General features: G+C 36.5%; 1 long non-coding RNA gene across 1 annotated transcript; it reads left to right on the top strand.

The window, feature by feature from the left end:
- Positions 1-5128: 5128 nt before the first annotated feature.
- LOC142603720 (uncharacterized) lies at positions 5129-125559 on the top strand. The gene is made up of 4 exons (XR_012837608.1): positions 5129-5426; positions 5651-5958; positions 58335-58439; positions 125439-125559. It is a non-coding gene; the product is annotated as an uncharacterized LOC142603720 (long non-coding RNA).
- The last annotated feature ends 118234 nt before the right edge of the window (positions 125560-243793 follow it).

Here is a 243793-nt window from a genome sequence, read left to right as displayed (position 1 = left end):
CATTTACTTTTTTTTTTCTTTTTTTGTCTTCAGTAATGCTCAACAAATTGTGTAGCCCTGATTCAGTAAATGTTTGATACTGAGTCTGAAGATGGCACAGAATCCCATTTACCCGTTCATACCTGTTTTAGAAGGCCAACACCATAAAAAGCAATTAAAAATTAATTTATTCTAATTTTACCTCTGATTTCATTGTTTGGTGAAAAGAAATTTTGGGTTTGGCTTTGCCATAAACAAGCATGTGCTGCAGAACTGTAAAGATCAAATCTTATCAGGATGGGAGGATACCATTTTCCAGACTGAAATTTCAGAATGTAACTACCATCTCAAAACTAAGCTTTCCTGTTTGCTTTTCTCTTGTTAACACTGTTTTCATAAGAGATTTTAATCCTTACCTCAGACAGAGAAAAAGTCTGGAATTAGAGATATAAATGGCTTAGGGATAAATACAAGCAGTGGGTAATTTTTTCTGTGTTGCCTGCCAAAACAGAACAGTGGATATTTCCCATTTGGCTTCACTTTAATTAGCTGATTTCATTGTAACTACACAATTACCTATCTATTAGTATTGCTTAAGCCTTGTTAATTTTCAGGAAAAGTCTACCTGTGAAACTGAGCCCCTTCTTATGGCTCTACACTATTCAACTACAGGGATATAAACATGAAAGGACAGGCCAGAGTGAACCCGCACAGCTGTATGTTTGCAGAATGATGGAAAATGGATTTCGTGTTTGTCTGCAGGCTGACTTAACTTGCAGTAGCTGTCTACCTTCTGGTCCTCTGAGTACTGATAGCAGTCAAGAAGTGGCCTGGCCATTTCCTCATTCTTGAGCTGCACATTGACTGATGAAGCCCTACTTTATAATGTCTTCTGCACTGGCATATTTGACAAAAATAAATTCACTTCACTTGAGGTTTAAATTCCTCTAGTTTCATAAATTCCATGCTTCCACCCAAAGCTGTACTGATCTTTTATCAAAGCAGTTGGGCAGCCTCTCTGCTTCCTTTCTTCACAGTCTACTGAGTTTACATCTAATGGGCAAATATAAAACTGGGACTAATGCTTTGGAAATCCCTTTAAGTTTCACCTAGAGGCCAAGTAGTTACAATCCCCTCCAGTGATCTGTACTTTAACCTTAACAATTGCTGATTTTCCTCTAGTTTCTCTATTTATCTTTCTCTCAACTGTTTTCCTTATGGATACAAGTAATAGGTTCAAGTCTTTAAGAGAATTGGTCACTCGTCATTGCTGCTACATCTTTGAACAGGATGAAATCTACTTCAGGGAAAGACATAGTCACCTATCATTAAAGTTTTCTGACGTCGTCTCTACAGGAAACTACTTCTATTTGGTTTTGACTTCAGCAAGTTTCAATTATGTAAGTTAAAAGGTTTCCAGCTTGGATGTTCCTCTCTGATTTTGGGGATGTGAGAAGAGTGGGAGACAAGACAGGACAAAAGGTTTATCAAGCAGCTTCTAAAGTGGGCTCTTGCTTTTGCCTGTGTTGAGGGAGAAAAGGCAATCTGTTCCTTTGAAAGCACTCTTTTTTATACGTGGACTGGATATTTTCTCCTTTCTTTGGGAGATACCATTGGAATCTTAACATTCGTATGAATGTTTTCTGAAGTTGAAGTGTCTTTGCCCCAAAAACGCCACACAGAAAAGCCAGAGGAGAAAAAGCAAAAGTGATCCACGGCAGCTGGGCATGTGCACATGCCTCTAGCACTGTCTTCACGCAACGGGACCACAGGCTGCCAGGAAAGGGAAAGGGCCGAGCGGCAAAGGCTGCCTCTGCTCCGTGCTCTGCTCTTCCTGCAGAACAGCATTCCCAGGGGGCTTGCATCCCGCTATTCCCCAAACGCCTACCGCCTCTCCCTTCCTACGTCTCACCTTCGGGGACGTGGAGGGGCGGAGAAGGAGCGCCGGGGCACGCTCGTTTAGCGGCACCCCCCTCACAGGCGGTAACGGCAGCTGCCGTCGCCGCGAAGGCGAGAGCGCCCCCGCGCTGCCCCAAGGATGAGCGCGAGAGGCGCGGACGAGGGGTGGGGGGTGGGGCAGCGGTCGTGAGGCGTGAGAGAGGAGTGGGCCGGGTGCACCAATCGGAAAAACCCGCGCCCCCGCAGCCCGAGCGGGATTGGCTGAACGCTGCGGGCGCCGTGCACGAGGCATCTCTGAGGCGAAGCCTGTTCAGCAACCCAGAACGTTCTGGAACCTCTGAGAGGCAGCGGCAGGCGTGGTTCTTGCTGTGCTTTGGTTTCTCAAGGGCCTTTGGCAGGCTGGCCATCCAGCGCTGGTGTAATCATGCTTGTGTGTTTATTTGCCTTTGTTTTCTCTGCTTCGTGAATCCTGCACAGTTTTTCTCTCTCAGTAACAGTGGAATTGACTGAAAAGGCTTAGCCCTTTGGGTAACTACTGCTGTGGGGAGATGACTGCTACCTTTTCAACATACATGAAAAAAATGGTGAGAATTGTTGTTCCCACAGTTTTAGTTTCCTTGGTGTGACCGTACTCTGCTGTTGTGAGTGTTGGTTACCTCTTTTTCTAAAATCAGTCACACACTAGTGACAACCTCCAGCTCGTGTTGGTTAGTGCAAAGGGTAGGTAGGTACCTGTGCTGCAGCTTTGCCTGTGCCAGCTTGGTTGCTAATCCCTGGGGATGTCACATAATAGTGAAACTGTCAAGAAACTGAAGGAGTTTAGTCTCTTCCAAGGGGAAAAAAATACAAAGTTTATTATTTACTTTGTAAGATTACAAAACAAAGTGCTTAACAATGAAGAGTGTTAGTGTTTATCTCCCAAGCGCCTAGTTGCATTGTCACCAACCAGTTGTAGTTTGGTTTCCTGAAGAAATGAGTTGTTTGTCCTCCTTGGCTCTACCAGCGTGACTAAGTGCATGAGAGATGTTTTCTCAAAGTGATTTTTTTTTACATTTTGCCAGACTAAAGGAAATTCAACTCACATATAAATGTAGGCACTATTTGTTTCCATTCATGCAGGTTCACTAAATTTAGGTGCATGGGGCCACGTTAATTTCTATGGGTTTTTTCTAACTAGTGTTTTAAGAATGCTGAAACAACCTTTTTATATAAGCTCCAAGGTAACCAAAGTGTATGGTTTTATACAAAAATATAAGCCACATTCAGAGGGTTCAGTGGGTGTACTCCCTATTGCACAGCATATTAGAAAGCATAGGGCTATTTGGCAGTTCTGTACTGGACTTCAAGTCTGTCTCTATTGAATTCATGTTCATGGGTGGATTTCATGTAGGATGAAGTAGAGGTCGCTGTTTGAACCACTTACAGGAGCATCTGTGCTCCTTGTTCTGGGCTGGGCTCTGTATCTTCAGCCACCAGAACACATGGATTGACGACAATTCTGATAAATTCCTTAATGTTTAAACAGTCTTTTACATGTTGAGATGCTCTGTCCAGACAATAATTTTGTAATTAAAATTCTACCCATGCCAAAATTTCCATAGTTGATTCTACCAAGCATGTAGCCTCTTGTCCTCATTTGAGATTTATGAGGTCAAAGTTTCACCACTTTCAATGACTTGTTTTCAGTGCTGTGCTGTCAGTTTAATTTAAAGCAGGGTAAACTGATAAAACTGTAGATTGAGGGGTCACAGCAAAAAATAAATCAATAGCTTCAATATTCAAATAGTTTTCTTAATTCCCTAAAGCCTCTGTTTTCTATTCCTTTCTGTTTCCTCCTTTCTTTTAAAGGAAAACAGATTGTTTCTTATGTTTGTTAGTGTTACAGCTGGCAATTTAAGGAATGTAGAATTTGGCCAAAACTGACCACCTTGGAGTTCAGATCATTCACTAATGGCGAAAAAGGGTTCATGGCTGTTTGTAAAAGTAGCCTATCTGCTTCATTGGGGTGTTAAGTAACCACTGAGTGGTGAGACCAAGACATTTGGACTTTTGCCTCATTAGTGAACATTTACAGAGTAACTACACTATTAATATACATTGTGTATGTTTTTTTATTTCAAAACACTTTCAAATGTCATCTAAAATACTTGTGTTTTAGCTGGAGGAGGTAGGGAGGAATAGATTTTTGTTTCATATCCATGACAACTCCTTTTTTTTTTTTTTATTACTCCTTAAAAAGAGAATTTGCTACTCTTTAACCTCTTTTTAAAGAAGTTATTGAAACATGGATTCTTTGTTTTCTGTTTGAAATATTTTCTGCTTATTAAAACATTGAAGTAGCTCTTTCTTTTTAAACAGAGTAAAAAGAAAAAATGTTATAGAAGATGAAATACTTTAAAGCAGTATCTTTCTCATTTCAATTCAACAGCATTAAATATTTCAGTGCTTTGTAACTCCCAATATATTTATTTTTTATGCTAGGGAAGTGAGGCCTATCTCTTTTTAGAGAATCAGTTGTGAATTGTGGTTCATTTCTAACTTCTGATAAAATCCTGCTTTTTTTTTTTTTCCCCGAGATGCATGTCCCAGATATTAACTGCTCTGGATATACCTTCTTCATGTTCAACAGGTGAAACTTATATAGTGGCTCAGCCCTAGCGTTTATTTTATGGAAAGAAAGGAATGCTTCATTACATTTTTTTTTTCTTTTTTTTTTTCTTTGTGGGAGAATGGGGAATTACTATGTATTAGAAAATAAATAGATCAAAGGCTATGTTATATACAAGTGCCAAAACAAGGTTCTTTTTCATGTAGTCTCAAGAAAACAAAATATTGAATTAATCATAGTAATGCTTTTCAAGTAAGATTAGATTTTCATAAAATTTAGATAGAATGGACAATGTTTATATTATTACTAGGAATCACTTGCAGTGGTATGTATGTGAATTGGAAATAACCTGGGGCCACAGGAAGGCATGAACTTCAGCAGTGTCTTCAGGCTAACAAAGCTGCTCTAAGCTTGCCAGTTTTAGTGGTAAGCAGTCTTCGGATTGGCCTCAGAGGTTTAATTTTCATCAGCCTTGCCACATTTGCTGTGAAGAGTGAATCTACAGACATTGTTCATGCTTGCACTGCTCCATCTGTGGAAAAATGCAAATGACATCGGCTTAGGACCTGTTGAAGTGAATGACTGTATTCTAGAGAGTGACCTTTTATGTGCTATGCTGTATTTTTTTTCCTGAAGGGATAGATGTAGGGTCAAACAGATGATGCAGAATGTGTGCATTGAGAAAAGAAAAAATCCAAAATACTTCTGTTTAATAGCTTTCCCCCTTCTATCAGACAGGGAGTGGTTGGGGTGAGCTTATATATGTTAGAGGTTTTACTCTTACATGGGATTCTTTCATACGTTCAGTAATGTTCACATAATGAATCTGAGAAGGAATCCAAGTGATATGCTACAAAACCTTACTAAGATCGAGTAATCTTAAATGTTTGAGCTGAATGAATTGTTTTTTATATGTTCTGAAGAAATATTATTGGAACAGGTTATTATTTTTATTTTATTTTATTTTTTTACTTTATCTGGAGGGGGCCCTCATTCCTTGCTTTTCCTTTACGTTTTCCTATTTCTTTTGTGTTCTTCCCAAAAAATTTTTGTAAGATGTTGTAAACTTTTTCAACGCTATGAGAGAAAATACTTTTAAAAAAAGTGAAAGATTGTGACATAAATATTTAAATTTTGTTTAATTTTTCTTTTGTTCTGTGTTAGACTATGTTCATTTGAAGTGTCTGCTGACAGGAACGTCCTGGAGGAAACGAGAGGTTGTCTGCTGAGGGAGCTGCTGAGCAGGCACTCTCAAGAAATGGAAGCTTCAAGAGGCTGCAGGGTGTGGTAGGAATGGTGCCACTGGAGCTTTCCATGCAGAGAGGGAGACCCAGGCAGCCAGGCCAAAGACACCTCAAGAGGAACTTCCTGCGGACCCAGAGGGTAACAGGCAAAGCTTGCTACAGTCGAGGAAGTTGTTGAATCAGCATCACCAAGCCAGAAGAGAGGACCTGCCTGCAGGGATGCAGCAGGTAAGGAATTTTAATAATGTTCATTTCCTAGCTAGAATAGGATAGAGTCACAGTTGCTTTACAATTTTATGAAACTGGACTGGAAGCTTCACTGTCCTTTCTATTGAATCAGTAGTTTTGGAGTCCAAATTACTGTTTTTAATTTCTAGGCTCATCTTTGAGAGACTCCAGAGTTAAGCGTGACTTTTTCTGATAGAGTGATTCCCCCTACCCCCGTTAATGAGCTAATGTAATAGCTGTTTATTTTTACCTGAGGGCATTTGATAGGTCAAATGAAGTATATTCAGCTCTAGAGTGAAAGCCTTGTAAATGTTTATTTTTCTTATGCCTATTATTTTAATGGTAGATGTAGTAGCATGTTTTGTGTTTCTACAATATGGGCTCTCTGGTATGTTCTGATAAAAAATTTGCTTTTGATTATGAGTTTGGTAAAATGGGGAGGAGGTGGCATTTGAATTTTAGAGAGTGGTAATGGAAGAAATACTGTACTGAAAAAATTCTTCTGTGCTGATTGGTTGGCTTTGTAAAAAAATGTGTTCTGATTGTGGAGAGGAATGTTCTTGTTAGCAGAAGTAATCCTTTTTTAGGTTATTGATGTAGGAGTGGTGAACTTGCCTCTGCGTAAATGCAGTGGACTTTGAGGACTTGACTGTTATCATTGGAGTTTTTTAGAAGTGTTTTCATTGTTTCTGAATTAATAAAGTACATGTGCCAATATGTATAATTTATAAGGGAGTCTAGTATTAGCTAGGAGATACTGCCTAGTTTGACCTAATCCCAGGTTCAAAATGGATTTTAGTACTTAAAACTGTAGATTCCATGTTGCGTGAACAGGTTGTATAGTTCACGCTCCTAGCAATGAAAAAACATATGTTATGGAAGCTTGGTTTGTTGAAAGTCATGTATGTGTTTGTATACTTTGTGCCTACCTTTGCCATTGAGAAGGTCAGTGGAAGAAGAAAGTTGATGGCTATCCATATGTTGAAACCAATTTCTAAGAAAATGCTGGTTACCATTGTGTTGTTTTGGAAATGTCCTAATCTGAGAAACAAAGGTTTGGTTTTCTTCAGTCAAGTAACCTGATCTTAGTGTATCGGTTGTGAATGAAGTTTACTTAATTTTGCTTGGTAACTTTGTGACAGACATAGTTTGGGAAAATGGAATAACACTGACAAGGCGATATGTTATGGCAAGAGAATCTGATTTAGTAACTACACAATTTACATATTATATCAATTATGATTTGGGTTTTTTTTAGTGCTCTCTTGAGACTGCACTTCACTGCAGTACTATCCTATTTAAAGTGCAGGGAAGGTTTGTTGTGTAGAATTCACAGTGTGAACTACATTCTCTTTCCAAATTCATCTTACTATTGTGATGCTTTTAGATTGAGATCTGGATTTCAGTTTTGTGAATTACATCCCTTGTTGCAAGAAAATCAGTTTGGTTAAAGATCATATTTCTCAGGAAAAAATATCTAGAATGCAGTCTTCAAACACAGAGGCAGGTCTGCCTCGATGTGTTTTGTTATCAATAGGGAGGGTGCTGACTTTTAGTACTTTTTATTTACAGAACAATAATTCTCTGGTGTCTTAAAATGAAAATGGGACTTTTCTGTAACAATGTCTGTAACCACAATACCATTTAAAGAAGTTTCTTTCACAACGTGAAACCTGAGCTGGCTAAAAATATCTACTAGTCGCTCTTGATAGTGTGATATCTGATGTGTGCCATTCATGAATAGTAGCTCTGTTGAAACTGATTTGTTGGGAGAAAAGGTACTATTAAGTATTCAGAAGGAAAAAAACCCACCCAAAACTTCAGGTCAAGGCCTCTTCTGCACGATATGTGTGAGTTCCCCTATTTTGGGGTATCTAGAATAAAATACATTGTTGCAGTGCAAATGCAGAAATTTAGGAGTACTATAATGCATTACAAACATTCTTTTTATTTGTTTTTAAATTTTCATTTAATGAGAGAGATTTTTTAGGCAGATATACATATCACTTTTATAAAAAGGTGGGGGAAATTGTACCTTTAAGAACAGATTGCTTTCAAGGAATTCCTGTATGATCAATATACCATATGTTTCTTACACCAGTGAACAACTTGCTTAAAGAAATAGAGAAACCATTTAAATAAATAAATAAACCAACTTTGAGCAACAGTTACTTCCAGTTTGGGCTTTTTGCTATACATTTTGTGAACCAGATTCATTGGAAAAGAATTTCGTTCATTTAAGGAACAGTTATCATGACTGTTAATATTTGAGTAATTTAAAGATTAAAAAAATGCCAACACGATATAATATTTTAAAAGTTTTTGTCCCCATCAATACTGTGAATGAATTCCACAAGTAGCTGATCTTTTCTTTCCAGACCTGTTGTACAAGGAGTGTCTAAAGTTTTTGGGTATTTGTATAGTGAGCAGTATTTCTAGCTAAACTGATAGACATTCAGGAATCCAGTTCACATCTTTAGACTGAGCAAAGAACTCTATGCTTTCTGAATTTGTAAAATCTATTGTGCACATGTTGCAAAACAAAATGCATGGGACATGTTGGACTTAATGCTTATGTACCTATAATTGGTGTAGCAAATAATTTGCATCAAGCAAAGTGCATATGCATGTGTTTCTTTCCAGCAGATGTGCTGCTGCAAAAGTATGGAAGTCTGTGCCAAGAGAGAAATCTTGCATTTAATTAAAATGTTTTCCTGTTTTTTACTGGCATTCCAACTAAACCTAGTCAGAATGTGAGATATCAAGGGTGGTAGCATAAATGTTTATAAGCTTGTTCAATTTTTGACACCTGAGAACTGTAGACTAGAATTTACACACAGTTTAAATTAAATTTTACAGCAGATCTAGCCATATTAAATTCTGCTTCCATATTACATAAGGAGAGGCTGTGTGATCTATACTTTATATCTGTAATTGGTTGTGTGATGCATTTGAATCATTAGGATTCAAAGACCTGATCTTAAATATTCTTCACATATCTGTATTTGGTGCAGGGGGAGGAAGGGAAAACTTTGTTTTCAAAACCTCTGAAGTTCTTGAAGTGCAAAATGTTTTCTTTAGGTCAATTGATTATTGACATCAGATATTCCCATTTCTCAGATGGTGAACTGAAACAAGGCCTGCTTGGTGAGAACAAAGGCTGTTCTATTACAGTGGATGATTAGACTTGCAAACCTAATTATCCCCTTTGGGACTCAGCACAGACCTAATACAGCTTGGATTATGGAGGCAGGTTCTTACTTTCAACTTTGTTCAATAGATTTCTGACAAGTCTGGTCTTACAAATGATTAAATTTCAGTACAATGATTAGAGAGCTTTCTGCAAAGGAATCACTGGATTTTTGGGAGGTTGGAATGGAACAACTCTTCTGTTTCACTTTAAAGTTTGGGGTTTTTTCCCCCTATTGTTTTTGTTCAAGGAAAAAAGTAGGGTTTTTTTTCAAGTAGAGCTGTCCTTCAGGTCTGATGTATGAGGAGTGAGTGATGCACTGGGTGTCTACCACCTGTGTAAGGTTTATGTTTGCAAAATCAAATTGTGATAAATAAGTGATAACTGGTCACTAGGCAATATTATTGCCACATCTAGTTTTAGCTTGGTGAGCTGATGAATGGAGGTAAGGTGATTTGGGTAGTCACAGTCCCTGTGGTGCATAGACAGACTGCATGACCTTCAGACAAATGCATACCTGCTTAGTGTCTCCCCAAGCCTGTCAGTGAAGATGTAACAGGTTGTAGGTAGGCTCTGGAGCTTCAGTGATAAAATCAGTTGATCCAGCTTTAGGTGTTTGCATTAGTTGATTGTTACTGAAGCTTCTAAAGCATGAAAGCATACTTAATTTCCCAGAGGAGGACAATAAAAAGAGAATTTTATTGAAATCTAAATCCTAAGCCTCAAAAACTTACTCCTGGAGTTATTACCAGTGTAAACATCAGTCCTCATTCCAGTCTGTACTTACCACTGAATTTGTATTTTTATAACCCTAAGTCAGCCTACATATCAAAACACATCTGTCCATCCCTTGTAATATACTCAGCACTTATGTTACCGCATTCTAGTAATGAAGGTAAGAATACTTGCAAATAATCCTGCAAGCACTGATACTAGAAGAGTTGTAAGGGTGTGTCTTGCAGAATTGCCAGATACCTAATTATGAGCACCCTTGTACAGGAGCTTTTCTTGTGGGGGTCTCTTACGTAAATTTTCTTGTATCCTTTTGTCCCTTAAGAGTTTTAATAATCTGTTATCCTATCCTATTTTCTGTGAAACTTAAATGACTGTCATTTATTTGAGACTGCCATCTAAAAACAAAACAAAACAAAAAAAACCCCAACAAACCAAAAAAAAGAAATTGGCTTATAGATTAAGAAGTGATTGGGAAGAAGATTTGGGGTTTTTTAAGCCTACTTTCTGTATGAGACTAGGCTAAAGTATCTTCCCCTAAATATGTGATGTTCTCAGTCTAAGCCCTACAGCCTTACAAACAGCTCTTAGGCAGGCAGACACAATTTTTTGTTGCCTGTAAATAAATTATTCAGGTAATAATTTACTGAACAGTAAGAATGCACTATACATCAAACATTAAAAAAATTAAGTTAAATCATCATACATTAATAATGCTGCTGCTTAGTTAAGATCTCTTTTACTGTAGTTTGGCATAGTCAAGCATCCAATGAACAGTACGGTAATTCTGAAAGTTATAAATATGTAGTCTGGACAAAAATACTGGCTTGTACTCTGTATTGTATCATGTATTGAAATTATGTGCTGTTAGGGAAATAAACTTCCTACCAAAACCATATGTAGTTCTTATTACACTGTTCTTGATATCTTTTTATTGGTTGATGGGGTTGTCAGAAATGAGTGACTTGTGAAAGGGCTTTATGCACAAAAGCATGTAAAGGAAAGGATGCTGGGACCCTTAGGACTTAGTGGCTTCTAAAAAAACCCACCAAAACAACCCCCCCCCCCCCCCAAAAAAAAAAACAACCCCAAAACAAAACCAACAACCAAGCAACAGCAAACCAAACCTACAAGCAACACAAAACCCCCAACCCAGCTAACCATTATTTTTCTTTCATGGAGAGTCCTGGGTGACCTCTTGTGTGTATCCTCAATCGCTGTTTGGTGTCCATCCACATCAGATGTCTTGAGAATTCTTACCTTTGCATAGCAGTCTCGTGTAACTCATCTGCAGAACAAAAGTATCACCCACTTTTATGTATTCCAAATGGTTTGTTTAACTAGCTCATATACTACATACCTCCTTCTGACCAAGTCATGGTTCTTTTTCCAGCTCTAGATAAAGTGTCACAGAAAAACAGACTTTGCTCAGTTTTAGATATTTTACAATGTTAGTGTGGAAGGAAAGGAAAGAGAGTTCTAATGGGTGTGTGGAGGAACCTTTTGTATACTCCATGCTTCCTTCATTGGCTGGGTTTTTTTGGTATATTTTTTTTCTAGCTTACTAGTCTGTACTAATATTTTTGTCCATTTAATGTAAGAATCACAGTTCTAAACCTTTTTCTTCATCTCTCTGAATCCCTCCCCAATTTACCTCTTCACACATCTTCATGCAGAGGTAAAATGCAGAAGATAAGTTTCTTGTGTAATGTTAAACAGTTAATGCTTTCTCCTCAGGCATTTCTAAAAGTACTATGCCATTGCCTCCAGTGATAGGAAAAAAAAATCCTGTTGAAACAGAGAATTAACAAAAATCCACCTGAATTTAAAAAATGTGTACTTTTTTCTTGGAGTGTTCACAACTTGGTTAACATTAATCCCTTAGAAGATGATCTTAGTAATGTAGGAAGCTATGGAAAAATGTGGTACTTTTACCACAATTCAAATGTTGTAAAGGAGTCTATTTTATGGGTATTTCTGTGATATTTGGATGTGTCTGAATGAATTTCATGTTACTGTGTCCATTTTTGTAGGGATACATGGTAATATTTAAAGTGATATATAGCAAGTATTATGTGTTTGTGAAGTTTGGATGCCTTTGTAAAATACGGATAAATTGCTGGCAATAGGATTCTTAATTTAAGATTGATAGTTGAGGTTACAAATGAGGACAGAAATCTTAAATTCATGATGTATTCAGATCCACACTTGTAAATAAGAGAAACCAGCATTACTATATTTCAGACTTTCTTGAAACATGGCTTAACGTTAGGGTTGACAGGTCGGGAGTTTCTGTCTAGGAAAGATTCTTTCTGCCGTATGCATAACCACTTAGTGTGCATTTAGTAGGTTTAGATTCTATAGTAACATAAGTACAGATTAAATAAACTTTTTTTTTTTTTTTAATAAATAGCTCATTAAAACATATTCATTGGTTAGTTTGTCATTTTCTTTGTGTTACTAAGGTAATTGTCTTTTTCCTGAAGGGCAAAATATTGATTGTCAATGCAATCTAAGATTTAAATAAATAAATAAATAAATTCTTGACTGTCTGTAGATTAACTCGATCTACTTTCTTGGGAATTTTTAAGCAAGCACTAGAATAAAAGGTTTGAAAACAGTGTATGAAACAACTTCAGTTATAGCAAGGTCTTGGGAGAGTATAAGATGTAAATTGAGTAGCTGATTGTAGGGAATCAAAGTAGAAAGTAATAGTTTGATAATGTTATGGTAATTATCACCTTAGATATAGGGTTCAATTTTTATTTCAAAATGTTTTAAAGATGAGGGTTGTCATATTCTTGTGTGCCATGTTGCACTGCAGTACATAGTGGGACAACTTCAATGTATTTGAAACTTCAAATTATAACATCGATTTCTTTGTGTCTGTCTGAACAATCCACATCTCCAGTACTGGGAGAGTTTGGCTGAGTATCTCATAGCAACAGTCTGTTAAGAATCTCCATTCAGTGATACACTGTGATTTGGATCAGGCTTGTTACTGAAAGCAGAAAGTTAAGTTAAAAAAAAATAAGAGCAACTTAAAGCTTCCACAATATTTATTATAAGTAACACAGAAATAGTTTGAATTCTGAATACATTTGTAGCATTTTTTCAATAGCATTTAAATTGTTTCCTAGCATACTTTTTAGGCTCCAAGAATACTTTAAAAAAAAAAAAAAAAGCTGGGGGTGGGGGAAACCTTGACATCTAAAACGTTTGCAGCCCTGTTGTGAATACAGGTACACCTACTCTTTACATTTTGAAAGCAGCATGCAGAACTTTTTCTTGTATGCGTCCACTCTTAGTTGGAAGGTAATGGGAGTCCAACAGCTAAATTACCGTGCCAGTCTTTTGAAGTATGTTTGGTTTCCTGTGTTTGTTTGGAGAGTCACTTTCTGTAGCTTCTCTGACTTTCTTATCATAGAACTTTGTTTTATCGAAAATATGAGAACAGATTAAAACTTGCCAAAGTTTTGGCAGATTTAGAGTTCTGTTTTGAGCCTGTCACCTGTTGAGTTATAAGCTTTTGCTATGTTTTAGCAGTCTAAAAACTGTTATGGTGGTTAGTTCATCTCAGAATTTGAGCCTTGGTTGCTTAGTATTTAGATACAATCCTGCTATATGAAAAAAAATAAATTTAATAGGGATCTCTCCAGGTAAGCATTGTGAGAAACATTTGTTTAATATAATTTCATATATGATCAGAATATTATAAAGTGCTGACCAAATACATTCAATCCAGGGACATTTCTGCACAGATGATTTAGTACTCTGTGTAAGAGAATGTATTAACTGCAACAATGTCTGTTTAGTCAGAGACTGGAGATAAAGCTTTGGAACTCTTTAACTTTTGTTCTTTGAAAGAAATGCCAAAGACTGCCAATTTCTGAAGATGCTTTTTTGGGAATAAAACGAAAAAAGGTATTCCTGCTTACATGCCTAGTACAGATGCTAGATATGATAAATAAGGCAGGCATCTTATTTGTGGCTCACTCACTTTTTTAAAAAGACTATATACTATAAATATACATATATATTCAATGATCAATAAATAAACCCCCCCCCCCATCCTGTTATTATTCAGTTTTTCAAATCTAATTACATCAAATACAGAGGTAAATTACCTCAGTGTTTAGCAGTTACCAATATTAGATGTTATAACTGGTTTGAGATGAGAATAGAGCTGATGACTGCAGTATGAATCTCTTTTAATAGAGTTAAGGGAAACAAAACACTTAAAAAAAAAAAAAAAAGATAAAATACAGAGCAAACTATTATTTCTCTGCTATGGTCCTGGAAAGGCCATGTGGCATGTGCACCAGGTATCTTAATTCAGATGAGTATTTTACTTAGGAAAGGGGGAAAGGTAGCCAAATTATTGCAAAATTCCACATTAGTGAGAAAATTTCCCTGTCTCTGTACAAGATAAAAGTACAAAGTTGTTTGCCTTCCACTTGCTGGTAATGATCTGATGAGTGAAATTTAAAGTTGATTCTTTCAGAGAATGAACATTTTCAAATAATTTTTGAAGGCCTGTATAGGATGGAACTTTGCTATTGGCGTGATGGTCTAAGGAAGTAGAGGAGACCAAGACTTGTAATAATTTTTATTGGACCAGGTGTTAGAGTTGGAAAAGCTAGATGAGTTTTAAAGCACATAAACCCTTCTCACAGTCTGAAATAGAGATAGCAGGTTTCAAAGCTAAATACAAGCAGAGAGGTATTGCCAAGTTTGCCTTAGCTTTACAGAAAATTTTTCATATGTGAGATGAAGTTAAATAAGATCTCCGTTATATGGTAGCCTTGATACTCAAATACACAGCAAGAGACTTGAGTCCAGAGCTTATATGGGCTACATTTGTTTTGTCAGAAGAAACAAAAAATGTTTAATTTTTGTTTTGATGTGGAGCAAGAAAAATGTGTGCAGGGATGTTTTTCAGACTCTTCCAATTAATAGTCATGTTATACAAATTCTCAGGAGGAAAAATAACATAACTAAAACTAAAATAATATGTATTGAATCAGCTTCTGTAAAATTGTTTAATGTTTGTAATTGGTCTTGTGTTTTTGTTACTGGTAAGGTATCAGACTACATTTCTTGTTTGAGGTCAGAATGAATACCTTTATACTGTAGAAAGATTTTTTGAAAATATACACATATTTGGTGAAGTATCTTTCAAACCAGTTCTTAATTATAATTTCAGTTTTCTTAATCTATCAATTCAGTGCTCCTTAGGAAATGACAGGACTTAAAAATAAATTACTTATAAAATCAAGCACTCAGTTGTTTATCATAAGATACTTCCTCTGAAATGCAAAGGTAGTAGAAATTTAAAAATAAAAATAAAGGGAAAATAAAAAAACCAGCAGTGATTTCCTTTCCAGGTACATAACAAACAGGATGGTCTTGATCTTCTATGTGGCAGATTCTCATTGTGTTGAACGTACAGTACTGTGAGGTCAAACTCATGCTTGGCAAGTGTTTAAATCATGGTTTAAGAGAACATTGAGAAGACTTCCTTGAATACTTCATTCAAGCAAGGACAGAACTGCAGTATTCATCTTCTCCGCACTGTGGTTCACTTAAAAATTTTGCACTTTGTGCCTGTGTAGAATCATGTTGATGTCAGTGGACTTTCTGTGGTAAACCATGCAGATTTGAGACTAGATTAAAGAACAGGTATCTGGCTCTGATTCAGAAAGCCTGTCTTTGACTGAAGTCCTGTGTCTACTGCTACTGCTGTCTAATGTTTGGCTTCAGAAACATCTAGTCAGTTGTAATAGTAGCCTAACTTCCAACGTATCTGGTAAGAATCAGCTTTTCCGTCAATCAGGTAAAGATGTGGAGACTTTGGGCAAAATGTTCAGCAGTGCGTCTTTTGATGGATCTGCTTATCTATGCCAATGGAGGTTTTCCATATTCTCTTCAGTGAAGAGAATTTGATGAAATTCTCAAAAATTGTTAGTGTGGCGGCTGAAGCCTTGATTCTGGGATTTTACTAATTTAGGTTGATATCCATTCCCATATAGGAAACAGTTCTACTGTTGAATTTAGTAAATTTCTATGTAGGTAGACTTGTCAGAGTCTTGCCAGTTTTTAACTTTTGTAGCTATCTGGTCATTTTGCCAGAGGTGTTCAAAAGCTCAGAACGTTCAGTTTCTGTTGGAGATACTTTACCCCCAGTTACAGGCACTCTGTGTCTTTGAAAACTACTTGGTTGCTTCCTTCCTTAGTTGCATATAAAACATTCCACAGATGATGTACTGCCTAATTTCAGTGTTCGTGAGCCAGATTGGAACCCACCTGTTTAAAAGTTGGCCAACTCTTAGGATGTTAGCAATATTTTCTAAATAATTGTAGTAGTTAAACTGCAGTACAATGTAATTAACTGGAAATGTCATTTTATAGCATACAATCTAATGCACAGGCAAAGCTCACTTTCTGAGAGGAGCAGAGAGCATGAAATGCAGAGCTATTTAATTCAGTAGGAAAGGTTTACAGCCCTCCCATTTTGAAATACAGAACAAAACTGTATTGTTGGAACGGTAATACACAATACTTCTTAAAGCCAGAGGTGTCTAACCTTCTTTAAATGTTCTTCAGAAGCAATCAGATGGCAAATACACATTTTCACAAAATCAGTTTCTTCCACAAAGCAAGCAAGCTCTATAAAGCTGCTAAGCCTTATAAAATCTGTTATTACTTGTGTCCTTTATACTCTAGGTGTTCTAGCTTTTAAAGTGATATTATCAGTTTAATTAAAAGCTTATCAAAGTCTACCTCTCACACAGAAGCAATTCAGAAATTCAAAACACAAACATCTTACCGTGTAAATTAGATGCTAGAAATCATATCAAACTTCAGGTATGTTAATTATTAAAAAAAAAAAAAAATCCCCAATGTATTTAATGAGCTAGATAATCAGAATACCTTGTTGTTAGAGCTGAAAATGTCTTTGACCTCTGAGGGAGTGGAAGCAAGTAATCCCTTTGGTGCAAGTAAGCTTTGATTTTTATACTTAAGCATGTCTAGTAACCTAAGTCTTTTTCATAGAAGGTGATATTAATTATGGGCTAACATGATGGAAAAGTCACTGAAGCCTGAAGAAGCATTCATCAACAGTTAGAAGACTTTGGATCAGGTTCTTTGTAAGGCCTGAGCTCCGTAGCTCCAGATCTTGTAAAAGAACATACTTTTCCTCTGAGGATTATTCTTCTATTTAAAGTAGACACCAGAAATAACAGATATTTTTTTCCTATGAAGGTAATTGATGAAAACTGAGAGTTTCTTGTGTCTATACTACTTTTGTTCCTTTATTAAGGAACTCAGTTATGACTGAATTTTAAAAGTAACAGTTCTTACTGGTTTTTAATTTTGTTGAAGAACTTGTATCTGTTGGATGTATGCTGCAGTATGGGCTGATACATCAGACTGGAAGGTCTTTCCCAGTTCTGGAATGGACTCTGTACTGTCAGCAGAACAGAGTTAGGCAGGCGTTTTATTAATAGGTGATCAGTAACTCTGTTGTTTTCTAGAAGTCTGTTTAGGATAAGACTATCACTGTTACATGGTGCTACCATGTCTCAGTGGATGTTAGGGTGAAAAGTGCACCCGTACTGTGAATTCTGGCATTCCAAACAAGATAGCAGTCCCTCAGCAAGTATCTGAAAATGTCTTCTAGGGTCACTATGGCACAAGGTAGAACCTTACAGCAAGCTGAAATCGAATGGGAAAAATAGTTCTGTGTGTAACTTGTTATACATGTAAAATCAGTTTTTAAGCTTTGCACCTTTTAAGAGGTTATTAATAATGGGTTGATGTGCATACATGTTTGTTTTTGTAAGTGTACATTTAAGGGGCTAAAGTTTTCTAAAAAATGTTTTCTCCTCAAGCTGTATTTTTTAGATTCAACTGGAATAGTAACCACACAGTGTAAATAATGTGTATATTTTAGTCCTTGGACACCAAACAACTACCTGCATATAGATATTATAAGCATGCAGTTTTTCAGAGACAAATCTTATACTGGTATAAGTTACCATAGGTTCAGTGACTTAAAGGGAATAACACATTTGACCCAGCTGAAGTTGTCTCTCTGTTTTTTTTGTTTTGTTGGGGTTTTGGTTTGGGTTTTTTTTAATGTTTTTAGGTTTTATAGGGTTTTTATCACTTGTGAAGTTGGTAGGTGAAACTGTATGTTTGTCTGGTCTAATTTAAGAATGGAGTGCCTAGAAATCTATACACAGAATGTATGCAATCACTGATCTATTTTAAAACTTGAATTATTGTGAAAGATTATGGATATTGTTTTTTCTTTTGACATTTAAAAATTATTGATTTCTCAGCACCCTATTATAAACAATTATATTAGTAGGTGGAAAGAATGAAGTGGGTTCATGTAGTATTAATGCACTAATGGCTACTTTATGCTATATACTTGTCTGCTTTCAAGATATTTCAGGTTTTAGTGGATTAGAGTATATCCTATCCCAGAGTAGCTTAAAAGTTTGCTGCAACGTTGATGTGTGTTAGTTTTATATAGTGAGGGAAATTTGTAGCCTATTTTAAATTGTTTTTTGCCTCCGAAGAATAACAAATTACTAATTCACTTTCAAAATAGTCTTCTGTATTTGGGCAAATCCTACATAACTTTTTGATTAAATATTTCTGTTAATACTAACTTCTGATAAGGGGCTTGAACTGAGCATGTCCAAAATCCTCTGGGGTCCATAGTTACTGCTAGAGATATTTTGTGAACGTAGAATCAATTTAATTGCTTGGGTTTCAAATGAATACCCAGACAAACTGATAGTGGAGCTGAATTTCTTGGGGGTTTTGAAATCTTTAGGTAACTGCATGCACAGCTCAGACTTCAGTAGCAAGCTGGTAAGGTAGAACAAGACTGTTCTTGAAGAATGGGTAGGCAGGGCACAAAATTCTATGGCATAAGGAAGCAATGCTGACTATTCCAGACTAACCATCTTCTGATTTGGTCTGGGAACTAAGGTAGAACTGCTTTTCTCCTGGCATTCCTAGGAAATCCTAAGAATTCAGAGGGAAAACATTGCTACCAGAGGTGGTTTTTTTACATGTGCACTCTCAACACCTTTACACCCACCCAGTCAGTCCCCTTGCTAACCTAATTATAACCTTTCACAAGATACATTATTCTGAACAATTTTGATATTGCTGATGAAAATCCCAACATTTTCAGATTTGTAACACAGGATTGTCCCTGGCTGATATCCTAATATTTATTTTCATTATTGTTTGTTGTTCTGAAAATGTGCTTTCTGTTGCTATATGTTGTTTTAAAATAAGCACATACTGTTCTCTTGAAATGAATGGATGGTGAAGGAAGAAGAAAGGATTTCCCTAATGGTTCAACAAGAGCACTTAGTAAATAATTTATCATCATCAAGTGCCAGCTTTATCTGAAACTTGACAGGTCTTTCTTCTATGATTCAGTAGTGTCTGTGATGACCTGCTGTACACACTGGCCGTAAATGTTGTAAATCTGTTCTGGTGTTATTCAGCCACTGTTACTTTATAAAGTATAAAAAGTAGTGGATTAGCGTATCTACTGATATCATGAAGTATATGTTAATAAATGTATGAGTACGTATTTTAAGGCTCATTAATATTTTGAATGTAGAAATACAACTTTTGTATTTGAATTGGTAACAGACATCTTGTTTTATGATAACTGTAAGAATGTGGTTTTGCTTATTGATTGACATTATCAAGCAGTCAGGCAGACACTCTAGCAGGTAGAATTACCTTTTTGTGTTGATGTCTGCCAGAAGTTAACAGTGAAAGTGATGTCCTTTCTGCTAGTGAGAGCTAATATGCAGGAAGGTAATGGGTTTTAAAAATGCTGCAAACCTTAATGGTGTGAGATCAATATTACTGCTACTACAGGTAAAATGCTCCTACATATATTATTAAGACCTTCTTCAAAATTGAATTACTTGAAGCACTTTTGGACTGTTAGAGGATTCAGTATTTATCTTTACAATAAAATACTAATGGATCTGTATTTGGGATAATAATATTCATGTTTTTGTTCTAGTTTAGGAATATGAAAATTTATTTTAGGAATGTTGAGATAAACACAACATGCCAGACAAATCTATTTGTTTCCTTTCTACTAGGTAATGTTTGAGATTTAGGGAAAGTTAAATTAGCTGATATAGGAGCTAGACAATTTTGCAAGGATTACATATATGCCTGTCTGTATATTTGTCTGATGGGAAGAGAATGAGCAAGATAATCCTGTTTTGTTCTATTAGCGGTATGTTCATAACCTTGATACCAAGGGTATATGTCCCTAGTGAGGCCTCAGAAACACTGCAGGATGTTTAAGGCCTCAGATATTTTGCAAGCCCCATTGTTTGAATATTAATGTGTGTGTGATTCTAAGGTTACATGTGTGAAGTGCAAAGCATACAACAGTTACTATACTTGCAGTGAATCTTTTTTGAATTTCTTATCCCAAGAACATTCTAATGCTCTGCAAATTAACTGATCAAGTTTTAACCTAGCTCATAGTATCTCATATAATTTAACCATGTGTTTGGAACTGGGGTTCAGACAGGTTGTGGGAGAACAGTTTTGCCTTTCTGATGGTTTTCCAAGGCAACTAAGGGAAGATCCACAACTTGTGTCAGTTAAAGTAAAAACTGAATTTTTTGACTTGTTAGATGCTCGTTGGTTAAACAGGCTGGGTGGAAGAAGATGAGGTTCCCTCAAATGTTCTAACTAGAAATAGAATAATCATAAACAGAACTGTCCTCAACTCAGGTTGAACTGAGTTCCAACTGAAATGTATTACAAATCTGTAAATACTAATTGCAATAAAAAAGCTGCTACTTTGTTGTTGTTTTCAGAACAGTAAAACAATTACATTTACATTGAAATTTATTATTCAGTATCCTTGTTGAGTCTTTTTACTCACAGTATACTACAGTATGCTGAACAACTTTGGCAATAAATTATAACAAGAGTTGTATGTCATGATTGCAGCTATATTGCATGTTTTCCTTATCTGTAACTTTGAAATTCTCTGAACAGTATGCAGGTTTTTTTTTCTTGGTGGCATGTGATAGATATTCAGCTTTAGCATGCTCAGACTAACACATGGGAAATGAAATATTGTGGCATAAGCATACAGTCTAGTTTCCAGTCCTGGACAGATGGGCAAAATCATCATTCCCTAGAGATTTAGCTTTGTGACTAGATCACTTGTCACAGTAAATATATTCAGCGTTCCATAACATTGGCACAGTCTAATGTGAACAAGTATCAATGCAGAATAGTAATCCTACTCAGAATTTTTCAACGCTTTCTTTAGTGCAGTGGTATGTTGAAACACATGAACAAACATGAATTTTACATGAAATGGCAGGGGCAAAAATAAGGCTTATGAAAAAATTATGTACAAATATTGTCATAAGGTGAGAAGCACATGGAGTTCATCCTGCTCAAACCCATGTTTGGCAAAGATCTATCAGAACTTCTGCCAGTGATTTTTTTCTTTCTTTCTTTTTCTATGCTTCTCTGTTCAGTGCCAGCTGGAAAACATAAAAACTCTACTCATTTTCTCAAGAGAAAAGGAAATAATTTTTCCCACGTTTGTGTATATGCATGCACCCACATACATATGTGTGTGTGTATATATATAAACCTGTGTGCATATCTCTATGTATATTAAAAATACTTTTTCCATGTATCACGTGGCAGCACTCTGAAAAAGTTATAGTAAACAAAACAGTAGAAAAAGAAAATACAGACCTAGAGAACTGGAGCACACTGTGCAAAATATGATATTTATATTATTTGTTTACTTTCATGACTCAGTAGAAATATAATTGGGTGTTTTGCTAACTTATATTGTGAACTGCAACACCATGAATTCAACGGAGTATTGGTCCTGAAGCACAGGATGTGATGGTAGAGTGCAGGTAGTGATGGAGAATAGGTTTGCCTCGTTTGGAATCAAGTAATCATTGGCTTGGCTGTTGTCTGAAGCTGTATCCTGAGGTATGTTATCCATATGTTAAAGCATAAAAAGCCATGGCGCCAGATTATTTCTGGAGAACTATGGAGAAAGCTTGTGCCATGCCAGGAGAACTGAATGTGATATTCTGAACCCTGGACTGATCAAGTGTATCTTTAAATATAGCAATTTAATCATAGTTCTTACTAATGCTGTTCTTTACATATTTTCTCTACTTTTTTGTATTAACTATCATCTGCCTGGTTTTGAGTGGGTACTCTGCTTTTTATGGCTATAAAGCTACTTGTGAATGAAAAAATGGCATTCTAAAAAAGGTTTTTCAGTGAAATGTATGTTTCGTGGGATATTTTTCTTTGACTTTTTTGCAAAGTTAGCACTGTATTTAACAAGTATTTGACTACTTGTCTGTTTATTTTGTTGGAAGCTAGATGTCTTTTTTCTTTTTTTTTTTTAACATCTGCACCTTAAACACATCTTCATATGAACATGTGAATAATATAAACCAGTATTTCACTTATCTGGTGGCACTTTATCTTTTATTTGCAGAAAGGTGTTTAGTTTTCCTTCTATTTCTAACCCTGCAACAAAGGCAAATAGTGTTTGCCTTTGTTACAAGTCTGTTTAAGTTGCAAATTACTGAATTCTGAAAATTGCTACTGTTGCCTTGTTTTTGTATAGCTACGACTTTCTTTCTGGAAGTGCTTTTCTGTGAGTGAGCTGCAAAGGCATATTTGTGAAGTGGTAAGTATATTGGGATAACGTCTACCCTTTGGTAGATGTATTTCAGTCTTTTAGGGTCACTGGCTGATGATAACCTTACACTTATTTTGTCTATACACTTAAAGATATTTTGCGTACACTTAAAACTTTCAGAACCTGGGGTTTAATTCTGACAAATAGATGTGACCAAAATCTTTTTTTACTGCAAAGGATAAAATTGTTTATAGTTCACTTCTCTCTGCTGATCCTAATGCAGCTGTGCATAACAGGGTCCTGTCTCCTTGTGTTGTTTAGTAAGAGAATTTACATTATACGAGTCAATCATACAAAAAGGATACTTTAAAAAAAAAAAAAAAAAGTGGTTACAAAGCCATGGCTACTTTTTACTGGTGTTTCAGAAACAAAATGTTTGAGAGAGAGAAAGAAGCATTTGTGTCAGCTATTTGAGGATTTTATTTATCCTCCTGAGTACTGCCTTTGATTGTCCTAGACACAAGTGGCTGGGGTGCAGAGAAGGATCTTGTCTATAATTTCAAGATGATAGTTGCAAATCATGTGCTGTTCCTTAGAAGCAGATGCAGTGTCATACATCTTAATTGCCTTACAGGACAAAGGGCAGCCATTGATTCTCAAGGTAAGTTCTTATTGAGCCTATGGCTCTGATGTTCTCTAGTCTGTGAATAGTATTGCTTATTTACAGTCGGGAGGGATCAAGGCTATAGACAAACTTTGTCTTATTGCTTTGCAGTGGTATTTGGGAAATCTCCAGTACCGAAGTCAGACTTTGCCTGAAGTTAGTGTAACTTTTGTGGCTTGCACAATCTGATACTGTATGCAGTGTCAAAAGTTGCATCCAAGTTTAGTTTAAAACCTGTTTGTTAATATTGCTTATTGGCTTTGTCATAAGTGTTTCAATGCTCTAAAACAGTGAGATGACTGTGCTAACTTAAAATTAAAGAGGGGAAAAAAAAATTCATCTCTATGTAAACAGGAGGTTGAAAACAAGTGATTTCACCTTCACAGAATGAGTTATAAATTTTGTAGTAGTCAACACAGAGCAATTCTGCTGTAACTTATTACTCTTCAGGCATCTCAGAAAAGTGCTCAGGATCTGATTATTCCAAAAATTGCTTGTTGCTAGAATAACATGTTGGTTTTAGTCTTTGAATTTTATGTGCAATGCCCAAGAAAATACAACACAATATATTTTGAAAATATACTTGATATTCTCCTCAGAAGTTGCATTAGAATGATCTTGATTTCAGTCATTTCTACCAGGTGTGTATTTTATGAGTGTAATAGCCAATATTTGGACTTTCCTAGGGTCATTATGACTTGTTTCATTATGGGATTCATTTGAAAAATACAATGCTCAAGAAATTGGAGGGTCAGTGAAACCTATTGGGGTAAATACGAAGTATCAAATTAGTGTGCATTGCTAAATTCATATAGTGAATTTATTTAGTGAAATTTCTTGAGATGTGCAAAAATAAGATTTTTCTCTGCAATAGGAGTTTTGAAACATATTAAAAAATTAGTGATTGAATACTTGTTATTAAAACACTTTTATGCAGATAGCTTTAATGTATAGAATTCATAATGATAAAACACTGTTCAAATTTCAATGAAGTTAAGAACCTGATCTTTAGAGTCTTTCATGTACAGATTTCCCTGAAATTTCTTTGCAAGTATGAAGTCTTTAAATAGTTCAGTGGAACACCGTGAATAAAATGGTAATTAAATGTATAGTGTTGGGACAAAGGAGTACCTCCGAATGCTGCTACTCAACTGAGTTCACTGAAACTTGTATATCAGGTACTACTCAAGATACACAGTGGAATTCTTGAGGGTCTGTACAGAGGTACAGGTTTTATTTATATCTGTACCTAAAGAGTCTAATCAAAGAAATATAAACAACCTGAACCTTCAGGCTGCCGCATCTCAGTCCCATAATTTCCTCCTGTTTTTAACACTTGGAAAGTGAGAAGTAACGTGCAAATGAACAAACAGTATTATAGCCCCAAAGTAAAGTTTGGCAAGTTCTGTTTTTAATAACAAAATTTAATTTGATTTTTGCATACTTAATGCAGTATGTGCTTATAACTCCAGAATTCTATATGGATACAATTACTATTTTAAAAATGAATTTATTTTAATATTTTTAATTTTTCCCTTCATGTAAAGGTAGAACTGGTTTCAATAGTTGTCTAAATGCATTTCCAGTCCTTCTAGAATCTTTGGATAAAAAACAGTCCCAAAGAAGCTATGTGTTGTCAGGAATTAATAAGCATGTTATAAAATATATCAGCTAGAATAACAGGGCAGCTTAAAACAATCTTTTCCATTATTTAAAACAATAGTCCTTGATATTAAGCAAGAGTGTTCCTGGAAATTAAGCGGATTATATATACAAAGCCATTACACTTAATATTTCAAATGAGAAAGTGGGGGGAAAAGAAAGAAAAGAAAAGAAAAAAAGGGAGGGGGAAAAAATGCCATGTAAGAATACTGTGGCAGTAGTACCAGTCATCAGATGTGTTCTTGGTTACTCTAATCATGTAATTTTAATGGCTGTCTAGAAATACAAGAACTTAATGTTGGCAGGTATATATCAACAATTACTTTTATATAGTTTGATTTTAGCGGACATTGGATGAGAGCTTGATACTGGTTTCTGTGTTTTTAATAGTAATAATCAGCATTGTATCCCTTGGCTCTTATGTAGCAATATTGCCCTGTAGATCTTAAAGTGCTGTGATTATCCTCGTTTCACAAAATAGTAAGAAACAGAAGTGCAGTGACTTGTCAAAGTCGTTGAGGTGACCTGTAGAGCCTGAAGTTGAACTGTGGACTCCAGAGTCCCGTGTCTGTGCCTGTTAGGTTATTCTGATGTCAGTAGTATTTTAATCTTGGAAGAGTAGAAATGTTTATATTTTCAGGTTTTGATTTCCACTGTAGCTATCAGTAGACTGTCTTCCGTGTATTCAATTATTGTCATAACTGCAGTATATTATAGGAAAATGTGAAAAGCTCCCAAAATATAAAGGATTACAGACTGGAAAGTTAGAAAGGTTCATAGCATATCCGGTGTTATTACTACTTCACTTAAAGATCATAGAAAACTCAGCTAAATCATAAGACTAAGGGACTGTAGTTTGATGGATGCAGTCTTGCCATCAGATGTATTACAAGAGTAGAGGATAACATAGGATGACGAAAGTAGATCGAAATACTAGGAGATTAAGAGGATTAAACATGAAGATCAAGACTGTCCAGAGTGAATACAATATTTTGTGTGCCTGAGAAGGTAGGACCAAACAGCATTATCCCTACATCCCTGAGAAAGAGTAAGCCAGAGTTTGGTCTGTGAGGAATCCTTCTATATAGTTTTTTTGTTGTTTGGTTGTGTTTTTTTAAACTGGTTCTCAATACAGGATTATGTATTTTGGTGACACTGTGTTTATGATGTGCTTCCAAACAAGGGCAGGCTCTTCCCAGTGGTTAGAGAATGAGCATATATAACCCTTGCAATTCTCGCTGCCAGCTGCTGAGCTCCTCTGAGAAGGAAAGACTGGTGGAAGTAATATCTTTGGTAGATCTAGTTAGCTGTATGATGAGATTGAGTATTTAGTTAAATATGGTTTTGTGCATTGTAAAGTGATATCTTATAAAGGCTCTTTTTTTTAATTAAAAGACTGACTTTTATTGTGTTTTCGTAGCATGCAGTTAGTTTCTGATGTTTTGCCAGTATTAGGATAGAATGATGCAGTGTAGTTAGAGGCTAGCATGTAATGACATAATATACAGAGCCCCAGTTCTAGCAGCAGTGTGTATGGTAGCTGAAAGGGTGTATGTAACAGGTTTTGTTTGCAGCATGCACTGATGATCTGGGCTGTAATTCTGAAATCAAGACCCTGTGAATAGATTCTACTGCTGGTGTGAAACTCTATTAAAACCAGTGAGGCTGATGCAAGGATTCTTACACTTAAATCTGACTGCAGGCTAAATCTGAAATAGTGGCTGTGTCGAGGCTTGTCCTTTTATCGTATCTCTTATTCATTTAATCTGAAAACTTTGCTCTCTTTCAAAATACATAAGCAACTAAAATACTCAAAATTTCAAAATACTCAGCAACTTAAAAAAATTTTTTTTAACAGAAATGGTATTATTAGGAAAAAACAGATGTGAGAATTTACATATGTATGACTTAATATAGTGTGTTAATATAACTGAATAACAGTTATGACTTATTCTGGATTCAATGAGCAAATCCTTTGTTCAAAGAAAGAAACATTGTTGGAAACCCCAGTAAATGCATTTTGTTTTGCTGATTGAAAAAGGTGGCATTGTGGTTTAGGACTTATGAACTTTCTGATACCAACTTTTTTTTTTTAAATCTTCAGTACAAGTATTGTAGTCCCATGGTCTGTAAATTTTCCAGGACTTGTTAGTGACCATTTGCTGAAACACTTGCATAGGAATCCTACTTCAGTTAAGACTGGATAGTGATAATATGCTGCAGCTGCAGCATGTTGTTTTCACTACAGCTGGGAACAACTGAATTTCTCAGCAAGCAATGATTAGCATTTTGATCTTGACAAGCACTTTACTGTCTGAATACCAATGTCTGAATGATTGTTTTCACCAAGCAAGACATAAACAGCTATTGCATGTATAGCTTGTAGTTAGCTTCTGCTTACTAGAAATATTTGATCAAATACTTGTGCACTTGATTTTTCTAAACTGTATTAGAAGTAATCTCCTCTGATTTTTGTTGTAGAAAAAATGTAGTTTTATGTGTCTAAGTATGCCACATCAACTAATTCCAGTATGAAATGCTAGATGTCTGAAGGAGCCTTTAGTGTCAGGTGTCGTGATCTAATATGTTAGTGGTTCATGCCAGTGCTCCCAGCTACATGCAAATTAACAGTATTCAAGTGTAACCAGACAGCATTTATAGTCTACAGATTAGCATAGCCTGAGAAAAATCCAATTATCCTTTCCTTGATTGTTTGCCTTCATTATATTTTTGTTTCAGGGTACCTTTTTTGGTTAAAATTTTGGAATTATTTATAGAACTAAAATCAGATTTATAAACAGCAAATGATAATATGAATCACCAGGTAGAAGTATGAGAGAGTGTACTTTGTCCATCTTTTCAGCAAAAGAAACATCTCACAAATGAAGCCCAAGTACCAGGGACTAGGGGAATAGAACTTAAGCTTTGCAATGTGTTTATGCTTTGCTGCAAAAATAAGTACACATCAAGACCAACTTACGCTCCTGGCCCCGTTTTAGCTGTTAGAGAAAAGCCTCCTGCCCTCCAGTCAGGGACAGAACAACTGTAGAAAGCTATCTTGTGGAGAGTGGAAAAGAATAGAGGGATGATAGCTACGGGTGCTTCTGCTCATGCCCTAATGTTCCCTCTGTATGTTCAGGAATGATGCTGAAATTAATATGCTGCAGTACATGACTACAATGCATTATCAAAGCATGTATGATGCTCAGTTACACGTTTGTGGGAATTGTTTACAAGAAAATATTGTGCAAATGATCATATCTATTTATGGAATATGGGGTATACCTATATTTGTTTAGATAATACTAGAACTGCATTCAATAGGTTGACTAAACTTAAAGACACGGGCAGATGTCACGTCTAGTTAGGATGTCCAATGTGTGCAGGTGGCAAACGGCTGCTTCTCAGAAACAAATTTGGTAGAAGGCTGGAGGGAGTTTGAATTGTAGCTCATATCAAGTTTATTGCAAAAAGTAAGAGGTTGGGCTGGTAGGTCTTCAGCTTTTGGGCAGAGGTTGCAGGTTGCCAGATGCTGGTGAGCCAGGCTGCCTCTCAAACCCATTTCTGACTAATCTAAAGGATTTGGAATTGTCCAAATACAGTAGGAACAGTGTGTTTAAGCATAGGAAATCATGCTGCTTTATAAAAGTCTCTCTATATACAGCTGTAAACAAAATGTAGCCTTCTGTTCAAGCACTTCATTGTTTATGTGATTTTCATCTGTGTCTGAGTCAATAGGAAAGACAAATGTTTGGAAATCGCTTAACGGGGCATGATATTAATAGCAGTCATATGAAATGCATTAGTTTGCCATTTGTTCAAGACACGCCCCTGAACAAGTAACATCCAGCTTTATTGGATAAATAAGGATAGCTGATTGTGACTGAGCCCCCGCTCCCATCCTGTGAGACTGGGGGTGAGAAGGAGCCACGTCACAATAAGGAATCAGCTGAAAAAACTCAGTTACAGGTATCTGTGAGGAATTTAAAATACAGGTAGGAGTATCTGTTAACAAAGAAGAGGTCTTTTGGTTTAGAAAACTATGTAAGGGTTACAGAGTGTGTTGATAGCTGGTGGGAGAATGTTCAGAGATATGGTAGTGGGAATCGCAAAGGGACTATGAGAATATCTTGAAGTATAAAGAACAAAGGATGTTTTGAAGATTGCATTAACATTGTGAAGATAAATACAATACAAAAAATTATATTTGTGTGATTTAATGGAGAAGATGAGGCAGATCAGAAGTACAACTGAGGGTTTTTTAGAGGACCATCAAGTGAAGGTATATTCCTCTTTACATTTGTAAATGCTTGAGATTTTTCCTAATCAGGAAGACCTTTGCAAGGTCTCAGCATTAGTGTTACCCTGTGAATACTTGGTAGAAATGTACTGGAGCATAAATGTTTTTGGAGTCCTTGTGAAATGGTGCATTTTCATGGGAGTAGAATCAAGTGTTGTAAAGAAATCTTTCACTGAAGCCAGACTAAGGTAAATGGAGAAGTACTTAGCAAGCAAATTCAGAATTAACAGGGTGTTAAATTGCTGTCAAAGGCCCTTGTGACATAAGTGGACAGGGAATGTATCATTTCCTTGCAAAAAAAAAAAAAGTTCAGATGTTTTTCACTCTGTTGCAACTAGAGTTCTAGAGGTATAAAATGCATGTAGACAGGAACTCTTTGCACATCACAGGTGCTTGGACTGTACCACAGCACTGTAGCTTGTGGGCAAGCTATGTTCTCTACTTTCACATTCTTCCTCTTTGAAAGGATTATGTAACCATAATTTGTTTTTAGAATGGAATTTTACATGCTACCCTACAGATTACTGAACGTACTTAAAAAAACCCCAACAAACCACAAACATCTAACACACCCCACCCCCCAAAAAAGCCAAAAAAACCCCAACCAAAAAGTCACCCCAAACTCTTTTCTGCTCCTCGCCCTAAAGTGGTAATGGTTACCTTCGGTGACAATTCTTTTGTTTTACTAGACTGCTAGTAAATTGCTGCTGTATGGTGAATGAGGGTCAGATGCATAAAAAGAGAATTTTTTTCAGCTGGTAATTTCATGCACAAGTCTAAGTCCCTTTACTACATTGAACCTTCTGCTTAGTTTTTATGCATTACTTAATTACTATACATAATACAAATGTAAATAGTGTTAATACATCCAGCATCTCTTTCTTTGAGAGGAGTATAAAACACTGGTATGATAATTGATTGTAGGATTGAATCCTTAAGGAACAGGTGAGGCAGAGATATGAATGTGTGAAAGAGTGAATGAGCTGAGAATCCAAAATAGTTACCAAGAATGTAATTATAGAAAGTTTGAGGTAGTAGTGTAGTGAGAGTCTTAATGGTGAAATGAGTAGAGATAGACAGCTATTTTCTAGACAACTGAATTGTCTGTGAAGAAATAGAACATAATGAAATTCAGAAGGCAGTCAGAACCTTCAGGAATAACAAAGCACCAGGTGCTGATAATGTTCCAGTTGGGTCTCAAAGAATTATCAGTCTGATTTTGTTAATTTGAAGCAAAAAAAAAAAAAAAGGTCAAGGAATAGTAAGTAATGATCATAATGAATAGAAGATAAGGTTTTGATTGTATAGAGAAGAGCTATTTATTTGCAAATGCAGAAAGCAAGTGGCTGGAACTACTATAGCCTAAGTATTATGTTCACCATCCTTGATGGAGTCACCCGTGACTCGCTGCTGGCCAGGAAGTCATCAGTCAGATGGAAAGGTGTCAGCTCGTGTTCCTTGTTGGAATGTGATGATCCTTGATCTTTCTGAACTACTATCTTCAAACTCATTTTGCTTTCCCTCTCATGATTTTGTGCCTCATGTCTGTGTTTTTTCTCTTAATAGACTTATAAACTACTACCAACTCAAAAGTTTTTGTTGTTTGTTTCTGCTTACTAAAAAAAATAATCTTTCAAGTGTTTAGCTTGTATGCTTGCTTTGTGTCATTTCAGCAGTAGTAATTTGCTTTAGAAGCTTAGCCAGGGTCATACAGGTGTGCTTTGCAGAATTTGGCCTTATATTAGAGACAGCTGATCCTCATTAGATTGAATCCTGGATTACAGTCCATCTGCCTGCAAAACACAATGATACATTTATTATTTTTCCCCTCCTCCCCCACAAGGATTTTAAGAATAATAGAGGAGCTTTGAGATATTTTGATGAGACATGATGGTTGAATTAAAAAATATGAAAGTAGACTGAATACAAGTAGTATTAATTGTTCAAATCTATGAGAAATTCTGTACAAGTGCTTCTAAGTAGCACAGAGCTAATTTAATAATTTATAGAAACTATAAAGGTTCAGTAAATCATGCATCAAGTTAAGATCCTACTTGCTATTACATTTTCAGATATTATGAGTCAGCAGCTTTATAACTAACCATCTGAATTTCAAATGTTAAATGTATTTTTAACACTGTTCTAGAATGCATAAGAAATTATAGAAGGTCACCCTTTTAAAAAATTTACCTGTGCATATGTAATTTGATATATGTAACATCTATTATGCACATCAGGTTTGTATTGTGCAATTTTATTATGTAAAATATAGCATAAGCTTCCCCCCCCCCTTTTTGCCAGCAAAGTCACTGACTGATAGTTGCATTTCAAAGGTAAAGATCTGGCTTTTTGAGAAACTTCAAATATAAAAATACAATTTTTTCTACATGTGTACAAGGCCAGGCCTCATTTCAGGCACAGCTTTACTTGGAAATGTGCATCACCTTTAACTGATAGGCATATTTGGTATCGGTTAAGGAGTATGATCAAGAGTCTGGCCTCTCAGCCAGAAAGACCAGTTATTAGAAGGAAGCAGTCTGCCTATAAAATCTATTTTTTTTTTTCTTGTCCAATGACCTGCCAATATGGATAGTCAGAATATATTTGTTCACATTAGCATTAAGGTGTTTGCATTTACATGTGCAGTAATATGTCTGTAAAGACTTTTTAATCTTGTTTAAGGAATATGAAATTTAAACCAATAATCCTTTCCTTATAGAAATAGAGAGGTCCAGTTTAAGTGTTCACTAAAGATGTTAAACTTAAAGGCAGATCGTATAATATTGTCTTTCTGTATGATTGTATCAGTTTTGAAATAAAGAATAATCTTAAATTCCCTTCACATTATTTCTTTTAGTAACCATCTAAATTTTGGACTTTGTAATATTTGTGTATGATAGGTTTGGAGTTAAAATCTATTTTGAAACATCACTTCATGAAGTAATGTGACCAAAGAAGATAACCCAGAACATTGAGGACAGGAGGAAACTTGAATTTACAATGTATAAAAGGTTTCGTAAGTGCTTCAAAACTGGATACTGATTCAGAACTGGGAAAGTTAAGAAAATTAATAGTGTATTGAAAAGGATGCTAGGACACCCATTTCTTCAGAGAGAAATTATTTGGGAATATTTATAGCAAACAAGTGAGCAGGTAAAAGGTACAGTCATTAAAATGTATTGAGATATTGCACTTTTCAATATGTGGTTTTACATAGGGCAACCCAATCAATTTTCCCAGAAACAATGTAGAGGGAAGATGTCACATTTACTGTTGAAAAGCATCACTGTGCACTAAAAAACCTATACGGCATTAAAAACACTGCTTGTATTGAGCCAGGTAAATGCTTCTGCTGGTGATGAAGAACAGTCAGTTATGCTACCTATAATAAAAACTAAGTTAGTCTCCATAGGCAGAAATTGGTTTTATAAATCCATATGAAGTAGTGTAGTGTTTCTTATTTTGTCAAACAGTATTGTCATAAGACTGGGCAGGGAAAGGCAAACAGCAAGATTCTCCAAATGAGGAAAGCTTTGTGACCAACAGTAAGTGGTAACACTGGGATACAGCCAGCTGTTAAAAAGATACGCTCTCAAACACTAAACTACATTATTTATGTTGACACTAACTAGCAATGACAGCTTCAGAAACTGAGGATACTAAGGCAAAACTACAGAACTGATTTTCTGTTCAGAGGGTTTCAAGCAACAGTGAAGAAGAGTGATGCAGTGTAGAAGATAATTAGGAGAGCTAAATAGTCTTACTATAGGAAAGAGACAACTCAGGTTTTTTTCAAGTGCTGAGATATTTGAGGAGTATTGCGAGTGAAAAGTTCAGGCAAAAGTTCTATTTAAAAAACCTGGGAAATCTGATAAAGAAAATGTGTAGTAAAAGCTGTGAAATTCAAAGATCTTATTGTACAGAGCATATACTTAGGTTGATAGAGCAGCTAAGTATCTCTTGGGAGGCCACTCAACCTGATCTGAAAAAGATGATGGGATAAGAGGGACCAAGTCTTAAAGACTTTTACTGGGAATTGTTAGCAGCAGGGAAAAAATGCCCTTATCAGGAAGGAATTGCAGAAATGTGGAGTGGTAGGGTGTGAAAGAGTTCATAAGGATATTAATAGTATTAGCACAGCATAGAGCCATGAATTATGTTTTAAGTAGGGTAATAAATATCTACATACTTTCCAGTTGTCACTAGAATGTTCTGTTGTACAAATTAGAAAACTGGGAGAATACACATAGATTTTAATTGTAATCACAATCTGAGCAGTTAATGAATAATCGTGGAGAAGAATCCCCCTTCCCCACTATGGTAGCATGTCTGACTTTCAGTAATTCAAGCATACCTCAGGTGTCTGTGAGTACCTCACTGTAACTAAATATTCACTTAGTGTTGACCTATGGTATTGCCCTGTCATTTTTCAGTCTGGTACATGCTTAGGGATTGATTTATGATTTCATTTGTAATCAATACAAATATGAGGTATAAAATCCAAGAATGAAAGGTTTTCTTTAACCCTTGTGTGCGCACTGTGGTGATTCCCTTCACAAGGTGTATGCATAAACCTTTATTTTATTGGAATAGTATGGCATTTACAAACTGACTTGTCATCAGTGTTTAGAACTGGGGATGGGCTACTTGGGAACAGAACTAAGGGCCTCTTTAAAGGCAGGTGAAAGTGATGTGGAGTTTACCTAACTTCAGAGCATTTCAAAGCTTTGATCATTTTCAGTTTTCTAGTATTACTGTTGCTGATTTTAGATGTGAGTTGGTTTGGGTTTTTTTGTTAGTTGATGTAGTTACTTAAATTGCTGAGCTCAAGGGATGGTGATACTGCTTTTAATAAGTACAGATAACTATTTAGGTAGCAGGTTTATATTATAAACAGTCATTGCTGCTTCTATCGCTATTATTGCTGAATCACTATGGAAAATAAATTACTGTATCAGAATGGGTAAGGAATGTTATTATCGTCCTAGTTGTACTTTTTTTCTTGTCTAAGATAAAAAAAGTGTTCAAACTGGCATCCCCTCTACTACCTCTAATGAAAAATTGAGAGACCAGGGAAGTGTTTCCAGAGAATCTGTGCTCACACTTACATGAGGCAACTCACTTGTGATGATGAGTACTTTGCACATGCAAAAATGTTTCATTTATAGGGTTGGAAACTCAGCATAAAAATTTACGGATCCTACAAAACCAACAAATTCACATACTTACGAAAATTTCCAGTAGTCAGTGGTAATAAAACCATGATAATGGCAATGTGGTAAATAGTAAATATGGTAATATAGTAAGATGGTAATAAAGCTCACTGTTCACAGTACAAAGTGAAAGGTTAGAACAGCAAAGGAAATACTCACGTAAATACTTACTCTGTGCCTGAGTGCTAATTGTCATTGCAAATGTTGAAGTTGTCTTCTGTTTATCAATATCAAATAATTATACAATGAAATAAGAGATTAAGATCAGAGAACATTAACCTTAAAAAAAAAAAAAAAAGATACTTTCTAGTCTTGGAGGAGGAAGTGGCGGGGAGAGAGTGAAAGAAAGAAGCCTTCCACTGGGCTTGTAAAAGATATTTTCTGGACAAGGCAGAGGCTGTCATCTATTGTCTTCATCTCGATGGGGTACGAGTGAAACTTCTGCTGTTCTCAGGCTTGATGTTAGAATTACCAACTGATATTATCTTACTTTGATCTGAATGAATAGCTCTACTCATTCACTTTGGCTGTCTCACATCAGTGTCCGTGATGAAGCTAGAGGTAAGCTTTACCTGGATCACAACACTGAGAGTGCCTGATGCCAAAGATATTTTTAGTATTTTATTGAATAGATGAGATAAGGGCATATAAGGAGATGTCTCCAGTTTAAATACGGCCACAGCTGACAGATGTAGTTCAAAACTATGTCATGTTTGTAGAGCTCCTTAAGCATATAAAAGGTTCTGTAAGTGCTACTTATTAACTGCTCATTTCTCCTGATCTATTTTTAGATTGCAGAATAGCCTTCCAAAGGAAATAGTACAGGATTCATCACTTAAGATGGTTAAAACCAGACTCTTACAATACTAGAAAACATAGCTTTGAGTTTTTATAAAGTCTTGGAAAGCCTTTGTGAAGAATGAAATCCAACACTGACAGTCAGAAGGCTGCTTCTATCTGTAACTTCTATAGTGTCTGGCTCAGAAAGATGCTCAGAAAGCTGTAGATCTTTCCATGTTATTGTTCTCTTACTATTACTTCTTTCACCTGTTCACTTTAAAATCTTATAGCTATAGATTGACTTAGCAAATGCAGGGACTTCAAAGTTGAATGCATTGCGTTAATTTTAGCACTGATTTGTTTTGTTCAGCATTTAGCTGTATATAAAAGTAGGCAATTTTTAAGTAATGATTTTAGATATTATAGAAGCTTCTATACTTTTTATTCACTTTTACAGGAAAATAGTGTGTTGCTGGTCTGTCTTGCTTTTTTTATTGAAAGTTTTGAGAGACACTCTAGAGGCACAAGGAGATTTAAGGCACTTCTGAATGAGATTTAAGGCACTTCTCGATCTGATTGTAGTGATTCTTCAGATCACACTTCTCCATGAAAATATCTTACCGATATCCAAACTGTCTTTGTGCTGTAAAATCCATACTTATTTTTTTTTAATGTGCAAGTTTTGTTGTGGAGAAGTAGAGGTTATTTAGAAAAAAACACAACACGTGTGTGTCCGTGTCCCCAACCACCAGCTGGATGCTAACTTACAGAAATATATTTAAAAAATTGACAATTGGTTGCAAGAAAAAGTATCTTACAAAACACAGATAAACATCTATTAGTGAAAGTGTATCTTCACTGATATTGAGCAGTCAAACACAATCCATTGAATTAATGTCCAGCTTGTTAAATCTTTTTGTGTGCCTGTTAAAACATACACATTACTCACAAGTTGAACAGAATATGTAGAATGCTATTGTTTCCAAAACAATGATGGAATAATCATTGGATTAATCACATAGGAACTCAGTTATCTCCTATATTTCATAGATTTCTGCCTTGTATCATCAGTTTGTGAATATTTGATATGCTGAGCATGCTTCATTGAAATAACTAATTACAAATGCTGTGATTTATTGAACATGCTTTACTGGAGATTTAATAGAAATATCTTTTCCAGTGTAATTCACATAGAGATTGTGTGTTTGATTTTGAAAAATTCCATCCAGTATAATAAATTTTCTACTTTAATTGTAACGTTTGAGAAATTATACCTCTGGGAAAGCCTCCCACTGGAATATACAGTTTCTGAATTCAGTGATAGTACAGTTGCAGGTAACTGTTATGGAAAAAAAGGCATAACCTGCATTTATGATCGTGCTAGATCCAGAGACTTTTTGATCTGTAGGCATTTGCATAAGGCCTCAACTCCTTATAAAGGTCCTTCTAGACTAAGTTATGTGACAGCATGTATCATCCATTTGTGAGCAGGGGGGAGAAGGCCTTAACCTATGCCTGGGGCCTAAAGAAGCCTGTAAATTTTCTTTGCTAGGAAGCTCTCTTGACTTCAGACTTCTTGGCTAAGATTTTAAATACAGCCTCTGTTTCAAAAGGGGGGAAAAAAAAAAGATTACATTCTAAACTGAAAGCACATTAACATTCCTGAGCCTTGCATATAGTCTAGCAAGGAAAACTCTGAAATCTGATGACCAACATGTAGGACTCTGCTACTGTCTAGTAACTGATTTTCCTAATAAGGTAAAAGGTATGAACCAGCAGCAGGAAATCAAAAAGGGTATATGTTTAGAGACCAGTGGGTCTAGCTCTGACTTTGAACTGCAGAGAAAGCTCATACCTTTTGGGCCTACATAAAAAGTAGTGTCAATTTAAATTGATGCTTCTTTTATTCCGTCTTGCCCTTGAAGGTCTAAAAGGTCCCTGACTTCTGTAATCCTGTTCAATTCAAGATTTAAGTTGCTGGAAGCTCATTTCTTTAAGTCTGGACTTTGAGGGAAGTCGACTTTTTTCCAGCTGGATACAGAGATGCTCAAATACTGCATTTTATTAAATTTAATGGTGAAAGTGGTGTTAATTGCAATGACATACAGATTATCCTTATTATGAAACATACCATCACTGTGAACAGACTTAAATATTTTAATTCTTCTTCATGTAATTGAATTGTGATACTGGTAGCATGTACTTGCACAGCACTTTGATTCTGGAGAGCAAATAGTGACTCTCCTAGAAGCAGACTTTCTCTGTTATAGTAAAAAGAGAGAGAAAGCATGTTCAAGTCATAAGGCGTTTTTTTGCAAAATTATTACTGTAATTCTTAATAGTATAAAATAATTTTTGAGATAGTCCTTCAGATAAGCTGGCATACTTGTTTCGCGTTGCAGGTGGTAACGTGTGCATAGGTTAATTTTTTAAGTTTTAAAATACTTGTTTAACCTGCCACTGAAAGTTTCTTTGTTTTTCCTCTGCTTTACTCATCTTCCATAATTTTTTGACTGTCATGACAAACTGACAATGAATTTACTGGTGAACTAATCAGCCAAGGGGATGTGGGGAAGTGATCATAGAATCATAGAATCTTAAGGTTGGAAAAGACCTCTAAGACCATTGAGTCCAACCATCGACCCAACACTACCGTGTCTACTAAATCATATCCCAAAAATGTGATGTTGACATTAATGTATTTTGTCCCTTTAGTCTTCCTTTCTGATCAGTGAAAGGCACTTGCTAGGGCCTGCAGGTAAGACACACAAGATCCAACTAGAAACATTGATATTAGAAGGGCATGAACGTGTGAATACTCGATTCTTTAAATCTTCTGGAAGTATTTTTTTTTTTTTTTTAAAAAAAAGGAATGAAAGACATTATTCAAAGCTACATCAAAATTTATTGTAAAATATTGTAAGAAAGGAGACAAAATTTCAAAATGTTAACAATCTGTAGGTATTGATAATGATGATGCTGTGAGGACATGAAGTGAGAGATCAGCCATGTATAATTACTAGAGAAGGTACATAGACATATTTAGACATAGCAACTATGAACATGTGTCAAAAGTTACAGATCCTGAAGTTCTGGGATAAGATCAGACTATTCAGTCTTACTAAGTCTTAAGTAGAGTGTTAAATCTTGTGGCTGCAAAGAGAAATTTAAAAACGTGGGGAGCATTAGTGTTGGTCGTTCCCAGTTTGGTAATAGGTAAAAGTGAGATGAGCTGTTGCCATTTGTCTTCCCCATGAAATGAGTTGCGATTTAAGAAGGCGGACAGGTGGGTGGGGCTCAGTTGAAAGGGGGTTGCTGAAAGAGGGTGGGACACCGAAAGATCTAGTCTGAGGTTCTCCCGATTAGTGGATTTTCTGAAGTATATGCTTAAGCATCAGATTTTTTGTATATTGTAGTTAAATGTTTTGAGTATTTTTTTTTAGATAATCTCAATCCCTTCACAATGTAAAAAATGGATTAAAATGTCAGAAACAAAAGTAATACACTGACTAAAGAATCTGCAAGCATGTAGTTGTACTGTTACTAAATATTTTTAATTAAGAGCAATTACAAAGAAATCCCATTTGATTGTTGGTGGAAAGTGCACCTATTGAGGTAGACTATAAAAGGTAAATCTACTTGTCATGAAATTAATTCAAGTTAGCAGAGCCAGTAGGTGTGCGACCATGTTGTTATATTAGACTTCTGAGAAAAGTTTCATAATTTAATTAGCATTTAACCATGTAACTAAAAAAATATGAAATATTAAACATGCTATCTAGTTACTTTGCTACAAATCATTTGTTAAATAAGGATTACATACCTAAACACTTTGCATCAACTTTAAGTTCAAGTGTTGTGCAGGTTTGGTGTTAAGTGTTGTCATATACTTCTAAATAATTTAAATGCAATGAAAGAATACCATTTGCTATTAAAATTTAGATGATCAGAATTCTGAAAATTTGTTTTATGTGCTTTCAAAGTTTTCTGAAAATTGAGGGGTTATTTGTTGGGTAAAACCAGTCTGAAATAGCATTTTGTTCAACAGTTCCTACTAGTGTATATCTGGAAAACTACTGCTACAAACTCATTAACCCACTAGCAGGTGAATCACAAAATTTTGTTGATAATTTAACATTGTGTACCTTGAACTTTCACATTTTTCAAAGATACTCGTGAAGAATTTTGCACGAGGAGAATGTCTTTGAGATGCTGCCATCTTCTTACATGTTCCAAAACTTCACTTTTCTCATCTTCAAGCAAAATTCGTATCTAAAGCCTTCACTACACTGTCACCTGTAAAAGTCCAAGTGTTTCTCCTGTGGGACAAGTTCATATTAGGTATCTGATAGGCTTTGCACTGTAAATTAGAAAGAAAAACGCAATAGGTTAAGAGTAGGTAAGCTGTATAATGTGCCTTTCAGAGCTAGAAATAATTTCCTTGATTTTTTTTTTCCCTGCAGCTGTTACTTTGTTACCTAAACATGAGATGCATAGCTTTTAAAAACCTTTTTTAAATTGGTACTGTAAACAACTTGATACAGTTTTGAACTGTCCTTTGTCCTACAAAAGTCATTATACTTCTGATTCTTTAGAGCATGTTTTTTGGTAGCAATGTTATGGCTCATAAAGAATTCCCCTTGAGAAAAATTTAATATCAAGGATTTTAGAGGTAGATCTATTTGAGGAGGACTTTAAATTACAATTCCTGGCTGTAAATAAAGGAGCAACTTCAAGAAATATTTGCCATAGTCCAGACAATCATTGTGTTCTGAGACTTTCAGTGGCATTTCAAAATATGAATTTACTACTTAAATAAAAAATAATGTAAGCATTATAGTATTAAATGTTCAGTCTGTACTTTTAACAGCTTAGTTTTGAGGTAGCTGTGCCAAGTGTCTGCTAAATATTTATTATCTGTGTGTAATAATTTTGTCCCTTAGTTAAGCTGTGATATTTATAATAAGTTTTGCTACCTGTTATGATCCTGGGTAATATTGCTCAGAAGTACCATGAGTTATATTTCTCTGCATCAGTTCAAGAGCCTGTGACCATCTGAAATCAATGATAATAAAGAAATCATAGTTGGACTTGTGATTTTTTTTTTTGAAAAAAAAGTTAAAATAAATCTAGTGGATGTAACTAAATAGAGGGACAGCTCCTAGAGCTATGTTCATTAAAGTGCAGTGACTGATTAATACATGTGGATATGAGATTAAATGGAGATTTGAACATTTTACAGTTAAATTAAACTGAAAATAAACCAAAGGGTCTTGAAAAAATATCAAATGCATTTTAAAGTACAGGTTCAAATAGGTTAAATGATATAAACCCTGAGCAGAATAAATTATAAGGCTTGTTGTATAAGCAAGTTACCATTAGATAATGAATAACTGTCTGCTGACCTGTAGTAACTGTTCAGGTATTTATTGTTTCTCCATAGCAAATACAAGATAACTTACATGTATAGCAGATTCTCAATATTTGAGTATAATGATGTGACTTGAATTTGAAAAATAGGAATGCAAAAGGTAAGGAGAAGACACAACCCTGAGTTCAAGTTGGGGATTAGAGAAATTAGTATACAGTAAAACACAGACTTGGGATTGGAACAAAGATTCTTCATCTTTCATACTGGACCATGAATAAAAGTCATACTTTATTTTGCTCAGTAGCTATTGGTACATTTTTGTGACAGTGTGTAATCGTGAATGTTGTAATGATTGTGTCATATTCCTGGTGGGGTATTAAACTGGTATGTATACTGGCAGTGTGTGATCCATTTAGGTTCTCACATCAGTCGTGGATTTACTGTATAACAAACCTTGAAGAGGCCCATTTGGCCTCCCCTACCCTTTTCTTTGAACTAATGAATTTTTAAATGATCTATTATAAAAATGGAGAAGCCTATGTAGTGAGAGGTGGTGTACTTTTCCTTTCATTGTAGTCTAGAGTAACCTATATCTTGGCAGTTAAACATGCTCTTAGGAAATAAGAACATGGGATGTTTTTTTCCTTTTGAAGGAGACTTTCATGAATGTCACACATCCAAAGCTATCAAAGACATAAGGGAGTTACCATTTTTGCCACTGTGATTGAATTAAATCTATAAGAGCAGAGCATTGCAAATATGAAGGTGCTTCTGGGTTGGAGAGCTTGGATTTGGCAAAATGAATCAGTTGATCATGCCCATTATGGTGTGGTCATTGCTGACTGCAGGACACTTCTGATGATGCCAGTTTATGTATTGAAATGGGGAGGTCCTCAAGAAAGTTTGTCAGTAGTCGAGTAATTCCAGTATTTTGTAAAGCATGTAATAAAACTGAACTGATGTGGGCTAAAGGGGGAGGGAAGAGGGAGGAGGAGAAGGTTGAACCATTGTTTTTACAATAAAAGAGAAGAGGTGTCTTGCCAAATTATGTTATTGTTCCTAGGAGAAACACAAAGTTGTTCACAAATATTTGCAGATGAAAAACCGAGATTAAATTCTTTCTATCAGAAGTAGATTAGCTGTGTGCCCTGTCCCCTGGGAAAAGGTAATTTCCATTGACCTGAAATGCTTTGTACCTTCACCAGCAAGTTTCGTCAGGAAAAGATGCCTTTTGTAGCCTGGTAAGGTTTATTAAATAACCTTGTCCCTCAGATGCTGGAACTACACATTCTGTTCTGGATTAGTGCTCTAGGGGAGGATGAAAGAAAGCTTTCACATGTCTAATCACCATGCTTTAGGTCGTCACCTGGAAAGTGAGGTGAATGGATATTAGACTTTGTTTTCAAGACTATTCCATCAGTTTTATTCAAAGTGGGATTGCTTGAGCAAAAGTGATCAATGCATGCCAAAATGTAATACAGTCTAACTGGTACGCTTGCCCAAGACTTGGAAATCTAAGTTGAAGACTTAGCTCTGAATTAGGTAGAGAAAAGGCTTAAACTGGAAATGTTTTCGTTCAAAGCTGAACTAAAACCAGTCATCTTTCCTCATAACTTGTTGCAAGCATTATATCCCATGACATTCATTATATCCTATCCAGTGAGATATTAATTTTGTAGATCATATATTGACTTCTGCAGAAGTCAAGTTCAATTATTTAGCTAATTGAAACATCTCTGTTTTGCCATTCAGTGATAATGTCAGAACAATACAGTTCATTAAAGCGAAAAGAAAGCCTTTTGAAAAGGTAACATAAGAATGAATGAAAAAGATTGGGCAGACTGAGCATGTTTAAAGGCCAGATTCTTTTGATCATAAGGGGGGTTTAAAGGATTGGATTGTGTTTTCCCTCTTTGCCCTTTCCCACTTTTTTACTTAATAGCAGACAATAGTACCTTCCTTATATGCTTTTGCACCTTGATGGGTATTAACTTCCTAGTCTTGAGATTGGCAAATTTTTTTGTTTGCAGTTATGTCAGAAATGGAGTGCATGATTCCAGATTCAGTTGCCTCTGTGAAGGTTTTTAGCTTACTGTCAGCCACTTGAGTAAATGGTAGACAAGTTTAAAGTGAAAACAGTAATGTTATTTTAACCAAGGCAAAATTAATTTTTAATTAGAAAATTGCATAAAACAACCAGCAGAGCAACAGAGTGCAGATGTAGAGTCTCTGTCATTACTCCTGTGTTAAAGTTGTTGCTTACAGGGATTTTTTTGACATACTTCTGTTCTACAGGTCACTAGAGATCCTGGTCAGGAGAACTCCATCACTGTCTTACAGAGCAGGATTCTGTTCCAGAACTATTTTCTTCTTTTAATGTTTGGAGATTATCTAGTTGCAATTCAATGTTAGCAGAGATTCAAGGCATAATGCCACAAGAAATTCCTTGTCTTTCTAATATGTGGGGCAGCTTTTTGCTTTGGCTTTGGCTTTTGCAGACTTTTATATGAGACTGGTAATGAAACACTCCTAAAACTTGAGAAGAAATTCCTCTGAATAGAGAAGGATGTTGGTGTGTGAAATGCCTTTATCAATGGTGTTTTTATTTACTGCCTCAGGCAGTGAGTAGAATTGCAGTTACACATTTATTTCTCTAATGGTTTGCATGCCACATACTGGAAAAGCTCTCTCTTAAGAGAGACAAGTGGGAAGAGGAGTTGGCATTCTAGAGCAGTTTCTTTCCTTTTACTGGTATTTAAAGAAACTTCTGATTGCACAGTAATATGTGCTGGACCCGTGTCTCTATAAAATTTCAACCATAATGTTACATATTTGTTTTGTACTTTGTTTCTTAAACTGTAGATATGGCTGTTGGTTTATCCTTGGGTATACCTGATAAGTGGACTCCCCCCACCTCCTTAAGATAAATATTGTTGCAGCAAGAAGCACATACAGTTGTGTGTTGCCAGTGGCTTGTTGCACTATGTGTAATTTTATTTCTGGGTTTAGAAGAAGTCAGTGCGTTGACAACTTATTATTAAGAGCTTTTTTGTATGTATACAATTACTTTTGTTTTCCTCATTTTGGAGAAATATGTCCTGAAAATGAAAATCTTCTTAACTTTAATGAAAAGACTGAGAGTGTGTTATAATTAAATCCAGCGCTTCATCTGTTTATTTGCAGGTTCCTGGGTTCTTGCAAAATTGCTGTTCTCAGTTTTTGGGAGAAGCGTGTTTTAAAATGGCAATACTGTGTACTCATGATACAAAGACAATGCCTTTGAGTCAAGTGTGCTATAGAAATTAATCATATCACCTGAAATAGTTTAATTTTCAGTTGTTCTCTTGGTATTGATTTTTTTCTTTTTTTTTTATTCCTCCTTTATATTTCCTCAACTAAAAAAAGGCTGACAGGACAGACAGCAAACTTCTGACAAATCACTAAGGGTTGTCTTTTGTTAATGCAATAACATACATGCTTCATTTAAAAACAACAAGAAAAAAAAAAGGTGAGAAAAATTAGAATTCATGAAAAGCATCATTGAAATTCTTTGCAATTGTTTTGAAAATAACACCATTGTAGTAAATTTTTTTTCCTTCCATTTCTGTTGTCTTTTTGGAGTTGTTAGATGCAGTAGTAGTAAAAAGGAAGAAATACAGTCTTATATACAGTTATATACATAAAATGAAGTTATGCTTAACTACATAGAGTGCAAGGAAAGAGGAGTTTTCTGTAAGTTAGGAGTACACTGAGGATTTTTACGTGGAAGCTAAATTCTCAGTAGCAAAAGTCACTACTATGTTCTATAGACTTCAGTAGAGAGCTAGTTTATGTCTCACCATACATATTTTAAACCACTGAGAATACAGATTTTTCTAAAATACTTTTCTTTTACCTCACTTTTTTCTTTTCTCAAGGGTTGCCATTTTTTTATCCTTCCTCCTCCTATTTCTCATGTTGTGTATTTTCCCAGTTTTGTTTTGTCCTATTTTCAGCCTAGCTTTCCACCCCTCATCTCTTCTGTTAGCTGTATCCCTCTTTGTCTACCTCCCAAACTGCTGTAATGCTTCTGTGTTCATAATACTGCCTGAACTCTTAAATACACTGTTACATAGTGGTGTGAAGCCATATAGTCATGATGAAATAGAAGACATTAGTAATATTTACTGTTTCCAGGTAAGGGCTGATGGTAAAACAAGTACTGGTGTCAAGGCTTACTTTCAATCAGAGAAGACTTTTAACTAGTTGTAGTTAATGGCTATGTTGTACTGCTTTTCCTGGCTTTTCCTGGCTACAGTAGTTTGTATTGTAAACAGTTCTTGTGAAATCTGTAGAGCAGAAAGAGATGGTACTCATTGTAAATAATAGACAAAAACTTGATGCTATATATGGTAAAAATCAGAGTATAGCTTTATGTATTTGTCATTTTTTACGTATAAGGCTGTAACCTAATCTCACATTCCAAAAATAGTAAGCTTTTGTCCATATGTAAAAGTACTATACTTTATAATTAGTTCTGCATATTGGGCTGTGATTCTGTAGGAATATTAGCCAGCTCCGAAAGGAATTTGGCAATGTTATGGGGATTTTGCCTCTAAAGCACAGAGGAGCTAGGATCATCAGGTAAGTCTAATGCCATGCACATAATATATGCATTCCTACCTTGGATATGTGATACTAAGATCAACTCCAGAGTTTTCCTGAGCATGGCTGATTCTTTTTTCTTATTTCAGTTTCTATATATCATATTGACAATTCATTTCTTCTTTGTTTATTTTAGTGAGCCTTACATTCCAGAGGTTAACATTGTCCAAAAATCTCTTTCTAGATGGAACTGATAAGGGTTCTGATTAAAAATTGGTTCTTTTTTGTTCTTAATTCAATGGCATGTAAATTGAAGGTAACCAGGGAAACCAAGAGCTTGCTATCCTTATATACTTTGCAAAGTGCTTTCTGGAAATAGAGTATTCTCCAATCTGCCGTGATCAGTATTCTTTGAGAACACAATATATGAAAATAATCTTAACACATGTAAGAAGCAGGAACATGAGATCCTCTTAATGTGAAAGTAATTGTACAGTCCTCAAAACTAACCATTTTGTTATGAATTTATTTGGGGCTCTAGGAAATTACTAGACTGCCAAAAAAAACACCCCAAACCCTAAATGCATGGTAAACTATTGTGTGTTACAAATTCAGCCTTTTTAAGCAGTATCATGGGTGCTTGTAGATGGAGGCACAATTAGGAATGCTTTTCATTAGGAATCAGTTGTATCTCTATATTTAGATGCACTAAGGAACATGCATTGTGTGGTTTTTTTACCCACATGTTGTTGCACATGTGATCCAAAATGTGCAGATACTTTACTTTTTTTCTGGTACATGGAGCTCTAGAGCAGAATCTCCTTCCATTTTCTCCTGAATTTAGCTAGGTAAAAACTAGGGGCAAGCATGACCCTTTGGGATCTTGGTATGGAAGGCATGATAGATACGCAAAATAGTAACCCTTCTAGTTTCCTGTAAAAAATGGTATTGCTGACTTTACGTTCCTGGGATGTTTTGTGGTTACAATGGGCATCAGGTCTGCCTGGTGAAAGTATAAGTGTGTTCTTAATGGAGGCAGGTGTTGACAAAGGGTTAATTGTAATAAAATGTACCACTTCTTCAAAATAATGTTATTTATGTACTATATGGGAATCATAGTCATAAAGGCAGTGTACTCATGCTTAGATATCAGTCTGTGATATTTTAGCTCTAAATTTAGATTCCGACAAATCAGTAATGCCAAACTGGTGGTAACTTTTTTTTTTGGGGGGGAGGGTGTTGGTGGTGGGCTGTGGTTTACAAGTAAAAGACTAAATCTTTAACTACTTCTAAAAAGAAGCTGTTTCTTATATATATTATTCCTGAAGGGCCAGAGGGCTTTCTTCATGGTGAACTTCAGAAACGTCCTTCATTGCCACTGTACTGAAAGCAATACTACCTATACAAGCTAACTTTTAGGATTTGACATTTAGAATAACTTTTCCATCACTGTGCTACTAACAGATACGTACTGTACAGTCTCTAAAAATAATTATGAATACTATGAAGATATTTGGAAAATGTTTCAAAACAAATTAAAAATTAATGACAAACATAGATTTCTTTTGTGGCTTGTATTCTTTCATCTGCAGATAACTAAAAACCATCAAAGAAAGAAAGCACTAGATTCTAATTTGGAGTGACTTATTAAAAGGAAATAATCACTAAACCTCTAATGATATTTTTTGACAACTTCTTAATTCTTACAAGTTGTTGGTAAGAGCTGCTTCGAGCTTGCTGAGAGCCCTGGCTCTCGCCTGAGTAATTCAAAGAAATGCGTGGCCTATGATCATTTAGAAGAATTTATAACCTTAAGAGCACTTCTAGAGATATGTTTTTTTCTTGTAGCATGTGGTAGAATCACAGCTGATGGTTCTGCCATTCATATTCTGTTGCATCAGTTGTCCAACAGCCATAAAAAATAAGCAAGCAATAATAGCAATGAGTCTTACACATATTGTATTTGAAAAAAACAGACCCAATGCAACCCAGTGATTCAGTTCATTGTTTATGTGTCTGTATGTGATAATCAATGTCATAAATATACCAAAATGAAGGGTTTTAATTTTTGACTTTAAAATGCCTTCTCTTGATTTAAAAATAACAAATAAGAGGTTGAAAAGGGTCTATGAAGTTAATTTCCCATGTGGAATTGCTATAAATTATGGCAGCAGTAAGTAGGAAACACTTCATTTATCTAATATTATTGAAACACCGCCTTCTCTCACCTTCCAGAGTCTTGCTAGCTTTGCTCGTGTTTAATAGATATGTTTGCACTATTTGAAATCTTCCTTTGCATCTGAAGATGCAAATGGGGAACTCGCCTCAATAGTATGTACTGATCACTTTTTTGACCAACAAACCAGGGACCAAAGAAAGAATTTGAGAACTAAAGTAATATCTGGTCAGAAAGACACAAGTTGCTTATCTAACTACTGAAAGGATTACTGTTATCTGTGGTTCACATGGCTCAGTTTCACTGAGCTAAATTGGGTAGGACGGTACAGCCCACAACATATTGCACAACCACGCAGGACTTAAAAGTGAACTTAAGACTGTATTCAGAGTGGAAAGCGTGTGGGATGTGACTGCACATTTGAATCTATTTGATTACCTACAAGTGAGTTAGTGTTATATATGGAATAGGCAAAGCAACAGTTTTATTTACTAGGTAGAGAAAGGATAAAATAGTCAACTTATTAGTACTGTTCTGTAGAAGCATCTATTACTTTTTTGCCCTGTAAGCATCTGAAGCAATTATAAAGCAGGTCTATCAAAGGTGGGTGTCACCAATCACCTCCTTATTTTCCATGTGCCTGAGCATAGTTTCCAGGAGGATCTGCTCCCATGATCATGCTTGGCACAGAGGTGAGACTGACTGGCCTGTAGTTCCTCAGGTCTTTCTTTTTTCCGTTTTTAAAAAAGAGGGTTATGTTTCCCCTTTTCCAGTCAGCGGGAACTTCACTGGACTGCCGCGACTTCTTAAATATGATGGATAGTGGCTTAGCAACTTCATCCACCAGTTCCCTCAGGACACGCCGATGCATTTCATCAGGTTGTATGGACTTGTGCACCTTCAGGTTCTTTAGATGGTCTGGAATCTGCTTGTCTCCTACAGTGGGCAGTTCTTCATTCTCCCACTCCCTGCCTTTGCCTTCTGCAACTTGGGCAGTGTGGCTAGAGCACTTGCCAGTGAAGACTGAGGCAAAAAATGTCATTGAGTACCTCCATATCCCAGGTAACCAGGTCTCCTGTATCATTCGGGTGGGGACAACACATTTTCCCTAGTCTTCCTTTTATTTATTATGTATAGAAGCTTTTCTTATTGCCTAGCTTTTTCTTTTATTGAAAGAATTTTAACCTTATGTCTGTGTTATACTGAGCTTTGGTGGCATATGGTGTGGTTAGAAATGGTGTTCCAAATAAACAGCTGTTTCAAAGAAACAAGCTTATACTTTCAACATAACAGTGGCAGCACTAATGCTCTGTAGCTGGTAGAGATCTCAGCAAAGTTTTTGTAGGAACATTGTGTGTGTTCACATGCATGCATATAATGCAGTGGAAATTTAAGAAAAATCTTGTACAAAACAACAACAGCATAGATTATTAACATAATGCTGGTAAGATTAAATTATTTAGTTACATGTCAGAAAATCACAGAACACGGACAACTATCTTGTGAAGGACCTTGTAGGTATTTCCTGTGTAATGTCTTTTGTGTTCAGCCTGAGTGCCAGATGTCTATCTCTGCAAGCATGAGGGTAGTCAGTAAAATCACCTTCTTGTGCATGACAGATCTGATTCTTTTACTGGATTTATTTTTTAACATAAAATTTTATGTTGCTCACTTCATCACAAAAAAGAGAGTTGAAGCACACAGGTATACAATAAATCCTTGTGCTCCCTCGTGAATGGAATCATAGGTCTCAACATCCCAGATAACCTTTCATTCTTATCCTCTGCTTTTTGTGTCCAGCCTGAATTTGTGTGTGCTTACTTCCATGAGCTAGCAGCAGTCATGGAAAATCCCAGTGATGACTACTGCACAGCTGCAATGTACTTTCTATTCTAACATTTTGCTGCGAGGCTTGGTGCTTACACGTGTACTTACTATGCTTAGGACAGCAAGGTAAAAGGCTGAGAAAAAGTTTTACCAAGTACTAAAAAGTTCAAGTGCAGAGACGCTCACCCATCCCAATGATAAGGGATGTTTCATACCAGTAAAAAGAGAAAATGTTCCAAAGCATGTAAAGGAAAAAAGAAAAACAACTTTAAGTTGAAAACTCTTTTCAGTTATTAGAAATCTGGGTTGTGGTCGCTATGTATTGAGAATTAAAGGCAGTGTAGAGGGAGTTAAAGAGGAGGTGCTGCATTGTACCAGTGTACAATATAAAGATACACTGGAAGCTATAATGAGGTACTGGAGCTCCAATAACAGGGGATAAACTGCAAAGTAGAATATTAACTTCCAGGGATTTGGATAGAATCAGACTGAGTGAATGATGAGGCATTTAAGTAACAAGTGAATGTTTAATGTTCAAGCAAAGTCCTGTGAGTTTATATTCAATAAAACATCTAGTTAAATTTGATCTCTCCCTGTTTAAAAAAGGAGGAATAGGGGTGTAAGGAAAAAAAAAAACCCAAAAGCACCAAACACCAGACAAGCAAAGCAGCAAAAGTTCTTTCTGTAGGTGTGAAGAAAAATAACCATGCTCATAGGATTCTGTATCTGTAACGTCCTACTTGTGAGAGTAAACATAAAATTGCAGCTGGATCTCACAGGGTTTTTTTGCACAGCAGCTAAACATATTCATATTCATTTGAAGATTTAAAAAAAAAAAAAGGCAGCTTTGTTGAGCTGTTAGCTGTGCATTCCTAGGTTAACTCTTTTTAGATTGTTAATTTGTACTGGCTTAACTCCTCCCGTGGATTTTCTTGGGCTGTGGTACATCACAGTAGACCACAGGGCTTCCTTTGGAGCCACTTTACCATCTTAATTAAATCTGTGGTTAGGCTTATTTAGCTATTATTTGCCTCTTAGAATAAAACATTTGAGAGTTTGGTGTCTGCTCTTGAGGGTACTAAAAGTAACTGCTTTAATTAAACAAAAAACGAAGTCAGTTCTGTGATTTGAAGTGCTAACGTTATTACCAACTTCACCAGTAACTATTTTTTTAAATAGAGAGGCCTAACTGCTACAGTAAATGCTTAGCTCTAAATTGTAAATTTTTATAAAGGAGACCTATTCAGTGGGTGTTCTCTATGTTTTAGGGTAAAGGTTGCTAAGTTTTAAAAAATGTAAAAAATTTTGTGATTTTTTTTTTTTAATTGAAGTTGATTTTTGCTTTTAAAGAAAATGGGTCTTATTTGTTTTCTTACATGTTTTTTTCTTTTTCGTTTTTTTTCCCCACGTCTTGGAGTTTCCATTTCAGCAAAATAATGTTTTTACTACACTAACACTGTATGCTATTTTCATGTCTGTTGAAAATTTTCTGAAGAATTTCACAAAACCTTCATCTCTTAAAACTCTTATAAACTGATTATTTGAGAAACATTTCACAGATATGCCTAGAGGCTCAACTGTATGCACACTAGGTGATAGTCTGTGCTGTGAACAGCTTGCAGTTGGAATAATGTTTTTTTTATGAAAACAACAAAGAAGTCCATATTCTTAAAGAGGAGAAAACATACTAATGTTTATTTGGTTTAAGGGATAAGAAACATGCTATGCAGTTACTGAAAATAGCTGCTTATTCATAAAGTTACGATCCTAGAAGATCACTGAAAACTTATGTAGTACTTTGCATCACTAGTATGTGATTTATCTTGTTCTTTTACTTCTCTTAAGTTTTAAGTGATAAAGTAGTTTTGTGTTTGTGTAGAGAACTGGAATTTATTTATGGTGAACACAATGTTTAATCAGAATTGTAGACTGAAGTAAAGCTGTGAAAACCTGAAAGAATGACTGTAACATTGATAAAGGCAATAAAGGAAGATAAAAAGATTGACAAAATGGTAGATGGGAAACTAAGAGCAAGATGCCTATAATATATCAAAGACTAATAAGGTCTACAATAGCCACTTCAAGAGATAGAGCAGAAAATGCAGATTAAGAAATGTTTAAATACAGCATTTAAAGATGCAAATCATACTGAACATAAGCTACTGTTGCTACCTGTGTGTATACTTGTTTAGTTTAAAAGCACATGATAGACTAGGATTAACGAGTGGGGCCAAGAGTAGAGTAATACACTGCATTCCTGGAAGACAAAGGTTTACCAGTGCAGTCTTGGATGTGCCTGCCATGGCTTAGGGTCCCTGGAAGCATACTAATAAGGGCCTGTGGCTAATGGGGGAGGCAGGCCTTGAAAAAGGGTACTACTGGTTTTCATTTCTCAAGGAATTTAGCAAAATATGAGAGGTTAGAATCCCTGTTCTGCTTCCCCCCCCACGCTTTCTGGTGCTAACCTGTTGGCCTGTAGGTGGTTTTGCAGTCCTTATTTTCTGGCTTTTATCAGAAATTTCACACTCAATAGGAGATATTTTAGTGACAGAAATAAATAATGGTAACTGTTCTAATTTTCATAAATTGGTATTTTCTGAAGAATAATTCTATTGTCAAAATTCTGCTGGTACCCTAAGTACATGCATAGGTAGGAGATCACTACATCACTTGAACCCCCTTGAAGATTTCCTTGAAGAGGGGACTATTTCTTCTTCTCAAGAAAACAGCACCTTGGGAGGACCTGACGGGATGCTTGGTCCTCAAAAAGGGCTTTCTGCAAAGGACTCCCTGTCACTTTTCAATGCATTGAGACTTGATTTGCATAAGCAACGAGAGTAAATAAGTTCTAGAGATTGAAGAAGCACTGCAGGTAAATATTTTAGCCAGTAAGAATAAAATTGAGAAATAAAACCAAATATTTCTTTGTACACTTGGTACTGTTTATAAATCCAGAGTTTTCCATGGGTTGCCAGCTGTTTAATTTATGATGTTAGCTCTTGACGTTTTTCTGATAAGTATGAAAGATAAATATATCACATTTTTGCTTTGTAACTGCAATTGCATTTTCAGCATAGGAGACACTGAAATAATAGATTGCTTAGCAAAGTAAATATATGAAAATGGTGTTTAAGATTTCAGTGTAAGCAGTAATTAGAGTACCGCTTGTCAGTTTTAGAGCATTGTGAAATATTATGGCATATTGTGACTTTATTTTTACAGAATCTGTTACATACCTGTCACGTTAATTCAACTAGAAAGCATTCTTTATGACAATTCATATAATATCATAAAGGCAACCAGTCATGTTTGTTACTGAATCATTCTATGTCTCAATGTTGAAATTAAATTGGAAAAGAAAAAGACAGTGCAGGAAGATTAAACTCAGCATAAAATGCATTTTAAAGGAACCAGATCTTATTTTGCCATTCCTCTTGCAGTCATAAAATTCTTAAAATGTGAACTTAAATTAGATATATCCGCAGGAATTAATATTTTGTCTAGTGTTGACAGAAGCGATCACATAAACTGCAACAAAATACCCAAGGCTGATGAATAAAATGTAAAACTTTTATTATTGTTCAGTTCTTACAAGGCAATATGGATTTTTACTTTTATTCAGTAACTCTGACATTCTATTTTTTTCTTTATTGGTGCACGTTTACTATTGACCAAACCGCACTCTTAAATGTTCCCTTATAACGAATCCTAAGCTTTTTATGTAACTAGCTTTAACCTTTTTCCTAAGCAAATGGATGGACCCCTGCAACTTCTCTGTTGAAAATGATCTAACAGTTTTAAACCCTAACTTTACTTACTGCCCTTGTGAACTGCAGGATGCATGTATGAGATGGAATGACCCTTTATTTCTTAGTTTGATCAACTTTGGCATCTTGAAAGTGTGGATTTTGGTAGTTGGTGGGGTGTTGGTTGTTTTGGGTTTTTTTCTGATGATAGCTTTCGTAGGCACTACTTGGAAGGAGTCCAGTTTTGTGTGTGATTGGTGTCTCAGGTTTCTCTCTTGATACTAAATATGATTGGGTCTTTTCTGTGAATTTATTTCTTTTCTGTTTTCATAATTTACGCTACAGTTATTGTTAGCAGTCTTGTACGTTTCTCAAATAGCACCAGATGTCAGCTCAAGCACTTTTACTTGTGCATAGATCTAGGTAGTCTTATCTCCTAGGGCAGGTACAAAAAAAGGTCTTATAACATGTCTGTAAACTGAATGTTTTTAAAAGTGGGTTTGCAATCTCTTATACTGCTTTAAATAAGTTTGAACTATATTTGACTTTGCTCATTTCTAACAATATATTGGAGTTGAATTACCTGGAGTTACATACAGCTGGTGCTGTATGTACTGGATGGTTATTTCACTGTAAATATGAGATGTAATTACTTCTGTTTAGTGAAGCATCCCTCTACTGATTTGTTTTATTAACATGGCACAGAATTGTGATAGTCAATATCATTAAATATTTTTATCCTTCTTGGATAAAAGTAACAAGAGTAGTTATTAATTGAACAAATAAAAAGGTTTTACAAAACATTGTTATATAAATTTCTGTATATTTGGTCTAGTTTTATTCCTCTCTGAAATGGTGAAGATTTTTCCAATAATGTTTACCACTGGCTGAAGAGTTCTATGTGCCAGTTTGTGTTGGGTTTCCATGGCAAGGTTTTGGTAGCTGGGGGGCTACAGGGGTGGCTTCTGTGAGAAGCTGCTAGAAGCTTCCCCTGTGTCTGATAGAGCCAATGCCAGCCGGCTCCAAGACGGACCCGCCGCTGGCCAAGGCCAAGCCAATCAGCGCCTCTGTGATAACATATTTAAGAAAGAGAAAAACAGTTAGCGCTTTTGCAGCCAGAGAGAGGAGTGAGAAGATGTCAGAAACTCTGCAGACACCAAGGTCAGTGCAGAAGAAGGGTTAGGAGGTGCTCCAGGCGCCAGAGCAGAGATCTCCCTCCTGTATCTCTCCAGCCTGTGGTGAAGACCATGGTGAAGCAGGCTGTCCCACTGCAGCCCATGGAGGGAGGATGAGGGGGTGGAGAGATTCCCCCTGTAGCCCGTGGAGGACCCCACGCCGGAGCAGGTGGAGACACCTGAAGGAGGCTGTGGCCCCGTGGGAAGCCCGCGCTGGAGCAAGCTCCTGGCAGGACCTGTGGATCTGTGGAGAGAGGAGCCCACGCCAGAGCAGGTTTGCTGGCAGGACTTGTGACCCCGTGGGGGACCCACGCTGGAGCAGTTTGCTCCTGAAGGTCTGCACCCCGTGGGAGAGACTCACATTGGAGAAGTTCGTGAAGGACTGTAGCCTGTGAGAGGGACTCCATGTTGGAGCAGGGGAGCGATGAGAGGAGTCCTCCCCCTGAGGATGAAGAAGTGGCAGAAACACCGTGTGATGAACTGACCGTAACCCCCACTCCCCGTCCCCCTGTGCCGCTGGGGGGGGCGGAGGTTGAAGCCGGGAGTGAAGTTGAGCCTGGGAAGATGGGAGGGGTGGGGGGAGGTGTTTTTAAGATTTGGTTTTATTTCTCATTCCTCTACTCTGTTTTGCTTAGTAATAAGTTAGATGAATTTCCTCTCTAAGTTCAGTCTGGTTTGCCCGTGATGATAATTGGTGAGTGATCTCTCCCTGTGCTTATCTCGACCCACAAGCTTTTCGTTGCACCTTTTCTCCCCTGTCTAATGAAGGAGGGGAGTGATAGAGCGGCTCTGGTGGGCACCTGGCCCTCAGCCAGGGTCAACCCACCACACAGTTCAAAACAAAAGTTGCTAATACTCATGATAAGATCTACTAAAGGGAGCTATAGATCACCTAAAAGTAGTTTAGTATTCCAGATTACTTTCTTCTTTGATTTCCATCTCAGAAAGAGTTGAGCATGTTGGTGATTCTCAGTTTTACTTCAAGCTTTTACACTTCAATCTTGAAAAGTCAGGCCAATGTTGTCAAATATAGCTGAACTTAGACTTCTAGTCCTTATTCTGTGCCCATTATCAAGGGACATGAGCTTATTTAAATGATGGATTAAGCAACAAGAAAAGCATTTGGGAAATAATGGGGTTTTATTTGCATTTGGTGAATTTTGGTTAATCTCGACAAAGATTATTGAATGGAAATTAAGGTGCACTCTTAGGGCTGAAAGATCATTTACTCTAATTTTGGATATTTTTAAAATTTAAAAAGAATGTTGGAAATTCTCTCTCTTTATCAATGGGGGGAAAAAACCAAACACACATACACACACACACCCCCAACTGAAAAAGTTTAATGTCAGATGCTTAGAAAAAAATAAAAAAGAACCTTTAAACTTAATCTTTTCTGATTACTGGAAAAGCATTGATATTTTCCATGAACTCCTTCTGATTTCATGTAAAATAAGAAATGAAACCAATGAGCTTTTGCTCTGACAAAATGAAAAAAGTGACTCTTACCTGTACAGATCTCTTTCAAAGTCTGGGCTGAAGTGCACTGGGGTATGGTGTGAATAAAATGAAAATTTCATTTATTAGGACATTTTTGCAGGGAGCCTGAAAGCACTTTTGTTCTGAGGATTCAATTCCTTGGCTTTTCATGCACTTAATTCTGAATTCAGGAAATGTAGATTCATACCCGAATGTATACAAATAAACATGCATGTAATCATTCAGCCACTTATGAGCAGTTTATCATTTAATGGATTCCTATTTTTATAGACTATTTTGAATAGTATTCGACTTGCAATAAAACCAGATAAATTTTAAATAGTGTATTAATAGTATATTAATATGAGAGCTTATAATTTGAGGTTTCATGACTAGAAAATGTCAGTGGAATGCCTGTAACATGAGTGAACTTGTTTAATCTTCTAAGACCTGAATTGAATGGCTGCTGCAAATCAGATATACAAATACTGGAGAGGCCAAGCATAAGCAAAGTTGTAGAGAAAACCAGTGATACTATTGCATAGAACTAAGAAATAATATTTCTGTATTCTTAATATTATTCTTTCATCTTCTCATTCTTAATTGCTTTGCAGCAAGTAAGATTTAATGTTTTTGTAAGGTTACGGGGTTTTGGGCTTTGGTTTAGATTTGTATTTACCAAGAAATGTTAGTAGCATTTTGCAGCATTTCATAAAATAAATAGAACTAACAAATCACCGTAGGAAATGAAAATGGCTTTATTAGAAACAAAGGGCATGTAGTTTATTGTGTGTGGGAGGAAAAGTATGTAAAAATCTTTTCTTTATCCTTTTTCTCATTGCTGGGGAGATTATCACAATTATTTTTCTATCACTGGAGGTTTTAAAGACTAAAACATGTGTGAGGACTTTTTTCTTGTCTTAACCCACCAGGACAGACAAGATGACCTCTCAGCCTTTCACCCTTATTTTTTAGCATCTTTAAATGAGTATTAATAACACCTATATATATTGGAATTCTGTGGGGTTCGTGAAATTAGTTTCTTGGTCAGGCGTGTGATCTGAGGTTTACTTTCTGCCAAGTCTTCCAAAATAATCAGCTCACATGATAATTTAAGGCACTTGAGAAACTAGGTCACCTTGCAGAAATCCTGTGATGTCATTGTCCAATGATATTTGTCATTGCCATAGACTACGGGAATGACTGGAGACTGCAAATACCTGGTTGAAATTATTACAGTCCACACCAGGAATTCTTCTGAAAATTTCCACTTTTCTCTTTTGATAGTTGTTGAAGAAAAGCCATTTTAATAAGGCAAAACATTGGTCTTCTGGCAATGCAGAAACTATCGCTGAAGTCTTCTGTCTTTTCAGTCATATCTTTTGAGAAGGATGCTTTGGTCTAGGTTCATCTGTATCTCTTGGCACTGCAGTGTACAGTGCAGACAGCTCCTTTTCAGTCTGTGATAGGTGAAAAGAAACAGTGAGCTGTTTGAAGGTGTCTGTTGATGAGGAAGGGGAAGAAATTCAATGGCACAGATTTTGCTTCATCTTTATTCATATGATATTGTTTATCCAAATTTTGCTTTCATGGTTATGTTAAAAATGTGTCAGTCCTTATTTGTAATAAAAGCCAAGAGAGCTACACCAAGTATACAAGGATGAAGTCTCTGAAGCACAGTGTGCTAAAAATTATAAGCATGCATTTTTGATAGCTTGGGGGTCCTTTGTACCAATAAATTTTCTCTCTAAGGTGACAGTGCAGACAAAGCTTTCTTAAAGAAGAAATGCCCCCATTGTGGTGGTGTAGAAATAAACATGGGGTTTTGTATGCCGGCTTTCCCTTTCCTTCCCGCCACCCCCCCCACACTCTCCATCCCCTTTGGTATTGAGAGTTTCCAGAGGTTGTTTACTATGACTGTTAATTGGTGGAGAGGAACATAGCTAGTGATGTGACTTGGCATACTATATGACTAGAAATAATAGTATTGTAAGTCATTCGTTGGAAGGAAGAAAAAATAACTCTGCATTATAGGTGATACTTCTTCCTCAGTTCTGAAATACAGGATTTAAGCTTGATGGAAAAAACCTGCATTGCAATACTCACTATTTTCAGTACTTGACAGTTTTTATTGTTACCAGGGGTCCCATTTCATGTATTTTATAAATATTTCAAATCAAGATTCTTTAGATGAAGATATTAAGATGCCTTCATTTCACAGCTGAATGTCATTGGTGACAGGTAATTTTCCAATGTTCCAAAGAGGTTTTCTTTCTCTTTGTAACTTTTCTTACTTTTCAGAATTCCTAAATCCTCTCCGATTGCTTTCATAGTTCTGTCTTCCCAGTCAGGTTTCATAAAGAATGTGGCAATGGAAAGCTCCTGAAGTTTGAGTATAAACTGAAATAAAGTGCTTGAATACTTTACTGTGATTTTTTATTATTATTATTTATTTTTCATGTAATCTATTATTCTGTAGTTTATTATGAGTGTTTTTCAATGGAAGATAAATCCTTAATATATTAGGTGAAGCTAGAAAATAAATTCCCTGGTCATAAGAATGTTAAGGCAAAATATCTTAAGGTAAGGTCTCACTGGGTGGAAATCTTGTAGTGAAATATAAACAGGTTCAAAGTAAGATGCTGGAATTTATGTTTTAATTTTCTAGGAGATTTGAATTGGGATAAATGGAATAGTCTGATTTTTCATAAGTTCAGTATGTAATTAGAACAATTTCACGCATCTTTATTTTTGGTTTTCAGGAAGCTCTGATTTTAATGTATAACTAATGGCAGAACATAGGATTATGGTGGATTAATTTGCAACAGCTGTTGTAACAACTTTCTAATAGTTTCCTAAGTATAAAGGTAGGACATGTTTATCTCTTTTTAATTGTGTAAAGTACATATCAACTGCTAATAAATCTATGATGTCTAGCTATGCATGCAAGATCATTTAGATATAAAAGATAAATTATAATTGACTAGCTGTGGGCTGCAAATAATTTTGACCCGCTGTCTACAGAAAATATAATGGTTGTATGTTTGATACTTTTTTCTTCTTTCATATTAGAATACAAATTATGGTAAAAGTTTGACACTATGATTTTCCAGTGTACTTCCTGTATATGTACTATTAGTTAAGAGAATGAAGAACAATGTGTTGAAATTCTGTATTGATGTATGTAAGCAAACAGTTATTCGAGTTGAGAGGTGGGATTATCAGACTTCAAGCTATCATCTGAAAAGATCCTTGGGTCTAGTCAGTCACCAAGTGAAATATTCCTTTCTTAAATTTACAAAGATGCATTTTAAAAAGTTAAATTATTTTGTCCCTACTATTTCTCATAGTGAAAGGTGTTCCAATGGTGTTCCAGACTTTGATAGCTCTAATGGCAGATAACTCTGCTAATTTCCAACTTAAATCTGTAAAGAGGCTGTCAACCCTAATTTGCATTGGTCTTTAAGATAAACAGTTCTTTTAATTTTTTAATTTGCTCCTTCCCTTTCTTCCTCTCTCCCATACAACACGTCAGGGTTCTGCTTGTATCTATTCCGTACCAGAGCTTTAACAGCATCCTCTGCAGATGCACCCGCAGAGCCTTGGGGACCAGACATTTTTACCTGGCATTCTAGTCAGGGAGGGTCTCTCTGAGCCAGTTGTCAGGGTTGGCCCAAGGCAAGAGACGAGAACAGGAGATGTGAGGCTTTAACAGGCAATAGCTCAAATAGGCTGAGCTCTGCCTGCTAGCCAGTTTTATTAGCTGTTCTGGCAGCAACAATAACAATAGAGGCTACCAAAGGCATAATATTTACAGAACATCATCTCCTTTGAATGGCATAACCCTGATGCAATGTGTATGTATCAGTCATTCATTTCCATTTAACCTCTGTGTTCATGCATGAACAAATTAAGGTCATATTCTATTTGCGTATTCTATTTGAAATGTTGTTTTGCCAGTACACCTTTACATAGGATTAATATCAATACCTCTAGTGAATATACATTGCTTTTTGCATTATGACATTATATTTGACATCTGCAAATACAATCTGTAACAATAAGGGTGTATTGCAGGGGTGGCTTCTAATGCATCCATATCCCTATTCTCCACAGTCATTTCTGATTGATGAGATCTTTGGTGTAGTGTTGGTTTTTTCTTCTTGGTTACTAGCTGAATCATCTTGACTTTTATACTTTTGCCTTTTATTCCCTTTCTGTAAGTCTAGTCATTGAGGTAATCCATTTCATTTGGTATATCTCCTTTCTACTCCTTCTTAACAGTGATCTTAACTTTGTTTTAGCCATGCTTGTCTGTTTCTTGTGCCAAGGTAAAACAAAGAAAATAATAAAAAGATTGGTTCCAAGAATACTATTCCCCATTGCTCACCTTCTTGCAGCTGATGTTTTCCTTTCAGAGGACAGTTAAGATTTAATTTGACATTTTCCATCCTAAATAACATTAAAACTTCTGATTTTTCTCATGTTGTCTCATTATTTTTAGCTAAGTGTAAAATAATGCAGTATGTAAGGCATGCAACTTTTAAGTCATAAGTCAGAATAACAGAATCATTATTTCCCTGTTACTTCCATATGCTGTGTGAATGTAGATGTTCACATTTAGAAAAGTTTCTCTTCCTTCCTTTCTGTTTGAAATGTCTCTTGAAAAATGTTAGTGCTACAATTTGAATAAGAATGCAGAAAAACTCAATCAGCTATTTAAGCAACATAATACCCTGAAAGCACTAAAAGTAAAGTTCAAAGAACATTGCAGCCAGTTCATTCACATTGTTTTTGTGCATCCTGAATATGCATTTTTCTTATTTAATTGTCAATGGTGAATATACTATTCACTATAATATTAACAGTGTCAGAATTACATATTCAGACAGGTGATGAAAAAGAGAAGATCCAAGAGGAAATTGAAAATAATGAAAAAAGTTACTGGCTACAGGGCTGTCATGAAAGACAGCTTTGTCTGTCTTCTCAGCCTTTGCCCTGTTTGAAAGGATATAATACAGACTTTTGTTACTCATAGTAGTCAATGCAATTGTTGTCAGCATATATGAAACACTCATGGTGGTAACTATATGATACATTTCCTGCATGAAGCAAAGAGTTTTTGTGTTGCTCATGTGGGTTTGGGTCGTCTAGGAAATACTATGCAGTGTGGTGGCTGTTATGTGTTTTGGGGAGGATTTGGGGGTTATTTTTTTTTCTTTTTTTGGCTGTTTTTTTCAAAGCTCTCTATCAGGTTTGTCATTATCTCATCGCCCCAAAACAAATGTATTGTGTCTTTCCAAAAATGCAACTTCAGCATTTACACAAACTTAATTCTTTTAACATAAAACGTATATTGTACTTTTGAGATCTGTAATTGTGGAAAACTTTCAGAATGGCTGTTTAAATGCACAAATTTTGTGCAAACTTCCCATTGCTGGAAACAATTGTCTAGTACCTAACAAAGCTATGTTTGTCTGCCTGTTCTCTGTAATTGATTGAAGTGTAGGTTATAGAATAAATGTTAGCCAGCGACCCAGTTGATACAGTGTGATTGCAAATTTGGTATCAATGGCAAGTAGCTTTTCCTCATCTTGAGTAGACTATTTGGTAACCTCAACTTCTAGCTTTTGATTTGACTATGGGAGAACACTTAAAACACTCCTGATGCAGTAAAGAGGCAAAAGGTTCTGCAAGAATTTTTTCCTTCAGTCACATTTTGTGAGGCTTAGGTTTCAAAATCAACTACCTTGTAGAACTGAAAACTGATCAATTTGTTCATTCCCTTCTAAAAATTTTTTTTTGGTTGCTTGATAACTCTAGTGGTTTACGATGTAAATATAATTAGCTTTTTACTAAATGAACAAAGCTAGCATTGACCCTTGATACAGCATTGTAATTTCAGATTATATTTTCAAGTTCATGGCAACCTCTATTCATCACTATTGCAATTGACTTCCCCTCTAGTCATATTATTAATGTGGTTTTCTACTTAAATGTCCCACAGTAACCTTCTATTAATTAATAGATGAACATGAAATTTTATTCTGCATTTTCAGGACTTGGACCTCTTGCTGTCTCTCACATATCTTTATGAAAATCCCTTAAAGCTAGTAGAGGATGTGTGTGTGATGGGTGTGTTTGGAGTTTGTTTTGTTTTAATTTTATCCTGACAGTACTTAAACTTCAATACATACTTCTAGCTTTGCAATGCAGATCATTATATAAGTATAAAGTTATTTAAATGCATATGCTCAATGCTGATCCTCTCCCTGAAAATTTTCAGTTATTCCAGAATTAAAGATTTGCTGACTGAAATCAAGTTAATTTTGTCAATACTGAAGTGGCTAATGTAATTGCTTATTTTCCGCGTGTACTCTCGCAAGATTTAAAGAGAGATCTATGCTTAAGCACTAAAACAAATAAAATGTAACAATGAAGAATTGCGTTATTGAAAGCGTCAAGTGATATAGCGTGTACGTCATGGGGGTTATGAGAGTATGATGAATGGGCTATACAGTGACTGAATTGTTTCCTCATGTCAAGTAGAGAATCTGCGCCAAGCAGTCCTAATGTGAGATGGAAAATCTATAGCCTGACATCTTAGTAATTCTGTTCTCTAATGAATAACAAACTTGCTTCCAAAGGCAAGTTGGGGCTTGATAAACAAAATTTAAAATGTTTAGATGGAATTTAAATCAGAGAAAATCCAGCCAATTTTCCCTTCTCCATACCTGAAAAAAACCAACCAGATATCTTTCCTGAGAGACTCTATCATTTTGTAGGAGTTCTGATGATGAATGTAGATAATATATTGATAGTTATGCCTGCTTATGAGGAACATTGTCACTGGCTTTGGAGAAATTTAGAGAATTAATGGGAGAAAGAACAAAAATCATTCAAACCAATGACTAAATGAAGACCCACGTTTTAAAAAATGTCTGTGACTTTTGGTCTTAAGAACTGGATCCCCAGGCTTTAATTTGCTCACAACAAGAGTATTTGAGGACCTGTGACTTTCGTTGACTTCATATGGTGATGTGGATCTTAAAATGTCTGAATTTGGGAGATTTATGCATGTAATAAGCTCATAAGGTGTTGTAGGATTTTTTTTTCCCCAGGAGATTTGATTGTGTAGTTATACAAGCAGAGCTAACTTAAATAAAAAAAAAAAAAAAAAAAAAAAAAGCAGACACATTCACAGAATAAAAATTCACTCCTGTATAAATCTTGTGAAAGGTTTTAAAATCAGGGAAGTTACTCAGATGCATTCTATATCGCTAGTTATGGGGAGAGTCTGCTGGCTCGGTGTTTCATATTTCACTGCAGAAATGTACTATTTCTTGATGTGAGAAAATGATGCAGAATCACATCAGTTGTTGTAAAAGTACTGTGTTTGTGCAGTTTATAAAACATTTAACAGACTTTTTTGTCCAAAGTAGAGATTTGAAATTTCTGCATCTGATAGAGACAGTTGCTCTGTTTAAAAAGACTTTTATTTACATCAGTCTAGAGAAATAGCACCAAACACAACTGTATCCAGTGCAGGTGGTGTTTGTCACCCCCCACCCCATTTGCATATAGTGTTTCACCAACAAACACAGGCTGATAAATGGGAAGTTCTACGAGTGCTGATGTCTAGCAAGTCTTCGTAGATGATTCAAAATATGAAGAAATAGTAATGAAGAAGCTAAATCACCCAGTAATCCTGAGATGAGTGCTACAAAATTAATATTAGATTTCTGAGGGAATCTTACTAACTTTGAAAGAAAGCTTCTTTTGCTAGATTTCAATCTTGCAGAAGTTTGTAATTCTAAAAGCCCAAGATTTTGTGTCTGATTGTCCTCAAGACATTATTTTTAGGCAAAGAACATTTTCCTTGGGAGTCTCCAAAGCACCTCACTATTTATTCAAGGTCATTTTATGTGACCAGGCTGGGAGGGATTGTACTCACAAAGTTTCGTTGGAAACTCTGAGTGTCTGGAAGCTTCTGATAGCTCATCTGTTGGGAAAATAGGATTATGTCCTCATTAGCTATATATGTATGCCAACCAAAACATTTAATACTTCTGAATCTTTAAAAGTTTTTTATCAGCACACATTTGGTAGACATCAGAATGTAGAAGAATGTTGTGGAAAAGGGGAAAGAACAAAAAAAAAAAAAAAAAGAGGTGGGTGAGAAAAAAACAGTTAAGAAAATTATAATAAATTACAGGAATTTCTAAAGCCATGTAGTTTCTTTTGACAAGAAGAACTTTAAGGTATTCCCTTTTTTTTTCTTTTTTTTCTTTTTTTTTGTTTTAATTTCTGCTTCAATTAATATAATAAGGCCTTACACTTTAATTTACAACAGCTAGCTAAAACTCCCTGGGAGGTACTCTAGTGGTAATTAGTTATATGAGAAAATGCAGCAAAGTCCAAGTAACTGGCAGATTCATAAACACATCACACATACAGTGTTGTTAAATTTTTAGGGGTTTTTCTTAGAGAAATATGTACATTATGCAGTGTGAAATGATGCACACGAACACATACCAAAGGGGTGTATAGGGGGGGAAAAGTTTAGCTCACATGTTTTCTCTTAATACCCTTTACTAAGGAATGATATTTTACCTATGAGTGAAAATGCTGGATGTTATCTCATCACTCATTTGTAAAACATTATCTGAAACTTTGGCCAGAAAAACTGAGTTTTGCTTCTTCCCCTGTTTTTAAAAGACAATGCACCAGCAATTCTGTGGCTGAGCTGACATCTAGGCAGGCAGAGCTTGGTGTCTGTTTTGCAGTGCTACATGTAAAAAGGGGAATCCATCCTGCATTTGAATTGTCAAACCAGGAATGGGGCCTTCCTGCAAGCTGTGAGGAAGAAATGATATTTAATTAAAAAGTGCAAGGGTTAGGAGAGAGTGAGGAAATTAATCTGTTTTTCAAAATTTAATAAATTATTACAGGTTTATATTTTGAGAAATATGGCCTTTAGGCCTTTAGTCTTTGAGTGTTGGCCTTTTCACCATATAAACATTGTATATTTAAGCCTACTTTTCCTGCCTTACAATATAGTTCATCGCAGTATAATATAACTGCATATTATTCTTCTTATACAAAGTCATATTAAACTCAATGGTGCATGTATCTTTCACTTCAATGTGACTTTGTGTAGTAAAATTGTATATAGTGAGAGGAATTCTTAGTGAAGTAGCTGCCAAGACTTCTCAAAGAACAACTAAAAGACTGAGAAAATGAAAAATTATGTTTGCACGTAATTTACAAAATAGTCACAACTATAGAATTTTTTTATGAAGCACCCACAATTATACAACATACTTTTTTCCTTTTTTTTTTTTAAATAAAGTGTCACTAATAAATAGTTTACGCCGGGGCTTGATATTAGTGGCAAACTCTACAAAGGAGAGAATTGAGACAGCAATAGATGCTTTTCTTGTAGGATGAAGTTAAGAAAGAAAGAACAGGGCTTGTAGGTAAATGAGTCCAAAAGGAAAACAAGAAAACATTCTTCAATGGTAATTCTTAACAAAGTTTATCTTTAAAAAGAAAAACAGATAAACTTGAACTAAATTCAGTGCTCTAAATCATCTCAGTAAGCATCCATTGGCTGTATATGAAGTCTCAGGTGAATTCACTCAGGTGAAGTTTTAAGATGTTATTTTTCATATTTCAAAACTCTAAACATAAAACATTTTAGGACAAAGAAAGAGGATTTCTTTCACTCTTCTTTTTTTGGTGAAGAGCTGAGACCATGAGGTGTATTACTGATGTATGCAGCTTTAGGTGCTGCTACCTTTGTATCTATAGAATACTTCCAAATTTCATTCACCTTGGTTGAAAAGGCCTAAATCTGATTATTTGGTTCAGGCCACATTACAATATTTCTCTACATTGAGAAATCATAAGTAAATAGTAAGTTTGAAGGAAGAGACTGGGTGTTTAAAATGACTGTAGTTGGGGTGCATTTTTAAGATGAACTGTAACTCTTGAATTTTCTATGAATTCAAAATAGGTAGACTAATCCCATGAAATTAATGTGTTATTTTCAGTGTCTGGCTGTCAGAATCATGTTCTGCACAAACCACAATGACAATTATAGTTCGTATCTCTCACTTGAACCTGAAACTTGAGACCTGAAGCTATAAATACAGTTTTACAGAAGCCAGATCCTCAGTTCAATCCATTCCCTCAGTCCCATTTCCTGTGGAATCTCTTCTCTATCCAAAGAGCCCGTATAGTGAATGAAATTCAGTGGACTCATTTTTCAAACTTAAACTAATATGAGACTTCTATGGAGAAAAATATAAGGAACTTCTTGTGCCTGTTCTGCAGTGATAGATCTATGAAGTTAAGAAAAGAGATGTGATTCTAGCCTAATGTGAAAATGGAAACAACAGTCTGGTTTTTGGATCATACCACAGAATATATAAACAGCTTTACATTCATGGGTAATGGCTTTTGTTATGAGATTTTTTTGATACTGAGATAAGTTACTAGTTTTTTAGCATACTAAGTTAAGGATTCATGTCATGTAATAGACAACTAATCATAGTTGGTTGAGGCAGAGTTCTGACATTTTAATGTTTATCCATTACAGGAAGGTTACAATGAATGAGGTATCAATTCTATTCAAGAGCAAAGAAACATCCTGAACATACTTCTTTCAATTTTTTTGTGGAAAATATATTTTTTTCTCAAAGATGCAACTACATATTGTTCCTCCCTTTTTTACTAAAAGCGACTAGCCTGCTACACAGAGCCTAGACAACTGACTTGTTTGTCTCCGCTAGCAGGTAGTTAGGGGTTGTTTTAATCAGTGACACCCAAGTAATATGGAAGTCTCACGTGGTATGCCATCCATCACAAAAAGGCATAACATCTATTCTGATTGTGGCTACTATGTGAGAGAAGGCATGCTTGATAGCCTTCTTTTTTTGTAAGGCCGAGTGACTACATGTCTGATCTTCAGTTTCCTCTCTCCTACGCAGTGCAGTAAATGTAAGACGTGCTAAAACATGTGCCATGTTATTCGTAGTCATGTTAAATTCTGTAAACCCATATAAAGACAATGAGAGAGGTTTTCAAGATTGAGGCTTGTAGAAATTATGGGATAGCGGAGTGACCATACAAATGGTGTTATTAAGTAAACAAAAAAATCTGTAGGAAATTAATCTGTCCCATGATGGAATGCATCCTCTCATTTTTCACCATTATTTTCCAATATCGAATTTGGTTCAGTTATTCCATTGTAAACTTGAAATAATATAATTGTTGTTAATGATGGTATTCACATATAACTAGAGAAGAATTTGGATTAGGACTTTGAAGAGCAAACCTTAATGGTACGCATATAGTATATGAACTACTAATAAAAGTAGATCTTGCTAAAAGGCTTTTGTAAAGAAGATTTCATCCCAGCACTTTTTCAATATTAATAAGTAATGAAATTACTTCTATCAATTCAGTGTGCTAAATGGAATTGATTACCACACTACTCATGTTGGTAGACACACACAGAGCATTACATAGATCAGATTTTGAAAGCTAAGCAAATGCAACATTAAAAATTGTAATTTTTCTTTCCACTGAAATCAGAACATTTAAGGCTCGGAATAAAACCTTAATTTTGGGCATTCTAGTTCAAAGTATTTAATAGAATAGACTTGTACTTTGTAAAATGAGTAGTCCAAAGTTGTTTCACACATAATTGTATTGTTCTATCTCACAAATCATATGTGTGAGGTTTCCTCAGGCATTCTTTGTTCTGAATGCAGTTTGGTAAAATTAATGGAAATAAACATATTATCTAATACCAACATTCAGTTGTCACCTTCCCATGCAATTTCATAGCATGCAATCCTTTTCAAAATTACATCAGCAGCACTGAAATTCAGTTCTCGTGTGTAACCAGTTGCAATTTGTGCCCTATTACTAACAGTGTCGGTTAGATAACTATTATGAAGGTGAGAGAAACTTTGAAATGCAATAAAAGAAAAATCACTTGTGTTCTAACTACAGGAAAAATAATTTTAGTCAACCCTTTCTGCCCATGCTTGACCAGCCATACTTTAGGGAGTCTTACCAGTTTGCAAGGAAGAAATTTCAGTGAGAGAAGGTTGGTTATAGGCAGCTGCATCCTGTTCATTTTACTGCTTTCAGGACAAGCATAACTGTCAGTGTTCTTTATAGTTTGCACATTCTCTGGATGGTTTCATCTCCCCTTCCAAATCCTGTCCTAGTTTGCTTTGTTGCCATTTTTATTTTATATATATGTACATAGTTATACTGTACACTAGCTTGTACAGTTTAATACCTTGCATCTTCAAAGAGTGTTTTCCTAGGTCTCTTCCCATATATGTTACTTGTCTAGACCTTTGTTTCTAATTTCAGATCTCATTGTCTTGCTTGCTGACTGAATGCCCTCTGTTCAGATGCTACCAGTGCTGTAACCACATAACTTGATGAAACTGTGCTCCCGATACCACCAATACATATGTTAACCTCTATCTTTTCTGCATCTCTAATTTGTTGTATTTTTATTTCCTTCTACTTATTGAACTCTTGCAGTCCATACTACCAGTTTGAATCTGCTGGGCTCTTTCAGAACTATTTTAATACATACTGTTTTTTTGTGAACCATATTGGTATTAAACTTTCAGTTCTGTTTGGAAGTCTTGATTATGTTCACAGTATGCCGAGCCAATAGTTTTCCCCTCTTCTTCACCTTCACTGCTAGTCTCTTAAGATGATAAACAGAGCAGGAATATTCCTTAGTTTGTAAAATGCTGTTATAATTATATGTAAACCAAAATTGAGGCAGAAAATAATGATCATAATTTTATAAAACAAACTATACTACACATGAATTAAACATGATGTTACCATGCTACTGTTTGACTTCAGTGAGTTGAACTTACGCTTTTTATATAGGAATCAGTGCTCTGTGTTCTGACATAGGAAGTTAATTGTAAAATCTACGATACAATCATGGTAGGAAATTCTAAATAACTTACTCAATTCAAACTCAAATTCAAACTACAGGAGAGATTGAGGCAGTAGAAGATTGAAATTTTGCCAAGGCACTTGTTCTAACATTAGAGAGTCACAAAACTTAGGTATAAACTTGTTGAGTATGTCAAGGGTTTGGGATTTTCCTTGGAAGTCAAGCACCCAAAATTGAGCAAGCTTTATGGATCAAACACATTTTGAGAACTCAGCATGAAGAGTGTCTGTAGCAGAAAATTCCTATACAAAAAATACATATTCTGATGTTATAAGGATATTGATATAGAACATTATGAGACAGAAACTGGTAAAAGTAGTCAGACCACAGAAGGAATTTGGTAGTAGGTCTGGATTTGCTGAATGTGTGACAGAGGAACATAACACAGTGATCTGTTAAGCCTTTACATTCAGTATTTTTTGTGTATGTGTCAAACTGGTGCCTAGTTTGACCCTTGACATACCTGTGAATTATAAAATACCTTAATATTCTGAATCCATGTACAATCACATACATGCTTTGGTAATCTATATTTATATGAACCTGTCATTTCCTGAATGATAAACTGTTACTTATGTACCTACTGTTCTTTAAATTTAAAGTATTTACTCAAGCTATATTAAGAAAATTGCTATCTGAAATATCTATATGGAGCACCTGGCATGAGTGCGTAAATTACTTAATATGTGACTTAACATCTGATTTAAATAGTCTCTTCTGTAACAATCTGCGCATCACAAACTTATTCCACATAGAAAATGCAAAACTGACAAGATAATGCACTTGCCATAAGTTTAGCAAAACTATGCCAGGGAATCTGTGTAAAGCACTCTGAAATGTTGGTAGGCCTATTTCTTGGAAGAACAGCAGATGACAAAATCTCACTCATTTAAAGCAATAGTGTTCACTGTAGTATATTCTTATTTGTATGATGACCAGTGTACTGTGAGATTTTTGGCCATCAGAGGGTTTTCCAGATACTACTACTGCAGTACTACTAATATCAGTAGTAACTGATGTATTGACTATTTGGTTAAGTAGCACTGCCTTTGAGAAAAAAGAATCTTTATGAATTATTCATGTAAACAATTGGTGATATTTAGAATAGCATCTATATTCAGTATAATTTTAATGATTTACCTCAATTGTATTTATTACAATGTAGGAAAATTACAACAATATTTTCCATATAGATTAAATTTATATTTTATATGAATATTTATTTTTGAGTAGTTTGGAATATAAGAATGAAAGCTAGAACAAAAATTGGACCAAATGCTTTAAGTTGTTTTTTTTTTTTAAATCACTTGTAAACAGGGGACACTTGTACTTTATTATTCTGTTTTAATTGTATACTTGGCCAATATACATGTTGAGCTTTTGACTTAAGAATCCTTTTTAGTAAGATCAGTAGCTGCAGCACAGCACTGCTCCCAACCCCAAGCAAGTGCTGTCATTTCTAGAGATAAAAGAAGTCATCTTGTTTTCAGAATGGAGGGATAGTACATGAATTAGTATAATTGTATGCAATATATGTAAATTATATTTAAAATGAAATGACACCTCATATACATATAATCATGATACATATATTTAGATGTGATATATAAGTATTCCGTCTATTTTGTTTAGCTGATGTCTGATTCACAGTACAATTAGGCAATTGGAGTTATCCAGTGATTCCTTGGAAACAAAATTTATGCACAGTTTATTATCTTCTGCAACTTGAAAATCACTATAGGCATAAATAATTTAGGCTGGTTCTCCCATGTAGTGCATCCATGTTATATCAGAAACAGATTTGTTCTCTTAGTTTGCTATGCTCACTGCCCAGGAAGGCCCTTCTGCTTGGTTGCTAAGTCAACACAAATCAAACATAATCATACAAGTTTGTCCTTTATGTTTCATTGCACACGCTTCATCCTATTACCCAATGTCCTTTTGTTGGTGCTGGGAGCTCTTTATCTTGGCAACTAAGGTATTTTTTTTGTTTTGTACTTGATATTAAAGTCCAAACTAATCACAATGATGCACAGATTTAAGGTCATTCTAGCTTTTAAATGCTAATTGTTCTGCCAACAGTTCTCATTTACAAGGATTTTTAAAGGCCACAGGCACATTCTATAGGATTCAATAGTCGGACATTTTCTGAAACCAATTAAGAAATATAACTAGTCTTAAAAAGGAAGCTGAATGCATATTGTCCTAGGCTGCTTCTTTCACTGTAAGCAGATTTATTTAAAAGCCATTTTAATGAAGTTGTGAAGATTTGGAATATATTTAAGGTTGTACTTTTTTGCCTAAATGAATAGTTTTATTTAGCAGGAGAAACCACAGAAACTGTGATTTCCTTTTTTTTTTTCCCCTCCTCACCTTTACCTCTTACTGAAGGAGGTACAAAATAATGAAATCTGTCTTGAGGGATTTATTATTTTTTTGTTTTATTTAATATGTTTATTAGACATCTAAAAATGGAGTTTATAAAGTTGGGGGGGGTTAATGTAGATTTCAAAGTACCTTCAAGATTCAGAAGCAGAGTATATGCATGAAGGTTTTTCTGACTGTGAACACGCAGGATATGATTATTTGTCCTTGGAGATAAAATGTGGTACCTGTTTGGCTGATGTTCAATCAAGGCTCCTTGGAGTTTTATGGAAGTCTGCAAATGACTGTCAGGACCACAATTTTCATGTGATTTTCTATATGTGCTTTTTTTGTTGTTCTGAAGGGCATAAGCAGATATTTAAAAGAGCGTATTAGGGATATACTCATAAAGATACTAACATAAAAACTGGGAGTAGAAAAGGACCACCTTAGTGAGTCCATTTCTGCAGCAAAAAGCTATTGGATTACCACTAAATTATTTATAGATATATTTTCATTTATTGAATGTCAAAAGCATACTCCCTTTGTTAATGATAAACAGAACTATAAGTACAGCAGTAGTATTTTCATAGCAAAGCTGTTAATGCAAAGAATAAGTCTAAAGTCAGAACTGAAAGGACAGAGAACAGTCTTCTCAACTTGCAAGAGTAGGTCTTATACTTACGCTTCCATGCATTTGGAAGAAGTGGACAAATAGTTGACTACCTGGACACTGTGACCAAGACTGTGTAGTGATGATTTAGTTGAGTTCATCTGAACTGGATGTCAAAATTATGCTGGTTCTTGAACCGCTAAGTACCTTCAGGGTACTTCGCTTCCCCTGCTACTTAAGTCACAAACCTTGAGGTCAGATCCAGTTTCAAAAATGGATGCATTTTGCAGGTGTGGGGAAGAGAGAGAAAGAGAAACTACCTGTGCCTGGGTCTTCTAGCAATGCTGGGTATTACAAAACAGAAAAGGAACATCCTGATCCTGTGAATAAATTGTCCTCTGAGATTTCATGGTTATAGAGAAGCTTATTTCAGTTCCCAGCATGGAGAGAGGGAGTGGGAGCGGGAGCAAACAGCAGTGGTTAGAGGAAGCTGTCAATGTTCTTTTCTCCTACTGCATGTTGTTACTCATTTATCTTTTGCTGTGTATATATGTGATTGTTGGGTCCAGCTGCCGTACTACCTAAGGGCATCTGTAAAATGGGTTAATATTTGTTTAGCAACACAGTCTGAATTGTGAACCCTTTTCATTAAAGTATATTTAGTAGTAGTAATCTCTGTCATGCTGCTGTGGATTGTATTAAAGCTCCTTCCTCTGCCTCAGTGTGCACCCAGCTCAGAAGAGAAATACAGCACGCTGAACAGCAAATGTAGTGTATGAGAAAGATGAGTGCATTGCAGGCAGAAGTCCAAGAACAGTTTGGAGAAAAGTGCATAAATGAGCTGGGCAACAACATGTTGCTTGCCAGGTGGAATGCAACCAGAGAGACTTGTGAAAGAAGAGGGAAATACATTGAAACAAACAAGGTGGGATGAATGACCTGTGCAGTAATATGAGGAGGAATTGCTTTTTGCTGTTAAATATGTTAGCTTTTAGTTTGTTTTTCAAATTTTCATAAATTAAATTACAGTTGTCTAGACTCTGTCAGTTTACTAAAATGTTTAACTAATACACAGAATTCTTCAAAGTTTTAGGAAGTTTATTGCAAATGTACTTCTTCCTTTTCATTCTTCCCTTACAAAACTGCACAGAGTTCCCTTAGGTGCTTGCAAGACGAACGTAAGTACATTCTGATATTCAGTAGCGATATTTTCTTCTGTTATGTTGTCATGCTGAATGTGATTCTGTAATGCACACTATGCTATTGCTGTATAGATACTACTCTTCTGTAATCAGTGTGTTATCATAGTCCTTTTTAGTGTAATATAGTTAGAAGCTCGAACTGTGTAAGTGTTAAGTAGAACTGGTGAGAAAATGAAGTTCGTCACTATAATAAAATGTTAAGCTTTAGGTATGTGGTAAAGCAGTGATCCTTTTGGTGCTGTAGTTTAAAACCAGATAACAGTGTGGAGACTGAATGGATTTGGATACCAAAACATTTTAATCACAGATATATGCAATTTTACTAATGACATGACTTCACTTTCCCATAGGATGAATAGTATAATCTGCCTAGAAGTTGGGCAGGTTAGCATAGTAGTTCCCTGTTCTGTGGCAGAGATGATACAATGCAGGAGAGAAGTTGGGTGGGTTAGTGTGGTGGGTCCAGCTGTGCTATGTGTAGTCCTGGCTCAGTTATGGGCTCCTCTGGGTAGTTCTCTACTTCCTGACTACCCAAAAGGTTGAAGAGGTGGTCACAGATCCTGGTGCAGGTTCGTGGGTTTCCCCTAGCAGAGTTGTTCAGGTAGGGGTATTAAAGAGATGGTCCCGGCTCCTGGTAGTCATTCCATCCATGTGATATGTCATCATGGGTTGTGGACACCTCCCTGCTCTCCCCACCCCAGCCCCCACATCATTTTACTATTCTTGCTGCCTTAAGTGTCCCTGGTTTATAGAATTGCATAATGAATACCTCATTAGTCATTAGTCTGTTCAAACTCTGATGTCATTTTCTGAATTGCTGTTGCTCTCAATGTTCTTGTTCTGGACACCTCTGGTCATGTTTGTACTTCTTTACAATTAACAGGTAGCTTGTATAGTTTATCTACCTTCTTGAGCACACCAAAACTATCTTCTTGTCTGGGGCAGGTGATTTTGTCCACTTCCGCAGCAAAAACTTGTATGAAGTTCACAGGCTTATCCTAACATTTATACTGCAACCTCAGAATCAGTTGAGTTACAGATTTGAACATGTTCCTGGGTCTCATGAGCGCACATGCCTGGCCGCATGTGGCCTTTGCTTTTCTCCCCCTGCCCCACCCCCCCCTTTTTTTTTGTCACCCTGTCCTCCCCCATGTTACCTGCTTTATGCACCCACCGATCCAGAAGATTTAGTCACAACCGAATAACCGAATATATAGGCTGGAACTGACATGGAACTTTTACAAATCCTGTAACAATTTCTTTCCATTTTCTGTCTGCAGTGTAAAGGTATTTACTTCTGATGTGACGTAGTGCGTTCCTGGCCATTCTAAAATCTTTTCATAGAAGCAGACTAAAGTGTTTGCACTGGCTTTGTTTCATCCTGTTCCAAATCTGGTTAGAATGTATTAATGGAGACTGTAGCTTAGGCTGACTTGAGTGCTGCAGAGTGCAGAAGCTGTATTGGTTCTGCTGTGTCATAGCCGAAATCCACGGTATAGATCAAATAGATGTTAAGGCCTTATTCTTCATGGTTTTGCAGTACATTATCCTTTTATAGCTATGCAAGTGAGTATAGTGCTGACAAGTCAAGAATAACAGTGTTACTCCTCTCAGGTACAAATGACTCCAAAAGGTTGAAGGTCACTAGAGAGTAAGACCCTCTATGAATAGCAAAGGAGTTGTATTTTCTGCTAACTTTGACTCATGACTTAGAAGTTAATGAAACCATTCGAGTTGAGTACTTTAATCTCACAAATTGGTTTTCACAGCCTTGTGGCCACTTTTTGTTTTATAATAAAGCATAACAAAAAATATCTGTGAAGACTTACAAAATTAAACTAAGGGAAATATGTGCAATTTTGAGCTCATTAGGAGCAATTCATGTTTTCATCTGTCTCATTAGAGATGTTTTCATGAACTAGGAAAGTACTTTTGTAGGACTGTAATGACTAACCACAACATACTTCAGATACTACTATATACATAATGCTTGAGATCAATTACTCTTACTCTTTAGGTGTTAGGGTTTCAAGCTTTTTTAAAAAATGTAAATAATCAGAAATCTATAGTTATATTTTATTACTTTTGAAATCTAATATAATGTCTGAGAAAACCCTGGAGAAAAAAACTGTGGTCTTTCCTTTCTTTGCATGACACTGCTGTCCATAGAATCAGAATCATTTAGGTTGGAAGACACCTTTAAGATCATCAAGTCCAACTGTTAACCTAGCACTGCCAAGTCCACCACTAAACCATGTCCCTAAGCGCCACATCTAAAAGTCTTTTAAATACTTCTAGGGGTGGTGCCTCAACCACTACCCTGGGCAGCCTGCTCCAATGCTTGTTAACCCTTTCGGTGACGAAATTTTTCCTAATATCCAACCTAAACATCCCCTGGTGCAACTTGAGGCCATTTCCTCTTGTCCTATCACTTCTTACTTGGGAGAAAAGACCAACACCCACCTGGCTACAACCTCCTTTCAGGTGGTAGTTGTAGAGAGTGATAAGATTTCCCTTCAGCCTCTTCTTCTCCAGGCTAAACAACCCCAGTTCCCTCAGCTGCTCCTCATAAGACCTGTTCTCTAGACCCTTCACCAACTTCATTGCTCTTCTTTGATCGCACTCCAGCACCTCAATGTCTTTCTTGTAGCTAGAGGCCCAAAACTGAACACAGTACTCAATGTGTGGCCTCACCAGTGCTGAGTACAGGGGGACAATCCCTTCCCTGCTCCTGCTGGCTACACTATTTCTGTTACAAGCCAGGATGCTGCTGGCCTTCTTGGTCTTGTGGGCATGCTGCTGGCTCATATTCAGCGAGCTGTCAACCAACATCTCCAAGTCCTTTCCTGCTGGGCAGTTTTCCAGCCACTCTTCCCCATGTCTGTAGCATTGCATGAGGTTGTTGTGACCCAAGTGCAGGACCCAGCACTGAGCCTTGTTGAACCTCATACAATTAGCCTTGGCCCATCAATGCAGCCTGTCCAGATCCCTCTGTGGAGCCTTCCTACTCTCAAGCAGATCAACACTCCTGCCCAACTTGGTGTCATCTGCCAACTTACTAAGGGTGCACTCAATCCCCTTGTCCCGATCATTCACAAATATATTAAATAGAATTGGCCCCAATACTGAGCCCTGGGGAACGCCACTTGTGACCGACCACCAACTGAATTCTACTCCATTCACCACAACTCTTCGGGCCTGGCCATCCAGGCAGTGTTTTTACCCAGCAAAGAGTACACCTGTTCAAGCCATGAGCAGCCACTTTCTCCAGGAGAATGGTACAGTAAACGGTGTCAAAGGGTTTACTAAAGTCCAGGTGGACAACGTCCACAGCCTTTCCCTCATCCACTAAGCGGGCCACCTTGTCTTAGAAGGAGATCAGGTTAGTCAAGCAGGACCTGCCTTTCATAAACCCATGCTAACTGGGCCTGATCACCTGGTTGTCCTGTACGTGCCGCACGATGGCACTCAAGATAATCTGCTCCATAACCTTCACTGGCACTGAGGTTAGATTGACAGGCCTGCAGTTCCCTGGAACATCCTTCTGGCCCTTCCTGTAGATGGGCATCACATTTGCTAACCTCCAGTCAACTGAGACCTCCCCGGTTAGCCAGGACTGCTGATAAATGTTATAAAGTGTCTGGGTGAGCCCTTCTGCCAGCTCCCTCAGTACCCTTGGGTGGATCCCACCTAGCCCCATAGACTTGTGTGTGTGTGTCTAAGTGGTATAACAGGTTGCTAACCATTTTCCCTTGGATTATGGGGGCTTCATTCTGCTCCCCATCCCTGTCTTCCAGCTCAGGGTGCTGGGTACCCAGAGAACTGATCTTACTAGTTGTTCCTCATTAAGTACCTCAGCCCTTTCCTCATCCTTTGTCACTATATTTCCCCTCCACATCCAATAAAGGATGGATGTTCTCCTTATCACTCCTTTTGTTGCTAATGTATTTATAGAAACATTTTTTATTGTCTTTCACAGAAGTAGCCAGATTAAGTTCTAGTTGGGCTTTGGCCCTTCTAGTTTTCTTTCTGCGTAACCTCATGGCATCCTTAGTCCTCCTGAGTTGCCTGCCCCTTCTTCCAAAGGTCATAAACTCTCCTTTTCTTCCTGAGTTCCAGCCAAAGCTCTCTGTTCAGCCAGGCCAGTCTTCTTCCCCACTGGCTTGTCTTTTGGCACATGGGAACATCCTCTCCTGCACCTTTAAGATTTTGTTCTTGAAGAATGTCCATTCTTCCTGGACTCCTTTGCCCTTCGAGGCTGCCTCCCAAGGGACTCTGTTAACCAATCTCCTAAACAGGCCAAAGTCTGCCCTCCAGAATTCCAAGGTAGCAGTTCTTACCCCCTTCCTCACTTCTCCAAGAACTGAAAACTATCATTTCATGATCACTATGCCCAAGACAGCCTGCAACCATCACATCCCCCACAAGTCCTCTGTTCGCGAACAACAGGTCCAGTGGTGTGCCTTCCCAAGTTGGCTCACTCACCAGCTGTGTCAGGAAGTTATCTTCCACTCACTCCAGGAACTTTCTGGACTGCTTCCCCTCTGCTGTATTGTATTTCTAGCCAATGTCTGGTAAGTTGATGTCACCCACAAGAACAAGGGCTAGTGATTGTGAGACTTCTCCTAGCTGCTTATAGAATATTAAGTCTGTCTATCCATCCTGGTTGGGTCATCTATAACAGCATCCCACCATATCTGCCTTGTTGGCCTTCCCCTGATTCTTACTTGTAAACACTCAACCCTATCATCACTATCGTCAAATAGTCAAATAGTTTGATTCTAAACAATCAAAACACTCTCTAACACATAAGGCTACCCTACTGCCTCTCCTTCCTTGCCTATCCTTCCCAAAGGGTTTATAACCATCCATTGCAGCACTCCAGTTCTGTGAGTCATCCCACCATGTTTCCATGAGGGCAACTATATCATAGTTTTCCTGCTGTGCAATGGCTTCCAGCTCCCTCTGTTTGTTGCCCATACTGTGTGCATTGGTGTAGATGCACTTAAGTTAGGCTATTGATCCCACCACCTTTTGTGGGGGAAGCCCTAATTCCATTGTGATCATTCTTAGGTGCTTCTGTGGTTTCTAGCACAGCAATAACCTTTGTGTCTTTGCTGCCACACGGATCTCCATCCCCTACCTCCACTGAGATGGCAGACTGAAGGCCCTTGCTAGAACACCATCCCTCAAACATTGGTGTGTGCCACCCCTAGGCTTATCTCTAGCAAGCCTTTTTTTTTCCCTTTCCCCCTTCAAATCTAGTTTAAAGCTCTTTCAATGAACCCTGCTAACTCCTGTGCAAATATCCTTTTCCCTCTTTGAGACAGGTGTACCCCATCTGTTGCCAGAAGGCCTGGTGTCTTGTAGACTAACCCAGGATCAACAAAACCTGTCCAACCTGACCTTGAACACTTCCAATGATGCAAATGTATAGCTCTTGGTGGTGCCAATGGACACTACAAAGCAGTGGTGCTTCCTCAAACTCCGATCAGTAGAAAATCTCCTTGAGAGAATACTTCAAATATCTTTTTTTTTTTTCTATTCAGCTTTCAAGTTTTCTGCTTAGATTGCCAGCAAGGTTGTCTTTTTGTGCTAGTCATTATGATGGGTTCTGTGATGCAGATATCTTCCTGTTTATGAGCTTAACAGAGGCTGCCAATTTATGTCACCAAACAACCATTATGTGTCATTGATTTTTACATGTGCAGCTGCATGCCCATGCTACACATTACATAGCAATACAGTATATTTTTTTCTTTGTAATTTCTTTCTTTGTAATTTCCATCTCTGTGTGGTAACCATAGGCTGAAAAACACTGAAATATCATGTGGTAATTCCTTTGTAAATGTCAACTTTTTCATAGTAACGAGCTATCAATTTCTGTTGTCACAAGTGTTCTCACAGTAAATCTGCCTCTGAATTTTTTTGTTTTAATTTGCCTGTGAGGTACACTTAGGCCTCACATAGGAGGTATTTGCTTTTCAGAAGAAAATGCAGTGGACTGTGTGCATTGTATCTTAAAGCATATTGCTGGAAATATACATAAAGTGCTTAGACAAGGCTTAAAAGAAAGTGGAGTCCTCTCCATTGTAACACATTGAGTTTCTTAAAGTGTTTTTGAGGTCTTGCCATACAGCATAGATTGAAATGCCTGCTATTTCCTATTTTTTCAAACATATAGACATAAATCTGTTATAGACTGCAACTCAGTTTGGTATTATATACTGAGAAAATGAACTCAATAGCAATATAATCTTACTTTTCAGTGTAACTGAACTGCAGAAAACATTTCTGGAAGTACATAGATTTAGGGATCAAATAAAATTTAAGTGTCCTGATATGTAGGAGTTTATGAAGGCACAACTTCTTTGTTGAGAGGCATTTTTCCTTTTATTAATTCATGTAAAACTCGTCCTTCATTTTAACTGTAGTTCATTTCAGCTTTCACTCTCCACAGAATAGCAGGGGTTTTGTTGGTTTTTTTTTTTTTCCTCATATCCCTTGTTGGGATTATTGTTTAATTGAAAATGTCACTACAAATAATTTAAAAGACATTTAATTTACTTTTTATAAATCTCATTGTGATTTTTTTTTTTTTTTTTTTTTTTTTTTGCTAGAAAAATGTATGTTCTGTCTCAAAATTTGACAATCTGGTTAGGTATTAGAACTTGTGGTGTTTTAAAAACTCAGATTACAGTTGTATCCTTCTTTCATTTATACAGCGAGGCCTAAATACATATGTGTATTCTACTGCCTTAGAGGACAACTGGGAGAGACATACAGGTTGGTGAGTTTCTTAACTTTCTACAGGATAGCTTTATTTTTATGTAGACATAAGGTTTTAGTAGTTTTCAATATTTTTAATGGCACAATTGTTGAGTTTGGTTGCAAACTTTTATATCTCCACTTACAAACATCTTGTACTTGCAGTGACTAATCATGTGCAGAAATAAATTTTCATTTTTGAAGCTTATCCTAGTATACAGAAACAGCATAAAATGCATCATTCAGGTAAGCCTAAGAGTTCTGAAGTTCTTGTCCCAGATCAAAGATTACATAGTTCTATAAAAGATGTAATATTCTCTTTACAATAAAAACGTTAAATAGAAATCTTATTTACAAAAAAAAATTCTTTTGGCAGGTTCTAGCCACAGAATTTGGGCTAACCTGAAAAGTCATTATCTTGTTTTTTGTGCACTATGTACAGTGATTAGGGTGCTGTTAAAGGACTGGAAAGGGCAATGAGTATGATCATCTACATGACCATATACATTTGCATATACATTTCCACTTCTAAATAGCCCTTCTGAGAGTTCTCTGTAAATACACACTAGCTTGTGGCAAAAATAAAAAAAAAAAGTGCAAGGTCCTGCACGTGGGTTGGCGCAATCCAAGCACAACTATAGGCTGGGCGAGGAATGGATTGAAAGCAGCCCTGAGGAGAAGGACTTGGGGGTATTGATTGATGAGAAGCTCAACATGAGCCGGCAGTGTGCGCTTGCAGCCCAGAAAGCCAACCGTGTCCTGGGCTGCATCAAGAGAGGCGTGACCGGCGGGTCGAGGGAGGTGATCCTGCCCCTCTACTCCACTCTTGTGAGACCCCACCTGGAGTACTGCCTCCAGCTCTGGGGGCCCCAGTACAGGAGAGACATGGGGCGGTTGGAGCGAGTCCAGAGGAGGGCCATGAAGCTGATCGGAGGGATGGAGCACCTCTCCTATGAGTTGGGCTTGTTCAGCCTGGAGAAAAGAAGGCTCCGGGGAGATCTAATTGCGGCTTACCAGTTTCTGAAGGGGGCCTACAGGAAACATGGTGAGGGACTGTTTATCAGGGAGTGTAGTGACAGAACAAGAGGTAATGGGTTTAAGCTGAAGGAGGGTCAATTTAGATGAGATGTTAGAAAGAAATTCTTTCCTGTTAGAGTGGTGAGGCACTGGCACAGGTTGCCCAGAGAGGTTGTGGAGGCCCCATCCCTGGAAGGGTTTAAGGCCAGGTTGGATGGGGCTTTGGGCAACGTGGTCTAGTGGAGGGTGTCCCTGCCTGTGGCAGGGGGGTTGGAACTAGATGATCTTTAGGGTCCCTTCCAACCCAAACCATTCTATGATTCTATGATCTAGTTAAGTGTCATAAAACAGTATCATGCTAATTGCATGCCTTTCTGCTAATGTGTCATCTTTTATTTGAAATAGATTGAGTTACACTTTAATGACAACTAATGGTTTTTGTTGATCCCTCTGTGAATACTTTAGAAAATACTGTATTTTAATTCCTTCACAGGATGCAGCTTCAAGGAATGGAGAATACCTAAAGCTGCTTTAGGTAACAGTGCTTTCTTTTCCCGTGAATGTGTACTTGGTTTTAAGTGCTTTCATGGTGGTCCAAACTAAATCACCGTAGTTCACAGCATGTACTGATGGTTTGCACACAGTGCTATATGTGTTATATGACCTCAGCTGGTGAGCAATAACTCATTAATTGTAGTAACTTGAGCACTCGTGATACTCTAAACATAATTTTAGATTAGTCTGAGATTTTATAGTTTAAAAAAAGCTCCACCTGCAGCTATTTAAATGTTAGAAGGCAATCAATGTTTATCATGTGCTTCTAATGAGGAACATACTGAAGAGGTAAATTAAATTTTTGAATTGTCTTCAGCATTCCAGTAGATATCAAGGGATAATGCCATACTGAGTGCTTTGTAGACAACTGAAGGCATTCATAAGGAACACAAAATAGAATGAGTTGCATTCATCTTAGTGTAATTAAATGTAAAAACAGTTCAGGTTATGAGTGCTCTTTGAATTGTTGAGAGCAACTGAGACCCAAACCCTTGGTAATGAAGCATCTGAAATAACCTTTGCTATGTTTTTGCTTTTCTTATTGTAACTTAGCATCATTGTCACCTTGGTTTTTCTTCACTAAATGTAAACATTAGCATATGAAATCTATATATTCTTGCTAGTGGAAGAGATAATGGCCAATTGGTCCCTAATTAGCTTCTCCATTCTGCTTAGTATTTCATATCTGTCATAATGTTCTAGCCTGTTTTATTCAGGCTGAAGAGAACTAGGCAGTTGAATCATTTCTTGTACAAAACCAGTTTGGTGCTGATTGTTCTTCACAGTGACTTTTCAATTCCCACGGTATCTTTTTGAGGGTGGGACCAGAACTAGAACATGAGTGCACCATGGGTTTATACTGACATAATGTTAGTATGTCTATTCTGTTCTATTCCTTTCCTCCGGTAATTTCAAATATTTGATGTGTTGTTTTGACTGACACTGAACATTAACTGACATTTCCATATGCTTGCCTACCCCATTTCTTGCTCCTGTAAATCAGCTCATGATGTCACTAGTGCATATAGGTAAAAATTTTCATTGAGATTGTTTTATCCAAGTTGCATTGCCTTCTCTCTTTTGGTGTGCTGGGTTTTCTGTTTGGTTGGGTTTTTATTTTACACTGCATTGAATAGATAGGTCAGAATTGTTTGAGGCATTCGTTAGGCTCATCAAAATGTCCATTGTAACAAGTTTGTTTATTTTCTGGTAGTAGGGATCAGAATTAGCAGTTGGGATCATTAAGGTCTCTGTGAATATTTAGAAAATATTTTATTCGTACCTCCGGTTGTCCACTCCTTGAAGACTTGTTTGCAACCATTGTATAAGGTGTAACCTTGAATTTTGTATTATGGAAATCCATACGAACTGTGATTCTGTAGCATGTACGTGTGCTTTGCAGAAGTGAAACAACATAAGATGCAGGAATGATTTTATGTAAACAATACACCCGACAGTAGAAACAATATGTGAAGAAACTTTTAAAGTTCCTTTTATTTTAGAGATATCTCTGATCTTAGTGCACACAGTGCGTACTTTCCTGTGTTTTAATGTGATTTTGCTTTCTCCTTTTTTTCCTTTTTTATCATTATATTCCCATAGTTTAATACTGTTAAGAACAGTATAGTTGTACTGGAGACCAGTGAGGGAATAACCAGATATGATCTCCTAAAAAAAAAAAAAAAAGAAAGTAGTGAACAAAGTCGTTATTGGTAACTTTATTATGTATATGCTACGGGAAGTCATTCTAAAGATGTCTTTGCATGAGAGGCCCTTGGCACTAGGCTGGAGATACAGCCTAGATAACCTATGGAGTTTATTACCCCATATATTACAAGGCAAAGTCTTCAAAATTCTTGAGAATCTTGTGAACGGGTTTATAGCCTGGCATCCCCTTTTGAATTTTAAGAATAGAAAATCATTGTCTGTCAAGGAAAGGATTTATTCCTCCAAAGTGGTACTTCATTGAATTTAGGCTATAAAAGTTGGAATCCTAAACTGTTGTAAAGACACTGTCTAATCCTGGAGGCATTGCACTAGTAGTACTGTGTATGTCTTTTTACACTAAAACTTTTTAGGCATATTATATTTTTGGAACATCTCAACTTTGACAGACCTGAGCAGATCAGGATTTATCCTCCATATCCCCTGGGATACAAAACCTAGATATTACTGTCCATAATGCCTAAGCATACCTTTATCCTTTAAGAAATATGAGGCTTTGCTAGTAGTTGACTTTAAAGCAGAAAACCACAGTCAGTTATATGTGTAGAAGAGCTGGTACTTTGTTATAATTTAGGGCAGCTGGCTCCAAAAAACAAACTGTAAGTGGTACAAACAGTTAGTTGGTAAATAAAAGGTAATGGAGAATGTTTTGACTCTTAATGTATTCAGCATATTTCTAGCTTGTGTGAAGAGACTGCATTGAAATGCCTCCTGAATTTCTTGTTAGGGTTGAAAGTTGGCAATATTAGACTTTTTAGATACTATCTCCTGGCTGCGTGAAAATTTTTGTGAAGTCCTTTGTTTAAGTTTTAAGTAGAAAGGGGGGAATTACACTAAAAAATACTGATTTGAAGCAAAACTTGATGTTTCTTTACACATACACAGAGTATATTTGTATCACAATAGTCACTTGTGTAAGTACAATGATGTGTAAGTGATGTCTTTTAATCCTTGTTCCCGATCCTTAATCGGGGTTTTTAGCTGTTACTGTAATGAGAATAAACAAAGTTATAAGAATAAATTACTTAAAAATACAATTTTTTAAAAATTGTAGCTTTGGCATTTGTCCTCTGGTCAGTATAGGTCATTAGAGATACCAAGTATTTTAAAATATGTTATGGTCTTTAGTATTCTTATAATCAGAGTTGCATTAGTTAGAGTAATATGAAAACTATGCAAAGGATTTCTCCATTTTCACAGGCATTACTTCCCTGAACCTAAGCAGTCATTTTATTTCCACAACACTATAGTCCTAGTTTCCAAATTGTTTTTGTTACTGTTACTATTGTTTATACACAGTACATGCTTATGTTTTTGTTTTATTCTAGGAAATTATGTGAAGCTTCTCTGTTTTTTAGATATAATTATGGGCAAGATATTTTTGAGCCACAGTTGGATATTTCTTAGTACACATAAATGGAAGTCATTACATGGGTATCTGAACCTCAGATGCAGCATCTAGCCACACTCAAATTGCATGTTCAAATCCCTGTTGGTCTGGTCTATTCTGTGAACAATGGTTATGCTCCTTTAAGTACTTAGTGTTATCTCATAAGCATTGTTCGACTGAGATTCTAACAAGGTTAGCCTCTGCTCTTAATGGACACTGCACCAGAGTTTAGTATGGTTTTGCATCCTCAATTAATTTGCAGGCGCAGATCTTGCCATGTACATGTCTCTTTAGCCACTGTGGAATTTGCTACTATTTTAATAAAATAAATGGTGGAAACTTAAAAAATATTTTAGCTGAGATTAGGAGTCGGTAAAACAGCAGGGATTCTAGTTTGTTAGAATTTTTTTTTATTGCTATCAATTATCCAATAATTGATTTTAGTCTAAATGGGACAACATTTTTTTAAAAAGCACTCAGGTACTTAGAAGTTCAGAACTATGACTGAAGTTCAATGTCTAGTAGCATGAAGAGCTGATCACAAGCGGGACCTGCAGATACTGTCATAATGCACATAATTTATGAAATGTGAAACATGGATAGCAGAAAAATTTAAAAAAAAAAAAAAAAAAGGATTAAGGCATTGTAGAGAAAAAGCAGCAGACTTCTATGGTCTTTGGATCCTTTTATGAAATCTCAAACTCCCTAATACAGAAAAAGACCTTTTGAATATCGTTATTTGACTTTGTCATTTGTGTTAGAGCTGAGCTGGTATTTTGTTCAATTTTCCTATCTGTCTAGGCAGGCTGTGTACACACCCACAGGGAGATATAAAGTAGAGGTTTTCTTTAGTTTATCTTTTGCAGAGAAAGCATGTTGAAAATGACCATTGGACCATATGAGTATGTTCAAACAAAGTAAGTATTATCTGGCACCCCATTTCTATTGTGCTCTTAGCCTTTAGCTAGATTAGCTGCTGGTTTTCATTGCGGAAGAGTATGTTAAACACTCTTAACAATTTAAAGAAAGGAATAGGCACGCTGTGAGAGAAGTGAAAGACAATGCACTGGTAGGCTATGGATCCAACTCTGAAGAGAGGGGGTGGAAAAAAAAAAGAAAATCCTGAGATGCTGATTGGTATCACAAGTGTATCCACTGATATTACTTACTGGGACAGTAGAACCCTGTATGAATGCCACCTGCTCCTTCTAAGGAAATTTTCAGCATTGAGCAAAATTCCAGATCTCTTATTCCACCTCAGAGGGCAAAGATGTTTTCCAGTAAAAGTGAAAGTTCCAAACAATTATCTTTATGCTGTTTGTGAGCTGGCTTGCTCTAAGCAAGCATCATCTGCTCCAGAGTCAGATCTCTCTGTTAGAATAATATGTGACACTTTGATGTACTTGCAGTATGGTTGCTCATGTCCTTTGTCTGTTTTCATCCACCAGGTCAGCTTAGGATAGTAGAACAGGGGAGGAGAAAAAGAAAGAAGTCCATAAATATTCCTGACTCATAACCTTTTTAGTTTTCTTCCCCCTCCTGTTCCTGCCCTCACTTACCTTCATCACCCCTGTCTGCTGAGGGGAGACAGGAGAGGGAAAGAAGAGAGAGGGAATAGAAATTTTTCTTTAATTGCATGCTGAAATTATTTCTGAGCACAGTTAGTGTATGCCATTCTCCTCTGATACACTGATGAATTTCCAACTGAATTGATAGTAAGACAATCTTGAAAAATGGGTGATAATAAAATCTTAGAAAACTAGAGTCCAAGCAGAGTTCTCCTAGGGAGCATTTGGAGCCAAAGGATTTCTTTATATATGTGGGAATGGCAGTTGGGTGGCTGTGATGTGGATAGAGCATTCTGACACTGTATAAACAATACCTTCCAACAGAGAAGCAAGGTAAGAGTACTTGTGCCTGAAGAATATAGATAAATATATATATATACACACACAGTGTTCACCATTGACAAGGCTGGTTTTATTTACATAGTATTGATGATTTATCCGTACCAAGAGAGACAGAAGCAGGGAAAGAGGAAAAAAACCTAAGATTGGGGAAAATGCAAAATTAAGTTGATAATTAGGTTAAAAGGTTAATAATGCTGAACTGAGCACAAAAATTGTTAGATTGATAGACAACACAGATAAATTAATCCCTGGCTCCACTGGAATTCTAATGGAATTACATGTAGGAATAATTTTCCCCAGGAAAAGAATTAAAGCAGAAGCTCTCTCAAAGGAAAAGAAAAATATCAAAAGAAAAGTAGCGTCTGACACTGAGAAGAGAAATTAAGTCTTGTAAGACATGGGTGTTTACATTCATGACAGCCAAATATGTAAGCATGATTGTAAATATGACAATCATGACAGTGTTGATTTGCATGGTTAATATTAGTAATTATTTGTATTTAAACTGTCTTCCACCTACAGATCTCTCACTATTTGCAGTCATAAATTATTAGGCTTCACTTGCAACACAGTTGCTTAAACTTGAAATCACCAGCCATTCCTGATTTACTTATACTTGAACTTCAGCATTAATGATTCTTCCCTCCTTTAAGAAAATTTCCTGGCTTGTTTCAATATAAATCTTTATAATGTTTTAATGTAAAACACTGAAAATTAAGCAAATAGTAAAGTAAAAAGATCTAATCTAACTAGCACCTCTGGTGGAAAAAACACCCATCCCAGTGTAATTATTTAAATAATATAATTACCATTGCAGGATTGAGCAACTAAATGGCTACATTGTACGTTAGTTACTTGTGATTGATTACTTTTCATAACTCTTCCATAGTTACTACTTGTGAGTAACAAGTCCATTAGTAATATGTAGAAGTATATCCCTTAAGCATGCATTAGATACATTTCTAAGTGTTATTCAATGAGGAAACAAACTGATTTGCTACAACCATGTGCCTTTAGCATCTTGCATCTGGATTGTTCAGATCTTCTAAGCCTTTTAAAATGATGTGCGCTCTTCAGGCTGGATTTCTATTTTATCATTTGGCATTAATGAAAGCCAGTAAGAGAAGGTTTACTTACATACAAAATAGGCTTTTAACTTGAAGATAAGCAGTAGAGAGAATGACTCAGCCAGCGACTCAGTATTTATACTTCCTGTTTATATGGAGTATTGCACACTGTTTATGAGATGCTGTGGACCTTTTGATAAATCTTTTGACTCTTACTTTTTAATACTTATTAAAAGCAGATAATACAGGAAAAAAAGCCTGTCTGTAACTTGCTTTCCTGAAACTTTAAGGGCCAGTGGACTTAGCCCAGTAAATTGTTAGAAACAGGGAAATATGTCTTCATAAGTCTTTTGGAATTAAGTGAATGCAGGGATCTTTTCCAAGAAGACAGCTGTGTATCCTGCACCCAAGGGTACTTGGGGAAGGCCTGTTGCAAATGCTATAAATAATGAATCATAGTAGGGAAGACAAAGTCTGCCCATGTCGTCTTGGAACCTCAAGCTACAAGCCCTTTACCAGACCTGCTCACCGCGTAACGGTAGAAATTCTCTTAAAAAATAGCTGGGTGAAGAGATTCAGGAGAGCAGGAAGGAGAATGGACATCTTTACCAGTGCGATGGCTTTTGCTGGTATAAATGGGTCTGAAACTTCAGCTGTTGTGTTAGGCATGTAATATGTGTCAGTAATAGATCACAAAATTATTTATTTTATTAGTGTTACTTTCAACTTTGTGATAAAGAACTTATCCTTAGCTACCTTCCTAGGTAAAGGTAGTTTTCTCCAAGTTCTTGTTACAGACCTGAAATACCAAGTGGTAAAACAAACCAAAAAACCCAAACAAAAACCAACCAAGCAAACAAACAAAACCACCACAGTATGTTTGTTTTCTTACACCACAGAACATGAAGAGTAATAATAGAATTTAAGGGTGCTCACAGAGGTGAAAGAATCTTAGGGGTGCAGCTAAGAAGCCATTTGTGGAAATCTGAGACTGTTTCTCTATTGTGTGGCAAATTAACTCTGCATTGCTGATCTTGTTAGTTTAAATAAATTCAACCAGTAACTCTATACTGCTTTCTAGGACAGAATTTTTCTGTAGTTACTGACACACAATTTCCTAGGAATTTAAAGTAACTGTAATATTTCTACTGAAATGGATGCAATCTTTAAGCCACTGAGGCAAAATTATAACAGGATTTGTTGTTGATTTTTGATTCAATATTTAAGAAGAAAAAAGCATAAGAAATTATTGATGGATTGTTAAAGAGTAATCAAATTTGCATCATTGTCAGCTATGCTTAAGTCTTAATTGATCTACAGGATAAACCTCAAATTCTGTTTGGAAGAGTTCATTTATAATGTATTAGATATTACACTTGTTTTATGAGAACAGCCTGAGAACAAGAAGCAGAAAAACATCTCTGTCAGTAATATTTACAACTCAAAACAAATTTGAAATTTAAAAATAAATTAAGAATGCCTCTTGACTTGAAAACTATTTACAAATAAAGCAGATTTTCAGACTGTTGAGGATAGTCCCTTAAACTCTGTCTAGAAATAGTCCAGAGCATTTTACTTTAAATGGCAGATAATTAATTTTTCTTTGTTTTTGCCCACAAAATATTTGCACTTTTTCTTCTCATTTTAAATGGATAATGAATCAATGTGAAATGTTACTGTCAGTTACAGAGACTCAATCCTGCTTTCTTTCTCATTATAGTTAAAGAGAATTTTGAGTGCTCAGGAACAGCAGGCTTAAAGTATTATTTTCAAAAGCACATAAATGATTAATGTTTCTTGATTCTGTTTTTAAAAATAATTCAGGAATTTAGGTGCATTCTCAGGCATTACAAAAAATGTTTTTGTTCTTTTTGATGAAATGGACTGGCAGTATGGACAGTGCCATTGGAGAGTTAGACAATATTACCAGGATTATAATGTCAGTTTCCTAATTATCAATTAATTTTATTATAGTTTGCCTAAAGCAAAAAATACTGTGTAGAACATCAGAGCAGAGTTTTCCCCAGTATTTCTGTGGTATGTTGATAAGTAAAAATTTAATTTTCCAGTGCAAATAAGTGTGAAATTAACTACATATGAAACACTTTTTTTACAGCAGAAGTATCTTTATTGGCTACTTTAAAGTTTACTCAGCAATATGTTTGAAAAGTTACTTTGGTTAGGTGCTTACAGAAAATAGTGCAGTGGATTAATCCAGTTTGTAGGCTGTTTTCCAAAGAAATGCTTAATAAAAAGAATTTCATGCAATATGCTATTAGAGCTTCATTTACATTAATAAGACTGTTCTCAGACTATTAAGCTACCTTCAAGAAAAAAGAAGGGACTCACTGTATTCTGCATGTACAACCACAGTGATTAGTTTCTGCTGCTCTTGTACCCTTCTGAGCTCAGTGTATATGAGAGAGAAAATATTGTTTTCCTCACAGCTGAAAAGATATCCTGCCATCTTGCTGCTGTGAAGTTCCCCTCAAACAAAATATTAAAATCCAAAAGAGAAACCGGTAATTTGGTTTGCTGTAGTTGCATTGCAATGGCACTAGGTGCTGTGGAAATTAGCTCAAGGTTTCAGAGAATTGAACTGAATGAATTTCCTGCTGTAAAGTGATCACAGTAATCTGAGTGTGTGTACTAATGTTACACAGATTATTCATACAGCAATCTGAAAATACTAGGGTTGCGACTGGTGCTTGCCATATGAAAAGAGATACAGGTAATTTATTCAAAAGATTGAGTCATAAATGACTTGAGCACGTTAGAATCTAGTTATCAGGAATCTGCCGTTAGGAATATAGAATGTACCATGTGAGATTAGAACACTGGTCGTATCTGTGCTGCTATCTCTGGATCTTTAAAATGGTGAAGGAAAAGCACAAGATAAAACTCCAATTTTCTATTACTAGGAAAGCAAATGAATGGATTGGTTACAACCCTGTGAACTTCAGAGAAGTTGGCTTGCCATAAATCTGTTTTTCAATAAAGATTAGTACATTGTATTTTGTGAGGAAGAGTTTGGGACAGACGAGCAAATAAAGACTTTAGAACTACATCATGGTAACAGGTTTTTATAATTACAGGATCCTTTTGGAGGAGAATCCTTTAAAGCAAGACTGATACAGAAAAAGTTGGCTTCATCTCATTAGCAACTGCTAATCTAAATGTGTGATCAGCTCATTATAATTTCCTTTGTGGTGTATTTTTTGATTGTGCAGACTGTTGTGATATATGTTGTCTTCTTCAAACATGTGGGAAAAAACTCCTAAAACCAAATCGAATTATAGTATCCACTTCAGTAGATGATCTGAGATATTTACCTACTGATCACAGTAAAATAGGAAGAAACCTGTCTTAAATTCTCATCCAGAAAAACAAAATGTTTAACTAGAAGTGGGTGAACTGTAAAGAGCATTATTTATTACTGCATGGATTACTGTTTCGTGTTCAGCTAAAAGCCACAAAATTATTTTTAAAATTATTGTATTTAAACAGTTTTGAATATTCATTTTTCTGATTTAGAGGGGAGAAGAAATTGCTGATAGTAGACTAATCTAGCAGAAACTCATATAAGGTCCAATGCCTATTTGAAATATATACATATTTTTCATATTTACTTATGGAGAGAAGTGATAGCTTCCTTCTTAATTATAAATCTTCACTGCGAGAAATTAGCTAGGAATGTATTGGTGTGATCAAAAATGCTGAGTGAGATTATTTTACCTTTGTTCTGCTGGAGGTCAGACCAGCTCATAATTGTCTCTTACTGGTTTTAAAATCTGTTACTTTATGAATATGTATTGACTTGTCATTTTTCCACTGATATAATAGCCGTAGCTTTTCAGCAGTGCTTCATGACATGAAAGAAAAAGGTCTTTATGTATGTTTATATGCAAATAGTTAATAGATAAAGTGGCAGCAGCAGATGCCAAGAAATGTGCTGACCTTTTTGTGAGTTTTGCAATATCAATAAACTTCTTGTTAACGTGTACTGGGAATAGCTTCTTGTCTGGAGCTTGTAGAACTTTAGGCTTGAGGGAGTTAAAACTCACAATTCAATGTTTATGCTAGATGGCCAGTGACCTATGTCATCTGCTTTGGTTTCTCTGTTTTTGTTTACTAACTGCCATCTTGGACTGTACTTTAAAGACAGTCTTCAAGATCTGTAAACAAAAATTCCCCTGGTAAGTATAGCTATAGTTTTAATTTTTTTTCCTCTTTCATTTTTCCAGGAAAAAAAATTCCTCATACTTATTACTGGGCAACTTTGTTAATGACTGCCTGTAGTACTTTTCTAGTTCTCTTTACAACAGTTAGGCTTGATTTAGTTCACATCATGTTGTCAGTTGTTGGGAGCCTTTGACCCGTAGGTGAGACTACAAAAAATTTGATTTATTCTCAAAATGTAAACAACAGAGATTTTGTGATTTTAGAATTATAAGGAAAAAAAATCTGCTCAACTCCTAAAAGAGATCTAAGCTAATTTTTACTCATGGGATATGGTAAGTGAATGTGTGGGTGTGTTAATTATTGCAGCATTCAACTTACAGCCTTGTTCTAACTGGTAGAACTAGCTATTTGACTAATATCTTATGATGTGAATTGCTGTATTTAACAAACAAGCACTGAGATAGAATTGCTCTATTACACAATTGAGTTAGTGGAAATGGTTATAATTCTTAACAAAACCCCAACATTACAGGTTTACCAGCAGCTATTGTACATCTTTACTGTATGCAACCACTAGGTTTACATTTGAGTAGGTGACACAACGTTATTCTTTTTTATGTACACACTTATGATAGCTCCTCCATGCATATTATGGTGTTATAGATTTGTTAACATGCATCTGGAGAGTTGCAAGCAAGGAAAAAATAATTTTCTCTTAAATTTTGTTAGGTCCAGCATTTAGTGTGTAATAACATGCTCATAGTGCCTACGAGCAGTAACTGATATAAACCTGGTTTCCTGTTCTCTAAGAAAGTTTTGTGAGCCTGAAAAAACAGCTTTCAGTTGGAAGCTGTGTACTTTTACTAGTTGGTACCAAAAAAAAAAAAAAAAAAAAAAAAAAATTTCAAAATCCTAAATGAAATAAGTAAAACTATTGAAACAGGACTTGTGGGTCACTTGAAGTACTTCATTTCATTTCTTTTTTCAAATGTCTGGTTTGAAAGTTGACTTTCTTCCTTCATTTGAAGTTTAAGTATACATTTATTTACATTTTCAATGCAAAAGTAACTACAATTCAGCTTAAAAAACTTCATTTGAACAATGTAAGAATAGGGTTTTTAAATAACTTCAAATTTTTCCTTTCATAATTTAATTTAGGAGACTTATTAAAAAGACATTGTTCTGAAAAGCTGTCACAAATTGTAAACATTTCTTTGCTCATTTGAAAATTTTATGCTGATGTTAGTCTGTTAATATTAACTGAGACCTGCATCAATTTAAAAAGGGCTTAATTCCTGTTTGCATTTTTATCATGTAACAAGGGATGAATAAGAGCATGTTGATGATACTGTGTTCTAGATGTTCCAGTGAGAGGAGTTGAAGGTATGCGCTTTTACTGAATTGTGGCAATTCTTAGTTTGCTATTAAGGGAAACTTCTCAGCTTATAGGTTGCAAATTTTTAGAAGCAGAGATTTAAGGGACATTTTGTTTGTACTGGATTAGTTTATATTTGTTTGAGTCCATCCTTTGAAAACAATCAACCAGCCCTCTTACAAGAATTAGCCAAACTTGCAGTGACTTGGCAATACTTACTAATTCCTACAGAAGACTCTTCCAAAGGAGTGTTAGTCTCTTCCACTAAGTAATGACTTGGTTAGACCTTTGTAGGTTGTTTTTTTTTTGGGGGGGGTGGGGGGTGGGGGTGGAGTTTTTTGTTGTTTTGTTTTTGTTTTTTTTTTCCTGGGTGTTGATATAGCCTCCGATTTCAGTCACATATGGTGACAAGTCCACATAGCTTTGAATTAGTGTGATAGATGTTCTTTCTACATATGGCTAGGTTTAGGATTACATAGGACTACAGTGGATTAATCCTAGTTATTTGATTACCAGTTTCTTAGGAAGTATAACAGTATTTGATTTTATTAACTCTATATTTTGGACACTATTATACAGTCGAAGATGAAGTTTCCAAAGCATTTTATTCTATTTTAGGAACGTTTGGTTTCAGCTTCACTAGTGTTTAGTTAAAGATTTCTTTACACTAAGGGATGGCTCAGACTGAAGTTGTGATGGTCCATAGGATGTGAAGTTGATGGTAACAATACAGATAGTTAGCATTCAGCAACCAAGAAATTTCAGCTTAATCACTTGCCTACCTACTTCAGCTTGAGACAGAGATGATCTTGATGGAGGGTAATATAGGCATTTGAATTGAGCCTGCAGTAACAGCCATTTGGAAGTCTTCCAGTCTATTTAAAAGTAGTCTGTTCTCATCAGATACTGTAGGTTATCTTTCAGTGTGCATGGTATGTCTCTTCAGATGTTCAGTGTATCTGACACACTTGTAAAAGTTGGGTGAGTGGTTATGCATCTGTTTAACAAAGCAGTCTTCTGACTTAAGCTTTCTCTAATGTATTTTTATTTTCCTTTTTGCAACTGATCTCTGAAATACCCATATGGCATTTACTTCAAGTGTTATTTATTTATTATATAATGTAAACTGTTTGGCTGTTTGTCATGTGAACTTTACAATATTTTTTCTTGTTCTTTTGCTGCAATCAAGAAGGAGCTTAAAGATGCCACTGCACCTGTGAATCTCCCTTTGAGGCACAGATATTTAGAAAATTCTAGCTGGTTAGCTACTTGGTGATGCTGGAAGTGTAAACAGTAGATTTCTTTCTTTGAGCTGAGCAAACTGTTACCTCAGGCACCCTGCCTACAAATCTGTAGAATTTAAATTTTCTTTCTTCAAAGGTTGTGTCCGTCTCTGGTTGTGAAGGCATTAATCGGTTGCCTCTGTAGATCTTCCAGCCTCCCAAAGTTCACAGGAGAGTTTGTGAACAATAGTCTTTCCCATTGTGTGCATAAGTGGCCAAACCTGCTTAAAATCAAAATGTACTATTAACTTATTGTAGTCTTCTCTCATTAATACACTCACTTTTTATTTTTGTGTATAACTGAGATTTCCTGGGTGTCTCTGTATTTAATTATGTACTGTATATTTTGTCTAAAATGGAATAAATACCTAAATGTCAAAAATATAGCAAAAAAAAAAAAAAAGTAAAGCTGTTTTATCTTGTAGAAATGTTTAGGTTGTTTTCATGCTCTGGTCATCTAAGGTGCTGTAATACAATGAACTCTTTGCAGTCTTTTAAGTATTGAACTCCAACTTGAAATCTGTTACTAGCCCCAGCCTTATTCAGAGACTCCTACATAACTTAGAATCAAGCACAGGAATCTTCCTAGTAGCTTTATGCAGACTGTGCTGAATATCTCTGTGCAGATATAGGGTGCTCCAAATTTCAGCCCCAGATTTGGACATTAACATACCCAAATGCTGTCTGCAAAATTTAATGTTAACTGTAGGGCATTTGAGTGCTTTGGTCCCAGTCCTCATCTGTAATCAAAATCATAGTAATGATAAACAAATAGGTGTTTTCCACCTCTAATTTGTATTATTAAATTTTATTTTTTATGATGAGTACCCCTGAACACCATATAGAATAGACTTGAGATTACAATATACTTAAACAGATTTTAGCTTTTTTAATGTAAAAGAGATGAAAAGTGCACAAAAATGCTGATAAGTAAATTACTTAGACATCTTTATACTCATTTTGTATGAAGGATTAATGTAACTTGTAGACAGGAATTGTTTTTCTTGAGCTGTTAATGATCTGCCATTTTATTCCCTAGATTAGCTCTCAAAGGTCAAAATGCGATCAATTATCCACTAATTTGGATCCCTTAATTGGCTTGGTTGTGCATGAAAAGCAAAGCTTGTTTTATTTCTATAGTCTGAAAAAAAGCAGGAAAAAGAAAAGATTTAGATGATGTTTAGAAGGACATTATGGATTGATATGCAAAATGAAAATATGTACAGATATAGTCTTGGATTCTTTTCAGTAATATTTTCACATTCTTTCCATTAGACATTTGGAATTCAGCAATACCAAAATGTACTGTCCTTTCTAAATCATTTTCTGAAGGAAAAAAAGGAATTTAAATAGATTCCCTGCATTTTGGGGGACTGTGAAGGAAAGGAGTAGCTGAAAAGCAGAAGAGGAATAGGAATAAATGTAGATTTTTTTTTTTTTTTTAAATTTAATTCATACGGCATTCCAGCCTAATGTCTATAAAAGATTTCCATTTACTTGAACAGGAATTGGATCAGCCCACAGTGGCTGTTTATAACACTCCTGTGCCTGAAATGTGGTGGGTGATTTCAGTAAGTAATTAGAACAAGAAAATGAGTTAGTATTTCTCTTTACATTCCCTACTCTGTCACAATTTTAGTTAAAATTTGGATTAAATATACAGATATGTCAATTATTTTCTGCTTAAAAATTACAATAATACAATTTACTGAAGTCATAGAAATATTGGAAGGCTTATTTAATGATATATTTTCTATATAGTTTTTCAGTGAAATTTTCATTAGTAATCTCATAATTTCAAATTATATTGTTTGTATTTCCTTATATATTAAGTAGGTGCATAATTTTATTCACAGTTTAAATTCACATAGCTTATTCTATTCTCCATCTTCCAGATAAAGAATGTACAACAGTTTTAATATCAAAAGTATTTTGTATTCATAATTAGTCCTCTCCTAATAATTCTATTAAAAAATTAAAGGTCTACATTTCATGTAAAAAACCAAATCAGTGTTCACAATTGCGAGGTTGAGAAACTACTTTTTGGGAACTGGAAAAGAATATTTAGTAGTAGAACTGTCACTGAATCTATTGTGTTTAGAGATGGTCACAATATTGTTCTTTTCTAGTACATGGTATTCAGAGTTCTTTCTTTGTCATTTTTACAGGAAACAAGCCTTTGTAAATGATTTGGAGAAATAAGCAATTTCTTCCTTAAAAGAACTACTTTTCTTGCTAAGTTTACTGACTGATTTTATTAGTGGGATTGCAGTGCTGCTGTTAATGTGGTGCTAGTGAAAGTCAAGTCTTTAACATGTCTGTGCCAAAATATGCTTGTATTTCTAAACTGACCTTTTTAATCCTCATAGTTTTATGGAACAGATTTTTTTTTTTTTTAATGTTACAACTTTATCTTTTATTCTTATTCTTCCTCAACCTCTGTTTTACAGGCATGTTTATGATTGTCCTCATGAACTGGATATTTCTGCCTCATTACTCACAAGCTATCTGATTTTGTTGTAGTATCAAAGAGAATGATTTCCCCACCCCATATCAAGGCGTTTAAGATGCAGATGTTTCTTAAATGTTGGTGTCTGGAAAATATGGTTTCTTCATTGCTTACATGTTTTTATGTTTCTGCAGTACGTAACAACTTTTAGTCTGTTATGTTTGATCACTGAATAGGCTGATTCAGTGGTAGCAGTGTAAAGGTTGTAGGTACCGTTCTTCACTTATCCACCTATTCCATTGGGAGATTATTCAGGTGCACTAGAAATAGAAAACTCATGTTAGTTTTCAAATGTTTTTTTCATGAACTTCAGTATATTTCCATAATAAAATTGTACTGATTCAGGAAATTATTACAGAGAGTTTGGAGTTGCACTTTAAATAGTAGTTAGACTAATTCTTTAAATATCTTATAGTTTATGGCAAAGATGTTTTCTAAAAGAATAAATACAAGTATATAAGTTTACAGTATTAAAAATGAACACTGGAATAAGTTTGTATCCCAAATGTATTTTATGTTCTTTATATGTTTCCAAAAGAATCACCATTGATGCTTATATTGCTGTTAAAGAACAGCTACAGGGATTACTTTGAGCACTTTAAAAAAATAATTGCTCTCTAATCCAAGATTTGAATTTTTCTTGCTTTTGATTTAATCTTTTATAGTTAGAAGGCAAAATATTTTGTTTAATGAGAGGGACCTGCTTCTTTGATGCATTTTTCCATTCTCATTTCCATTGAGACTGGTTTAAAATTACTGAAGTACTGTAAAAACTCCTTGACCTCCATTGGCATTATATAAGCACCTTTTGGTTGCTTGTCGACAAAGATGACACTCAACAGGCTGTATATTTGTGTTAATTTATGTTTGTGGGAATTTACCTATTTTTAAGATGAAAATTATTGTTGAAAAGGAGATTTAATATGTTATAGCCATTGTCTGCAATGTGTTTAATTTGCTTGTTGGCATGTTTACCAAATGTTTTCAAAAACAGGACAGCGTAGTAAAATTTATAAGAATCATGAAGGAGATTCATTTACCACATGGATTTTGCTCAATTATAAATTATTAAGTGCAATATTTTAAATACAAACTTTTAAAGTATATTTGTGCTTATTTGCAAGCCTTGAATTTGCCCTGGGGAAGAGGAGTTTGGCCATTGTTGTGTGCTGAAATTCAATATCCTTGTTTTGGATCCAAGAAAGCCTGTTGTGCTACATCTGATCACCATCTCTCAGCAGATTCAGGAATATCAGATGGATCAAAAATACTCTACCTTGTATAGTACAAGTTTTACTGCCTCTTGTTTTGTATTGTGAATATGGCATGTTATTTTGCCCTAGGATGTCTTTAACCTCAGAGAAAATACACATTATCTTTCTAAACTGCAGATCCATTTAAGGTTAGATGAATTATAACCTATGCTGTTACATGTATGCTTGACTCACACTACAAATATATTTATAAATGCATTGGAGAGGATGTTAATATTAATCCTTTTATTAGTCTTAATATTAGTCTTTTTTTTTAAATACACTATTGATGAAAGTAGTTATTTGCAGGTAGTTTCTGGGTAGTTTCATGGATAACATGGATCTATACACAATAATGACTTTTCTATAAGCTTCCAGGCACACAGCAAAGTCTGTCTTTTTTTTTTTTTTTTTCTTCTTCTTTTTTTTTTTTTTAACATGTATTTCCTCTCAAATATACATGGGCACAAATATATTTGCCTGACAAAATATTCTCTTGGACTTCAGTTTGCATTAGGAGGAGGTGATCCAAATGTTTAGAATGCAGTATGTGTGGTAGTAACCTTAATACTACATACCGAATGATAGTCCTTCAAGGCAGGTAAATATAACTGAAAAATTCTGTGTTCATATTGGGCTGCCAATACTGTAAATGAAGTGCCGGCCTGATTTTTCTCAGTGATGGAGATTCTGGGGAATGGATATAGGGCTTCAAATGCAAATTAATCTTCTTTATATGCAGATAGCAACTTTTATCCTTGGTGGCCATTTCCTGAGAGGAAAGAACAGTTGTCAGTGCTGATAGAATCATGTCTTATCTACTGAGGCCACAATTAAGGGCTCTCTGGCAACATTCTTCATGGCCTGAGTAATCTACCTCTTGAAAATCTTGCAGGTTTAGGAACAAGAGCAAAATTAATCTCAGTTATTGGAGAGGTTTCTAAGATGTTGGCATTTGTTGGGCGGGGGGGGGGATAAATGGAAACTTTAAAGGTGTGTAGTCAAAACTCTAGCTGAATGCAAAAGTCCATTGGAATTTGTGGTTAATTATGTCATGAATATTGTAGCCTTTTTTTTTTTTTTAATTGGCATGCGGAAAAAATTGATAATGTTTTATTTCCAGGCTTAGAATTTAAATTTTACATAATTGTTCTTAAATATTTCCTTTATAACACTTCCTCTCACACATTCCAGGCACTGTATCCAAAACTGAGGATACATTATCTAAATTGTATACTCTATGTATGTCTGTATATATCCATTTATAGTGTATGACTTAGTATTAACAGGATTTATCACAGGTCATGAAAAAAGAATGAAAGCCCTGTGCAATATGAAATGACAGCTTGTTTGAAATTTTTAAAGTCTTAAACACTCGAAAATATGATGGTATAATTATTACATTGTAATTACTAACAGATATTACTATGTTATTTTTAAAATGTGAATATATGAAACTAAATAGCTGCAAGATTTAAGATACGAAGTTTTGAAGTGTATAATAGGTATAACATAAGATAGCATCCAGTGGAAGCCTTTAGCTAAATGGAAGAAAAATACCTAAACATTATTGTAATAACTTTGCTTTTCCTTCCAATGCCAAACAAATTCCTTATTTTCCTTATTTAAACAAAGACAGACAAAATCTTTCACTTTCAGAATAACTCATATATTCAATCTTTTGTATGTGTTGTAGCATAACTGTTTAATGTTAAGGTAAGCACAGCATTAAGGATTGACTTGAAAGTGTTCAGGAAGGATAAAAGCTCGGTGAACTAATTCAGGAAAAAGTCATATTTATCTGAGCCAATTTTTGTAGCTTGACATTTTATGATTTACTTCTAAGCTGCTAAAAGAGCTTAAGAAACCTCTTCCTTCTGGTTTCTCTGTTATTTATTTATTTATTTATTTTTAATATGCTGCTTAATCCTGCCTGAAATTTGTGCGATTAATACTGAAACAAACATTATGGGTATTGACTATGACAAACCTAAAGGTGTGCAAGATTAGAAATGATTATGTACTTCACAGAACTGTTTAATACGTGACAACATTAGTACATCACCCAAAAAATTGAAAGATAGTGTATAGTTTTCTGCAAAATAGAGCTGATAACGTGCAGTAGTGTTGAAGTGGGTGTTGAGAATTTCTAGTATTTTGTTAGCTTAAAAAAATGTTCCAAGCCAGTTATGCACACAAAAATAAAAATTTCAGTCTGTTTACTATTCAGATTCAGTTGGTATTGGTACTGAAGGTACTTAAGTTGTGCAGAAGCTTGAACTGTGGCTGAATCCTTTATGAAATCTCTAGGGAGAAAATCATTTAAGTGTAAGAAAAACATCTGAAGCAGTAACTAAACAACCAGAAATGGGCAATTTACTGTGCATATAGGCTGATACCTGGAAACCTTTAGCAAGACTTTGTGCTGAAGTCCCATGTATTGAAACGTAAATGTGCTCTTCCATGCACACATGCACAATCACAGTTATGTATTAGTGACCCCAAAATACAAGTGTGTGAATGTTTGCTAACCTTAATTAAATGTACTCTTACACAACAGAGCTTTACGTAGGATGTAATAGTGCACATCAGTTCTTTTGGTACAGTTATCTTTCCAAAAGCATCTTAGAATCATAGAATGGTTTGGGTTGGAAGGGACCTCAAAGATCATCTAGTTCCAACACCCCCCTGCCACAGGCAGGGACACCCTCCACTAGACCACGTTGCCCAAAGCCCCATCCAACCTGGCCTTAAACACTTCCAGGGATGGGGCCTCCACAACCTCTCTGGGCAACCTGTGCCAGTGCCTCACCACTCTAACAGGAAAGAATTTCTTTCTAACATCTCATCTAAATTGACCCTCCTTCAGCTTAAACCCATTACCCCTTGTCTTGTCACTACACTCCCTGATAAACAGTCCCTCACCATGTTTCCTGTAGGCCCCCTTGAGAAACTGGTAAGCCGCAATTAGATCTCCCCGGAGCCTTCTTTTCTCCAGGCTGAACAATCCCAACTCTCTCAGCCTGTCCTCATAGGAGAGGTGCTCCAGCCCTCCAATCAGCTTCATGGCCCTCCTCTGGACTCGCTCCAACAGCCCCATGTCTCTCCTGTACTGGGGCCCCCAGAGCTGGACGCAGTTCTCCAGGTGGGGTCTCACAAGAGTGGAGTAGAGGGGCAGGATCACCTCCCTCGACCTGCTGGTCGCACTTGTTTTGATGCAGCCCAGGACACGGTTGGCTTTCTGGGCTGCAAGCGCACACTGCCGGCTCATGTTGAGCTTCTCATCAATCAATACCCCCAAGTCCTTCTCCTCGGGGCTGCTTTCAATCCATTCCTCGCCCAGCCTATAGATGTGTTTGGGATTGCGCTGACCCACATGCAGGACCTTGTACTTGGCCTTGTTGAACTTCATGCGGTTTTGCACGGGCCCACCTCTCCAGCCTGTCCAGGTCCCTCTGGATGGACTCCCTTCCCTCCAGCGCGTTGACCACACCACACAGCTTGGTGTCATCGGCAAACTTGCTGAGGGTGCACTCAATCCCACTGTCCATGTCACCGACAAAGATGTTAAACAGTGCCGGTCCCAGTACCGGTCTTCTGTCAGTGGATGATTTTGATAAGTAAACCTATGTTAGGAGTTGAAATTAACTTGACTATCTTTTTCCCTCCACCCCCTATTTTAGGTTAGTAACATAAGCTTTAGTAAAAGCAGAAAATTGTGGTAATAAATGGAATTTCAGAGAGTGGAGAAGACGAGGTTCTGCCTTAATGTTGCTGTATATTCCTTGAAACAGCTTAATAACTCAGTACTAGTCAAAGTGTAAAATAATTTACACTTGGTTTTGATGCCTTATCTTGCACATTATTCTTAAACTGGCTTTTCTGTCACCCAGGGACTAGCTGTCCATATATGATGAGTCTTCCAAAGTATTGGTTAAAAAAATTAAAAATGTGTGTACTGAAGTCCACATTTGTTAAAATTTGGAAATGGAATTGGTCAGGATAGTATATTGTCAGTGTGTAGGTGTAAAAGAAAAACAAAAATAGCTGTTTTATCAGAAGGCATAACACTTACTACCATTGAAGTAGGTGCCATTTACAATTTTAATAGGGAGGGAGATGACTAAATGCCAACAGCTCTCAACTGGCTTGCAGCTATCTTCTTTCTAATTTGAACTGCTATAACAACTTGACAAAGAGGTATAAAATCTCTGCCTTTTAAGTATTGGTTTTGTGAGGCTGCTTCTAAGTATTTCTTTGAGTTGTCAATTGACTATATAATCAATTAATCAATATCTGTAATAGATAGAAAACATTTCATTTTTTTAATACCTTTTCAGATTGCCAATTGTACGTACCCTCATGTTTGGTATACCTGTTGAGAAGTGCCCAAGATGAGCCACTTCCAACTTTCTGGCAAAGATCTGTGTCATCTTAGTCACCAGTCTACTCTAGTACTTCTGGAATATGTACTGCAAGCTATGTGTATTAAGTGCTATCAATATGTGAAGATTTTTACTAATGGACACATCTATGAGAAAAGCTAGGGGTTTTTCCTAATTAGAATGTTTTAAACCAAGGCTTTAAATAGAATTCTGACCAATTAATAATTTGTTTGATTCAATATGCAGACTTGATTTGTAACAGATCTGAGATGCCCTGTGTTGTAGGCAAAAACAATACCAGTCAAAGATGGAGAGTTTTTGTCAAGGAGAATCCCCTTCCAAAACTCAGTTTTTAAAAACTAATTGTGAAATGAACATTGCCATTGCTCCTTTCCAAAAGTATTGTCAAGAGGGAGCCATATATTTTGTTACATTGTGAACTAGGAATGTCTTTTGTTTAAGAAATAGACAATTAGGATTTTTCAGTGCTTTCTGTTCCTAAAGAGATTGAATATCTATGTCATTTTGTTATTAGGATAGACAAATTATGTGTTCATTGTTAGTGATATCAGGTGTTGATCTGACATTATTTTGGGAGATATGTATGTAGCTTTTGTGGTTTGTATGTGAAGTTTGACTGTTTACTGCATACTGACGAACACTAGTTCAGAAATTTTAAGTTCTTAACTAGAAAGATGAAGAGACTCATGATGTATACATTTGCAGTCTTCCCTGCCAGTCCTTGTTTCGTAATCTTGCATTTAAAATTACTCTCATATTTTATGCTACCGGTTATTTTTTATGAATGCTTCCACATCATTCAAAATCTCCACCTATGAAAGTATTGTGGTGGTGCCCAGTGGACTATTTAATACCTTATATTAACTTTCACAGAGTAACTTTTGTGATCCTAAAATACTGTTACTCTGTACCAGAGTGCTACTCTATGTAGAACCTGGACTTTTGTTTTATTAAGAAACTGACAGATTGAAATGTTGAAGTGTCACTTTTCCAAAGTAATATGTGTTGTTTATAGATGGCAAAGTTCTCCAGAAGCTTTGCAGTGTGTCATTTGCTCTTTTCCTGAGCTATTTTCAATACCTAGACTAGTAATACAAGACATGCAAAGATAATATTTTCAGTTTGTGCTATTGAACATTGTTAAAGAATTTGCTGAATTTTTGTTCCCATAATAAAAAATAAATAAAGTGCCAGTTTTCTGGAATGCCATCACAGACTTTTTTGTAATTATCAGCACTTGAGATTTTAACTAAAGCTGTACAAAGATTACATTAGCATAAAATGTTGTGGGTTTTTGATTGAATATATTATTTGAGAGAAAATATTCAGCAGTACTAAAGGTAGGAATAAGAAATTATTACCTGCCAGGTGATAAATAGTACTCTGTTGATGAGAAATATTTTTTAAAAATGCTAATTGCTCCGTTGAAGTTGACACTTAATCCAGTTAAAAATATGCCACAAATGCAGCTTTGAAAATTCAGTATATAAGTAATGGGGCTGTTTGAATTGTAGCAATTACTGGTTCCAAATTAGTGGGTTCTCCTTTAAAATTTACTTGTCACATCATATTTTGTCACATCATGTAGTTCCACTTCATTACACATTGGCATATAATCCTGATTGGTAAACTGCAGCGAGATGATCAGAGTCCCACTTTGACTTTAGTGCTTGTGATTGAAAAGAAACCCAAACACTGCAATGCAAATAAAATGTTTGACTGATTACACAGCTACATTTTGTGGCTTTTATTCCAGGACCTCTCTGAATTTCTTTCACCTTCTTAACCCCTCATATGCTCCTCATAAATTATTCTACTTTGTTTTAAAAGTCTACTGTAGTTACTGCATATTTAAAGTGCAGTGGTTCCTGTTTGGATGTGACTCTATCTTGCCATTGTTAGTGGGTCTCTGCTACTGGTTGGATTACATACAAATGAGTTTATCAGATTTCCCCAAAGATTAAAGTACCAAACATCTAACAATATTGCAACTCACAGTGATGTCTTTTATTGTTCAGCTGCTTCTGAAACTAGCAATGCAGTGACTGTAGGATTAGACCTTTGAGAAATTTTCTGCTTATCTCTAAACCTGAGAAATATCTTCCTACACAAAGCAAACAGAAATCCATTTATTTGATGCAGCTTCCTTTGCTGATCTAAAGTAGAGAAAACTTTACCATATGCAAAACAGAGAACTGTCCTCTAAGAAGATCAGCTGTAGAACAGTATGTCTTTTTTGTTCCTAGAGAGTCCAGAAGGGAAAATATTGATGGGATACCTTTATTTCCTCCTTTTTTCAGATCAATAAGAACTCCTGTCCTTAGATATGGAAGTGAGGCAAGCACAGAAAACTTCAAGGGATATCTTGGTGTATGGCTAATTGCTTAGAATTTTTCACCTCTCCATATTTTCTCAATGAATCCGCTTTATGGAGATTCTTTGGAGAAGAGTCACTATACAGGACTTTCATAATAGGCAAAATTAACACCTATTGTTGTTGCTTCTCTGTTGCAGTTTTTAGGGCTGAAATGCAAAAATATAGCACTTCCCTTAAGAGATGGTTTGTGACACTCTCTCCATTTGGATGCAGAGAATTTGTAGAAAGAAAAAGGGGTCTTGTGGCTCATTAATTTTGGCATTGCTTTCATATTGTTTTGTCTCTCTTGAATTTCTTCACAAGTTTTCTTCCTCTTATAAGGATAATTAACTACTAGGCTTTAAACTATCAAGTGGTAAGATCTTCCACATTTCATTTAGATGAGGAAATTGTGCTCAGTCTCTGAACTTTCTGCCATGGAGAGAATATTCCACATTTCAGTATTAACCCTCAAATGGCGTACATGCAGAAACAGATATAAATGCTTTTGGCCCCTGTATCTCACTTGTTCGTTTTGTGGAGATTGCAGTCAGCGTTCACCTGGCTGCTTTGCTCTCCTTGATGCAGGAAGAGACCTTTGATATTAGGGAATGTTAACATAGCTAGGTTGGCCTGGTGGAGCATTTGATGGCTAGACAGAGCTGGCTAACTTAAAAATCCTGGTTTGTTTCAGGATCTTGGTTTCTTTCAAGCTCCACATGAACTAACAAGTTATGCCATATTCTGTCTCTTTGTTGAGTCCTTTCGTGCCACTGTAAATATCCATGGAAAAAATGCTGCTAATATTTCAGTTCTCTTGCGCAAGATAAGAGAACTAAGACTTTTCTGTTGTGGACCTGTCTGACGTATACCAGCAAATTAGTATCTTTGCCATGTGACTTACATTCAGATTTTCCTTTATAAATAACTGGATACCTAAGCGTTCACCAGTGTGTTTTGGAATTTTTTGTTTATTTAGTAACAGTCATGTTCTGAAAAAGGGACCCCTTCCTTTGGCAGAATGGCTTTAATACGTAAATGAATGGCTGTAATTGGTTTCTGAGCACAAGCTTTTCAGTAGCTGAAAACTGTTTTCAAAACTGTTTTGTGTGTTCTTTTTTCAAACTAGAATAGTAGCTGGCAACTGTTTGGGGTTTTTTTCTTTTGGTCTGTTTTTTCAGTCTTTCCCCCATTATTTCATGGGTTTTTTTTGAGCTGAATTGGTAATATTTGAGAATCTGATGATTTTTGATGTAGAAATTAATAGGCAATATAATGTAAAAAATATTTCTATCAGTAATAAAGCTACTAAGTAAGGCAACAATGGGTATTTCTAATCTTCAAAAGAATGTGTGGAACAGATACACTAGTTTCAACTTTGAGTAGTCATATTACCAGTTAAGGGATGGTAACACAAAGATCTAAAGCAAGTTAAATTAGTAGGTCCATAAATTTAGGCAGCAGTATAGACTGCCAGTGCCTGAGCTAGTTGCTAGAACTCTTTCAAATACTTCTGCATCTGCTGTGGTTTTCAGTGCAGACACGTTCAGAGAGAGCACAGGAGAAACCCCACTGGTTACAGGTGTGCTCTCTGGGCTGTGCTACTGCTGAACCCCAACCTGCTCTGGGAATTTTTGTGGGCATTTCATATTTTGTATGCTTAATTTGGAGTACCGGTAAGGAAAAGCTTGGCAGAAAATACTGGCCTTTTTTTTTCTCTGAACTTGTGGGTTTGGGTTTTTTTTTGTTGTTGTTGTGGTTTTTTTAACTGCAAACCCCTATCTGATTACCTCACTGAGATAATTTAGCTTCTTTCATCAATGTTTGTAGAGCACATGATACAATGATTATAGAGAAATAAGAAATTGTAATAGATTATGGCTAGTGATTTATGCCACGTACAATAGCAGTAGTATTGAATGTGCACTGCTTCTCTACCCTCCCTTTCTCTCTCTCCCTTTTTTTTTTTTTTTTTTTATTAAGGAATGTGTGTTTTAACTGAGTGAAGTCTTCTTTTGCTGTAATTTAGATACAGGCATTTTTGGTGATGAAGTTTTAAATAAGAACATTTACTCTGGCAAAAAAGATATGAAAAGGAAACAAAGACATTGCCCCATGTGTACTGTATAATGAGTTGCTGTCCTCATTTTTCACTTGAAACCAATCGTTATGGTACTGAAGTGAACAGTGCCTCATCTATACATATATATCATTTTTCCAAAGGATGCTCTAGAGAGGATGAAGATCAATATGAATTCATTTTTTCTGGTAATGGAAAATATTTGAACTGTTCAGTTATCAGGCACAAAGATGACTTTTGGGGGTATCATGCTTGTGTTTCTACCCACTGCCCTGGCAATTCCAGGCGTGCGTAAACCTACAGCTTTTTGTATGCCTTGACAAGTATTCTGAAGAGACCAGAGTTACTTACAGTGTTGAGAAGGTAGAATGATACATGATTAGCAGAAAAACAATTTTCTTTAAATAGACCTTATCCTCAACATATCTGCTAAAAATCAGCTGGTTTGTTTAGTATTTATCTTAGAGCTAACAATATTTGGAAAAATGAAAGCAGTTTAAAAACCCATATATGAAGTTCAAAATACTTTCACACACACACTGTAAAACAGATAAATACTTTGGTCACAGAATAAAATTATATTTTAATAGATGAAGAGGATACAGAGGTGATAAAATATTCAGTTTAGAAGTAACATGCATAAGCCCTAAAAGAATTGGTTTTAATTACAAGATATGTTCTCTGCTAGTTGCCTACAATATTATCTTGTTAATCATATTTACGCAAAGATATTTCTATTGGGAAGACACTTTCAAGCTACTTAGAAACCTCAAAGTAGGGTATTAAAGAATAATACAAAATTTAAGTGGAAATGCTGACAAAATCTGAAGTAAATTGCAGCGGGGATAAAACAAGTAATTGCTGTGTTATCATTATGAGGTTTGGACAATGAAGAAAAGAGAGACAAAGAATAGAGACTAGAATTTGAAGTCCTCCATTAAGCTCAGCGCCTTGTAGATGAAGAAAACTAACACTATATGGTTGTTACAGACAGTGTAAGTGTAAAACTCCATTTTAGCTTTTAAAGCGAATCAAATAATTTCAAATAAAGCTCCTTGTAAAGTAATAGGCTTCTTTTTAAAAATTATTTTCATGATCAGCTGTTGAACAGAATTGGCCTAAGGAAATAATGCTTGATTCTCAGTAGCGATCAGCCATAATGGCTGTTTTATATGTTAGTACATAGGGATGCATTCTTTGTACTTTTTAAAATATCATTGGCATCCGTGATTTCTGTGCCAAATAGCTTGTGAGATGCTAATTTTATAAAAAATGTTCCATTTTGAAGTTTCATCTCATTTACCTGAATGCTGTTTCAAGCCTATATCTGGTAGTGAAGGTGGGAAATAATTTATTTATTTGTTTACTTATTTATTAATTATCTGGCAGGTGTTAAGAAATTCAGGTGGGCTTTTAAGGGAATTTTAGATCTTAAATTGTAGTGAGTTTAACCCATTGTCACTTAAATTTGTTTGTTAATGTTTATATTCTGTAACTATACGTAAGCATTCAAGAAGTTTGTTCTGCAGATTAGTGATTATTACGTGGGATTTCCAAAAGTCTAGTTTATATAACCCTTTTCTACTTCTTAGTGGAAGTTTAAAATGCAAAAATATATTTGTGGAATTACAATTTATTTACTTGTGCTGACTTCAGAAAATCATCATACACCAGAGGGGGGAAACTGGCAAAATGTTAAAGTTTCAGTTTAGGTTTCAGAAATCTGAAATTTCTTTTTAGAAACTTCTAGCTAGGTAATAAGAGTTTCATAAACTAAACTGCAAATAACTGCCTGGGGAAAGTCCTATTTAAATCTATAGTGGCAAAACAAGCTGAATACTATGCAAAAATATTCTAAAAGTCTGAGGAGTGTTTCCTGTCCAGGGTTTTTTGTTTCTTTGGTTTTTTGGTGTTTTTTCTTTCTCTTTTTTTTTTTTTTTTAGTTTAACTGAGGAAAATCTGTAGAGTGAAGAAAGTACTCTATTGACTACTTTTCTTTTTTCCTTTTTTTTTTTTTTTTATTTCCTGGTTCAGAATGCTTTCAGTCAGGTTATCGTTCTATATTAAACCCCTGAGAAGTTGAAAGAAACCAAAACCAAATCTCATGTTGAACAAAGGAAGCTTTAAAAATTGTTTAAAGAAACAAAACCAGCCAAGTTTTTTTTTCACTTGTTCCATTCAACAAGATGGAATTTGGCCTTAGGGCACTCAGGTCCTCATCCAAACCACTGTGGAAAGAATCCCTCATGGTCTAATTATCAGCAGCTCTAAGTATTGAGAGTGCTTATTGAATGCTCTTTAATGAGGGGAAATCAGGAGGATTGTTACAGGAGTGGCCTTAAAACATATATGTTTTCATTGAAAAGGAAGACATCTTTGTAGAAGTTTAGTGTATTTATTTTTCTGTTACTGCTCTATAATAGCAATGTAAATTTTGATCAGCATTTGATATATTTCTGCAAAAAGTCTGAAAGGCTTTTTCAGATATTTAAAAGAAATACTTAGATTGGGAGGGGGGCTAGACACAAGAAAATAGGTACTCAGTGTATTTCCTTAAAGAAAAATACATTTATGGATATTGACTTACTCTGCTAGAGATGTATGCAGGTATTTTCATCAGTGACTCAAAGGGGATAAATCAACCTTCATGAGGACTTTCTGCATCATTTACTAAGAAACAGTATCTTTTCTGACACAGTAGGGTTGTTTTCATGGGATTCAGTAAGACTCAGTAGTAAGATTCACTGTCTTGTGAAACCAGGGGACGTAAACTACAGGAGATCGGGAATATTGATGTTGTCACCTGAATTGCAACCTGGCTGATCTAGTAGGAAGGAAATGCCTTCATTGTGTAACATGCTCCACCTTTGTGAAATGGGCATTTAGCTAAATAGCAAACTGTTGTCTAATGGGTGTATGATGATGGTCTTAGCTTGAGCAGCTAAGGATTTGTTCAGGTTCTGGAGTTAAGAGAAAGTAGATTGTACTTGGTCAACTTGTATCTTTAAAAAGCATTAGCCTCAATAGTTAGGTATAGAGAAAGAATAGAAGGATCAGAAGCAGCCATCCACAACACTCACCTAGCTGTGAAAACTGTTTTTGCAGGGTCTGAGTTGATACCAACATTAAGCATTTTTTAATTCTGTCTTGTGTTTCACAGATAAAGTTCTAGCTAGTGAGGGAATAAAGATTCAAACTGAGCTTCAGAAAGCATAATGATCTGTTCCAAATTAAAAGTGATCATAATATCATTCATTGTTGACTCAGTTTTATCAGAACAGCAGTGCTTCCCTGGAAGTGTGTGCTTGTTCCCTATGCCTTTCATTCAGACCCATGGTAGTCTGTATATACCTCTACTCTGAATTCTGCATCCTGGTAGTTTGGAGTCAAACATTTAGCAGGCTATGATATATCGCTATCGGCAGGTGACTGCCACCACAGTGGAGGCTGTGTAGCATGCTCTTTCATCACAGAACCAGAGAAGGAGAGGTGTAATGTTTACTTAGTGCTAAACCAGTTGTATATTCACTCTTCTCTCAAACCCCTGGTCCTGTTTCTTTATCAACATGGATCTCTAAATATAGTCTGTGAGGTATCTTTTAAGAGAATTCTGTATCACAAGAGAATGTCCTGGAAAGGACAGTACACTACAGTGACTCTGAAAAACCATTGACGCCTACATGAGTATAATAGATGGAAAAGCTAAGAGTTTTCCCTATTTTATCAGAGTATGCACAATTAAATTCTATAGGCAAGTGGAAAATTTTCAGATTTGTAAAAAAACTCCTTTTTCATTAATTTCTACCAAAATCTATGTACCTTCTATGACTTTTTGTAGGTGTTTAAGTATATAATGTTTCAAGCAAAAAATCTTTCAAACATTGTATCTGTAGTGTTGGTTTTAAAGCTATCAAATGAGTTCAAAGGAAACAAATTTATGAAAATGAATAGAGGTAAAAGGATTTAATTGAAGGTTATTGAAAGTAATCGAAATTAACAAAGGCTATTGATAGAGATCAGAACTAAATTAATGGGAAGAAATTGGGTTTAATTGAGATTTAGTTGAGAATTACTAAAAATGAATGAAATTCAGTGAGAAAATTGACAAGCTGTCTACTGATTTTTAAGATTGATATTAATGATTTTCTATAATTAAAAGCTGTTATCTAGGAAAACATATAACGAAGGTATATGCATATGACCATTCATTTCTTTATTTTCTTAATGGGAATATTGATATTGTAATTGTGTCACAAATACAATAAAAATATTCAAGCTATCTGAATACAAAATATAATCTTGATAAATACAGATTCATGAGCTGTATGCAGAGAATAAAAAAATGCTCCATGCTTTTTCAATTTCTGTTATAATTGGTACTGAAAGAAATGAAGTATTGCTAGATATAGAACTACCGGACTAGTAATAATTCTCAGTATCATCTTTTAAACAAAATAATCTATCATGATTATGATATGACATTTTCCAGTGGTATTGCTTGCAAAGGCTATAAATTCTTCTTTCAAAGTGACCCTAGTTTTATATGGCAAGTAGGAATACAAATAAGTAGTTTTGGTTATTTTAGAATACAAATATATAGATTCTGAAAAATTTGGGGTCTTTTTACTTGATAACTGGGGTTCTGAAAGGGGAAGAGAGCTTATTACTACTTTCTTTGTAGGAACTCATATGAAAAATAGAGGGGATTTGTGAAAGCAAGAGTAGAGGTGTGAACATAAAGTTAATTGGTATTATTAATATTTATCTTGAAACTGGTTGGAAAAGTCATAGGAACTGAACTGCAGTAACTTGAAACTGTCATATACCCCTGATCCCAGTGATTTGGGTGAGAATGCCATAAACTGCGTAGGGAGAAATAGGATTTCCTCCCTACTACTACTACTCTTTTCACCATTATGATCTACCAGTGCAAGACTTAAAGCTTCTTTTGGCCAGTAAGGTGTTTCAGTTATCTTCATGTGTTGCTGGAGTGTTTTCTGTGGAGTAGACAGGCTTACTATTGTGTATGAATTTTCAGATGTCTGCTGTATGAGATTTATCCACGCTGTTTATGTATGTGTAGTGTGGGAGCCAAATGGGAGAGGTGGTGATGTGAAAAGTGATGCACTGACACTGGAGGGCCAATGACAACACATATCATTTACACTCGTTATTCAAATAAATTCTTGTCATTTTCTGATTTAGCATGTTTTCTCCAGTCTCTGCGTTAGAGGTGGTAGTGGTTGGAATGATTTACTATATATATATAAAAATAATAATATCTGAAACTGGAAGCTCAACCTCAGACATATTGTATAGGAAAAGTGTATAGTTATTTAGAGTTATATTTTCTATTTCTGTTCATAGGAACCCCTATTTTGAAAAGCAGCAACTACAGCCATGGAGTATTTATTCATTCAAAAGTTGCCCTGATGCTGATCTTGAAGAAGGGGTTAAGACTATCTCTTCATTTTGTGTAAATAAATTTCATTTAATTTAAAATAATACGTTTTACCTTCTGTGCGTTTGATAATATTACCCCTGTCAAATATTTTCAGAAAATAGTAATTGGTAATGCTTCTAGCAAAAGAGACAGACATCAAAAAAAGCTTCAGGGGAGGCAATTCATAAAAGGATTCTAAATCTGCTTATATAAATTGGATTTTCCTAAGTTAATTCTCAAAATTAAGGTAACCATGTATTCTTCAGAATGAAATATAGTTCCAATTTTGAAAAATACACTTCTATTCCCTTTTTCAGATATTTTAATGTATATATGTATAATACATATACATATGTATGTAAAATAAATATAAAGAAAAACTGGAGCTTGTTAAGAATTGCATATTTAAAAATAAGATTTTCATTTCAACTTGTGCATTGGAGAGTATACATAAAAGAAGAGCATGTGGGGAAAGGGAAGTGTTACCATGTATGTAATTCATGTGCTTTAACATGACAAGGAAAATGCATAGAAAATATTGGGAGTTTTCCCGTTGTTGTATGTAAATCTGTGAATTTGAAAATCTTTTCTAAATCTGACGTTCATCAGAAATGTAGTGACTTCTTTTGTAGACAGGTTTTTATTTACCTAGGGGTGAGACATTGTGAAAGTAGCATTAATCTTACCTGGAAAGGCCTATCAGATGTCAGTCAATTAATCAGAAACATTCTGTAGAAGCTGTCGGCTCACAGTTTCAGTTAGTGGTAGGTGATAAGATACCTTTTTTTACTAGGAGATTTTAATATGAATAGTTCAGGTAATTATTAAGATGTCTAATCATAAAAGGTTCTGGACTTTTTTGGTCTAGTTAGGTGGCAACTGCTTTGTCACATTTGGTCACTGGTGTAGAATTCCAAATTCAGGGTTCTGCATTTTATTTCTCCTGTGAGGCATAGGGTTTTTCCATTTTGTTGCACTACTGTTTGTTTCTAGGACGTATGTGATGTTCTGGTCCCCTGAATGCAGCAGTTCTTGCCTGTAGTTCAAATTCCATTTTGATTAACTAACTTAAAAGGTCTCTTTAGACTTTGCTCCTTCTCAGTGGTTGTTCTGACCATATTAGATGCTTCCTTGCTGTTTCCTTTTTCAGCTTCTTTCTTTGCTACCTTTAACACAGACATGAACCTTCAGAAAACAATGTGGAGCTAATTTCCTCTAGCCTAAAAATGACCTTTTGTAAAAAGAAATTAATTTGAACCCTATGGTGACTCTTTATGAATACACTCTGAAGTGAATCTATCATGTATAAAGATAGTTTTATATGTTGTTTTTACAAAGATGACTTGGCAACTTAGAGTTACCTGTTTGAAGGTAAGAATTGTGTTACATGTTCAAGAACACTAGGCTACTATATGTATAAAGGAGTTTACATGGATTTCATGCAGGGAATGACTTTTACCAGTTCATACTAATTGAACACACTGCATTGAAAGGCACAAGGTCATACATAATACTTGGTCTTGTACAAATAAATACTAAGAGTGAATTTGGTCAATAGTAAATGTGTTAGATGTGCACATTTATTTTCTGATTATCAGATTTTTTCATGTTGTCTTAATGTCCAGAATCTTGGGGTTTTTTTTTTAATGACAATAACTGCATTTTTATAGGAGAATAAAACATATGTCCAATGTAAGCCAAAAGAAAATATCCATTATCTGAGAATGAAGCAATATTTGTGTCATGGTATGACAAAGCTCATATGAAAATCTGGACTCTTCAAAAATGGCAGTAGTTACAATAAATAGGTCGCTCTGGAGTTTTTTGTGGTTTTTTTGTTTTTGTTTTTGGTTTTTTGGGGGTTTTTGTCTTTTTTTTTTGGTCTTTTTTTGGCTCCTCATTTTGTGTGTGTGGTTACCACATGATGGCAAGTTTCATATCAATTGTCAGAAAAGTGTCTATCTGTTGGTGTTGTTCCCTTTTACTATCTTTGAACTCTTATTTAAAGCCTAAAATATTTTAATAAGCGATGTTAACAGTATAGCTCTTCATTCAGCTTTGTTGAACAGTAAATGATGTACTGCTGGTTTTATTTGTGTTTTTCCAGGATTTAAACTGAGAAGGAATTTTTTCACAATTCCAACAGATGTTTTCCCCTAAGAGATTATCTTGTCATTTTTTTTAGAATGTTCCAGGAAAGGTTGAACTCCTTCACTGTTATTAGAGGATGTGCTGGTGTAATACTAAAAATTAAACCATGAATGATCAATCTGCTAGTAGTTAGCATGTCTTATAATAATAACTATTAATTATTTCTGACTAGCAGGTTCATTCATATAGAACATTCATTTTTCTAAAGAAATACATTCATTTATATTTACCTTACTAAGGATATCTTTGCCATTTTACAAGTACATAACCACTTCTTTGAACTTTGGCATATGAAATTGCTTCATACTTTCTGAACAATTACAGTTCAGCTATGACTTTATTTTTCATTCACAGACAGAAAGTGACATAGATCTTAATTTCCCAGCAAAGCTATGCCTTAGTGTCCTGGTTTCAGCTGGGATCAAGTTAATTTTCTTCCTAGTAGCAGGTATAGTGCTGTGTTTTGGATTTAGGATGAGAATAATGTTAATAACACACTGATATTTTGGTTGTTGCTAAGCAGTGTTTACACTGAAAAGTCAAGGACTTTTCAGGTTCTCATACTGCCCGGCCAGTGAAGAGGCTGGCGGTGCACAAGAAGCCGGGAGGGGACACAGCTGGGATAGCTGACCCAAACTGGCCAAAGGGTTATTCCATACCATGTAACATCATGCTCAGTGCATGTAACTTGGGGGAGGCTGGCCAGGGGTTTAGACTGCGGCTTGAGAACTAACTAGGAATCAACATTCTGCGCGGTGGTAACCAATTGTGCTGTGAATCACTTGCTGGTGGTATTACTATTATTATTATTAGCCTTTTCTGTCATATTAAAGGGTCTTTATCTCAAGCCATGAGTTTTAACTTTTTTTTCCCCTCCAAATCTCTCTCCCATCCTCCTGGGCGGTGGGGGGGGCGGTGTATGAACAAACGGCTGTGTGGTCGTTTTAGCTGCCTGCCGGGTAGAACCACAACACTTAGTTTCTGCTGATTATAACATTTCTGTTCTCCTTTTAGAATCATAGAATCATCGAATGGTTAGGGTTGGAAGGGACCTCAAAGATCATCTAGTTCCAACCCCCCTGCCACAGGCAGGGACACCCTCCACTAGACCACATTGCCCAAAGCCTCATCCAACCTGGTCTTAAACACTTCCAGGGATGGGGCCTCCACAACCTCTCTGGGCAACCTGTGCCAGTGCCTCACCACTCTAACAGGAAAGAATTTCTTTCTAACATCTCATCTAAATCGTCCCTCCTTCAGCTTAAACCCATTACCTCTTGTTCTGTCGCTACACTCCCTGATAAACAGTCCCTCACCATGTTTCCTGTAGGCCCCCTTGAGAAACTGGTAAGCCGCAATTAGATCTCCCCGGAGCCTTCTTTTCTCCAGGCTGAACAAGCCCAACTCTCTCAGCCTGTCCTCATAGGAGAGGTGCTCCATCCCTCCGATCAGCTTCGTGGCCCTCCTCTGGACTCGCTCCAACAGCCCCATGTCTCTCCTGTACTGGGGCCCCCAGAGCTGGACACAGTAGTCTTTTTGGCTGTAAAAGCTTTGAAAATAAGTCCCTATTTTTCATAATAAATTAGCAGATTTGTGCAAATCAAAATGTGGATGAGTTAAATGGAAACTATATTCACTATACCTACCTGACATGCTACATGTGTGTCTTTTTTTGAAGGTGAGCAAAGCATTTGAATGTGAATTCAAGGGCAGGCTGTGCTCTTTTCATATTGCTTTGATCAGTTATTTCTAGACATGCAGCCTCCTCTGTAATGTATATATATTACATTTGGAAACTTGTTTGATTCTGAAGCTCATAAATGAGTAAATGTTTATATTTTTAGATTAACTGAACTGTGATAATTTTATGGAAGATAATAGTGGATTTAGAAATATAGTTTAGAGCTAACTACCAACTAAAAAAAAAAGTTTTGGAGTAGGCGGCTATAGTATATTTCTCTCACATTTTCTGCCATTTAAATATAATTTTCAGTGGTTACACCGAACCCCAAGGTGTGTGTTATCCTAAGCAAATAAGTGATAGAGATTGAGTCATATCTAAGCTCCATACTTTCTGTAATTTAATTTCCTTTTGCTTATATGAAGTAAACCAGGAATCACAATGCTTTTCATTAGTACAGCCCACAGTTCCCTGTACCCATCTCACTTGGTTATGTATGCATTTTAAATTATGATGAAAAGAAAGTTGTAATTCTTTTAGCAATGGAATTTATCTCTTTTTCTCTTCAAATACTTTGTGTATGTATAAGTTTGGTTTTGCATGTCTTTGCTAGGAATTTCACCTGTGTAAGGTAGTGAATCCTTTCATATTCCAAAATGCAAAATGTTGCTGAGTTAACTGAGTTAACAAAATGCAGCTGAGTTAACTGTTAGTAACTTTCAGCTCTGGTGTGGAAAGGTATTCTTTCCCTTCAGTCTTTAGTTCACCAAAAGAATCAATGATCTTCTTCAGACGTGTTATTGGTTATCAGTAATAAACACATTGCTGCTTGTTTTTTTTTAACCTCTAAACACTGGCGTGCCGAACCAACAAATTAACTCCTCATCTGTACTGACAGAACTTATGGCTTGCACAGATCCAGTAAACATTTGTTATTCTTATACACTTTAATGCTCCATCATTATTTACTGTCAGGAGGTTTTGTTAACATTTTTTAATGTTGCTCTTTCTCTACTGTCTGGCCCCCTCTCAGCACTAATATGTTTGATATTTTAAGAATTCCATGAAGAGCAGTTTGTACTTTTTGTTGCAGGTGTCGTTACAGAGAAGGGGAATATCTAACTGTCTGCATTAGTTAAAATTGGGAATCCCTTTGAACTTTTACATTTAGTAAAATATGAAGAAACTTTTCTTTAGTAAGTGTTGTGGGGTTTTTTTGATCAATATCCTCTTAAAACCCAATGTGGTCAGCAAATAGTAAAAGATGTCATGTTCATAGGTTGATAATAAAATGAGTAATCTTTCAACTATAGGACATCAGCTGAAATCCAACAGTGTGATAGGAAGTGATAAAATCGTATCCGGATGGTCATTTGATGGTCTTAAGGACATACAATATTCTTACTCTGTTTCTTATAGATAATTACAAAAATTCCTTCCATTGCACTTCACACTAACGCACACGTTTATGTGGCAGCTGAAAAACAGAACTAGGTATGAAAGTGGAGCCATCTTTCTACCTCTTAAACTGGTTTTGTGTGTCTCGCATCATCCTAGCTAAAGGGATGCTTCACCTACTACTAAGTAACAGAAGACTTACAGAAATTTTTTTAAGAGTGTCATTGGCAGTTGCAAACACCAGATTGATTTGCAATAATTCAAACCAACAAAACCTGCCATTCTGATTTTAAGTCTGTAGCAAAATGATTCTGATGTATTTACTCTTGTTTCATAATTCTGTTACATCTGCTTGATTAAACATTTGCGTAAGTGAAAAAGGGTAAATAATTATGGAGCCTAACAAATGTACACAGGAAAAAATAGCTGACCTTCAGTTCCAACACTTTAGTTTCTCTTGACATTTCCTTTATTTTGAGCTATTACAGCTGTCCTAGCAAACACATTTATAAGTAGTTTCACAAGCAAAGTCAACATTTAGTCAGACAAAATAAAGCTAACAATGGAATGATTGCTTGTAAAATGAAAACTATTTGGGTATGAGGAGTCCAAACACACTGTATGAACAGTAAGTATTGCACAGCTTAACTTACCACATGCCCAGTGTATTTTGTCTTTTATGAAAACTTATGAATAGATATTTTATTTAGTGTGGAATACTGTAATGAAAGGTATAGAATACCCAGAAAATAAAGGGGTTTATGGGGGTATAGTGGGAGGAAAGATTATTTGGTGTCTTCTGAAATATATGCTGTAGTTCAGCAGAATGTATAGAGAAGGAAACTTTAAAAAGTACAGTATCATATAGAGGTATGTTTCCTGCTTCTGTAATTAACTTGATTAACTCCAAGGCCATAGGTAATTACCTGCCCTTTAAGTCAGATCAGTCTATGCCCAGAAAACTAATAAAGCATTTATAGGTATTTTTCAGAAATATGTTGCACAGTCTATATTTTGTTCTGCAAAACAGGTCAGAAGGGGTCTTTTTGTTAAAGAAATACTGCTGCTGCTTTGAAGAAGTAGGGATTCAGTAAAAATTTGTTGTCCTGCGCACCTGATTCTGTCTCTATATATATATAATGTTTGGGTTTTTTTTTTTTTAGAGGATACTGAAACAGTCTGTAAGCTTTTTGTCTTTTAAAAGCAAGATAAGTAACAAAAGGATTGATGGTGCAGAACACTTTTGGAAAGGACTTCCAAAGAATTCCACCTTACCTTTAAGTGCTTTATCTTACTGAAGTTTACTCTCTTCCCTGTTACACTTAGCTTCTAGTTGAAAAACTGATAGTTTTCCAGAAATACTGGATTTCTGTTAGTCTAAAGGTAATGCTCAGAGTAAAGACACAGAATTTGGACTGACCAGTTTGGACTCACATACCAAAACCTGTACTACCAAAGACCAGATGCATCAACTATTAGCAAGTTAATTTAATATCTAGAATCACAATATATATCACTACATGCTAGCATTAAGAATTATGTAGTTTAGAGAATTTAAACAGTAGGTTTATCACAGAGGACATTCTTCATAGATATAGACTTTGATTTCATTCATAACCTTGCATTAATTTTAAAAAAAGATACAAAACAAACCATGAACTAAAATATGAAACAAGACATGAACTTAAGCTATTAGTGTTTTTCTGGTTATATCAAAAGTTATCACAGGCCACTGAAACACAGACTAGGACAAAATTCTCCATGCTCTTTCAGTAATACACACTTGGAAGACTTAATGCCATTGACTTCAATGTCACAAAAGTTTGGAATCTGGTTCTTGTTATCTTCCACAGGATAGCAGGTGTTCAATCAAAGTTGTTAATGTATTTTCTGTGGATCTCATATACTTTAAAAGCAGGTAATTAGAATTATCCACAGATACTTTGTCACTATGAATAATTCATTTCCTGTGCATCAATAAAATAATTATTGCATATTATCATTCTTAGCTTTCTACTTCAATAAAATTGCTCACATCATGTCACTGTCATAGTAATGTGCCTTTTTATTTTTTCATATTAATGAAAATTACCAGTAGAATGAGGAAAATTGTAATAAGATTTAATGTCACCTATAAGCCTTTTCTGTTGTATTGCACTGAAATAATACACTATCTGGGTTCTGGTTGATTATAGATGAGTATTCTTGCCCACCTTGGCCACTTTTTAATACTTGCTTTCTAAAATAATTAAGTGTTTTAGAGGTCTTGCTTTATCTTAACTACCTCAGTTCCCAACTTATTTTGTAAAATTCAGACAGTTTCTTTACAGTTGTAAAGCTCTTTTTTCCTAATCTTGTTACTTTGTTTCAGAATTCACTACAGTCTTGATCCAGAATTATTTCACACATGAGTAATGTAGTATCCTCATTAAAAACATCTATATTAAGCAAGCATTTAAATCCTTGCTGGCTTAAGATCAACTTCTATTTGAATTTATTTTTAATGACTTATCTTTCAGCAAACATTTAATGCTCATTAGAAATTTTTATTTCAGGTGAAATTTATTATTTTTCCAAAAGCACTAAAAAAATCTAAAACAACAAAGCAAATATTTTTGGGAAAAAAAAAAAAACAAACAAGATACCAAAAAAAACCAAACCACAATCAAAACCAACAAACCCAAATTAATTTCTTTGTTGGAATACTTAACACCACATTGGCTATAAAATACTTACATTTTAAAAAAACTGGGCATTGTTTTGTTAAGATTTTTCATTACTTTCACTAGCAAAATGCCTACATCATTTTGACTTCACTGCTTTTACAAGATGTAAAAGAATTCTTTTCAAGTCTGTGTAGTACTGGTCATGGAAATTGCAGTGGTTTCTGTGATACAACTGTCAGAGGCTTGGGAGAGACTAGAACTTGGAATTTGTATCAGCAAACCCAATGCTGTAGCCATTGTTATTTTAGTTAAAAAAAAATCTAGCAATACTTTCTTATCTATGTTCTGTTTGAAAAAGAACTGCTGTGGTTCCAGTGTCTAATTCTATATTAAAATATGGAGAGAATATGGAGAGAATGAGTTTCTGTATATGAGTTGGAAGCATCAATGAAGAATGAGCTCCAAGTAGTCAAGTATTTGGCTAGCCTGAGTTGTCATCTTGATCATGTAATTTTAGTGGTAGTTACATTCCATGAAGTTAGGTGAGGAGTTGGCTACAACATTTATGGGAAAAATTAGGTGCGTTGAAAGTTGGCAAGATCAGTGTGGGGGCCTTAGCAAGCGAGGTATCTTGAAAGACTGCCTGCTTTCTGCACTGAGCGGTGAGCAAACTTACAGAAACAGCCCTACAGTACTTTAGCCTGGTATTAATGAATCTCCTTGTTCGTCTGTTGCAATGTGCTGAACAAAGGACTCCCACCACAGGTTCTCTATGATGTTGAGAAAGCGTGTGTGATCTGAGACTTTGCAATCAGCAGTGCTGTGCGTGTGGAGCAGGTTCTGGCTGATTGATTTGGAGCTGTATGTGTTGTGTCTGATGGGAATAAACAGAGCAGAAGCATTTCTAGTGAAAGGCAGAACAAGTCCAACCCAACCGAAGGTCATCATCCCAGGGACTCAGACTCTCCAAAGAAAGGAGTTAGCATATTGATTTTTATTTTTTACTTATTCCGTTACTCATCTTGATTGCTAATTGTTCTTTGATACTCTGAGCATTTAAACGAGGGGTCTGATCCTTATTCTTGCTTATTGATACCTTAGGGCTTTTCCCATTAGAATTAAATTACTTGCATGAATCATTACTTGCAGGATCAGGTGAGAAGGTAAAGGGATACTTTGCACGTTGGGGCCTGGACAGCATCCTAAGCCTATACTAGAGATTCGTTTGCTACTTTCTGTCTTTTTCAAAAACAATAGCAAGACTGCGAAGTCTCAAAGCTAGTTACATGTGTAGCTTGACCTTGAATTTTGAATGAATGATCTGAAGTGAGAGGAAAAAAAAATCTTTCATGAAAATTATTTAGGTTTAACACAGTATGGATGAAAATAAATCAAAATATAGTATATTTTCTAGGTAAAAATATCCAGAGGTTTCTCATAACCCTTCTGTTAAGTCTATCCTGGTTTTGTTTTCTAGACTGCATAGATAGTTCTAGATTAAGCATATATTTATCAAGCAGCTACTGACCAGATTTTTTTAAAATGGGAGTGTCATGGTCACTGAGATCTGCATTAGCATCTTCAGGGTAGGACAGAAGAGAGGGGGGAAATAATGTGCATTTGAATAAAACTGTAACTTGAGGCTACAATTATCTATATTAGCAACAAGCTGATGTTCTCTTATTTTCTGGATTAAAATATTTCTTCTTTGTTGCCTTCAACAATGCCTTACTGTTTTTTGTAAACCAAGCAAAACATACATTCTGCTTAGAAAAGGGAAAACGTGTTCAAAGTTTTGTAAAATGCTTTAGAAATATTTTTTATTTCTACAATTCACAAGCTCAAGTTTTCACAAAACTTCTATCTTCAGTCTGAACTTTAACCTTTTTTTCCCCAACTTTTGCTTAATTTAAAGGGTAAGAACAATGAAATTAATTTTTTTTTATCTCACTATATGCCACTTGTAACACATTCCAAGTACTTTGCATGTAAATAATTTCCTTAGCATGTGGAATAGAATGTAAAATAGTTAATATAACAACAAAAAATGCAGGCTATAAGCAAAGATCTAAAACCTTTAACTTCCCAGAATTGTGCAGGTATCCTTAAGAAATGAAAAACAAATGAAAAAGACTGTTCTGTGGCAAGATCAGTGATTTAGACTTAGCAAAATAATAAGTAAAATCTTTTTTTTTTTTTTTCTATTACTGCTAGGTGAATGAAATTTTTATTTGCAATCCCAAATTTATTTATTTTATATTAGAAAATGTCAGTATTCAACTTAAAGTAATTATTTGGTGTGCACAGTATGCTTTGTGTCTTATCTATAATACCATGGCTTGCCACACATGTGCTACCTGCTGTTATTTACTATTGTCTTAATTTCAAATTTGTTGTCAGAAAAATATCTTCCTTTTCCATCCTTCAGTTTGCTGTAACCTGAAACTCAGTTTTTAGTTAGTGCTTGTTTGCAGCAGAAAGATATGATCATGCTATGTGTAAATACCCAATTTAATGTGAAAATAATCCTAATAAAATTCTATGAAAAACACTAGGGGTGAGATAGCAAAGGTTGTATACTGGGTTAAATAATATCACTGCCTGATGGTACTTTCTCTTCTATTTATTTTCCTAGTTCTGTGCTGTGGATCCATGTATTTTTGCACTTGAACATGTGTCAAAATTGATTAATTCTGAATTCTACTGCTACTTAAACATCTTTTCAGACGTGTCCACATCAGCGTAACCAGTGACAGTGATGTCCACATAAGTGAATCCTTTTAAAATATATTTTCATTTAGAATATATTTTCATTTGATACAGTCATACCAGCAGATTATTAAATAGTCCATGAAATGGTGTGTGTGTGTGTATTGATCTTCTCAAATTGCGCGTTTCAGTGTAGCAAGACTTGCCAAGTCATTTAACTTCAGCATAAAATTCAGTCCTTTGGGCTGCTCTTGCTTGCCGTGGTACCCGCTATGCCTCTGAAACTCCGCACAGCTCAGTCTTTTCCTGCTCCAAGAATCGCACACCCTGTTTTGCTGTTTAGATTCCTTTAGAGCATGACAGTTCAGTCAGCCCAGGAAATGGCACATAGCATGGAGTATGTGTTCTGACAGTTATTTTTCTAGATCCTTGCATAGCTTGTCCTGACTTGTACGATTGGCATTAGGAAAGGAATCTTCTCCTAAGTTAGACTGGGATGAATCTGGGGAGATTTTTTAACCTTTGCTCCTGTAAGCCTTTAATGTATTTGGTTCACTGCCTTTGCAGAGGCTTCAGATGTTAGCAGCTTCTTAGTCTTCTATCTTGTCTGTTTAAATTTAAAAAATACATTGTGGGCTTTTTTTGCTTAAATAAGTTTGTGGATTTGTCAATAGAAGTGTCCAGATGAAGTAGCATGGCTGGTGATCAGGTTGTCTGAATTTGCTCTCATGTTAAAGTCTATGAAACAATGAAACTAAGTGAAGAAATTGTGTATGCTATAATGTTCATTCAAACAGAAAGAAATTGAAAAACAACTGCACCTGGGGAAAAAGATTTGGAAAGACACCTGGAGATGTTCCAAATGTGTGCTTTCTTAATAATTAGCACATCATACACCTAGTTAGCATCTCATAAATAACCATAAAGTAGTCATTTAATGAATCATTTTACCTTGTGCTGTCAGAGGTTACAGAAAAAGCAAAATACTTCATTTACTTTAAGAACAAGGTGCGGCTCTTCTTTCAGCATTGTTAAAAAAATTGCAGTAGGAAAACTGATGTCATATTATAGCTCAGCTGGGTTTTTTTAATACTACATAGCATGAGTTAAGCTCAGTGGCATGAAGTACATTGCTGTTTTGTACATATGTTATGGGTTTTGGCACATTACAGAGGATGGCATTGGCTAAGTCGTGGGGCAATTTCTGACTGCAGGCTTCACTAGGTTTGTATGCCCGAGATCCTGTTTAGCCACAGAAACTTTTCAGGCATCTCAGCTCTGTTCTTTACAGGTAGACACAGTTAGCTTATGTAGTGCTAACAAAAGCGTTAATACACTAATTGAGTCCTGATTGCTGCAAGGATGGGTTATAGTTCTGCTGCCCTCTGAGGGGGCTAATAGAATGAAGTCTAGCTATGGAAGAAGATTCTTCCTCTTGTTAAGGCACTGGACTGGACTTGGGGTGGGGGAGCAGAGAGGCAGGATGCAGTCCCATCCACTTAGGGAGACATGTTTTGGCGCTCTGCCTGGGTTTTAGCAATGATTTCAACATACCTTGTTAAGAGCCACTTTCATCTCTTGTCTGAACTTAAGGATTTCTTACACCGTGAGGGCAAACATCAGTGTATTCTGATAATTCTGTATTTAGCAGTAGGCAATATAATGTGCTTAGGGAAGCATATAGGTAGTACGGGTTCTGTATAATCATAGCATAGAATCATATGGGTTGGAAAAGACCCTTAAGATGATTGAGTCCAACTGTTAACCTAACACAACCAAGTTAACTACTATTCCTTCATTCTAATACATTTCTTCATCTCGTTTGGCCTCCAAGATTGCATTAGTCACCAATATTTTGTACTTCTGAGACAGAAATTTCACTTAAATCATTGTGTGTAGTAGCAGCTAATGGATTAGCTGCATGTAGATTCCAGATTAGTTCTTCCATGTCTTCAAGTTTTACAAGTAAAAGTAGGTGTGAAGTCTGCCTGTTCAGAAGTGACCTAAAGGACAACTGTTGATGTAGTTGGTATGCTAATTTTAGCCTTTAGTCCAAAGATGGTTATTGGTTTCATTCTAATGTCCAAGAAAAGCGAGTCTCAGTTACTTCTGTGGGTATCAAGAAACCTCCATGGAACAGGGGTGCAACATTGATCTTAACATATGGCTTCTACCTATGTCTTTTTGAGAACTAAAAGTATCCTGAATTTTAAGTGCTTAGCCCTGCCAGTTTTTGCTGAATGTACTGTGAAGAAATGGAAACTCAACTTTCATAGAAATTGGGCATTTCTTTACAAATCTAGGAAAAAAGAAGGCTTAAAACTTTTAGCTAGTAACTGTTTTGTTGTGTTTGTATTTGTCCAGACTAAAAATACTAAATTGTGCATAGCTTAATGCAGAGTTCTCACTGGAATTAATGAGAGCCTTCCAAGAGAACTAACAAACTTTGGTTGTCAGCTTTGCAGATTTTTTATTTTTTTCTTTCCTTCATAAGGAGGGGAAACTTCCCAGTGATGCTGCAGACCATAAGGAAAAAATGACGTAGAAATCTAGATGAAATATTATATTCTCTTTTTCTTCTATTAAACAAGTGAAGATACTTTTTCATGTACCAACAGTTTATCATAATCCAAGACTTAAGTTTAAATGCTGTACGTAGTAATTCTGTTTCTTATTTAGAGACCAATATAAATTAATGAAATTCTGAAGTAATTTGCCTGGCATCTTGAAACTTACCAATTGTCTTTGTTGGAGCTATAGAGTTGGAGGGAAAAAAAAACCCAACAAAAAACACCTAGAAATCTTTTGAAGAAACCTTTGAATGAATGATCTAAAAAGCATCCTTAGAGAGCCTTTGACATCCATCAGCCTTCTTTAAGTGGTAAGTACCAATAAAATGTCTGTGGAAAGAAAAACTTAGAATTATCTAATGTTGTGAGTTCAGAGAAGGTATTTTTGGATTTCTTAATGTAGCTTTCTATCCTGCAATGTATCATCAGGTGTTATCAACAGCAAGAAAAACTGCCAATCATCTTAACTAACTACTTTTAAAAGAACCATCCAGTGACTTTAATTATGATTAAGTATTTATGAAATTAAGTAACACTGAATACACAAAGTACTTCTGGTAATGAGCAAGGTGTTTATTTTCTCCATATTGGTTTGGCTTTGGTCTTGCAGAGCATTTTGAGCATATGCATACTTTTGAAGTTAGTAGGAATTTCTTACATAACGAAGATATTTTTAATTATCTTGAAAAATAAAGCCTGAAAGACCTCCAAGCCCCCTTTGATTTGCCAGCAAGCAGCTGTATTCTTTACCCTCTATTCAATGTTCTTTCTGTAATATACCTTCCCTTGAACTTCACTCTGGTGCTCTTCAGCTTGTTTTGGTCTTTGTTGAATTGAAACCATTAATTTTAAGGTGTTTCCCTATATTCTATCTGATCTTATTATTCCCTGGTCTTCAAAAGCAATGAAGACTTTGCCAGTTTAGTAGATCTGCCGGGCCCTAGGCCAAAATTTTGAGATACATGCTCTTTCAAAGCATCTAGGAACTGACTGAAGTCCTGCCTCCTATCACTGCCTGAAGACAGAAAAGCAGATACGGTGTCTGTGGTACTTTCAGCTCCTAATGTCTTGAGGGCTTAGTGAAATTGGTGGCCTACTTTGGAGGAATGCAAAAAATTAGAAGACACAGTGCTTGAGTCAAACGATATATCTCCAAACTGTCACAGCTTAAGGTGTCCTAAGTCCTTCATACTTAAATTTCTATTGGTGCTGTTGCCAACTTGTCAAGCACACTTGAAATCAAGTATGTTCATGTACAGTATTGATTTCACTCTTGTTTTGTGTGCTGCAGGTAGGTGTTCTTTCCATTTGACCATTGTAAAGTACCTCACCACTATAAGATGTTTCTTCTGGGTTTTTTCTTAGCAACTGGTTTATTGTTTTACAGTCTGAAATAACTGACATAGGAAAATTGCGAGAGCAGCCCTACAATGTCCCATAGCCTGGGAATGAGGGCTTGTGATAATATACTCAACGTTCTGCTCTAAATAAGTTGGAGCAGGGATTCCTTTCCCATCCTACCTCAACTCACGCAAGTGCTTTATCCAATTGTTTTAAGTAATTATTCCACTAAGTTTCTTATCTTAATTAACAGAAAATAAAAAAAGATAATAAACTTAAATGTCAAGACTTTGGGCAGATGAAACTGGAAGAACTGCAAGATTTTTTTCCACCAGTGTTATCTGAGGTTTTTAATATCTTACAAACTGTTAAGATACCTTCTAAGTAGGCATTCCTAAACCTAAATATTACAACAATTAGGAAAATTTGAGGGTCTAATCAGGAACAAAGGAATATAGCCAAAACCTGTAGATACAAGATCTGATTAGGTGGAAAATAGCTGAAAAATGTGTGCAACTGAAAATACCCTATTAGGTCCCTGAGGAATTTAGAGACTTAACTATTGTATAACTCTTTAATCAATGAGAGTAATCAACTGTTAACATGTCTTGCAGCTAAGCGCTCAGTAACATTTGTTAGGTACTGAAGTATCTTTGAAAATCTGGCTCTACATCCTTCTGGCATATGGAATCCTCCTCCTCCTCCTGGATTGTGCTGTTGCTTTTGGCAGCACTGGTAGTACTGCCCTTTTTACTATTATTCCTCTTCCCCTTGCAGAAACTCCTGTTCTATATACTGTAACCTTCTGCTCTTTGACCACCTAGAATCCAGAACAACAATGTGGGGTTGGAGTGCATCCATCTTTTGTCTGGACCCACTGGTTCTCGCTGTATTTCTTCCTCTTTCCCCCCTGCCACACACTCATTTTCCAGTGTGTTAGTCAGGCATAATTGTTACATTTACAAGCACTTAAAAACTCTTAATTTTTTTTTTTTTTTTTTTTTTTTTTTTAACTTTCCTTGCTTGGCTTTGGAGGTATTTTGCTGGCATACATAGGCAAATTCTTGACTATTGTAAGTCTGGGAGAATGGGAGCAATGAACTAACTCAATGGTCCTTCTATCCTTATGTGTATTTTTTTTTCTTTCTTATTATTATTTTTATTTATTTCACTGCACACAGACCAAAAAAAACTACATGAAAAAGAGAAAAACAACCTAGTAGTTTTCAGTCTAAGAAATTAATTGACCTGACTTAGCTATCAGAGGGTTTGTTAGAATATTATATAGCCAGTGAGTGATCTAACATACAAATTTCTTTCTGCATTACAGACCAGATAAGAAAACTAAAAAAAAACCAAACTCAAACTTAGTCTTTTAATTTAATATTCTAAATTCCATAGAAGATTCCACTATTAGGCAAGCATGCATTGGTGCAGTTATATGTGTTTTCATTTGCAGAAGACCCTTCAATACATATTATAAGGAACTAGGTTTTATGTTAATACATTTTCTTTTTTGTACTTGTGCTTTCTCTCTCATGTGATTGGTCTCGCACTCTTGCTCTTTTTTTTAGGTTGTTTATAATATTTAAGTTAACCCTGCTTTACGCTAAAGAATACCCTGATATTTAACCCTTTCATTTAAAGGAAAAATCTTCCAAAAGACAGCATATGCCAAATTGTTTTTCAGGTAATTAAAAACCATATATTTCCATCATTCAGTAATCAGACAATGCTATCATGCTTATTTCCTTGCACTTGCTAGGCAAGAGAATTTATATTAGCTTGTTGTAACATCCGACTTCAGTGGTAGTGGTAAACTAAACCCAGAATAAAACTATGTGCTGCTTCTTTGCAATGAATAATAATTAAAGAACTCAGTAATGTACATATTTTTTTCTTCAATTAAATAATCTAAGATGCAGAGCATAATAGAATGATTTTACAGTGTTTCTTGGCTCTAAAACAAACAGATGAGAGAAATAGAAGATAGATTTTAAATGTTATTTGTCTCTGTGTAAATTATTTATTTGTATTTTAAATGACTTTGATCTTTAAAGAATTATATAAACAATAGGTTAAAGCCACTCATTTATGTGTCATAAGAGTGTACAGTGTTAAATGAGATTAAACAAGTCTTTCATTTTTGGTTAATGGTTGAATTATTAATTATGCTTGCATGCATCTATGGGGATTATTTGGAGAACAGAATTTAGACTATGTTGTCCAAAGGAATAGAGAATGTCTGTTTGTAATTCACTGCTGAATTAACTATACTTGAAGTCTGAGGAAAAGGCTGCTGGCCATCAGCCAACAGCAATTGCCACAAGTCAAAAGAGCTGCAAGAAGCAGGTCAAATTTAAGAAGTACAGAATGCTAAAGCTCAATTATTTAAATCAAAAAAACCTAGTGCAGATGATCAAATAAGCAGTTGAGAGTATTTGATTGGGAGCACACAGAAACCATCTGTTCCTCTATAAGCTAAACCATAGTAATAAATACAGGCAATTGTGTAGTTAACGGCCTATGTTGTAGTTAGTACACTAGAATGCCATTCTCTGACTGAACTTACAAAAAATATTTCAAATTATTTGTGTGGAAAAACATGTATATATTCACATAAGAAATGCCCCATAAATGTGTGAAGAGTTTCACTTGGTTACTCTTCAGTACAAATGGGTACTGTGTAAGTATAAATAATTTCTGCCTCTTTTTTTTTTTTTTTTTTTTTTCATAAATCATCTCAGGCTATAAAAATTGTACAAAAAAGAGGCTTTTTGATGATCTGTCCATTTCAAATGACATTTCCAATTGAGAGTTCTGAACAATGCTATTTTACATGTACTGTAATGGTTGGGAAATGGCTTAAGTTTTTTCTGTCTTTTTAAAAGAAGTGTTTGGTCTTTGGAACTGGAAATGATTGAAAGTGAAGTGGAAATTTTTTTCTATTTTGATAGAAAAGCTTTTTAAATATGGTCATAATTAATTTTACATTTCTGCACCAAGTCTGCATTTTCCATCATTGTTTGTTATAGAAGAGGTTTCTGATAGTTGAATTCTTTACCCCTAACCGGGATAATTAAATAAAAGTAAGTGTGCATAGGGCTTGTCTTGCAGTCATTTTTCCAAGCTGTAATGTCTATTTACTCCATTTCAATCCCATGTTAAACCCTCTCCAGCAATATTAATATATATGGTGCACATATGCAGTGCCATTCTGAAATTTTATGGAAACTTTCTTCCAAATAGATTGGACTTGCCTTCTGTTTGCATAATGATTGCAGTGAACAAATGCAGTGATCAAGCACATGAAACTGCACAGGAGAAGTATTCTAGAGTGACCAGTTTTTTTAAGTGTAGATTTCTAGTATTACCTGAAGCCATAGCAAATCTTGTCGGAATTAGTACTGTACAAAATAAAGGAATGGGGGTTTGCCTCCAAAATTCTTCATTCTGCATGATTACTTTTAAAATATTAATTTGCACTGGTAAAAGGTGTTAGAAGAAGCTGTGCTAATATCCAGGCTTAATTGCCATAGGGGAACACACAGATGACTACTTCTCAATCCAAGTATGAATTTACTTGTTAAATTCTTCTTTTCTTTATAACCTTCTTTACCTGCAGTATTTGGTCTTTTGTTCAGTAATTCTAGATGCCAGACCGCTGTTTTGGAGCTCTGCTCAGCTTCCTGATGTCCAGGAACCTGGGATGAATAGCTGTTGCATACACAGTCTAGACATACACAGCAAGTCTTGAGGCATCCCTGAAGTCGATTTTGATAGCTGCATGCTGTCCAGTGCATGTGCCTAAACAAATATCTTGTAGTTCTGTTGTGGACTGAGTGTAATTGCTGCCATTCACTTCAGAATCTGAAGAGTATTTCAGATGCATCAGAGAAGCAGAGAGTTGAAACTCCAGCAAGTCTTTAAGTCAAGAAAAGGCACAAGAATGTCAGCTCCTTTAGAAATTGTCTCTTTCTTTTGAAGATTTGTGAAAGCAAGGTACAAGAGACCAGGAATCCTTAGTGAAGGAGGCTGGTATGAAACTTCAGCCCCCACCGAAACAATATCATGAAGTGTGGTCCAAAGTAAAGCTTAGAAGGAGAGTTTTAGCATCAGGAGCTGATGGAGGAGAGGGTTGGAGAGATGAACAATGACACTGTGTCTCATTTGTTTCCTGCCTATGAGGGGAATCTAGTTTTAAAAGTTAAAGTGAGCGTGTCCAAGGAGTAACATACTCCTTCAAATTGTCTTTGTAACAGGAACAACTGGCAGTCTTCAAACTAAGTGACTGAATCATAATTTGATACCTGTGCAAGTGAGAGATGGAAAGAACTGGGCAAAGAAGATACTAAATAAGATGCTCTGAATTTGTGTACTATAAACTAGTTATCTCACTTTGCAAATTAGGACATCTAAATTTGTAAAATAAACCAATCAAAGTATTAAATAACTTGTATAAATATGGAACTTATTCTTTATACATTAAGAATCATGGGAAGAAGTTCCCCATCACTTCTTTTTTCCTCATAAGTTTCCTTGATATACACCACTTTGCTGCATTAGAAGAATTTGGACTGATGAAAATTGCTAGTATAATATAATGTCCTTTATGTCTTCTAGTTTTGACTGGTAAAGGTTAAAGTTTTGAGCAATACTGCTGCATGTAAAGCAATAAACTGCTTTGTGACAATGGGTAAATTTCTGAAGCAGCAAAAAAAGGTGTATATTTCTTGCTTTTTTGTGTGTTCACACATGTCCTCTGTGCATATTTTGGGTCTCATGGGCAGAAGAAAAGCTAGACTGAATTTTAAGTCAAGTAGTCTATACAAAATGTAAGTCAAAAGTAAAAAAATATATTTATAGCCTTCTTTTTCCAGAGTTTTGTATGAAAACACGTTTTGTTTTTCTTCTCTTTCATAGTCACTCATTTTTCTTAACTTTTGCAGCTGTGGAGTTGTACCAAGGGGAAGACCTCTTGTAAACCTCAGTTCTTTGAAGTAAAAAATGTTGACTAAATGAGAAAGGCTCTAAAATAGCTTCAGGCAAGTAACATCATGTAGGTGATGGAAACTAAAATTACATTTGAAGAATTCTTTAGATATTACTTCAGAATGTTTTTTCTCAAGTCAAAGTAACTGAAAATCTGAAATTTCAAATGATGGTACTGTTGTAGATTTTTAAATAATGGTCTTTCAATAACACAGTGTTTTACTTCAATACATTTTGGATATCTTTGTTCAGTTACATAAAGTTATGAATCAGTCAATTACAAGTACAGATGGGCAAACGGAAGCACTTGATTTTGATGACTCTAGAAATAATGTACGACATAAGCACTTCTTTGGAATTTATGTAGCGCTGGCAGTACACTGCACAATTTTTTTTGTAACAACAGTTAGCTAACTAATTACAGTGTGCTGTATTTGTGCTGTCACTAAACGGTTTCACAGTGTGTAGCCACATCAGTTCTGTTCTTGAATTTGGCAACTTCAATTATTGCTGATAAAAGCTGACTTGTTCAGAAACTCTAAACTATGGGAAGTATGCTGTTAAATTCTCCAGGGATCCTGTTTTAATTCAAAACTGAGTTCTTTGGTATCCAAAACTTGAGTTTTCAACGAACAACTGAATAGAAAATGTCAATTATTAAGCAGAGCTCAAATGTCAGAATGTAGAGTGCCCTTCTGGCTTATGTAGGAACTGATTTATTTCACAATAAAATTGCTGTAAGATTCCATGGCGGCAGTTAAAAAAATGAAGATAAACTTTCTTCTTTTGATGTATGAGTGAAGGTATAAATTTTGCTCTTTGTGAGGTGCATAAGTGTCATGTGTTCTTACAAAAAATGTCCATTAAAATAAGGTAGATAAGACAGTGAAGTTGTGTGTTACTGAGAGGCTTTTGAAAATAAACTCAACATTTGTGATAGATGGTGAAAAAGAGTTATGTCTAGTAGAATGAATCACAAGTAAGGATCTAATTCTGGAGGTGTAGGTCAGAATGAAATCCCATGGAACTTGTTATTGTTGCCTGCAAGTTATGTGTTATGTTAATGCCAAGGAAACAGCTATTAGTGGATAACCATTACAGAAGACATGGTACAGAGATCATCAGGTAATCCTTTTATCAAAGAGTTTGCAATGAAAATTGATAATACAGTGAAAGAAATAATGTATCTAGGAGCAAATAATATGATGGTAAGATACTGTATTTTTTTCTGGAACTACACTGTTTTTCAGGGAGGAGGAGCAGAAATTGCTGTGTGAAGGATAATGGATTAACTTGTGAGAAATAAGAGGGTAGAATGAAGTGGATAAGGGAGGGGAAGAATGGAACAGTAAAATAAAGGCCAAGGGGTTGTGAAGGCAATGGAAGGAAAATTTGGGGTTAATGGCCAATCATCTGATTGTGCCAGTTAGAATCCAGACAAAGTGTACGTCAGTGCTTAGACTGCTTCAAATACTGCTTTGGCCTTTCTCGCTATTTCTGGTTGCAAGTCTAGGGATAAGTGTGTTAAGGAAGAGTAATGAAATAAATGAATAAACCTTGCTTTTTCTCTTTTGCCATTTGTATTTACATTTGCGACAAACAGTAGCAATTAGAAGGTAGATTATTAGAGATTACAGGGAAGAGCCATTTTGATTTGATAGGTCAATACTTTGTGCATTCCATTCTGTAGAGAAGGGCAGCTTGGTTTTGGTGGCATTGAACCATGGCATGCCTTTCCATGGATATTCTTGTCTTTTTCTTCATGAGTTTCTATTGATAAAATTCTTTTATTCAGATTTAGAGAAGTGAAGGCCACAGAAAAATCTTACCATTGCTGAAATTCTTTTGGGTAGGAGGTTGGACCAGATGACATCCAGAGGGTCACATTCAACGTTGGTTATTCTGTGATTCTATATATCTACTCTAGGTCTTTGTATTACAGGAATTAGTGGTGTACTGAAGTGCCAGCAGGTACATTAAACAATGGTTGGTCTGTCATGGGTTGGTTGATCTTTTATACTGACCGTTGAAAAAGAAATGTGTATAGTGAAATGAATTGTTTTGCTTGGCATGAGATATTTTGTTCTTGTTTTAATTTTTTATTTATGTGTCTCTTATTGAAGTTAGAGTGTTTTGGTCTGGCAAAGATATATTCTTTGCACTTGGAGCAAAGTGTAGTGAGATTTGGGATTGTACCTGTGTCCTGGGACAGTTACCTTGAAAGTTTTGTCCCACATGCAGTTGAACTTGTTACAGAGATCTTAGCTGTGCCAGTTGTTGTTGACCATGGTCTTTATCCTGGACATCAGTGAGTCTTTTAGATGCCTTTGGACTAGATGACAGAACATTTTAATACAGAAGACAAAATAAATTTCAGAAGGATAATATGATAATTAGGAAGCCTCTGGGGTTTATGGTTTGGGGTTTTGGTTGGTTTTTTGTGTTTTGGTGGGTCTTTTTTTTTTAAGTGGACATCTGGACGCATCTGGCATGCTAACATTGCAGTTAATGCTACATTATTAAGTGTTAGATGTGTTCCCTGACCCAGAAAGTTATGTAGTTCAGCTGGGAAATGATGAAATCATGGGCAAATCATAGCCGAGATGGAATTGCTCATAGCTGTAGTGTGAACTTGGTATCAGCCAAGAAGCTAACAGTGCTTCTGAACTGACTTGACCAGCTGACCTACTCTCTATGGTAAAAAAAGAAACTTCACCATAATAAAAGGATTGTATTGCTTTGTCAGTTGACAAACCAGTTATCTCTTTTACTTTGCTTGTAGGTTAAGGAGAATAATACAATTGCTGATAGACAAGAATTTCACAGTACCATATGAAAAGATATTTTTAATATCATTTGATGAAAAAGAAGCTGAATTGTCGAATGGAATTTCTTCTTGGCCAATTCACTGATCTCTTGAAGTAGCAGGTCTACAATGTTACAACAGTAGCTTTTAATGTTAAACTATAAAACCCACAGAATTGTGTATTAATTGCTTTTACTTTATACATTCATTTTTGCATATTATGATTCTCAGTCTTCAAAAAAGATTGTCTTCACATTGTTTTGTCTAATTTATGCAGACTTAATTAGAGATTCTCCTCCGAAAAACTTTACATTTCAATTATACTTACTTGAGCAAGCATGAAAGTGGTGGGTTAAGCGTGAAAAAAACAGAACCAAAAGTTGAAAATGCAAAGCAAAAACTTTAAATTGAAATTAGCTATGGAGAATGAAGATCGTTTTTTTAAAAAAGATAATTTTTAATCTATATGTTTTGAAAAGCAGTACATTAAGCACACCTATCCACTACTTGAAATGATCTGGTGTAATCAATGCTAACTTTCCTTAGCTTACCAAGGAAGAGACATTAAATTGGTTGATGAAAGTTTAATAAAGTAGGAATGACAATTAGTTTTAGAATTATGTAAGTAAATAGCGGTATTTTTCTGTATTCTTATGTGGTTAACATGGTGCCTGAAAGTCCAGTGTTGATGTGAAGTCTCAAATTCTACATTCAATCTAGAAAATAGGGGAAAGAAGGAAATTTGTTGTCCTACCACCATGCTTTTTGGAGCTTCCAGTAATAGGCTGTTAGAAAAGAAGCTGCAAACTCTTCTCGTGGGCTCACACTGTCTTGTGAGCTCTCGTATTCTTGCTCTGTTCAGTCTGATGTTGTACAGTTAGCCTGCACCTTCCAATATTTTGTGGAATTCTTGCAGAGAAGAAATATTCCAGAGTAGGATCATTTATCACTGAGGAGAGGGAAATCTGTAGCTGGTGTTATCGTAGTGCAGTCCCTAGGAGGAAGACAGAATTACACAGGGGAGGGAGATAGAGAGCTGGCTGAAACACTTTGAGAGGTAGCTTCTTTATTAAGAAGCAGCAGCACAGATTCAGGATAGGTTAAGGAATATGTAGGAAATGGAAACAACAAAAGAAAATTTCCCCTTTCTCCTTGCAAGTACTTGGTTGGTGTTGATGCATCTTGCTGAGCATCTTACAAGATGTTGGAATCTATTGTGTTTCAGGCCATTTCACCAGCTTAATCTCCTGATAAGCTTTCTAACATCTGTTCTGAACTTGACATATATTTTCTTTTCTGTGCTGTCCTTGAGGCAAAATTCTCTTCTCCGGTCCTCCCTGCAGCTCTCTTATCTACACTGCAGATCTTTTTTATGAATTTATTTTGCCGACTGAAAGTCCACTGACGTGAAGTTTTGCATACCAGCCAAGCACAGAATGAATATATTTAACGACTCCACTTTCTCACTTCAAATCTTAGAGAAGAGAGAATGAAGGAGCTTCTGTTACTTAAAAAAAAAAAAAAAAAAAGGATTTTTTTTTTCCTTCACAAGCTTTTCAACTACTTACACATTGGTTTTGCAGAAATAAGTGACCAAATATTGATAAGGAATATCAATTTTACAATCAAGTGTAATTTGTGAGTGGCTGCACCTTATCAAATCCAGAATGTAGCAAGCATTTAATTAGAAAGTAAAATGCTGTACATAATTTTGAATTAAAATTTTTCTGTTGCTTGTGGGGGTTGGCTTGTTACATTTCCTTCCACTCTTAGACAGAAGACTGCAGATTTTTGTCAATCAATATAAAAGTTCATTCACAAATTTTGTGGTGACTGAACTATACCACATACTGATTTTTTTGTTGTTGTTACCACATTTTAGTCTCCTAGGTGTTTACAGGATATGCGTGTTCTTCACTGTGTTCTTCACTACAATCTTGAAAAATTTAAAGGTGATTTTCTTGTACAGACAGTTAGAGTAGAGTAAGATCTTTGATTTTTTAATTTTATTTTTTTTTTCCAAAGCACTCCAAAGGAGCATCAAGTATCCTGCTTGAAACTTAAAAAACTTGGTGTTCTTGTATGTTGTAGAGATGTTTGTTGTAGGTATGATCTCAGACCTAATTAATTCAGTTGTGTCCAACTCCAAATTGAGTTCTCATTGAGATTTTTAATACAATAATGATCTATGGTTTTAAGACCACATTAAGATCTTAAAACTTGTTATAGTTACTGATGGCTTCTCTAGTTACTTAAATTATTTTAATCCAGTAGGTGAACTTTTGATATGTACTAAGTCCATTGCACTATCATTTGCATTGTAAGGTTGGGTGGAAATACCTATGATCGTTCTCTGCACAGCAGAGTGTCAGCCCAACAAACTTTTTTTTCTGTTATGATGAACACATATGCATTGTGGAGCAGCATTAGATTGCTACAGACCAGAACTTCACATGGAAATGACAGTGAGGACCATGCTAGCTATGAGTTGCTGCTGTTGCAGATTGAATTAGTTTGTAGTTGTTTTCTTTAAAGCAACATTTCAGTTACAGAGGCATTTGCAACTTAAGTATCTGAAAGTGTTTTCAGGGAGCTTGGGATACTAGGATCAAAAGGACTACACCAGTGCTTCATTTCTTTAAGCATTCAGGACTCCTTTTTTTTGGCACTCTTGTAATTTAAATATAGCTCAAATGATTATATTTTATTTCAAATGTTGTAAACAAGAAACAATTTATGGCAGAGATCTTCTACGTTTGGATTTCCACAGCCAAATGCCTTTTGAACGCTGAACTCTTACTATAATCTTAATTGATGACAATCCTTCAGTTTTCAGAAAAGTGTAACCGATAGGATTGTAACATCGGTAACTGTAGATCTTTGCTTTCATTCTCTTTCAAAGTCAATACAGTAGCAGGATAGTATTCTCCTATGTATTATTCCACAGTGTGGTCATTGCTCATAAGTTGCCTGTATACATGGTAAATTAGCATAGGATTTTGTGAATATTTGGAGAATACTGTGTAAAACCATGATGTTTCTGATAGTTCTGCTTTATCTCTTTTAGCTTGAACGTAGCACAAAGAAAGCATGTAATTTTTACATGGATTTGGTTTATTTTTTTAGGAATTATACGGACTTTCTTTACAATAGTTGTAGCATGATGTTAAATGGAAGTGAAGCTCTATCTTTTTGTTCTAGTTCTATAGTTCCTCAGAAAAAATAAAAGATTTAATATATCAGTTCCTGTTAACTGTAATCAGAAGGGTACTCACCAAGCTTACCAGTGGATCAGTGAAGGAAAAAAAACAACAAAAACCCAAAACCTCAACATGCTATAATTTGGTATTTTGGGGGTTTGGGGGTTTTTTATGGTTTCACGTGTCTTGGCTGTCATTTATTGCAGTACTAAAGAGTTAGAAATCTATGGCATGAGCTTTTATTGTCCAGGATACAAAATAAGTAGCTCATTGTTTAAGCAGGATTTTGAGAAGTTTAGTTCATCTGCAAGCTTAGTGAGTTTTGAGACTTAGTGCTATTTTGAGAAATGACTTCATAAAAAATGTCTCCATCTTATCAATTAGTCATATTTGTCTGCCCTTGCTAGAAACTAATATAGTTATGCATAATGCTGAAAACACAGCAATCATTGAAAGGGTAGATTCTGTTAATCTTTCAGTCCCTCAGCACTTCTGCTTTTAAGCTTGAATTGATTAGTTAGTTAATTCACCTATGTAAAGAAAACCCCTTAATATAGTGCAGTCTAATTGTGATTTTCCTTTCAAATTCTTAAGGAGATCATCTGAATTTGAGACTTGTCATACACAATATCTTGTTTTTAACACCTGGAGCTGCAGATTTTTTACTACGTATTTGCAGAAAAAAGTATTAGAAATGGTGGAGGTGCATAGTGATCTTTCCCCTGTTCCAGCTTCTGGCAGACAATGACAGGGATTTACTGAGTTGGAAATTGCATCAAAAAGCATTTATTGCATTTTATTGTTACTAGTGGAGAATCTTCTAGGAATTATAGCTCTGTACTTTTAAAAAATATTCTTATGTTCCACCATGTCTTGTGGCAATGAATTTTACAATTTAATTATGAATTGTGTTAAAAATTACTTTAAGCATTACTTTCTATTGTGACTTTTAATATGCCACCAAATAATTGCATTGAAGGTTTCTCAGTTCCTGTGCTGTGAGAAACAGCATTCATTCCACATTTATTTTCACTCACTATTGTTCACGGTTTTATACATATTTGTGGTATTCAAATGCCTGTCTCTGATGCTGAAGAGACCTAGTCACTCCTTTTATGGTGTTCTCTTCCTTAATCTCCTTATTGCCCTTCTCTGTGCTCTTTCTAATTATCTCATTTGTTTTTTTTGAGATGAGGGACCAGAAAACCTGCAGTATGAGATGCCATTTTTCCATGGATTTAAATCCAGGAGAATTCCTGTGTACAATATAATAAGAATTACATGGGTTATATTTTTTTCGGAGAGCTGGCCACAGTGACTTAAAAGATCTCTTTTCTGAACGATGTTAGTTCGGTTTGCGTTCAGTGATCATCTCTGAATGTATGGTTATAACACTCTTTCTGTAGTGTGAATTGCTTTGGACTTTAACTAACATGGGACTTTATCTCCCAGTTGGTTAGTATCAAAAGCTCCTTCTGCAAGTTGTAGTTGAAGTTAATATGAAAAAAAAAATATGTATGTTAATTATGTAATACCAGAAGAATCTCTGTGGCAGCAGTTATTGTTGCTGGAATTATTTTACTCTCTCAAACTCATACATATGAAGTAAGCACAGTATTGGGAACTCAAGAGAAACGAGAAGTTTTAACATGCCTGCCAGTGCTGTGAATGATCTACCTGTCTGTGCATAGTCTTTTCATGAAAATGAACATGTGCTCTCCTGGAATGATTTACATGGTTTGGTATCTTTGGAACATTATTTGCCTCAGTGGAGATGTCATTTTCCCCTGCTTTTCCTAGATTTGTGTAGACAGATGATTTCATGGCTAGAATTCTTTGTGGTGAATTGCTGCAATAGCTTACCGCCTCTGCAACTTATTATGGAGTTCCTGCTGTGCCAACACTTATCATCAACAATACTGTCTGTATTGCAATTCACATGCAAAACTATTGCAAAAAGCTGTAGAAGAGCAATTATTTGATGGATTTAGGGGGAGACCCTTTTACTGTTGTGTTTATTGAAAATGGGCAACATCTGAACAAAACCAGCATAGGCCTTTGTTCTGAAGACGCGCGTAAGTGTATACTTACTCTAAGCAAGTGTCTGAAAATATCCTTGAGATACTAGACTACCAAAATTTAATAGATAAGTCTTATGAAGAAGCATAAAATATCTGGAGTTGTTTATTTAGCATTTGCTTTTTCCTGAAGAGATGCTGTAGTTGTACAGGAAACCAAGTATGTTGGTACTTGTAGTTGAATGCAATAGTAAATACTAAACTTGAGCTAAAGGGCCTTTTTTGCTTTAAAATCCAACTTAGCTTTATTTCTTTGGTACTAGTTTATGAACTGGCTCCTGATTGATAAATGGAAGTTGTCATTAGATATCTGCACTGAGCAATCCCCCATCTGGTGAGCTATGTCAACTGCTTGGAAAATAAGAGGTGTGCTATAATTTAAATACAGTTTGTAATCATTTTGATTGGGCTCGTCAGTAACTTTATTTATTTATGTAGCTAGAATGATATTACTGTCACAAGCTAGCATGATAAAATAAACAAGCAGATTTTGAACAACAGTGATGTGATTATTGGGGTTTCCAAAATAAAAATTTATACTTCAAAACAGTCTTCCTTACAATGGGTGTGAGAAGTGTGCTTTGCTTAGACGTATCTATATCCACAAAAGTTTCTAAACAAGTGAATAATGTCACTGTGGTCAACTAAAATAGGTGTTTTGTCCATTTTTATATCTTTTTGAAGTCACCAGGGTTGTACAGGTTCTTAAAATTGAACTCATGCTTACATACCATGCTTGACTGAGACCATAGTAAACTCCCAGAATACTCCTGAGCTATTTTTATGGTCACTTTACAAAGATGGATGGTTATTTGCCATGAAGAAATACTGCAATTTTTAAACAAAATAGGTAATGTTTATTTGTTATTATAAAGGTTATGCATCATGTCTACTTTCTTTTTACCAACATTAACATTTATTTTTCTTTTATTTCTCATCTCTCTTGCCTACTTGATGCTTACAAATGTGAATCCATTCCAAAAAACCCTCTGTAATTAAATTCCTTGGGCAGCATAGGAATCGAAAGAATAAAGACATTTTGAGCTTACTAGTGTTCTGCAGTGGATGCTGTTTGTGTCTCAGTGGGGAAATGTGCACAAAAGATTAAATAGTTGGCAGTTGTATATCTTCCTTCCAAAGTTAGGGCCACCTAAGTTGTAGTTTGTTATTTGCTGTCTTCCTTGTGAGAGTTAACAGTATGTATTATTGTAAACACAGTGACAGTGTGTCAGAGTGCTCACCAGGCCAGAGCTCTATGCTCTGGTGTAAGCAAAACCTGCAGTAAAGACAAACTAAAAAACTTAGGTTCCTGATGGACTGATGCACTTTTCCTGTAAGTAAACTATTTGTAAATATTCACCAAACAACTTGGATTTTTTTTTTTTTTATTTTTTTTTGGCCACAGATAAACTTCTGCCTCTGCTCAGTCTTTCAGGGAGTTTAGCCACCAACAAAGCCTGGAGAAAGTGAGAAGTGAGGTAAGGCATTCTTACCGTTACTAATTTATGAAGGTTTTTCTTTTTTTTCATTACTTGTGTTGAGGGATTAGTCAATCCTCTGTTGCCATTCCTGATCTTTGAGTCTGATCCAATTTACAGTGAAGACATTGGAATAATCTAGATGCATTTTTACAGACCTTCAGCTGGCGCTTAGATTTTGCATGACAGAACCATAATGAAAAATAGGAGACTAGTATTTCACAAAATATTTGTGAAAGAGGTTTTTTTTGTATACAGTGAGTATTAGGCCTGTAATCTGGTGTGCTAGTGCTAGATTGTTATAAATGCAGTATCAAGCATTGCACAAGATATTTAACAAAGGAAATAGTTTTTATTACAGTGCTTTTCATTTAATTTTTGTACCATGAAATGTGTTTTTACACATTTATGATAGCACCTCTGGGATAACAGAGTTAAGAAGGGGGGGAACACATTAACAGATGTATTACATTTGTTTATATTCTCTCTCTTAAATGCATTTATCTGTATTTTGTATTTATCATAGTGTACATACAGCATTAGGAGGAAAGATTAAAGCAACTCATTCATGCACATGCGTTCTTATTTTTGTTTTCAAAATTGGCCATGATATTCTAAATAACCATTTATTTTGCCAAAATATCTTCAGTTTAATTGTAAAAACTAGAATTATTCAGTCCTGGAAGAGCCCTCTAGAGGTCATCTGATATAGCCCCACTCTGCTGAAGTGGTGAAGACTTCATGCAAATTGCTCAGGGTCTGTCCATTGGGCAGTTCCTCTGGCTCCTATAGTGTTTCAGAGATGATAGGGAATGGCTTCTCAATGCCACTGACAAGCTCTCTTTGCACCATCAAGTCCCCATGGACACATCTGTCCATTTGCTGAAGCAGTCTCTAGTTTAACTTTACTAAAATGCTTCACTCTTTCAGACCCTGCTTCTAGGTAAGCCAGTTCTCCCAGACTCCTTTGCACTTTAGGGCAGTCTACCATTGTGATCTGCTAAGCAGATCCCTGAACAAGTTGAAATTTGGTTTCCTGAAGTCTGGGTTGTAATTCTGCTGTTTGTTTTTTGCACTTCTCTCAGGATTTTAAACACCATCATGTGGTCTTTGCAGCCAAGGCTGTCAATGACCTCCACATCCTCAAACAGTTTTTCTTATTTATGAGTTAATGGGTGCCACAGTGGGCCTCTCCTGGTTAACTTGTTGATCATCTGTGTCAAAAAAAAATCTCATTAACTCTCTCCAGAAATCTCCCTGGATTTGTTGCGTCCTGCCATGTTGCCTTTCCAGCAAATGTTCAGTCATCAATGATCCTATTGGGAAGCAAGGACTGTGATCATAAGGCAGCCTCCAGTTCTTTAAGGGTTAAATCTACCTTGTCTTCTTAATCAGGTGATCTGTACCAGACAACCCTCTGTGATGTCACCCATGATAGGGTTTTAATGGCAAGGTTTTGGTAGGCAGGAGGGCTACAGGAGTGGCTTCTTTGAGAAGCCTGCTAGAAAGCTTCCCCTATATCCGACAGAGCCGGTGCCAGCCGGCTCCAAGACAGACCCGCCGCTGGCCAAGGCCGAAAGCCCATCAGCGATGCGGTAGCACCTCTGGGATAACAGAGTTTAAGAAGCGGGGGGGGCGGAACCTGCCACAATTGCAGCCAGAGAGAGGAGTGAGAATATGTGAGACAAACAACTCTGTAGACACCAAGGTCAGTGAGGAAGGAGCAGGATTTCCCTGCAGCCTGTGGAGGCAGACTGACCCCCAGCAGCCCATGGGGGATGACGGTGGAGCAGATACCCTGTGGAGGACCCTATGCCACAGCAGATGGAGTGCACCTGAAGGAGGCTGTGACCCTGTGAGAAAGCTCGTGCTGCAGGAGGTTCCCGGCAGGACCTGTAGCCTCATGGAGAGAGGAGCTCACAACCAGCGCAGGTTTGCTGGCAGGACTTGTGACCCCGTGGGGAAACCCATGCTGCAGCAGTCTGCTGAAGGACTGCACCCCTGTGGAAGGGACCCATGCTGGAGCAGTTCGTGAAGAACTGCAGCCTGTGGGTAGGACTCATGTTGGAGAAGTTCATGGAGGTCTGTCTCCTGTTGGAGGGACCCCACGCCTGAGCAGGGGAAGAGTGTGAGGAGTCCTCCCCCTGAGGAGGAAGGAGAGGCAGAGACAACGTGTGATGAACTGACCGCAACCCCCTTTCCCTGTCCCCCTGGGCCTTTATCATTGATAGGTCTCAAATTTTTTGTAGGTAATTTTTAACCATCCTCCTCTGCATTCTCCTGAAACAGTTCATTTGATGATTATCACTGACTAAACTTCATCTTCAGACATTTTTGATTTGAGTCTTTCATTAGAAGTTTTTTTAATAACTTTTAACTTCAAAGTGTATACGGAACAATGGGGATGGAGGAAGGGGAGAGGAAAAAAAAAAAGTGTTTTTTTCAGACTATTTGTTAATGCTTGTGGTCTTGGATTCTCTTTGACGTTTTCCACATTTCATTTTGTTTTGTCACTTGGCTGTAAATAACATACTTTCCTGGCCACTTAGAAAGGTAATGTTCTCCTCGCTTGTCTTGTACAATAGACTTATCATTGAGCAGAGCATTCCTGGCAGCCTATTGAAGAGCTTTAAATTGAAACATCGTTTTAGTGTAGAGTGGTAATCAAAATGCTTGTGTGTTATATGGGAAAGGAGAAGTAAGCATTTTTCAAGTTTATGGCACAGAGCTTTTTCCCATTGTTGTAAGAGTTCCATCATTAAAGAAGCCACCTTAAATTGCCACATAGATCCCAAAGCAGTTCTAAAAAAATGTTTGCTTTTGGAGAGCAGTCTTTGGATCAGTTGTAATTGTAATTGTATTCTGGTATCATTAGTTCTCTGTGTGGCTTTGCTGCATGTGTTCTTCTTCATCTAGAAAGTACATTCTATTTGAAGCATTTACCTCCTAAGTCCCAGAGTGAAATGTATTATTTTCTCCATCATGCCCAACAACTGTGCATTGTCAGAGGTTCAGATTTTCTTCTCAATAAATATCCACTTTTGTATGATTTTAAAAAACTGTAACACTGATGCTACATACATTACAGTAACGTGCTGTATGTGCATTATGTAGCATGGTAGCAAACTATAAATTGTAGTAAGTGCTGCCTTTACAATAAAGAGTGTTTTCCCATAGGAGGGAAACTGATGTTTATATTCTTTTGATAGAGTTTTCAGGAATTTATGAGGATATGACCTAGCAAAAGGAGGAGAACAACCCGAAAATGAGACTTTTCCTTGCATTTATTTACCAGATGGTTGTACTCCCCATAGGTCTTATATTTTGGGACTTTTTCAATTGCTGGATTTGCCAAATTGACTGATTGGACATATTTCACATAAGTGGTTTCATTTTTTATGGGCTCATAATGAAACTTCATTTACTCTTAAATTGCTCATCTGGCTCTAGATGAATGCAGATGGGTTGCCAAGCCCTCAAGGCTTCTTGGGGTCATGTATTTGGGATCACTTGCCATGTGCTTTCATAAGCTATGGCTTCTAGAGTAGATCTCTAGGCTGGATAACTTGCTTGGCATCTGGTCTCCAGATTTCCTGACTCTGGGAGATCTCTAATGAGCTGTGATAGAAGTTGTGGCAGGTGCAGACTGAAATTAAGATCCATAGTCAGATAAAATTCTGTTGTGCTAGTCAGAGGTGTATAAGCCATGGAACTGACAGATATTTTTTCCATATCCATCTAGAGCTGCCAAAGCTGCTTGGATGTCCTGCTCTTGTGTGACCACTGATCAGTTTAGCATGTAGATTGGTACCTTGACATGGTTATTTCATTCTAGAAATGCCACAGTTTGGCAATAAGTACACACTTTCAATTTTTGGTTTATTGTCCTGATTCAGTCTTATTTTTCTTGAAAATAAAAATTTTCCAGAAACTGAAATTCATTTCTGCACCTGCTCTCAGCATGTGTATGTTCCACCAAACATATACATAATAAAAGTGAAACAAAATTATACATATCTTTAAAAGTTAAGAAATTACAGATTAAACATTTAGCCCCTTCTTGCATGTATGGTATGATTATGTGCAGTTCCCCAGAAAGAATGTACTGACTACAACCCTAAGCTTCTTTAATCAGAAACTCATTGGTCCTGCCCCTCCCAAGCTTCAGCTCTTTATCCTTCATAAATACTAAATAATCCTGTGTTCTTCCTGACCATCAGCTTCCTCTTCTTTTGACAAGTCAGCTTTGTGGCACTTTCTCTGCAGTTTCAGACTGTTCCTTTTCTTTCTTTAGCTTGTGATTCAGCGGTGCCTAAAATGCCAGCATAGTGCAAAGAGACAAAATATCTCTGCTTTTAATACAAATACCTTATTGCATCTTGTAGCAGCAATTAGGATGAAAACCCTTCTCCACCCTTAGTACCAAGGAACAGGACGTACTTACTCAGTCTATGGTATTGGAACATGCAGTGTGTCTAGTTACAAACAGAATTTAATACCCACTTTCCTACAGAGATACAATGCTTGTAAAGTTTGGTCAGCAAAATCCAACAGTGGTGAGCTGTGAGAGGCTCCAGTTCAGTCACTGAGAACAGATTCTTTTGCTTGTTAATCTTTGAATGCCTGCTTACATGTGTGGGAAGTGTGGAAATGCTGACAGGCTTCAAAACAAAAAAGTCTGGGAACTATTTACATGTGCAAATTCTTCTCTCCCACTGCCAGTGTCAGAAATGGCTGAGCTGATCAGGATGAAAATACAAAAATGAAAAACTCAACCAGAAAGAGACAAAGAAAGACCCTGTGTATTTGTATTTGTAACACAATTGGCTGAAGTTGAGCCAGAAAAAGCAGAATGTTGAAGAAAGAACAGTAATGCAGTGTTAGTATTCAGAGCTACCTGGAGTTTCCCTGAATATCAGCACCAAATAATCATTGTTTTTATTTCTTATATTTAAGTAGTAGTGAGATAGAGCTTTCTGCTGTAAATTCACTTCCCTTAATTTGCTTCAGGTTTCAGAACCCAGCAATAGGACAATTGAAGTGGAATTGCTCTTTTCCTTCATCATGAGCTGTTTGTATTGTCAGGGTTCAGAGGAGGTTTAAGAGTTATATCATCTGAAAAGCAAATTATTTTATTGGTTATTCATTTTGCTTTTATACTCTACCTTTCAGGAGGCAATTATGTCTACTGCATAATTTCGTATTTTTAAGCCAGCACGTAAATTATCTATGGTGATATGTAGGTTCATTTTGGAATAGATCCAAACTTACTCATTTGTCAGATATGATTATACTGTATCTTAACAAGTTTAATAAAGTGTGCTGAAGTGGTGTCACTATAAAAGTATTCCCAGAGATGTCTGCATTGATGTGAAACAGTTCCCTGACTACTCTGATTTGATCAGAGCTACGCAGCCAGCTTCACATCACGCTTTCCAGGCTTGATCACTCAGATTTCCATTAATTTTTCAAGCCTTTCTTTAAAATCTGCTTTATTATTTATTTAGCTGTTTCTTTGCAACAAAGACATCCAGTGTAAAATGAATGCCTTAGCTGCTTTACCATTTGGCCTAGGTCAGGTTATTTACTATGTCTGGCTGTGTTCTGTATAACTGAATGCTGAAGTGCTGCTTTGTTTTTTGGCTGTATGCCATATGCCAATCCACACAGGTGAATCCATAGTTACCCAATAGATGGAACTGCACCTCGTGAATGACAGAAAACCTCCATGATCATTCATATGGACAAGTCTGAGGTCACCTACTCTTATTCAGGCCTGAAAAGTTGACAGGAAAACCCAACTAGCCAGAATGGTTCATTAATAGCTGCTGCTTGGAGGTGCATACGTAACAAGCATGCATGTTATTAGCTGTCAGGCTTTCAAATTAGCTCTTAAGAAAAGGAAGATATGTTAGTTATTTTCTTTTTATGACATAGAAGTGTTCATCAAAGTGAAGCTTCTACATCAGAAACCATATCATATCACAAGACAGTACATTGTTGGGATCCTAGAGAGAAATCAGCTTTGGCAGTTTATGGGCCACCTCGTTGGGTGCAGAAAGTCCTGTGACAGTGACTGGCAGGGTTGAGCTCCACAGGCCACCATGTGGAAAAGTTTTCAGCCTCGCATGGTCGAAACCTACATCCACATCTTGCCTTCTTGCTCTCCCACATTCCCTCACATGTTCTTCCACTGATGTGAAGAGGAGAAGAGAGAGGCCTAGAGTGGAAAGACAGTAAACTCCTTGGCTAGGGGAGTACATTATGGACTTGCCATTTCTTTACGTGGACCTAGGGCTGAGCTGGGGCAGGTATCAAATATAAATGTGATGGCTCCAGAAAGCTCCATTAGGCACCAGAAGTGCAAGACTACAAATAGCAAGAGAATATGAGTGTTGGCACACTGAGTTAGTAAAACATTGACAGTGGGTTTGGTTTAGTTCTCCTATTACATGGTAAATTCTCCCTAGAAAGAAAGAAACAGTCTCTCCTGAAAGCAGTGCCTACAGAAATCTGATAATTGCGAATGCAGTGAACTATTTCTTCTTCAAGAGACCTCTCCTGACCTGAGGGTCTGTGTTTTTCCTGTACATTTGTGTTCTACAGTTGTGAATCACTGTATTTCAGTTCATTTAAATTCAATAGTGGGATTAGAGCTTAACTCTCCAAAGGACAGTCTCTGTGTTTATGGTATTATAGTTTATTTATATCCCTCAGTGCAAAAATTATCATAACTTAACTTGTTTTCTTATATTTCAAGTCCTGTTATGAAGTATGTATAACACTGCATCTTGAGGCATGCAATGTATTTCATATAGTGTTACAGATTTTAGCAAATTTATGTCATCCTGATGGTCTTTGAAGGAACTGTAGTTTCAGATTTACTCATCTACTTGCAGTTAGGAACCGCAAGACTGTGGCAACCAATGCCAGATGGGATATGTATTCTTAAATCTTATAACTCTGATGCTTTGTATTGTAGCATTTGAGTATTTTAATCAAAAGAGAAAAGTGATAAGGAGGATGCATGGATATTATTTGGAATACTGTTTATACACAGAGTGTAAAGCAGAGAACCTGATTGGAAAGACCTAGCAATATCCCGAACTAGATCTTGAAATAATAGGATGATATCATGTGAATAAGAAGTCTTTGAAATCCACCTACATTCCCTTCCTCACTTTAAAGAAAGAGCAGTTAAAGGTTAGTGGGGAAAAGTTCCAAGCTGAGGATATACTCTTTTGTACCAGTCTAGCAATGGTTGGTCTTCAGTGTAAACTACAGTAATGTGAGGATTTAGCATTCCTCCATGTAGTACGTTATGGCGTTAGTGCTTATGTAAGATGAAATGTATTTGTTCAAACGTTTTTTAAAGTATTACTAAGTGCACACGTATGTGTACAGACACGTGACTTCTGTGAGCTGAGCTTGTAGAATGTGAGCTACGGCTTGTCCTCACCTGTTGCAGCTAAGCTTGTAAGGGTTTTTTCCCATCGGTGTCAGTACAAGTGTGTTAATGCAGCTAGGGTGAAACATGGGGAAATAATTTCACCACTTTTGTATTTGTTTGTGAAGACGCGTGTGTGCTTGCAGCCCAGAAAGCCAACCGTGTCCTGGCTGCATCAAAAGAGGCGTGGACCAGCAGGTCGAGGGAGGTGATCCTGCCCCTCTACTCCGCTCTTGTGAGACCCCACCTGGAGTACTGCGTCCAGCTCTGGGGGCCCCAGTACAGGAGAGACATGGAGCTGTTGGAGCGAATCCAGAGGAGGGCCACGAAGCTGATCGGAGGGATGGAACACCTCTCCTATGAGGACAGGCTGAGAGAGTTGGGATTGTTCAGCCTGGAGAAAAGAAGGCTCCGGGGAGATCTAATTGCGGCTTACCAGTTTCTCAAGGGGGCCTACAGGAAACATGGTGAGGGACTGTTTATCAGGAGTGTAGTGACAGGACAAGGGGTAATGGGTTAAGCTGAAGGAGGGTCGATTTAGATGAGATGTTAGAAAGAAATTCTTTCCTGTTAAGAGTGGTGAGGCACTGGCACAGGTTGCCCAGAGAGGTTGTGGAGGCCCCATCCCTGGAAGGGTTTAAGACCAGGTTGGATGGGGCTTTGGGCAAACGTGGTCTAGTGGAGGGTGTCCCTGCCTGTGGCAGGGGCGTTGGAACTAGATGATCTTTGAGGTCCCTTCCAACCCAAACCATTCTATGATTCCATGATGTATAGGCAGATACTGTGGTGTATCCTTTGCCCAATTTCTTTGGTTGTGGTTGTTTAACCTTGTTTAACAGCCAAATGCCAACCCCTCCTCAGCAGGGCAAGGGGAGAAAATAGGATGAGAAAGCTTTTGGGTTGAGGTAAAGACAGGGAAATTCCTTAGTGATTACTGTTGCAGGCAAGAGATACTGGACTTGGGGAAAAATAATTTTTATGCCCAATTGATTCAGGTAGTAAGAAACAAAAAGACAAAAATTAAAACAGCACACTTCCTCCCCCTTTTCTCATGCCTAACCTCACTCTGTCTCTCCAGACCCCAGTGGCTCTGGGTGGCAGGTACGGCAGTATACAGCGGTTCTCTCTGCTGCTCATTCCGTCTCCCACTTTCCCCTGGTCCCCCCATGGTTTCTCACAGGGGAATCTCTGCTTCAGTGCGTGGAGCACTCCTCATCCTTTTCTCACCCTGATTTTACACTGCTGGTTTTCAGTACTTCTTCCTCCTTTGTCCTCTACCCTTTCGGAAATACACTCTGACAGAGGCTCCAACAGTGTTGCTGAGGGGCTGGGCTGTGCCCTGTGGGAGGTGCCGTTGCAGAACTGGCTAGAACGGCCGGAACTGGCCATGTCTGGTGCAGGGCAGCCCCGCTCTCTCCTCACAGAGGCAGGTGCGGCTCCCTCACCACCAACTCCTTGCCAGGTAAATCCAACACAGGGGTAGAGGGAAATTCAGCATAGATTGAGGGTGATTAGGGAAGCAGGAAAAGAAAGAAAAGTGGGTTTGTGTATTTTAAATGGATAGGCATGTTGGACAAGCTCCTAGTATGGGACTGGCTTGGAACTTACCGATGAAATTCTCTTGACAAATTGTATGATCCTATTAGAAAATACCTGTGGTCCAAAGAGACTGCATCAGGCAGCCTGGAGAAGGAGAAGGCTACAAAACTGAATTTACAGGGGAGAGAGAGAGATGGGAAAGCGGAATTTATTTTGCCTTCCTATATTTTGTATTTCCGCCATGTGCCTGATGCAAGCTTCTCTTCTGCTTGCTCTGTATGGAGTGGTTTATGTGCAGTTAATTCTGTGGACTAGCAGCTAGGATATTATTTTTGCAGTGTGCATGTATTTCCCTGAAGTGCTGGAATATGAAGATCTGGGAGTAAGCCATTAAGATTGGTGAGAGCCTTATTCTTTCCTACAGGGTGTTGTAATATAACTTAAAATAATTTGGACTATTAAGCAAAAAGGAATTAAGAACTTGACTGCTGCTAATGAATACTAATGATTGCTGGAAACATGATCAATGTGAGGCACATATTATTAGTGAAGGTGCCCTTCTTAAACTTCATTAATCACCAAGATACCTAGGAAGCAACAAATAATACCTTGTTATTTGGCAACAGCTAAAGGAAGAGCCAGTTTGTTATTGGCATTTAATTCTGCATTTCTGTCTCATGCTGATGTGAAGCAAGATTTCTGTAAGAGTTCATGCCGGCGTAAGTAAAGATGTTTAGGGCCCTATAGGCGCTGCAGCCGGCAAGTGTATCTGAATAAATGACTAATCCTATTCAAGTCAACCAGGTAACATGTGAGCTTATAGTTAAGAAGGCTTCCGTATAGGCAGAGTGAGGCCATGACAGCATTTAGTCCTTGAGATTGTACTGTCTTCTGAAATCCCGTATCATACAAAAATCCATCCTTCTACTTTTCCATAATTAAGTACAATCACCATAACAAAAAAAGTCTCTGAAGTTAAATGCTTGTTAGACATGTCTTCTAGTTTAATAGCTTTGTTACTTCCTCCTGTTTTTTTTCTCCTCTAGAAATTTCTCATTAGGAATGAGATCATTTATCATTCAACTTCTGTTGGGGTGGCATTGTCCTTAAATTTTTCCTTCTCAATAACAAAATTTTTTCGTAGAAATCATAGAATGGTTTGGGTTGGAAGGGACCCTAAAGATCATCTAGTTCCAACCCCTCTGCCACAGGCAGGGACACCCTCCACTAGACCACGTTGCCCAAAGCCTCATCCAACCTGGCCTTAAACCCTTCCAGGGATGGGGCCTCCACAACCTCTCTGGGCAACCTGTGCCAGTACCTCACCACTCTAACAGGAAAGAATGTCTTTCTAACATCTCATCTAAATCGACCCTCCTTCAGCTTAAACCCATTACCTCTTGTCCTGTCACTACACTCCCTGATAAACAGTCCCTCACCATGTTTCCTGTAGGCCCCCTTGAGAAACTGGTAAGCCGCAATTAGATCTCCCGGAGCCTTCTTTTCTCCAGGCTGAACAATCCCAACTCTCTCAGCCTGTCCTCATAGGAGAGGTGTTTCCAATCCCTCCGATCAGCTTCGTGGCCCTCCTCTGGATTCGCTCAACAGCCCCATGTCTCTCCTGTACTGGGGCCCCAGAGCTGGACGCAGTACTCAGGTGGGGTCTCACAAGAGTGGAGTAGAGGGGCAGGATCACCTCCCTCGACCTGCTGGTCACACTTCTTTTGATGCAGCCCAGGACACGGTTTGGCTTTCTGGGCTGCAAGCACGCACTGCCGGCGATGAGGCTTTGGGCAACGTGGTCTAGTGGAGGGTGTCCCTGCCCGCAGCAGGGGGGTTGGAACTAGATGATCTTTAACGGTCCCTTCCAACCCAAACCATTCTATGATTCTATGTTGAGCTTCTCATCAATCAATACCCCCAAGTCCTTCTCCTCAGGGCTGCTTTCAATCCATTCCTCTCCAGCCTGTAGTTGTGCTTGGGATTGCACCGACCCACGTGCAGGACCTTGCACTTGGCCTTGTTGAACTTCATGCGGTTCGCATGGGCCCACCTCTCAAGCCTGTCCAGGTCCCTCTGGATGGCATCCCTTCCCCCAGCGTGTCAACCCGCACCACACAGGTTGGTGTTGTCGGCAAACTTGCTGGGGGTGCAATTGATCCAACTGTCTGTGTTGCCAACAAAGATGTTAAAATTGATCTTTTAAATGGATTCTTTCAAATTATTTGTGGGATGACTTCCCCAAAAATACATATTTATAGAGAAGATTTTAAAGCTGTTACAAATGACAGGTGGAGGAAAGTTCTTCTTCAGACCTGAAGAAGGACTTTTTGCAGCTGATAACATTATGCGCTTTCTGTCTCCCTACAAGCCTTCAAATACATTACACAGTATTTTTCTTTGCAGTGTCAGTGAAAGTGATCTTGTTAATAATGCAAATAGCAAGAAACCTTTTGCGCCTCTTCATCATCAGACGCTATGTTTACCTTCTCTCTGGGCATGTAGTGTATTTGTGAGAACAACATGGGGGTTAACAGATTAAAAAAAAAAAAAACAAACTAAACCCCAAACCCCCAAAAATAACCCCCCCAAAAAACAATGTACTGATAATTGGTGCCATCATATAGGTGGGTTTATATAATGAACAGTAAAGAGACTAAATGTATTGGACTTTGTGATCAATTTTGAGCCACCAGGGATAGTAATAAATGTGTACATACCTTCTTTTTTCTGTTTCCTGACATTTCCCTACAGATACTACAATAGTATTAAAGCTCTTAGGAAAATAAAATTAAGCTTTCTGGTTGAGAAGTACACACTTTTAATAAAATGCTATACACGGTTAGATTACCAAGTGGGAGCCTGGTTTTTATCTCTGTCCATCAGTTATTTTCCAGATTGCAAAGTTTTAAAGTTTCCTTACTCTGCATCAGGTATTTCCTTCCTTATCTCACTAATTTTTTAAAATGACTAAGCAACGATTGTACCAGGAAAGTTTTAGTTACCTTTGATACTGAAGTTATTTCAAATGTATATTTGCAACTTTTTACTTGATTTATTTGTTTTTTCTGTCTTACTAATGGTATTAATGATAAGGTAGAATTTATAGTGGAGGCACTAGCTGTCTTAAGCTTAATTGCTGTCTAGCAATGTTTAAACTCAACTAAGGCTAAGGATGTTTTATTTCTTTCTAAGAATCCCCATAGAAAAATTTTGTGTAGTTCAATTATTTCAGTTTCAGAATTTTATTAAATTTTTCAATATCCATGTGTGGAGGAACCCTTCTAGCACAGTCCAATTAACGGATCCCTTTGACAGTGTCTATGATTTGCAGTTAGCCCAGGCTTGATTTTCATTTCCTGATTTAGATTGTTTTCTTCCATTTCATTTCAAGAAAATACTTTTTCACCTCTATTGTACTCCTTATTAGCTTGAGGTTTCCTATCTAGTTCGTTCATTTAAGTAATAAGCAGGCCAACTGTATCGAGAACTTCAGACCTCTTTAGCACTATGTGCTGTATTTTTACTGTTGAGTAATTAGTTCCTTCAGCCATTCACTTAGCAGCTGATCTTCCTAGGAAGTTGCATTAAGATCCCATTGATAATAACCTGCTGTGGAGAATTCTTTACAGAAGTGTACCTTTCCCAAGTGTGATGTTTTTTTCTTTCTCCTGAACTTCCTTGTGCACATTTACATTCCTCAGAATAAAATATTTAACAGGAATGCAGAGATTCTCAATTTGGAAACTTAAATGCTCTAAGAGAGTTAGCTTTTTGCTGTACTGTAGAGATGAAATCAGAGCTATTTTGTTCATCTTCCACAATTGCTCAAGTAATTTAGATTTGGTGCTGATAAAAGGAAGGGGAGAGTAGGCAAAGCAAAGGTTGCATGGGCCTTCTGCATCTAATGGTGAGCTTCACAGCAGAAATTCACTGCAAATATCTACCTTTGTCACTAGGTTTCAGTGTACACAGAGAATAAAGCAGGCTAGTGACATGTTTTCTTCCCCCGTGCCACACCACTGCTATCTGTCCTTGCAGAAAAAATCAATCATCTTCGGACACAGAATAAACTGCTGGGTGTATAGCAGTGACAGTAAATGCTTTTGGCTTTATCCCTTGGATCATGTATTAGACCTATGGTAAATTTAGCATCTTTTTCCTGGAACATTTTTATTTTCCTACCACACATAGAGTGAGGATACTGCTAATGGTTAACATTTAGATGTCATACTCGTAAGGATCATCACTTTCCTTTAGGTGATCATACAGCAAAAGTTTCAAGGGAAGCTGTTTTTATCAGTGAAGTAACATACTTGCTTTCTCCCCGTCTGCTTTTGTCTCCGTTTCTAAAGAAGTAGCTTCTGGGAGAAAAGTTCCTTGTGAAATTTTAATGTTCTTTTCCATCATGTGGTGCAGACTGTTCCAACACTGCTGATCTTGAGCCCAGATTTTTAGGTCAAAAGAAGTATTCTGCATATGGAAATGTTTGTACGTGAGGCTGGTATCTGTGGCTAAGGGAAAAGAGAATTAGTACTGTCAGTGTAGCTGTGAGTATTTCTGTGGCACTCTTTTTCACTGTAAATTTAGAATATAAAAAGTAGGTTGAGCTGAAACCAACGGTTTTTAGGTGAGGTATTACCTGACCATGGGGGGTTCTTGTCTCACTGCCTTAAATGCCTCTGAAGTTTTCAGGCCTCTAGTTTTCCTCTATTTTTGCAAATCTACATGAGGAAAACAAAACATTTGTAAATTATAGTATTCTTAATGAACAGTTATAAAAATTAACTTAATTACTCCTATTGAGTGAATAATATCATTTTGTATTAATAATTGTATATTTACTGACATGGGATCATATATCTGAGTAAAACGCCATGGTTACTCTTAGAGAAAGATGATAAAGCCTGACATTAATCTGAGTGTAAAAGATAAGGAAACAGGTTGACTGTGATGCATAGCATTTTGCTATGGACAAAATTCTTCTCAGCACATTATGGTCACAAATTGTCACTCATATGTTTCAATGATAAATATTTAATTATCCTATAGTAATTCTGTAATTCATTTTTACCTGTTATATTGCACAGTGATTATTTTATAATTAATTATTAATTTAATAACATGATTATGTTTGTGTTGTAGCACAGAATTAACATTGAGTTAATTATGAAATATTTCAGATGAAGCAGTTTGAAGTAGTAACCTCTTCCTTTTCCCAAAAGAATATAACAAGAATTGTATTCAGAATGCACTCCAGAGTAGTAAAACAGGATAATCTCATGCATGAATTATGACAGACTTGTGGGGACTGAGGTAGTTTATTGGCATTTATAAATGTATAAAGGAACAATTCTGGCTTTAACATACTTAATACTTTATCAGAGACTGATGATTCTTATACTAGTGGTAACTCTCACTAGAAATTAGTATGCAGATACTATTGTGTGTTTAAGATGCTGATCTTCATATGTAAAGAAATCACAACTGCACAGGAAACATTTTGTGATGGAATTATGGCCTAAAACTTGTGCACCCCAAGGCTTGCTGTGAATGTTTATAGGATACTAATAGATATGGTGTTTTGGTTACAAATTAGTGTTGTCAGGGTCTAAAGAATTCTGGAAAAGAAAACATTGGTTACAAGGTAAAAATGAAAAAAATTTAAGGCATTATTTTTTGGGCAATATTAAGAATACTAAAGTGCTGTGAAAGGGCATACCTAGCTAACCTAGTTCTGTTTACCCACGTTTATAGCATGCTTTTTGCATTATTTTTACACCCAACAGAGAGAAAATAGTTCTTTAACAAATAAAGCCCCTCCCTATACTAGACTTGATGTGGAGTTATGAATTATGTGGGTTTTTTCCAAGCAGTCGAAATAAATTCATTCTGAAGATGGATTTACTATGAAAATGATTGCTTCATAGCAGTATGGAATAGTGCGTTCTGAGAGAGCGCAACTCTTCTTAAAACATCATTCTACCCTATCTTCTTTTTTTATTGTATTTCTCCTTGCCAAAATGCCTGAGAGCTGTATTACTTAAGATACTGCCTAAAGTCACATAACACGGAGTCACAGGTTATTTTAGGGAATTATTAAAAGAAACAGGTTGTTTCAAAACAAATGGAACTTGCTCTTTCAGAAATGAGTCATTTTTCCTCCTGTTTATCCAGGTGCATTGCTGATATCCTTTTCAGTAGTTCATCACATGACTGAATTCAACCACATACACCTTGGTATTCACAGTGTATTAACAGGAATGTTTTACACTGCAGTATCTGAAATACTGGATAGTGTTTCATAATCTGTTTTCCTCCCTTAGCATTGCCATTGTTCTTATCAATCTGTTGCAGTTGCAGAGCGTAAGTCACAGTATTGGAAGCTATTTACAGTGAGCTTTGTGAAAGGTCAAATACCTTAGGCTGTTTAGATGTTTTCATTAACAATATTATTTCCTATTTTCATACTGTTTGAAAATATGCCAATCAATATTTTTAGAAAATAATATTTAGATTTTCTTAAAAAGACTGGTTTTATCTTAGCTTGATAAATTCTTTCTTACAGAAAGCCAGGTAACAAAACTAATTATTGTTCCTTTTATATCTTTTATCTGATTTTGTATTGAAGAGTCCATACATTATAAATATAGTCAGCATTATTCATAAGTGCTGAATTGATTAGTTGGGTTTTGGAACTAGAAAATCCACAGGGTACTCAGATAAAGAAGAAAGTTGGAAAGCTGGTAATCAAAAGCTTAAGGAATGAATAGAAAAGAACTTAATATTGCACATTTGATATAGTTGTTAACAGAAATATCAAAATACTGCTTTTCAGGTTATGTCATAGCTCTCTGAGGTGTTTATTGCTTGTCTTTGGGGCAGAAAGCACCTGACTTCATACTGAGATTCACATCCCAGAAACCCTGTTTGTAATAGGTCCCAAACACTTTCTTCAAAAATGGCTGTGCTCTCTCTTGTCTGTAATACTGCATCTTCCAAAAGAAAAGACAATGGTGTAACACCCACTTTCATACAGTAGTTCTGCTTCCAGCTGCATGGTCGCTTGTGCAAGTCTGGAGTCTGGTGCTTTGCTGACTAGATTCAACTAGCTGATCCAGAAAAACCAAACCCAATCCCCATCTCCTTCTCCAGAAAGATGGTTATTCTGGGTTAGCATGTTGAATTACCTCATCAAGGGATCAGACAAGCTGCAACCTGTCCATGTGAAGATTGTGGCCAGGAGCAAGGTTGAATGGGAAAAAAAGATTTGGTAGATAGAGGAGGGAGCAGATGAAGAGCTCCACAGCACCATGCAAACTGTTAATGTGTTTAGGTCCCATAAAATTGGACCTGAAGAAGAACAGGAGACAAATTGACTGGCTAGAAGGAGAGAGAGAACCCCTTTCTCTAGTTTAGTGGTGAAGACAAATGCCGCTGAGGTAGAAACCAAACAGACGGGCATGCTTATTCTAGTTTAGGTCTCGTCTCACCAGTTCATGGATAAATGTGGAACACTGCCTCTTTCCACTCCAAGCTGTGTTTTTGAATGAAAATAGCATCTGGTGCTGCGTTTTATGCTGTCATACCTTCTAAAATGTTCCCTTTGGGGAACATAGCAGGAGAGCATCTATGCTGAAGATTCTGCAGGGAGTCTCTGTGAGATGATACCAACCTGCTCAGCTCTGATAAGACTGTGATCCTCCTGGGCATGTGCAGAAAAGCCTGTCTGTAACACCTGAAATATTACTGGTGAAAACGTATCTGTTTGCAGAGAGTAGAGGAGAATTTTAAGCATTGCTCTTGTGGATTAAAGCACGTAAATTCCAGTTAAATCTTACTTCTGGTGTGTATATCTAATTTGAATCTGCATGGTCTCTTGTCTACTGGATGAGATTTAGAAAGGCACATTTGGTGTTTCCAATTAAGGTTTTGCACATTTGAAAATTCAGAGTGTGTTCCCAGTAGGATTTAAAGAAGCGATGGTATGGATCTTAGGAAGATGAGGCACTAAATTGTACATAATGATGGACAAGCCACTTAGAACTCGTTGAAATAGCAGGAAATACTGACTGAAGATGCACGTCTCTCTGGACTCCTCTAAGTCACCTGACTCAAATGTGAACATGAGTCTCTCAGTTTTCTGAGAAATTGTCTTCCCAAGGATTCTTGTGCTTCACTACGTTTAGTAGTTTTGTGTGTTCTCTTATAAATGCATTTGGAAGAATAGACTCTCCTGTTATCTTTTGAGGAATTTTCCAAAGGCCTTATTGAAGTACCAGTTTTCACCCTGGTGAAGTACACGAGCTTCATTTCTAGCTGGTGGAGAGCTCCTCCTCCTCAAAAGCAAACAGAATTATGTGCTGTTTGAGCACATTGATCATACGAATTTGATCTGTTGCCCATCTCTTTGTTTAGCATCTGAAAAGTAGATCCCACTTCCATTAATGAAAGAAATATCATCTAAAGAGAACAGAAAATTCACACACAAAAATGAACCAACTAATGCGAGTTTTGTCTGGGCTTCCTGTAGGTTTTACACAGTTCTTCCAGTTACAAGTGTTGTAGTCCTCAATCTTGAAGCAGCGGATTGGAGTTGGCTTAAAAATGTTATGATGGAAAAAAAATTCATAAGAAGGAAATAGCAAAGCAAGTTGCTGTGGTTTAGTATGGAGTTGAGTACTTGTATACATATTTTATTGAGTGTCTGAATATGTTTAGTGTGAACATGAATAGATTGAGTTATACAGATGTGCACTTCATAAAAGACTCTGAGGCTTCCTCTGGCCAGCCGAGCTGCTGAGGTCTTACTTAATACTGCAACCATCTTCTGCCACTTTTATGTGGGTTAGGCTCTGATCATCATGCCTGTTTAGGAACTGTTTATTTTTCACTTAACCTTTTCCTTTGTATGTGTTTAATTAAAAGATCTCTCAAGAAAGCACATTGCTACAGTGCCACATTCCACTGCTTTTGTCAAGATTATATATAAGTGCTTCTCTAATAATTGTCCTGGGATTTAGGAGAGTTCTGCAAACAGGTCACCTCCCTGCCTTCGAATCTGTTTCCCATATTAAACAGATTGCCCTTCAGCCTGTAATATGTTAAAAGTCTGGTTTATAATACTGTAAACAGTAACTTAGCTGAAGTAAATCTCACTAACAGTGCAATTTACATCAATTGTTAGAGTTAATTTATGATCAGACTTTATTAAATCCATCTAGTTTTATAAAAGGACTGTAAATTAATTCTGTGATTTGGGAACACACTGAAGTTATTACTGCACAGCACCTTATTAAAACATTTGAACACTTCTTGCCTGTACAAATACACTGTGATGCTCTGATAGTCTCAATGGTTTTTAACTGTACTACTGCAACAGTATAATGATTTTCTTTAGTATAAGAGAAAATTCAGGTGATAATTATACATTTTCTCTTTAATTATATGCTATATTTGATTGCACAGATATACTGAGCCCCTTTTATTTTATTATTTATAGTGCTTAAGGGAATCCCTTCTTGACAGTCTCAAGGCATTTATGTGTTATGTCCATTACTGTTTGCCATTTGCTATTCAAAGAAACAGCAAAAATATCTTTATTTTATCATGTCAAATTACAGGGGGCAACAAGAAAACCACTGAATTCATCATTGCTTTTCTTCTAAAATTCCTTCTTTGAATCCATTCTGGGAGAGAAAACATACTCTGTGAAACCATTAGACATAAATTTGAAAAAAACCTCTTAGTATTATATTCAAAAAGGCATCAGTTTTATTCCATTGTATGTTGAAATGTCATCACTGGTGTAAAACACAAGACGTTAATGAAGTGAGAGCAGATATCTTGCACAGTAGAGATGTGAAAAGGTAAATTTAACACCTAACAGGTGTTAAGAGCCATAAATAACGAATGGCTCAGCAGTAATTTAATCCTTTGTCAATCAAAGTATTCACTATTGAGAAAACATCTTGCAGAGAATGCTATGTTTAATGGAAATGCTTGTTAGTTTGAGAGGCAAAGTGTAATTTTACTAGCATTACACTGAGCATGGTACATTTTCAAAGTCTGTGAACCCTCAAATATCAAAAAAAGATTATTTTTATTGCTGGTAGTCAAATTTTCTTGTTATTCAGGAATTCTGTACAAATAACACAATGGCAAACAGACAAAGTGCTTTCACATTCAGTATCTACATAATATTTATTGGTGTTCTAGGTTGCCCTTACTGTATGATAGATAAATAATTCAAAGGATTCTCAGAAAAGTACTTTAAAATTGTATGGAAAGTAAAATCATTAGAATATGGGTGAAAAGATCAGTAAAATATTTAACAATTCTTTGACTTGGGTTGATTGCAGTCTGTTTTCCACATGGACAGACAGAGTGGAAAAATAAATTGAGGTTTAGGTTGGTGTGGGAGAGGAAAGGACGTGTGTGTCACTCCTGTGTAGCTGTGCTAGGTATGTTGAGGGATTCTGGTAATTGCAGTCTTCAGTCAGCTGTGCATGTGCTTAACTAGGAGCTCATAAACAGTCACAGGCTAGCGACAGATGTCCTCTTCAGCATCTAGTTTTGCCTATGGAAGCAATTATCATCTGTAAGTGATGCCTTCCTCCCTGCTGTTCTCCCCTGTAGGGTCTTCTCCCCTACCAGCACAACTGCTCTTTTGAAAGCTCCCTGACCCATTTCAGTCAGAAAGCTGGATTCAGAGAGACTTGCTCTAGAAATTGGCTAAAGCCATCCTGCTCATTCTGACTGAAAGCAAGTGAGAATGGCAGTCACCGAAGGAGCTTTTGGAGGAGAAAGTAGGAACAATTGCAAGAAACTTGGCAACAGTTTTTTGTCTGGCACATCTGGGTCTGGAAAAAACTTGTGTCCTCATCTGTTTCACAGAACAGGCTCTGTTGTGGCTAACAACCTGGGGACCTCTGTCTTTGCCTGTCTCCTGCAGAAGCAGTCACTTGGTTGTGTGGTTGTACTAACCTATCTACAATTTGCTCAGGCCACGCCGGAGTTCTCAAGCAGGACTGCTGTTTGCATGAGATGTGAATCTGATCTTAAGGGCAGTCTCTGAACTGTCCTTTTCTTCCAATGGATGTAATTAAGTACGGTTGAGCAGGTTAATTCCAATGCTTAAGCCCATTTATAGAATCATAGAATCATTTAGATTGGAAAAGACCTTTAAGATCATCAAGTCCAACCATTAACCTAGCACTGCCAAGTCCACCACTAAACCATGTTCCCAAGTACTACATCTACATGTCTTTTAAATACCTCCGGGGTGGTGACTCAATCACTTCCCTGGGCAGCCTATTCCGATGCTTGACAACCCATTCAGTGAAGAAATTTTTCCTAATACCCAATCTAAACTTCCCCTGGTGCAACTTGAGGCCATTTCCTCTTGTCCTATCGCTTGTTACTTGGGGGAAGAGACTGACACCCACCTGGCTAGAACCTCCTTTCAGGTGGTTATGTTGAAGATTAGAGTAAAATATATGCAGACACATAGTTTTGCCATAATTGACTGCAGTGAGCTGAGGTATATTGATGACTGCAGTAATCATGAGCATATTGAAAGTAGAAATCATGCTTCAGAAACCTCCAAGCAAGGTTAAGTCTTCTGTTTTGATGAGTACAATCACTTGTTTTTATTGGCTTAAATGCTCAGCATCCCAAAAAGAAACAAAATAACAACAAAAGAGCACAATATAGTTAATTCTTGTTTAAAGTGAAGGAGCAAAATGTTAAAAATTGACAGAATGGGTGCCCAGAATGTGGTATGAAATAAGAAGATAGGATTTTGTCAGTCACTTCTTAGTATTCCAGAGAACAGGACAAATAAAAATTGTATACTGTACATATTTTTTTTTAAAGCTTTCAAAAAGTATGTTACAGTTTTGGGTCATAATTTTGCCAGGGAAGATCTATTTATTATCTAAGTATGATGTCACTGAGTAGATACCCTGCTGGCTTCATTTATGGTAAGCAGTTCTGCAAAAGCATAGACAACTTTTTTTCCTTTCCATCTGCTGTTCAGTTAAATTCCTATTACATTTGGTTGGTATTTATATAAATTGCCGGTAAGTTTTTTGTCATTGCTTCAGATGGTAACTGTTCAGTTTTCAAGATCCCTTTCCCCAAATTAACAGTGAGGGCTCATGCTGTTTTCAATTATTACAATACATTCTATTTGCTTTGTAAAGAATGCTTTTCTGCATTTGAGTGGGGTACCAAAAATAAGTTTTCCTTAAATCAGTGGAATCCCACTGGAAGAGTATTTGTCTGGTACTGCCTGTACTGTGGGTACCTTTGGGCTTACTCGTCTTTTCTTTGAAAGCCAGCCCCCACTGAGTTCAAAGTGAGTAGGGTCAGAGCCTCAGTGAAACAGAGAATAGCCTTCACGGAACAGCCTGTGCTGCTATGCCAAGCTCTGCCTCTGAGTTATTACTGCAATCTCAGCACAGGCTAAACAAGTGGATTTGAGTACATCTGGCATCATATAGCGAAAGATACGCAAAGAGTGACTGGAGAGAGTTCTGGTGGCTCATTTTCTTGATTGAACGATTTGATTGCCTGAGCTGCTCACTTTGCATATATTGACTAGGGGCATAGGTATTCTGTAGTGACACATTGTGAACGTGGTAGAATCTAAGAGGAAGGTGGTTTGAGAACTTGCTTATGGTATTTAATATCCTAATGTATGCAACAGATTTTTTGATTCCCAGGGATAGGAGTGTGGGGTGGTTTTTTTTCCTGTTTATTTTGTTTGTGATTTTTTGGCTGTAGAGGCTGGTTTGGCCCACTTCTGTTGCTTGCTTGAAGTTGAAATAGTATTTGAAGTGGTGGGCAACAGTACAACACCCTCAGTCAGAAAATAGAAATGGGTCTATAGCTGCAATCACTATTTATGTCTGCGTGGGAAGTGTGTGCAATCCTAGTACAGACTGCTTTGTGGTCAATAACTTGCACTTATTGTAGTTCAAATTATACACATGCAGGCTGTCAAGGGTGACACATTTATCTCACGCCTTCTGACAGATTCAGCGCAGTTCTTAGCTGGCAGACGCGCTGTTTGGACCAAATGTTTCAACACCAACGCGTTAGGCAAAGAGCCAGTAACTGTTTGTCATGCAAATACAAATAACTGATACCATAGCAGTGGTGTCTTGCTGCAGAAAAGTCTGCTTTTTGGTAGAAACACAGTTCACTGGTGGTATTTGAAGCATTGAGGATGAAGTAATATGTCTATTTTTAAATTACATGTTCAAGTGTCAGAGAACAATTAGTAATATTGTTATAAATTCTGTAATATTTGAAAACTTAGGCTATGTATTCTTGGAATCTTTAAAGCTGCTTTTCTTTGTGTATATTTGAACAGTGTGTGGCAGAGTTTGGACCCATCGCAGTGCAAGTGTGTAGGTGCTGCTGCAGTTGTAATCTTCCTGCCTGTCCAGACAGAGTGCTTGTAATCAAATAAGCAGGGAGAAGGCTGACCCTTGGAGGTGAACCCTAGAGTCAAGGTTGAATTCCTTTCCCACTTGATTTCACCTTGACCATATGTACCTGCCCACTGCCGGTCTGACGCCAGTACAAGAGAGCAAAGCTGCTCATCTCTGTAGTCTCCTCTTTGTATATGTGTGGAAACAGGGCAGTCAAGCCAATCTGACTGAGACCACCTTGCCTGTCCTGCATTAAAGTGCAGGTATCATATTCCCAAGATACTGTGTATCTCTCCAACTACTAAGATACAGAATCAGGAATACATATTTCTAGGGAACCTGAATTGCCAAGGCATCTTCTTATCAGCCTGGATGTTTAGAGCCAGGCTACTGGGGAGTAGAGAGTTGTAAATTTTGTAGAGAGTTGTAAATTTTGTATTTAGATTGGATTCGTATTTTTGTCACAGTTTTCAGCTAACACAGGTAGATTACTTCCAGTGTAATACAGGAGATTAAGGAGATAATGAACAATATAGGTTTATTAAATTAATAAAAAAGATATTTTAAATCCTCTCTGATTAAGATAGTTCTTCTGTACTTGCCTTCCTCCCTTTTTAGTGAAGGACCTAACTATCAGAGTGCCTAGGCTGTATGATGTTTATTTGGCTTGGAAGACTGTTAGCAATATATTGAACCAAGTAAAAACATTTCAATGTAATAACTCCACTTGTGATAAAAGTTAATAAAGTTACAGCCTCCCACTTTAAATCAACTCTTCTATTCTTAATTCATTTGTGCTTATGTCCTAATCAATAGAGGCACTTCTGCAGAGAAATTCAGCAGCTGTTAGAGAATAAACCTGCTGCAGTAAAGGCTTAGGACAAAGCTGGAAATGCAAAATGAGGTCTTTCTGGGAAGGCAAATTGTCATGACTGCCTGAAATTAAATTTGGATTGGTGAATTGTAATGGGACCTTTACTTATCATAGAGTCAGTTTCTTGACATACATAGAAGCATCAAGAAGCAGATTACCTTATCTTTTTCTCAGGATCTGTTTGGAATACAAAAGGTGCAACCACTGATTCAAATACTGGCATATCTAGTGTTACTGTTACGTTTTAGCTCTTTTGAATCTGTGTAATTGTGTATCTACCCTCTTAGTTTCTTGAAGTATTTTACCCAATCATTTGTTTGTTTGTTTGGGGTTTTTTGTTTGTTTCTAAAATACACGTTTCAGTTTCTGGGAAGACTGTGTTTGATAATGAAAGCTCTGCCTCTGCTATCACAGAACAGTTCCTTATCCTTCCCTTTTGCTGTAAACAAGGATAAATGGCTATGCTCCCTTACAGCTTAAGTCTTATGTCAGTCGCACCATATAAACATCTTCTCTTTTTCTCCTGCATTAGTGGCAGGAAAAAAAGATGACAGTGCTGGTGATTTCCTTCATCCTTTTACGTGTTTCAAATCTTGAGTCATGATACATAAACATAACCAGGACTTTGTTATCCAGCTGCAAAGCTGATGTGCAAACTGTAATTAACTTGGATGGTGACATCTCTCTGTAACCTATCTAGTCAATACTTCAGGTCTTTGTTCTCTGGAAGTGTTAAAGCTGTTGTCTTATTTTGCTTTATCTCTTTGGTATTGCTATACATCTTCCAATCCACCTCCAATGTTTGTTTCTGCAATGTATCGCACAAAAAATGGAAAAGCTGCCCCATCATAAGTAAAAGCGTGAGAAACATACAGGAAGTGTATAAACAAATTGCTATTTGGCATCCTTCTTAAAAGTTGTAATCTCCCTGTCTTGGTTGTTCATTAAGACAGATGCATAAAACATCTGTAATAGTCATCATTCACTGCCAGAATCCTGGCTACTCCAAACATAGCTGAAAAACCCATTTTACTAATTGGGGAGGGAGTTACCAGCAATCATTTGACAATAGCGGTTTTCATGGGCTTCAGTCACTGGAGGGGGGGAAAAAAAAGCTCTGTATGGGTAGGTACATATTCTAAATAATATCACCCAGGATTTTCACATAATCCAAGCTAGCAGATATTTAGAAACATTAATCCTTTTTAAAGCTAATTATTGCATAGGAAATCTAGTTCAATATTAAGTAAAATTACTGATGTAAAGGCTAAAAGTTTAATTTCAGGACAGCTCTGAAAAATGGAGTCCTGCTAGATACCTCCCCAGGTACATACTTTATCACTGTATACAGTAGGTTTGTTCTGCTTGCAAAATATTTATCCAAAAGATTTCATAATGCATTGTGCAGCAAGGATGTAGACATACAAGCAATATTTAATCCAATGAGTAAAATCAATTTTTTGTTCCTTTTATGATCTCTCACTCTCATATTTAAAAAAAAAAAAAGTGTGAGTCTGTTTTGAATGATCCCACTAAATTTACTAAATGAGGAGAAGTTTAATAAAAAAATTCCATTAAGCTGCTAAACTTAGTGCGTTGGTAAAGGTTTTTAAGGTATATACTGAAGAAAGACTTTGCGTTTTACAAATCCACAACAAGAATATCTGTATTTTAGAGAAAGGAATAGTTTGGTCTTGAAGAATGTCCCTAAAAGTGCAGTGAAAGTTTCTCAAGAAAACCTCCATGTAATGAAGAAAAATTATATATTGTCTGACTGATCAGGTTTTAATGTTCTGTATTTGAATATCCTAAAATGAATATGAATTACTGCATTATATGCATTATATAGTTTGTGAAGAACTGCAGCCTGTGGGTAGGACTCACGTTGGAGAAGTTCATGGAGCACTGTCTCCCATGAGAGAGACCCCACGCTTGAGCAGGGGAAGAGTGTTAGGAGTCATCCCCCTAAGGAGGAAGGAGCGGCAGAGATGTGTGATGAACTGACCGCAACCCCCTTTCCCTGTCCCCCTGTGCTGCTGGGGGGGAGGTGGAGAAAACTAGGAGTTAAGCCTGGGAAGAAGGGAGGGGTGGAGGGAGGGTGATTTAAGATTTAGTTTTATTTCTTATTATCCTGCTGTGATTTGATTGGTAGTAAATTAATTTTCCCCAAGTTGAGTCTGTTTTGCCCATGACAGTAATTAGTGAGTGATCTCTCCCTGTCTTTATCTCAACCCACGAGCCTTTCATTATATTTTCTTTCTGCTGTCCAGCTGAGGAGGCCAATAATAGAGCGGCTTTAGGGGGCACCTGGCGTCCACCCAGGGTCAACTTGCCGCAAGCAGAAACATTTACGGTAAATAAGTTGTGAATTTGAGTAGGGTTTTTGTCTTTAAACAGCTTGTGCTTTTAACACATTTCTTCTCAAGCCATAATTATCCAGTAAGTCATTTTATGATTCTTATTCTCAAGAAAAACAGTACACTATAAAATTTCGGGTTCAAGGAGTCAAGAGCATGCTTGTGATTCATATTTGGGCTCTGATTGTTGCCTGGTCATAAGGAGGTAACTCTGTACACTTGAGTGATTAACATGAATGTGATAGGCAGCTGAAACTCTAAGAATGTCTTTGTCCTTTTGAAACAAAGTAGAAACTGAAGAGCTGATGCTCTATAGGCTATTCCTCATCCTCATTCATTTGTTGGAGAAGAGGTCAGAGAATGGTGAAATTATGTAACAATTATAACTGTAGTACTTTGTGCCTTTGGGGGAAGTGAACTCCTTTTATATTCAATATTCCTTGTACACTGAAACAAGCTAGAAAATTGGAAGTGCCTTCCAAGGAAAGCCATTCTTATTCTTGCTCTTCTACACCGAGGAAAAATTTGCATGGGGAGTAAAACCTAAAGGTATTGCAAAGCTAGATACAGTCCCATAACATGTGCCTTTCAAGTGTAATATGCATCATTTGGGATTTAAAAAAAAAAAAAGAAGAAAAAAAGAGACAAAATCAGGAAATGGTTACCTAGAGAAATAATTTCCCCAGTGTAAACAACGCATAAAAAATAGATAGTGGTATTGTTTCAGTAAGCACAAACTTTTTTTTTTATCTTAATAAATGCAAGAAATTAAATAGTGCACAATTTAAGAGTATTCAGCTTGTTTTACATATAAATATGCTATATACACACACACACATATATATGTGAGTGTGTGGGTGTGTGTGCAATGATTATGAGTGCGTTGGTTGGTCTAATTAGGTGGTAGTAGTAGATGTCTTTAGAAGGTGGAGGTTCCATGAAGTAAATGTTACTATTAGGCTTTCTTCTCTCCTCCCCTAACTGGCTGCACTTTTCATAACTCTTTCTTAACTTCTCTTCCTCTTCATAACAACTTTGGCATTACAGAGACGTGGTGGGATAGCTCCTATGACTGGAGTGTTGGGATGGAAGGGTACAGGCTCTTTAGGAAGGACAGGCAGGGCAGACGAGGAGGGGGCATCACCCTCTATGTCAATGACTAGCTGGAGTGCATGGAGCTCTACCTGGGGATGGACGAGGGAGGAGCCGACCGAGAGCCTATGGGTCAGGATTAAAGGGAGAGCTGGGGCAGGGGACATCATAGCGGGGGTCTGCTACAGGCCACCTGACCAGGGGGACCGAGCAGATGAAGCCCTCTATAGGCAGATAGGAGCAGCCTCACACTCACAAGCCCTGGTCCTTATGGGGGACTTCAACCACCCCGACGTCTGTTGGAGGGACAACGCAGCAGAGCACAAGCAATCCAGGAAGTTCCTGGAATGTGTTGATGACTTTCTCCTCCAAGTGCTAGAGGAACCCATGAGGAGAGGTGCCATGCTGGACCTTATTCTCACCAATAAGGAGGGCCTGGTAGAGGATGTTGAGCTCAAAGGCAGCCTTGGCTGCAGTGACCATGAAATAGTGGAATCCAAGATCCTCAGGGCAGCGAGGAGGGCATGCAGCAAGCTCACTACCCTGGACTTCAGGAGAGCAGACTTTGGCCTCTTCAGGGGTCTGCTTGGTAGAATTATCATGGGACAAAGCCCTGGAAGGAAGAGGGGCCCAAGACAGCTGGCTAATATTCAAGGGTCACCTTCTCCAAGCTCAGGAGTGATGCATCCCAACAAAGAGGAAGTCAAGGAAAAACACCAAGAGGTCCCCATGGATCAACAAGGAGCTCCTGGGCAAAGTCAAACAAAAAAAAGGAAGCCTACAGAGGGTGGAAGCAAGGGCAGGTAGACTGGGAAGAATACAGAGAAACTGTCCGAGCACCCAGGGATCAGGTTAGGAAAGGCAAAGCCCTGATAGAAATTAGTCTGGCCAGGGATGTCAAGGACAAGAAAAGCTTCTGTAGGTAAGTTAGTGATAAAAGGAGGACGAGGGAAAATGTGGGTCCCCTCTGGAATGAAACGGGTGATCTGGTTACCCAGGATATGGATGACTTCAATGACTTCTTTGCCTCAGTCTTCACTGGCAAATGCTTGAGCCACACTGCCCAGGTCACAGAAGGCAGGGACTGGGAGAACGCAGAACCGCCTACTGCAGGAGAAGATCAGGTTTGAGAAAATCTAAGGAACCTGAAGACGCACAAGTCCCTAGGACCTGATGAGATGCATCTGCGGGTCTTGAGGGAATTGGCGGATGAAGTGGCCAGGCCACTTGCCATCATATATGAGAAGTCCTGGCAGTCCGGCGAAGTTCCCAGCAACTGGAAAAGGGGAAACATAAGCCCCATTTTTAAGAAGGGTAAAAAGGAAGACCCAGGGAGCTACAGGCCGGTCAGTCTCACCTCCATGCCTGGCAAGATTATGGAGCAGACCTTCCTGGAGACTATGCTCAGGCATGTGGAAAATAAGGAGGTGATTGGTGACAGCCAACACGGCTTCACTAGGGGCAAATCATGCCTGACAAACTTGGTGACCTTCTGTGAAGGGATTACAGTGTTGGTGGATGAGGGGATGGCAACTGACGTCATCTACCTGGACTTGTGCAAGGCAATTGACACTGTCCCGCACGACATCCTTGTCTCTAAATTGGAGAGACATGGATTCGATGGATGGACCACTTGGTAGATAAAGGAATTGGCTGGATGGTCAGGCTCAAAGAGTTGTGGTCAACAGATCAGTATCCAAGTGGAGAACGGTGACAAGTGACATTCCTCAGGGGTCAGTGCTGGGACCAGCACTGTTTAACATCTTTGTTGGCAACATGGATAGTGGGATGGAGTGCACCCTCAGCAAGTTTGCCGACGACACCAACCTGTGTGGTGTGGTCAACGTGCTGGAGGGAAGGGATGCCATCCAGAGGGACCTGGACAGGCTGGAGAGGTGGGCCCGTGCGAACCGCATGAAGTTCCACAAGGCCAAGTGCAAGGTCCTGCACGTGGGTCGGCGCAATCCCAAACACATCTATAGGCTGGGCGAGGAATGGATTGAAAGCAGCCCTGAGGAGAAGGACTTGGGGGTATTGATTGATGAGGAGCTCAACATGAGCCGGCAGTGTGCGCTTGCAGCCCAGAAAGCCAACTGTGTCCTGGGCTGCATCAAAAGAGGCGTGACCAGCAGGTCGAGGGAGGTGATCCTGCCCCTCTACTCCGCTCTTGTGAGACCCCACCTGGAGTACTGCGTCCAACTCTGGGGGCCCCAGTACAGGAGAGACATGGAGCTGTTGGAGCGAATCCAGAGGAGGGCCATGAAGCTGATCGGAGGGATGGAACACCTCTTCTATGAGGACAGGCTGAGAGAGTTGGGCTTGTTCAGCCTGGAGAAAAGAAGGCTCCGGGGAGATCTAATTGCGGCTTACCAGTATCTGAAGGGGGCCTACAGGAAAGATGGTGAGGGACTGTTTATCAGGGAGTGTAGTGACAGGACAAGAGGTAATGGGTTTAAGCTGAAGGAGGGTCGATTTAGATGAGATGTTAGAAAGAAATTCTTTCCTGTTAGAGTGGTGAGGCACTGGCACAGGTTGCCCAGAGAGGTTGTGGAGGCCCCATCCCTGGAAGTGTTTAAGACCAGGTTGGCTGAGGCTTTGGGCAACGTGGTCTAGTGGAGGGTGTCCCTGCCCATGGCAGGGGGGTTGGAACTAGATGATCTCTGAGGTCCCTTCCAACCCAAACCATTCTATGATTTTATGATAACTTCATACCATAGAACTTTAAAGATAGAACATCAGATGTTTAAAGGGATCTACCTTTTTCTACCTGCTTCTACATTTATTTATTTTTTATTCAATTCATGTGCTCAGAATTAAGTTTGTTATAAGACTCTGCCTGGGCAAATATTTTATCTTTAAAGAATGAACGGCAGAAGTCTTTCCCATGCCTCTGCATTTGCTGTTGCCTACAGATCAAATCCACTTAGATGAATTTGGACCCTAAAGCTTTTCTTTACTAAACATCACAGTATAAAAAATTATCAAACCAGCTGTTAAGAGAATTGCACTTTTGATAAGTAGAATGAACTATATTTAATATTATTTGTACATCAATACAAAATGTATGGCCCTGCTCTTTAAGACAAGCAATAAACACAAAGCTGATATCAGAATGAAACAACTGTTAGTAAAAGTGTAATCTTGCACTTTCATGTAAAGTAGTTTCTGTGCAGAGGATCCTATTCATATTCATTTTATTCAGTAATAATTTCTCTTAAGAATTAAAGGCATCATGGCCATGTGCAATGAAACTCACAGCAACAGAAGATAGAAGGGAGACATGCACTTTTCAAAAACCTCTATATTGGAATTAATTATTATTAGTCAGAAGGGAGAACAATATTATGTGGAAGCCCAGAAACAAATAAAAGTGCTTTATTTTATTGCAGATTTCTTTTGTGTTTTTTTTTAGTCCTAGCATAAGCTGTTTTTGATTGACTCTCTGACTGACATCAGATTCTGTTTGATGCATTTTCATCTTTGTCATTAGTACATGTACAGGTGATAGTTATGAAATATTTGCTATAGTTGATATTCTGTACACTTATGTGGTAATTCAGAAAAGTGACTTTCTAGCTCTGCTCTTTCTAGCAGAAAAGACTGCTTTCTAGCTCAATCATGTTGAAGTCCAGTCTGTAAAAAATAGAACATCATATTATTGGCATGGTAATAACTAGAGGTAGACGTATTTGCTTCTAATAATTGAAAGACATTTTTCTGTACACTTCTTGCAGAGAACTGAAGTTAAATACATTAGGTTTTTTTAATGCCTTGTACTAGATTTAGAGTCCTCTGATCTCAGTACAGAAATTCTCATTCTGTTTAGATGTAACCTCTTAAAAGAAAGTCTCCTGTAAATTTGCCTTCTCTAAGTTGTTGTGTTTGGGCATGTATTAGTTTGGGAAAATGCATGAGGAAATGCATGCATCTCCTGCTTTTGTCACACAGGTGTAAGACATTCTTAACCTCTTAGTCTGCTTAGCAAATCATTTACCTGACATTTTTCAGAGTGGAAAAAATAATTTTTACTATTTATGGCAATTAATATTGTTCAGCTCAGATACACTAAATGTATCTAGTAGTGCTTGTTAAGAGTTAAATCCAAAATATTTCTATCTCAATTTCAAGTGATAATAAAATCCTATTTTATATTAGAGGTTGCTATGTATGTGTACAAATTGCAATTCTACTTTCAGTAAATGGAATATAATAAAGTTATTTACGTGGTAGGATTAAATCATAAAGATAAGTATAGAAGACACTCAATGATATTTTATCATTTTCCAGTTGTTTTTTTTTCTTCACATTCCCTCTCTGCCTGACAAATATATCAACCTTCTCATATTTTGTCATAATTATACCTGTAGATCAAATGGTTGTGGGGCTGTGATGTTGCAGACTTGAGAAATGTGCCCAGTCGATAACAATGGTGCTTGTACATAAAGAGACAATAAAACAGGTGATAAAACACAATCTGTTTGCTCAGTGTTGTTGATACCTTGATTGGGATGTGAAGAGAAACATTTCATACTGGTTTATTTTCCTGTTCAATAGAATTTAGAACAAATCTTTCCTCAAAAAGGAAGGACTTATCTTCCTCATTCAATCATGTTTGATGTGTGTTCTAAGGCAATTAAACAAAAAAAATCCACGTAGCCTGAAAGTGTATAAAACTGCAAATGTTCTCATTTGAACTGTTGAGAAAGTGATGCATGTTTGATGTTCAGAGCACCTGAACATTATTGTGCAACAAAGAGGTTTTCTTTTCCTTAAAATTCTGCTCAGTTTTTCAGAATCTGGTAGGAATTTTGTTTTGGTAGTAAGACAGCTGTAGCTTTTTAAGAAACAGAAATTGAAAATAGAATGTACTTAAAAGACTTGTATTTTGTCATAGTTGATGGCTCTTTATGTTGGACTTAGTATAATTCAATTATCTTTGTAAATTGTTTGCTACATACTGGAGACTGCATTCTACTTGATGACATTCAGAACGAGGCAGCCAGTGTGGATTGCTTTATCATAAACCTTTAAACAGTACATGGGATTTAAGGTGATTTGTTGGCTCTGGCTGCGTCCTATGTGCTAGGGTATGTTGATAGAGGGTGACTGAATTTTTTGTCTTTACTATCCAAGCAGAGTACTTCTTTATCTCAGTTCTGTTTCAACTGAATCTAATTGCTAAGTCATGTGTAAATACTAATCCTCATCAAGAAGTGGCATTGAATATTGGTTGGAATGTGCACAACGTGCTGTAAACTAATGCAGTGTAAGAAGTTAAAAGATGAGCTGTGGCTTATGAGGAAGAAGTGTATTAAAGCTTCTTCCTCCACAGAGGTACAGAGGTCAGCCTAGAGTGACAGCAGTAGTTTTATAGCATTAATACCATCTTCATCATTATTAAACAAAATTGCAAGTATGAAACTGCTGTCATTATACTGATACTAGATCTGAGCAATAGCAACAGAACAGCAAGAAAGATGGAGGGAGGGAAGAGTGACATTCCCTGTTGGTGGGTTGCCCCTCTTCTTTCCTTTGGCACAGCGAAAGATTTTTTTCTGGCTTTATGCAGAAAAAATGAGGTAAGCAGTTCGGAAAGATTGTGAGAATCATGTTTCCCAGCTTCCCGGAAAATTAAAAGGCTTTACAGTACTCAAACTGTGTTTATGAACATAGCTTTTGCAGCCATCCAGAAATAGGGAAACCTGCTAGTATTGCTACAGGTCTCAACAGATCCATGATCTCCAGGAGAAACAGGATGATAAACATGGAAATCACAAGGCTGCTGTTGTAGTTTCCATAGTTGGAAGGCACACTCTGCCTGAGGCAGCTTACACATGGGGCTAGAACGTAAAATGTGGTAACAGCTTTGTAACTTCTAGGTAGGCAGTTGTTCTTCCGGATCATAAGCAATTGTAATACATCTCTTCCTGAGTGAGACTTTGTGACAACCAGGTATCCTCCCTTTCCTCTGGAAAGCTTGGTTCTTGCTACTTCTGAAAATTATATCTGTGCATGTTCTTTCATTAGCATACTGCTCAGACTTGGTAAGGATGGAAAAATTCACATTCAGTGCTGGCTTGTTTAGCCCAGATATTGTCTAATAATAGTGTGTAAATGATCAGCGTCTTGTCCCTGAGCCATCATGCTGCACTGGCATAAAGATTGCAGACAGTTTAAATTTATGGCTTATGAATTTAGTTGGGCATAATAGGCTGCTGAGTCCAAAATCGTCAAAGTGCCTTGGGATTGTATATCCATTCCAAACCTGGTTCTTCCTTTTTGCTTTTTGGGAATACTTTGCAATTACTGTTGGCCATCCTAGTGTTTTGGCAGTAACTAGTTATTTCAATTGCCTTCAGTCTTAAAAAAGCTTGTTATATATAGCAAACAAAATGGTAGTTTACATGCCCATGAACTTCACGAGAATTTTGGCTCCTCATGGACCAGGCTCAGCATTAATGCTTTGCATTGTAGTAATGTACCAGTTTAATCTTGCTTTGTATTAACAGCTTGAAGCATGTTGGATGTTAACGCTTTATTCACGTAAACCTTCATTTTATGTATCTGAATTAATTTTGAATCTCCTAATACTACACGTTGTATAGGTGAATCTTATCCTGCAAAAAAGGGTCCTCAGCTTTCTCTAGATAAATAATATTACAGAGATTCCATTTGCAGAAATCATTGCAAACTAGGAATTATAGCCAAGGTCTTAAGAAATGCATCTTACTCATTCAATTACAGAGATTCAGCTATTCTCTGTCTTGTAGGTTATGAGTATTATTTAGTCTCTTTTTAATATACCTGTATTTATGGGATGAATTTCTGTCTGCAGGAGCACTAGAATCTCTTCTGTGAACCTAAACAACATAGACTTTGTGTCCAAGACAGATCAAAGATTAGAAGCTTGTGTCACATTTTACTTAAGATAACCAGTTAGGAACACAGGATTTAGTCTGACTCTGGTTACATTTGGTCACACATTTTGCTTCAGCGATAACAGCACGAAGTAAGTCGACAAAGGCATTTTAACCACAAAGTTGTTTAGTACATCTACTAGATTTATGTATTGTGTTTGTGCACACAGTCGTGTACGTGTACTAATATTAAAATTTCCTCCTCTTTGTGTTGGGAATAAAAAGCACTACTTTCTTCAGTAATCTGTCTTTATCAGAGGGACGTAGCTCTTGTGGGAAAATTCCTGTTAAAAGTACCTTTCTTTGTGTGCAGAGCATGCACACACACGCACAAATCAAGTTATATGCATTTCCATTAAAATATGGCCATTGTAACTTAGTGCTTAAGAGCTTGTGTCATAAGGTTGTAATTTAGATTGACAAGTATATAAAGGTCCATTTCAGTTTTTCTTCTTCCCTACTGGTCTGTCCCACATCTGTTCCTCATTCATAACAATTTTTAAAAATAAGTGAGAAATATTTTTATAAACACTTTCTTTTTCAAAGACACAGATTTTTTCAATCAGAAAATGGTGTTCCTTGTGGTCTAGACAGTAAAAAACCTTACTTTTTGGGGAGGGATGGAGAAGAGATTGTATGATATTTTTGGTTTTTTAACCTAATATCTCCTAGGGAGTTGATTAGATAATTCTGTCAGATTGATAAGATACTGACCTCTGTGAAGGTACTATCATTAGAGCAGCACTGGGACTATACTGTGTTAAAATTTTTTATCAAAAGAGGATCCTTTCCAAAAAGACACAAAAATGTATTGTGTGGGCTTAGCTTTGAAACCATACTTTTAAAAGTATTTTTTATAGAAACTCAGTTTTGCTCATGAGTGAAGAGAGTGATTCAAACAGACTTTGTTCTCATCTATATCTGTTCTAGGCTAACATGAGATGTTGAGCATGGGAACAGTTTTCTTGCATCTTTTTTCAAATTTTTATATGAATGATTTTAGAATATAATCTCCTGACAAGAGCTGCAAATTATAGCTACCTGAGCAGACTTTATTGATGATGTCATCACTGTGAATCAGATATAAAATTGTTGTAAACTTGGACCACATGATCCAAGCATCTGATACACTGCGTAAAAATAAGAAAATAATGAAATAGTAAAAAAATAATAAAAAAATATAGATGTGTGGGACAGAAGAGAGATCAGCAGAGGCTATACTTCTCCATATTCTCTGCTGATCTGGTTTGCAAACAAGATCAGATCCCCCCAAAGGACCTGGGGGATTTGTTTGTTTTAGCTGGATCTTTGCTTTGTTCTGCCTCATCTGTTTAAGAGTCACCCTGGTCTTCTCCAGAATGCTAAAGATTTTCTAGTTTTATTCAGGGATGAGATGATAGTGAAATGCTGATGCATGGGAGGGTATTTTACATTCAGTTAACTAAATGTGCTTTTGTTCTAGGATCTGTTAAAACAATGTAGTTAGTGCAGAAAAATTAAGCACAGAATTGGAAAGCTGTAAAGAAAAAAAAAAATCAAACCACTGATAACAGTTATAATTCTGTTGTTATATTCAAGAGCCTCACCACAAAATTGACAGCATTTGGATGTGCATAGCTCATATTTGCATGTGCAATATCAGACCCTGTATCAGTTTTACTTTTCCTGTCTAAAGTTATCTGTATCTTTTTTCGCTAGTTCCCTCTTATGCCACAGAGCTGATATTCCTCAGTGTTAAAGAGAACAAAACCCAGTGAAAATTCAAGTTATCTGAAAGTCCTTATACCCCAAACAAGTGATTGGATATTTAGCTTAAGAGGTATGTGTGCTCAGCCTTTAAAACTAGGGCATCTTTTTACATACTTATTATTGTTTAAGGTTTCATGCATGTTTGAAAAGCCTTGTGACTAAGTGTATCATTAAAGGAATAAGCACAATCTTCAGTTGTAGAAAAGATTTTTCCCAAGTTTTATAGGTTCTCCAGCACTCAGATTTCTATCATATCTTTGTTTTCTCGGAGATGAAAGAATGAAAAGAACCCTGTGAATGAAAAGAAACAAGTTTCTGGCCCCTGCCCCAAATGATCCTTTCTGATATTTTTGCAATCTGGAAACTGTGGTATGACAAAAAGGCAAACATAAGAAAGAAAAGTAAATAATCTTGTCTGAAAATAATTTCTCATTTCCTCCTCTTACAGACTGTCAGGGTGATGAGCTCTTTAGGGGCTTGTGATGAAATTTTTTTTTTCTTCTTCTGTTACTGTTTTTATCTAGGCTCTTCCACAATGGTTTCTTAAGACAGAAAGTTAACAGTGGAGGGCTTTTTGTTATTTCTTTTTCTGAAGTGTATATTCTTCAGTAGTATTTAAGAGCATATTGTTCTTCCTGACAATGATTCAGCGAAGGTAGTGGAAAAGGAAGTTTTCACATACGATCTCATACCACTCCTGTGTTTGTATATCTTGACTGAAGGTAAAATATCTTCTAAAGTGGTGATTGCCATAGCACTCAGTCTCCTTAAAAGAATGAAAGTTCAATTTATTACTGTTTTCTCAATACAAGACCATTCCTTGAGACTGAAGTGAATGAACTTATCCTCTGAACTAGAAAAACAGAGGTATGGAGATGTTGCCCATAATCATGCAAGGGAGGTTTGGGAAGAGAAATCAAGTGTCCAAGTCATTAGAGAGGAGTGTGGCCTCAGAATCAGACAGGAAACTGTATGTTTTTTTTAAAAAATATATTACAAGTACACTGAGCAATAATTAATCATCTATGGGAGGCAGTGCTTGGAATTAAAAATAAACATATCAAACTAATTAAATATGAAAGGCTATTTTTAAAATCAACTTCTGATTGAAGGTGCAGCAGAAGAAAGTTTTATTTCATGAGAAGGGGAAGGAGAGTCTTTCAAGTGTATTACAGGCTAGAGCTGTATATAAATCTGCTATCCATGGCAATTTATGTCTATTGATTGGATATATAATAATAATAATTTATTAAATTACCTTCTGTATTAATTTTATAGAAAATATAGTAAAACTGGTAGAAGGGCACATAGTAATTTAATTGCAGCTCTCTTGTGTTTGAACAAGCTGGTGACCAAATTTTCAAATGCTAGTGACTGAATGGGAGCAATAGTGGATACCAAATACTCAGATTGCTCCTGACGATGTAGCCATCTTCAGTGCTTATAATGTATACTTTACTCGAAACCTTCATTATAGTGTAGTGGATAAAATCCGAACTAATTCTTTCTATTACTGAAATATAGAATAGTGAGATTCTCTGATTAGTTAATACTAGTGCAATAAGCTTTTCCAATAAATACTACATAAATTAATACTAGTTCTTGGAGGGTTTTTGGTTTGGTTTTTTGGGGTTTTGTTTTTTCATTTTGGGTTTGTGGGGAGTTTTTTAATCTGGTTCGGGTTTCATCAATCAAAAAAAAAAAACCCAACAAACCAACCCTCGAAACCCCAAACCAAACCAAACCACCCTGGTTTTGGTATTTCAACAGAGGAGGGGAAGAAAGGGGGATTTGTGTATACCGGGGGGGAGGAACAATGAGACCTTTCCTTTGCTACTTTGAGTGGGATTACAGGTTCACAGAGTACAGCTTGCAGACACAGGAGAATATATGAGCTTCTTGCTTAATTTCAGAAGTGAAATCTCATGAGAAGTTTTCTTCTTTGATTAAAACATGCCTTTTTTCAGTGACTTGGCATCCAATTAGTATCTATAAAAAACCATCTTTGACCTAGCTGAAAGCTGTGCTGCCACTCAGTCCATTTTATTCCAGTGAATATCCACAGGCTTGAGACAAATGGCACTAGATCAATTTCTGTGGGTAGTTATTCTTTGCCAGATTGGCATTGTTCTTCCCAGTATATCTTGTTTGTGTATTTGATGTATGCTTTATTCATTTTGGGACACAAGATAATGATCAGTCTGTTGCATCTTGTTCTATGAAAGTTTGGAACTTCTTCCTGTACTTACTTAATTCTACTACAAAACAGAATTTCATACCAACCCACAAATGTGACAACAGTAAAATGATAGATATTGCACCTTAGTGTACTTAAGACCTAGAGTATCTGAAACAAGACTTACTATAAAAAAGCAGCAGTTCCTTGATGATCACTGAAGTTTTTAAAAGCCTTCAAATCTTCTTTAGAAATATGGACCTAGATACTTGAGACTGTCATCTTTAGCAGTACGTGCATATGTCAAAGCATCTCTTCAGTCTTACTGATTCTGAGGACATTCCGTTTAGACTTTCCATTTATTACATAAAATGCATTTGGATGTTTTTTTAAGTTGCTACATCTTCTCTTACTGAAAGTTCTGTTATCTCTTCAGCATAGGGCAAACTGAACTTAATAAATGTTTGCAATCTTTCTTTTGCAAATGCTGCACTGTCACTCTTTATGTTATACCTTTTTCAGAAAAGAAACTGCCACCTGTGTTGAATTTATATGCTGACATGGTGATATGAACAAATCCAATAAAACTCCTTCAAGACTGCCAGACTCATTTGGCTTTTATGAGCCTAAGTAACAAAAAGAAAAAAACCTAACTACTGTTTAACTCAATATTCCATCTCTCTGATAGAGTGATGTTGTTATTGTATAGCTCAGTGAACAAGGCCTTGAGCAGTTTCTTCATATTTCATGTCAGTTTGTCTGCCTTCTTGTAGCCTCACATCACCTTATGTGAAATGCATTTGTTTTCTATGAGCTTCATTGCATATTCAATGAAACTGTCTTGTCTTCTCATCTGAACTCAGGTCCCACTAATGTAAATTATTTTTCCGTTTTACAAATAGACCATATGCATATGATTTTATATATGCTTTTCTCACTTTGATGTATAAGTGACCTCTAATAAGCCAGGAAATACCCTACTTTTTTCTTCTTAATTAAGAAAAATCAGTTTGAAGAGAAACTAACATGATCCTCTGATGGGAAGTCCACAGAAGGTAAGAGATCATTGTGCACCTAGGAAATTAGGTCAGAACAAAGATGCATTTTTCCATTTTTAATTCAGATTTGAGTGGCATTAAATGATAATGGACAGATGGAGGAATCCCATGCAAGAGGTCACCTAGTAATTTATATATTTTTTTTGGCCAGATTGACTGCAAATCCATCAAAATCTACAGTTGTTAGAACTGCTAATGGGTTTCTAATTAGAAATTAGCCAGCCATATTAATAATATATAATGTTTCCCAAGTCTGTCAACCACGAGGATGAAACTGTTAACAGCCTGACTGCTAGGTTGATTCATGCTTATTGAAGTATGTGATTTCACATACTTTTTAGCCTTTTCTCTCATCATGACCATACAGTTTTGAGGTGAGCTGTAACATTTTTTCAACTAATTCTACACCAACCTTTTTTAGTAACCCAGTTTGACTATTTTGCAACCTCAGAGTAACAGTGGTGGTACTGTTTGTTGTATAGCAGTGCTGTATAGATCTAATTATTACAGTGCAAAAAGATGTTTGCTTATTTGAAATTAATGCAGTAGAGAAAATAAGTCGCTTTCATCAGGAGGTGTGAAATCAGTAGACTTACATATTTAGGCTGGGATGCTTGTCTTTGGTCGATACAACATAGTGTTTTGTTGGGGAAACTCTGAATTAATTCAAGCTCATTAGAATTAAATAAAATATTACCTGGATTACAAAATAGAGATATTTCTTGCTTTAATTTGCTTCTTGAAAACTCCATAGATTGTATTCTATATCCCATTTGAGAGAGCAGAAATGAGCACAGCCAAAATTAAGAAATTGTCTTATGCTGGAATGTTACTTAATTATTTACTTAAGTTTACTTCTTTGGAGTAGTGTATTTTTATCACTGATATAAGTGAAAGTAGAGTTAATATCAATATTGGGATATTAATATAATCCAAAAATAAAAAAAGATGTTAGTAGCAGCCAGACTGGATTTAACTTTGGAGGTAGGAGAGCCAGGGAAATTTCAATGCCTTCTTTGGTTCTGCAAATGTTTAACTGCAAAAGATCTAAACTCGTGATACAATTTTGAACTCTCTATTTATACCCTGGATGATCTTGGAATCTTACTGTGTCTCTGAAAAGCAAGAATGGACCATCCAGAGAGGTCCCATGACACACATGAATTGAAAAACATGCTATTAAATACTTCTGAGTTTTCTGTTTAGTTCAAGTAGCTACCACTGATCCTGTTGAAAATCGGGGATGACCAGTTTGGGGAAGCTATCATCAATATTTCAAGACCTTTTAGCCAGGATGTGTCAAAATACAGAGTTAGAACCAAGTTATGGGTTTGCTAATGAACAGCATGTAGAAATGTATTGAACTTGCATTTTAGTGTGTTCCATATATGTCATGGAGAATACTTGTGCAAGTATTTGAGAAATACCACCAAATTTCACAGTGTTGGACCCTCATATAAAAAAAAAAAAATCAAAAACAACAACAAAAAAAACCACCCCAAAAGACAAAAAAAACCCCAGAAAGCGCAAAACACTTTTGCAGAGCGATGAGTTGTTGCATAGAACTTTAACTGGTAAGGATGTTTGGAGGATTTTTCTGCTCTTTTCCTCTTTAAAGAAAGTTATGAATCAAGAAAGGGCAAAAGAGGGAAATACTTTCTTTCAAGAGAGTGATGCTCATAGTTTCTTTGTATCATGATATTTTCAAAAAGCCACTTGCTTCAAAGTATCAAAAAATTGAGTAATTGATTTAGACTTGTAGGTGAGCTCAGAAGAAGAAATATGTGTGCTGTGGTCAATATTTTAGCTTTAATGGGAAATTGAGTATTCCAAAGCTCACTCAGACCTTTAATGAGCGTTTTAGACTTCACTAAGGCCAAAAGTAATATTCTCTAATTCTTGCAAATAAATATTTTACTGTTTCTCTTTTCTAATGTGAGTGCTCAGATAATTGAGGCAAAGTGTTGGTGTTTAATCATTGCAATTAATTTTAATTATAAATGTGCATTTCTAGGGGAAAAATTATCCAGAGCACCTTCGCAGTTTTTTCAAATGTGAACAATAAATCGTGATGGTGCCTAAAGCATTAAAAGCAAACAACAAGAGAGATCCCATAATTGTTGATTTAGGCTACATTAAAGTTGAATAAACTGTTAATGAGTAAAAAATAAACTGAGTACCTCATTAATCTTATTTTAAGTAAAAGTAACCCTAACAGTGTGTTGAGTTTCAGCAGAGGTGATGGTAAGTTTGTTGTTGGCAAGGGCAATGTGAGGAGTGTGCATAATGTGATGGAATATTGCCTGAAAACTGGAGGATTTTTTCATACAATGGTGCTGATTCATATAGTACAGGAATACTGCTTATTGAGAGTGGCTGAGTGTCTTAATTAGTGTTCTGTGTTGTGATTGTTCCCTGTGATGGCACTTGAAGGTCAAAAAAAAAAAAAAAGGGGAAAGCAAATGAAATGAACTGAAACAATTCAAGACACTTCTGCATATTTCTTTTCTGCAAGTAGATCCTTTTCTGAAGCTATTTGTATGACCCAAGGTGGGGACACAGTGGTTTTGCTCTTTCTAATGAGTTTGTACAACTTCCCCGTTTAGGAATTGGCAAGACGCTAATGATTTAAGCTTTTTTTCTGTAATATTCACTGGGGAAAAAAATGCTACCCTTTGGGTTGTGAGGGTATGAACCAAAGATCTCCAGCCATGCTGAAAATAAATGGACTTTGACTGAAGAGGCTATGTAGGAAATACTTGTTGCTATGGCTTATAGGGTTGAGGGGGGGAATAATTTCTGTGCTTGAAAATATAGATCTGTGTATGTGGGTAGTTGTGCTAAAGTGTTTCTTAGCAAATTCCAAGAAAAATATATCATTAATTTTTCAATTTGCTTTTGAGGATAGTAATGACCTTATAGTAAAGCTTAATGAAAAAGCCATTATATAATAACTGTTCTCTTCACTTTTGTTCTAGCATACATGTATTTATGATTATAGTGGTCATTCTTAGAACCTCTAAGTGTGTTTTTTGTTGAGGAATGCTTGAATGTCCAACAGAAAGATTGTCCCTGAATTTGAAATGGATTTGAATAAAATTTAGACTGTTGCAGGATAAGCCTGATTCTGTTTGCTAAAGAAACCAGTAGAATTTCTGTAACATTTTTCACTGCCTTGCTATAGGTAGAAGTTTTGTCAGACCACTTCTGCTTGGCTTATTCCACAGTTAATTCGATGGAATTTCCAGAAACTTTTCCAGTGATCATGGTTTTAGTATCAGAGGCAGCATTAGACATAAAAAAAGCCCACCCCAAAACGACACAACCTAGGGGGGGAAAAAAAAAAAGTTGAAAAAGAAGCTAGAATATACAATGCTACATTATATTCTTGAATTCCTCAAGAAACTGTCTCTTTCAGTTTCCAGGATACAACTATCGCTATGTAAACATAAACTCTGGTGCATTGTTAACCCAACCTTGCAGAAAGCTCTCTCTAGCCAAAAGAAGCTATCAGTAAAGGTGTGAATGTGTCAGTTAAAATGAGATGAGTTGGTACTTCCCATGATCTGTTTGTTTTCAAAATTTTAGAGTGTTAAAGAAAACTGTGTTAATTCTTAGTTTGCAAATTGAGTAGGCCTTAATCTGCAGTAGATCCATGTTGAAACTTGCATATTATTTCGTATGAAGTGGAGCTAAATCTTACAAGTACAACTCAGTTAAATATGCGTGCAACTAAAAGCAGAAGCAAATTTGAGATGCTACTAACTGAAATGACTTGTCCCTTTTATATGTGTAATCTAACAGAATTCTGAAAACTGCTAAAGAATCCAGAAGAAATAATGAACAGGGTTGTGTATGGCACTTTTGGCTGGTAGCATTGAATATAACTTAAGCCCAGCAAATATGTTTTAATGAAAAAAAATAATTTTCACTGGAATTTGCCTGGATTTTCCAGAGCCAAATTAGATCGCTACCATTGACTTTGGAGAGCTTTGACGGAGAAGCTTTGTTGAAGCTCTTTGTTGGCCTGACAGTTAATACAATTCACTGGCAGAGGACAGAGTCTTGCTGCAGCAGAAAATAGCAAGCTAAAGGAATAATGTGATGCAAATTAAAGGGATGGCGTGATATTACATTATTCTTACATACCCTAAGCTTTTTTCTGATAGCCAACCATCTATTCCTGTCCCCCATACACACCTGATTGAACAAATACTTCAGATAATACAAAGCCATTTTAGTTAGCCTATGCTCTGTGTATTATTGGTATGTGTTCTGCCGCTTGCCAAATCAACACAGCAGTAGCTGGTCATGGAACTGCAGTCAAGAAGTATGTCTGGGGGAAATCATATAATTTCTTTTGCACAATGATAGCATTTCAGAAGCTCTGGAGGTTTAAACCCAAGCTTTGAATTGCAGTTGCAGTAATAGCTACTGCTGATAGCTACCACAGTGTGCAGTGAAATATATGCCTACAGGCTTATCTGCTCCTCTTAGGTGGCAGAGCAACAGCAGTTTTTCATGGTCAATATAATGCCAACAAAAATTATGGGCACTGGGATAGGTATTCACTGTCCAGACTTCAGTATTTCTCAGCTTCATCAGGAAAGGGCAGAAGCTAAGATGAAAGAATGCTGGATCCAAGCCCCAGACCATAACCTTTTAGATCAAGTATCACCTGGTCTGTAGATTTCAATTTTGAATGGAGTAAGAAGCTGCATTTTAGTTTGATTCCTGTCATTTTCTTTATTAGCAGAATTCTATATGCCATGATCCCTTCTTAAACTTCTCCAACATTCACAAAAAATTCTTCTCAATTTTCTATTTTGTTCTTGCAGCAGCACTGTGGGTTTCTGAGATGTCCTTGCAGGATTTTACTTCCTTTTTTCCTTCCTCCTATAACAGAAATTCTCCCCATCTCACCTTTTCCATCACCTTGCAGTGGTGGTTTTTTCCTCCCCACTGTACTAGAAGAAATGCCATTATAAGCATGCAAAGCGTTTTTATTTTTTTATGAGCCTTTCAAATCTTTCACCTTTCTCTTGACCTAATAGCTTGTCAGCTGCATCTCACCTTTTCCTCTTAGAGAATCTTTAGTATCATTCATTTTGAAAGAAGAAGTAAGTTCATGGGGATACAAACCTGTTTGAACTACAAGAAATCTGTCTCCACATATATAAAGCCATGTTAGTATGCCAGTGTGAAAACACATTCAGCTTGGTTGCTCACTAAATGTCTTCAAAGGGGATGAAAGGATGAGCAATAAGGGAAAAACATACTTTTGCACAGAGATATGTTACAATAGAAGGGAGATTTTTGTGTATTTGTATTTTATTCTGTGTTCAATGGACCCGAGGAAAGGGTTCTTCCACATTCAGGCTTAATATAAATAGACTCAAAAAATATGAGGGAATGTTTCACAAGTGCTAGCAGATGCTTGTGAAACAGAGAGAGATAGGCAGGAGTAAGAGACCTTCAGGAATATGTTACTTATTTCTTGTCATTGCAGAACTATTGAAATATATATTATCCCCAGAAAATGTCTGTCTTCATACAGAACTCTTAATCAGGTCTGTATATAAGACATACCCTAGCCAGAGCTCTTCAGGAAGGCTGTCACCTGCTTCTAAGGCAGGTTCAGGTACAAGCTGAAGTTTCTGCCTTGCTTCCAGTCAGCTCAGAGTACTGGCAGCATGACTGGGTGTGGGAAGGCTGTGTAGACCCTGTGAAACTGTCGTTCTATGTGGGTAGGAAACCTCAAAAAGCTGAAAACATTGATGGAGTAAAGAATGTTTGTAACATGTGATCATGAGCAATAGAGCTCAAAAGCACATCTAAACTGCAAACAAAATGATATTTCAATGATGTACAAATTATGAATATGTTTGAAAGATATATGTTATGGTATTTAAACTATGTAAGATGAATTTGAACTGCAGTAAAGGTCTAAAGTCCCGAATGCCACATTTACAGTGAATAAAAATTGAAAGTAAAATCTCTTGGGAGCAAAAGAATTCATCTCTCTGTCAAAGGTGAGTCAATACCATCCCAGCTTGATACGTGTTGTGAGGACCTTGAGGTATTCCATACTGGAAAAGCTCATACAATTTCTTGTCTTCAAGTAAACTGTAGTCAAGCTTGAATCAAAGATAATTACCTGTCATCTTAAACAGATTCTCTTCAGTACGAATCAGCTGTGCAGTGGCTAATCCTCACCAGAAACTCTATTATGCACATCATCATTTGTTCTGGCAAATGCATGAAATCTCTGGTCAGAATGAGCTCCTAAGGTAATTGCCTCAGTGCATGCAAGTGTTCCAGCAAAAAGGTTCCAGCAAGTACCCTTCCTAATCTTCTGTTCTTGCAGTGAAGACTCAAATACTTTCTCAAATCATGAGGTCTAATAGTGTTTTCAGAATTGTTACCCTTCCCTGAATCTCCCTGCATGCCACTGTACTTCTGGTACAGCTGTGAGCACCATCAGGCCTTTCAGAAATATCTGCAGAGAATAAAATTTGCAGCATCTTGGCAAATTTCATGTTTTCAGCTTTAGGTTATTTCAGATCTCTGGAGAGACTACCAAAGCAGTTAAAACCTTATTGTTTTGCTTCTAATTGCATAGAAAGTGTACCTGGTGGTTAGACACAATATGAAGATTTTCTCGCATGAGTTTACGGTGGTGGCTAGTCAGAAGTGAGGAAGCAAGTGTGAGTAGTGCTGCTTTTTACAGTTAAGGGTTAATGACCCATGAGCTATCCCATCCTAGTGATTAAGTAGCACATTACAAATATGTTACTTTTAAGGCCTCTTTGAAAAGTGAGAGCCTCTTAGAAAGAACTGGTACGTTTTAGGAAACTACAAAAATAGCCTAAAAGAGGTAGAATTAAAGAATAAAGACCTAGATCCTCTGTGGCTGTAAAAGCATCACACTTAACTTCTTACAGGTATAATATTTCTTGCATATATAGCTCTTTAAAATAATGGTGCCTTGTTTAGGAACCAGAGTTGGGATTTTTTAGCACAAAAAAATGATTTTTTTTTTATTGTTTCTGTCATTCATTATTAAACACTAATATTTAATATGGCAAGTGTTACATGTATAACTTGCAGATCCTGAAAGCTTTTACCAAGTACTGTTCACTTTTGTTATTCATTAGTCAGTATTGGTGTTGTGCAGTCAGCGACTCATATGCATGACCAAAAAAAAGAAAAAAAGTAATCACAGGCAGGAACACTTTTTTCCTAATTTTGTTTGAAAAGTTACAAGTATGGGATAGTAGGCACAAAGTTGAGCTACATGTCACTTACAGAGATACAAGGAATTTAGGTATGAATTTTTTGCTATTATTGCTGGTTTTCAAAATAATAATAATTGAATTATTCTAATGAGAATAAGCCTTGAGCTTGTGATGAAGATGATGTTAGAATAGAATAGATGTAACTAGATGTTAAAGCCAAAAGGTATTGTTACCTGAAGTACTGGGTATGATATTTTATGGCAGGTTGGTTGTCACAATGTATATTTGCATGTTTAATCAATACCAGGAGAGTTGTATTATGTTATACAGGGTGTATATGTGCTTAATGGATGCTAATAAGGCCATGTTGTAGCTGTAAGGCAGGTTGGTTGTGTTGTGTGCGATACTGTAGACATTTCATAAGCAAATGCGTAAGAATTTCAATCAAATGAGAATTGGAATATTTTTCATATGCTCGTCTGCTATATATCTAGTAGTAGAGCTCTGTTTTGTTCTCTGTGAGCTCCCAACAACATTGACAGGCTCTTCTTTTTGAATCTGCAGGCAAGCTGAAATCCTGTTTATAAGGTTAGTTGTTAGCTGTCCATCAGTGTGCTTACTGACTGCATTATAATAATGCATCAAAACCCATGAATGGCAGCACTTGCTGCTCACTCTACCTTTGGGCAAAGCCACATTATCCATTAAAGCTTTTTAAGTGGGGAACTGATCCATTCAGTGGGCTTTATATTTTGGAAAGCCAGGATGTTGATATCCCAAGTTCAGCATTATGACTTATTTGCAGAATCGGGGAGGAAGAAAGAAGAGATGGAGGAGGCAGTGATGAGGAAAAGGATTGATTTAAAAGGCCCACTGCATAAATTATTGGAAATTGATGTGAGTTCTCATTAGGATGCACTGTGAATAAAGAGTTTGCTTTATCTTTACTGGGACTCACAACTTTGCCATTTAAGTATGAGGCACGTGACTAAAATAGTAACTGTTCTCATTTCCCCCTCTGTACTAAAAGTGGAATAAGTGAACTGGAGCAGAAGCCATTCACTAGTTTCTGTTTGTGAATAGCACATTCCCTAAGCAGAAAATTTCTTAGTCATGACAGATCGTCTGTTCTCTTCCCTCTATCTGGGGCAGAACTGCAAGCAAAGGCTATTCATGTGAATATGAACTCTCAGAGATGGTTCCCTATCTTGTTCTAATAAGCTGCTATGCTAGTGGAATAGAATACAACAGAATTTTGTTTCCAGCAAACTGCCCTAGAAGTTCTGGGAACTTCTACAGTAAGAGGTGAACGATCTTTCATCTTCTTCAAAGAAGTCCAACTGGACCTGTGTCAGTATGAAAACTACTTTTGCCGCCTTGGTCAAGCAGTCTTGAGCTAGAAGCACAGTGTAGATTTGGGTGCCATGGAGCATCTTGTGACACAAGCAAAGTGTGGAAGTGAAGAGCTGTGGTTGTGTGTGAGGGAGTATCTATGTGAGATTTTTTCCAACTAAATGTGGATCTACAGATCCTACACAGTAAATAGTTGGCCTTGAGAAAGTAAAGTAACAAGTAGTGTTGGAAGGCAGTAAAACAGCTACAGAAACAGCTGAGAGGTAGAATAAAAAGAAAAAAGAAACTCAGTTCTTAGTGAGTTTTCTTCATCATTCTGACACCATTATGTGTACTCTTAGAACGATAATGTCAATTAGGTAAGAGAAATAGCATAAATACTACCTCTTTCTGGCTTTACAAACTCCAATTTTAAATGCTGTATCTTATATTTTGTTCTTTTAATAACATTAAATAGAATGGATCTATTTTCCAGAAGGAGCTAGAATTATTCAGATGGGGTTTTTTTAGTTAGAAGTTTCACATACTTGGTTTAAGAAAAGCATCTGAATGTTAGCAGTCTAGTTAAAGTGAAATTTCTTCTAAAAAAGAAGAAATGTCTAAAAATGTGACAGGAGTACAACGTGAGGTTTATTTAGCTTATTTCAAGAAAATGGGATGGGGGAAGTAAAGATAAGAGGGAGAGAAGTGTTATTGCTAACAATTAACTACTTTTTATATATAGTATTATCTGTAGTCTCCTGTAGTACAGTGAAAGAAAAAACTCTTATATTCTTATCTTAGCTGCTTCCTCTGCAGAAGTTAAGCTTAGTTTCACTATGGTCTCTCCTCTTCCTACCAGCCCAGAAGCGCCAGTCACATCTTTTCCAGTGCTTATTTCTACCGCTCCTGTACAGTCCTGGAACGTGCCACCCACTCCACCTGAAGTCAGTGGAACAGTGCTTACTGTTTTTAATGGAAACTTATTCAGGAACTTTATATCTTCTGTGTTTAGATTCTACATTTTTACATTGTTCATACCAACAAAATATCACTTGTGGAAAACTGCCCACAGCTTTATGGTTTTTAAAAAATCATAAAGTTAGTTTTGCAGAACCAAATTATAATTTAAGACCAATAAAACCTTGAATTCCATTGAACCCCTTGTTGAAATGCTGTGAAATCAGGCATTGCAATTATTTGCAGAACTTCAGATAATATAGAAGACTGAAGTGATGAGATTAAGGGTTAATTTGTGTTAAATATGCTATGGGATAAAGTTTCATGACAAAGAAAAATCTGAATGCAAAATACCAGACCTTGAGATGTCCCTAGCAGTTATTCCTGCTACTTGGTGCTGTTTGAGGCAGATTCTAATGTGACATAGAGTCACCTAGGGGAGATGACTTGGATGGTAGAAGCAGCCTTGTTAAGCCAAATATGTCTTATTTTATTAATCTCCACAAAAGAAAATGTGGTGTCACTGCAGTTAGAAAAATTCCAGTACCTAAAATTCTATTGTATGTAAACCAACTTGGGTATATCTCTATCACACTTCAGTCTGCAGACTTGCCTTAAGCAGCTGAAATCCGTCATCCTACAAATTAAACATAAACCCATACAGGCTTCCTGTAGTAGTTACTAGGGAGAGGTGAGTATCTCTGGATAGTGATTGAGAGCATACTTATTTTCTGAAATAGTTTGTCTCCGTTTGTTTTGTGGCAGACTGAAACTCTGTAACACATTCAGTGGTATGCTAGATGTTGATGTTACTGAAGTCTTGTACCTGTGGAGAAAAAAGAGCAGAATGGGTTATCAGCTGTTTAATTTCTTGGTCTGATGTTTTCAAATGTTTTCAGTTTCTCTGCAAAGACTTACATCTTGGCAAAATTTATGAAGTATTTCAGTTGAAAACATTTGGTATTTCAGTAGGACAAACTTCATTTCTACAAAACAAAAATCTATCCAGGATCTTTCTTTAAACAGTGCTAGTAGGAAAACACCTATTTTATTGTACACAGGGTAAGCAGTCACAAAATAAATATTTCTCTAAGTGACCTAGTAGTTATCTACAAAACATCTGCTAAATTTCATCCATTCTGAAATCTTTCATGCAACTAAATTTTAATAAAAGCTTTGCCTTTTTGTGCTGTTTTGAAGATAATCTGGTGTCTTAAAATTCAGTACAGCTACTGGAAAGAAAAACTGTTTTGAACAAAATGGGTTATAAAAATGTTTTTAAAGGATTTAATTTGTAATTGTAACAAAGACTTAGCTGAAATGTTTCATGCTGTGATTGATCATTTAAATATTGTGATATCAAAGGCAGTTGAGTGAGGTACTGAGAGCACAAATTTATTAGCTGTTGCCTAGTATTATGTTATAATCTAGTATGTTTGAATGTGGGTGAACCTGTATGCTGAATGAAAGCCAAGGGAAGACTAAATAAATTCTCAAGTCTTGGCTTTTTGCTGGTCTATATTCTAAGAATATAGACATACTGCAATAAAGTTGCTTAAGCTTTTATTATTTTTTTTTAATGTAACTTCACTGAGCCAATCAAATGCACATGTATTTAAGAATATACTTCACTTGTTTGTTAGATGTGTCATAATCTTTGGAAGCAATGAATTTTGATCTTAACTCGGAACAGTTGACTACTAAATGTCAGAAATCTTTCCTCCTAGTTTGTTTTCTGGAATATTTTGATAGGTCCTAATAAGCTTCAGTACTAGCATTAAACTAAAGTCTACATCATTTTAAAGTGGTTCAATAATTTTTACAACAAGGGAGGAATTCAGATTTTTATTTTCTTTATAAGAGAAAGTATTTCTGTCTGAAATGTAGATGTATTAATTATGGTAACATAAATGCATATCACCAACATTTCTCACTTAACATCTTAGGTATTGTTTTCTTTCTGGCTTTCCCATTGTACTGAGTGGTTGTGTGTTTAAAGGTTTGCTCTCTCCCCGCAAATCCCTGCTGCCAGTAATACCCTGGTGGCTTCAGCGAAGCAGAACCCAAATTGCCTGCTTAAATAACAGCAGGAAAAGTCACTCATGCAACTAAACATAGTATCAGGATTCCATCTTCTTGGAGGATCTTTCACTTGTTTGTTTGGGGTTTTTTTCATTGGTTTTAATTTAATTTTCATTCTTTCATATCTCAGTTCAGCAAATTAGTAAAAATGCAGCACATGAAAACAAAAAAGTAAATGCGGACATTCAAATCCCTAAACTCACATGTCAATTTACCACTACTACATAGTGTTAGCAGTAGTGACTGCTAACCCAAACAGGTATTGTATGTACTGTTGGTTCATATGTGGGTTTTGTGCCATGTAAAATCCTGCCACAGCTTTCTGAAGGGTCTGACAGGCTATGCTATCAATGCTCTCACTGGTAGTATATCCAAGAAGTTCTTATAAAGTCAACCATTTTGCTTCCTTTCTCTCTCTACAGTTGTATTCAGAGTGAATGAAAGGATATAGTCATTTGCAAGAATGTTAACCGTGCTAGAGGCTGATTAGTACGTTCTAAAGATGTCCAAGGATTAAAGTGGGAAGTCTCAGGGGGCTGTAACTGTGATGATCTTCCAGTGAACAAATTATACGCTGTGCATAGTATAGTCTTAGGGTTTATTGAGCACTGCGGCTGTAAAAATAGAAATCAAGAAATAACAAAGGAAGCTCACTGAAAAAGTTTTTATTTTGAAAAGAAAACAATGAAGAACAGCAATTAGCATTAATAATTAAGGAGGAAAAGTATTTGACAAGATTACCTTATGTTTAAAGAGTGTGTTTTGAAAGAATTAAAATACTGATGCAAATCGAATTTTCATAAAGCTTTAATCATCTTGTTAATTCCCTTTCATTAGAAAGTCCCTAGTCAAAAGTTCCTTTCAAAGCCCAGCTAGAGAGATCTTTAAAATTTGCCCTTATTTCATGTTTATTTCTCTCTTGTGTGGATTTTCCAGTGAGCAGACATAGAGAATTCCCAAATGCACAGAAATGATGGGGAGAATTCCCATTAGCATTGTGCAGTTTCAGATCAGGTTCAAAATTCATGGACTATTGAAGAGAAAGGTGGGTGCAGGAAGGTGTGTGGGGAGTAGTTATGTGGAAATAGAGCTTGACATTTTCATGATGTTGTCTGTCTTGGAAAAAATAACTCTAGAAAGGCCTCCACCTTGTTTGGAGGAACTAGTTATATTAACCCATAGTCATAACTGCTATTCAGATTAAGAGCAGAGGCTGAAGGAAAATGTTATGGTTGAGTTTGTAGGGAACATTCTGTGTACATTGTAAAAGGAAAAAGAAAAGCAATTTAATATCTTTCATGCTGAATTAGTAATATAGAAAAATATTATACATCAGGATGGAATGTTCAAGAATTATAATGACTGAAAATATGCCAGAGGAAAAATATTTCTTCCTGAAAGCCAAAATAGAATTTTAATTTCTTGAATTTTACCTAAAATGACAATTACAATATTTACAATGAAAAAATACAGGGGAAGAAACCCTACAAGCAGTAAGTTGGTAATTATGCACTTGCTGAAAACATGCACTCTGCATTTTTTAAATTCCCTAATTAAATCCTAATTAGCATGTGCACTAGAGTGTTAATTCTTGCTTTTATTCCTCTAGGGCATCCCTATACCTTCAGGAACATAAGCTTACTCAGATATGTAAAAGATAATTATCAATAAATAGGACTACCACATAGTATGCTCATTACATTACTTATTTGTTATGTGCCTGCTAGTCTATTAGCCAGAAAAGCAACAGAATTTGTTTTGTTTCTGTTTTTGTATGAATGTATTCAGCTTTATCAACAGGATATCACAGCAGCACAAAAATTGGTCAGCATATTGTCAGGTAATAACAATGCTGGAACAATTTTTGACTGCAAAATCCAAGTTTAACTGCTTGTGTGTTTAAAAACATTTCCTAAAGCCTAGACATTTCTGTTGTTAGGCTGCAAAAGAGAAAGAAATAAGTGCCAGTTTTAAATAGACGGTCAATTCTCTGTTATATAGATCTTCAGGTTATTTCTATTCTCATGTCAATATTCCACCTTTCATACTACTTCACATTGATTACTTGGTGGTTTGTTCATATTTACAAAAGCACTAACTCTCTTAATAAACTAAAGGTATTAATTAAATGCCTATATTAAAACCCAACAGGTAAAAAACCCCAAACATTGAAAATAAACGAGCAGTGCAATTTCTTGGCAACCACTAATAAATCAGCCAGTGGAGTTATAGTAGGGAAACAGATGGGTTTACTATATGAGATATGTTCTAAGCATCCTCTCCATAGGGCTGGAAATCTCACTCCTGAGGACGTGCTTAATCCAACTCATTACTGTTTCAAAAAAGACAGGACTTGGATTGGGTAGTAAGCCATTTGTACCAAACAATCACTAGATATCTTTCTTTGTTGATCAAAACAGGTGTAAATGATCAACTGTACTCATAAGGTGAAATTTTTTATTTCTGACGCTGGCACTTTGTATTCAGATTTTTAATGAGAGTCGTTTGATAAAATGTCTGAGAATAGGTGGTTTTCTTCCGTTCATTTTTCTGTCCCTCTCATCCTACAGCAGGGATGCTGTCACCATATGTGATGGTTTACAGTTCATTAAGTTCTTGTCCTGAATGTCAAAGGGGCTCAGCTTTTCCATCTGAAGGAGCTGGTTTTAGAAGTATTTTGCCAAAAGTACTAAGTTCTCACATTTTTCTTAATTGCAGTTAGTCTTTGAATGCAAAGTTTGAACCCCAATGAGCAATGTAAGCCCAGCTGTCCTTGCCATTAAGTAACGTGATCTGTAGTAAGAAATTACTGGGAAAAAAAGTTTTCTCTAAATAAAGTAAAATCAATAAAAATATACAATGTATTAGCATTTGCCAACTCTAATGAGTTTCAATCACATTTAGAATTAAATATCGATTTTATTGTATGTATTTTAGTGACTTTCACTAAAAATTGCTAAGATTAATTTTCCTTAAGCAATTAGAAATAATTTCTTAAGTTTGCTTAGACTGTTGTTGGTCAAGGCTGTAACAAGATAATCCATTAACTATAGGAACTTAAGGCTAGGAGTTCTGTAAGAAATCATCTTATGCATCCCTTTGCACCAAAATAGCTGTTTGTCTAATGTGTTTATATCACCAAGTCAAAAGGGTTTCTACAGCCTTTTCGGAAATCTCTGAAGGCTTAGTACCTCTTTTTAGTCAGAAAACTTTTCCTAATACCTAAAGTAAATCTTTGAACCAAATTGTAGCACTTGTCTTTTGTTTTTTCCTGCCCTGCATAGGATGACTGTCATTTTGCGGTTTTTTGCAATATAAGTCGCTCATGAATCTCACTTTAATGTTTTTTTTTGTAAATCAAATACATCAAGTTCCTTCAGCTGCTCTTTATATGTTGTGTTCTAAAATCTATTGTCTTTATGCTTTTTCTCATGTAGAGTCTGCAATTTGACAGCATCTATTTTGGGGTCTCAGGACCTGGCTCATACTATAAGTGTCAAGAATAACTGTCTTTCCATATTTCGCAGTCCTGCTAGTACCCCAAGAGTGAAAGTGCCTTTTTTTTTTTTTTTTTTTTAAATACTCTTTATGTTCTAGGCCCTCTATTCTCTTCTTCAGTTTTGTTCTCTGGCCCTTTAGTCCTTAGTTTGTCTTGGTGCGTTTCATGACTGATTTCTACGTGCAAAGTTTTGAATATCTCTTTACCAAAGTTCATCCTAGAGGTGTTCATTTACTTTGTTTCCAATTTATAAAGACCGTTTTGGATCACAAAGATCCCGAGTGCTTGCATGTCCTTCTGCCTTCTTTCACCTGCTCTTTTTTTCCCTGACCCTCTTCACTGCTGGGTAATTTAGATGTTGCCTGCGTGGACTCCTGTGAATTTCCATCTTAATAGCTGGTTTCAGTTCAAAATCAGAATATGGCCAATTGCTCCTTGACCATAAAAATAAGATTTTAAATTACTTAAGGATTTACGTCAAGGATTTTTTCATCCAGGTGATAGTTCCCTAGCTTGCCTATGGAGTTTCCATGTCTAGCAGTGTTTAAAGCTTTATTAAAGTGAGGCTGTATTACATCTACTGCTTCTACCTTCTCAGTTAAACTAGTTACCTGTAAAGGAAGGAAATTTAATTGGTTTGGCACCGATTGCTCTTGACAAATCTGTGTTGGCTATTTTCATCACTTTATTATCCTGTAGGTAATTATTAATTGATTGTTTAATCATTTTTTTTCCAGACCCTGTCAAGCAATTGAAGTTGGGCTGACTGATAATTATGATTCTCTCCTTTTTACTTTTTGGATGGGAAGTGAATGACTACAATGTTTTGTACTCCTTTTTGGCTTCCATATTCTTGGTAGTTGTACGTAGTATTGCATTGAAATTGGCTTGCACTATTCCTTTATATACATCCTCAGCCATATACCTTTTTATTGCCATTGTAAATTTCCTTTTGATTTTTAATTCTCTAAATAATATCTTCAGCAATTCTTCTTTGTATAACTATATCTTATTTTCTTTTGTTATCGGTGTTTCTACAGCTCTTTACCTCTCCCATTTGTCCATCTGCCTAGACTCACGAGATTGAGTTTAACATGATAAGGATCGAGTCTCTTTCTATGGAACAACTGTTTCATTTTCAAACCAAAGTGATACGTCATCTTCTTAAGCTTTTTTAATCTTTGCTTTGTCTGCATTCTTCCTAGTGACTTGGACATAATGTACAGTCAAATCTCACTGCCAAGCGAAACCTTCCTGTAGATTCTGGATTCCCTGCCTCTTGAGTGGCACTTAGTACCTGGTTTACTACTTCAGTGTTTGTGAAGGTGTAGACCAGAGGATATATGCCTGGGCTAGCACACCCTAACGTGAGAGTTACCAGCAGTTTTGGCAACATAGTTTCTACACTTAACAGGTCGAAAATCTCTGCTTTCTCCTCTCCTTTTTTTGGCACACTGAAGTAGCTCCTGTGCTGCTTTCATTTATAGAATGATTTCTTTATTGGGTTTTTTTTTCAGTTCTGAAGTCTTTGGTCTTAAGATGAGTGAATGTTTAAGAAAGAGCTTGTCTAGATAAGGCCTCTCATTTGAAACAATAGAGAGATATTAGCTCTCAGGTAAGTGTATAGTTCATTTACTATATTTTAGTAACTGTACATAAAGAAATGACCTTTGCCCCAAAGGTCACAACATTAGTCTTCAAATTAGTTCTGATAAAGGCCATGAGTCAGGTTGGATTTGAGACAGAAACAGGATCCTGAAATGGTGTTTTCTCTTTTTCTCTAGAGTACCTTCTTTACTACTCTACATTAAGTACTTGCTGATGTCTGTGGCATGGTCCCCACTACAGAAGTCATTCGCAGTCTTCTGAGTCCATCTGTCTCTTGACAGTAACTGCTGCTTTAGTAAGGTCAAGGCAGTCTTCAAATTCATCATTCCACCAGCATACACTTTTCAGTCAGTGCACACTTTTCAAAAATGACTTTTTCTTGGTTTTTCCACTTCATGAGGGTATAGTGGCTGGGGACAGGGCACACTTTCTTGAAATGGTTTAGAAAGATTCCCACTATACCCCCATGAGAAATAAATATGTCAGTTAAGAGATTTTGGGCGTCAAGCTTGAGGCTGTCTAGAATTACATCACACAGCACCGGACCACTGCTTTGTTTTGTTTCACACTATTTCTTTTCAGTTAATTTTTCACTTTTCATAGTAAAGGGAAACTAAAAATGAGTTTTCCCATGAACTCTGGACTAGCTAGACTTGATGTTCCTATTTAGACGATTGTATTCATATTTGCCTTCTGGATTTAACCTTTCCTTTTTAATATATGGTCCTTATTAAGACAAACTTTGTGATTAGCTTGAGAAAATAGCTAAAATGCTTCCTTGTAAAGAGGTCTTTCTAATCAGAGTTCTGTCTCGCAGTTTCTATATCGTCACCGTGGCACGCTCTGGGTTTTGTTCTCAAGCCTTATTGATCAGTTATGCTTGCCTGAGTGTTAATAACATGGTCTCTTACCAGGTAATTTCCATGGAGCTGCTGAAAAACTTAAGGAAAACCTCTGCAAAGCGAAGGCTGATTTACACATGGGTCACAGACCCACATTTAATAGAGATATAGCGATGCCACAGCAAGTGATCATCTCACTGTATTATCTGTGGGAAGCCATTTACAAATTACTCTTGGTCAATTCAGGACTGTTTCGCGTCTTTCATGATAATGTGACTGAGCCTCAACCCCAAATTTAAATAGAGCAAATGCCATATTTTAAGTGCTTTAATATCTTAAACTTATTTACTCTTTCCAAGAAATAAACATCTAGAATTTAATAATTTTGTATTAATGTTTCTTATCATTGCTGAAAAACTCAGGAATATAGAAACTGTCCAGCTGAATTGTTTAAAGCACTCCAAAGTGAACTCCAACGTGCCACTGTGGTCCTTTCACCTTGGAGTCCTTCAGAAAGCAATTGGCCTAGAACAGCATGGAATAATAGGTATTCTCTGAGTGCTGTATCCCAGATATCTTAGAAATACAATTTTAATGCTTATTTTGTGCTCAACATGCAATATGGGCTTTGAGGCAATATGTGGATCACCTGCCAATTGTGGAAATACTAGTACAGAAAAAATAATTATATGATCACTCCCCAAAGTATTCTTGTCAGAAGAAGTTTCATATATTTAATACATTGACACTGAATTATGAGTGATGTCATGGCCCTATTATGGAAGGTGCACTCTTCAGAGATACTGTCCAGGCAGTTTAATTGGAGAGTGAGAAGTTACTAAATGTTCAATAATGTAAACATACTTTGAGATACACGTAATGGTGCATTTCATAATAAACACGCAGTTTAGATTCATGTAAATCGTGTGCCAGATCAATAGATTTCCTAATATACAGATATAGATGTCCAAATGTGTAGGAGCCTAAACTTTGGGTTAAGTGCACATAAAGTCCTGCATGCTAAGGGAGTTGTGCAGGCCTGTTCTAAAATTGGGCATTGAATATCTAAAGACAACTGGAGTATGGAGATGTTTATTCTGAAACAATAGTGAACATTATTCTCTGTAGTATGATATTCTCTAATTTTGAACATTTTTAGTTATTGTTAAATTATGACTTGGAGATTGATTCTCATCAGTCTGTACATTCTGTGAGAGCTTGCATTCATCGAGCACTTCCCACTTCCATGCATGTTTGCACATCACAGAATACTGTGAACATAAACAGTGAGAAAATCCACTGCTCTTAGGCATTGAACCTTTAAAAGGTTGCACAGCAGGGAATGATGTAATTCTTGGACATTTAGGGAATAGGACTGACATGTTAGAGGATGCAGGCAGAATGAAGCAAGAGGAGGACAAATCTATGTGAATGTGTATTAGACTGTGCTGAGAGCAGAATATGCTGCGCTCTCACAGAATTCTGTTTGGAGTTCTGCAAACTCTTTGGCTTCTCAGTTCCCTTCTGGAGATGACAGTGAAAACATTACAATGGGTGCTGATCAAGAATTTTTGAAAGAATGTCTTCTAGAAGAAAAGAAAAAAAACTATTCCAGTACTTTATAGCACCCCATTTTAAAAGATTTTGAATGAAGCACTGGATTTTTCGTTTGAGATCACTTTTTATAGTGACTGTATAATATTACATGTTAAATGTACATTTAAACTTTAAAATCTAAATGAGTTAGAATATATAAAAAAAACCCAGTTTGATTGATGGAAAGGTGTCTTCATGCCTTCTGGAGAACTAGAGTGTATGCAAAGATGGCCATACTGAAATGCCGAAATGCTAAAAATGCAGTTGCAGCATGGTTTTATCCTAACTGACCTCTACACTTCAGTCTTTTTACAGTGTCTACCCCATGAGCATATGAGTTTTCATAGTTTAAAAAAAATAGTAAATTGCAAGCAATAGTGTAATAACTTACAATTTGGGCTGTTCATACAGAAATTGAATAGATGACATTGTAATCATTGCAGTAGAACGCATACTTTATTATAGTATGTTTTTAAAGTATCCTGAGGAAGGTTATTCATTCTACACTAGTCAGGGATTTTTGTTAAACAAGAAAAATAAAACTGTTAAGTGCTAGATCATTTACCTGGCTGTAGAGTTGAAGCCCATCTGTGTATTCTGCAGTCCGTGCTGAAGAACACGATAGCTTTACGTGGCTTAAAACTGCAAGCTGACTTGTAGGCTTGTCAGACAGGCTCATGTCGACATCAACAAATCAAATAATGGCTGTGAGAAAAAACATGTGTTGGTGGGTAGGAGGCCACAGGGGTCAACAATTGGCATTTACACAGATCTTTACTTTGAAAAATAGTATTAGCAGCTTTATGCTGCTTCTTTTCAACAGCAGTGTGTGAGGACTAGTCATCTGAAAAAAAAAAAAAAAAAATCCAGTGATGCAAGTCAAATTGCTGTGGCTTCACTTAAAACCTGTCATTCTGAATTCCTTTCAGCTGGTTTTTCAAAAAAAAAAAAAAAAGGCAGAATCCACAGATGGAAAATTATCCTTTTAATAAGGGGTTTTCCCGGTATGGAAAGAAAAAGTCCTTTTCTTACCCATAGCATAGGAGTTTATAATAATTATTAAAACCTTTTTTTATTTGTAGCTTCAAATCATACTTGCATGTCTTAAGTTTTTGGAAGATTTATTAATCTTTTCCATATAAAAATCAGAAATAAATCAGTAGTTACTATACTTTAAATTTATCTTTTTGTTTTAGAAAGGATTATGCAAAATAATTTTAAGATTTCTCTGTATGAGGTAATATTATCTTCTTATAGAGTAAATGCATTTTACACAAATTGCTGTCTTGTGGGTTTTTGAAATTTTAGTAAGTGAAAAGAAATTGAATATTAATATTTATCAAACCAGCTTTATTTATGAAATCTTCATATGGGCAAAATAGGATGATGTGCTGATTTCTTCATGCATTAGATATGTTATTTATATATGCTCTGAGCATCTTATTTGTTATCTGTTTTGCATATAATTAATGCCCTTTTTTAATTAACTGCACTCGTCTTTATTCTTTGAAACATTCCTCTGATTTTGATTTTTTTTTTCTAGTTGGAGGCTACAAGTAGTCTTAGTGTTTGTGAGATGAGTTATATTTCTACAGTTTCATTAATATAAATTATGAAATGAGAGTAGAATGCAAAAAGGTTTTTTTATTGGGATTTTTACTTGTATTATAAGAAAACATGTTGCAAACAAAATCACGCATAATGACAAGCAGGATAGTAGAAGCACATGAATATAATGGCATGAACAAAGGTGATAAAACTGCTGGGAAATTGTGTGAAATTCTTAGAATTCATGTTGTGTAAAATTCATGTGTTGTTTGAACCAAAAGATACATATTGGCTATATTCTGGATTATCTTGCTAGGATAAGCTTAGGACTGAATGGCATACAGTGAATTTCTGATGCAGATGCTAATGTTCATGTCTTTTGAAGTGCTTAGAATTCTCCATGGACTATTTAACTCTTTGCTTTCATCGGGCTGTGTTTCTTCCAGTTGTGGGCCATATGCTAAGGAATTACCTTGCCTTTCTTGCAAGCTGCACTGTTTTTATTAAGTGCAGAAAACTATTGTTTAACTAGTAAGCTTATTTTTATTGAAATGTTAGATAACAAAGAAATAAGAGCCTGCTAGCAACATCCTGTCTGTTCTGTGCACTCTGGAAAACAGTCCTCAAACAGCAGGTGAAGCAATAATGTCTCCATTGCACTGCTAGTGTGATCACAGCAGGTACAGGCATATGTGTGTCAACTTTGATATAGATGGTCTGAGCCACTAATACAAATGAAGTCCGGAGCCACATAGGTTTCTAAAGACACCTGCTCTAGCTGAAGCCCATGTCTCCCAGTCACACTGTTGCTGGTGTATGCATTCACTAGATGAAAGCTAGATTAAATATGCCTGTCCGTGTTCCAGTCATACCTCTGATTTTCAAACAGATGACCTATGCATAGGTACTGTGCCACACCTACATATTGACTCAAGCTGCATGAATCACTGCCAGGAACTTGTATAGTTCTGCTGAAGTCTTTCACTGTTCTATTCTTAGCTACTCATATCTAAGTTTGTGGGATTGGAGATGATTTGAGCTTGTGTTTCATGCTGCAGCTAAGTCTCCAGTTGCGTTGGAGAGGCAGTCTTCCTACAAGAAGAGTGTCTATTCAATGCAGAAAGCCAGTGCGCGTTAGAAGGCACAAAACCGCAGTTAATTTCTAAGACCCCAGTCTTGCACGGAATTTTCTGATTGTGGGTGAGCAAAGTATTTAAGGAAGATGCTTGCCTTTCAATGACTGTGAGAATCTTTACATTGGCTTTAGTAAGTTGAAGCACTTGCTTCCGTCTCAGGACTTTAGAATTAGAGAGCATAGCCTTCTAAAAGATAAACCCTTAAAAGCATGTTTTGTCTTGGCATATGACCCCTGTGCCTCTTCTGTATAGTGCAAAGGGATATGTTGTGTGGAGAGGTAACATGGATGTGGGAAGTCCTTGGGAATCCAGTCTGGATAATGTGCCTCGCTTACCACCCAAAGAGCCACGATCACTGTGCAGTAATAGGTATTGCTGGCATTACTGGGCAGAGGCCCGGTAGATCTGTTGTTTTGTGGATCCATTGCTACATTTCATGTTCTAATTATGATGGGGAAAAATCATTTGAAGTTCCTTTATTATTTCTAGATACTCAAAGTCAGAATAGTAGTAACAGTTTCTTTATTCTTTTTTATATATAACTTGCCTTTGAGTAAGAGTAACTATTAGATTTTTATTTATTTGTATTTACCTTTTGGTTTAGAAATCAATGTAGTAATGGTAGACCACATTGCTGACTGTGTATATGCATTATGCATAGCCACTGTATTTTTCAGGATTTTTTCTCCTTCCTGACTTTGCGCTCTCATTGCGCTTCCCAGTGTGCATCCAGAGTGATTTCCTAGTTGGAAGCATGTTGGGGATATACATCATAGATAGCTATACATCATAGAACAAGGCTTGAGGGAGAAAAGGGTGTCAACCATTTCTTGAATATTTTTATTTTAGGTTCTTTGCTACCTTTCTTTCTTTCCTGCTGCTTGTTTTATGGTAGCTACTTGATTTAATTATGCTTTTTCTTTCAATGTTCTTCTCAAAGACCTTCCTGTTAAATCATACTGGGGTTTTTTCTTGATAAATACTCACTTAACAGTAGTATTACTGCATACTGGTATTTCATGAGTAAATTTCTCATAATTCCTTTAGATCACTTTTAAGACACTTAACAAATACAGTGGAATCATCTATTCTCTTTCCAATCCCTTTCCTGTTAAGTACTTATTCCCATCTACAAGCTGAATGTGTTCTATTGACATCAGTGGTTTTTAGGATGAGGCATATAAATATATGTCTTTCATACCAGCATACTATTCATTATCTGTTAATCGACAGAGCAATATCTGTCCCATGTTTGATTGCTTTTCTCTTAAGTAACTGTGCTCTTGCTCTTAAAAATAAAACAAGCTTCTAAAGAAAAAAACTAAAACAGAGCAAACACAAGTGTTGAGAAAATAAACATGATGGAAACCGTGGAGGACTGCCATTTCTACGCTTTGCAAATTCAGTAAGGAAAAAATAAATACAACTAAAGCTGTGGCCCAGAATAGTAATCTGGAGCAATTTTTCTTGGAATACTTTGTGGCAAACACATCCACTCAATCCACAAAGCAGGTTAGAACAACCCCCTAAACAGCAAGACTAAACAAGAGCAATGCAAATTGAGCTAACATAAAACATGATCAGCAAGCAGAAATGTTAACTTAAAAAATGGCACTCTCAGTTACTAGCAAGTGTCTTCCTGATGGGCTTTTAGTAAAGGGTAACTTAATAGTTCTGAGTTGGACTGGGTAAAAGACTGTTTGAACTCCAAACAAAATAGAAAAAATTCTACTTGGACAAAAGAAAAAATTAACTTTGTAATACACTTTTAGGGAAGATCTGGCAAGTTCTACCTATATTTAATTTTAAATGGTTGAGTTAGTGTCAGTAGTATTCCCCTGTGCTTCCATGTACTGGACTTGCTGTAGATAGTGTCCCCTGTACTCATTCTGTGCAGTCAGTCTGCTCTGAGGGGAGGACCAAGGATTGCAGTTGCTGTTACCAAACTTCCTGGAGGAAATATGTTGAAAACTACAATTGCAGAGGCACAAGAGGGGATGGGCTGTCAGATTTCCTTTCCTGTGAATGCTAGAGGTCAAAGACAGTCATTCTCATAAACAGCATGCAAGCAGTTGAAGCAAAAGCTGATCTTGCTTTCTGTGTGAGACTCAGGTACAATTGCTCTTGAGTAATGGTAGAGCTGTACTTCCTTTAGTTATAGTCCTTCAGCATAGCACTAAGCCTGACAGCAGATCTTGAAACACCACCTTCTTTTACACATCTGTAAATACATGTTACTTACTATACGCCAGTGTTCCACTGAAAGCTCAAAAAATTTCATCAGAATATCCAGAATCACTCTTAACTGCCTTATTAGTTATCCTAATGCCATTATCATCTTCTAATCTTTGATGCAGTGAAGAGTCGGAAGAAACTTGGCCTGCCAATGTGATAACATGCAAAGAGAAGATGAGTGCTTAATGATTGCATCTGTCTCAGTATCACCCTATTAACTTATGACATCTGTGCTGATAATATATTAAGGTGGCTGGCTTGCCAGCAGGGAGTCTGTTTTCACTAAATCTAGTATCTTAAAATCCCTTTGCCCAGGAAAGTAATTCCCTAAGTGTTTTCAGGAATTTATTAGTATGGCAGAGAAGACTAATATTGTGTAGATTCTCATATGATTAGAAAGAACCTCAAAAGGCCATCATTTCTGTCCCTTGTGAAAATCGAGATAAACTGTCATTTCTGACAGTTTCATGTCTAACTTCTGAAGATCTCTGCTGACAGAGACTAAACTGTTTCAGTTAACTTCTTCAGTACTGCAGTAGTTTGAACATTTTTCTTCATGTCTAACCCAGATCTTCCTTGCTGCAACTTAATCCTCTTGCTATCATATTGACTAGACACATAAATAATCACTGTTCTTGTATGCAGCAGCATACTATATTTTGAAGACTGTTGTTAGGTCCATCCCATCTCCCCTCCCCTTAGCGTTTCCTTCTTGGGCTTGAGGAACTCTGGTTCAGCCTTCTCCCTTTCTCCTCCCCTTCTTGGCTAGGGTAGCTAACAATTTGCATTGTTCTCTTTGAAACTCTGCCTCATTAGTATTTTCCCATCAGTATTTCTTGAAGAAAAGTGCTGAAACTGAAGACACATCTTCAGCTGAAGACCTTGGTGGCATGGAAGGATGACTACAAATGTTTTACAAAGCACTTCTTTTAGTGCGTCCTACTATAGTGTTAGCTTTTGTCTAATTATGCCATTGGTGACTTAATTCCTGTTACAGGTGATCTTCATCCAGTTCCTTTCCTGCAACTTACTATTTCCTCTATCATGTTCATGAGGAACTCCCATTGTGAGCATTTTGCTATGTTGGAGAGTTGACTTCAAGTGTAAATCTAACTGCTAAGGCAGCTAATGTCCAAACACTTACTAAATAAGTAGAAATCAATTGACTGCAAAATTGAATAGGTCACACAGTAGAAACACCTTAATCCCTGTATAATTTGCAATCTAATTGAAATTAAGTAAATGAAAACAATGCAGATGAGGTAAGCAAAGTGTAGCAACGTGTTTTGACTATGCGATTAGGAAGTCTGTATCACAGCTTCTGCTTTCTTCTGGTTTTTTCCAAGCAAAGTAAATTGCACTTTTCAATTAACTGACCTTTCAGGAAAAATAAGTATGGGTAGCTGAACAGGCAGCTCACCATCAAGCTTTTATTTGTTTTTATTTCAATTCCTATGTGGATGATGGGTCTATTTAAAAGACTGATATCAATCATCCTTCCAAATAGATTCATCATTTCACATGATTTGAACCATCAGGTCAGACCAGTAGAGCAGTGCTGAACGATGATTACAAACCAGCACATATGGCTTTTCACAAGACACAAGCAGGGTTCAGATGCTTAAATCTGAAATTGCAATTTAGAGGTTAGTTTTGACTTGAAAAGTGTCTATTGATGAAAACCTTCATTTTTAACGTAAGGGTTTTTTTAAGTGCCTGCCATTCTGCTTTCTCCACATAGCCAGAATTGTCTTGGTCTGAGCAGCTATAATGCTGTGCCTAACTGGGACATTAAAGCTAGAGAAAGCATTATGCAAGTCCCTGAAAGGTTCTTTCTGTTGAGCAGGCAGCCTTTTGGACTGTAACTGTGGGATCATTATCAAGCACCTCTCTAGTATAGTTTATGTACTCCATTTTTAAAGCACTGTTCTCGCAGCTGTGGAGCTTAACAGTTCTGATATGTCATTTTTTTCTGTGCTTAGCTGGTAGGATTTATCTGCTACACAGTTTGTAATAGCAGTGGCTTGGCGTTCAGGGTGGACTAGAGAGCCTGCATTGTGTTCTGAAAAACTTGAAGGAAGTCAGGCTAGGCTACTCACAACAAATGGAAATGCTGCAATCTAGGCTGTTGTGACTACACTGCTATCCACATCCAAGTAATTTGGCTTAAAATAGCTCAGGTCTAATTTTAAGATATATTCAGTTGACAGATACAGTACTGTTCCAAGGATTTTATGCAGTAACGTGTCTGTGTGTTAAAAGCATTTCAGTTTTCCCTAGAAGCAAACCAGAGATAACCAAATATGGGACAGATTCTGTATCTGGAACATTCAATCAAATAGGACTTCTCAGCCTGGAAAAGAGGTGATTTCAGTGCGATATAGTAGAGATCTATTCAATTGTGAGTGGCATGTAGAAGGTGAATTTGGAATGTTTATTTTCTGTCTTTTCCAGTACAGAGCTAAATTAAACCTGTAGGTGGGAGGGAAAAAAGCAGACAGACTCCCAAAAGAACCCCAAACCCAAAAAGAACGCCAAACCCAAAAACCAAACAAAACCCTATCTTCAAAATCATGTGATGAAGCTCCTGCTTAAGCCAGAATAAACGTTCAATAGATTGTTGTGGGAATTTAGAGTATTTGAATCTTCATACAATTGGCCTCATCCCATCGATCCAGCCTGTTCAGATCCCTCTGTAGAGCCTTCCTACCCTCAAGCAGATCAACACTCCTGCACAACTTAGTGTTGTCTGCAGACTGACTGAGGGTGCACTCGATCCCCTTGTCCAGATTATTGATAAAGATACTAAACAGAACTGGCCCCTGGGCCCTGGGGAGCACCACTTGTGATGAAGGGTTTTGAAATACAGAGGAATCTCTCAGGCTTGTAGAGTACTAGAGCGGTAGATTGTCAGGGGAGGGGAGAGCATTCTGAGGAGGTATCATGGTATGCTTGACTTTCTGTTATAGTCTTCTAGATAGATAGTCCTTGCTGTCTAAAACAGTTGGAGGAATCTTTGGTTTGACCTGATAAAATTTACCTATGTTCCCAGTAACTTCCTAAGAATGATTAGTCTTAAACCTGACCTTCTTTACTTTGTCCAGTAAGACTTTAGATTTAAACTGCTTCCACTCTTTTCCTATATTTTTTGTTCCAGACTTTGGGAGCTATGCCTTTCCCCTCTCCCGCCCCAAATCTACCCCTAGCAAATCCCAACATGCCACTGTGCTTTCCTTTTTCTTCACCCACTGTGATTTATTCTATAAGAGGCTCTAAACTACAATGTTCAGTCAATAAACAAAATACTAGGGTGGCAGCTTGATGGACCAATTACAGAAAGGTAATTGTAAAAATGTGCTTTTATTTCCTCTAGACATTGTGTGCAGAAGTCATAAAGTGGACTGCACATTACTGAAGTCAAATTATGATGAATGAGAATGCATGCCAGCATTTCGGCATGGTTTTGGCAACTTGTAGATTTATTAGCTGATTGGAAATAAAAGATGAAGACACACTGCCCATTGGTTCATTGAAAAGCTGTTCAAATGCTAATATAATGGAACTATTATTTCTAAGAACTTTGATTAAATGTGATATTACTTCTACAGCATCACTTTTCTGTCTGCAGTCTCACTGGAAAGGATAATCTGTTGTAATAATATCAATCTTGGTAGATAATGCCATCAAACTTTAAACCGATGGAATATTTCACGTAATAATGTGATGTGATTATGTGGATTTTAAATATTTTCTCTGTTTTCATTGATTTGTGCTTAAATCAAGATGTCTTGAAATAAAATCATAGTCTTTCTAGTTGCCAGTGGTTTCGAAGTGTGAAACTGAAGTAACCAGATTGTTACTTGTTACTTACTTACTCAGCGTTCATTAAATTCTTCTTGCACAAGGACGTCCTTCCTTTTTCCAACCTGAAATTCTCCAGGTTAGCGTTAATTTCTCTCAAGGATTTTATACTTGTGTAATTTGTACAATTTTGCCAGTATGGATTATTCTTGTACAAACCTGATTTTATCAGGACTTTTTTGATAGCAAAATAAAACTGTGCTGTGAAGGGTTAGATATTTGTAGGTTTTCCTATGATGATATTTATTGAGTTTATTGTAATTGATTTGCAGATAAAAAGTCATGCAGTGATCTAATATGATGTCCTTTAATATAACGTCAGTCATGGAATCATAGAATGGTTTGTGTTGGAAGGGACCCTAAAGATCATCTAGTTCCAACCCCCCTGCAGCGGGCAGGGACACCCTCAACTAGACCACGTTGCCCGAAGCCTCATCAAAGTCCTTCCTAAGCCTCTATTTATCTTGGGGAGCTGGTGCGAAGGCAGAGCTGGGAGTGGCAGAACTGAATCTTGATGGTACAGCTTCTGGATGCATACAGAATATAATAAAATACATAATCCAATGTGAAAGTGACCTTTCTGTCACTTTTTCCTGACTCTTCTTATCTTTATGTCTAACTTGTGTGTCTCAGAGACTATCCCTTGTTATATTTCCTACAGTGGCTCAAATCCAGTATTTTATTTAACTTCCAGTTAGCTATTCAGCATTTAGTAAAGGTCTGAGTAGGAGGGAATAGAGAGAATTAATTGCAGAAAAATAATGGTCCGTGCAGTAGTTTTTCTTTGTTGATTTCATTAGTGATCTAAGGCAAATTCAGCAAAATACAAGTATTTGCCTTATACAAGGGGAAGGGACAGTCATGCTACAACATAAAAAGTTTGTAGTAGTTCTATAATGGGTATAATTGGAAAAGCTCTTATCAGAGGTGAGCTTTATGCCTGGTGTTATTTTAAATCTTATCAGTCTGTTTCTATAGATTTTGAGACTTGAAAAATTAATTGCAGGTAATTTTTAGACTGGCTTTAAATTTCTTGCCTTTTAGTCACATTGAAATTTCCGTTGTTCTATTAATTTAGGTCAGAATAAATAAGAGTTCCCATCTGGCTTTAACTGTACTATTAATTTTTATATATATATCAATAGGCCAGACAGGCAGATCATTATCTCTCAGCAACATCAGCAGGAAGAGGATCAAAAGGCAAGACAGCATTTAACCAAGAAAATATACACACATTACACATATGAAAGAGAGCTGAGGAGTTCTGCTAGCAATTAGAGTCCCAGTGAGGGTCCTGCTGTTGTTACTCTGCAGCCAAGACATTACTGGGCCTGACCTATGCACTGCATGTAGTTTTAAAATGCATAAATATTAATGTAACACACTATACAACACACTAATATGTTATTTTTCAGCTTCTCATACTGGCTTGCCAACAAGAAGGCAAGGGGCACCCAAGAAGCTGGGAGGGGACACAGCCAGGACAGCTGACCCAGACTAGCCAAAGGAATATTCCATACCATGTGGCATCATGCTCAGTATATAACTGCAGGGTTGGCTGGGCGGTGACACGGCTCAGGAACTAGCTAAGTATCGGCTCCAAATGGTGAGCAATTGTGCTGTGCATCAATTGTTTGTATATTCTTCTTCTATTATTATCATCATCATCATCCTCATCTTCCTTTTCTCTCCTATTAAACTGTCTTTATCTCAACCCACTAGTTTTACCTTTTTCTTTTCGATTCTCTCCCCAGTGCCGCTGGGGTGGGGAGTGAGCGAACGACTGTGTGGTTGCTTTAGCTGCCTGCCGGGTTAAACCACAACAGTAACATATTCTGTGCTGAACTCTATGCAGCAAGAAATTGGCTGTGAAGAGCAACAGTGCCTGCTGTCTTTAAACTGTCACATATACTGTGGATATTATTTATCATGCTATTCTCTCCTGTTTTCTGGTAGCCTCCTTTTCATGTGTCTACTCCTCGAGAAGTTTTATACCTATACTTCTTTAATCATATTACTAATAGGAGGAGCCTTTCTGCATTGCTAGTGTTTTCTTACCATCCCTAGGGAGTGTGGTTAACATATGCATTTTTCTATTATTAAAAAAAAATATCTTTTCCTCTCTGTGGTAATTGAAAGAACTATTGTTATTTGCTATCCTGGGTTCAATTTTGCAGTGCACAATGGATTATTCATGTTGGCTCTACATTTGTTTTTAAAGTGTTTCCTGTTGATCTGACTTTTCTGTGTGGTTTGTGTGGAGAAAAGAGGTTAATTTTTAAAGAGATTTGTCACTTGCAGTACCTTGTTCAGGAGGAGAGGCTACCTTTGTCTTGGTGCTTTTGTGTATACCAGGAATATATTTGATAAACATATTAACTTCTGCTTACTGTATTTTATGGATGCCAAATTAAAGTTTTGAATGTCATCAAAATAGTAAGAGAATTGAACTCAGTTTCTGGATTGTCTCAGGAGCAGACAGATCACACCAGAGGTACTAGAAAGCATGGTTGACATCTCCCCAGCAGTACAATGCTAACATATAGGCTGCCAGGGAATGAGTCCATGTAAGAGGGGGTGCAGTGGCAAGTGGTGAGTAGGAAGAGTCATTGGAAGCAGGTTTTAATACCTACTTCCACCACACCATCTTTCCCACACTCCCAGGTGATGCAGGTCTGGTGAATTTGTTATGGCATGAATAAGCCATACCCTTCATCTGCCACATGGATTGCAGTGCAAAAAAAGCTGGGATAGAAGCCAGAATAAAAAGTCAGACCAAGAACAACATAGTATCTTGTAGTTTACTATATCATAGTATACAATAATTACTATTATTATTCAGAATTACAGTGGCAACAAACCCCCTGTCTTTTATAATAGAAATTCTTATGAAAGAATATGTGTGTGATGATGTGCATTTCAGGTGGGGTGACAGAGTCAAGACTAGAGAGAATAACTTATCAGTGGATGGTGCAGGTATGCATAACTGCATATGATGGAGATAAAGGATAAAGAAAAAAAGATGTTCTGAGGTGTTGATAAAACTACCGCAGTGTGGCCCACTGGAGTATCCACTGGAGTACCATAATTACAACAAAGTAATGTGATTTGTCAAATGGACTATGTAACTTTAATAATGTTTCTTATCCAAGCTCGAAAATATTCAAACTTCCACTTTTAATATAATCACAAGCAAAATATTAACATATCCTGGTAAAGGCAAAAGCAGATGAACGTGGAGTCTAGCAGTTCACTGTAGTATCCAGAGTCATAAACCTGAGTGGTGGATAGAGAGCTTGGTTCAGATGAATAATGTTACTGTTTTCAGGTTTTGTATCTCTTGTTCTGTCTGAAACTGTTTTCTGTTCTTGTATCCTTGTTTCATAAAACATCCATTTCGAAAGTGTTAGAGAAATGTAGAACTGTAAGTCTAGGAAGAAAACAATTTGAAAGAAAGAAAATACTAAATAATGTGTTATTTGTTAAAAGAATAAATATACTTATTTTAATAAATAATACATTATTTATTAAATAAAATAACAAGGTTTGGGGGTTTTTTCCCTCCTTCTACTGTAATTGTGCTATGTAATTCTTGTGCATTTGTAGCAGTTACAAGACCTGTATAGTCAATGTTTCTTTGTTTCTAATGTAGGCATCATCTTTCTCTCAGGAAACTGGGGATCTAACAGCAGATGTTATCTTTGCTTTCTCTGCAGTTAAATCTGATACTTTAGAACACAAAGAGCTGAAGTTTATAATTTCCAAAACTACAGGCCAAAAATACTTATCTTCACAAAAATGATTCATGATGACATTTTACGATCTCATTTACTATTTAAATTTTACTATGTAGCTATAAGAGAGATTTGCTGTTCGTGTGCACAATGGTATATGGGAGATTTACTGAGATTTGCTTTGAAAATCAGAGATTCTCAAATGTGTTGTAGGATTTGAACTGCTTCAGCTTGGGTGATTCAAGTTAAATAAACAACTTTTCACTACATATCTTCACTATTCTCACGCTTTCTGCAATAACACACCCCATCCCACCCTCCTGAAACAACATCATCCATTCAGTCCGTGACCAGAATTTGGTCCTCTCCTCAGATTCTTTTCTCCGCTGAAGTAATAGATCTGGAGCCATTCTGTAACCACAAGACCATCAGAGTCCTACGTTTCCATATCGAAGTGGCAGTGGCCTAAACAGAAGCAGAGCCAGTACAGGCATTTTATCAAGGCCACTTATTCTTGATGTCCTTTGATTTCCCATGAAGTTTTCTCAAAAGTCCTTCTCTGAGGTAAGGTCAAGACTGTATCTGTAGTAATAAATTGAAGAGTGTTGTGGAACACTGCCAGGCACTGCCACTTGATCTCAAAACTTGTTAAATGTTACAATGGTCATGGTCACTGTGTAACAGAAACAAACATCATGGTGTGGGATAACACAGGGGCTGTTGAATAGAGCATCCTGTCATCGAATTTCCAATATTTAGAGTCTGACTATTTGAAGATAGAAGTTTGAAGTTCTGTGTCTGCTAATACTTTTTTTAGTGTTAAATATTCTGGTTCTAGACACCCTTGTTCTCACAAATGCCCATCACCTGGAATTTCTGCATTCTTGGCCTCAGTAACATACTGTGCACTGACACATTGGAATTAGCAAGACATCTAAATATTTTATTTCACTACAAAGATTTTTCAATTAAAATCCAAATATATGGAGTGCATTTTGGAAATGCATGCTTTTTTCTAAAATTTTTGATAGGTAAGTTGACCTTCTGTAGTTCTAAATGTGGTGTCAAATATTTAAGTCTTAAGAAAAACAGAGACAAGAATGTTCCTTCTTCAGTAGCTTTATCTCAGGGAATTTGTAAGCACTGATCCAAACCCCCAAGTGGGGGATGGTGGGGTGGGGTGTCACCTGTATCCTTTATGTTTTCACACTAGGCAAAAGTTAGAAGATAAAATGGGAAGATAACGATAAATCTCTTTTATCTGATGTTAGAAGAATTCGTGGTTAGGAAAAAAGACACACCCTAAGTAGCATCTTGCATAGATTCATTTAAGAGAAGATATAATATGTGTGTATATTAATTTTAATTTGAAAAATGTCTCGAAATGAAATAAGAAAAATTTGCCATTTTATATAACAGGGATAGTTGGGGCATGTACTGGTCATTTCCCATGTCAAATCAGGAGATGATAAATCTTGCACAATGCTCCTAGAAGGTATAAAGATTAATATTAAGATACTTTGTACTTAGTTCTTCAGCATATTACTATTAGTCTGAAATTATTATGATAAATAGCTTTGAATAGGAAAACTGATACTCAAAGAACAAAGAAATATGTAGGAGGTCTATGAAATGTATGTTTCATCAGAGCTATGTTAACAGGAATGTAAATCAGGAAGATACTACAGCTCTTTTTTATTTGATGCCATTATAAGTCAATGTGATAAGCATGAAGGTTACTGTTGATTTTTTGTGGTTCATTATTTCCAAGACAGAGGACTAAACGAAAGGTTGGAATGTGTAGAATACTAGAGAAATAGTAGAAGAGAACATGACAACTAGTAGATAAAAAATAAGGGCAAAACTATTTTGGTAATTTCTCTTTCTACTGCTAGTTTTAATGAACTTCATAATTTAGTATATGCCTTTTGTACAAAAGGAATACCTTTTTCCCTTGCATTACATTTCTACACAGTTTTCCGATGCAGCAATGTAAAGTTCATTTCAAGGCACTCACATTGGCTGTCTTCCTACCCACTTTGCTTGTGCAAGTACAGTAGTTGTCCACATGTTCCTGTTTCCTTTTTGTCTAAATTTATGTCTTGATCATAGTTCTGTCTGAAGGACAAAATTTTCCTCTTAGATTTGCACATCGAAGCTCAACTGTAATAAGCAGCTCTAACTTTGAGTGGATCACCCAGTGGGATCAGTGGGACTTTTGCGTGCAGGGTAAGAACAGCATATTAGAGGTGAGCTTTGCTCTGTATGCTTCAGAGGACATCTCTACCTTAAGTATGATTGATTTATTTTTTTTAGGTGTAGACCGTATCTTTAGATGCAGCTTCTACATTTGATGCTAGTGCTTGCTGCAAGGTTATTTCTTTTATCCCTCTGATAACAAAAAAAACATGCCAACACGGGAAGGTATAGCTTAAACAGTAGGCCAAAAATTGCCAAAAATGTATACAAATTGGTGACTCCAGACAGAGGTAGTCCATTGTGCAGACACATGGGTATGGATGTGTTCAGAGAATACTAAGGAGAATAAAAGAAGAGACCCAGATCTGTCGAAATCTTTGGGTCTCTGCCTCTTATTTGTGTGTCTGACTGGCACAGAAATTTTGCTATAGAAGTAGTGGCACTTGACTGCACCAACCATACTTCATTGGGACAAGCACATGACAAATCCACATTTTTTAGTCCTATCTTTGATGCTGAGAGGAAGGCAGAAGAGTCTGCTCAGTTTCAGTCAACCCAACTTTTATAGGACAATTCCTCTTAGCTCTCCAAAGCAGGCAAGTGGCTAAGTATGGATCCAGTGTAGGAAGGCAGAAGTGAGCTATCCATGCCTACGTGTAGAGCTTGAATCCAGCCAAACAAATTGGAAAGGAGCAATGCAAGAGTGATCTCAGAAAGCAGTTCCTAGAAGATAATTGCACAACCTTGTTTGTGCCGCATTCTTTCTCCCAAATCAGACCAATCACCACATTTAGGTACAGAGTACAGTATTCCTGATAAATACAATAATCCTTTAATGTAATGCAAAAGTGGGTGGTTTCTAGAATGAGGAGGAAAAGTGGAGAAGAATGAGTGCAGAAAAGTGCACTAAATTCTTATATGACTGAGGTGATTCTTCTGTATTTTTGTATCACAATAGTCTAAATATAAACAAAGGGAGTGTATTCTTGACATTCTGCAGCCTACAGTGCAGTTTAACTTGCATTCACTAAGGAAACAGGTGTTTAAGTTGTTAACAGCCTCTGGCTATCTCTCATTATATTTCTGCAAGAGGTTCCTATCTGTTATGAGAGGGTCAGTAGAACAGGGCAGACCCCCATTACTTCCAGTTCCTCTTTAGTAGGGGGTTAAGCTAATCTGCCTGATTGTAAACTGAGTTAAGTCAAAGTCAGTGTTGTTTTCTGTTGACTGTGTTGCAGGGGTGACAACCTATGGCCCAAAGGCAGGTGACAGCTGAAGGGTAGTAGCTGTTAATTCAGTTTTTCTTTCTTTACGGAAAGCAAGGGGTGAAGTGTTTAGTACAGATACAGTTCACTAGGTGTGGCTTCTAGTTCAGATTAATTCTGACTTTTGGTGAGTTTCTAAACATCTTTGTACCTTAATATTTGCACTACAAAATACAAACATGACCACAATAGAATGGCAGTCTCTTTTAACTAGATATTGAAGAATTTTGAGATCCTCCAAAGAAAGCACAAAGGACAGTGTTTTTGTAATTCATTACTATTATAAAAACATCAGTGCAAAACTCGTTCACTACAATAATTTTATATATGTTGGAAAATTAAAGGAATCTATATGGATTTGATATTTCAGGGACTTCACGTGATATTACCTGCCTATATGACATACTGTAAATTGCTTAATTAGCTGAAAGGTGAGAATTACCAAGCAGTGTCTCTCACTTGCTGCACTAAAGCTGTGCTGTTACAACTTGCTGTACAGTTGGTTTAGTAGGAATTCATTCTTACTTGTAGTCTGTGCTAGCAACATGAGTGGAACTGAAGAGTGAGCACTTCTGGATGGGACGGCCATCATTAATCGTACTAATTAGTCATTGATGTCAAGTATATTGTTAAAAAATAAATAAAAATATGCATTCTTGGCAGCTGGACCTGTGCTTAGTACTGGACAAATACTTCAATTAATTTTAATTTTGACTTCTTTTTCTCTTTATATTATTTTGTTCTTTCAATCTAAATATTTTAACTTTTTTTCTCAAGGCTGTATGAGGTCCACAGGAGGAAGTCTATAGCTTTCATCTTGATTTATAGAGATGATGATAAAAGTTTAGTCTCACAGCTTGTTGCCCATTTCTCTGCTAGATTGCTGCCTACAGCATATGTTCAAAGACAGGTTGCCCATAGTTGAATGTAGCTTTATTTCAGTAAACATAGCCTACAGTAGAAACATATTGAATTTAGGCTAAACTTGCAGAGAGATTGGAAGAAAAACACTATGTATAGTGTTGGGTTGCAATTAACTCTGTTCTAACATTTATAAGCTTGTGTGGCTATGCTAGAGGGATAGAAGTGGATGGGGTTCCATCCCTGTTTCGGATGTCTGCGGTAGTCATGCTTTGTGGCTCAGGGTGTACAGAAATGAGATATTGTCACTTGTGTTGTATGAATGTGTCTTCTTGCGAATCAATTTTCTGTGTGTCTCAGGAATCTGTCTCTCTCAGATATCACAAAGAATGATTTCTGTGCAAGTTTATCATGCTATAGAGGAGAAACAGTATGAAACTGCAGATGAATAAGAGGAGAATTATTCATCCCCAGATGAGGAAGAAGACTGCTTCTTCATGCTTCCTCAGAAACCTAGGAAGCAATATGATAATACGGTCATCACTTTGAAATACCCTTCACTGTTACATATTTTTTAATATGTATTTTAAAAAACATTTTTATATGCAACATATTTATACACACACATATATACACATTTTGTATATATGGGCTATATAAACTGTTATGTTAATAACAGAAAAGAAACTGCTTACTTTTATTGACCAGTGCCTTCAATATTAATTAGTTTAAAAGTAATTTAATAATCAAATTAATATAGTTTATATGTTAGTGATTGCTTACTATAGGAGGGTGTTCTAAGTTTTACCAAAAGAGGATGTGTGCTTATTTTTTTCCTGGAGTAAGCATTCACTGACACTAACATACAACATCACCAAACAAGGACATGTTTAAGTAAAGACTGCATATGCTTTAAGGTCACTCATTTTTATTATTCCCTGAATGTATTGTCTGGAATTACTGCAATAAGGCTCTGCTACAGCAGAAAGGCGATTTTCTGCTCAGACCTGTCCATAGGTTGGAGCCTACTCCTGTCAAAAATTATTGCAATGCAGAAATCCAAAATTACAGATCTCTTGCAGTATTAAATGTTTGGTAATGAAGGGACAGTGTTTGTTTTTTTTTTATTTCTGTTGCTGAGGTAGGGGTATACAAAGTGCCATACAAAGCTGCTTTTCCATCGCTAGTGATGGAAGTATCTATCACTGACTTACACGACAGACAGCAAACAGATTTGCACTAAAAGAGAAGAAAAATTCAGCTTAAATGCATCAGATTGAATGGAAATTTTTTGTTGTTTTTACTTAAGTTACTTGAAACAGAATAAAGTGAAGGATGTTACTGGAACTACATGGTGAAGCAGTGGTTCATTAAGATCATCATCCATAACCTGCCTGTCGCACACCCGTTGTTGAGACCAGATTGTCTGCTGTAGGAAAGTTCAGATTAATCTATCCCTTATGTTGTCATACTTGCTAGAGTGGCAGATTAAGATTCTATTTTTGGTGCCTAATTTCTAAATTAGCAGTTTTCATCAAACCGTATTTACTGCTGTCAGAGAAGAACAAGCTGGGATGTGCACAGTCTCACTGAGTGACATCTAATTATAAAAAGCTGAGGATGTGCCCTTGTGCTTGCTAAATGAGATGGTAGTTCTTTTCCTTTCTGAATATACTGATGAGCTCTTTTTTTGTGTATATTTACTTGGCACATTCTTTAATAGTTAAAGTACTGGGAGGTTTTTTTCCTATCAACAGCTGGTAATTGGTCAAATTTAAAGGAGGGGTTTTTTTGGTTTAATCATTTTCTTTTTCTGAATCTTTTGTACTGTTCCAGTCCTTACTAAAGTGGGTACTTTATATATTGTAGTTGTTTGAATACAGTTTTAGTTACTGAAAAGTAGAAGAAAATGGCTTTCTCAGCTCATATGTAAAAAGATGTCAGTCCTCCCAAGGTTAAAACATATCCCTGACTGCCTTGCCCTGTCTATTCATGTGAAGGGCTGAAGGTTCAAGAATGCTACTGAAATTCCAGGAGAAATTTTAATAACTGCATCAGAGTGGAGTGAATGGTATCATTTTGCTTCCTGAAGTTATATTCATTGTAGATATGCACTCTCAGTTCTCTAAGGACAGAATTTGGATTGACTCCCATTCCTAAAATTAGCCTTTCTGAAAATTGGCATTCTTCGGATAAATTAGAAACAATCCGCCAAACTTTTTTTTAAGGTCTCAAAAGATGTTAGACTTCTTGGGAAAAGTCTCATATCAGCTGGGAAGTAACCATAATGGGAAATGAAAGGTAAAAATGGGACCACCAGAACTTGCAAACTATTAGATTTTGGCAATGAGGTGATGGGTTTCTGAGAAGAAAATGTTTGCCAGAAGGAGAATATGCTGAATGTGGAGGGAGAAGTCAGGATAATGGCCAAGATCGGTAGACTTTTGTTCGTTGTCTTGTGTAGTAACTGCCCAGTGGAACAGAGTAGTTGTCATTCAGCATGTAGCCGGTATTCACAGCACATGAACAGCCTGTTGATGTGTAGTGGTAACTTGATTTCAGTTTTGGAGTAGAAAGCATCCAAAAAGTATCAGGTGATAGCACTCAATATAAATATGAAAATGTTTTTGGTGTATCTCCATGTTGTGCTAATTAATATTAGTTGAGCAAAACTAATTCGGGTGCTACTTCACATAAAGCTGAATCAGACAGTTTTTGAACAGGTCATCTGTATCTCAGAGGCGTTCAGGTTAGTGATGGTTTAGGAATTCCATATGATTATATGAATTTAAAAACATTCAGATTTATTTTGGTAGAGAAATCTTAATATCAAGGTACTAATTTGATTTACATTTCATTAATACACATATACCTGCGTGATGAAGGAACATTTATATTTCTTAAATGTATATATGAAATAGTTAAGTATCTTAACAAACTGCTATATATTCAAATACTAATTACACATGGAGATATCATGGATTGGACAGAATTATTTTTTAACTTCAACATCTTTTATTTCTCATTCCCCTTTTTTACCTTATCAGGAAGGTCATTCAGGATAAGCAACTGAATCTTTATTCAGACTGCAGTTTTTTAAAGAAGGGTCTAGCAGTCTTGAAAAGTACTCATAGTCACTCCTTTGGATTTCTTTAGATACGTTTGCTGAACTCCTCAGGGAGTCTTTGATATCCTGACACTTCATGTTAGTGCAGTGTGTTTGCCAAAAATATTCATTGTCAAAGAGGTTGCAGAGCTTTTTTCTGTTTGCCTCCTGAAGCTGCATGGCACACAGATGCCTACAGTGAGAAAATGGGATAAAGAAAATGGTGTAAATGTAATTACTGTCAGCTATTTGGTACAACAACTTCAAAAGATTTTTCATCAAACAGTGGAGGAGCAGTGGCTCATTCAGAGTAAAATGGTAAACATTAGGTTTTGATGAAAATATCTAGAATCTATACGATAGAGTGCCTTAAAGAAACTCTGACTAGAAGTGTTTCAAGTACTCCTGTGAAGACGAAGCTATTTCAGATTGGGGTTACTCACTGCGCCCTGGGTAGGGAAGTTATGCCGACATATGTTGAGCAGTATCTGTGGGACTGTCTTTCAATCACAGTAGTACACTATTATCTCCACATAACAGTACATCTGCAAACAGTATTTTAGTCCTGGAAATGCTAACACATTCAGGTTGTATTTTCCTTTTCTCTGGTACAGACTTCTTACCTGTAACTTCCAGAAATATAGACACAGAACAGCACTAGAATAAATCATAGTGATTTCATTCCACTCTTACTCTTATAAATTGTTGCCTGAATTGTCAACATCTCTTCACTATTAGTATTAAGTAAACTAGCTTTTATAAAATATGACCAATTCGATCATTTACCTTAAGCCCCAAACTATCTTTTTGTTTTTAAAGGTAAGATATAATATTAAGTAAAAACAGGAATTGCTTCCCTGAGGAAATTTTACTGTGATCAAAGCAACCTGACTGTGCATGAGTGAACACAATGCCTAGCTTAATGAAATTTAAAAGAAATTAGATAAATAGATGAAATGGAGGATTCCAAACAAATTGTATGGTAACTCTGAAGAGGGAATGGAAAATATTGAGCCTTCATGGTGAATGTGGGAGGGGAGAATAGTACTAGTAAACTAGCTCATGAAATGTATTATTTTGAAGAAGGGGAAAGTAAGCATGTGGAAGTGGCTTTGGGAGAGGTGGACACTTGATTATGTTTGGAGTGATATCGTATCACTTTGGAGTGATATAGGTGAAGGGTGATGGCAGAAGAGACTAAATTAAATGAGAAGGGAGGAGCAGACTTATGTAGAGCCTCCAAGGTGAGGGCAGGAAGACTGAACTTTAATTTAAAATCTTACTTTTTGAGGAAAATGTAATTTAAAAAAATCTATATTAATAAATGAAAGATTGCTATGCAAGACTCTGGTTCAAAAGTAATTCTCCCATCTTCAGGCCTGCCAAAGGAATAAACATCAAGTGGGCCAGAACTAAATGCCTGCCAGATCCAAATACAGCCTGAACTTAAAATAATTGTTCATTTCTTATTCTAGTTTAGAAGTCATAGGCTTCAAGGGATTTGCTGTTGATTAACTTAGTAGCCTTTATACTTGTCATCATATCTCATTTCTGAGAGGCCTGGTTTGTATGGTCTACTCACAATCTCAGGACTATGTTGTTTGCCAGATTTGCGTCTGGAAAATAATCCTTCCCAGATCTGACTGATGAGGTAATGGACCATTTGTAAGGCTCTCTTAAGTATTTGCACTGTTTGATTTGTGCAAATTTTTTCAGTAAAAATGTTTCAAAAATTAGGGACAACTTTTCTTCTTTGCTTTTCTTCTTTGCTTTTCTCATCCAATCTGTGGGGACAGAAAGCACCATATTCATTTAGTAGTGTCTAATGATTTTCTTTGCTCCTCCTCTCTAGGAAGTCTTGCTAGCCACATGGAGAACCAGAGAAAGGTAAGAAAGACTTTTTTTTATAATTCCTGTCTATCTAACAAACTGTCTCTGGGTGAAAAACACACCTTTCCTCAGAAGACTGCTTACAAGGAGGTTTGAAACAATACGTCATTAATCAGAACTTTTGCAGGTAAACACTAGGGTATTCCAGGGTGTGACGCAAATCCAGATGTAGCTGAGTAATTGCCAAACACTCGGGGAGTGTAGTGATAGGACAAGGGGTAATGGGTTTAAGCTGAAGGAGGGACGATTTAAATGAGATGTTAGAAAGAAATTCTTTACTGTTAGAGTGGTGAGGTACTGGCACAGGTTGCCCAGAGAGGTTGCGGAGGACCCATCCCTGGAAGTGTTCAAGGCCAGGTTGGATGGGGCTTTGGGCAACGTGGTCTAGTGGAGGGTGTCCCTGCCTGTGGCAGGGGGGTTGGAACTAGATGATCTTTGAGGTCCCTTCCAACGCAAACCATTGTGTGATTGTATGAAATTGCTCTACACATATTCAGCCAAGGCTAGGAATTGTTGTGATTTTGCCTGTTTTATATAGTTTTCAATTTAACTTTAGACTCTCTTCTTTCCCCCCACTAAGCCTAGGTGGACACAATTTTTTTTTTTTTTAATGCATTTCAACTTCTGCAATTAGTTTTTTCATCAGAAAAAAAAATACCAAGTCTGAGGCTGACTTAAAAGTCTCCCATTTTTTTTCCTCTCTGTCTTCTTCAGAGAAAGGTGAGAACAGGTTTCAGATCCTAATATATTGCACTGACATCGATATAGCACTTTCTCGTTTCTGTCTGATGTGATGGCTAGCAAAATAGGTATGCTATTGGAATGATGTTTTCATCTTTTAAACCTAGTTACTTAATAATGGTGTGGTGATACCAGGACAAACATTGTCTGCTTATTTTTCTGTAGATCTCCATCTCTCTATATATCCATCTGTTGTCATGTTTTCTTGTTAGGCAGATGCCCAAACAAATAGTCTGGGGAGCAAATAAAAGAGAGTTAGGGTGAAATGCCATTTTATGTTATATGCTAACTGTATTGCAATATTTAGCAAATTCTTTGCTATCCAATAGCTGAACAAGTCTATATATTAAAATTTTAAAGATGCAAGTGTGAATAATTCTTAATTTGTGGTTGTATGTTAGGGACAAAAGCTACATCGCCCAGTGTCACCTTTCTTATAGGTAGGATAGACTCCACTGGATTCTTTCAGCGGCTCTTAGATCTGTTTCTCTAGACAGAATAAAAAAGAACAGATGGTCCAAGTTTTGACTGGTTCTATAGTAGTTCCTGGGTAACAGAGTAGTCATTTCTTGACCACAGATTGGACAGATTAAGTGGGGTTTGGGGAGGTGGCAGGGGAAGAAGAGTGGGCAATAAGGATACTGCAAAATATGGGATCTCCAGATAACAGAGTATCTGGGGGAGCTCAAAGTCCTACAGCTTATCTCAACTGCAGACACTTAAAACATGAGCTTAATGGAAGCATCATAGGAGGTGACAGCATTATAAAAGACAACCATATGTTATCATGCAGCACGAGGTAGACTTAGTTTGTTTTCATTACAAGTATGTCTTTGACCTCTATGGATTTTCATCCCATCACTATTTCAGTACCTTAACAGCAGATAATTTTCTGCTACATTACTACTTTCAAACGTTCAGCTTTCAAACATATATGTTCAGGGCCATCATTCGTATGGCACTTCATTAGGAAACAGTTTGAAAGTTGGAGAGACTCCTAATTTAAATCAATTAAAAGGAAAGTTGTCAGTTGCATTTTGTGTTCATCTGCACCTTTGCACTATGTGAGAGGAAGAGGATTTCTTTCTTATTCATTCCAACCACTTCTCAGACTTAAACTGGTCCTCAGAATTCAGGAAGTAAAGATGGGAATTAGGAACAGGAAATTCTGCAAAGCATAGACAAGAAAGCTGCAGTATAAATGTGGGTTGTTAGCTGAGATCATTACTACATAAGCTCTTTCGCTGTATCAAATAAAAAGGAATATATTTACATCTAGTGGATGTAAACAGTTACGTATCTTTCTATTACCTTGGATACCATCCCCCTGCCACTCATCGGTTTTGCCAGTATAGTGTGGCTATTTTATTTTTGTGATAATATTTTGTTTTGATTTGAGCAGCTTGGTAAACAACTGAACTGTGATAATTACTTCAGTAGCTTTTTTGGTTTTATTTCCTCCTTGGGATAGTCTATGTGACTGGGTTTGTACTGCCTGTTCCTCAGGCAAATATTTTGGTATTAGAAATACTATCTTCTAGACAACTTTATATTAAGATTTTGTATATTTTATTCTTCAGTTTTCTATATTTTTTTTGTTCTGCCTCTTCTTTCCACTCCTTCCTTGTCTGTTAATAGAAATGATTTCCAATTACATTTTGTTATTAAGAGAAAGGATATGCCATTAAAATGCACCATTACAAGAATTTTATTGTATGTGTATGAACTTTAGAACAGACTTCTGTGCTTAGATAAACCTTATCATCTTGCTCAACTCCCTTTCTGCCCCAAGCGCATACTATACTTTCATTAAGATACAATGCAGTTATGTTGAATTCTGCACTGGTATTTTGAGTCGGGTTACCTTAGTATTATCCAAAGGGACAGTCAGTTTATTCAAAACATATTGTTTCTGCTTTTGCCCAGTTCTACTGAATACATGAAAATGTTTTCAACATGATGCTACTGTTTCAAACAGGGAGGGTTGTCTAAAAGCAATAAAGACAAATGCCCAGTTTTATCATCTTTGGTTCTTCAGTGAGAACGACTTAGCTGTACAATAGCTGGTGCAAATGTCAGTGACTGTGTCCCCATTTTATTGTTTACAGAGAGTGCAAATGCAAAATAGGACTTTTCTGGACAATTTCTTGCTATTGCCATTTGTCTGTCTATGTGTGGTTTGGAATGTAGTTTAGAGAAAAACAGGTTATATTCTATTCTAGCTTGTTCTACTTTTAATAATTGTTACTCTTCCAAATTTTAACACATTCCTTTGTCATCCCACATATGTATGGTAATGATGAGATGCATTTCCTTCAATGCTACTCTGTTCTTTTAACAATCCATATGAGTGACACAGATTAATAAAATGTGGCATTTCAGAATCCAGAGTAAAATATGAAATAAAAAATGACTGAGGAAAAATTAGTCATATGCAGAGGGACCTATTAAAGTTGCCTCACATATCAAGCCTTTGTTCTGAGCATGTGTGACTGGAAGTGCAAAGCTAGGCTGTCAGAATTTGTTTAGCTAATGATTCTAACTTGTTAAAATTTTAACCATGGCTCCTTTTGTTGTGCTTCAAAGGATTCGTAATGCTCTTTATATTAATTTGTCTTATATTCTTGAAAAAAAATTTTTTTTTTTTAGTTATTATTTGGACATTGATTGGACTGCTTGGCAAATACTGTTTATATGTAAGTTTGATTTTGAATATTGGGTTCAGTGTAAAAAGAATCTGCATAAAATTCATAGCTCATATACAAGCACTTTTTTTGTAATCCACTAAGACACGAGATACAAATCAAGTGTGAGAAAAGCTTGAAGCTAGACTGTAAGATGTGAATGCTAAAATCTATCAGAGCTCATACTGTCAGAGAAATACACATTGAAAAATCCTTGGTCATGTATAATAATAGACTGAAACACAAATAGCACGCTCAGACATAAAACTTTAAGAACACTTTTTTCTGAGAAGAACTTGAAAATAGTCCTAAAAGTACAAAGTGTGAAGGAACTCATACTGATGTTAAGTTTTCAGTGTGGCACTACCAGGCCCATTATCTTTATTCTGTCTCTGTGTGGCAAACAATAATAAGAAAGGATTTTACTTTCTGTGATTAGCTTCTGGGTAAAGGTGATGCATAACAGTTTTGGTTTATGAATATGTTTGGCACTGTTCTGTCCTGCTATCAGTCCCTGCCCACACTGCAGACATTTTGCTCCCTGAGTGGGTTCCAGAGCCCAGTAGAGTGAATGCTGAATGTGGTTTTCAACAGGCTTCAGAGCAGGTTCAGTTGCATAACCTGTTCCTTACACAGACATTCAAAACCCAGAACATGCTTCTCCCAGTACGCACAGGGAGATGGATTATCGAATTCCAGGGTAGAGGGAGGTGTTTTTAAACAGATATGTCCAAATGCAGTTGTTTACATGTGCCTACTCTCTTGGTTGGCAGAAAAAGGACCTCCTGAAACATTATTTACCTGGTCTGTGAGGTGAAAACCACACACAATAACAAATACCTTTAGTACTAGCAACCAAGAAGTTATTGGTTGGATCTGCTGTCAAACTAAGGAGCACTAAAAGGAAGGTATCAGGCGTGAGTCGGGTCATAGAACCATGCAGGAGGCAGTAGCATTTAAAATGCACTGTATTCACAACTAGGGTATGTTAATAATTGTAGTTTTGTACTATATTGATTGGCCCAGACAGATTAACTGTAAGTATGGAATAACGTATATGTATAGAAATCTGTGCAATTGAATTGTTTTAAAAGATGTGTGAAACCTGAAGTGCATACATATACGTTCATTACATGCTTTGTATTTTCTTTCTGATATATGAAGAAGTAAACTACAAGAAGAATTACACTCTAAGCAATGCTTCCTAATACTTTTGGAAAATATTATGTATAGAATAGCACACCACCGAATGTGTCCCAGTATATGTATCATTTGCTTTTTTAGAATTCCCGATTGGTTGCCAGTGTCAAATAGTGACCTTCTGAAACAGCCTTTCCATCCTTTTTGCAGTGACAACTTTGTTCCTCTTCATGTGTGAAGCTTGAGATTGTGCTCCCTTTCTGTCTCTTTATAGCAGAGATTTTGTCATGGCAGTTGCCAGCGAGCATATGGAGGTAACAGCCTTTTGGGCATCAGAAGCTGCAGCATCAGAACAAGCCACATACATTAGTAGACTAGATGAAGGATGCTTCCTTGTTGATAAATATCATGTAAAATGTTCTATCTGCATGAAAATGTGTGTAGCTGTCTACGCAAAACCAAGGGGATTCCTAACGCTGCCCAGATTGGAAATGCACACTCAAGTATGTGGATGGCCTAAGATGCCCGTATGCTACGGTATATTTTTGGATTTCTTTTTGATTAATATTATGCTTCAGTGCATCCATCTGTCTGTGTACTAAGTGCAAGTTTCAAAGGAAGATAAGTGATATACATCAATTAAAAATGCAGGCAAACTTTAGGACTTCAGCAAATTTCAATAACTTTTTAATAGTAAGATGTTGCCAGATTAAAATGATAAACAAGCTTATACAGTTTTCAAAATAAATGAAATCCATTTCATAAACGTAATTAATAAAAACCTGTGAGGCTGAATCACACTTCTAGCTCTTCTTGTTCCAAAAGATCAGGAAAACATAAGAGATAAGCAAAAGATACTTTGTTGTCATAATAGTCTAGGATGGACTTGGTTAGATAACTGCAGTAATTTCCCAGAGACTAAGCAAATAATTTCAGAGTAGTTTGGCAGGTCTGCAGTTCACAAAGCAAAATCTATGTCTGTATTTTACCATAGACACATTTTAACTTACCCTGCAAACTCTGCTTCAAAAGTCAAGCTTCCAGCTTTCCTAAAGCTGTACCTTCAAATCCATTTTGAGCAGTGGATGCATTGTCTGTGTCAGGCTTGGAAACGCAAGCTATTAGCCTAGAAGTTGCTGAGTGAAATAAGAAAAGCAAAAAGCCTATAAGAAACTTAACCTATACAGTTTAGCAATCACTAAACCAGCTAACAAATAGAGATGATTTAAATTGCTTCACAATGCCAGTTGCTTGCAGAATAACTGCCATCCTCTTGATAGGTTAAAAAATAATCTATTTGCAGCTCTAAGGTTGAAGAATGCAATGAATTTAGCAAGCTCAAGCCTCACTGCACTTGTCTTTCATGCTACTAAATGTGTCCTTTTAAGATATTATACTGTTTCACACCTGATTGAATAAAGAATTTAAGAAGATATCTTCTCACGGTGTATCTGTTCTTAAGTCTCTTATCATTTCTTAATGTTGGAACACATACATGCCAATATCCATGGGGCAGTTGGAAAATATTTATAAAAAATGTCATGGCTGATGCTTTTAAAGCTTTATTTAAATATCTAAGAAAGACTCAGATTTCATACTTTACAGAAAAAATTAGACCGCTTATCCGCAGACAAATACCCTATACCATGGTATACTCCGTCAAAAATAGTGGTTAATGACATCAAAAGGGTCAGGAAATGGCAACCTTAAGGTGATAGACTAACAATGACTAAATTTGTCACTAGTGTAACTCCATTACAGTTAATCAAATTACAGTTGAAATGATTTGGCCCAATGAATCTGCAAGTAATGTCTTCTGAGAGACTGAAAGACATATGGTTACTGTGTATTTTAACAGTGATGTTCTGTGACAAGTTTCTGAGCTCTAATCTATATTGTGTGAAATCAAATGGACCTTGCACAGCAGAAATTTATGATGTACTTACATATCCGTATCTTCCTTAAAGATTGCACATTGCTAAATTTTGTCAATATTTCTACATTCTTAAATAGTAATTTCTAGCTTTGATTTACAAATTTATTAAAGCAATGTGCTGATGGTGGTATATTCAGCCAAATTTCAATGCATGTGTATGTTTACAAAGGTGTTGATAGATATTTATGCCTATATATGTAGGTTTAGATATTGCAGATCTACCAAGCATTTGTAGCGTTTTTGCACTTTAAATAATTCAGTGTGTTTGGAGGTATTTGAAACAAAAACTGCCTTGGGATATCAGTAGGTCATACATTCAGCGAGAATCGGCTTCTCCATTAACTAGCACTGGCATTGAATCAATATAGTGTGAGTTATGCTGGCAGCTTGTTCATTTCAGCTTCATAAAAATGTGAAATAAATATCCAAATTTCACAATGGTTTATCCAAAGCAGAAAGAATCTCAGCAACTAATTTTGCATCTGAAATTGATGAAAAGCTGAGAACAGCAGAGCTCAGGACCTTGGGCAGGTCTTCGTGGATGAGCTTTTGTGTCGTGACATTCGTTAGTAAGCATTATAGTTTTCCTTGTTTCTCATCGCAGTTCTTTTCTGTTTGGGTGTTGGGGGGGTGTTTTTAGAATCGAGGTCTGCATGGTAAGATCCCATTTACACGCTTGCAAAATTCACTGAAACGCTGTAAGCCACTGACAGAGGTAAGTATGTAAAAACATGCACATGTTAGGGAGTAGAAATTTCTGCTTTAAAAGACTGATAAAGTTTTTGTTCAAGTGTCATGAAGAGGAGGCTAAATTCAATTCTTTTGATGATACGTGCCTGAGGTTGCAAAATCTCCCACAACACAAGATCAGCTTTCATGTACTTCGATACCTGTGTTTCTGTTAGTTCATGTGTGTGCAAAATATTCCTGGTCAGATCAAAAGCATTTAGCATCAGTATATGTTAGGTTCTTTTCCGCTTATAAACTGTCTTCTGCAGCAAACTGACCTTTCTCTGAATAGGTCAACATCTTAGAGAGCCCAGGGACCACCATCTGACCTATGCTACAATGATGAATTTCTAGAGTATCTTCACTGATGTTAGTACAGCTACTCCATTATATACTGGTGTGAGAGCAGAAATTTCACTGGGAGCTGCCTTCGAGTATCTACATAAACAGTTTAAAAACTCTAAATCTGTTTCTTTGTAATGTTAATTAATTAAACAGAGGCTTTAAATGTAGCACTTGCACTCTGCCAGAAAAAGCAAAGGACTGGGTCAGAGGAGATGGACTTGTAGGTAAAGAAATCTCCTAATTTTTAACCTTAGAGATTGTAATTTCTGTTTGTAGTGGAGACAGCTGTCTACAGAGGCACTTACTAAAATGAGTTTGCAAGGTTATGTGATTGCCCAAATAGAGTCTACCTGTTTTCTTTGCTAGTTATTTTATAATCTCTGTAAGCAGTAAAATTGAGGTGGATATTCTGTTTTAGAAAAAGGAAAATAAAATTAGTTTACTTTGAGTTAAGAATGGATATTACTGACAAACTCCATCACAAATGATCAGTGTAAAATTGACGTTACATATTGCTTGACAATTTTTCTCTCATTGAAATTAAAGAAATTAAGGATGCTTTCAAACAAAGCTGTGTCTAATTCTCTAGAAGTGCACTTGTCTGCCTTGAGGGACCTTCAGAAATATCTATTTATGATAAACCACTTCAAGCATAAAGTTTTCAGACATGTAGAATGTTAGCAACTATAAAGAAAAACCATGTCTGTTTAATTCAAATAATTTTCCAATTTATGTAAATAAAAGGCTTGCAATTTCTTTTTCTTTTCCCCAAGAGCCCAGTTTTCAGTGCTTTATTGCATCAAAATAGGCAAACAAAAATGGACGCATTTACTGAGATGTGTGTTTAACACCAAACTCAGGGCAACAGATACAGTCTTGCAAAATATCATTGGGCTTGGCTTTGCATGACACTGCCATCAGTAAGTCCTACCAAGTGGTTAAATTCAGTCCAGATTCAGTGCTGGATCTCAGGTGTTATGTATTGTTTCACATCCATTTAAGCCAGTTTTGATATGTTGATTTAGACCTTCTGCCCAGCTGATGGCTGATTTGAGGACATTGAGGAGTAGCGCCTATGTAGGAGCAGCAAGTCAAGTAATGGTTCCACCCTGTATCTCATTACCTATATATGTTATGCCTCTTCTGTGGTGAGTGAAATATGTTAGTACCTTTAAAGTTTCTCCTTTATTTTGCTGATTGATATCACTCACATTCTCTGTTGGTACAACAGAAATATGCAATTATTTTTTTTGTTTAAAAAAAGATATCTAGTCTCATACACAATAAGGTAATTGTGCAATTATTTTTCCTGGCAAAACTGTGGGGTTTTTATTCCCTACCTGTTATGTTTCATTGTTCCGTAGATGATGAACCTAAAACTTGCAGCATACTACTGAGCTTTCTCCCATATACTCTGTATGTATGTATTGTGTATACATATACAAGTATGTGTAAAATTATATATAGTAAGAAAGAAGAAATTACTCCTCTGTGTAACTGTCCTGTGCAGAGATGAGAGTGGTCAGGTTAAAAGTGTATGGGATGAGTGAAAGCTTAAACTAGATTATATAAGTAAGCAATATTTACGTATTTCTCTGGGTAAGATGTAAAAGATTACTATTGGATAGCACTGCAGACAGTGGACTAATGAAGTTCCTTTATGTACTCAGGAAATTGATTTGGTTTTAAGGTGAAGGTCAGTCTGTGAATGAAGACGTCTGAAGCAATGGTCACGATAGTAATGAAGCAGCTACAGTGTTATCGTTTCACTCCTTGGGTTACCTTTGCTTGGTTCGAATACTTTGCAATGGATTTTTCTCAGAGATCCAATACTGTCTATGACAAAGCAGGTACTTTAGTGAAGGTCCTGGTTCTTGATTTGTAATCCCAGAGTCCCTGAGAAACTCATTTAATATCAGACAGCTCTGATTTCACCAGGGTGTGTGTATTTAGCGGACTCTATATAAAAAAGAATAACTATATTAGGAAGCCTTTCTGCCATGTTGTGTGCTTAATTGATCACATCCATGAGCTGAAGGCAAGGAAGTACAACTACAAGGCTGGAATGCTTGTACCAATAAGGATCACATTAATTTCAATAAAAATCTCTGCTGGATATTTTCAGATAGAATATTCTTTGTGATTCTCACATAGGAAGCATAGATACGAAACTACACCCTATAGTGTTTTGGTCATTTAAATTCAGAATTCAGCATTGAATCCAGCATGGGTACAATTCATTGCCTAAGGTTTCCTAGCTACACAGAATGCACTAATAATATGCACTAAAATAGAGAACATTCCCAGAGCTTGTGCAACATTGGTTTTAGCTGTGCATTTTACAAGTGAGCATGTAGAGCTACAGACAGACAATATGTGTGAACAAATGTCCTTACAGGAAAATATAGAGTAAAGAAGTAAATAATATCTGTGAGATTATATGCTGCAGACTAATTTTTTTTTTTTTTTTTCAATGTGCTTGATTATTGTTGAACCAGCTTGAAAGCTCAGGCAAGGTGTGGTGCAGTTTCCCTATGGCAGAGACAAAAGACAGAATTAAGAGCTATTTATTGTTCTGGGCATGAAAACTGGTTTACACAGTGCAGTGGCAGATCAATACTGAAGAAATACATTCTGTATATTAAGCATAGATTTAACACATAATGTGTTCCAGAATTAGGCAAAAAGGAAAGCCAAATGAATGTGGTGTTTCTTAAGGTTGGTGAATGACTTCCATTTCTTGACATCACATATCTAATAGCCTCATAGTGTCTTAGTAGAAACATTATACAAGTATAATCCAATAAGGCAATATTATAAACTAAAGAGCCAGTAAACTTGAGATAAAAGCCCATAATCCAATGTCCCTTTAATAGGAAACATGGAGCAGAGATTACCAAGACACAACAAGTGTTTCTGAATTGTTATATACACAGTTTTCTCGATTTGGCACAAACTTGTGTATTTATTCATACAGAGTTGAAGTAAAAACTAGAGCTAAGCAAATAGGGTATAGTAAACTAAAGGATGCGGGTTGTGGGTTTTTCAGCCCTGCTACATTTCATTGAACCTCTGAGTCTTCCTGCTTTTCTTTTTCTTTTGCCCCATTCCTTTTCTCAACATGATCCTTTTGAAGAGTTTCTTATGTGAGTGCGATGTTTTGTGTGGGAATGTTGTGCTCAGTTGCTGTGTTATGGTAGTTTGCAGTCCTAGTAGTCATAAAAATAGGTGCAAAAGTTTCAAGTACCTTGCTCTTTTTCCACATAGTGTATGTAAGATAGCTGTAAGAAGGAAACTTTTTATCTGGTTGTGTTCTGCTGGCCAACTATGCTTTGATTTTCTGCTACCTACTGCATATTTGGGTTTGTTTATTTGACACAAGGCTGCTTTGTGTTGTGTTTCAATGTCTTAGAGTATGGGCCAAAGACCTTGGATCTTGCTATGTATGTCCATGTTGACAGCCCTCCATTAAATAATGTGATTCCTAATAACATACCCGTTTAAAGCCGAGCAGTACCTCTGAAATTTTGTTGACATCCTCAGCAATGCACTGTGGTCTAGACAGTGGTCCTTCTGTTTAAGTGTACAACTATCCTTCATTTTCATGGATGTTGTACATGTATGTACACTGGTTTGGGCTATTTTACTTTATTCAGACAAAAATGCATAGATATTTATCATTAAACAGAAATATTTTCTACCCTCTGCACTGTTACAGGAATAATTTCTTAACTTTATCTAAAGAGAACAACCAACCAGGGAAACATGCTGTTATCAGGTGTTTAATACTGGCAATCTGGAAAGGTAGATATTGTGCTCTGTTACTGCACTTTGTCAGCACAAATATGGTATAGACTTTATTAATGTTTACATTAGAAGCCTTCAGAAACTGCTATAATAAATTAGGGCAGCCAGCTGAAATACAGCTTTTGCGTTGTTGCTTTGGATATGGCTAATTTGTCACTGAAAACCAAGAAAGGATTACTCGTAAGCCTCTTTGTCAGTATTGTAGCTGTACATTATCAAACGTTCACTGGTTCACAGTTTTGAACTGTATACTGGATTCAAGGAACACTTGAGATATGATGTTTATTAAAGAGAAAATAAATTGGTATAATGCAATATTTAAAAATAAAGATTTCTAATGAAGGCTTTCCCATAGCAATGACCAGTGAGCAGCAAGGGAGCAGTGAGGAGACTCACACTCTCTCTCTCTCTCTCTCTGCAGTATTTCTAACATATACATTTGCTACAGATACACATAATGCCTTATAAAGTAACTTCCAGCAAAAGGGAAAGTTTCCTCACTAGTGTGGATCAAAAACCAAATCCATAGTTACAGTGAACATTTTGATTTTGACTTTAGGGAGTGAAGTGGAACCAAAATCTGAACTTTTGCCCTGTGCTGTTTCTTGCCCTCAGTGACAACTGTGAGCTTGTTTCTGTTTGTTTTTCCCTGATAAGAGGCCTTTGGAGGACATATATCAGAGGATAACTAAGTGATGGAATCCAGGCTTTTACCCCCTTCCATGAAATGACCTTTTTAAAAGGCATCATTTGATGCTGCAGTATCCATTGATTTCCACTAATATCTTTTTATCCTTTAGAGCACCACGAAAACTGTGGAATTTAATCCTGTAACTCACACAGCTGTGCTAATAATGCCTGTTTAATAAGGGCAAAACTTAAGTCTTTCCTTATTCCAAAATTATGGTAGTTATTGTGGAACCAACAAAAATGCAGAGGGGGGCTACATTTTGTTATTTGTGTCGACTCTTTGATTGAAACATGATAAATTTTGGAAGATTCTGGTTTATAATTAATTACAGATAAGCTACAACTAATGTCTGAAATTGGTGTTGCAGGTTAAAAAAATGCAAACAAATAAACTCAAGGAAAAGCAAAAAAGAACCAAAAGCTGAGCATTGAAAAGATGAGAGTGGCAAGCAAATGTGTTCACATATGCTCCTGTTACAATGGTGTTTTATCACTTAGCTTAGGAAAGTCAACTTCTTCTCTTAGGCTACCTTCATGCAATGAAAGAATTGTTGCAGCCTCCAGTTTGTATCCTCCAGGCTGGTAAATTCAGCAGCTCAATGAGTGGGTGATGGAAAGGTCATCTTACTGACAAACTGTCCTATGTATCTTTACAGATATGTAATGCATTGATTGACTGCTAGAATACATATTAGTTGTGATAGAAACCGTATGTCTTCTGACTTACTCCAGGCTATGAATTCGTTAGGTACAGGTGACTGATACAGTTATCTGTAGTGTTGTGACCCCAGAGATGAAATGACTGAATGAAGGAGGACTTTATTTGAAATGTTGGGAACATACCAAAAGGTTCAGCAACTCATTCAGTTAAGCATACAGAATTGTATAGCCTGCTTGAAACTCATACAAACGAGATAAGCTGCCTGGGCTTGAAAAATGGGGTTGTATTTATCTTGAAAAATGTCCTCCTTTGATATTTCTGGGATGTTGTTTTCTAAGCAAGCCAGTAATAATAGGAAGAAAAGATTCCCTTAGAAAAGTTCTGCATGGTTGTTTTCAATGGTTGTACCAGCATTGCAAGGAAAAGTATTTTGGGACTGCCTGTCCCAGTGAGCTGTGAAGAAAATGAAGTGATTGGTAGGTCTTTCCCCTTCCATCTCATAACTTCCTGTGAAATTACTGCCATGTATCTCAACTTAATAGCTGGACCTGTGGAAATTTTCTTACAAGTTTTTTTAAAAACCTTTTTTCAGTGGTTAATCTCCTCTTTGTTTCAAGAGAAAAATCTTAAGTATGTTCTTAAGTACTTAATCTTAAGTACGCCAACTGTATCCTGGGGTGCATCAAGCACGGCATTGCTAGCTGGTCTAGGGCAGTGATTGTCCCACTCTACACTGCGCTGGTGCGGCCTCACCTCGAGTACTGCGTGCAGGTTTGGGCACCACAGTACAAAAAGGACATAAAACTATTGAAGAGTGTCCAAAGGAGGGCAACAAAGATGGTGAAGGGTCTAGCGGGGAAGATGTATGCGGAGAGGCTGAAGTCCCTTGGTTTGTGCAGCCTAGAGAAGAGGAGACTGAGGGCAGACCTCATCACGGCCTACAGCTTCCTCACGAGGGGGAGCGAAGGGGCAGGCGCTGATCTCCTCCTTCTGGTGACCAGTGGTAGAACCCGAGGGAATGGCATGCAGCTGCGACGGGGGAGGTTTAGGTTGAATATTAGGAAAAGGCTCTTCACTGAGAGGGTGATCGGGCACTGGAACAGGCTCCCCAGGGAAGTGGTCACAGCACCGAGCTTGACTGGGTTCAAGAAGGATCTGGATAACGCTGTCAGTCATATGCTCTGATTTGGTTGGTCCTGTGTGGAGCCAGGAGTTGGACTCGATGATCCTTGTGGGTCTCTTCCGACTCAGGATATTCTATGATTCTATGATTCTTGCTGAAAAGCAAGCACTTAAAGAATGATATTCCATTTCCATTTCAATTATTAAAGCAGTCTGCATAAGTTCTTATCCTTTCAAAGCAAAGCCTTCCCTTTCAGATGCTTAGTCAATAGAAGAATACAAGTCTCCAAATTTTGAGATTCACTCAGCAGTTCTTACTGTAAAAGTACTTCTCTTTTTTTTTCTTCTCTCCACAAAATGTTGGCAGCATCTGAATTTTTCCTGTAAAATGGAGTTACCATGAAATGTCATAATAAATCTCATCAAGTTTCCTGATAAACTTGTCAACTGTTAGGAATCTCGTTGTCAAGAAAAAATAAAAAATTAATGTGTTTCCCATCCATAATGACTAATTTTACTGAAACTATCACTCTATGGAAGTACTTTCACTCCTCATGCATTCTGGTTAGATGCACGTGTTGTGCCTGAGCTGCTTGAAATACAGAAGTATGTTACATTTGGGTTTCCAACTGCTATATGCAGAGTTTCTGTCATTTCAGTATGGTATCTTTTCAATACAGTGCTGCAGCATACACTTTTTGTGCTGTCTCTTCCTTTTCTCTCGACATATGGCTGGTTCTTTTAAAAAGGACCGAGAATCAGGACACTGAAAACTTGGCATGTGCCTTTTATTTTAAACAAACATGAATGATCTTCCAAGCCATTCATCATTATTAGTGTCATTTGGAGCTGGACTGCTCCCCTCTTTGTTTTTAGTGCATTTTCTTCTTGTGGAAAATGCCAGATTGACAGCCTTGAAAACTGAAATCCCTCTGTTTATCTTCAGGCTGCAATAGTATAGTCAATGACAGCACAAACATTCCCTCTGCCTCATCAATATGCCTGAAGTGTGAGTGAAGGTAGTTCAGTCTCCATGGCCATTAAATCCTGTTGATTCCATCAATAAGGATGCCAGTTACTGAAAGATGTCATAGTGACTTTGTGATCCGAATGACTGCTCAAAAGACACTAGATTGAGACACCAAATTCATCTCACATACCTCAGCGCATATACAATGGTAATGGTTTTCATTCACGGTGAATCTGGGTTGGATTCAAAAGGTGTCTTAGATTTAAAGCTTTCTAAAATTCAATAACCATTCCCCTGAGCCACACAGTCCCTTCACTTACTTGAGAAACTTGTTCATGTTTTTTAACAGGTTCCTTTTCATGTATGAGGTCTTTATTGTTTTCAGTAGCTTTCTATGAGTAGGAAATAGTTTCCAGGGTCTGTGGGGCATGTGAATAAGAATACTTAAAGATTTACTTGAATGTAAAAAACTGCATACCATCTGGTACTGCTGCATGTATTTGTTTTATGCTGTTAAATGAGCTGCAGGTATGTGTCTTTAATCTGAGTTCTGACCCTGCTTACATTGCCAACAGGGGTTGCCAAGCATAAAGGACTGTAAGGAGAGCAAAGTGTAATTGGGTAGCCCTCAGCAATGTCATCTTGCTTCCTGCCTCAGTTTCCCTAACTAGAAGATGGGGATAGCAATGCTCAGTGAGATATGATTTTAAAAATGGATTAGTTTATATTTGAGTATTTTTTCTGTTATACAAAATGCTAAGTATTATTGCCATTTAGTTAAGCTGTCCATTAGTAGGTTAAAAATAAAAGGGATATGTTTTAGATTTTTAGTTGTAATAAGACTTTCAGGCCACTGAAATATAGTGTAGATAATTTGCTGTCTTCTTTTTTGTTTTGGAATGCTTCCCTGGAAGAGAAATACTCTTAGAAAATTCAAATTCAAGTAACAGCAAAGTTTGCTTCAAGGAAAAACCTGTAGAAAACATATGAGCTTCATTAGTTATCAGGCAGTATTTAACAGAACTAGTATGCTGAACAGATGCTGCTCACCAAAGGGTGCTTTTGTCTAAAAATCGTTTTGAGCATAAAGAAAAAGAAAATGAAGAACAAATTGTAGAAAACTTACCTGTGGAAAAGAAACCCGTATTTGGCCTAAAAAAAAGGCTTTTTTCCTAGCATCCCAGGAGTTCCATGTCTAAGATGAGCGTTGGTGGTATGCACGGTCTTTTCACTGGAAGGGCTTTGTGTAATCAATAGGATGAGAAAATTCTCAATCAACACCCCAAACTCACATGACTAAAATGGCTACAGAAGAAATACTTTGGAGCTTCATTTACTTTAGAAGGTAGCTCCACACTCACGTCAGACGGGCTATCCATAGCATCAAGTGGTATGCAGGGGGGATGGGGAGGATTTAGTATCTGGTCCTGCAGTTGATAAAAATACTACTGATGGTATTTTCGTGCTGCTTGCATCATCTTCCTCCAAATTGCTGTAGTAAACACAAAATTTTTTTGAAAAATTACAAGTTTACAGAACTCAAACTTATTTTTTTGTCAGCTTCCCATTACACGTGGACAATCTGTTTCATAGATAGAGGGCAATATTTCAGTTTCTTGTGTGCTGACTGTTGGAATTACCAGGGTAGGTGATAGGCCTGAGTGCTTCCTTTCCTGTCCAGGTAGCCACGCAGTGGATGAGTCTCCAACACAGTGGAGGTGAGCTGGTAAGAAAAGTTAGAATTGGCAGGGTGCCCCAAGTAAAATGCTTAGATTATTTCTTCCATACCAGGAGTACAGGGAGACTATGGGGCAACTCTTAACCGGGTTTCTGATTTGATTCTGCAGTAGCAGAAATACAACTTTCATCTTATAGCATGCAGGTAAATCACAGGTGAGCCAATGTCCCTGTCATTCCTCAGATAAGCACTGCATTTTGCCCGTCATTAAAGATGGTCCAAAACCATTTTGGATATCTTGAAAATTGCAACATATATAATCTATCTCTAAATCCTATTGACATTCCTGACATTTATATCTTTGCTAACATATTTTATTCCTGCGTATATCTTCAGCAAGAAGGGAGAAGACATTTCTGCACTGAATGTAGTTTCAGATGTATCAAATGGCTCAATCAACTGTGGCTTAGGTAATTTGAAACTTTTTTCCCTTGACTTTAATGGAATCTGTAGTTTGGAGATGAGTAAACTATGGGAGGAAAATAAAACCTGACCTCTAGTATTGCATACAGCAATATGTTGTATAGTTGTTTTTAGGGCAGTAGCACTTCATTAGTATATATAATTTTCATTTTTACAAGGTTATCCCACATTCTTAACCTTAAACTATATATAAACTTTGTTAATCATATAAATGTATAGAATCTACATTAAGTTCATCATGTCTGTGCCTTAAGGAACACATTTTTATTGCAAAAATTACACTTTTAATTTATGGCCGCTTACAAATAATATATTTGTAATCAGTAAATGATTAATACATATTTTCCCCCTTAGTTATTTAGGGCAGTGTTGAGTAGGACAGTAAGAACTAATGCACATTATAATGTATAAGTGCTACGAAATAATGGATAGCATCCTGTAGTAATGTATTTTAATATTACTTATACATGTCTCTCTCATATGTTATACAGTGGAGCTACTTGCAATAATTCAACTTAAGAAAGCGATGCCTAGACTCGTTATCCATTTGTCAAAAAATTGTCATCTTAGTTTATAGCAATAGTGATATTTGCTATTTACCTTTTTAAAACATTAATGCTATTTACTGCATCACTGTCTGGACAACTGTAATAGAGAGAGAGACTTTAAAAATTCCAAGCGGCTCTGACCTAATCCTGCAGTGCAGTCGGTAGGAAGGACTCCCTGCACCCATGTGTACTCCCGCCAAGCTTAGTGGGAGTGCCCAGATGTGAAAGACGCTTGGGCTCATCCCGCTGCTGGAAGTTGGCCTGTAGAGAACTGAAAAGCTGTAGTGTGACTAATCCAATAGGGACTCAAATACAAGGCTTGACTTTCAGTATTTCACACTGAACACAACTGAACAGACAACTCTGTCTTATGAACCTGATTGCCATTTTTCTTTCTCCTTTTTTGGTCACAAAATGCATGGCTTTAAATGCATTAAAAGCAGTAAAATCTCAGAGTTCAAAGCTTTCTCAGGGTATATGCTGATTTGTTGTAGGTTTGTAAGAGTTTGAGTACATCAAATTATTTAAGCTATGCCCTTGCAGTAAATAGTAATTTTGGTTTTGTTAAGTATCGAAATAACCCAGAAGCATATGACTTCCTTTTTTAAATACATGTTAATAAGCCACTGGTAGAGTATTCACATTGATTATTCATTAGTATCAATGTGACAGGTTCCTAGTAAGGAAAGAGAAATAATTTTAATGAAAATGCAGTGACAGAAGAATAAAGAAATGGAATTGAACAGTTGGTATTTTAATGGCTGGCTTTTCTCATGGAATTTAATGGATACTTTTAAACTGAGTTCATGTGGAATGTGGTCAGTCCAATAACTACTTTCTACTGATGTACTCAGTACAATTGGAAATAACTTAGGTAGCACCATGACTGATATTGAGTAGTATTCTAGGCGTGCAGTACTGGATTCAGTGGTGATGCATGATGATGCTTCTCTGTACTCACTTGACATCTGGGCTGTAGTTTGTAACAGCTATAATCATAAAGATACGCTTTTAAATGCTTTCCATGTATGTCTCCAAATGATGCAATCCTAAAATGGTACTTTTAAACTAAGTATAAGTGGCAAGGTGGCACAGTGGTACTCAGGAGTTTGCACTGACGAAGTTGATATGTACTGCGCCACATGGTAGGGTGTTATTAGCTTGACTAAGCACTAACAAACCTACATGACATTTTGAGTGGAAATTATTTGAATTAATGCGTCTGGGAGCTGGCAGAGAGAACTCGTCTTTGTCCGTACCCATCCATGTAGACATACCCTAGATTTTCAGCTTAGATCTTAGGAAAGAAATAAAGGAAGGATCCCATTATTCATGGGTCCTGTGAAATACTCTGCTGAGCTCAGTTTAATTTCCCATGGATAGGTGTCCACCAGTGCCAGAACTGTCACATCTTACACCCAGACTGACACAGTAGTAAAATGAAGCAAATAGGATACATATAGGGTTTTTTAAGTATATATCTAACTGCCATATATAAATCTCGTCTGGCATTTTAGGCTATATATAAAAAAACCACAAACCCCTATCAAAAAAAAAAAATAAAAAATTGTGGTTGCCATAATGTTTCAGAAGAGATAATTCTCCTCTGTTAAAGACAAAAACCTCATGCATAGCTTTCCATTAATTCTCATTATGAGTCTGATTTATAAATGTTCTAACAGCATAGCTTAAAATGCTGGTTTGCAGTTCTCCGTTTTTGAGGATTGCTTCAGATTTCAGGTGGAAGGAGATGGGTTGGGATTTTGCTCACTTTCCTTCCATACTTTAGGGAAGAAAAATGCAGTCCTTGAGATTCAATAGTCAGTTTTTCTTTTATCATGGCTTCCAATTGTTGTGTGTTCAGATTTTATTATAACCTGGTTTCCACTGTCTCAGTGAAGTGACTGTAATTTATACTCACTCATTTATTGTATGCTAGAGTTTTTTCTGCCACATTTTCTCTAGTTTTATAATAAATAAGAAGTTTCATCTATCAGTTCCTTTTTACTGTGTTTTAAATTTCTGAAATTGAAGCATTGTCCCAGAGTGACAGTAGGAATCCTCCCCCAGCTCTGGGAAAACAGTAGACACAAACATATAAAATCACTAAAATATAAAATTGTGTGTATTTTTTTGTAAATATGGGTATCTGAGTAAACTGAAGGATGAATATGATTAGAAATCTGCATTGTTGCAAGAACCATCTACTGTATGAAGTTTGGACATTTGAGATTTGCAAGGCATTAGAAGATTTTAAGATTAGAAGACAAAGAAAGCAGATGGCTTCAACCTATTTAATGAAATTTATTTCGTATGAAAAAGGGAGAAAGCTGTCTCGAACATAAAAGCTCTTTAAATACATTAGTTCCTGAGATGCCTGCAATCTGAACATTGCCACTGTGCTTTTTTAGATGAATTAGACGTTGTCTTCCTTCATTCCTTATAAATTGTGAGGCAGAATAGCTTCTGAAGTTCTTTTAATACAGGAGGATGCTCAGGCATCCAATCTTGAATTGCAAGTACATGACTGTGTAACAGTGAAAGTGTAATTCAGAACCATTTTTCACTCATGTTGTCTATTAAGGTCCTAGACCACCCCAAAGATCCACTGACAAAGATCTACTTAACAGTATTAACACCCCCTTCATTTCACATGCATTATGGACAGTATTACACATTCTTGGACTGTGAGTTGGATTGGGTTCAGAATATGCAGAATTGGGAGAGGGAGAATGCTCATCATTATACTAGTCAACATCTGCACGTTGACTTACAACTTTAGGTAACACTCCAGGGAAAGTCCTTTCCTGGAGAACTGTGCAGCTCAAAGAGAAGGGGTGGCACAGCACAGAATTGCAGGTTTCTGTTACTTACAGTTCTTGTTTCCCTATCTGCTTGAGATAGATTTCACACTGTTCTTATTGAGGCGATGTGCACTCCACAGTGCAAGATTCTCTGCTGTAGTTTTTTCATATCAGTTTTCATTCAAGATGACTATATGACTGCATAGATGCTGATTTTTAGAAATGTTTTCTCATGCTTATTCCTAGATTCACAAACATAACTAAGATTGAAAGAATGCATATGATCTTCAAATCTAAATTTCTGTGATTGTGAACCATAGGCAGGTAATAATGAAGCATATATTTTAAAAGATACTATGTTATAAAGCTCTTCATGCAACCGTGTGTTTCACACTTTCCATGGTAGCGTGTTACAGTGTTTAATTATCCAGGACAATTTTGAACAAAAATCAGTACACTTGGCCTCATTAATGTAAGCCAAAGAAGAGCTTTTTTAAAGCAACCTCCAGACAGGATTTGTAAACATCAACTTCATTTTTATTTGGTACAAAGCACTTTAACAGCAGCAGCAGAGAGGGAGCTAAAATTTTACAAGTAGAGAATTAATCACAGCGGGTGATGACAGGCTGGTAAAGTGTCTCATTAGTAAAAGAATAACAAGGAGTTTAATAGAGAGCCAGTGTTTTGTAAGTATAATGGCCTGGGCTTTCAAAAGGGATTGGTGATTTGGGAATGCCTATAGTTTTGATACCAATTCAAAACACCCAATTTTCAGAAGGCGTTTAAAACCTTTTCCTGCAACTGCTTTAAAGCATTTTGAGAGTAAGCATCCCAAAGTCAGTAGACTGTTTTATCAGTCTTAGACAAAATTCTTGACTAAAAAATGCCTAGATTCACAATATTTTAGGAGGCAGCAGCATGGTTTAAGAGGCAGATTTGCACCTGATATATCACGGACCCAGACAATGTAGACAGAGCAGTGCCAGTTTACAGTAGTTGAGATACTGCCCCTTCCATGAACTCCTTGCAGTCGGAAAAGGATCTATCATTCCAAGGGCAAACTGTATGTTATGTGGAAAGCTAACCCCCACTCCTCCACCCCCCCGTCATGCAACCACAGAACTTACCACAATACAGTATTTTGGAAATGCTTTATTTTAAACATGCATTCTGCTTGCAACAGACCTAATGCAAGATCTAATCTAGAAAAGGGCATAATAAAGACAGCTGGCAAAATCAGGAGACATAACCGTAAAAGACAAGAACAAGCTGTAACTTGAATGGACAGATTGGAAAATGGAAGATGTGAGGAAGAAATTCTGATACTATTTTAGTTATTTTGAGGATGAGCCAGGAGTTTTACATCAAGCGTGCTAGGTAGTTTACTCTTGTGAAGTATGACTAATCTCTTCAAACAGATTATCTGTAAAAGTACTTTTTTTTTTTTTTTAAGCTTGTGTTGATACATTTAAATATATTATTTTGATTGGTTTTTACTCTCATGAGTGCCTTTTCCTCAACTACTGAGCATATCATTTATATAACCTTGTAACACAATATATTGCACGTAGGCATTTTATGGCATATTTTATTTATATTTTACTGTTGTGTGCCATCTTCTGCTGCTTCCAATTTCACTCATTAGAGCAGGCAGGACAATAGGCAAAGCATCTTGTAATAAGTAGGAGCTAAAGCACAATAAGGATTTCAGCAATGCCTAATTCTTAGAGCCCCTCACCTGGTGTAATATGTAGCTACAAGTTAGTGGAATTTTTAAATGATATAGGAAGAAGTATGCACCAAAAAACAATTAATTAAATGTAATGTGTGATGTAGCAAGACCAAAAGACTTGGTCTGTAAATCTCATTGATGTTTAAGGAGCTAATTTGTTTAATGCTTCCAACTGAAGTACATTCATCCTTTTAAGGGTACAGACCTATTTACTGCGTAACTTTAGAGCTTTTTGAAGTCAGGTAGCTTCTGTGCAGGGATTCTGAAGAATTAGCTTTTGGACCTTTACATAGTTAAAACAGGAATCAGATAATGTCTTTGGTGATGTTTGTCATAAAGATCAGATCTGCCTTCTGTGCTTAAAGAGCACCTTTCTCTGCTAGAGCTGCCATCTGAATAAAAGCAGTGCTGTTGTGCAAAGTGGTGGCAGGATCAGTACCCATACTTCTGCAACTCATGTACTGAACTGAAGGTTTGCCTGTTAGTGCATGAAAACCAGATTTTTCGTTTGATGTTTGCCCCCTGCTAAATCTATCAGAGTCACAGGGAAAATTTTGATGCCTCCCCCCAACCTATTGAAGTCACATTGAGAAGATTTTTAGCGTTAGTTATATAGCCAAATTATTTCTAGATATTCAGTTCACAATAAATCTACTTAGGGTCCTTTGTTCTCATGAACTCATTTAAATGTATTATATTAAAAACTTACATTTTCAGAAGCTTCTCTAGACATTTCTTAATCGGTTGTCATGGTGATGTCACTGATTACGGTTTTTAATGTCCCATCTGAAGATTATGTGCTACTTAATGATCCAAAAAGTAGGTCTAATTTCTTTAAAGAAAAAAAATCTTTTCACAGGATGAGTTACACAGGTTACTGTTAACGAAAATAATGAAAAGCGCATATGACACAATGTAAAGAAAGATTTCT

Source organism: Balearica regulorum, chromosome 13, assembly GCF_011004875.1.
Source record: "Balearica regulorum gibbericeps isolate bBalReg1 chromosome 13, bBalReg1.pri, whole genome shotgun sequence".
In the NCBI taxonomy this organism is placed as follows: Eukaryota; Metazoa; Chordata; class Aves; order Gruiformes; family Gruidae; genus Balearica; species Balearica regulorum.
This window is presented reverse-complemented; position numbering and strand designations above follow the sequence as displayed.